The sequence below is a fragment of the Pan paniscus genome, chromosome 19 (assembly GCF_029289425.2).
Source record: "Pan paniscus chromosome 19, NHGRI_mPanPan1-v2.0_pri, whole genome shotgun sequence".
In the NCBI taxonomy this organism is placed as follows: Eukaryota; Metazoa; Chordata; class Mammalia; order Primates; family Hominidae; genus Pan; species Pan paniscus.
This window is the reverse complement of record NC_073268.2, coordinates 54,496,299-54,757,222: the sequence shown is the minus strand read 5'-3', so window position 1 is coordinate 54,757,222 and position 260,924 is coordinate 54,496,299. Positions and strand designations below refer to the sequence as shown.

Sequence of the window (260,924 nt, the reverse complement as noted above, 5' to 3'; positions counted from 1 at the left end):
GTGGGCTGAGCCAGACCCGGGCCAGCCCTCAACCGGCAGAGGGCGCCCGCCCCCAGGCAGTGAGGCTTCTCAGGCTGCTCCCTGAGAAAGGACAGTGTCTTGCATGGGGAGGGGAGAAGGGACAGTGAGGTAACTTCTTCCCAAGGTGTCGCCAGCAGGGACCCCTTTGAGAGTCTGAGGAAAACCTCAGAAAAGGCACAAACTCACAGAAAACGTGAGAGCTGCCCTCTTGGTGCCCCCCTGTCACTAGATGTTGGGGACTCCCAGCTCCCCGGAAGCCCATCTCCCTTCTTAAGGGAAGCAGTGAGGTGAGTCCTCAAGTCCCTTTTCCCCAAAGAAGCTCTGCTGTCTTGCCCCAAAGATTCCTCGATCCCCTTTTGGGGCTGGTCAGATCTGCCCTTGGCTTGAGAAGGGGCTGGGGAGCGAGCCTACCCCTAAGGAGACTCGGACCTGCAGAACTAAGGGCCACCCCCAGGAGGGAAGGGCTGCCCTCAACACATGTCCCTTCTGGGGCCTGCCTCTGCTCGGCAGGGCGGGGGGTGCCCCATGTGGAGGACTGCTCTAGATGGGCTTTTGTAGGTGAGAAAGGTAAGACCTCAGGCCTACTAGCGCATAGAAGAAAAAGATTCTGGCCGGGCTTGGTGGCCCACGCCTGTAATCCCAGCATTTTGGGAGGCCAAGGCAGGTAGATCACCTGAGGTCAGGAGTTCAAGACTAGCCTGGCCAACATGGTGAAACCCTGTCTCTACTAAAAATACAAAAATTAGCTGGGTGTGGTGCCTGGTGCCTGTAATTCCAGCTACTTGGGAGGCTGAGGCAGGAGAATCGCTTGAACCCAGAGGGCAGAGGTTGCAATGAGCCGAGATCACGCCATTGCACTCCAGCCTGGGCAACGGGAGCGAAACTCCATCTCAAAAAAGAAAAAAGAAAAAAAGGCCTGCTGCCAGGAGAAGGTCTGATGTGGGGCAGGCGGGGTCTAGGGTAGGAAGGAGTTCCCTTCCCTGGATGTTTCCTATGCCAGAGGCTAATGGACAAATTTTGAGAAATTGTGATGTTTGGCTTGATATTGGGTCTTTTTTCCTGTCATTCATGCCCTCGAAGCCATTTGTTAAGCACCTGCTCTGAGTTGGTGCTATACTATGACACAAGGGAGAATGCCAGGGCATGGCCTGCCCTCATGAGGCACACACTGTAGATAGGACATTGATAAAGACAACATGACAATTGTGACTAATGCCACAGAAGACAGGTAGATGATGATGTTATGTGGACTTGTGGGAGGGAAACTGTACCAGCCAAGGAAGTCAGGAAAGAAGGGAGCATGAAGCCGGCGGAGAGGGGAGTGTTCTGAGCGGGGGACCAGCATGTGCAAAGGCCAGCAGGTTTGCTTTCTGCAGTGCAGTAATCACTTTCGGAAATTATCTTGTGTGTATTTTTACTTGTTTATTATTATTATCACCTCACTAAAATGTCAGCTCTCTAAAGCCAGGAACCTTACTGTCTTACTGTGTCCCTAGCTCCTAGGACAGTACCTGGGAGATAGTAGGTACTCAACATATATTTGATATTTGTGGAAAATAATGGCTGACCTACACTGCATGTCTTCCCCATGCCAGTCAGTTTTTTTTTTTTTTTGAGACGGAGTCTCACTCTGTTGCCCAGTCTGGAGTGCAGTGGCGCGATCTCAGCTCACTGCACCTCTGCCATCCGGGTTCAAGAGATTATCCTGCCTAAGTCTCCCAAGTAGCTGGGATTACACGTGCCTGCCACCACGCCTGGCTAATTTTTGTAGTTTTAGTAGAGATGGGATTTCACCATCTTGGCCAGGCTGGTCTTGAACTCCTGACCTCAGGTGATTCACCTGCCTCAGCCTCCCAAAGTGCTGGGATTACAGGCGTAAGCCACTGCGCCCTGCCTGCCAGTCACAGTTCTAAGCATTTTATATGAACCCACAGCCAGCCCATGAGGAAACTGAAGCTTAGAGAGGTTAAGTAACTTGCTTAATTTCTCATAGGTGGTGAGTCCCTGAGCCAGGATTCTAACTCAGGCAGGCTTCCTCCAGAGCTCATGTTCTTACAGCCCATCTGTAGATGTAAATGAAGCAGATGGATCTGCTTAGGTGCAGCTTTAAGCATGTCTATGTATATGTGAGCAAGTCGGGGATTTCAGCTCACGACAGAACACAGGCTGTCAGCACTGTCACTGTGTGACTGCAGGTCAGAGAGTCTGCGTGGGAAGAGAGAGAGGGAGAGGTAATGTTGATGAGCTTGCAGCCTTTTTTTTTTTTTTTTTTTAAGACGGAGTCTGGCTCAGTCGCCCAGGCTGGAATGCAGTGGCGAGATCTTGGCTCACTCCAACCTCTGCCTCCCGGGTTCAAGCAATTCTCCTGCCTCAGCCTCCCGAGTAGCTGGGACTACAGGCGCCCGCCACCATGTTTGGCTAATTTTTGTATTTCTAGTAGAGAGGGCGTTTTACCATGTTGGCCAGCTGGTCAGGAACTCCTGACCTCAAGTGATCCACCCACCTCGGCCTCCCAAAATGCTGGGATTGCAGATGTGAGCCACCATGCCCAGCCTTGCAGCCATTTTTAAGCATCGGATGTGGCTTAATCAGATTGGCAGGTTGCAGAAAAGATGAGAGGGGCACAGATGGATTCAGGGAGACCAGATGAAACTTACTCACATAAGAATGATGGATGATTTCAATAGATGAGTAGGAGTTAAAATGCCTTGGAGATCAATAGGATGTGGGTATCTGTCAGTATTCTCAGTTGCTAGAAAGTGTATGAGTTAATTTTTGCTGTATAACAAGCCACTCCAAAACTTAATGGCTTAAAATAATAAGCATGTATTATTTCTCATCATGCTTATGGGCGAGTTAGGCAGTTCTGGTCTGAGTCAACATGGCTGGTGGTCAGTGGTCTAAGACAACTTCACTTGGGTTTGTAGACTTGCATGATGTTTAGCTGGGACATCAAGGATGACTTGGCCTCCTGTCTGCCATCATGTGGCAGGCCAGCTCAGCCTTGTTTACATGGTGGTGTCCCATGGTAGGCAGAGAGCAAGTCCCAGGGCACAATCACCAGCACCCTACGTGTCTCTGTGTGCCTCATATTTGCCAGTGTCCCATTGGCCAAAGCGAGCCCCATGACCAAGCCCAGATTCAGGAGGTGGAGAAATCCCCCTATTGGTGGGGTTTATGGCAAAGGCACATTGTAAAGCTCTGTACATACAGGGATGGGAGGAATTCCTATGGCCATAGGAACAACTTTGGCTTATTTAAGCAGAAAAGAACTTGTTATTTTTTTTAAAGGCTATTTGTAAGAATTTGGGGGAGGCCTGGAGAGCTGGGGAAAAAAAGTCAGAAATGAAGCTGCAGAACTGGAATAGGCAGAGGATGTCATTGCATTGCTGACACTGTGTCCGCTGCCTCTCGGGAAATTTGATCTTGTGGCAACCACTACTGCTGTCAGAGAGAAAAACCCCTGAGGTCCCCACATCTTGGCTCTTTTAAGGTCCAGTGTCGGCCTGTTGGATTGGTGAAGCTAGGTCACATGCTAGGAGACCCTGTCTGCAAGGTGGGCAGAGCTTCCAGCAGCGTGCCTGGCATAGCCTTTGTATAGAGAGGAGAGGCTGGGGGGAAGGATAGACACAGACATGCGGGCAGTGGTGCATGGCTTTGCTGATTGGTCAGGGGCTTAGAAGAAGCAAGATTGGCAAGTTGGAGCAAAGGCGATCTGGAGAAGACTTGTGATAACCCAGGCAGTGAGCAGACAGTACTGTGTTTAGTGTCAGCGCCCACCAGAGGGGCACAGGACAAACCAGGTGGACAGGACGACTTGTCCAGTGAAGGTCAACTGGCCTCCATCCTTGGCCACCCTGATGCTTGCACTGTGAGCCCAGGATAAGCCTGCCATGGTGACGGAGCTGCAGGCTACCCATGGGCCCAGCAGGCTGATTTTGCTAAGCTCAACCTGCCAGCAGCAGAGGGCAGTGCTGAGTCCTCCAGGTGCACCATTGCCAGGGGAGACCAGCCAGACCGCTGCTCAGGCGCCCCCGTGGAAATAGCCAGGACCCAACTCAGTGTTGCCCTTGTGCTGGCTCTCCTTCCCCGGCCCTGCTTTTGAGGGATGCTAAGTGAGACTGCTTTGAGCGTCTCTCTCCGATGGAGGGCTGAGGCTGCTGGCACCCCTCCTTGGTGGCACCTTTGGGAGAGCTTTTCTATGTATCTTCTGAAGCTTGGGGGACATGCTAGGTGGGTGTCTGCTGCCTGAAAAATCAAATGGCCAAGAGTTCATTTCTGGCCAGCTGCTCTCAAACACTTCGTAGGCCAAAGACTGTGCAGCAGTGCCAAGGGGGCGATGTGGGCAGAGACGCAGGCAGGGAGAGCTGGGGGTCCTGTCCAACATGGCTGCTCCAGGGCTTGGGGTAAGGGGGCCTTGGCAGGAAAGCAGGGGGTGTCTGTCAGAGGCTAAGGAGCAGCAGAGGAGCATGAGCCGTCTGTGGAGATGGCATCTCCGTCAAAGGGAGCCCAGGGCAGCAGTCCTTGGGAACAGAGGGTGTGGGAGGCTGTCAAAAGCTGCTGTGTGAGCGAGCAAGCCTCGGACCTCAGAGGAAACCACCTGAGACTGGCGCGAGACCAGAAAGCTGCTCCCCAGCCCCTTTGCCTACCTACCCTCTGTGATCTTAGTGGAGCCCGGGCTCACTGAGGCCGAGGAGGAGGAGGAGGAGTGGGAGGAGAAAGAGGAGCAAGGTGGGGAGGCTGAGAAGCCTATAGGGCCTCCTGCCCACCACAGCACCTGCAGCTGCAGAGGCCCACTGGGTGAGGTACTTGGAAGAGGCTCCAAGGATTACCCCAACGGGCATTTTTTTTTTTTTTTTTTTGAGATAGAGTCTCGCTCTGTTGCCCAGGCTGGAGTGCAGTGGCATGATCTCGGCTCATTGCAACCTCTGCTGCCAATGTTCAAGCGATTCTCCTGCCTCAGCCTCTCGAGTAGCTGGGACTACAGGCGTGTGCCACCACGCTGAGCTAATTTTCTTTTATTTTTAGTAGAAACGGGGTTTTGCCATGTTGGCCAGGCTGGTCTCGAACTCCTGATCTCAGGTGATCTGCTTGCCTCGGCCTCCCAAAATGCTGGGATTACAGGTGTGAACAACCACGCCCGGCCCCAACAGGCGTTTTTTTTTAACTGACTGAAATCAAGTTGTTATTCATGATCGGAGAGGGAACATCATGGACTTGCCCCAGTTCTCGTCCCAAGATCCAGGAAGAACTAGCTCCAGAACTCAGAGGAGAGAAAAGAAGAGAGTTGTTTTTCTGACGGCAAACTCTGAGACCTGCCTGTTCACTGTTGCGATTAAGTAACCTCCATGAAAATAAGTGTTGTGAGGATGTGGAGAAATTGGAACCCTTGTGCATGGCGGTTGGGAATGTTAAAATGGTGCAGCTGCTGTGGAGAACAGTCTGGCAGTTCCTCAGAAAGTTAAACATAGGATTACCACACGATCCAGCAATTCTGCTTCTGATTATATACCCGAGAGAAGCGAAAGAGGGTCTCGAGGAAATCCTCGCACCCCCATGTTCATTGCAGCGTGATTTGCAATAGCTAAAAGGTGGAGGCAGCCCAAGTGTCCACGGGCCGGTGAGTGGAGGAGCAAAATGAGGCATAGACAGACGGTGGGATGTTATTCAGCCTGAAAAAGGAAGGAAATCCTGACGTGCTACAACACGGGATGCACCTTGAGGACATCACGCTGAATGAAAGAAGCCAGACACAGAAGGACAAATTTTGTAGGATTCCACTTCCATGAGGCACTGAGTCGTCAGGTTCATAGAGACAGAGGAGAATGGTGGTTTCCAGTGGCTCTGGGGAGTTTTTTTTAATGGACACAGAGTTTCAGTTTGAGGAGGATGAAAAAGTCCTGGAGATGGATAGAGCTGCTGACTGCACACAGTGTGAATGTGCTTAATGCCACTGAGCTCTACACTTGAAAACGGTTACAATGGTGAATCTATTTTATGTATTTTTACCACAAAAGAAATACGAAAAAAATAGGTCTACATGGAAAAATAAGGCACTTGTTTGCCAGTGTTTGTTCCTTAGTTCCAGCTCTGATCCTGCTGGCCCCAGACAGGCATCATCAGTTATGAGAGAGCACCTTTCTCCTGACCAGGGCTGTCACTGTGTAAAGCTCATTGCTCACAGTGGGACCTTGGCAGCGTGAGCTGAAGGCGCATGGAAGAAAAGGTCCGTGCAGATGAGATCAGAAGCCGAGGGCTCTGGCGCTGAGCATCTCAGTGAGGAGGGCCAGGTGGGCCTCCCTAAGGGAGAGGGAGAGAGGAGGGGCCTCGGGCCATGGTGTGAGCTTCCGAGGAGCTGGGATTTGTGGAGACAAGCACTGTCCTGCGGCCTGGATGCACCACGGGGCTTGGAGGAGCCCTCTCCACCCCAGGTCCTGAGGCGTGAGGGGCCTGGAGAAAGGCAGCACCCGTGGGAAGGAGGGCCGCAGGGAAGCCGCCCTGGTCCTTTGGGCAAACAGATTTCGGGTTCAGGAAGGGAGGAGGAGGACTGTGCTTTCCAGAGGGCCCAGAGGCAGGGTTTGGGTGGATGGATGGACAAGAGGGTGGCAGGAAGGAGGGGTGGGGTGTGGGGCGGGGCAGCCAAGGAGCAGGGAGCGCGGAAATCTCGAAATGACAGGTGAGTGGGGAGTGAGGCCCCACGGATTCGTGCAGGAGGAAGGCGTTAGGCCACGTGTTGAGATGCTTGCTTTTGGTGGCAAGCAGGCCTCGGGGCTAGGGCTGTGCGTGTGAGTGTGGGGCCTCACTGAGCACAGGCATGGGAGTCCATGGACACTCCCTGTCTCCTTCCCGCTTCTCCTCCAGCAGGCAGAAGGAATGAGGCAGATGTGCAGAGACAAGCAGGGGGCAGGGAGGGCAGAGGGAGAGGAAGGGAGACAGACCACACCCTCTTGCAGCGGTCCCCAGGCCCCGAGCTTGCTCCTACACCTGCATGGCCACAGCTTGCTCCTACACCTGCATCGCCAGGGCTCCTCCCAGAGGGCCAAAGCAGCGTCTTCTCTTGGTGCTTGTCATTTGCAGGAGAGGCCAACTAATACACGTCCACCTGAAGTTTACTCTGTGCTCCCTACTGCCCCCAGAACAGAGTCCAAGCACCTCCGCCCTGCATTCAGGGTGACCCAGCTCCGCCCCACCCATCACACCCCAGCTCTGCCCCACCCATCGCACCCTCTCAGGCCTCCATGAACAGACCTGGTCAGGCAATGCGTTTGTGCTTATTCATCAAGACTGGTCTCGAACTCCCGACCTCAGGTGATCCGCCTGCCTCAGCCTCCCAAAGTGCTGGGATTACAGGCGTGAGCCACTGCACTCCGCCCATACTCTTTTATCTTTCCCACACTGAAACTCTGTTCCCATTCAACACTCACTCTCCATTCCCCTCCCCTCAGCCCCCAACAACCATCATTCTAACCATTCTATTTTCTGTCTCTATACATTTCACTTCTCAAGTACCTCGCGTAAGTGGAATCATACAGGATTTGTCCTTTGGTGACCAGCTTATTTCACTCAAGGTTCATATCCATGTTGTAGCACATGTCAGGATTTCCTTCCTTTTTTTTTTTTTTTGAGACGGAGTCTCGGTCTGTCATCCAGGCTGGAGTGCAGTGGCACAATCTTGGCTCACTGCAACCTCTGCCTCCTGGGATCAAGTGATTCTCCTGCCTCAGTCTCCTGAGTAGCTGGGATTATAGGTACCCGCCACCATGCCTGGTTGATTTTGTATTTTTAGTAGAGTTGAGGTTTCGCCATGTTGGCCATGCTGGTCTCAAACTCCTGACCTCAAGTGATCTGCCCACCTTGGCCTCCCAAAGTGCTGGGATTACAGGCATGAGCCACCATGCCCAGCCTCCTTACTTTTTTTTTAGAGACAGAGTCTTGCTCTGTTGCCCACCACTGGAGTGCAGTGGTTCGATCATAGCTCACTGCAGCCTCAAACTCCTGGGCTCAAGCAACCCTGGTGGCATGTGCCACTATGCCTGGCTAATTTTCTTTTTTGTAGAGATGGGTGTCTCACTATGTTGCCCAGGTTGGTCTTGAGCTCCCGGTCTTAAGTGATCCTCCACCTCAGTCTCTTGGGTCGCTGGGATGACAGGCATGAGCCATGGTGCCTGGCCTTCCTTCCTTTTTAAGGGTGAATAATATTCCATTGTATGTGATTTTTGTGGATGGTTTTGAATGGGCCTGGGGGGCTCTGTAGTTGTCTTAGTGATTATGGGGTGGAAGGACACAGCTGGAATGGAGCGTGCTCCAGTTTGGGAGGCACTGGGAGACTCACCCACTCTCCACCCATCACCAGGGGGTCCCAAGGCCTGAAATGCCATCATCTTGGGCTCTGTACATCTTTCGTGTGCTCTGGGCCTTTGCCCTGTGGAGACCTCTCCCAAGGATGAGGGAGCAGAGCCGGCCCTTCCATATCTTCCAGCATCTCTGCCATGTAAACAGAAAACTAGACATTGGAGAGCTGGTGAGAGTTGAAGGAATCATGAACCTAACAGGAGAAAAACAGGACCTTTTTCCTTCCTTCCCTGGAGCCTCCCTCACACACAGATGGGCTCCCCACCACTCTGCGCCAACCATGGGGCTCCAAGGGACTCCCTGATGGAGATGGGGGTAACTGCAAGGAAAGGGGTGGTGTTTCATTGCCCGTTGGGATGTCTTCTCATACAAAGGACTAGCTGAACCACCCTCTGTGTCATTTGAGCTGGTTGAGCAAGAAAAAAGAATGAGACAAAGATGGCTGGGCAGAGAGGGGCTGAGCGCGGTGCCTGCACAGGCATCTTGCATGGGGACAATGCGTTCGCTCCCTCTGGGCCAGCTGCACCCCAGGAGGCTTGCTGGGTGGGCCACCTTGCTGATGCCATGGCCAGGGACCTGCTGGTGAGGTGAGGGGCCCCATGGAAGGTACTTGGCGGAGGGTATGGGGGGCAGCAGGAATCTCCCTCCCTCTCCAGGAACCCAGTGGTGGGTAAGCACTGCAGGGGCTGTGAAGAGCAGCACCTCCCAGGAGCACCAGTTAAGTCAGAAGTCCTTCGCTCTTGCCCATTTTTCTCCTACCAGCCGATATTCCAGAGGGAAAGGGAGACCCAGGGTGGGCGGGGTAATGAGGCCTTCCTTGTCCCCTTCCTCAGGGCCACAGGCCCAATCCAGGCTGGGCAGAAGCGCATTCACTAGGGTCCGCTTAATAAATTATCCTGGACCTGGCGTTTTGATATGGGACACCAGCCAGGAAGGGATGGGAGCTGTTGGGGTGTCCTAGGGATGGATAATAAAGGTTGGACAAGGGACAGTGGGAGGCAGTAATTGGGAAAAAAGTCATTTTGTATTCATACCTCACTTGGGCCAAATAATAGCGTAAAACTAAAAGTACAGGAGGGCTCTGTACTTTTAGTTTTAAGTGGGGGGCAAAAACCTTGGGGCACAGAGGTGGGGAGGGGTAGGGGTGCCCATCCCAAATGCTACAGCCAAGGCCTGGGGTGGCAGTGGAGCGGAGGTGAGTCTGAAGCTCGTGTCCTGGCAAAGGAGGGCAGCCCAGAGTGGGAAACAGTGGGTAGAGAAATGGGCCTGTGATTACGGAGCAGAGACGGGAGGACCCATCGACACAGCGGAAAGGTAGGAAGAACTCACAGACAAGCCAGGGGAAGTGGAAGGAACAGCACTGGAGGCAAGAGGAAATAACCGGAGGAAGTAAACCGCTCCATACAGGGGGAAATTGAGAGGATAACCCCAAGTATTTCAGCCATTACACAAAGAGAGGCTGTCAGGATATTGTCTGAAAACAAGCCCTAGCTCTGCAGGATTGACGGGATGCATGCGGAACAGCAAGGTCGAGAAGGGCTGGGGGCGGTCCGTGTGTGGACAGATAAGACACAGACGTGGCGCGCCAGCAGTGTGAGCCACAGACAGGCAGACTTTCAGCTTAGAACATGTGATGATGAAAAGCAAATCTTATAAAGGAAAAAAGTCATAGTACCATATGGACTAAGCAAAATGACGGTTAAATACACAAAGCCAAAATTACTAGAATTGTAAGGAGAGCTTGATCCAAATACAGTTACAGTGGGCGATGTCAATACACAGCTCTCAGGCCAGTCAATAAAAAGGAATGATATAAAAGAATAACCAATACATTTGATTTAATAGGTGGAGATTCTTTTTTTTTCATGTGTTTAAAGTTGTTAAAACAGCAGAAACAGAGTAAAGAGGCCGTGGCTCCTCTGGGGCAGTGGCAGAGCAGGCCCCTGCATACTTAGACCTGGGGAGGAAGGGCTCTATGCAGGGCAGGGTGGGGGCAGTGCTGTAGCAGGGCCCTGCATACTTAGACCTGGGGAGGAAGGGCTCTATGCTCCAGCAGGTCTAGGGCTGGCAGGCAGGGAGGTGGGTTCTCACGTTTGGCCCTCATGGCAAAGAATGGAGATCTGGTGGGGCTGATGGTGGGCTGGAGAAAGCCTGATCAAGATGTAGCTGTGGCCTCAGCCCCCTCCTCCAAGTCCCACACTGCAGGTAATCAGCAAAGAGAGCCCTGGCCCAGCACAGGACACGCCCCAGGTGGCGTTTTCACATGAGGCGGCCAAAGCACATGGCCAGCTCGTTGTCATCCAGCGCATTGCGCATGGTGTGGTTGCGGTGCTCCAGCAGGAGGGCCAGGTAGAGGAACAGCATAAATGGGTTCCCCCGACCAGACTCCTGGGGTGGGGGCAGCCCCATTGGTGGTGTGGGTGGCAGGGACTTTCCAGGGTCTTTCTGGGAGCCTACCTCTCGCACCAAGGGGGAGCCGACAGCATGTCAGCAGTGGCAGACGCTTCCTGGGTGGATGGTGGAGATAAGGAAGATGGGGAATCAGGATGGGAAAAGGAGGAGAGCAGTGGGTCTGGGGAGTTTGGCAAAGGCTTGGAGAGGGACTTGGAGCTAATAAGGGTGGTTGGGTGGGGCAGCTGGACCAGAGGGTCCCTCCCGAAGCCCATGTTATCCCTGAGTTGCTGGAGGCCATCCAGGACGGCTTGTCTCAGGTGACACCCCCTGCTACCAGGCCCCTGGCTGGCTGTGGCCAGGTGGTCAATGGCATCTTCAAAGGTACTACCTCCTCCACTGGCAGGCCTTAGCATGTGCCTGTCACACGGGCCGCCCCCTGTGGCCACCAAAACCAGTGTCTGCCACTTAGCTGGGGGATCCAACCAGTTCTCCCTCACGTTCAGGAGGATCAGGGGACAGCGAACTTCAGGTGACCTCACACATGTAGAGGGCATCTTTGAAGGCGACCTCTCGCTTGAGCTCCAGCAGCAAATTCAGAGGAAAAGCAAACACTTTCACTCCTGTGTTATAATAGGAAAACAAAAATAAAGGACCTATATAGTTTAAGCACCAAAAGAAACTAGGAATTGATAGAAACGGAAATCAATGAGCTGGGAAACCAACACGCATCCCATTCATACTTCTTTTAGAGTGGATGAGCGACCCCACGCATGGACTGGTCTCTGCAACACTGATGAGACAGACCTGGGCACATCGTGATTTGCAGTTTCCCTGGTAAGGGGAATGGGGATAGCAGACACGTTCAAGACTAGGAATGAGAACAGAATTTGGAGAAAACCGTATTCCACACTCTGGCAATATGTTTGCAAACCTGGGGGGAAGGACTCCCCAGGATATGAGTCTCCTCAAGGGGATGCCAGGTCAGATTCTCGGGTGAAACCTGGCTCGATCGCTCACTAGCTGTGTGACCTTATGCAAATCACTTAGCCTCTGTGTTCTTCAGTTCCTCATCTCTCATGGAAATAATGATAGTTTCTGCCTCTTGGGGGCTTGTGAGGACTAAAGGAGTTCATACATGGAAGTGCTCAGACCTGGCACATAGCAAAGGGTCAGGAAGGGGTGGAGTTGTTATTAAACGATGTTGGCACACAGGCTGTGCATCTGCAAAAAAAAATACAACGTGTGGGCTGGGTGCAGTGGCTCACGCCTGTAATCCCAACACTTTGGGAGGCCGAGGCAGGTGGATCACAAGGTCAGGAGTTCAAGATTGGCCTGGCCAAGATGGTGAAACCCCATCTCAACTAAAAATACAAAAATTGGCCGGGCGTGGTGGCAGGTGCCTGTAGTCCCAGCTACTCAGGAGGCTGAGGCACAGAATTGCTTGAATCCGGGAGGCAGAGGTTGCAGTGAGCCAAGATCGTGCCACTGCACTCCAGCCTGGGCGACAGAGTGAGACTCTGTCTCAAAAAAAAAAGGAAGAAAGAAAGAAAAAGAAAAAGAAAATCAATGTGCATTTCCATTTGCATTTGTAAAATCAACTCTTGATGGATTCAAAGTGAATAATAAAACAATAAAAATCTTAGCAGAAAATTAGGAATTAATCCTGGGGCAAGGAGTACCCTCGTAATCTAAACTAAAACAGGAGAGTTCTATTTAGCTTTATAAAAACTTTTATATAACAAAATATACCATAAATAAAGTCCGTGGATAAATGATAGATTCAGGAAAATACTAGTGATACAGATGGCTGTAATATACAAAGAGCGCCTAGACACTGACAAGGAAAACACAAACCCTTCCAAGAAATGGGCAAATGCCAATGGCCATTGCACAGTGAGGAATGCACCAGCCACTAGGCAGCAGGGAAACGGCAGAGTGCCACACACTGCCAGGCCAGCTGGAACTACAACAGCCCCTTAGGGCCACCTTGGTGGATAGTCACCGGCAACACCTGTGAAGACTGACAAAGCCAGCATCCCTGGGATCTAACACGCAGAAATACACACGCCAAGACATGCAAAGCGGCCCATGGAGCATTGATCCAAAGTGGAAGGCAAAGTGGTCTCCCATCCACGGGGAACATTGTGGTTGCTTGCACATTCTACATGCTTACCACTGCTTTCACACGGCCATGAGGAGGAATGGACTCCAGCTCCCGGCCGCCCCGGATGGAGTGGGGTCAGAAGATGCAGAAGAGGGTGCATGATGAGGCTCTGCTTTTAAAATGCTGACAGCTTCCAGTGTGTCATGTACATTTTTGTGTATGTCAAATAAGCACTGAGAAAAACTTAGGGAAAATATTGTGGATTACAGATGAGACACTCATATTGAGAAAGGGGCAAACCAAGTACGTACAAAAGAAAAAGTCTGAGCTAAACTGTGTATTATGTTTGTAAAATTACATTTGTGTGATTATTGTGAAGAAACAAAACAAATTTTCTTTGCATTTTTCGAGTAAACATTATATTTCATGTGTGATGAGGGTGCATTCCGTGTCCGTTAAGATCCAGGACGGGGCTTCCCAGACCCCAAGAGACTGGCAGTACCAACCCAAGCGTGCCCTGGCATGTCCTCCTGGCATGCCCGTTGTGTCCCTTCCAGGATGGCCGGGGTGTGGGCTGGTCTGCAGAGGCTCTGCAGCTGGGGCTGCAGCCAGGCGGTGACTCAGGCAGGTTCCACCTGGGCTAGGAGGGCCGGGCATTCCTGCTGTGAGGCTGCCCGTGCCTAACTCACCATGACTTGCACTTTGCTGCCATCCTGCCTGGCAGGCTGACTTAGCCAGGATGGCCCTAGTACCCACTTCCCCTCCAGCCAGCACTCATGCCTTCTGCCCCGCTAAGATGCCCTTTGTCCTGACTCGGCAGAGGCTTCCTGGGAGCCAGGGCCTGGGCCTGGGAGCCACAGCTTCCTGGGAGCAGGAAAGTCCAAGGGAGATGGGGTGAACACTGGGGCCTCTGCAGCATCTTAGGGGAGGCTCCCCCTTGCTCGCACTCACCTCCGCTGGCTGCAAACCTGCAGCTTCTCTGACCCAAGGCACTATGACTGGCGGCAGATAAAGAGATGAAGAAGCCCCAGAAGTCCTTTCCTACAAGTCCCCAGAAGGTGTGGACACAGTGGGGAAATTGCCCCGGGCACAGCCAGTTCTGCTGACTTCATGCCTCTCCAAAGAGGGGCTTTGTAACAGTAACAGAGGGCTTTGTAACAGACTGACTGCTCTTGGCTGGGCACGGTAACTGGATTACAGCTCTCTGTGGCCTTCAACTCCTGGGCTCAAGCGATCCTCCCACCTCAGCTTCCCCGAGTAGCTGGGACTGCAGGTGCGTGCCACCACGCCCAGCAGATTTTTACATTTTTTGTAGAGATAGGGTCTTGCTTGGTCACCCAGGCTGGTCTCAAACTCCTGACCTCAGGTGATCTGCCCGCCTCTTCCTCCCAAAGTGCTGGGATTACAGGTGTGAGTCACCGTGCCTGGCTGAACACTAAGTCGTATTATTTCTACCTAAATATGTGTTTGTACGCACTAAGCAAGCTCTCTTTATTCCCCCACCTCCCCACCCTTCCCAGCCCTGGTAACCACCGATCTATTCTCTATCTTCATGAGATCCACTTGTTTGGCTCCCACACATGAGGGAGAACATGTGGCATTTGTCTTCCTGAGTCATAACACTTTTAACCAATGGGGAGGTCCCTGAGACCCACTGCCTAATTTTCTCCTTTCTACTCTCTCTTTTTTTTTTGAGACAGGGTCTACCTGGTCACTCTGTCCCCCAGGCTGGAGTGCACTGGCATGATTACAGCTCACTGAAGCCTCGAACTCCTGGGCTCAAGTGATCCTCCCGCCTCAGCCTCTCAAGTAGCTGGGTGCATGCCACCATGCCCAGCTAATTTTTTTTTTTTTTTTTGAGATGGAGTCTCGCTCTGCCCTCATCCAAGTTGGAGTGCAGTGGCGCAATCTTGGCTCACTGCAACCTCCACCTCCCAGGTTCAAGCAATTCTCCTGCCTCAGCCTCCCGAGTAGCTGGGATTACAGGCATGCACCACCACGGCCAGCTAATTTTTGTATTTTAGTAGAGATGGGGTTTTACCATGTTGGCCAGGCTGGTCTTGAACTCCTGAGCTCAAGTGATCTGCCCGCCTCAACCTCCCAAAGTGCTGGGATTACAGGCGTGAGCCACCGCACCCAGCCTCCTTCCTTTTTTTTATTTTTTGTAGAGATGAGTCTCTCTATGTTGCCCAGGCTCCTTCTACTCGTATAAAGAAAGTGGTTTCCCCTCCCAACAACTATATCTAATCTAAATGTTCCTTGAAATTTAAGCAAACTCGCTATTCATTCATTCATTCATTCAACACTTTTTTTGCTAACTTTGGGTGAATTTGCTGAAAATCGTCTTGCTAAATGATTGCTTTTCCATCAGAGGGATGGTTAGGTGTAGTGGGCTGCTTCCGTATCTTCAGAGGTCTCCCTTGTGCCAGGATATGGTGCTGGACAAAAGTTGAGATCTCTGCCTTTGTGGACATTCCAGTCCAAGGGGGAATAAGGAGAGAAGAAAAACAATCAACACATAGTCACACAAACAAAGATATGAATGCAGGTTGTGACAGGTTCCTGGAAGTAAGGAAGGTTTTATTTGAGAGGTGAGAGAGGTCAGGGAAGCTGAGATCTGAACATGGATAAGAGTTAGTCTGGTGCAGAGTGGAAGAAAAAGTGTCCCAGGGAGAAAGAACAGCATGTGCAAAGGCCTTGTGGTAGGAAATTGCCTGGTTAAGTCAAGGAATGCCAGCAGACTGGAGTGCAGTGAGAATGGTGGGAAGTGGTGCGAAGTGAGGCTGGCAAGGCAGCCAGGAGCCAGGCCAGGCAGGGGCTCACAGGCCATGGGAGGAAGCTTCCTGATAGCAAGGGGGTGCCACCCAAGGATGTGAATCAGGGGAGAGACATGCTCAGGTCCTTATCGTCCGCATGTCTCTCTGGCAGCCACTTGGAGAAGGCAGCTGAGCCTGACTCAAGGAGAGTAGGCAGAGGGCAAGAACAGTGGCCTGGGAGAGAGAGAGTGAGTGACAGCCCAGGTGAGGATGAGGCATTGGGGATGGAGTATTAGGACTTGCAAAGATTAACTCATGCTTGCAATCCCAGCACTTTGGGAGGCTGAGGCGGGAAGATGAATTGAGCCCAGGAGTTTGAGACCAGCCTGGGCAACATAATGAGACCCATCTCTACAAAAAATTTAAAAATTAGCCAGGCATGGTGGTGGGTTCCTGTAGTTACAAGGTGGGAGGATCGCTTGAGCACCGGAATTCAAAGCTGCAGTGAGCCGTGATGGCACCACTGCACTCCAGCCTGGGCAACAGAGCAACACCCTGTCTCAAAAAAAAAAAAAGAAAAAGAAAAAAAGAAAAAAGAAAATCGGAAAAGCAAGTATCTGCAAGTTTCTAGCACAACCCACACTCCCACACTTTTGCCACTACTGAAACTATAACCAAAACCCAAACACGCAAACAAGGATTTTGTTCTTCGTAGATTTGAACTGCTTTTAGGCTCCTTGCTCTGACGCTTCCACCACTACTGCTGCCACTTTTGATGACACCCACACCACCTAACCTTTCCAGGATGCCCTCGGCCCGCCAGGCACTGTTCTGGTCACTTCGTGTACTCAGTGCTGTGTTGCTGGCTTTTGCTAGTTGCTTCCATGGTTCTCCCAGGGGAGGGCCGCTGCCACGAGAAGTCAGCTCCGAATGGCCTTCGGCCTTGCATTCTGCCCTCTACTCAAGATCCAAATTCCCAGGAGAGTCAGGGAGGCCTCATGGGGAGCCCACCCCAACCCATGGCTGGCCTGGAGAAGGCACCTGGTTGATCATCTCACCAAGTAGGAAGGGGTTGCCTGCAAAGATAATCAGCTGCTGCCACCAGAAAAGGGGAGAGGCTGGCACAGGCTCGGTCTTCCCCCCTCTCAGGAGGCACCCCACTTTGCACCTGCCACCCAGTCCAGCCCCTGCACAGGTGCGAGGTCCTGCAGATGCTTCTTTCTGCTGTTTCTGGGATGTTTCCCATTCTGTTAGTCTTATTTGGGGGTCTCGTCATTTCTTGCCTGCATTGCTGGAAGCTGCAGCCTTTGGGCTAGACTTTTCTCACACTGTGCCCTGTCCAGGGGGTTCTCTAAAACAAAAAATAGCAGACATTTGTCTGTCTGATAATCTCCTCAGCGCCCTGCACCCCCACAGCCAGCCTGGCCCACAGGCCTCCGTGAGCCCCCGCCCCAGGAGAGTCATTCACCTCCACACCTCCTGCTGGCAACAGTGGACACATCGCACTTTTTCGTGACATAACGTTCCCAGCCTCTGTGCCTTTGCTTCTGCTCTTCCAGCCCCCTTGCTGTTCCTTGCCCAAATGCTTCTCACTCAGCTCAGATGATGTTCCCTCCCACGGACTCTCACCCCAGCCCCTCTAGCATCCTCTGCCTACCTGGTTACTACAGTGTTCACATTATTTTGAAATTTCCTGTTTATTTTGTCAGTCAATAAATATTTATTGAGCATCTACTATAAATGCTGTATGGAGATTACAGCAGTGAACAAATCAAATTCTAGCTGTCAGGAGTTAAGGGACAGGTAGCAAACAAGATATAAACGCTCCAGAGAAAAAATAATGGAGGAAGACGACAGCATTGTGCTATTTTCCACAGCACATTGGAGCGTAGCCGGGTGGGTGGACGTAGGGGAAGGGGGCTCCAGGTGGAGAGAAGCAGGAGGGCCAGAGCACATCCTCAGGACTCGTAGGCCAGGACCGGAACCTTGTGTTTTCCCCGAATGAAATGGGAAGCAGGGACCCCATGCTGGTAAGCAGCCTGCCCGCAGGCGGGTGAGGATGGCGGGAAGCTCCTGGTGAGAGGGGCCGAGAGTCTGTTCCACACCTGCCTCCTCCCCACAGCGTGGTGCAGAGCAGGAGCCCAGCGAACATTGATCAGACAGCGTGGGAACGGCTTTTCCAGACTCCTTCCTTCCCAAGCGTCTCTGGTTTTCAGTGACTACACAGACCCTTGGCCCTCTTCTCAGCTATTCAACGAGGGAGCAGATTTATGGATTGGAGATCCCCATCAAAAGTCCCCAGCCTGTGGCTCCCCAGCGTTAGGATCTCTGACTCAATGGGGCCCTGTGCACACTGGGGGATGTGAAGGGCCCGGGGCAGCGGTGGCTGGGGGTGCGTTTCGGGGGAGCTGCATGCTCTCACTGTGGTTCGTGGCTGACCCCTGCCGATCTTATGTAACCAGAGAACTCAGAGAACCGCATCTGGCAGCGGCAAGTCTGGAAAGCTGGAAGAGCTCCACGCCAGGCTGAATCAATCAGCAGCCCCCACGCCCAGGGCAAACATAGGCTCTTTTGAAGATTGGAGATGTGCCCTGCCCAAGCCTTCAGAAACATTCTCGCATTTCAGAAGTGAACAAAAGCAAACAGCCCGGGACCTAATCCCCAGAACCTGGGCTGTAGGGAGCAGAGGTCCAGAGGACGCCACACCCCACATTTGAATATTTTTTTTTCTTGTCACGCAAACTTCCTGGGCAGGAACTCCAAGGGCTCAATGGACGGGAAGCAGGGTCCTTAAATACGTCCCCTCTTGGCTCTTGCCGTTCCAGGAGCCCCAGTTACCGGGAGAGGCTGTGTCAAAGGTAATCCTCTTCCCTGCATTCCTTATTTTTTCTCTTGTCTAGGTGGAGTCTGCACTCAGAGCCGGGGCCCTAAGTGTCAAGAGTCCTACATCATCTCTCCAGGGGGTCCCTGCCTCTGGGACCATCATCTCTGGAGCATCCTCCTGGACCTCTGGCAGCTCTGCCATCCCCCAAACCAGGAGGCAGAGGTCCCAGGGATCCGCGGAGCAGGGACACCAAGGTGGCCATGGAGTGAGAGGCCTTGATGGGCCGTCAGACTCCATGACTGGAAGGAAGGCAGCAGAGCCGAGTGCTAAAGGCATGAGCTGCTGACAGAGATGCATGTGGGTTCAAACCCTGACATGCCACCTGCTAACTGTGAGATCAGATACAGCATTAAATGTTTCTCAGTCTCCCTTTCCTCATCTGTAAAATGCACTCATAACCGTTTCTTCTTCATGGGCATCACTACAGAGCTTTTGTGAGGATGGAAGGCAATGAGGAGGGGAGGAGGTGTCACTGGGGGGCAAAGTCAACACTGGCACAGGTGAGAGGAGCGGGGTGCAGGAATGTGGGGTGTGAGGCGACAGGCTCTGGGGAGGCCCCCAGTGCCTGCTGCAGCAGCTCCCATTTGGGTGCAGCTGCGACGTGATGGTGTCCACTCATCTCTGTGAAGTGGCACCTTTGTTAACCTGTCTCTCGGGGAAGTCCTGGGAAGGCCGTCCAGCCCAGAGACCACAGTTCCAAGTGGCGATGCTGGGGTGCAAGGCCAATCCCGTCCCACGCTCACCAGGCTCTTCCCACCTGGGCTGCCTGCCTTGGTTTGACCATACAAGGCTCGGGAGAGAAACAGGACCTTCTCTCCTGGGTTGTGGTCAGCAGGAGGGGCCTGGCCCATGGGACTGAGGAGGTCCCAGTGAGGGGGCTTTCCCAGCCTCCTATCAGATCATAGGGAGGGGCCATGGAAGGGCCAGGCTTAGAGCACCCTCAATGCCAGCAGGTCCCTCCTCCCTGTGCAGAAAGCCTGGGACTAGGGGTCAGCCTATGGGGAGGGGAGGCAGAGGAAGGATTGGAAGCCACTCGCTGGAATGTAGGCAGGACCATATATCTATATACAATATAATTATATATTACATATGATATATAGGGTTTTTTAAAAAAATGGAAATACCCTATTTCTGCTGATGTTAAAAGTTATGCCGGGTCTGCAAGTGGGCTGAGTATCTCAGGAAGGGGAGTAAGGAACTGGTAACAGTGGCCCCTCTGTGGGGCAGCACCTGACAGCTGATGGAGCAGGGAGGAGGGAGGCAGACTTTTTTCTGTGCCCCTTTGCTATATTTTACATTTTGTTTCATGAGCATGTAGTGCCTATCTTAAAACGCACCAAAATTTAAAAAATACAAGCTCATTGCAAAAAGTCAAACATTGCATAAGAGGAAAACAGATCATCAATAATTCCACCCCCATCAGTTGTCTCATCATGTCGGGGGCTACCGTTCTAGTCCTTTCTTGCATGTTAGAGCGTGCACGCCCACACACGCACACGCGTGCACACACACGCACATGCACACACACACACGCACACACACACGCACACACACACATGCACACACACATGCACACGCCTGGTACATCTGTTGTTCTGTAACTTGTTTTCTGTTTTTCTTTCTTTCTTTCTTTCTTTTTCTTTTTTTAGATGGAGTCTCGCTGAAAGTAATTATATTACTTACCCGAGGCCTTCAAATACCGCTTCCACTGACAGCCTCTTGACTTCTAGCAAATCTCACTAACCTTGCCTTACCTCCTACCACTAATCTAATAGGAGAACTCTGTGATTATGGCTCCATTCTCCCGGTCAAAGTGCTGGAGTGCAATGGCCCAATCTCGGCCCACTGCAACCTCCTCCTCTCAGCTTGGTTCAAGCAATTCTCCTGCCTCAGCCTCCCAAGTAGCTGGGACTACAGGCGCCTGCCACCACTCCCAGATAATTTTTGTATTTTTAGTAGAGACAGGGTTTCACCATGTTGGCCAGGCTGGTTTTGAACTTCTGACCTCAGGTGACCCGCCCACCTCAGCCTCCCAAAGTGTTTGCTAGGATTATAGGCGTGAGCCACCGCGCCCGGCCTGTAACCTGTTTTCTTTCTTATCCCCAGTGCCTGAGACACCCCTGGTGCAGAGAGAGCCCCTACAAACATGCTGAATAGCCTGCTCCACCTAATCCCTAAATACTGCACAGTAAACCCTTACGTGGGTGTGACAGGAGTCATTTAAACTGTCTCCTTTCTTTCGGACCTTTGGGATGTTTACAATACTTCCCTGTTATAGAAAACAGTGATGACTTTCTTATTCGTGAATGTTTAGGAAAGGCTGTAGGACCTTTTCGTCACAGAGAAGTATGTTTGAAAAACTTTTGCCACATATTGCCAAATTGCCCCCAGCAGGGCCATCCCGATTTGCCACTATACTTTCGTGTATTGGTAGCAGGAATCGCCTCCACACCTCTTTGTGGAAATCTGCAGCTCTCTGAATCCTTGGCGGGCATGGGCGTGCGTCTCCCAGGTGTGGCACGCGTGGTTTACACACCAAGCCTGGTTCAGCTCTGCCAAGAAACCAGCGCTTTTCAGAACAATGGCTTAGCCAGGAGGGTGGTGCTGGGTTTTTCTTTATCGGCTTGGGTGTGGAATCGCGGACTGCGCCCCTCCAATCTGATCTGGAGAGTGGCTGACTGCGTGTGCAGAGCTCTGGGGGTGTTGGTCTGGGATTGTGCCATCAGCTTTGCAAGCAAGTAAGGGAGCGGAAAAGGCCGGGAAAGGCCCTGCCGCGAGCACGCTGCCAAGAGCCCCCAGCAGCAGTTCGGCTTAGGACTTGGGTTGTGGCGGGTGTCACCTTCTCAGGGGCTAGCAAGGCAGCCGGGGCCCAGGCGTCTGAGTGAGGGGCGGGGGAGGAGGCGAGGCAGAAAGTGGACCTTCCAGCGGAAAGGCCATTTTCCCCAAGGCCGAGCCCAGGGAAGTCCCTTCCTATAGAATTCAGGCGGGGTGGGAGGCAGGGCGCGCTCGTGCCCCTCAGCCAGCTGCAGGTGCTCTCTGTCCCCAGGCGCCATGAGCAAGATCAGCGAGGCCGTGAAGCGCGCCCGCGCCGCCTTCAGCTCGGGCAGGACCCGTCTGCTGCAGTTCCGGATCCAGCAGCTGGAGGCGCTGCGGCGCCTGATCCAGGAGCAGGAGCAGGAGCTGGTGGGCGCGCTGGCCGCCGACCTGCACAAGGTGCTCGGGCTGGGCGGCCGCCTTCTGCCAGTGTCGGGGCCATGCGATGGGGCGGGGGGCGGGGGAGAGTGCGACCCAGAGAGGTTCAGGAAGGACTTGGGGCCACCTGGCCCCTCGGTCGCGGAGACTGGGCGCACCGCCCTCCCCTCCGCCGCGCCCCGCGCGCCCCCGCCGCCTCTTCCGCCCTCTGGCCTTTACCTCCTGGCCCGGCCTCCGCGTCCCGCCCGCAGCGTCCCCCATTTCAACTTCCTGCTGCCCCGACACCCTGAACTTCTGGTCCTCCCCATTCCTCAGCCCCACGCAGGACCACTCGGTTCTCCACACCAGGAACCAGAGCAGCTTGGCACCCCGGAGGGCATGGGGGGCTCTCCCCTCCCTCCCAGTTCTCACAGGGGCTGTTCCGTCCCTCGCCCTGAGCAAGACCAGACACCTCTGCATTCGCAGACCCCTGCTGTCCCCACATGCTGCCTGGGGTCCAGCGCTCCGGAGCCCATCCTCCCACCGACTACCCTCTTTGCTCCTGCACTTTTATTTTTATTTTATTTTATTTATTTATTTGAGACAGAGTCTCGCTCTGTCGCCCAGGCTGGAGTGTAATGGCGCGATCTCGGCTCACTGCAACCTCCGCCTCCCGGGTTCAGGCGATTCTCCTGCCTCAGCCTCCCCAGTAGCTGGGACAACAGGCGTGTACCACCATGCCCGGCTAATTTTGTATTTTTAGTAGAGACAGGGTTTCGCCATGTTGGACAGGCTGGTCTTGAACTCCTGCCCTCAGGAGTTCCTCAGGAGGAGTTCTCAGCCTCTCAGAGTGCTGGGATTACAGGCATGAGCCACAGCGCCGGGCCTGCTACTGCACTTTTCAAGAAATCGCTCAGGACTTCTCATCTTAAACCAGAAACAACAAGGAAACCCATTCTGTTGACTTTACAGCTTCTGTGTTGCTCTTCACAGCCCAAGTTTATAAAAGAGACGCGTTTTCCACCGTCTGCATCTCCTCTTCTCACCCCTGCTCCCCACAGGAGGCCCTGGGCGCCCAGCAGCCCTTGGTCCTGCATCTCCCTCCAGACAACTAAAGGGCCTGGCTCCCTCCACCCTGCCCGGATCCAGCTCCCAGTGCCCGAATCTATCCCCCCTCCCCGGATCGTTCCCCCCCTCCCCGGATCCATTCCCACTGCCTGAATCTACTCTCCCCTGCCCGGCTCTATTCCCCCTACCTGGATCCATTCCTTTGCCCATGCCTGGCCCCTTCACCGGCTCTCTCCCCTGGGGCCCCAAACCTACCTGGGCCCCCCTCTGGCAGAAAGGGGTCCTCTCAGACCCACAGGTCCAACGGCTAATCCTGGCTCTGCTTCCCCTGGGAGCCTTCTGCGGCTGCCCCCACCCTGGGCTGGGTGAGTGACCCCCATCTCCCTGGCAGCTGAGCAGTGGGGCTCCCCACTCGCCCCAGCTGCAGGTGGGCCCTGGCCCTGGAAGCTCACTCCGGCTCTGTCGCTGCAGAATGAATGGAACGCCTACTATGAGGAGGTGGTGTACGTCCTAGAGGAGATCGAGTACATGATCCAGAAGCTCCCTGAGTGGGCCGCGGATGAGCCCGTGGAGAAGACGCCCCAGACTCAGCAGGACGAGCTCTACATCCACTCGGAGCCACTGGGCATGGTCCTCGTCATTGGCACCTGGAACTACCCCTTCAACCTCACCATCCAGCCCATGGTGGGCGCCATCGCTGCAGGTGCATGGCCCTGTGGGAAGGGAAGCTGGGGGAGCACCGTCCCCCAGCGTGGAGCCAAGCCAGGATGGGCTCAGGCCTGTGTTAAGAGTCCTGGGGTCAGATAAGGGTTTGCTGGGTCTGTCACAGGAGGCTGTGGGGACCAAGCTGTTTAGCCAGGCCTCTTGGTGCCTGAGGTCCAGTCAGGCTCAGGTGTCCACACCTGGTGATACAGAGAGGGACTGCCTTCCCCCACCCCTGTTGGGGGGCTGGAGCTTCTGTCACCTAATATGCATCAGGGCTTCCTTCCTAGAATGGGCCAGCGCTGTTCTACCAACCAGGCCCCCAGAGCCTCTCTCCCCTTTCTGCTTTTCCTCCAACATCTCAGCAACTCAGAGGGCCAGGTGGTGCAGCTCTGGCCAGCGTGTGCCTGTGTGTGTCCCTCTGTCATGTGCCCGTGTGTGCTCCTGGGTGTGCCCCGTGACATGTGCTTGTTTGCTAACAACTCTTCCATCCACTGTCCCGAGGACACACAATGGAGGGGAGGCTTCAGGTGTGGTCCTTGGGAGGGCAGAGCCTCTGGTGAAGTACCCTGGGCATAGGCCTGGCTCGGTGTGCTCTGCAGGGAACGCAGTGGTCCTCAAGCCCTCGGAGCTGAGTGAGAACATGGCGAGCCTGCTGGCTACCATCATCCCCCAGTACCTGGACAAGGTGAGTTGCCCTCCAGGGCCTCGTAACTCCATGGCCTCATAACTGAGCTAGGGCCAGGTCTTTGGGGGGTGAGAAATAGTGAATTCTTGCAGCAAGGGGCCAAGCTACTGGTGGGGCTGAGGATTGTTCTTAGCAGCTGCCCTGTCTCATTGGGGTGAACAGAGCCCCTGGGCCAGGAAAGGCGGTCTACTGCCAGTTACTGCCACCCCCCGCCCAAGGTGGGGTGCTGAGCTTCGGGGCTGCTCGTCTTGGCCACTGCACCTCACCCACACTTGCAAGAGCGAGGAGGGGCTTGGTCTTTGCTGAGCCTCCCCTCTCTCCTTGCATGGAAGGATCTGTACCCAGTAATCAATGGGGGTGTCCCTGAGACCACGGAGCTGCTCAAGGAGAGGTTCGACCATATCCTGTACACGGGCAGCACGGGGGTGGGGAAGATCATCATGACGGCTGCTGCCAAGCACCTGACCCCTGTCACGCTGGAGCTGGGAGGGAAGAGTCCCTGCTACGTGGACAAGAACTGTGACCTGGACGTGGCCTGCCGGTGAGAGGCACGGGCCTGCTGGCTGCAGCAGTCCTTACTCTGCCTTCCAAGCACACATGACTGCACCTCATGCTGTGGGTCCACTCTGAGTAACACAGACACCCCCTGCCTCATGGAGCAGTGGTCCTTGCAGAAACTTACATGGGGGTAGGGGTGGGGACCACATGCACAGAAGACGTGTGGGGAGTCCCAGAAGGCTTCCTGGAGGGGGAGAGGTCTAGGCTGAGCTCTGTTTGCTGAGTGCGCATCACTGGGGAAGTGGTACTCCAAGCAGAGGCTGCAGAAAAAGCAACTGTGGGACGTTCAGGACACAAGGAACTGTACTGGGTTCAGCCCTCTGATGGGGCAGGGCAATCTGAGTTCTGGAGAGCAGGCCCAGAGGGGAGAAGGGCCACCGCTGCTCGGGGTCTGGGGCAGAACCCGTATCTGCACCTCCTGACCCTAGCCAGGGCTCTGACCACCTCCATATCCCACATCTGTGGCCCCAGAGATGTAGGGGGGCCCGAGTAGCAGTGACACCTGGCTGTGCAGGACAAGGGCGTGATCAGGGAGCACGGAGGTTGCCCTCAACAGACGTCCTCTAGAAATTCCCCACCAGTCGCCAGTGAACATGATCAGGGCCATTGGGTCTGCTCAGTCCAGTGTCTAGAAGTGAGCAGACCGCTTGGGAGGACTCACTGGTGGCAAGGTCACAGCCGATGGCTTCTGCTGACCAGAGAGCTCAAGGGTCTGCAAAACGAGATGCAACTCCTGGGGAACCTTTAGGATTTAGTCCAGTCTGGGATTTTCACAGACGCATCGCCTGGGGGAAATTCATGAACAGTGGCCAGACCTGCGTGGCCCCTGACTACATCATCTGTGACCCCTCGATCCAGAACCAAATTGTGGAGAAGCTCAAGAAGTCACTGAAAGTGAGTGTTGACCCCTTGGCAGGGTGGGATGAGAGGCTGTAAGGCACAAGGGGGGCCTGGCCCCTTAACCGACTTCTACAGATTTGGAAACACTGGATTTATTTTCTTCTAATATAAACATAATGCAAGCTAGGCATGGTGGCTCACACCGGTAATCCCAGCACTTTGGGAGGTAGAGACTGGAGGATCACTTGAGGCCAGAAGTTTGAGACCAGCCTGGGTAACATAGCAAGATCCCATCTTTACAAAATATGTTTTTAAATTAGCCAAGCATGGTGGCATGGTGGTGCATGCCTGTTGTCTCAGCTATTTAGAAGGCTACGGTGAGGCTGGAGGATTACTTGGGCCCAGGAGTTTGAGGCTGCAGTGAGCTATGATTGCACCACTGCACTCCAGCCTGGGCAACAGAACAAGACCCTGTCTCTAAGAGAAAAAAAAAAGATAATGCACAATCACTATAGATTATTTAGAAAAGATTAAAAAGCATAAAGAAGAAAAAAGCTCCACCCAGAATCCCACCACCCAAAGACAGACACTGCTGGCCTGTGTCTGTGCAGCCTTTGGGCAGGACGAGGCTCTGCGTCCTTACCCGAAGCCCCCACCTCTTCTCCACAGGAGTTCTACGGGGAAGATGCCAAGAAATCCCGGGACTATGGAAGAATCATTAGTGCCCGGCACTTCCAGAGGGTGATGGGCCTGATTGAGGGCCAGAAGGTGGCTTATGGGGGCACCGGGGATGCGGCCACTCGCTACATAGGTGCGTGACCCCTGAAGAGCACAGCCCACCTGCCCAGGCTGCAGGGGTCCCCAGCAAGTTCACAGCAAGTGGGCACAGATACTTGATAAGCAGACGTGACCTCGGGATGGGTATAAATTGCTTTCACCAGGGAGCCTGGGGTAGACTCTAGCAGGCAGGGGCTGAGGACAGCCCCTGCTTCAGCCTCAGAATCCCCTCTCCCAGCAAAGGCCCAGAAAGAGGGGCCTCATCTCCCTGCCCCTCTGCAGCAGCAGGAGCAGGGACAGCAGAAGCCACAGGAGCCCCAGGTGTGCCCAGCCGTGAGTGGCCCCCAGTGCCCAGGCTGTGGGTCACCAGATGGGACCCTCTTGGCCCCGAGTTTGTCAAGGAGACAAGAGAATTCTGGCAGGGCATCAGGTGGCCGGCAGGTGCAGTGCCTGCTCCTGGAGGCAGATCTCGGGTCCTTCCATACAGGTTAACCTATAGTTGTCCCCAGTGGTCTGCTCAGATGGCATCCAGGACGCAGGTGCCTAGGGTACCTCTCTGAGGCCTCGTCCCTGCCCTTTTCCAAGCCTGGGCAGGTTTGCCTGGAAAAGGGTTGGAGCAGGGGTCTAGGTGCTTGCACTTTCCATCCGCGTGGGGGTCTCTGCGCCGTCCAACTCTGGCTTGTTTCCTGCCTCAGCCCCCACCATCCTCACGGACGTGGACCCCCAGTCCCCGGTGATGCAGGAGGAGATCTTCGGGCCTGTGCTGCCCATCGTGTGCGTGCGCAGCCTGGAGGAGGCCATCCAGTTCATCAACCAGCGTGAGAAGCCCCTGGCTCTCTACATGTTCTCCAGCAACGACAAGGTGGGTGGTGGGCCTGGGGTGCCCTCCGCCAGGGTCCTGGGGCCCACAGACCTGGGTTCAAACTGCAGCTTCACTGTTCTCTGGCTGTGTGACCTTGGGCAAGTCACTGGATCTTTCTGAGCTCCTTTCACCTCGTCTGTAAGATCAGGACAGCAGCATCACCTGAGGGCACTGAATGAGCGATCCTTGCCCAGGGCCCTGCACACAGGCATGGGGGCGGCTGCTGTCACTCTTTGCTCATGTGCTGACAGCCACGCGGTCTGCAGGAAGAGCAGGAGATGGAGGCTAAGGCTCTGCCTCCACCTGCTCCTGTCCTTGTGGCTCCAGGCTATACCCAGGCAGGGTCGGGTAGGGGGCTGGGGCATCCTGTGGGCAGGAGACTGAGGTCAGTGGCTGGGTCCTGGTGCAGGTGATTAAGAAGATGATTGCAGAGACATCCAGTGGTGGGGTGGCGGCCAACGATGTCATCGTCCACATCACCTTGCACTCTCTGCCCTTCGGGGGCGTGGGTGAGTCTGGGGCTGAGCTTGCTGCCTCCCTCTGGGCCCCCAGGGCTGGGCACACTCACCCAGCAAATTCAGGAGGGACCACCTCCTGCAGCCCGGGCGGCAGCATCCCATTAGCCTCTTCCATTTGGACCTTGGCCTCTGCGTGCCATCCATCAGACACACTTAACCTGGGAGCCTAGAGGTTCCTAGAGGTCACCTGGTGCACCGGCCTGTTTCATGGAGGCCTGAGAAAGGTGACCCAGGCCAGAGGTCACACAGCCATTTAGTGGCAGAGCTGGGATTAGACCCTTGCGGGGCACTCCCACAGTGTGGATGCCCTGGGGACACCCTAGACATTGGCCACCCTCAGGAGGCCCAGAAAAGGGCCACAACCTGGGGCTGGGTGCTGAGGGCCATAGGATTTGAGGGAAGGATGGGTGATGGTGGCTGGGGCTCTGCCTCCCTGTCCCTGTGGTTCTGGGATACACCCAACAAGGTGGAGAGGGAAACCTGGGGCGTCCTGGGGGCAGGATGCTGAGCCCTGTGCTTACTTCTCCTCCGCAGGGAACAGCGGCATGGGATCCTACCATGGCAAGAAGAGCTTCGAGACTTTCTCTCACCGCCGCTCTTGCCTGGTGAGGCCTCTGATGAATGATGAAGGCCTGAAGGTCAGATACCCCCCGAGCCCGGCCAAGGTGAGAGGGGGAAGGCGCTGTGGGGGAGACCGGGCTGTGCGGGACCAGGGCCTGGGGATCACTGCCCACTCCGTGTCCCTTTCACAGATGACCCAGCACTGAGGAGGGGTTGCTCCGCCTGGCCTGGCCATACTGTGTCCCATCGGAGTGCGGACCACCCTCACTGGCTCTCCTGGCCCTGGGAGAATCACTCCTGCAGCCCCAGCCCAGCCCCACTCCTCTGCTGACCTGCTGACCTGTGCACACCCCACTCCCACATGGGCCCAGGCCTCACCATTCCAAGTCCCCACCCCTTTCTAGACCAATAAAGAGACGAATACAATTTTCTAACTCAGCAAATGCAGGCATATGGCACTTCTTTTGTAGCCCTGCACCCACCGACCTGTCCTGCCTGATCCCACTGCCCCACACAGTGTGGTCACTGATGTACCAGCAAAGGCCTCTCATCAGCTGGTGGGGCCTTGTGCCAGGAGGCCATGCACGGTGTCAGGGTGACACTTGTCTTCCTTTTAGACTTGGGGAGGTCAGCTCTATCTCTGGTGTGTCCGGCCAAGGAGAGCCTGAGGAGGCTGGGCCTTGTCGGCACAGTGGCTCAGATACGGGGAGCTGATGCCGTCTCTTCCCAGACTAGCTTCACTATCTCGGGCAGGGGCCACTTTGTGAGACGATGCAGTAGTCAACACAAAACGCCCTGGTGATGTCATAGTGCTGCTCATGGGGGCAAAGGACCCGAGGCCAGGCAGCACCAGCACCCACGGTGCCTCAACTGCATGGCGTTGGGCTGCAGCTGGCCCAGAGTCCCGCCCCAGAGGCCTGAGGAGCCAGGACAGGGTCTGGCAAGGGGAGTCTGAAGCTGGGTGTTCTGGGGGCTGGTTAGACTCAGAGCCAGGAAGCCTCCCAGCCTGGGCCTGGCAGGTAAGGGGAGGCTGCTGGGGGAGACCTGCTGAGGCTGGGCCTGTCCCTCAGGGTCCTCTACACAGACTCTCCTGGTATCATGCAGCAAAGCCCTCCCGGCTTTTGCTGAGATTTCCTTGTGAAAACATAGAGTTTTGTGCCACCACCAACAGGTGTGCCTGGCCCCACCTGTGCCTGCTCCCAGCAAAAGCCCACCCTCCACCTGGCCCGTGCCCCGCCACCACCACCCCCTTCCCACTCCTGACCTTACTTTCTCTCCTGCGTCTTCAGTTTCCCCTTCTGTCCTGGACCATTCCTATTCTCTAGTGTCTTGAACCTTATTCCAAGTCCCCCAGACCCCAAATGCAACCAGAAAAACCGTAAAGTGTTACCTGTGCTTCCTTCCCTCCAGTGAGGGGGTGGGAGCAGGAGCAGAGAGGAAACTGTTTTCTTATGTTTTGTTTTGTTTGGATGTTTCCCGCGTGCACCTGTGACTTATTGTATACCCAGAGAATTGAGCCAAACTAAATCTTGGCTGGGAGTGGTGGCTCATGCCTATAATCCCAGTACTTTGGGAGGTCAAGGTGGGAGGATCCCTTAAGCCCAGGAGTTCAATACCAGCCTAGGCAATAGAGACCCTGTCTCTACTAAAAATAAAAAATTAGCTGGGTGCGATGGTGTGTGCCTGTAGTCTCAGCTACTAGAGAGGCTGAGGCAGGAGGATCACTTGAGCACAGGAGTTCGAGGCTGTAGTGAGCTGTGATGGTGCCACTGCACTCCAGCCTGGGAGCCACAGTGAGACCCTGTTTCTAAAAAAATGTTGAAAACCAAAACCAAGAACAAAACAAAATAATATTTTCTCCTAACTGGCTCCCCCTGCGGCAACTGCCTCATGTCTCTGCGCTCCTTCCCGGCAAGACCCATCTGAATGGTTGTTCTCAAACAGTGCTTCCTGTCCCCACTAACTTCCGCTTGCCCAGGTGACCCTCCCTCACCTCTGTCCTACAGGGAACCCCTGGCTCTTGACCAGGCAGGCACAGTCTCGTGCGGGCAGATCCCCAGGGTCTCGCAGCCACCTTGGACATCTCCACTGCCCTGCCACCTCCTTCCGTCTGACCCCAACCTCCCTCGAACACTCTGCTCTCCGGGTTCCTGGACCCCACGTGCTCCAGTTCTCCTCCCTCACCAGCTTGTGTTCCCAAGTTAGTCTCCAGCCCTCCTGACCTTGAGCTCCTGACTCATATACCCGACAACTGACTTGAACTGTGAACTTGGAGTCTCAATAGGAAATTAACACTTACGTGCCCAAAGGAGAACTCTTGATTTTCCCCTCTAAGCCACTCGTTTTTTGTTTTTTGTTTTTGAGGCAGAGTCTCTCTCTGTTGCCCAGGGTGGAGTGCAGTGGCATGATCTTGGCTCACTGCAACATCTGCCTCCCAGATTCAAGCGATTCTTCTGCCTCAGCCTCCCGAGTAGCTGGGACTACAGGAGCGTGCCACCATGCCCAGCTAATTTTTATATTTTTAGTAGAGACAGGGTTTCACCATATTGGCCAGGCTGGACTCAAACTCCTGACCTCGTAATCTGCCCGCCTCGGCCTCTCAAAATGTTAGGATTACAGGTGTGAGCCACCGGGCCTGGCCTAAGCCATTCTTTCCCAATGAATGTCACCCTGCAGAGTGGCTGAGGCCAAAACCTAGGAGTCAGCCTTTACTCCCAGCTTTCCTTCAAGTTCAAGACTTCCACAAGCCCCCAGGGGAGCACCTTCAAGTATCACAAACACGTGTCCAACTCTGCATTTTCACCCTCACGTCCCTGGCCTGAGCACCAGCAAATGCTTTCTAAGTGGCCTTCTTTCCTCCACTCTTGCTTCCCTGTGGTTCATTCTTCACTGTGCACCCAGATGATATTCCCAATACAAAAATCTCCATTAGGGCAAAGTTAAAATGCAAAAATAAGAGGCATGCCAGGCACAGTGGCGCATGCCTCTAATCTCAGAGCTTTGGGAGGCCAAGGCAGGAGGATCACTTGAATCTAGGAGTTCAAGACCAGCCTGGGCAACAGAGCGAGATGCCATCTTATATTTTATAAATGTAAGAAAATTAGCTGGTCATGGTGGTACATGCCTGTGGTCCCAGCTACTTTGGAGGCTGAGGTGGGAGGATCACTTAAGCCCAGGAGTTTGAGGCTGCAGTGAGCTGTTTTGACACCACTGCACTCCAGCCTGGGCAACAGAACAAGACTCTGTCTCAAAAAATAGAAAAAAGAGACTTAATTATCTCTGTTGAAAAAGAGATTTCTCTCCCTTCCCTTGTCTTAGAGCACCTGCTTTGGAAAACATGTCATTGTAAGTTCTGTCTCTTTGAAATGTGTGTAAGTCTTTTCAGAAGCTGTAATAAATAATACTCTTGTCAGCTTTACGAGCCAGACATCTTTCTCAAGGGCTGGGGTGTCATCTCTTTGAAATGCACCCCCATCTTCTAGTTCCTGTGAGAGGGAAGAAGCCTAATTTCCAGTGGGCATATCTGTCCAAGTTGCAAAATTACCTCCTGTCATAAAGATATAAGAGGTTTGTTTTCTGGATAGAGCCAATTAGCAGGTCAGGCACAGTGGCTGACACCTGCAATCCTAGTACCTTAGGAAGCCAAGGTGGTAGGATCATTTGAAGCCAGGAGTTCAAGATCAGCCCAGGCAACATGGTGAAACCCCATCTCTACAAAATATGAGAAAATTAGCCAGGCATGCTGGTGCACACCTGTAGTCCCAACTTAGGAGGCTGAGGCAAGAGGATCACTTAAGCCCAGGAGGTCAAGGCTGCAGTGAGCTATGATCATGCCACTGCACTGCAGCATGGGTGACAGAGTGAGACTCCAGCTCTAAAAACAAGTAAATAAATAAAATATTATGATGGCTTCCTGTTGCACTTGAGGATCCGTAAATTGCCTTGCAAAGCGCTATGTGCTCTGGGCCCTGCCTTACTCTCTGACCTCTGCCACGAATTTCCTGGTCAACACCCATGGCCTCCTGCAAGCCTTTCCCTTCCTCAGGACTGTTCCTTCTTCTCCTGGATCCTTCTCATCAAGCCTCCTCCGGCTCAAATCTCATCTCTTTTCCCTATTCACTCTCACTCGCCTGCCTTAGTCTTTGCCTTGTCTGTGTATCTGTTTATTGCCTGTCTGGCAAGCGCTGACCTTTGTCCATTGTATTCCCTCTAGATCTCTAGAGGCTAGAACAGTGGCCTATACATAGAAGGTGCTATGTAAATATTTGTTGAGTAAATGAAAAAATGAGTGAGTTTCAAAGACATCATTGGTGTTTTGTTGCTCTAAACGCCCCCCAACCCCGCACCATCATCTCATCTGAAATTACCTGATTTTATTATTTATTTATTTTGAGACAGAGTCTCGCTTCCTCTGTCACCCAGGCTGGAGTGCAGTGGTGTGATCTTGGCTCACTGCAACCTCCACCTCCTGAGTTCAAGCAATTCTCCTACCTCAGCCTCACGAGCAGCTGGGTCTACAAGTGCCCACCACCATGTCAGGCTAATTTTTATATTTTTGGTAGAGGCAGGGTTTCACCATGTTGGCCAGGCTGGTCTCAAACTCCTGACCTCAAATGATCCATTCACGTCGGCCTCCTAAAATGCTGGGTTTATAGGCATGAGCCACTGTGCCCAGCCTGAAATTACCTGATTTTAGATGACAACAAGCTTCATAGGATCCCACTGTGGGATAAAACAGCCCAGAGGTTTTAAACCATATTAACCACAAAGACAACATCCTAATCAAAGACAGTGTGTCCTGTTGTCCTCATGCATCCCAGGTAAGGGCCCCAAAGGTAATGCTCTGATAAATGACAGTTGCCCCCAGCCGAAGGTGGGAGGAAGAGGAGCCTTGGCTGGCACATGCTGGCTTCTCACCTTCACCTTCAGCCAATGCACAATGCACCCACTACACCCACTGCACAATGGCCCTGTGCAGTGAGGGTGTGAGCTCATTTGTTAAAATTTATTTATTTTTGATTTTACAGACAGGATCTCTCTCTGTTGCTGGAGTGCAGCGGCACAAACACGGCTCACTGTAGCCTCGAACTCCTGGGCTTAAGTGATTCTCCCCCCTCAACCTCCCCAGTAGCTGGGACTACAGGTGTGCACCACCATGCCTAATTTTTAATTTTTTGTAGAGACGGGGTTTCACTGTGTTGCCCAGGCTGGTCTTGAACTCCTGGCCTCAACTGATCCTCCTGCCTGAGCCTCCCAAAGTACTGGGATTACAGGCGTAAGCCACCACACTGACTCTATTTATAGATTAGGAACCTGAGGTTTAAGAAGCAGTGTCACTAGCCAAGGTCTCCAGGTGCCAGCCACAGGTGCCACAGCTCTGGGGCATCTGGTCTTCTCTGACATCACAGAGCCTCCTCAAAACCTTTGCATCAGGAGCTATTGACGCAGTTGGAAACATTCAGAATGGAGGAGGGAAAGCTAAGGGTTCCCAAGGACATTATCTGCACTTTCCAAACTGAAGAATTAGAGCAGGTGGGTGAGAATCATAATCACCTCTTTCTCCTCTTCCTCTTCTTTTCATCCTCGTCCATCTCCTTTTTCTATGTGTTAGTATGACACAATTTACAATATTACCTACTTTATTCATAATGCCCCAAGTCTGACCTTTTCTGAACTAATTCTATTTCCAAATTAGATCTCAATTTAAAATAAAACAGCAATTTAAAAAAATTGGTCCAGTCCCAACACCATGATTTAATCTACTGTTTTTTCTTTCTATGACATGGATTAAGGAATGGGCTGGAAAAAAATATTTGCCCAATTATGATTCAACCTGTCCACATAATTGCTATTGTCCAAAACATAAAGACCAAGGATAATCGCAACTCTCGTGTCACCAAGGAGAGCAGGTGACATTTCCGGATTGCACATTGCAATCCATGCCATGCTGTGCATGGTGCACAGAAGGGGGCCTACTTCTGCCCAGGAGCCACAGCCATAGCATGCCATTGTTGAGTCCATTGATTGCTCCTGGTGTTTAGATTCTCAGATTAAAAAAAAAAAATGTATGTAATCCCAGCACTTTGGGAGGCTGAGGCGGGCAGATCATTTGAGGTCAGGAGTTTGAGATCAGCCTAACCAACATGGTGAAACCCCTTCTCTACTAAAATACAAAAATTAGCCGGGTGTGGTGGCAGGTGCCTGTAATCCAGCTACTCGGGAGGCTGAGGCAGGAGAATTGCTTGAACCTAGGAGGTAGATGTTGCAGTGAGCCAAGGTAGCATCTCTGCCCTCCAGCCTGGGTGACAGAGTGAGACTCTGTCTCAGAACAAACAAACAAAAAAACAAAGCAAAACAAAAGAAAATGTAATCAGAGTCTCTCCCAAACAGGAAACTAAAAGGCAAAGTCTCAAGCCATAAAAGGCTTCCTTCTCTGTTGCATTGCTGATGCCCTCTGTCTCCTGATGTTCTAGAGCAGAAGGGAAGATTGCGCCCACCTATGGGTTCCTTCAGCAGGCAGTCGTGGCGGGGACTGCGCTCGAGGAGCTCACCTTGATGGGAGCGTCTTCGGCAGGACCTGCAGGGTTATGCGGCAGGAACAAGTTAACCTCAGAATGGCAGCGGCTACAGAGGAGGTTGGGGGAGCTCTGCTCCACAAGGTCAACCAGAGAGGAGCTGACAGAGCCTTCACCATCTCAGTGCAGGGCTAGGGGTTCACCAAAGCAGGGAAGGGAGAACTGGAGAGGCCACCCCAGATCACCTCCACTCATAGCCCGCTGGTCAGGACCACAGCCCAGAGCTGAAAGGGTTCTGGGAACTGTGGAGGAGCAGTCGTTATTTGTTGAGCAGCAAATGTCCCTGCTGCACGGACAGAGAAAGACAATAAACACAGGAATAAAGTGACATGAGAACTACCCTACAAAGCCAGGCCATGCCATGCAGGTCATGAGGGGTGTGCTGGTGTTTAGAGACCATTGGTTGAGGACTTGCCTGAGGGAAAGGTAGGGCACGGGCCCCTGAGCTCCAACCCTGACCTGCAATGACTCTTGTCCCCTCTCCCCCAACTGCTGCCATCCAGGAAGTTCCCACACCATCTGCCTTGAATGTGGGGCCCCCGGCTCCAGAGCCCTCACTGCTCTGCCGGGACTCGCCTCTACTCCTTGGCCACCTCTCTGCTCATCCCACTTTGGGGTACTCAAGGCTGAGCGGGTGACATTTCCCGGATCCCAATCTGTCAGGATGATGTTGAAATAGCAGCAAACTAAGATTCAAAAAGTTTAAAAAAGGAACTTCACCAGCTCACACTCCAGAAGGCTGCAGGGAGGACTGGTGCCAGGCTTGGACTCAGCTCCGCCTCTGCTGTGGGCCAGCCCTGCCCAGGGGACAGCAGGGTGGCTTCTTCTCTGAGTCCCCTTCTTTCCCAAAATTTCTCTGGAGTCACCTTGAGTGGCTGGACTGACTGCCTGGACTGAGCAAGCGTGGCAAACACTGCTGTTGCCTGTGCAAATCTGTTCCTCCTCCCTCATTGTTAACAGAATTCAATTTTGAAAATTTCTTTAAAAATGATGATGCTTAGGATCCTGAGATTTTCATCCTATGTTCTAGGCTAGAGCCAGGGCATCACTATATTTGGGTTATATGTTATTTGTTTGTTTTTTGTTTTTTGTTTTAGACAGAGTCTCACTCTGTCACCCAGGCTGGAGTGCAGTGACACAATCTTGGCTCACTGCAACCTTCACCTCCCGGGTTCAAGCGATTCTCCTGCCTCAGCCTCCCGAGTAGCTGGAATTACAGGTGTGTACCACCACGCCCAGCTAATTTTTGTATTTTTAGTAGAGATGGGGTTTCACCATGTTGGTCAGGCTGGTCTCGAACACTTGGCCTCAAGTGATCCACTCACCTTGGCCTCCCAAAGTGCTGGGATTACAGGCGTGCACCACCATGCCCAGCTAATTTTTAGTAGAGTATTTTTAGTAGAGATGGTGTTTCACCATGTTGGCCAGGCTGGTCTCAAACTTCTGACCTCAAGTGATCTGCCTGCCTCAGCCTCTCAGAGTGCTGTGATTACAGGCACCTGCCCGGCCCCTCAGGCCTTTTTTGTAAGGGCACTAATCACCTCCCAAAGGCCCCAAACTCCTAATACCATCACACTGGGGACAAGGATTTCAACATCTGAATGCTTAGGGGGACACAAACATTCAGATCATAGCACCAATAAAAACAGATGCACAAGAAAGGGCGACCCCTCTCCCACCAGAGGGTGGCATGTCTGGTTGTGAACTTGGAATGCACAGCCATCTTGTGGCCATGAGGACAGCCCTGAGGCGAGGCCGGCGGGCTGAGACCGGCTTAGTAGGGAGATGATGCCCCTGGGCTGCTCTGGGATGTGAGTGAGCTGCTGGAGCTGCCTTCCCTTTAACAAATTTTTTTCCTCAAGCCATTTTGCCATTTTGAAGCATTTCCCATTACTTACATCTGAGAGCCTCTTATCTCTCCTCCTCTTACCGCTTGGTCTACTCCTTGTTCCAGTGTCTCCTGAACAGGGCGGGCTTGTTCTCCTGAGACTTCTGCTTAGACCTCCCAGCACCTCCTCCCGCCAAGTCTCTTCCTCCCCAGGACTGCAGGGCGTCAGCAGGGCCTCCAGACTGTAGACACCCGCGCAACGCCAGTCTTTGTGCAGACCCCTGCGCACACACACCACCCACCTGAGGCCACCCTGCAACTGTGAAAGTCAAGAACTCCCTGTCGGCCGGGAGCGGTGGCTCACGCCTGTAATGCCAGCACTTTGGGAGGCCGAGGCGGGCGGATCACTTGAGGTCAGGAGTTTGAGTCCAGCCTGGCCAACATGGTGAAACCCCATCTCTACTAAAAATACAAAATTAGCTGGGTGTGGTGCTGCACACCTGTAGTTCCAGTTATTTGGGAGGCTGAGGCAGGAGTATCGCTTGAACCTGGGAGCTGGAGGTTGCAATGAGCCGAGATCTTGCCATTGCACTCCAGCCTGGGCAACAAGAGCAAAACTCCATCTCAAACAAACAAAACCTTCCTGTCATGGGCTCAATCCAAGGGAAGCTGGGACTGGGAAGCTGGCACTGCCATCACCACTGTAACTGCTTCTTGACACTCACAGAAGCGGCTGCTGGATAAGAGATCACTAGTGCAGGAAACCCAGCAACCAAAGCAGCCAACTCTTTTTTTTTTTTTTTTTTTTTCTTTTTTTTGAGACAGAGTCTCCCTCTGTCACCCAGGCTGGAGTGCAGTGGCTTGATCTCAGCTCACCACAACCTCCGCCTCCCGGGTTCAAGTGATTCTCCTGCCTCAGCCTCCCCAGTAGCTGGGATTTCAGGCGCCTGCCACCACGCCCGGCTAATTTTTTTTTTTTTTTTTTTTTAGTAGAGACAGGGTTTCAGCATGTTGGTCAGGTTGGTCTCAAACTCCTGACCTTGTGATCTACCCTCCTCGGCCTCCCAAAGTGCTGGGATTACAGGCGTGAGCCACCGCGCCTGGCCCGAAGCAGCCAACTCTCACACAAGTGCATCTGAAATGCAGAACTTCATTCTTCCCTGGAACCCTGCCCCAGGGGAGTCTGGGAAATGTGGGTTTTAGCTGCTGCTGCATAGAGAGCTGTGAGCAGGAGGTGGAAGGGAAGCTGAGGGCCAAGTGATCGATCATACCCAACCATGTGAACGTGGGTGGCTGGCCCACCCCCGGGCCTATCTTTCAGCTACTAATTGGTTACCTCAGTGTTTGCCTCCTAGGGTTGGTGTGGATTAAATGAGATTGTGCAGGTAAAGCACTTGTGCCTAATCAGGGGCTAATGAATATTAGTTCTTATTATTTCCAATACTTTTTCCTTCTAGCTCTGTGGTTCTCCAAGCCTGAGCTGCTCAGACCTCTGAAATGGGCCCCAGAGGTCACTGGAGAGTTTGCAGAAGGTTCAGAAAGAATAGTCCTGAGAGGGATGACCCAGGCCCCTGCCTGCCTGGACACACCACTGTCTGCGCCCAGGCCTCTCTCTCAGCTATGCCAAGCAGCCGCTGATTCTCCAGCCAAGGGTGTTATATAAGCTTCATCTTTTCCTTTGTTTACAGGAAATTTTGAAAACACCAACTGGGCTTGGCCTGAGCTCCTTCATTCCTAAAGGCAACAGAAATTGTTTGGGCAGGAGAGGCAGCCACACGCAAAGCAGCTGCCCTGGCACAGGGCCAGGCCTTGCAGGACAGGCAGCTGCTGGCAATCGTGAGGTCAGGCACTCTTGTCGCTCAGGGCCAGGATCTGCGGTGCCTGGGGGAAGCCGTGTACTTTTGGATGTGCAGCTTTCACCCACACCCATTGGGCCCTGCCTTGGTTTCCCTGCCTGGTGCTGCAGTTCTCCGCCATGATGGCAGCTCTCCACCCTGCCAGACCCTGCCTCTGGGAGGCCTGGGATGACCTGGGAGCACTTTCTAGGGTTCTGCCAACAGCTCAGACAGATCTCAGCCTCTTAGCAGAGCAGGGGGAGTAGGAGGCACCTCAGCCTGGGTGGGGTGGGAGGACAAGGGCAGATGGGAAGGAGATATCCCCTCTTCTCTGCTTTGACCCACGCTTCTAAGTGGACAGGTGGGGGAAAGCTCACACCCTTCGTTTCCTCAATGACAATGGGGCTGTGCAGGTGCCAAGCTTCCCAAACAACTGCCTTGCCCATCCTAGGAAAGTTGCCTAGGCCTGGTCCCCGGGAACTGCTTTAATGGAACATCTTCTATTTGAGCCAGGGCCAGACATGATCTCACAAGTCCTCATGTGATCTGCTGGGAAACAAATGTTTGTTGCTGGTAACTTGTGCTTGAGCAAGACAACAGCTCTCTGTTTCCCAAGGCTTGTATGCCTGATAGAAGTTTACAGGGTAGCTGACTGGTAGAAATTGGCACCAGGAGTAGAAGTTTCTACCAGAAATTCCCAACTGGATTTTCTACACCTTCCCTACCTTGGGAAGGCAAAGGGGTGAGGACAGAGAGACCTAGCCCTGGCTAGACGCCCTGACAGTAGGAAGGCTGGGCCTTCCTGAGTATTCTGACACTGAGTTCTGTTTCAGGCCAACAGTTGCTAGACAGACAGAAAAAAATATTTTCTTTCTAGTTCTGCTCCTAAACCTGTGCTCACTATGATGTAAGTTGGAGAGGTTTTTCCATAAGCACACATACTGTTACTCCTCTATCCAGTGTCCATGGCAGACATTACAAGTTGATCACCGCACTCTTGTTTGCTTTGCTGAATCCGCTGACGTTCACAATATAGCAATGCAGTACAACAGAGTAGAACTGGCAGGCTGGAGAAAAGCTATCTGTCATCCCAGATGAAGTAGAAAGGATGTGCACTTGGATAGGAGACAGACCCAGCCTCATATTCTGAGTCTGCCACTTTCTAGCAGTGTGACCTTGGGCAAGTACTTTCTTTCTCTGAGCTTCAATCCTGTCATTTGTAAAATGGGAATAAGTATATCTGCCTGAAAAGGTTGGCATTAAATGAGATTAAATGAGATGTGTCTCGTGCTGCACAATTAGCACATAATGGAGGCTCCGATTCCTACATATATCATTACATCATCACATACACTCCTACACACCATTCAGATGTATTCTGTGGGGAATTTGCAGAAATGAAAATGCTAAACGCCAAGCCAAAGTTTTCTTTCCAAGCCAAAGGAGTCATCTTCTCCTTCTCCCCCCTCCTCCTCCTCGTTCTCCTCCTCTTACTCCTTCTTCAAAAAGATTTGTTATGTAACAAAATGTGTTATGCAGATTATTTAACCTACTTAAGAAAAGAAACCTGAGAACTTTTACAGTGTTCATTGATATATAAGTAATGTCTGGGCTACTTACAAATGAGTTTCATCTAGTCTATGTCTTTAAAACATCAGGAGCCAAGGACCCAGAATTTTAGCATGAAAGAAAAAAGGACCATAACATTGGATAAATGTCTACTAGGTTCCAGACACTTACATCTGTGTTAGCCTGTCTCCTTCTTGTACCAATACTGTATGTCAGGTTTGTTTTTATTTTTATTTTAATCATGATAAAATACACACAACATAAAATTTACCATCTTGGCTGGGTGAGGTAGCTCACACCTATTATCCCAGCACTTTGGGAGGCCCGGGGCGGGTGGATGGATCATTTGAGGTCAGGAGTTCGAGACCAGCCTGGCCAACATGGTGAAACCCTGTCTCTATTAAAAATACCAAAATTAGCTGGATGTGGTGGTGCACGCCTGTAATCCCAGCTACCTGGGAGGCTGAGGCAGGAGGATCGATTGAACCCAGGAGGCGGAGGTTGTAGTGAGCGGAGATCACGCCATTGCACTCCAGCCTGGGCGACAGAGACAGACTCCATCTCAAAAAAAAAAAAAAATTACCATCTTACCCGATTTAAGTGTACAGTTCAATAGTTAAATACCTTCACATTGCTGTGCAAGCAGTCTACAGAACTCTTTTCATCTTGCAAAACTGAAACAATTTACACTTTAAACAACTCCCACCTTCCCTCCAGCCCCTGACAACCACCATTCTACTTTCTGTCTCTTGGAATTTGACGACTCTAAGTCCCTCAGGTAAGTGGAATCACACAGTGTTTGTCCCTTTGTGTCTGGCTTATTTCATTCAGCAAAATGTCCTCAAAGTTCATCCATGTTATATGTGGCATCTGTCAGAATTTTCTTCCTTTTTATGGTTGAGTAGTATTCCATCATATGCATGTATCACATTTTGGTGACTCACGCATCTGCTGATGGACACTAGGGCTGTTTCCACCACTGGCTGTAGCGAATAATGCTGCTGTGAACATGGGTGCACAAATACCTTTTTGAGTCCCTGCTTTCAGTTCTTTTGGGTATTTATGGAAATGGAGTTGCTGGATCATATGTAATCTTATTACAAGGAAGGAACAAACTAAAGAGAGTAAATGACTCGCCCAAGGTCAACACAACGAAAAAGTGGCAGAATCAGAATGTAATCCAAGTCTATCTGAAGTGAGCTTAAATTATGTATTTCCTTTCTCTCATTCCAGTTGGGTTAAACAAACAACCTCACGAAGGGCGTGCAGGTATGAGGAGCAGGTGGGGATGTCCTCTTTCCCCGCAGGCTGACATAGGTCTGATGGGTCAAGAAATGGCCTGCTGGGTGGTCTGGAAGCTCCCCTGGCCCTCAGGCTAGGGGTCTGCCTCCTAGCAAGGCCCATGAGGAAGGACGGTAAAGCCAGGCTTTGTTCAGTGGGGTCAGTATGAAGACACTGAGGTTGTGGATGGGGAGATAGCTGAAGTGGAGACCTCCCGACAGGCCTCACACAGTCAGTCAGGGGTCACGGGTTAGGAGGAACAGATGCCATTCAAACCGTCTCAACTTGAAAAAAAAAAAAAAGATTGGTCCATCCTGGGAGAGGTGTCCAACCCCCTGCGGCCCGCGCAGAGGCTGTCACGTGGCACACAGGACCACGCCTTCCAGGCCGTGGGCAGGGCCTGTCCGGGGGTCCAGTGTGGGGGCCACGCGTCCTGGGAAGACCTGTGCAGCCCCCGAGGGCAGGGTCCACGGGGAGCGGGTGGGCGCGCTCGCCGCCCCTGAGGGGCTGGCTGACCGGGCGGGGCGTTCCAGGCGGCGGATGTCCCCCGCAGGCCTCGGTATCCGGGCCACCCGCGCCGGAGGCTGCTCTGAGTTAGGGCCTGCGGTTAGAGAGAGGCCAGTTGAGTGCTGCGGTGCCAACGCCTGCAGCCCGGGCTCGGGCTTCCTGTTTGCGCGCCCTGGCGGTGTCACGTGCGTGGGCGAAGCCTCGCTTTGACCTCAAAAAGCCCGGTGTTTCATGCCAGCCAGTCTCCGCCCGATGAGGACAGTGGAGTTAAGAGGGATCCCTGCGGCTGGGCACCCAAGTCCCCAGCGCCTGCTCCCTGGACCGCACCTGGGCTGGCTTCACAGACCCCGAATCCTCCCCTTGGCGGGGGCTGACCAAGTTGGGAGGGGATGGCGGGGATAAGCAGTATCAAGTCACTGAGACCTGACAGCCCTGCCAGTGCCTGGAAGGGTAACCTCAGGGACAAATAGGTGTAGAGCCAACAGTAGCCAGGCTCAGTAGCCCACCCATATCAGGCAGTCCTAGGAGAGTCAGGACATGCACCTTTGAATTTGAGAAGTAACCATTGAGCACAATGGCACTGCACCTCTCCATCTTTGCCAAGGACACTAATTGGGATCAAATCTGGCAGCAACATGCTGAGAAGCTGGGCCCTGCCCTAGCCCCAGGGTGAATGTGTCCAGACCTGTGGCTCTCGGCGCCAGCTGCACATCAGAGAGGGAGGTTTAGAAGAATGCCTGGCAAATGATTCTCTGGTGCCCAAAGTCAAAGCAGTGGCTACCCTTGGTAAGGGACAGTGACTGGAAGGGGAAACCAGGGGGCTTGGAAGCCACCAAAGTTCTGTTTCTTGATCTGTCTGCTGGTTACTCAAGTGCATTTATTTTATGAAAATCCAAGGAGCTGTACACGTACACAGTTTTCTGTATAAATGATATACTTCAATAAGAAGTTAAAGAAATCAGGCAAAAAAAAACCCCAGCTGTCTGGGCCAATTTCCGATCAGAATGTCTGGGGTGGGCCCTGGATAGCGGTTTTTTCTTTTTTCTTTCTTTTTTTTTTTTTTTTTGAGGAGGGGCGAAAGCTTCCTAAGTATTAGATGATAAAGTGCAGCTGGTTTAAACCCAAATTTGCCACCCAGGGTTGCTGCCAAAGCTCTCAGGCCCTCATTTGGATGAGGCAATGGAGTTTCTTTCAGCGCAATGTTCAGGCTCTGGGACTCCTGCTGGAAATTTGCCAGGGCCCAGGGCTTGGGGTGGCAGCTCCCCACAAATATGACAAGGCTGAACGGACAACCTCTCTTGCCACTATCCTGGCCGCCTTGCAGGTGAGCCTCCAGCCTCTTTTATACATTTTCCCAAAATGTAAAAATCTATCTTTGCACATGCAATTCTTCACCGTCCCAACATATATATAACCTTGGTGTGTAAAGAGCTTACAGCATCCCTCCCCCCACACCTATAAATAGCTTCATTCAGATAAAAGTCACATGCCATATGCACCTTTTTTTTTTTTTTGAGACAGAGTCTCACTCTGTCGCCCAGGCTGGAGTGCAGTAGCACGATCTCGGCTCACTGCAAGCTCTCTGCCTCCCAGGTTCATGCCATTCTCCTGCCTCAGCCTCCTGAGTAGCTGGGACTACAGGCGCCCACCACCACACCCGGCTAATTTTTTTTTTTTTTTTTTTTTTGGTATTTTTAGTAGAGACGGGGTTTCACGGTGTTAGCCAGGATGGTCTGGATCTCCTGACCTCATGATCCGCCCGCCTCGGCCTCCCAAAATGCTGGGATTACAGGTGTGAGCCACTGTGCCCGGCCGCCATATGCACTTTTTAAAGTATACAATTCAATGGCTTTTAGTAGATTCACAGAGATGTGCAACCAGCATCACAATCAATTTTAGAACATTTTCATGACCCCCCAGAGAAACCCCATATCCGCTTAGCTGTCACCCTATGTGCCCCGCACCCCCCGCTGCCCACTCCCTGCCAGCCTCTGGAAATCACTCGTCTACTCTCTGTCTCTATGGATTTGCCTATTCTGGACATTTCATAGAAATGGAATCACACACTTTCTGACCTTTTGTGATTGGCTGCTTTCACATAGCATCATGTTTTCAAAGTTCATCCATGTTTTTAGTGGATCAATACTGCATTTCTTTTTATGGCTGAATAACATTCCATTATTGGATATTCCACATCTTGCGATTCCTTTCATCAGTGCATGGACATTTGAGCTTGCCACAGTTTTTGGCAACCGTGAAAAGTGCTGCTGCTGCATTCTGGATCCAACATGAAATGCATGGGCAAGAGGGGGACATGTTCCCTAGAGATCTCAAGAAATGCCCCGTTGTTATTATTTTGTGTACCATTTTAAAAAATAGACTTTCTGTTTTAGAGCAGGTTTACATTTACAGAATCGCACAGAAAGAACAGAGTTTGCAGTGACCTCGCGACCTCCACCCCCACCTCCCCACCAGTTTCCCCATTGACATCTTGCATGAGGATAGTACATTTGTTACCACTGATTAACAAGTATTGACACACTATTATGAACTAAAGTCCATAATTTACATTAGAGTTCACTAGTGGTGTTGTACATCCTATGGGTTTGCAGAAATAATGCGAGGTATCCACCATTACAGGATCCTACAGAATAGTGTCTCTGCCCTAAAACTCCTCTGTGCTCCACCTGTTCATCCCGAACCCCCACAGCAACCACTGATCTTACTGTTTCTATAGTTTTGCCTTTTGCAGAATATCATAGAGTTGGAATTGTACAGTATGCAGCCTTTTCAGACTGGCTTCTTCCAATTAGATTAGCAATATGCATTTGAGGTTGCTCCATGTCTTTTTGTGGCTTGATAGCTCATTTCTTTTTATTGATGAGTAATATTTATTTTTATTTATCGTAGCTTTTCTCCAGATGGAAAGGCCCACCATCTTCCAGCACTTGGCAGTGTCTTCTGGGGGTCTTGCTGCCACTTGCTGAGGGCTTTGCCAGCTGGCTCTGTCTCTCCCCTGGCCTGCAGGATTGGGAGGGGTGACGTCAGCTCAGGGACTGAGCCCTGGTCATTTCTAGGGGTGCAGCACCTGGGCCTGGAAGGTGCCCAGGGAGACCTTGCGGGAGGAGGGAGAGAAGAAGATAGGAAGGGGTGAGGGATGGAGGGAGAGGGTACTAGGTGGAGGCAGAGAGAGAGAGGCAGCTGCCAAAATCTATGAGACAGTTGAGGAGGAGTGGAGGAGGGGCGCCTCAGGGATTTAGCAGTTGTTGGTCACTGTCTGGTGGGAGACCTGGGGGACGAGGCAGGGGGCGGACAGCTCAATCCTCCCCAACTGTCCTTTGCCCTGAATGTGGGGCTGTGCCATCAGCCAGAGTCCCCACCCTCCCAAGGGAGAAATGGGTGTTTTGCAGTCAGGAGGCAGCGGAGAGGGGTTAGAGGAAAGGACATTGGTCCACAGCCCTTGTGGTGCATGTCTCTGGGAGTCAAAGGGCAAATGCAACACCTTTGGGCCCAGTGAGGTGTAACCAAGTGAGAAAAGGTTAACAGAGGCCCTGGACCCAGACTGTACTTGGCAGGACTCCAGGAAATTAGTCACGTGAAGGCAGGGCCCAAGGACCTGGCCCTTGCCCCCAGCAGGCTCCGAGCCTGCAGGAGCTGAGCCCTCAAGTGAGGGGGACTTCCTGGCATGCCCACATGCCTCTTGGCTCTGCCTCAGCGAGGCTGCTGGGGCTGGGGGAGCAGCTCCCCCTGGGTCAAGCTTCCTCTTGCTGGCTGGGAGCCTCCCTAATCCCAGGGTGTGTGCTGGGGGCTTGCCAGGACTCTCCACTCCCTTGCCTCTCCCCGTGCCTCCTGCCATTCCTAGGATTTTGTAGCTTTGGGTCCTCCTTCCCCAAAGAGGTCCTCGATATGCGTGAGTCCTCTCATCACTGACCTCAGGGGTCTTTATCTGCTTGCCCTTGCTCGGGGCCAAGTGTGGACAGCGGGTGGCACAAGAGAGAGCAGAAGAGAGAATGGAGAGGGAGGAATAGAAAGGAGGAAGAGGAGAGTGCTGGTTAAAGGCATGGCCTCTAGGCCACTCCCACCTAGAAGTGGAGGCTGTTCCCTCTCCTGTGAAATTTGGGCGAGTCCATGATTAGCTGTGGTCAACAGGTTGAGGCAGAGGGGCATGGGGACCTCCCAGGCTGGCTCTTGACCTGTATGCAGCTTCCACTTGCACCATCGAATGTGCTGTCTTCTGTTCCAGCTCCATGCTGAGATGCCCGTGGTGCATGGGGAGGTCGCTCCATGCTGAGATGCCCGTGGTGCGTGGGGAGGTCACTCTATGCTGAGATGCCCGTGGTGTGTGGGGAGGTCGCTCCATGCTGAGATGCCCGTGGTGCGTGGGGAGGTCACTCTATGCTGAGATGCCCGTGGTGCGTGGGGAGGTCACTCTATGCTGAGATGCCCGTGGTGCGCGGGGAGGTCACTCTATGCTGAGATGCCCGTGGTGCGCGGGGAGGTCGCTCCATGCTGAGATGCCCGTGGTGCGCGGGGAGGTCGCTCCATGCTGAGATGCCCGTGGTGCGCGGGGAGGTCGCTCCATGCTGAGATGCCCGTGGTGCGCGGGGAGGTCGCTCCATGCTGAGATGCCCGTGGTGCGCGGGGAGGTCGCTCCATGCTGAGATGCCCGTGGTGCGTGGGGAGGTCGCTCCATGCTGAGATGCCCGTGGTGCGTGGGGAGGTCGCTCCATGCTGAGATGCCCGTGGTGCGTGGGGAGGTCGCTCTATGCTGAGATGCCCGTGGTGCGTGAGGAGGTCGCTCCATGCTGAGATGCCCATGGTGCGTGGGGAGGTCACTGTATGCTGAGATGCCCGTGGTGCATGAGGAGGTCCTATGAGGGGAGGTGGAGATGCTCTGACTGACAGTCTCAGCTGATAGCAGACACCCACCGCGGCCTGGACATGAGCCTGGAAGACTGGCCAGCCCGGGCCAGTCCCCGGTGACTGCAGACACAGCTAGACTAGGGGAGGCAGAAGGACCACCCAACTCGCCCCACAGACTCATGACACAGATGATAATGGTTTTAAGACACCAATTTTGGGGGGCCTGGTAATAGATAAATGAGGCAGGGTGTGTAGCCATGTTTTCACTTTCATAGCATCCCATCCTCTAGGGGGCCCCCTGCCCCACTTCAGGTAGCTCACAGCTTCCCTCCTTCCCACCCTTTCCACCTCCATTCTTGTTCAGGTTGGCTCTTGCCCCAGTCTTCCAGGAATTTGTCTCTGGGACTGAAGGTGTTTGGGCTGAGTCACCTTTCCCTGAATCACCCCGAGAGTCCAGGGCTGCATGATTCTCCCTTCTCAAGGCTGGCGGCTCAGCCCTCTTCTGTATCACCTGGCAATAATGATCTCCTCTCCCCCTTCCTCCCTTCTTCCATCTGCTGACATGATCCCAGTTCGTTTCTACTGTTTCCGTCAGAGAACGTGGCTGACACGGCAACTGGCATCGGGAGAATGTCATAGGCCATGTGCCCCAGGAAATAAGGGCCTTGGAAACAAGTGATCAGCTGAGAAGGGAAAGGGTCCAGCATCGCCCGGACTTGCTTGTATATTCTAGGGGATTGGCAGCCCTGTTCCCGAGAGTGAGCTGCTGATCCGTCTGTTGTGTGCAGGATCTGAGACCACAGAAGATGCAGGACTGAAGGGTGGCGTGTTGCTCCTGACAGCATTGGAAGCTCTGGAGAGAGGGCAGAGGCTGAAGTCTCGGAGGCTCCCCCCGCCCCAGCCACAGGATGGCGCACAGGGGCCATGTGCAGCTCCGCTCAAAGTATCTCAGGTTCCGGGGCAGAATCCTGGAAAACCCAACTCGGAGCTGAGTCTGCAGGTGGCTGCAGGGCGGTGCTGCTGAGTCTGCAGTTACCACCACAAAAGGAGGGCCTGAAGGCATTGCCGGGAGACTATGGAGGACTCACGGAGCTCTGACACCCCTCACCTGGAGGAGGTGGCTTCCCCCCACCCCCCACTCTGCCTGCACCACCTTTGCCTGGGGCGGCCAATGCATGGCAGTGGAGTCAGTAATCGCCCTTGCTCCTCCCCAGGGTCAAACCCACTGGGGTCTGGGGATTGAAATTCTGAGAGGAGTGTAGGAGGAGAGTGTCTCCCCGAAGAAAATGCAGGAATGCATTGGCTTCTATCACAAAAATCCTGGGAATGTTCCTGAGAAGGGATTTTGGAGATGCTCGGCCTAGGACTGGCCCTCGGGAAGATGACCCGACCTTTGTCCTGTGCAGCTGAGTGCTGAACACTGGTCAGCTCTGGATAAAGCCTGATGTCACCGAGCTGATGGCGGGGCGTCTGCACTGAACACCTTCCAGCTTGGTGGGGGCACGGGAACCAGCTGTCCTCATTAAAAGTGACCTGGAGTGAGATGGATTCTTCTGCCTATACCTCCACGCGTGGGCTCCCTGAACACCCCCATCGCCATGGGCTCCCAAGAAGTATTGCTGCTGGCTGCAGGGCTCACTGCAATGCTGTGACAGGAGGTGACAGGCCAAGGCCAGCAGGTGACTGCTCTCCCCAGAGGCCCTGTCAGCTGGAAGCAGCTGGTTTCACATAACAGAGACCCCAGGCCCAGGTCCCCTGGATGCAGGAGGATTTGCGGCTGCCCTTTTGGAAGAGGTAGGCTGACCATGAGAACTGGCCAAAGGTGAGAAAGACGTGGAGAAGGTGTTGGAGGAGGGAAGTCAGACATACTAGCAGTAGCCTGGCCTGCAGGGCTGTAGCTTTCACCTGTACTTCCTCCTGTTTGGTGTCATCATCACAATCACGATGGTGATAAAATGTCTTCTTTCCTCTAGGCAGGTGGTAAAGGTACTATTTGGTGCACAGGTTGGAGAGTGCTGTGATAAGAACCATCAGAACAAGGGCAGGAATGTGACCTCCCAGGTGATCCTGGGAGGATCCAGTGGAGCGTTTCAGAATTCTGTGTCAAAAAAGAAGGCTGCGTGTTGACTGGGGTGGGGCTGTGCCTGTGTTTGGGGCCGCCCATGGGTGTAGCAAACCCGTTTTTTTTTTTTTTTTTTTTGTATTTGTCCTGCCTCCTCTCCTTCAGGGTCTGCTCCTTCCTCCTCGCAGCTCTGGGGACTGCGTCTCGGAATCCTGCCGGCCACTCCTCCGCTGCAGGGGTGGACACGGGAACCAAGTGGGGCCTTTGGGATGTCTTCAGCCCTCCCACAGCCACTGGCCAGCCTACCTGCTGTCTTCCTGCCCCCCTCACTCACTCCTCCCTCTCCTGGGCTGAACCCACACCCGAAAGCCTGATCCAGGACTGGGCTAGGTGACCGGTGCAATCCTTAGATGCCTCTCTTGGTTCCCACTGCCCTGCTGGTCTTGAGGCAGGTTAAGGGGGGAGTCACAGGCCATCCCTGCAAGGAAAAGCAGAGAGGGCAATTTGGGAAGGTGACAGAGGACCCTGTGGGATGTCGAGTCACAGCCTTGCTGGGCACAATGACTGGCGTGCATAGTGAGCTGCTTTCCCAAGCACTGCCACCCCTGGCTCTCAGATATGCTGCTGAAAGGGGTGACGGGCAGTGGGGGGCTTGGGACTCCGCCGAGGTGTCCTAGCTCCCATCCCCATCCCCAGGCCCAGGCCCAGGCCCCTCCAGCATGAAAGGCTAGGGAACGCACTGCCATGGGGTTTGCCAGGCCCTTGTCTCTTGGGAAGCCACCCCTCCCAGGGAAAAGCAGGGCTGAGGGCTGTTCAGGCTCTGCCACCACCTGCTCTGTGACTTCGGGCAGGCCACCAATTCCTCTGAAAAAACGGGAGTCACTGTGGGCACCATCACGCCCGGGTACAGGACGCCCAGTGGCTCAGCTGCCCCAGCCAGGCTGCCCTGTCCTGGCCTCAGCACACCTCCCACAGCCACTGCAGGCAGCCCTGGACCTTCTCCTGCTGAGGCCTTACTGCCAATCCCTCTGGGAGACCAGACACAACAGGCAGCGGTCTGGGTGACTCCCAGGAGCCCAGGCCTCTATCCTGTCCTCCCTAGTGGCTGAGGCAGTAGGCTTGGCAGCAGGGACTCAGTGCCCTGGGAGGCAGGGCTCATCCCACAAGTTGCCATGGTAGCCCCTCCTCCTGCCCCTTACTCATTAGCCAGGCTGTACTGACGGGCTGCCCAGGCAGGGGGTGGCTCGCTGGACAAAGCTGGCCGTGCAGGCGCTCAGGCGTGCAGGGTAGCCAGCGCCCCGGCCAGGAATGGACAGCCTCCAGGACACAGTGGCCCTGGACCATGGGGGCTGCTGCCCTGCCCTCAGCAGGCTGGTTCCCAGAGGCTTTGGGACTGAGATGTGGACTCTCTTTGCCCTTTCTGGACCCCTGGTAAGGAGGAGGAGCTGGGGGGCAGGTAGGGAGTGGAGGAAGCTGAGAGGCTGAGGGTGTCTGCCTTGCAGGCAGGATCCAGAAATGTGCTCACATTTTCCCCAGAAACTGCCCATGTTGACTGCCAGGTCCAGAGTCTGGGGACAGCAGGATGGCTCCTGAAAGCTGTCTCTGGACAATCCCCAGTGGCAGTGGGGCCTGACTTTGCTCAGCAGCAGGCAGCCCCCACACAGAAGGGGTGGGTGTGCCTCAGCTGGAAACCCACAAAAGCCTGAGTTGGAAGATGGCTCCAGGACAGATGGGACCCAGAGATGCATGAAGCCTGCAGCACCTTCGCAGGGGGAAGAAGGGGCCGGCTACCCATTTCATTTCCAAAGGGGAAATTGTTTTAAATACATTTATTTTTTCTGATCATGAAGAGGAATAGGCTGGGCGTGGTGCCTCACGCCTGTTATCTCAGCACTTTGGGAGGCCGAACAGGGAGGATCACCTGAGGTCAGGAGTTGGAGACCAGCCCGGCCAACATGGAGAACCCCCCGACTCTACTAAAAATACAAAAATTAACCAGGCATGGTGGCGGGCGCCTGTAATTCCAGCTACTTGGGAGAGAGAGGCAGAGAATCGCTTGAACCCGGGACGGGTAGGTTGCAGTGAGCCGAGATCGCGCCACTGCACTCCAGCCTGGGCAACAAGGGCGAAACTCCGTCTCAAAATAAACAAAACAAAACAAAACAAAACCAAAAAGGAGTAATGGAATTGCACTTCCTGTAAAACTTTTAGAAAAAAATGAAAGTTATAAAGAAGAAAGAAATTTAACTCAAATCCTAGTACTTGGAAATAGCCATTACTAAGATTTTGGTGTATTTAATTCCCCTCCTTTTTTGGGGGTGTGCGGCCTGACCAAATTATTGTTATAATAGGAACTGCAATAGCAGTATCAGACACTTGGGTCAAGCTCAGGGCGCCAGGCACTGCGCTGCGCCAGGCACTGACCCTTCTGGGTAGGGACGTGGAGGCCAGGCGTGACTGCAGCTGCAGAACGCAGAACGGGAGCTGGGCTAGGTCATCCGACCTCCAGCCCTGGCTTCCCCAGGCGTAGGTGACCTCTCGGGGCACTGGTGCAGGGCCCTCAAAGCTGGAGAGGCCTGTCTTGCAGGGCTCGGCTGTGTGGGCACCTGTGGCCCCGAGTCTGACCTGGCCGCTGTCCTCCAGTTCCTGTTCCAGGTGCTGACTTTTATGATCTACATTGTGAGCACTGTGTTCTGCGGGCACCTGGGCAAGGTGGAGCTGGCATCGGTGACCCTCGCGGTGGCCGTGAGTACCCAGCTTGGCCCAGAGCAGGGACGTTCTCTCCCCAGGCTTCTCCACCGGGTTCCCGGGTGGGCCCGTCTTGGGTGGCTGGTCAGGGATGGGAAGACACAGCCCACGTGGCTGGACGGCTGCCTTCACAGGTGGAACCTGAGGGCCGGAGATGGAGGTGGTCTGGCCCTGGGGCACACAGCACATGAGGCTGCTGAGCAGAGCCACCTCTGCCACCGCTGCCTGCTGGGCAGCATTTCCTGACCCTGGCTCAGCCCAGATGCAGGGGCCTCTCTTCAGGCCTCACCTGACAAGCTCTTGTTTCCTCCTGTGTGTGGCGCCAGTTTGTCAATGTCTGCGGAGTTTCTGTAGGAGTTGGTTTGTCTTCGGCATGTGACACCTTGATGTCTCAGGTGGGTGGCCTCCTGGAGCTGGGCAGGAAGCCAGGCAAGGGCAGAGCCAATTTCACAGGTGCCATGGAGATGGCAGGTGGGAGGGGCGCAGCCAGGTGATCTGGGAGCAATGGGCCCTGGGGTCAGCTGCCCCTGCCCTACCTCCAAGGACCACAGGCTGTCAGGGAAACAGACCCTCCCCTTTGAAAGAGTCTGGGCCAGGAGAAAGGGGTGGAGATGGTGGAGACAGTTCTCTGAGCTCTTGCCCCCAGAGGAGGTCACCAAGTAGAGAAAGACAACCGGTTCCCCAGCCTCAATCCTAAGTTCGGCTGCCTACATGCAGGCATGTGTCGAAGGCCAAGGGGACACAGAAGGAACCTCCCTGCTTGCAGGGGCCTGCAGTCCAGCAGGGGCTGCCCAGGTGGCCATGGGGTCACAAAGCGGCAAGGCCTCACCTCTCCCTGGGGGTTTTAGCTTCACGGTGGACCTGGGCTTTGTCCTGGCTCCACTTAACCTGCCGCTGACATGTGATGAAGCCCCATGTGCCTTCGTCCTCCTTGGAGCTTTGGAAGAACAGTGGAGACAGTGGTAGGCCCAGGCTCAGGAAGGCCGCTGTGCCATTACAGGCTGCGGGCGCCAGGCTGTGGTCACCAGAGGCCGCAGGGTCCGCCACACACCGCTGGCGCCGCTGACAGCCCGCTCCCCGCGCGGGATTTAGGAATGTCCCGGCCAGTGGAAACGGCTGACGCGGGGCGGGCTGTTTTGCAGAGCTTCGGCAGCCCCAACAAGAAGCACGTGGGCGTGATCCTGCAGCGCGGCGCGCTGGTCCTGCTCCTCTGCTGCCTCCCTTGCTGGGCGCTCTTCCTCAACACCCAGCACATCCTGCTGCTCTTCCGGCAGGACCCGGACGTGTCCAGGTGCGCTGGGCTCCGGCTGGGGAGGTGGGGCTTGCTAGAGACCCAGAGGCTCCTGGGAAACCCGGGCCGCCGAGGGAAACCCTGAAGATGCCCAGCCCTCACACCCCATGCTTCTCTAGGCCACGAGTGCTCACAGTGCACGGTGCCTGTGGGTACCTTCCAGGCTTTGGTTTGGGGATTCTCCCCATGGCTGCGGCTCCAGCAGTGACCAGCAGGGACAGAGGCGGACAAACGCCCAGTTTTAATTTAGAAGGCAAGGCAAGAAACAATTTTGGATTTGCATTTTATTTGCATTTGTGTGCCCGGACACAGTTGGAGCTTTACAGATGCTTTCGAAGAAATGAAGTGTGTGCATTTTCCCATATTCTGAAAAGGAGAAAGATGACAACCACTTTTTGATGAATTATAGATTATTATGATTATTATTATTATTACTTGAGACAGAGCCTCGCTCTGTCGCCCAGGCTGGAGTGCAGTGGTGCAATCTTGGCTCACTGCAACCTCTGCCTCCCAGGTTCAAGTGATTCTCCTGCTTCAGCCTCCTGAGTAGCTGGGACTACAGGCACGTGCCACCACACCAGGCTAATTTTTGTATTTTTAGTAGAAACGGGGTTTCACCATGTTAGCCAGGATGGTCTTGATCTCCTGACCTCGTGATCCACCCGCCTCAGCCTCCCAAAGTGCTGGGATTACAGGCATGAGCCACCGCACCCGGCCTATAGTTTATTATTAAATTTATTTTATAATAAATCCCTCTCATAGGGATGCCTTGTTCATTTATATTATGTACATTTCATTTGGTTATTCCTTTTTAAGATATAACCTTTTTTTCTTACGAACCACGTTACTCTGAATTTAAGTTCCCTCGTCCTGTGGCCTGGGTGTTTGGGTGCTTCGGCTGCCCCTCCTGGCACCTGCTTACCATCTGGAAGCAGCAGCCCCTGATGCTGAGGTTTCACAGTCCTGGCTGAGACCCTGGGACAGCGGCCGAGACCCAGTCCTGGAGGACACAGGGGAGAGGGCCCTGCCTCCCCGGGCCACAGCCTGGTCAGCTCCGGAGCTTCTCCCTCTCTTGCAGGTTGACCCAGGACTATGTAATGATTTTCATTCCAGGACTTCCGGTAGGTGCCCCTGTTTGCTGAGCGTGGAATCACATTCCCCTAAATTCTGGCTTTTTGCTTTCCCACTCTATCTGCTTCGGAAGATCCCTATCCTGCTGTGACTTCCTGCTGGGCCATGAGGGTGACTGACAAAAGTTCCCGTTGCAGTTGGTGCAAATTGAATTTAAAAAAAATAGTATAACATGTTTTTCTGATTTGAAAATGTTTATTGGAGAAAATACGAAAAGCATGAGGCAGAGAAAATTCAAATCACCTATAATTCTACCACCCAGAGAGAACATATGTTACTATCTCTCTCCAGGATTTGATTTTTTTTGAGATGGAGTCTTGCTCTGTCGCCCAGGCTGGAGTGCAGTGGCACAATCTTGGCTCACTGCAACCTCCGCCTCCTGGGTTCAAGCCATTCTCCTGCCTCAGCCTCTGGAGTAGCTGGGATTACAGGCATGCACCACCACGCCTGGCTAATTTTTGTATTTTTTAGTAGAGATGGAGTTTCACCATGTTGGCCAGGCTAGTCTTGAACTCCTGACCTCAAGTGATCTGCCACCTCGGCCTCCCAAAGTGCTGAGATTACAGATGTGAGCCACCGTGCCCGGCCCTCCAGGATTATTTCTATTCACGGGTGTGTGTATTCAAACACACACATAAACACAAATTGGAATGGGATCAGTATGTGTATATTGGGTTATAATACGCTTTTTCCCTTTAAAATATGTCATTAGTCTCTTTATAGGACTAAATAACCTTCCACAATATTAATTCCAAAGGTTATCTGGTACCCATAGTTAGGCCATAACTTATTAACCAATCTCTATTTATAATACGAACTATTATAAATAAGATTTGTGGTAAATATTCTTAAAGAAAAATCTTTGTGAATCATCTTACAGATGGTTTTCAAGGAAACTGTCAATTACAGAAATGCATTACTGGAAGTGGATGGCTCAGTGAATGGCTCTTGAGACATATTGCCAAACTACCAATTTCTACTCCCACCAGCAAAAACTTCCATTAGCACAGACTATTATTATTAAAAGATTTCTTCCAATTAGAAATAGTATTAACATGCATTTCTTTTTTCCTTTCTTTCTTTTTTTTTTTTTTTGAGACGGAGTTTTGCTCTGTCATCCAGGCTGGAGTGCAGTGGTACGATCTCCGCTCACTGCAACCTCTGCCTCCCAGATTCAAGCAATTCTGCCTCAGCCTCCCAAGTAGCTGGGATTACAGGCACCCACCATCATGCCCAGCTAATTTTTGTATTTTTAGTAGAGACAGGGTTTCACCATATTGGTCAGGCTGGTCTCGAACTCCTGACCTCAGGTGATCCACTCGCTTCCACCTCCCAAAGTGCTGGGATTACAGGCATGAGCCACCACGCCTGGCCTGCATTTCTTTTACTGATAATGAAGTTGAACATTTTCTCATGTACTTATTATGTGAATAGCTCTTCGCTTATTTTAGTGGGTTAATCTTTTTCTAAGTATTGTACTTCTTATTAAATAATATCTTAATCCTTTGTCTCAAATATTTTCCAATTTGTCATTTGCCTTTTATTCTGCTTATGTTTCTGACTTAAAGAATTTTGAGCTGGGCGCAGTGGCTCACGCCTGTAATCCCAGCACTTTGGGAGGCTGAGGCGGGCAGATCACCTGAGGTTGGGAGTTTGAGACCAGCCTGACCAACATGGAGAAACCCTTTCTCTACTAAAAATACAAAATTAGCCGGGTGTGGTGGCGCATGCCTGAAATCCCAGTTACTCGGGAGGCTGAGGCAGGAGGATCGCTTGAACCCAGGACGCGGAGGTTGCAGTGAGCTGAGATCCCACCATTGCACTCCAGCCTCACAAGAGCGAAACTCCATCTCAAAAAAAAAAAAAAAAAAAGATTTGTGAATGTGTATGTAAGTCCTATTCCTTATGTCTTTAACGAGCTTAAAAGACTTAACCCAGCCGGGCACGGTGGCTCACACCTGTAATCCTAGCACTTTGGGAGGCTGAGGCGGGCAGATCACCTGAGGTCAGGAGTTCGAGACCAGCCCGGCCAACATGGTGAAACCCTGTCTCTACTAAAAATACAAAAATTAGCTGGGCATGATGGCGGGTGCCTGTAATCTCAGCTACTCGGGAGGCTGAGTCAGGAGAATTGCTTGAACCCGGGAGGCGGAGGTTGCAGTGAGCCGAGATTGTGTCACTGCACGTCAGCCTGGGCAACAAGAGCGAAACTCTGTCTCAAAAAAAAAAAGACTTAACCCACTGCAAGATTATATACACATTTGCTTATACTTTTTTGGACCCTTCCAGGGTTTCTATTTTTACATTTAAGATATTAATCCAACTAAAATTTTTTTGAACACCATTTATTACATATTCTCTCCTTTCTGTATTAATTTGTTAATTAATCAACAGTGCATCTATCTAGGTCAGTGATTGTATGTCCAGTGACCCGGGGATCTGTATGTCTCTTCTGCAGCCCAGTGCTTCACTGTTTGACTTGCAGCTTAGTGATGCCTGTTACGACTGGCAGTTCTGTGTGCTAGACAGCCCTACCAGGCTCAGCTCACTTTCTGACAGTGTAGCCTCCATGGCACCAGGGGGAAAGTTTTGGGCAAGGGAGCTGGGCAGGGAAGAGGTCAGGGTGAAGGTAGGGTGCCCCAACAGCGTGCAGTCCCAGCAGACCCAGCCACACCCACCTCTCTGCCAGGCCAGTGCCATGACCTTTTTGGGGCCTAGCTGGTTACAGATTTTTTTCTGGTTTACGGAAACCCCCTTATAGGGCTGCTCTTCTCCTCTGAGTCTTCCACATAATCCATACTTTGGCTTTTCAGACCGAGGTGATGGCATCTTGTCAACCAGGATTTTTGGGGCTGGGTCGGGGGGAAATGCCCTGTAAAGATGTCACTGTGGTGTCTTCTTTGTCAAGCCAAAGTCCTTCCATAAAATGCAGCTGCAAAAGTTAATTGCCAGTAATAGTGACTAATAACACTAACATAGTTATGTTAGTGGCTAACACTTGGAATGCTTAAATGTCCCATATATCATTTGGTAAGCACTTTGCAATATTAACTTTGCAATATTTATGTATGTAAAATATTAAGTGTATATTAAGTACACACACACACACACACTATTATTATCCCCATTACAGATGAGGAGACAAACTCAGGGAGATTAAGTAACTTGCCCAAGATCACACATCTCAGAAGAGGCAGAGCCAGGAATTAAACCCGGTCTATTCCAGCTCTGTACTCTTAATCAGTACACTATGCTGAAAATAAGTGGAGAGCTACAGGAAGGAATGGGACAAGGGCCCTGGGCTAGGTTTCAGTTGATGCCTATTCTATTCCCCTTAAGAGAGGAGAGAAAGGGTAGGTACAGTGCCCCCCAACACACACACTGCCACGCACACTCCCCTATGGTCCTCCCCAGCCAGAGAAGGGCCTGCCACCCCCGTAGGGTCTTGAACCTGCTTAGCATAGGCTGCCCACGGCCAGCATGTCTCAGTACCTGCCATTCCCTCGTCCGAGGTCACACCTTCAAATCCTGTCTCTAAGGCCAGAACCAAAGTGGGCCCTTCTGTGAACAGGCCCTTGGGTCACTTCTCACCTTCCTAAGCTGATGGAAGCCTGGCTTAGCAGCCAGAAGGCCTACCAGGCACTGTGCACTATGAGCATGTGTGCAAAGAGTACTCTCTCAGAGCCAAAGCATGCCTGCTCATCTCCCCTGTGGCAGAAGGGAGCCCTGAGGGGGCCTCTTCCATAGGCTGGGCCCGAGCATGAGTCCAGGTGGCTGGGTAGGCTTTGGCCGCACCTGAGAGGTCCCAGACATACTTTGATGAAGTAATTTCCCCAATCTGGGGTACTATGTCCTGGAAAGGAATGTCTGTTAATGCTCATTTGGTGAGTTTTGGTCATTATTGTTGATTTGTTTGGGTTTGCTTTTCATACAGGTGATTTTTCTTTACAATCTGCTGGCAAAATATTTGCAAAATCAGGTACAGGTCTTTGGTGTGTGGGGAGGCCCTTCTCCCAGCACACTGCCCTATTCCAGTGGGAGGGGGGCCTGGGGCTTTCCCCTTCTCTCCACCATCTGTGAACCAGCTCTTGAAAGGGGTCACTTCCAACCCACCTGCCACATCCTGACCTCCCGCACAGAGGCAGGTGAGAGGCTGTGCGTCCCAGCCTCTTCCAACTCCTCAACAGGGATGGCTGAAGGGGCAGGAGGAGGAGTCCCCATTCCAAACCCCGGGTTTGTCCATCCTCCATCCATCTCACTCACACCTTAGCAGGGCCAGTTTTCATTTATTTCAGAAGATCACCTGGCCCCAAGTCCTCAGTGGTGTGGTGGGCAACTGTGTCAACGGTGTGGCCAACTATGCCCTGGTTTCTGTGCTGAACCTGGGGGTCAGGTGAGCCCGGGGGCTGGTGGGGCCTGGTCAGGGGACACTGCCCACTGAGCTCTCCACCCCTGGTGGAGACAGATCAGTCACCATCCTGGCCCTGCCTGTGCCGTCCTGAAGTGGAGGGTTATGGGGAGTTGGAGGGGCCTGATGGTCCCTTGGGGACCTCAGTTTGATGCTTGATTGGGTGAGAGGACAGCCACTCCCCGCTCCTGCCCAAGCCCACCAGGAGAGGTGAAGTGGGCACTGGCAAGGTGGCCCCCAGGACACTGTAGTCACGGCTGCCTTGGTAGAGCCACCATGGCCAGAGGTGCCTGTGGGCCCTGGTTGAGTCTGATCCCAGGATGGGGGAAGAGCAGAGCCATGCCTGCCCCACACGGGCTGGCCGCCAGAGCCACCTCTCTCTCAGGCAGGGCGGTGGCAGAGAGTTGGCATCAGTCGCAGCCCTGTTCTCCCTCCTTACTCAGGGGCTCCGCCTATGCCAACATCATCTCCCAGTTTGCACAGACCGTCTTCCTCCTTCTCTACATTGTGCTGAAGAAGCTGCACCTGGAGACGTGGGCAGGTGGGAGGCCTGGCCTGCTCTGGGAGGCTGAGCAGGCCAGCGGTGGTGCTGCCCCAGCCTTGGGGCAGGGTGGTCAGCAGGCAGAGGGTGCAGTGGAGCCTGTTGGAGGAGGTGCAGGACCCTGCACGGCCCCCTCCTTCCCCTTTGCTTCCCCAGCCCCAAGGGCCCAGGGTCCCTCCACCCAAGGTGTCACGATGCAGAGCCCTGCTGGGTCCATCACAGAAGCCTGGCCCAGGGAGCTTTCTTGCCCAGCCTCTGCTCTCAGGATGGCGGTGAGAGCAGTGACACCCGTGGAATACCAGGCGTCAGCAGTGCGTGGGGTGCCTGACATTCCTGAATTCATTTAAACCTCACCCCACCTCATTAGCCCCATTTTACAAAGAGGAGATTATGACAGACGGAGGTTAAGTAATTTGCTGAAACAGCAGGCGTGTAGGGGCCTGCCTGTCCTTTTCTGCCTCTTGAGAGCCAATCCCATACAAGGACCTTCTCCTGCCAGGCATTTCAGGAACAGCTCTGCAGGCCCCTGGGGTCTCATGTGGAGCAGGGCCCTGGCTGAGCCCCTTCCAAGCTTGCCCAGTGCACCTGTGGTGTGTTTCCCTTCAGCATCCTTGATCTCATGCCGCCTCTGAAAACTCCCCAGGGAGGCAGGGCAGCTATAAGGCCTGGGGTTTTCAGATGGAAATGGAGCCTGCAGAGTGGTGGGTGGTGGAGTGGGGACCAACACCCATGCCCTGAGCCCTGGGGCCACACCGTGGACTGGCCAGGTGAGCCTGGTGCCCTGTTCCTGCATCCTCCTCCTCCGTAGGCCCCAACACCAGCTCTAGACCAGCTGCATTCCCTCTGCAAAATGCCCAGTGCCTGGGCCTGCTAAGCCCCAGAGCAGGAAGAGCCAAAGGGGTTTAGGGGCCTCCTGGCAGTGGGGAGCAGGAATGAGGTGGGCAAGCAGGGCAGGCTGTCAGCTCATGGGGCCTCTGTTTCCAGGTTGGTCCAGCCAGTGCCTGCAGGACTGGGGCCCCTTCTTCTCCCTGGCTGTCCCCAGCATGCTCATGATCTGTGTTGAGTGGTGGGCCTATGAGATCGGGAGCTTCCTCATGGGTACGTGGAAGAGCATGGGGGGCGCAATGGCGTGTGGGCGGCTCACCCAGCCCAGAAGCCCCCTCCCCAGGATGGCGGCTCACCAGCCCCCTTCCAGCTTCACTGGCCAGGCCCTCAGGCTTGGACCCAGAGAGCACCACTGCCCAGCGGGGCTGATCCGTCTGTTGCTGGTCTGCCTCCCCAGTAGGCTGTGAGCATCCAGGAGGCAGACTTGGGCCTTTTGTGCCTGAATCCCAGCATGGGCCAGGCAGAGCAGGTGCCTGTGGGAGGTGGCTGAGGCACGGAGGAGTGAGAGATTCAGCTGGTTTGCGGGTGTGAGCAGAGGTCCGGGCTTGCCAGTGTGAGGCTCCCACCTGCTGCCTTGTGTGTGCTCATTAGAGCACTCGGTGAAGTGAGGACTCCAGGCAGCCTGAATGTGAGAACCCCTGCCCTGCCCCGCATTTGCAGATGAGAAAACAGGGCCCCAAGAACACAGGAACTCCACAAATAGAAAATCAGTGGGAGGGCCAAGAACCGAACTCGAGTTGCCAGACCCTGGTCCCGTTCTCTGTCCCCTCCCTCACACTGCCACCCTGAGTTCATCTGGAAAGACAGACCACACAGGGAAGCCTGCAGGGGCCTCCGGGGCACTGGGCAGAATTTTCCTAACAGGCTGAAGGCCAGGCAGGAATGTCTTTTTGTTGTCATTGTTACCAATCTGCCCTTCAAAATCAGCCGGGCTCAGTGGCTCATGCCTGTAATCCCTGCACTTTGAAAGGCCGAGGTGGGTGGATCACTTGAGGCCAGGAGTTCGAGACCAGCCTGGCCAACATGGCAAAACTCTGTTTCTACAAAAAAATACAAAAATTAGCTGGGTGTGGTGGCACCACCTGTAGTCCCAGCTACTTGGGGGCCTGAGCTGGGAGGATCACCTAAGCCAGGAGGTGGAGGCTGCAGTGAGCTATAATTGCGCCACTGCACTCCAGCTCAAGCGACAGAGTGAGACCCTGTCTCAAGGAAGAAAAAAAAAAAAAGCCCCTGAGTCCCCAAAGCAAAGCAGCGTCCTGTCGGCGCAGGGTCTGGGTGTCTGGGGCTGCGGGCCGGGCTCACGGCAGGCCTCTTCTCTAGGGCTGCTCAGCGTGGTGGATCTCTCTGCCCAGGCTGTCATCTACGAGGTGGCCACTGTGACCTACATGGTAAGGCTCCTGCAGGGGTGCCTTCCCCACATCCCCCACCTGATGGCTGGAGGTGTCATAGGAGGGGAGCAGGCTGTCACCTGAAGCTATCTCTGTCTCCCGAAGGACCCTCCCCGGGCCTCTCGTGCCCACCAGGTCCAGACCCTGCTCAGCTTACGCCAGGACTCACACACAGGTGCCCACAACCTGACGACCGAGGGTGATATTTCACTCACAGATGTTGGAATTTTAAAAATTAATTAGTATTATTTTAAAATTGGGAGATTTCACATCACAATCTTATTTTTGGATTTTCTTTAAAAATGCACATTCCAGGCTGGGCGCAGTGGCTCACGTGTGTAATCCCAGTACTTTGGGAGGCTGAGGAGGGCGGATCACAAAGCCAGGAGTTCAAGACCAACCTGGGCAATATGGTGAAACCCCATCTCTACTAAAAATATAAAAAGTTAGCCAGGTATGGTGGCACAAGCCTGTAGTCCCAGCCACTTGGGAGGCTGAGGCAGAAGAATCACTTGAACCCGGGAGGCGGAGGTTGCAGTGAGCCGAGATCGTGCCACTGCACTCAAGCCTAGGCAACAGAGTAAGACTCTGTCTCAAAAAAAAGAGCACATTCCATTGAGCAGCAGGCCCACATTCCTGCACACTGCAGTCGGCCAGAGCTGGGTGACAGCGTCCCCAGCAGGGCCATGGGCTCTCCTCCACCACAGCCCCCACCTCCCCTCTACTCCCCACAGAGACACAGCCATCATCTTGCTTATGCAGCCCATGTCACTCGGGTACGCATCTGCATGTTATCCCTGACCCCAGCTTTAAGCAAAGGAGTCACAAAAATCTACATTACAAAATCAATTTAGAGATTCTTATTTTTACAAGTGGTTTCTGCTGAAATCTCTTTTTTCTTACAGGGAGCTTTTCTGGGACTAAGACCACAGTCACCTCTTTAAAATCTGTTTACTCATTTGATTTGGACAACACAGTGATTTCGGTTGCAAGGCCCGCCTGCCTGTGCTGCCTCTGATGGCGCAGGTGGTGGTGGGACTGGCTGTGTCACTGGGGGTACCCCCACCCTTCTCCCAGCCCCAGCCCTCCCTGCCTCATTGTCAGCAGCAAGAATGTGACGTGCCTCTTACGCTGCATGCCTGAGATCTGCTCTGCCTTCCCGCTCACGTCCCTCTTGGCCCAGGCTGGCTCAGGACTCCAGGGGTTGGAGGGTGGGCCCACTGACAGTGCTTTCTTATCTTTGATCCCAGATTCCCTTGGGGCTCAGCCTCGGGGTCTGTGTCCGAGTGGGGATGGCTCTGGGGGCTGCGGATACTGTGCAGGCCAAGCGCTCGGCCGTCTCGGGCGTGCTCAGCATAGGTAGGTGGAGTCCTCTCCTGGTGGGCCTTCAAACGTTGGCCTGAGTCACCAGCCTGGGCCACAGGAAGGCTGGCATGCTGGAGGCAGGGCTGGCCTCGGGAGCTGCCAGGTTTATCTTCCAAGCCTGCTGGACCTGCCGTCTGACCCAGGTCAGCCTCTGCTGATAAGCTGACAGCTGCCCCTCCCTGAGCAGCAAGCGTCCCTCCCACCACTTTCTCCCCATCCCCACTCACTCCTTCCCTGCTGCTGTGATTCTGGGACTCTTCTGGAGACAGCTGGCTTCTACCACTTACCTTAGAGCAAACCCTGACTCCTTGACGGCCCTTCCTGCCCAGCACTCTCCTTCCAGCTGTCCAGAGTCCTTCTGCAGGCCTGGCCCTCCCAGCACCCCCATGAGCTTGGCAGCTGCCAACCCACTCTGGAGAAGGAGCCACTCATGTTCTCTGACATCATGGCTGTGCTTTCTGAGACTGGAAGGCTCAGACCGGCTTCCCTGTAGAAAGCAGTGGTTCTTAGGCTGTAGCCTGCGCTGGAATCCCCTGGAGGGCTGGTCACAGATTGCTGGGCCTCACCAGCAGGCTTTGGTTCAGCAGGTCAGAGGCAGGGTCTGAGAATCTGTTTCTAACAAGTTCCCACGTGATGCTAATGCTGCTGGGCCAGCGTGCCGCCCACTCTGAGAACCACTGGAGTGGAAGCATTTTCCACACTGCCCTTCCTACAAGACGGTCTAGCCCAAATGAGCGCCTCAGATGCGGGGGACATGAAGGCCTGTGACAAAAGGCACCTGGTTGCAGAGGGCTGGGCTGACTTGCACTGACGTAGGGGCCAGCCCTTTGCTGATCTGAGCAAGGGTGCTTCCTGGCTTGGGGTCTGTCATTGCTGCACCTTTTGTCTCTTCCAGTTGGCATTTCCCTGGTCCTGGGCACCCTGATAAGCATCCTGAAAAATCAGCTGGGGCATATTTTTACCAATGATGAGTAGGTAATCAGTTTTCTGTGCTGACTCTTGGAAAATGTCAAAGTGGCTCCCAGTGTGTCCTCAGATTTATCACATTCCTGGCTCAGTGCTGGGCCCAAAGGAAGCAGGAAGAGCCCAGGCTTGGCTCTCACTGAGAGGAAGCCAACCTCTGTCTATCCACCCCAGGCCTTTAGTGCCTGTCCATAGACAAGAGGCTAATTGAAGGGCAGTCCAAAATTGTGGGGGCTCTTCTGAAGTTTTAGGTGTGACCCACAGACACAGAAAACTCTGGGCTAGCAGTGCCAGTTACATTTGTGTGGGGCAACTACCTCTATTCCAAAGCTTTTTCTTGTGGGGGTGGGGTGTGGAATAGAAGGGATATAAATGGGTCTCAAAGGATACATCTGTGTCTTAATGCTTTCTCATTTCTTCTGCAGAGATGTCATTGCCCTGGTGAGCCAGGTCTTGCCGGTTTATAGTGTCTTTCACGTGTTTGAGGCCATCTGTGTAAGTACCACTTTGATCCAAAGCCTGACTCCCCGGGACATGATTTATGTACTTGTGCCCTCCCCAAGACCTCGCAGGGCTGTGAGGATGAACTTGTTAATACACGTGAAGGGCTAACTCTATAGTAAGTGCCCAAAGTATTTGCTGATAATAGTTCCATTCTTATTTCAAACAGTGACTTCCCTCTTCTGCAATTTACACGAGCTCAAAAGTGAATGCAGATTAGCAAAGAACTGAAAAATTGCAGCAGTGTAAAGCCACAAATCTTTTTCTTCCGGATTCCTCATGAGCTGGGACCATGACATTGACCTGTGCCCCAGGCTGGCCAGGAGCTGAATGGCAACCATATCCTGTTGCCAGCACAGAGGGACGTTTCTACAAGGGAACAAGCCCACCCAGAACACAGAAGGAACTGGACTTTCTGCTCCTTTGATCACTAAAGACAGGTGTCATTTAACACAGATTTGAATTATGTGATTTTTTTTTTTTTTTGAGACAGGGTCTCGCTTTGTCACCCAGGCTGGAGTGCAGCAGTGCGATCATGGCTCACTGCAGCCTCAACCTCCTGAGCTCAAGTGATCCTCTCACCTCAGCCTCCTGAGTAGCTGGGACTACAGGTGCATGCCACCACATCCAGCTAATTTTTAAATTTTTGTATTTTTTGTAGAGACAGGGTCACACTATGGTAGGTGGAATCCTCTCCTGGTGGGCCTTCCAACGTTGGCCTGAGTCACTAGCCTGGGCCAGAGGAAGGCTGGCACGGTGGAGGCATGGCTGGCCTCGGGAGCTGCCAGGTTTATCTTCCAAGCTCTGGCTGGCCTTGAACTCCTGGGCTCAAGTGATCCTCCCATATCAGCCTCCCAAAGTGCTGGGACAATAGGCATGAACTACTGTGCCCAGCTATGATTTTTTAAAAACACAAGAAAACAACAAAACCCAAAACACTAAACTCTTGCTTAATAAGCAGAATTTGAACTCGTAGCTCTCCTACTTTGCATCTGGAGTTACGTGAATTCTTCAGGAACACACCCCTTGCATACATTCCCATAGCTCTGCAGAAGGATATGCCCTTACTTAGCAATACTGGCACATTCCAGCCCTTTCTCTACCTGGGGAAAAAACACTTGCATAATAATTACCAACTCATTACAAATCTACTGAAAGAAATCATATTTACGGAGGATATTTCCAAAGGCCTCTGTGTACTCCATCCAGTTCGCTAACTATTCTAGGATTTATTTTTGAATATAGCCGGGCATTCAGAAAGCGACAAGCTCGGGCCACATGCTCTTAGCCTCAGCAGAAATGCCTTCTCTGGGCTGTGTTCTGGCATCATATTTGTGGCCTTTATCAAGGAACATTAAATGAAACTACTTTATGGAGCCCATTATTGCTTTTGTCATAGGATACTATTTTTTTTTTGAGACAGAGTCTCATTCTGTCGCCCAGGCTGGAGTGCAGTGGTGTGATCTTGGTTCACTGCAACCTCCACCTCCTGGGTTCAAGTGATTCTCATGCCTCAGCCTCCTGAGTAGCTGGGATTACAGGCATGCACCCCCATGCCTGGCTAATTTTTGTATTTTTAGTAGAGACGGGGTTTCACCATGTTGGCCAGGCTAGTCTCAAACTCCTGACCTCAGGTGACCCACCCGCCTCGGCTTCCCAAAAAGTGCTGGGATGACAGGTGTGAGCCACCGCACCTGGCCTGGATGCTGTTAAAAGACACTATTCATACTTTTTCTCTAGTGTCTGGGTGAGACCACACCTGAGAAATCATTCTTGAAATTGAAAGCTAGGAATAGCTTTGCTTTTTTTTTTTTTTTTTGAGACAGGTCTCACTCTGTCACCCAGGCTGGAGTGCAGTGGTGCCATCTCAGTTCACTGCAGCCTCGACCACCTGGGCCCAAGCAACCCTCCTACCTCAGCCTCCTGAGTAGCAGGGGGACTACAGGTGTGCACTACCATGCCTGGCTAATTTTCTTTTTAAAGTTTTGTAGAGATGGAATCTTGCCATGTTGTCCAGGCTAGTCTTGAGCTCCTGGGCTTAAGCAGTCCTCCTGCCTTGGCCTCCCAAAGTGCTAGGATTACAGGCATGAGCCATGGCACCTGGCCCAGCATTTCTTAAGAAATTAAGTATGCCTCCCCTTCCAGGGGGCAGTAGTTCTCTAGTCACTTGGCTACCAAGAAACTCCGAGTCAGGTTTACAGAGAACAGTTACCAGAGCCTGAGGGCTTGTGTATGTGCAGCCCATCATTTTTCCTCCTGGCTAGTCGGTTTTTTCTTAATTTACATTTTCCATGAGCCTTATTTTTATATTTTGTAAACTTTTAGTGAGTTATAATTTATATATGATAAAATTCATACATAAGTATACAACTCAGTGATTTTAAATGAATTTAGAGTTACGTAACCATCACCACCATCTAGTTTTACATCACCCCCCAGAATTTCCTGGAGACTGTTTCGTAGTTAATCCCTGCTCCCATCTCCTGCCCTGGGCAATCCACTGCATTGCTTTCTGTCTGTATGAAAAATTTCATATAAGTAGGGTCTTATGATATGCAGTCCTGTGCCTGGCTGCTTCTCCTTAGCATACTGTTTTTGAGGTTCATCAATGCTGCAGCATGCGTCACTGCTTCATTCCTTTTATTACCGAGTAGTTCCATTGTATGGAAATACTGCCTTTGTTTATCCATTCATCAGTGGATGGACATTTGGGTTGTTTCTAGTTTTTGCTATCATCAATAATGCTGTTGAGAATGTTCACATGGAAGTCTTTGTGTGGATTTGTTTTCATTTCTTTTAGTAGAGTTCTGGGAGTTGAACTGTTGGGTCAAATGACAATTTTATTTTTAGCTTTTTAAGAAACTGCCAGCCAGGTGCAGTAGAGCTCATGCCAGCATACCAGTGCTGGTAATCCCAGCACTTTGGGAGGCTGAGGTGGGAGGATCACTTCAACCAAGGAGTTTGAGACCAGCCTGGGCAACATAAGGGAGACCCTATCTCTACAAAAGTTTTTAAAAATTAGCTGGGGGCGGGGGTGGGGGGGGAGGCGGGGTTGGCACACACCTATAGTCTTCGCTACTTGGGAGGCTGAGGCAGGAGGATTGCTTGAGCCCAACAGTCCAAGGCTATAGTCAGCTATGATTATACCACTGCACTCCAGCCTGGGCAACAGAGTGAGACCCCCATCTCTAAAAATAAAGTAAAATAAAAAATTTTAAAAAGTCACAGTGTAACCCAAATTCACCTAAATTTTCTATTATTTTGTGGGAGTTTTATAGTTTTGCATGTTGCTTTTAGGTCTGTGGTTTTAACTTTTGTAAAACAGGATATCTAAATTCATTATTTTGTATGTGGATGTCCAGTTGTTCCAGTACCATTTCTTGGAAAAAAAAACTAGGCTTTCTCCAGTTGCCTTTGCTCCTTTGTCAAAATCAGTTGACTGTATTTGTATGGGTCTATTTCTGGGCTCTCTCTTCCATTCCAGTGATCTTTTTTGTCTATTCTTTCACCAATAGAATCATTCCTAGGTATCCTTGGGCAATTGGTTCCAGGACCCCGCAAGGTACCAAAATCCACAGATGCTCAAGTTCCTGACATAAAACGGCAGAGAATTTGCGTATAACCTATGCCCATCCTCCTATGAGTTTAAATCATCTCTAGATTACTTATAATACCTAATACAATGTAAAAGCTATGTAAACAGTTGCTATGCTGTTTATTTTTTTATTGTTGTATTATTGTTTTTCAAATATTTTTGATCCATGGCTGGTTGCATCCACAGATGCAGAAGCTGTGGGTATGGAGGGCTGGCTATATACTTAACACTGCTGACCTGTACACTTAAAAACATTTAAGACAGCACATTTTATGTGTATTTTATCAAAATTAAAAGAATTTTTTTTAATCAACCCTGACATAAAGTATTGATACAAGGCTGGGTGCAGTGGCTCATGCCTGTAATCCCCGGACTTTGGGAGGCTGAGGGAAAGGAGGTCCTCACTTGAGGTCAGGAGTTCAAGACCAGCCTGGCCAACATGGCGAAACCTGTCTCTACAAAAAATACAAAAATTAGCCAAGCATGGTGGCACATGTCTGTAATCCCAGCTACTCCAGTGGCTGAGCATGAGAATTGCTTGAAGCTGGGAGGTGGAGGTTGCAGTAAGCCAATATTGCGCCACTGTACTCCAGCTTGGATGACAGAGCAAGACTCTGTCTCAAAAAAATAAATAATAAAAAAAGTACTGATACGAGAAGTAACTGAGCTAACATGTATGAAAGTGTCTGAAACACAGTAGCCATTTAATAGACATTAGGGTTGACTATAATGCAACAGACAAGACCTTGTGGACAACTTTACCATGCTGTCTTGATCACTGCAGCTTTATAGTAATTCTTGAAATTGGGTAGTATCACTCCTCCAACATCGCTTTTCTTTGTAAATGTTGCGTTTTGAGTCTTTTCCCTTTCTACATAAGCTTTAGAATCAGTTTGTCAATATCTACAAAACAAGCTGCTGGATGGCTTTTCCTTTCTTGTTGCAGCCATCCCAGTGGGGATATGCTACTATGTCACTGTGGTCTCAGTGTGCATTTCTCTAATGACGAGCCCCTTTTTGTGTGTTTATCATTCATTCATATGTAGCCTTCAGTGAAATTTCTATTTTAGTCTTTTGCCCATTTTAAAAATTAAGTAGGCTAGGTGTGATGACTCAAGTCTATAAAACCATCACTTTGGGAGGCTAAAGAAAGAGGTTGGCTTGAGCCCAGGAGGTCAAGACCAGCCTTGGTGACATGGCAAGATACCATCTCTACAAAACATTAAAAAAAAAAAAAAAAGCCGGGCATAGTGGTGCATATCTGTAGTCCCAGCTACTAGGGAGGCTGAGGTGGGAGGATAGCTTGTGCCCAGAAGTTCAAGGCTGCAGTGAGCTATGACTGCACCACTGCACTCTGGGCTGGGTGACAGAGCAAGACCCTGTCTCAATCTACAAAATAAATAAAACAAATTTTAAAAATATGAAAATATAATATTTGGTAGCTGGTTGTATTTGCTTGCTAAGTGCTTTGGTTTGAATGTGTCCTCCGAAGTTCATATGTTCATGTAACAATGTTGAGAGATAGAACTTTTTTTGGTTGTCTTTTTGTTTTTTTGAGACAAAGTCTCATGATGTCACCCAGGCTGGTCTTGAACTCCTGGCCTCAAGCAACCCTCCTGCCTCAGTCTCCCAAAGTGTGCCCTGTCGAGGTGGGACCTTTAAGAGAAGGATTAATGTCATTATCTTTTTCCTTTGAGACGGAGTCTTGCTCTGTCTCCCAGGCTGGAGTGTAGTAGCACGATCTCGGCTCACTGCAAGCTCCACCTCCTGGGTTCATGCCATTCTCCTGCCTCAGCCTCCCGAGTAGCTGGGACTACAGGCATGCACCACCTACACCTGGCTAATTTTTTTTTTTTTTTTTTTTTTAGTAGAGACGGGGTTTCACTGTGTTAGCCAGGATGGTCTCGAACTCCTGACCTCGTCATCCACCTGCCTCAGCCTCCCAGAGTGCTGGGATTACAGGCGTGAGCCACCGCACCTGGCCTTAATGTCATTATCTTAAGAGCAGGTTAGTTATTTCAAGAGTCGGTTCCTGACAAAAGGATGAGTCTGGCCCCCTTCCCCTCTTTCTTGTGTGCTCTTTTGCCCTTCAGGCATTGGGATGATACAGCAAGAAGGCGCTCAACAGATGTTGTCACTTGATCTGGGACTTCCCAGCCTCCAGAACCGTGAGCCAAATAAATTTCTGTTCATCATAAATTACTCAGTCTATGGTATTATGTTATAGCAACACAAAATGGACTAAGACACTAGCACTGCCATAACAAAGTACCAAAAATTGGATGGCTTACATAACAGAAATTTACTGTCTTACAGTTCTGGAGACCAGATATCCTAAATCAAGGTGTCAGCAGGGTCATACTTACACTTCCTTTGAAGGCACTAAAGAAGGATCTGTTCTGGGCCTCTCTTCTATCTCTGGTAGCCTCAGGGGTTTCTTGGATTGTAGATGGTCATCTTTTCCCTGTCTCTTCAAGTCTTTCTTCCATGTCTGTCTCTGTCCAAATTCCCTCTTTTTTTTTTTTTTTTTTTGAGATGGAGTCTTGCTGTGTAGCCAGGCTGGAGTGCAGTACTGCAATCTGGCCTTACTGCAACCTCCACCTCCTGGGTTCAAGCAATTCTCCTGCCTCAGCCTCCCAAGTAGCTGGGACTACAGGTGCGCACCACTATGCCTGGCTAATTTTTTTTTTTTTTTTTGTATTTTAGTAGAAATGGGGTTTCACCATGTTGGCCAGGATGGTCTTGATCTCCTGACCTCATGATCTGCCCACCTCGGCCTCCCAAAGTGCTGGGATTACAGGTGTGAGCCACCGCACCAGGCCCAAATTCCCTCTTTTAATAAGGACACCAGTCATATTGCATTAGGGCCTACCTTAATGACTTCATCTTAACTTGATCATCAGCAAAGGCCTTATTTCTAAATAAGGTAACATTCACAGGTACTGAGAGTTAGAATTTCAACATCTTTTGGCCAGACACAGTGGCTCACACCTGTAATCGCAGCACTTAGGGAGGCTGAGGTGGCAGATCACCTGAGGTCAGGAGTTCAAGACCAGCCTGGCCAACATGGTGAAACCCCATCTCTACTAATAATATAAAAATTAGCTGGGCGTGATGGCACACACCTGTAATCCCAGCTACTCAGGAGGCTGAGGCAGGAAAATTGCTTGAACCTGGGAGGTGGAGGTTGTAGTGAGCCAAGGTTGTGCCATTACACACCAGCCTAGATGACAAGAGCGAAACTCCACCTCAAAAAAAAAAAAAGGAATTTCAGTATCTTTTGTGGGAGACACAATTCAACCCATAACATTTATTATTAGTTATAAGAGTTCTTTATATATTCTAGATACAAGTCCTTTATCAAGCTTTATGATTTGCAAACCCAGGCTGTGGCTTATCTTTTTAAATTAAATTTTATTTTTTAAATTCACAGATAAATATATTTATGGTATACTTTTTTTTTTTTTTTGCTGCTTTTTTTTTTGTTGTTGTTCTTTGTTTTTTTTTTAAGACAGGTCTCACTCTGTTGCCCAGGCTGGAGTGCAGTTGGCACCATCATAGCTCACTACAGAACTCCTGGGCTCAGACCATTCTCCCACCTCAGCCTCCCAAAGTGCTGGGATTACAGGCATGAGCCAATGCACCCAGCCACTATGTTTGTATATATGTAAACATTTCACTATGTTTAGACATTGTGAAATGGCTAAATCAAGCTAATTAACATATGCATTACCTTACATAATTCTAATTTTCTTGTGGTGAGAACATTTGAAATATACTATTACCAATTTTCAAGTATACAATAGTTAACATGTTGTACAGTAGGTCTCTTAAACTTTTTCTTCCTGTCTAACTGAATCATTTTCTTAATGGTATCTTTTGAGTTGCGAAAGTTTTCACTTTCAATGTAGTCCAATTTCTTAATTTCTTTTATGGCTCATGCTTTTGCTATTTTATATATAAGAACTCTGCCTAACCCAAGGTCACAAAGATTTTCTCCTCTGTTTTCTTTAAAAAGTTTTAATTTTAAGTCTTTCTTACATTTAGGTTTATGATCCTTTTTTTTTTTTTTTTTTTTTTTTTGAGATGGAGTCTTGCTCTTTTACCCAGGCTGGAGTGCAGTGGCACAATCTGGGCTCACTGCAACCTCTGCCTCCCGGGTTCAAGCGATTCTTCTGCCTCAGCCTCCTAAGTAGCTGGGACTACAGGTGTGTGCCACCTCGTCCGGCTAATTTTTGTATTTTTAGTAGAGATGGGGTTTCACCATGTTGGCCAGGCTGGTTTCGAATTCCTAACCTCGTGATCCACCCGCCTTGGCCTCCCAAAGTGCTGGGATTACAGGTGTGAGCCACAGCGCCTGGCCTCTGATCCATTTTTAGTTCATTTTTGTGTATAATATGAGGTAAGGGTTTAAATTCATTTTTTACATATGGATATCCAATTGTCCTGGCACCATTTGTTAGCACATGAAAGACTCATTTCTCCAGTAAAGTTTCTTGGAAACACAGTTGAAAATCAACTGACCATAAATATAGTGGTTTACTCCTGAATTCACAATTCCGTTCCATTGATTTATGTCTATGCTATGCCATTGTGACAGTCTTAATTACTGTAGCTTTACAGGGAGTTTTGTAATCAGGTACTATTAATATACCAACTGTTCTTTTCTGTCCCCAAACTCTTTTGACTCTTTTAGGTCCTTTGCATTTTTGTATATATTTTAGAATCAGCTTATCAATTCCTACTAAAAAGCATGCTGGGATTTTGAAAAGAATTGTGTTGACTCTATAGATCAATTTGGACAGAAGTGTCATCTTAACAATATTGAGGCCTCCAATCCATGGGCACAGAATGTCTCTAGTTATTTAGAACTTCTTTATCTCGGCAATGTTTTATAGTCTTCAATGGACAAATCTTATACTTCTTTTGTTAAATTTATCCCAAAGAATTTTATTCTTTGGATGCTACTGTGAATGAAATTGTTTTCTTAATTTCATTTTAGATTGTTCATGTTTATAAAAAATCAATTGATTTTTTGATTATTGATCCTTTATCCTGTGACTTTGTTCTAATAGTTTGTGTGTCTGAGCTCCTTAAGATTTTCTACATGTAGGATCATGTCATCTGTGAATAGACACTTTTACTTCTGCTTTCCAATTTGGGGAGAACCTCCAATACAATGTTGTTTTGTTTTGTTCTGAGACGGAGTCTCGCTCTGTCGCCCAGGCTAGAGAGCAATGGCGCGATCTTGGCTCACTGCAAGCTCCGCCTCCCAAGTTCAAGCGAGTCTCCTGCCTCAGCCTCCCAAGTAGCTGGGACTACAGGCACGCAACTCCGTGCCTGGCTAATTTTTATTTATTTATTATTATTATTATTATTATTATTTTTAGTAGAGACGGGGTTTCACCATTGGCCAGGGTGGTCTCCAACTCCTGACCTAAGGTGATCCACCCTCCTCAGCCTCCCAAAGTGCTGGGTTTACAGGTGTAAGCCACTGTGCCCAGCTCTCCAGTACAATGTTGAATCCAAGTGTAAAGAGCATACATCTGAGCCTTGATTCCACTATTAAGGGGAAAGTATTCGAAGTATTCAGTCTTTCTGTGTTAAATTTTATCTGTAGCATTTCCCTAAATGCCCTTTTTCAAGTTGAGAAAGATCCCTTCTAATTCCTAGTTTGTTGAGACATCTCATAATTGGGTGCTAGATTTTGTGGAATGCTTTTTCTGCTTCTATTGAGATAATCATGTGGTTTTGTTCTTTATTAATATGGTGTTTTGCATTAATTGTTCTTTATTAATATGCTGCTTTGTATTAATTGATTTTCAGGTGTTATACCTTGCATTTCTGGGATAAACCTCTTTTTTTTTTTTTTTTTTTTGAGACAGAGTCTCACTCCGTCGCCAGGCTGGAGTGCAGTGGCGTAATCTGGGCTTAGTGCAATCTCTACCTCCCGGGTTCAAGCAATTCCCCTGCCTCAGCCTCCCGAGTAGCTGGGATTACAGGCACGCACCACCACACCTGGCTAATTTTTGTACTTTGAGTAGAGATGGGATTTCACCATGTTGGCCAGGATGGTCTCGATCTCCTGACCTCGTGATCCACCTGCCTCGGCCTCCCAAAGTGCTGGGATCAGAAGCATCAGCCACTGCGCCTGGCCCGGATAAACCTCTCTTGATCATGGTGTATATATTTTCTGTATATTACTAAATTTGGTTTGCTAATATTTTGTTAAAAATTCTGAGTGTGTTCATGAGGAATATTTGTAATTTTTATTTTTTGTTATCTTGATCTGGTTTTTGTGTAAGGGTAACATTGGCTTTACAGAATGAGTTTGGAAGTATTCTCTCCTCCAGTACTTTCTAAAAGAGTTTGTGAAGAACTGGCATTATTTCTTGTTTAAATATTGAATACAATTCATCGGTAAGGTCATGTGGGCTTTGGCTTTTGTCAGAAGAGTTTAAATTATAAATTCAATCTATTTACTTGGTATAGGTCTATTCAGATTTCCTATTTCTTGTTAAGTTAGTTTCAGTAATTTGTGCCTTTCTAGGAATTTATTCACTTCACCTTAATTGTTTAATTCCTTTGCATGAAGTTGCTCTTCATATTTCCTTTAATTTTCTTCTTTATGGTCAGCAGTGATGCTCTCATTTTCATTTCTGATTTTGGTAATCTATGTCTAACTCTCTTTGTTTTTTGGTTTTATTTTACCAAGATCAGATCCTTGGTAAGCGTGCGTCAATTTTATGGATCTTTTCTTTTTCTTTTTTTTTTTTTTTTTGACATGGAGTCTCGCTCTGTTGCCCAGGCTGGAGTGCAGTGGTGCGATCTTGGCTCATTTCAATCTCTGCCTTCTGAGTTCAAGCGATTCTCCTGCGTCAGCCTCCTGAGTAGCTGGGACTACAGGTGCCCACCACCACACCTGGCTAATTTTTATATCTGTGGTAGAGACGGGGTTTCACCATGTTGGCCAGGCTGGTCTCGAACTCCTGACCTTATGATCTGCCCGCCTAGGCCTCCCAAAGTGCTGGGATTACAGGCGTGAGCCACTGCGCCAGCCAATTTTATGGATCTTAAGAACTAACTTTTGTTTTTATTAATTTTCTCTGGTTGTTTATTTATTTATCTTAATAGGTACATATTAGATGTATACATTTATGGGGTACATGAGATATTTTGATAAGGCATGCAATGCCTAATAATCAGGATAAATGGGGTTTTCATCACCTCAAGCATTAATCATTTCTTTGTGCTACAATCAATCCAATTATACTTTTATTTTAAAATGTATAATAAATTATTGTTGCCTATAATTACCCTGTTGTGCTGTCAAATGCTAGATCTTATTCATTCTATCTAACTACATTTTTGTACCCATTAACCATCCCCATTCCCTCTCCCACTATCCATCCCAGCCTCTAGTAACCATCATTCTATTCACTATCTCCATGAGTTCAATTGTTTTAATTTATGTCTCCTACAAACGAGTGAGAACGTACAACGTCTGGCTTTCTGTGCCTGGCTTATTTCACCTAACATAATTTCCTCCAGGTCCATGCATGTTGTTGCAAGTGACAGGATCCTATTCCTTTTTATGGCTGACTAGTACTCCATTGTATATACGTGCCACATTTTCTTCATCCATTCATCTGTTCATGGATACTTAGGTTGCTTGCAAATCTCGGCTATTGTGAATAGTGCAATAAATATGGGAGTGCAGGTATCTCTTCGCTATACTAATTTCCTTTCTTTTGAGTATATACCTAGCAGGATTGCTGGATCACGTGGTAGTTCTTAGTTTTGTGAGGAACTTCCATACTGTTCTCCACAGTGGCTGTACTAATTTACATTCCCACCAACAGTGTACAAGGGTTCCCTTTTTTTTTTTTTAGACGGAGTTTCGCTCTTGTTGCCCAGGCTGGAGTACAATAGCGCAATCTTGGCTCACTGCAACCTCCGCCTCCCAGGTTCAAGCAATTCTCCTGCCTCAGCCTTCCCGAGTAGCTAGGATTATAGGCATGCACCACTATGCCCAGCTAATTTTGTATTTTTTTTAGTAGAGAAGGGGTTTCTCCATGTTGGTCAGGCTGGTTTAGAACTCCCGACCTCAGGTGATCCGCCCACCTCGACCTCCCAAGGTGCTGGGATTACAGGCCGTGAGCCACCGCGCCCGGCCAAGGGGGGTTCCCTTTTCTTCATGTCCTCCCTAGCATCCATTAGTGCCTGCCTTTTGAATAGAAGCCATTTTAACTGGGGTGAGATGATATCTCATTGTAGTTTTGATGTGCATTTCTCTAACGATCAGTGATGCTGGGCACCTTTTCATATATGTTTGCCATTTGTATGTCTTCTTTTGAGAAATGCCTATTCAGATCTTATACATTTTAGGATTATTTTTTCTATTTCTGTCCATTTTTAAATCGGATTAGATTTTTTTCTATAGAGTTGTTTGAGCTCCTTATATATTCTGGTTATTAATCTCTCATCAGATTGATAGTTTGCAAATATCTTCTCCCATTCTGTGGGTGGTTTCTTCACTTTGTTGATTGTTTCCTTTGCTGTACAGAAGCTTTTTAACTTGATGTGATCTCATTTATCCATTTTTGCCTTGGCTGCTTGTGCTTTGGGGGTATTATTCAAGAAATCTTGGCCCAGATCAATTTCCTGGAGAGTTTTCCCAAAGTTCTTCTTCTAGTAGTTTCATGGTTTGAGGTCTTCAGTTCAAGTCTTTAGTCCATTTTGAATTGATTTTTGTATACGGTGAGAGATAGGGGTCTAGCTTCATTCTTCTACATATGAATATCCAGTTTTCCTGGCATTATTTATTGAAGAGACTGTCCTTTCCCCCATGTATGTTCTTGGCACCTTTGTCAAAAATGAGTTCACTGTAGATGCATGGATTTACTTCTGGGTTCTCTATTCCGTTCCATTAGTCTGTGTGTCTATTTTTATGCCAGTACTATGCTGTTTTGGTTACTACAGCTCTGTAGTATAATTTGAAGTTAGGTAATGTCATTCCTCCAGTTTTGTTCTTTTTGCTCAGGATGGCTTTAGCTATTCTGGGTCTTTTGTGGTTCCATATAAATTTTAGTATTATTTTTTCTATTTCTGTGAGGAATGTCATTGGTATCTTAATAGGGATTACATTGAATCTGTAGAATGCTTTGGGTAGTATGAACGTTTTAACAATATTAATTCTTCCAATCCATGAACATAGAATATCCATTTTTTGTGTGTCCTCTTCAATTTATTGCATCAATGTTTTATAGTTTTCATTGTAGGGATCATTCATTTCTTTTTCTTTTTTTTTTTTTGAGACAAGGTCTCACTCTGTCACTTAGGCTGGAGTGCAGTGGCATGATCATGGCTTACTGCAGCCTTGACCTCCTGAGCTCAGGTGATCCTCTCACTTCAGCCTCCTGAGTAGCTGGGACCATGGGTGCATGTCACCACACCCAGATAATTTTTGTATTTTTTGTGGAGACAGGGTTTCGCCATGTTGCCCAGGCTGGTCTTGAACTCCTGGTCTCAAGAGACCCACTCACCTTGGACTCCCAAAGTGCTAGGATTACAGGCATAAGCCAGCGTGCCTGGCCATCTTTCATTTCTTTGATTAAGTTTATTCCTAAGTATTTTACTTGTAGCTATTGTAAATGGGAATACTCTCTTGATTTTTCAGATTGTTCGCTGTTGGCATACAGAAATGCTACTGATTTTTGTATGTTGATTTGTTGGATTTATCAGTTCAAATAGTTGTTTGGTGGGGGTTTTTAGGTTTTTCCAAATATAAGATCCTATCATCTGGGCCAGACATGGTGGCTCACAACTGTAATCCCAGCATTTTGGGAGGCTGAGGCAGGAGGACTGCTTGAGGCCAGGAGTTTGAGACCAGCCTGGGCAACACAGTGAGACCCTATCTCTCCAAAAAGATTTTTAAGTTAGCCAGGAATGGTGGTACATCTCTACTAAAATAAAAAAGTAACCAGGTATGGTGGTGCATGCCTGTAGTCCTAACTACTTGAGAGGCTGAGGTGGGAGGACTGCTTGAGCTCAAGAGGTCAAGGCTGCAGTAAGCTGTGAATGCACCATTGCACTCCAGTCTGGATGACACAGCGAGACCCTCTCTCTTAAAAAAAAAAAAAAGATATCACCAGCGGGGCACAGTGACTCACGCCTGTAATCCCAGCATTTTGGGAGGCCGAGGTGAACAGATCATTTGAAGTCAGGAGTTCAAGACTAGCCTGGCCAACATGGTGAAACCTTGTTTCTACTAAAAAAAAATACAAAAATTAGCCAGGCTTTGTAGTGCAGGCAGTGTAGTGTAATCCCAGCTACTTGGGAGGATGAGGCAGAGAAGTCCCTGAACCCTCCAGCCTGGGCAACAGAGCGAGACTCCATCTCCAAAAACAAAACAAACAAACAAAAAAGATGGTATCACCTGCGAACAAGGATAATTTGATTTCCTTTTCAATCTGGATGCACTTTCTTTCTCTTGTCTGCTCTAGCTAGGACTTCCAGTACTATTTTGAATAACTGGTGAAAGTGGGTATCCTTGTCCTGTTCTAGATCTTAGAGGGAAGGCTTCCAATTCTCCCGTTTGGTATGATACTAGCTGTGGGTCTGTTGTATAAGGCTTTTATTGTGTTAATGTTCCTCCTATACCCAGTTTTTTTGAGTTTTTTTTTTTTTAATCATGAAGGGATGTTGAATTTCATCAAATGCTTTTCAGCATCAATTGAAATCATATGGTTTTTGTCCTTCATTCTCTTGATATGATGTATCATACTGATTGGTTTGCATATGATGAACCATCCTTATATCCCAGAGATAAATCCCACTTGGTCATGATAAATTTGGTATGCTAGTATTTTTGTTGAGAATTTTTGTATCAATGTTTATCAGGGATACTGGTCTGTAGTTTTCTTTCTTTTGATGTGTCTTTGGTTTTGGTATCAAGATAATACTGGCCTCATTATAGAATGAGTTTGGAAATATTCCTCCCTCCTTTATTTTTTTGAACAGATTTAATAGGACTGGTATTGGTTCTTTAAGTGTTTAGTAAAATTAAGCAGTGAAGTCATTGGGTCCTGGGCTTTTGCTTGCTAGGAGACTTATGATTACACTTGATCTTAGCCAAAAGGCTGAGAAGTGATAGGAGACTTATTATTACAGCTTCAATCTCATTATTTGTTATTAGTCTGTTCAGGTTTCAGATTTGTTCATGGTTGCATTTTGGTAGGTTGTATGTGTCTAGGAATTTATCCAGTTCTAGGTTTTCCAATTTATTGGTATACAGTTGCTCATAGTAACGTTTAACAATCCTTTGCATTTCTTGGTATTAGTTATGTTTCCTTTTTCACTTCTGATTTTATCTGGATCTTTTCTCTTTTTTTTCTTCGTCTGGCTAAAGCTTTGTCTATTTTGTTTATTTTTTCAAAAAAACAACTTTTCATTTCATTGATCTTTTGTATTTTTTTGGTCTGTTTCCATTTAACTTATTTCTGCTCTGACCTTTATTCTTTCTTTTCTTCTACTAATTTTGGGTTTGGTTTGCTCTTGCTTTTCTATGTTTCTGGCTGGCCTCACAGGACACAGACTACTAATTTTGGGTTTGGTTTGCTCTTGCTTTTCTAGTTCTTTAAGATGCATCATTAGGTTATTTATTAGATGTTTTTCCACTTTTTGACGTAGGTGTTTATTCCTATAAACTCTCTTAGTACTGCTTTCATTGTATGACATAGGTTTTGATATGTTGTTTCCATTATCATTTGTTTCAAGAAATTTTAAAAATTTCCTTAATTTCTTCATTGACCCACTGGTCATTCAGGAGCATATTAATTTCCATGTGTTTGTATAGTTTCCAAAATTCCTCTTGTTATTGACTTCCAGTTTTATTTCACTGTGGTCAGATAGGATTTCAATTTTTTCTGAATTTTTTAAGACTTGTTTTGTGACTCAAATATGGTCTGTCCTTGAGAATGATCCATATGTTGAGGAGAAGAATGTGTATTCTGCAGCAGCTGAATGAAATCTTTTGTAAATATCTATTAGGTCTATTTAGTCTCTAGGGCAGATTAAGTCCAATGTTTCTATGTTGACTTTCTGTCTGGATGATCTGTCCAGTGTTGCAAGTGGGATGTTGAAATCTCTAGCTATTATTGTATTGAAATATATTTCTCTCTTTAGTTCTAATAACATCTGCTTTATATATCTGGGTTCTCCAGTGTTGGATACATATATATTTATAAATGTGATATTCTCTTGCTGAACTGACCCCCTTTATCGTTATACAATGACCTTGTCTCTTTTTACAGTTTTTGTCTTGAAATCTATTTTGTCTAAGTATAAACTACTCCTGATCACTTTTGGTTTCAATTTGCATGCAATATCTTTTTCCATCTCTTTATTTTCAGTCTATGTGTGTCTTTGTAGGTGAAGTGTGCATCTTGTAGGCAACAGATCATTGGGTTTTGTTTTTTATCCATTGAGCCACTCTATGTCTTTTGACTAGAGAGTTTTTAGTTCATTTACATTCAATGTTATTATTGATAAGTTAGGACTTAGTCCTGCCATTTTATTATTTATTTTATGGTTTGGTGGTCTTCTCTTCCTTTCTTCTTGTCTTCCTTTTTGTGAAGGTGATTTTCTCTGGTAGTATACTTTTTATTTTTTGTGTATCTTTTGTAGGTTTTTGATTTGAGGCTACCATGAGGCTTGCAATATTATTTATTTATTTGAGACAGGGTCTCGCTCTTGTAGCCCAGGCTGGAGTGCAATGGTGTGATCTCGGCTCACTGCAACCTCTGCCTCCTGGGTTCAAGCGATTCTCCTGCCTCAGCCTCCTGAGTAGCTGGGACTACAGGTGCTCACCTCCACGCCCGGCTAATTTTTGTATTATTAGTAAAGACAGGGTTTCACCATGTTGGCCAGGCTGGTCTTGAACTCCTGACCTCAGGTGAGGTCTTTTGCTTTTGCCTTCCAAAGTGCTGCTTTTGCCTCCCAAAGTGCTGGGATTACAGACATCAGCCACTGTGCCTGGCCAATAATCCATTATTTTTAAACTAGTGACAACTAAATACTGATTGCAAAAACAAACAAGCAGAGAAAATTAAGAAAAACTTTAACTTCATCCCCTGCTGTTTCTTAACTTTGTTGTTTCTATTTATATCTTACACTATGTCTTGAAAAGTAGTTTATTTATTTATTTATTTAGTATTTATTGATCATTTTTGGGTGTTTCTCAGAGAGGGGGATGTGGCAGGGTCATAGGATAATAGTGGAGAGAAGGCCAGCAGATAAACACCAGAACAAAGGTCTCTGGTTTTCCTAGGCAGAGGTCCCTGCGGCCTTCGGCCCTGTTTGTGTCCCTGGGTACTTGAGATTAGGGAGTGGTGATGACTCTTAACGAGCATGCTGCCTTCAAGCATCTGTTTAACAAAGCACATCTTGCACCGCCCTTAATCCATTTAACCCTCCCAGACGGGGCGGCCAGGCAGAGGCGCTCCTCACCTCCCAGATGGGGTGACTGGACAGAGGCGCTCCTCACTTCCCAGACGGGGCAGCCAGGCAGAGGGGCTCCTCACATCCCAGACGATGGGCGGCCAGGCAGAGACGCTCCTCACTTCCTAGATGGGGTGGCGGCCGGGCAGAGGTGCGCCTCACTTCCCAGACGGGGCGGCCAGGCACAGGGGCTCCTCACATCCCAGACGATGGGCGGCCAGGCAGAGACGCTGCTCACTTCCTAGATGGGGTGGTGGGCGGGCAGAGGCTGTAATCTTAGCACTTTGGGAGGCCAAGGCAGGCGGCTGGGAGATGGAGGTTGTAGCAAGCCGAGATCACGCCACTGCACTCCAGCCTGGGCAACATTGAGCATTGAGTGAGCGAGACTCCGTCTGCAATCCCAGCACCTCAGGAGGCCGAGGCGGGCACTTCACCCGAGGCTAGGAGCTGGAGGCCAGCCCGGTCAACACGGCGAAACCCTGTCTCCACCAAAAATACAAAAACCAGTCAGGAGTGGCAGCACGTGCCTGGAATACCAGGCACTCGGCAGGCCGGGGCAGGAGAATCACCGGAGCCCGAGAATCACCGGAGCCCGAGGCAGGGAGGTTGCAGTGAGCCGAGATCATGGCAGTACAGTCCAGGCTCCGCAAGAGAGGGAGACCGTAGAAAGAGGGAGATGGAGAGCGAGAGCAAGAGCGGGAGGGAGAGGGAGAGGGCGAAAAGTAGTTTTTTTAATAGATGCATGTTTTAGTCTTCTGCTGTTTATTTAAATGATTTCACACTAATCTTTTATCTATTTATTTTTTAACTTTTAATTTTTTTTTTTTTTTTTTTTGTAGAAAGAGTCTTGCTATATTGCCCAAGCTGGTCTCTAACTCCTGGCCTCAAGCAGTCCTCCTGCCTTGGCCTCCCAAAGTGCTGGGATTACAGGTGTGAGCCACCATGCCTGGCCCACACTAATCTTTTACATTCTTATCCTTTTACTTCATTTAGGTATAGTTTGTTCTTCTTTACTAGCTTCTTAGGGTAGAATAGTAGGTCATTGATTCGAGACCTTTCTCCCTTTCCAATATAGGCATTTGAAGCTGTACATTTCCCTCTAAGCATTGCCTTAGTTGCATCTAATAAATTTTGATGTTCATCAAAATTTTCAAGTTTGAAATATTTTTAAATTTCTCATGTGATTTATTCTTTGACTTATGGTTTAGAAGTGCATTTAATTTCCAAATATTTGGGGTTTTATTTCTGGCAGGCATCTCTAATTTAATTCTGTTGTGGCCAGAGAACATACTTTGTATGAATTCAGTCTTTCAAAATTTGCCAGGCATGATGGAATGTGCCTGTAGTCCCAGGTACTCAGGAAGACTGAGATGAGAGCACTACTTGAGCCTAGGAGTTCAAGACCAGCCAGGGTAACATAGCAAGACTCCATCTCTTAAAAAAAATTGTTTTTAGTTTATTGAGATTTGTTTTGTGGCCTACCGCAGGTCTATCCTGGAGAATGCTGCATGTGAGACCCAAGGAATGTCATTGTGTTGGTTAAGTAACTTGCTTAGACTGATTCTGTGACTCCTGTCTCCTCTACAATGTACAGCTGCTGATGTCTCTTGCTCAGTTTTTTCCCCCTTGTTCTTATTTTTAAGTCTAGCTTTCTAGTTTAAAATGTTCTTTCTAGGATTAAAAATGTCTGCAGAGCTTAGTGTTCAGCCAATTACTGGTCAGAGACTGTGTTCAACACCTCTGATAGCTAGCAAGGCTTCCATTCTCTGCTGACAGATCCATGTGTGGGCTAGAGACGTATTCAGAGTTCCAGCTGTTTTCAAGTGAGTCCTGGCTTTTACTTTCTTCTGGGTACTACGGGTCTCTTCAGCCCATGTGGACAGGCTCCATTGTCCAGGAACATGTGGGAGGCTTGGTCTCTGCTACACCATATGCACAGCCTCTGGTCAGCTTGGGATATGTAGAGAACTTACCAGTACCTCCCCATTCCCTTGGCTGTTTTACCTCATCAAACTCCCTCTTAAATCCCTGCCTAGTCCACTGGTCGATGGCTTCTCCCAAACAGGCCCACAACCTCAGGCTAGCAAAGCCACTGGCCCTTCCTGCCACTGAAATTGCCACTTTAATTCACAATACTCTAAATCAGAGTTTGTCAACCTCAGCACTACTGGCACTTTAGACCAGATAACTCTTTGTTTGGTGGGGGGAGGGCGGTCCCCTGGGCATTGTAGGATGTTTAGCAGCATCCTTGGTCTCTACCCACTAGATGCTGTAACACTTTCCCCCACCACACCCCCGCAGTTGTCACAACAAAAACATCCCAGAATTTGTCATCCGCATTTGAGAAACACTGGTCCAGGGTACATCAATCATAATTTGGGAGAAGTCTTTAGCCAAAAAAGATCATGCCATGACATATAATAACCAGAAATATACATACCATATTACAAAGTTCAAGAGGCATACATCTCCTAACCCCAGTGCATTACCTCTTTGTTCAGATGTGTACAAACCACAAAATATTCCCCACCTCTCACAGGAACAAAATAAAAATAACCAAATATCTATTGGCCAATAATCCTGACCAAGGATGAGCTGTGCCTATAGTTCAGAAGATCTGGAATCATGTTGGGAAAATGAGACTAATGAAATAAACAGTACTTTTTCCAGAGCAATTCTCATCTTTGAGATGAGACATAATCACAGACAGCAGTGGGTGAGGGCTGCTTGTCTCATATGGAATAAGCTAACAACCACTGTTTGCCATGCATGGTAGGCAAAATAATGGCCCCCAAGTTTCAACGTCCACATCATAATCCCCAGAACCTGTGAGTGTTTCAAGGCAAATGGGACTTTGCAGGTGTGATTAAGAAGCTGGAGATAGGGGGATTATCCTGGGTCATCCAAGTGGGCCCAATGTACATACAAGGGTCCTTAGAAGAGGGAGGCAGGAGAGTCAGAGGAGATGTGAGGCTGGAAGCAGAGGTTAGAGTGATGTGGGGCCACCAGCCAATGAATACAGAAGGAATTCTAGAAGCTAGAAAAAGCAGAGAAACATTCTCAACTAGGGCCTTCAGAAGGAACAAGCTCTTGATTTTGGCACAGTGAGACCCAATTGAAACTTCTAACCTCTAGAACTATAAAATAAAAAAATAAATTGTGTGTGTGTGTGTGTGACCAAGTCTCGCTCTGTCGCCCAGGCTAGAGTGCAGTGGTGCATCCTAGGTTCAAGCAATTCTCGTGCCTCAGCCTCCCAAGTAGCTGGGATTACAGTGCCACCTTGCCTGGCTAATTTTTGTATTTTTAGAGATGGGGTTTCACCATTTTAGCCAGGCTGGTCTTGAACTCCTGACCTCAAGTGATCTGCCCTCCTCAGCCTCCTAAAGTGCTGGGATTACAGGCATGAGCCACCATGCCAGGCCCAAATTTATGTTATTTTAAGCCAAAATATTTGCAGTAATTTGCTACAGTAGCCACAGGAAACCAACACACCACCTCTGTATCATGTGAAGTTAGTCCAGTCTCCCAGACCAACTGGTTGCTGGCCACCAATTCTACCTTTACTTTCTAGGGAGGCCATATGGTGTGGCGGTGAAGCCTGGGTACTGTAGGGTTGTGTTCAAAACACAGTTACTTCTGTGTAACATGGACAAGTGATCTGACCTGTCTTGGACAGCCACCCTCAGGGAAGAAAGGGAGATAAGGGCACCCATCCAGTGCTGTGAGAACTCAGTGAAGCAATGCCATGCGAATGGCTTAGCACAGTGCCTGCTGCATGACATCTGCTCTTAGTCTCATCATCCTGACTCTCTTGCCCATTTCTGTCTCCCCTCCTAGTGTGTCTATGGCGGAGTTCTGAGAGGAACTGGGAAGCAGGCCTTTGGTGCCGCTGTGAATGCCATCACATATTACATCATCGGCCTACCACTGGGCATCCTTCTGACCTTTGTGGTCAGAATGAGAATCATGGGTATGTGGTGTGAGGAAGTCGGGAGAGGCCTGGGTGGTCGTCAGACATTGTTCCCATCATCACTTGTCTCCTCCAGGCCTCTGGCTGGGCATGCTGGCCTGTGTCTTCCTGGCAACTGCTGCCTTTGTTGCTTATACTGCCCGGCTGGACTGGAAGCTTGCTGCAGAGGAGGTAAGTGGGTCAGCTGACCCTGGCCACAAGACACCCTGCACCTGACCCCAGCAGGTGGAGTGACTACTCAGCCAGAAATGCCCAGAGCACATGAGAACTTGGCAGCAGTGTGGTATAAGCTGCAGGTGTTTTTTGTTTTTTGTTTTTTTGTTTTTTGAGATGGAGTCTCGCTCTGTCGCCCAGGCTGGAGTGCAGTGGCGCGATCTCAGCTCACTGCAAGCTCCGCTTTCTGGGTTCACGCCATTCTCCTGCCTCAGCCTCCCCAGTAGCTGGGACTACAGGCACCTGCCACCACGCCCAGCTAATTTTTTGTATTTTTAGTAGATACGGGGTTTCACCATGTTAGCCAGGATGGTCTCGATCTCCTGACCTCGTGATCTGCCCACCTTGGCCTCCCAAAGTGCTGGGATTACAGGCGTGCTGCAGGTGTTTTGTGGGGGATTACAGAGGGGCCACCTGAGCCTCAACAGTGGCTCCTGTCACTGTAATTGGCCAGTATAAGAAGCATGCTCTGCAGTTATAAACAGAAACAAAACCAAAAACCTTCCTTAGACAGCCCCATCTGTGGAAAACCAAACAAACGCAAAGAACTCAAACTAGTCTGAACCCAGATGAACCCCCGAGCGTGTGCCTTGACTTTGGAAGGGGTCATAAAATCACCCTGCCCACCATCCTCTTTGATGTCCTTTTTAAACAGGGCAGGGCAGCCTTTGCATCTCAGGCACAGCAAAGGCACAACTCAGTCTGCAAGCAGAGCACAGAAGCAGTGTTCTCTCAAAGACCCTGAATCCTATCAGGGTGTGGTTTTGCCTTTGTGCACAGAAAAAGTCATCCTGACACTTAAGATGCTGGATAAACAGATATTTAAAATGATACATTTATTTATTTGAGATGGAGTATCGCTCTGTTGCCCAGGATGGAATGCAGTGGTACAATCTCGGCTCAATGCAACCTCTGCCTCCTGGGGTCAAGAGGTTCTCCTGCCTCAGCCTCCTGAGTAGCTGGGACTACAGACATGCGCCACCATGCCCAGCTAATTTTTTAGTATTTTGGTAGAGACAGGGTTTCACTATATTGCCCAGACTGGCCTTGAATTCCTGAGCTCCAGCAATCCACCCGCCTCGGCCTCCCAAAGTGCTGGGATTACAGGTGTGAGCCACCATGCCCAGCCTTAAAATGATACTTTCTAAAAGCCCCACGACTATGAATACATGCATATATGCTGCTTCAGCTTGCAATGTTTTAAAAACAGAGAATGCGAGGCTAGCAGTGAAGGGGTGAACTGTTGAGCTGGCAGGTTGACCCAATTGAGTTCTTTCTCCTTTAGGCTAAGAAACATTCTGGCCGGCAGCAGCAGCAGAGAGCAGAGAGCACTGCAACCAGACCTGGGCCTGAGAAAGCAGTCCTATCTTCAGGTAATACTGACACCGCTGCTTCTACTTTGGTACACATATAAATGTCAGTGGCATGTTGCTCTTGTCTGCCCTCTGTGCCTCATGCAATTGGAAATTGTACAAGCCTAAGCTATTTTTCTTCCCATTATTATGAAAATGATGTCCTAAGCACCAGGAAGACAACAACATCTATTGTCTAGCAGGCATGCAAGTACTAGGCCCCACACCAACTCTTTGGCCTTGAGAGGCAACTAGATGTATGCCCATTTTCAGATGAGGAAGTGAGGCTGAAAGAACTTAGGTATTTCCTCCCTCATCCCACAACTTGTAAAGGCCAGACATAAGATCTGAGCATCAACCCGTCAGATTCAAGAGCTCATGATCTCCCCCACTGAACTCTGCTCAAGACGGAAGGCCAACTTTTAACCTGTGGGGAGCCTGGCTTGTCAGCCAGCCTGGCTTGACTCATTGGCTTTGGGGGGGGCACCTGCTATCTACCTCTCTCCACCCCATCAGGCAGACAAACATCTCTCTGGTTTGTGCCCAATGTCCATGTCATGAAGTGATGGCCCCAGCTCTGCCCCAGGGCTGGTCCTGAGTGCCAGGCGTGTGTGCACATGGCCCAAAGCTCATACAGATGATGTCTCCATGACCTCATCCATCCTGGGCTAATCCTTGATCAGGGCAGTAGTGAGCCAGCTAAAACTCTGGGAGCGTAAGCTGTCATGAGAGAATACGGTAAGACATGATTAATTGTGTTTCCCACGTGCTTTTGAAGCCACAGATCACAGGGCCAAGCGTTGACAAGAACACTCCTCATTAGATCCTAGTAGTAAGCGTTATCTGCACGTGAAATTCACAGTTTAAGATGCTTTCCTGCATATCTCCTCCTCTGATCTTGCTTGTAAAGTAGATAAAGCAGGTATTTTTCTATTGTATAGGCATCGTCCCTTGTGAGGTGTAACAAACACAGCCAGGTGGTTAACCTAGGTTTCCTGATTCCAAGGCCAAAGCTCTCCCTCTGACCCCTGACCTGCTGAGTTTGCTCCTGTTTGCTTCCACAGTGGCTACAGGCAGTTCCCCTGGCATTACCTTGACAACGTATTCAAGGTCTGATTGCCACGTGGACTTCTTCAGGACTCCAGAGGAGGCCCACGCCCTTTCAGCTCCTACCAGCAGACTATCAGTGAAACAGCTGGTCATCCGCCGTGGGGCTGCTCTGGGGGCGGCGTCAGCCACACTGATGGTGGGGCTCACGGTCAGGATCCTAGCCACCAGGCACTAGCGAAGAAGCTTGGAAATAGAAAGCCAGGAGTGGCTGTCCCCAGTATGCAAACACACCACGGTATGCCCTGCAAAAACACCAATGGGGTCTAGTGCAGGTGGACACTTTGAACCACTCCTCAAAAAAAGAACTTTGGCTGATTCCTTGTGGTGACACTCAGAGGGGTCTGAACAGAGCAGACTTGACAATTCTGTTCTGGTCAAGCTGGAGTTTTCTTCTGTGACTTGGACTGCTCTACAGAAGACATCAGCCAACTGCACAAGTCAGAGTCCAGGGATTGTCACTATTATTAATAATGTAAATGGCTTCAAATGGGACACTGCAGATAAAATCACAAAAACCACTGTTATATTAAAGATTACACATTTCCTAGGCACAGCCTGCTGCTCAAGTCTGTCATAAAGCCTCTGTGAAGCTCTGAGAAGGGGACCAGTGGGCCCTGTCCAGGCAACCCCTGTGTGCTCCTGGCAGATACAGGTGCTGTGAGACCCTGACCAGGGCAGTGGCTGTCCATACACCCTTCTTCCCCTTTTCTACAGTTCTTTCATTCCATCAGCATTTTCACTTATCACAGACTTTGAGAAATACTTGTTCTTACTGAACTTTTTCTTCTAGTAGTGACATGATATAAATAAGGGCACAAAACAAGTAGGAACAGAGCACAGCAAAGTCATCATGGAAGCAATTCCAGACTCTATGCCACTGTTTGCCCAAGTGTGGTCCATGGTTAACAGGTATTAAGGTAAACGGCTCCGCGGTCAAGGAAGTCTGGGAGCTGCACACACTAGCACTTCAGAGGTTCTGAAGGACCTGGGTCCTTTAGTTTGCTGATGTGCTTTACAAGCCAATGGTATACAGGACTGGTGGCAGGACCATTTTTTTGTGTAAAATCTTGCGGGATTAGTGTTCTACGAATATGTTTACAGAAACACTTGTTCTAGATCAGCAACTGGGGGTAGGAGGATGCCACCGGAAAAACCTATTTACTATAGCTACTAACCACCACCCCCAACACACACAGCAGAACATAAAGTTTGAGAAAATCTTCTCAGCTAAGAATTTTAAAATGAGAAAAAAAAAGTTGACAAATACCATCTATGATAAAGACATAAAAGGATTTATAGTTGGGGAGAATTTATGATCAAAGGATTGTCTCCAATAGGGTATATCTGAGGTTCCATACCAGGAGTGTCATTAAAATTGATGCCAATTTTATGAAATATGTTCATTTTGAAGCAGATGTGTATTAGTAGACAAGCCAATAATTTAAACATACTCAATGAAAATTCCATAGTGCAATTTTATCTAAGGTATTTTATGATTACTCTCTTAGAGCCACAGTTTTAAGCAGCTTTTTCCTAAACTAGGCTCGTTATTAATTTTCGACACTTCATACTATGATGAAGACATCATATACTTTAGACAGCCTTAATAGAACAAATTATTCAACAAAGTTGAGTATACGTTCTATAAAGTAAATCACATTCTCTCATTGAGTGAGCTGAGTCTTTTTGAGTGTGGGGACAGAGTCCCTGCAGTCAGGAGCTCCAAGGCATAGAACTGCCTGCCCTGCTCTGTCCAGCAGGTAACGCTGCATTCCACAGGCCTCTTCTTCAGCCTTGCCCACTCAGCAGAGTACCTCAGGTTGTGACCATGAACGACTGATGAGAGTAACTTCTGACTTGCTCAGGGGATCCTCTTGCCATCAATTCCCTTCAGTATGACCAACCGCAGTGGCTTACTCGCTTCTTGTCCAGACCATCCACCATCTGTCTGCCCCATGATGCTCTCAAACCCCAAAGTCCTAATATCCCCGGCTTCTTTGTCTGTGAGAGGAAATGGTTCCCTCACTTTAAGTTCTGTAGGCTAATCAGAAAGGGATCTCTCTATAGTTTCAAAAAGTGAAATTTTACTCGCACTACAGAAATAAGAAACTTACAGATTTGTCCTTGAAGACCTACTAACCTGCAACTTTAGGGTCCTGAGAGAGGATTAGTATGTTTATAAGTACTTTTATTACAGTATTTTTTATTTGTTTCGGAGACAGGGTCTTGCTCTGTTGCCCAAGCTGAAGTGCAGTGGTGCAATCACAGCCTGCTGCAGCCTTGGCCTCGCAGGCTCAATCAATCCTCCTGCTTCAGCCTCCTGAGCAGCTGGGAACACAGGCTCATGCCACCACATCTAGCTAATTTTTATTTTTTGATAGAGATGAGGTCTCACTGTGTTGTCCAGGCTGGTCTCAAATTCCTGGACTCAAGCAATCCTCCCACCTCGGCCTCCCAAAGTGCTGGGATTACAGACATGAGCCACCATGCCCGGCCACAGTATTTTTTAAATGCCAGTTAGGTTTTATAAGATGTAGAATTCTATAACTCCAACACAAGAATGACAGGTGATGCTTGCATGACTTTGGCAACTAACTTCCAGGAAGCCCTAGGATTTACAAGATGCTTTGAGTGACATTAGTCACAAGAGATTGTTGCAACTAAACAGAACACAGGATGATAAAGAATGAATGAGGAAGAATGAAGACCACTGGTGAGATGGCACTTCTGACCAGGGGCCTACTCCTGGAGGTCAAGTCCTTGAGTCCCATTGGAGGAGGAGTAACCCCTCCCTCCCCCACATAGAGTTTTAGTGCCTGAAACCTCACAGGGAACCAAGAAGATCTAACCTCACCTCTCTGGACTACAGAGGACTGCTGGTAGCCCTGGGAAGTACCAAGCTCTTGAAAGCTTTACACAGTGATGGTGGAAGCAGAGGCAGGAAGTGAGCAGTGCCATCACTGGAGTGAAGGATTCAGTGAGGTTCTGAGACTCCCTTACAACCCCTCAGTTTGTATTTAGTCTAATACATTCTCCTCCCCTAGCTCAAAGCTCCAAGATTTAGATAAGCACAATTTAAGATAGGTTCCCTGAATACCCTATTAGGTAATGTTGGGATGTAGTTGAAATGGCAACTTTTATTAATGATGAATGGCAATGACTTTTAAGTTTGATCACAGAGTGTTTGCATATTTTCTTACTGTTTTTGGTATGATTTAAAAATTATTGGTTCATTAACCATTTAAAAGAGGAATAATTCAGTAGAGGCACTAGGAGGTTGAACAGGATCATTCTTCAGTAATATTCAGCCTGGAGAGAGGAAAAAAGGATTCAGTTTACTCAGCTGCTTTAAAAACCTACCCACAACCAGCCTTGCAACACAAACTCAGCAGTGGGACTCAGACACCTCCTGTCTGAAGAGACTCTACATGCATTGTACAAAAAAGGACTACATATCCCTAGGAAGCCTAGGAAGCACGGTTTAGGCCAAAGGATTATGTCCTTCCTCAAAAAACAACAATAACAATAAGAGCGAGACAACGTGATAATGAAGGCTATATTCTGTCCACTGTCAACTAGCTAATGTCAGAGTAGAGACAGAAGATGAGAGTACTAACTTATTATCCTAGTATTTTCAGTAGGAAGCTGAAGTCTCTACATGGAATTCAAAAACTGGTAAACAATTTTGTTTCTAAAATTCAAAAGTAGTACTGAATTTAATCCTTCCTATTGAAGACTGAGGAAGGGCTGCTGCAATCTCAAGGTTCAAATGTCATATTTAGTTGTCAAAGGCCTAATGAAATTTATCAACATTAACCTCTTATGTTTCTCAACCTTTTAAAACCCACATCTCCCACAATGCCTTCTGTAGCTTATAAGCTTTATTGGAACTTTACTTTGTGTACAATACTTATGCTCTAAATCCCTTCTAATTCTAGTAAGGTAATTAATAAAATAAAATCCAAGAGTGTAACAAAATAAGGAAACTATTAAGTACATAAAAGCCATTTCAGAAAAATGTAATTACAATAAATAGACTCTTCAGGTAAATATACAGTACAGATTCAAAGTCATTTATTTTAAATAAAAGGTAATTTGATAAAAAGAGGATTAAAAGCTCAGAAAGGAGCAGAAAAGCAGCAAAGTGGAAAAGAAAACCAAATCTCTACCTAGTTCCAGATTGAATCCAAAGAAATATTAACAACTATTAGTAATGAGAATTGAGCGGGAGGGTTGAAAGTGGCCTGGGGAATCACTGACACCTACTCCCTCACCCTGTAGATGAGCAAGCTGAGGCCCAAGAAAGGGCTCAGAAAAGGCCTTGCCCAAGGTCATTGAGCCAGGAATCAAACAACATTTTTTTTGTTTCTGCTAAAGGTTTTATATATTGCTGCTTCTTTTATATATTGCTGCTTCTCTAGACCCTCACAGAGAAACATGCCTGCCAAACCCTTTGGGAACTCGAACCTGCCTGGCACACTGCACTGCACCTGAGGGAGGCTTCTTGGGGGTTTGGTAAGATTGGAGAATGCAGACTCAGCCTGGGCCTCCGTATTTTCCATGAGGCTAAAATATTCTATCCTAACAAAGATGCATTATCAAACTGAGGAACCGAGGTCTTGGGAAAAGAATAAAAGAGACAGATATTGACCAGAGACCCAAGTAAGCGTCCGACCACACTTCTAGCCTCAGGAAGGCAAAGAAAGTAGCCCCTAAATTGTATACTACACCTTGATTTCACGACATTTGCTGCCATGAATTCCAAAGTCAAACCTTTTTTTAAAAATGAAAACAAATCAAAACTACTTAGTGATTTAAAAAACATATTCTTAAATTACGACATAAAGAGTTCAGTGCCTAGATGGTGACAAGTCTGAATTAGTCAGCTGGCACCTCCCCCAGGAGAGCTGAGTAGAAGGGGAAGAGAAATGAGGCTCACACTCAGCTGCCCTTTTCCAAGAAATGATGTATGCTTCACCTGGACGCAGCTAAGCCATTGCCTCTGCACATTTCTCTTAGATTCCTAGCAAGTCACTTCACCCTTTTAAAATTGTGGATAAGTAGAGTTTTAACACCCTGATACTCTGGGCCCAGGTCCAAAATGTCTAGATATAAGTAAGTTAAACATTCTTTTTTCTTTCTTTTTTTTTGGAGACGGAGTCTCGCTCTGTCACCCAGGGTGGAATGCAGTGGCACAATCTTGGCTCACTGCAACCTTTGCCTCCCGGGTTAAAGCAATTCTCCTGCCTCAGCCTCCCTAGTAGCTGGGACTATAGTCACCTACCACCACACCCAGCTAACGTTTGTATTTTTAGTAGAGATGGGGTTTCACCATGTTGGCCAGGCTGTTCTCGAACTCCAGAACTCAGGCAATCCACCTGCCTTGGCCTCCCAAAGTGCTAGGATTACAGGCGTGAGCCACTGCGCCCAGCCCATTCTTTTTTCAATAACCCTTAAGCCTCCAACTGTAGCAAAAAAAACAAAAACAAAAAAAAACAAACCAAAAAACCCTTGAAAACATACCCCAACTTGGCCCACCTTACATATAGAAAGAAAACAAAAAGTTCCTACCTCACTCTTAACAGACAGGGCTGGGTTTTGAAATCTGGTGTTCATCTCTGCTTACTGGACCAACGCAGTCTGTGAACTACCAGAAAAATCAACAGGGCCTTTCTCCTCAGCACAGCTTGGTATTTCTGAGAAAACCCAAATGATTTCAAATGCAACTGGTATCTCCAATTCCACTAAGGCTGGGATACTGTAAGACGAGCCAAACCCCTTTCAAATTTTTGTTGTTGTTGTTGTTGAGATGGAGTCTCGCTCTATTGCCCAGGCTGGGGTGCAGAGGCATGATCTTGGCTCACTGCAACCTCCACCTCCCGGGTTCAAGTGATTCTCCTCCCGCAGCCTCCCGAGTAGCTGGGACTACAGGTGTGTGCCACCATGCCTGGCTAATTTTTGTATTTTTAGTAGAGACAGGGTTTCACCATATTGGTCAGGCTGGTCTTGAACTCCTGACCTCGTGATTCCCCTGCCTCAGCCTCCCGAAGTGCTAGGATTACAGGCGTGAGCCACTGCGCCGGCCCCCTTTCAAATTTTAAACAAAACATAAACACAACTATTACCATTGCCTTTTCCAAGCCCATTCTTCACTGATATGGTCAATATTTTCAATGTTATATCCTCAGTTGAACGGCTGAGGGCGCCACAGATACAATTGCCTTCCTCATTCCATCTTAACTTTAATTACGGATTTCCTCTTTCATCTCAAAATACGCAAACTGCTTTGAGAAGGCAGCTATCATGAGGGCCTCTTTGCAAGCCCATCCCTATAATGACTAATCACCGAAGATAAACTTTATCAGGTAGTGAACTTTGGAGGAAAAAAACTCAAGCCTAATAAAATATCCCTCACCAAAGCTGTTGCACCAGAGTTCTTGCCTTCACCTCCGTGGTAAGCTGATTTCATGCACATTCAAGAACAAAGCTGTAAGTGACAAGGAAAGTCCAATACCAAAAGGATCAAAGGGCTAACCCTTTGATCAGACAGCTCAGAATTCTGCAATCAAGTTCTATGCTGTTTTAACCTCTTAGACCAGAGATCAGCAAACTTTTCTGTAATAATGTAGGCTTTGAGGGCCATTCGGCCTCTGTTGCAACTACTCAGCTCTGTCACCGTCCCAAGAAAGCAGCTGTGGATGATTAAACAAGTGGGTGTGGCTGTGTTCCAATAATTTCAGTGACAAAAACGGGTAGCTGGCCAGCAGGCTGTGGTTCACTGACCCTGTCTTAGACTCTACAAGTTAATGTAGAGTCCTGCTAGAATATGCATCTGGCAGCCATCAGGCCAGGACCAGACAGAATGGCACTCATGGGTTATAGGGACTCACCTTGACAAGCACAGCGGCTACAATACCCAGGAAAGTGAGCAACAGGAGACCGAGTTTTTCTTTGTTGAACCGTTTCAAGAGAAAAAATTTTCCCCAATCCACCTTTGACTGGCTGTTGGGAGGATATCTGAGTTTGTTAGCACCTTCTCTCTTTAAACTTTTTAATAAACAGGGACGCTGATGAGAAAAAGTATCAAAACTATGTTTTCCATGATAAGCTCCCATCCCACTGGAACCTGAAATAAAGGGAACAGACAAAACAAGCTTCACTGTAGATGATGCAAGCTACTTCTGTCTAACAACGACCGGGAAAGCTCACATGCACTCCCTGCTGCCTGGGAACCCCACTGAACTTCTCTGCCAGCTGAAGTATCTCTTTTCAGGAAGTCCTTACCAACTTCCCTGGAAAAGTCAATGTCCCTGTCAAACAGGATGCTTTCCATGAGCAAGACAAGGACTTGCACCTCTTCTAGAGCTGTGGCTCTCATTTATGCCAGGGACTGTGCTAAGAGTTAAATCATTCTCTTAAGATAATTCTCACCACAATCCCACTTGGTGAATTATCAGCAGCCTCATTTCCAGAGAGGGAAAGGGAGCTGACAGGGTCAGTTAACCTGCCCAGGGCCACACGGCTGCTAAGTGGCAAAGCCAGAACCCGAACCTGGATCAGACTCTAAATGCTATATGTGCTCTCTTCCCACCATCCCATGTGGCTTCATTCATCCATGGCCCCACTCACCCACTTGCTTTCTCAAAGCCTGTGGAAAGTAAGACAGGGCAACAGGGTTGCACAGCTGGATGATAATAAGCAAGTGTAAATCTCTGCCCTCCACAAAGCCATGCTCTGTGACAGTTTCATTTCTCTAATTCATTGTGTGTACAACAGACTGACAGGCACAAAGCGGAGCAGTGTGAGCTGGGCAGAGGGAATGGCATGTGTGATATAAGACACAGGTGACCAGAGGCCAGGGAGCAGTTTACCAAGGCCAGGCTGCAGGAAGGAATCATTCATGAAGCAGGCCTGGTGTGAGAAGAGACCCAAGGACAAGACCATGAGAAACCCTAACTCTGAGGGAGGGTAAAGAATGAGGGAGGGGGCCGGGTGCGGTGGCTCACATCTGTAATCCCAGCACGTTGGGAGGCTGAGGTGGGAGGATTGCTTGAGCCCAGGAATTCAAGACCAGCCTGGGCAACATAGTGAGACCCCGCCTCTATACAAAAAAAATTTTTTTAATTAGCCAGGCATGGTGTAATCCCAGCTATTCAGGAGGCTGAGATGGGAAGATTGTTTGAGCCCAAGAGGTTGAGGCTGCAATGAGCCGTGATTGCACCACTGTACTCTGGCATGGGTGACAGAGTGAGACCCTATCTCAAACAAGAAAAAAAAGAAAAGAAAAGGCATGGATTCAACCGCAGTACCTGGCATACAATAAGCACTTACTAAATGTCACTTATAAAGGTAACTGTACAACTACTGTAATTGAAACCGTGGTACTGGTCCACGGAAAAAACAAACCAGAAAGATACTGCAACCAATGAGAAAACCCTAAGAATGACCCAAACATGTTTTTATTGAGTACTGATGGTATAAGGATGATTATTTCAAAAAATGGTGCCAGCATAGTTTACTCTTTGGAAAAAAAAAGGCAAATTATTACATCATGCAGCGTATGGCATTCTAAAGTGAACTCCAGGGTGTTTTTTGTTTGTTTGTTTGTTTGTTTGTTTGAGATGGAGTCTCGCTCTGTTGCCCAGGCTGGAGTGCAGTGGCATGATCTTGGCTCACTGCAGCCTCCGCCTCTCAGGTTCAAGCGATTCTTCTGCCTCAGCCTCCCAAGTAGCTGGGACTCCATGTGCATGCCACAATGCCCAGATAATTTTTTTTTTGTATTTTTTGTGGAGATGCGTTTTCACCATGTTGGCCAGGCTGGTCTCAAGATTCTGACCTCAGGTGATCTACCTGCCTCGGCCTCCCAAAGTGCTGGGATTATAGGTGTGAACCACCATGCTTGGCCAACTCCATGGTTAAATGGAAAGAAAAGAAAAGAAGAAAAGGAGGGAGGGAGGGAAGGAAACTACAGATAATATTTATTTATTTATTTATTTTATTCTTATTTTTTTGAGACAGAGTCTCGCTCTGTTGCCCAAGCTGGAGGTGCAGTGGTGCGATCTCTGTTCACTGCAACCTCCGTCTCCAGGGTTCAAGTGATTCTACTGCCTCAGCCTCCTAAGTAGCTGGGATTACAGGTGGTGCCGCCACACTCGGCTAATTTTTTGTATTTTTAGTAGAGACGGGGTTTCACCATGTTAGCCAGGTGCCTTGGCCTCCCAAAGTGCTGGGATTACAGGTGTGTGCAACCGCACCCAGCCTACAGATGATATTTATATAATAATGAAATAGGGAAAGCTTTTCTAAGCCTACTTTCCAAATCAGAAACCAAAAAACAAAAAGCCACACAGGCTTAGGCCAGATGTGGTGGCTCATGCCTGTAATCCCAGCACTTTGGGAGGCTAAGGCAGGTGGATCACCTGAGATCAGGAGTTGAGGACCAGCCTGGCCAACATGGTGAGACCCCATCTCTACTAAAACTACAAAAATTAGGTAGGAGAGGTGTCGGGTGCCTGTAATCCCAGCTACTTGGGAGGTTGGGGCAGGAGAATTGCTTGAAGCCAGGAGTCAGAGGTTGCAATGAACCAAGGTCGCGCCATTGCACTCCAGCCTGGGTAACAGAGTCTCAGGAGTTTGAGACCAGGCTAACATGGCAAAACCGTGTGTCTACTAAAAATACAAAAATTAGCTGGGCCTGGTGGCACACACCTGTAGTTCCAGCTACTTGGGAGGCTGAGCCAGGAGAATTGCTAGAACCCAGGAGTTGGAGGTTGCAATGAACTGAGATCACACCACTGCACTCCAGCTTAGGTGACAGGGAGTCTCAGTCTCGATAAAAAGAAAAAAAAAGAAAAATCTAAACTATATGCCAAAATATTAAAAAGTTTAACTGTTTAGACTTTTTGCCACTGTGTCTATATTACTTTGAGAATTAGAAGAACAAAGCATTTTTTTCAATTTGGAAAATTGTATAAGCCCTTTTAACAGAGTAATTACACTTGTAGACATTTTTCCTAAAGAAATAATCAGAGATTGCATAAAGATACATTATATAAGAATCGTAATACCAAAAAAATTGAAATCACAAAAATCTAATACTGGGAATTGGTTACATAAATATGCCACATTCATATGATGGAAAAGTATGCAGTTACTAAAATTATGACATGCAAGAATATTGACATGGAAAAGTGTCACACTATTCTGTCACATACAGGGTACAGAACAATATATAGTATGATACCTTTTTGAATAGAATATTCAGATGACTGTGTATATGTGTGTGCATATGTGTGCAAGACATATACCAGTTATCTTTACATAGTGGGGTTATGGGTAATATAAATGTTTATTCTTTGGGCTCTTCTATCTTTTCCAAGTTTTCTTAAAAAGCCTGTATTCCTTTTACATTTGGGGGTCAAGGCTTGTTTTATTTTTTATTTTTATTTTTTTACAGCATGGCCACTATAATAATGTATTATATGCCTGAAATTTGCTAAGAGAGTAAACCTGTTTTTTCTTTTGCATCTTCTTTTTGTATTTTTAATTTTTGTGGGTATATAATAGGTTGCTCATTTTGTTTTATTTTATTATTTATTTTTATTTATTTATTTATTTATTTTGAGATCGGAGTCTCGCTCTGTTAGCCAGGTTTGAGTGCAGTGGCACAATCTCAGCTCACTGCAACCTCCACCTCCCTGGTTCAAGCGATTCTCCTGCCTCAGCCTCCCTGGTAGCTGGGAATACAGGCATGCACCACCACGCCCAGCTAACATTTGTATTTTTAGTACAGATGGGGTTTCACCATGTTGGCCAGGCTGGTCTGGAACTCCTGACCTCAAGTGATCCACCCACCTCGGCCTCCCAAAGTGCTGGGATTACAGGCATGAGCCACTGCGCCCAGCCTTGTTTTGTTTTAAATAAGATGGTATAGTCAATGATGCCACAGGCTACCTTGTCAAGTAGGACAGGGACTGAACCCAAGTCACTTAGATTTGCAATTAGAGGGCAGTGGAGACACCATATGGAACAATTACCGAGTTGATTACTGCACTAGCACAGTGGATGCCAGGATCCTATGTGGTGAGCTGAGGAACTAGAGACAACAGAGTCCAATCTTTTAAGCATTTGGGCTACAAAACTATTACTTACTCCAGCCAAAATCCCAGGAGTCATCCTCTCTCATTCACCCCCTCCTCCAACATTCACTCCATCAGCCAATCCTGCTGCTTGATCCCAAAAATACCCCCTTCCCTTTCCACTATCTCCCCTGCTACCACCCTCTACAAGCCACCACCATTTCCAATTTGGATCTGGCAATACCTACCAATTGGCCTCTTCCCGCCTGTCCCTCACTCATGTCAGTCACTGTGCTGGGTGCTGGCAATATGTTTACCTCCTAGACAAGGACCTGTGGCTATACAGGTCAAGGCTCCTTGGTCATAGGACAAGGTTTCCTTAACCAGGAACAGATGGTCCTGCCAAACTGGGCCATCGCATCCCATGGAGCAACTGACTTAGGACAGTATTACAAAGGGAGAGGATAGAACAGGGCTTTAAGACAGTGGCTTTTCTGGTTGGGTTTTTGTTATGAGAATGTTTACATATCGGCTATTTTGTAATAGCTCTAGTAGAGAGTAGAAAAGCCCACCTAGCCTAGGTCCCAAAGGAGAAATAAAAAGCTGAGTCAGTCATCTCACATGTGGGAGAGGCAGGCAGGTCATGTTCTAAAGGGAAAAGCAAGGATCAGGCTATGTCCACAAAGCTTCACTTGGAATGAATTTCTTTCTGCCCATCCTCTCTAGAACAGGGGGAGTCCCGTTTTACTCAAATCACAAAACAATTCAAGGAGAGGCTGCTCCTCCCAACAAAGGGCTGGGGAACAATGCAGGTAAGAACTGAGCAGAAAACAAAGGCACATTAGAAAACCCCTCTACCTTCTGTCCCTGGTATTCCGAACCTTTCATTTGCTACTTCATTAAACACACACACACACACACACACACACACACACACACACACACACACACGAAGAGAGATCTTCTTAATTAATTTGAGACCTGATTCTTGGTTCCCAAATCTCCTAAATGTGGCAGGATAACAAAATCAACGAAGTGAACAAAGTAATGATTACAGCTGTGGTCAGTCAGTGCTGCTGACAGAAAGAGAGTGACAAGACATTTGCCCTATGCTGGAGGGGTGGGTGGGGAAGCAGGAAAACCAGTCAACTGGGTGACCAGGAAAGGCCTCCCTCAGGAGAGGACAATCAGGGTACGCAACAGCTGGCTATTTCAGCAGCCCACACAATCCACTCATGAAATGGTGGTGCTTTTGAAATATCTACTATAAGCAGGAGAAAATAAGACTCACCCACTCCTCCAAATGGGAAAGAGTTGAGCATGAAGTGCATAATGACGTCATTGCCTGTGACACCTCCGCTGGATGTCTCATCAATCATCCGTTTGATGAGCTGAGGACAGACCAAAGGTGTCCAGGTCAGTGAAGTTGCCCCTTAGGGAACACTCATGGCCCCACCACACAGAGGGCTGTGTGCTCAGTTATGTGCTCAAAGCATGCACATTCTGGCTTTGTGTCAGTGAAAATTCTCGAGTTTGGGGATACCATGCCAGATAGACAAACAATCTCAACTGGTTAATTTAGCAAAGTGACTGATACCCAACTTCTCAGACACACATCTAGTGCACAAAAGGAGGCAGCTCCAAACCTCTGGGCCTACTCAGCCACAACCTGGAGTTGTACTCCCCAACACAGCAGCAAAAGGCTCTTTAAAAGGGGACAGCTTAGACTATATTCCAGCTTTAAAAACTGTTATTATTTCTTTCTTATCTCTGCTTTAAATTATAACACATGATTAATAGGTATTATTTAGTCTTTATGAAATGTAAAAATATTTAAGACTTTAGATTTAGCATCCTATTTTTTAAGAAATAAATGGTTGTTTGGCCTAAGGCTCAGAAAAGCACAAGAACACTTGGCTAGTAAACGTCATTTCCCTTGGGTGCCAGCAAGCCCTTGACAATTCTTCATGGCAAACGTCAAGTCTGGACTATAGTGACCTCGGGTGACCCACTGCTGGGAAGTGCTCCACACCTGACTTATACCCTGGCCAGCCTACTTTCAGCTTCAGGGTTCCTTCCTGCCCACATTATCCATGGTTTTAAATGTCAAACCATTGTTTTGTTAATAACCCAGTCTTTACTGAGCCCCACACATTTGGTCTCACTTCAAATACCTGTAGCTATCTGTATCTCAATAGTCTCACAAGCTCCAAAAGCTGTCACATGACTATCTATACATTACCATCAGAAGCTCTCCAGAAAACATTTGGGCCACTGTCTCTTAGTAGCGGCTGGTCACCTAGTGACATGAATGAGTGAGCCATGCAGAAAGTGGCAGAACTGCTCAACCAGGTGATGCAGTTCCACCACTCTAACAAGAAGCTAGCGTCATGTTAGAAACTAAAATCCATCATATCACAACCATTTATGTGACAGTGTCGGGGTCTTTGTCCCACACAGTGGGTGTGAATGCCATTTTGTGCAGGCTGTTATTCAGCAATGCCCTGTGGATTAACATCAGAAAAGCATTTAATGCTGGCACATATAAGTCTTCCAATTATACAGGAGATGTTTGTGAATCAAAAACCTTGTGACACTCAACCCTGCAGACTCAGATCTAACCCGAGGGAGGAGGGGAATGGATGCTGTGATAACCCCAGAGTCTCATTAACCAAGACAGCAACCTCGGAACACAACCTCACTTAGTGGACTCTGACATGACACAAAAGAAACCATCATTGTTTCACATTGTTTTTTGCATTGTTTTACAGCAAAGAAGGAACATGACTCTTGATAGTTGCTTATGCTAACGAGCTGTTCTCTCTAAAGCTTACCTTATGGTTATGCGAAAATACATAGAGAGCCAGAGGCTTTTCACGTTCATTTATGAAATTTATGGCCTCATCTACATTTTTCACAGGCACTATTGGAAGAATTGGTCCAAAAATTTCTTCTTGCATCACCTTGGTTTTAGGATCAACATCGGTAAGTACTGTTGGGGCTAAAAAGAAAATAAACAAAATGAAAATGCTTATTAGACAAAAATGCACAACTCTCATATTACATCTCTTTCATTGGGTCACCTATCCATGCCTTTCCCTCTCCCACCCAAGTCATATCTATTGAAAAATCCTGAGCACGTGGATGAACTGTGCAAATACTCAATGTCTCCAAAGCCTGTGCATCACAACCCTGCGGATACTTGTGCAAACCAAGGGAACGATACACACTCAAATATATCTTTTTCACATTGAACCCTGTTCACAGCCATGCATGTATTTAGCTGTAGATTATACTTAACATTTTTCTGTGGACAGGTTTTTTTTTTTGAGATGGAGTTTCACCCTTGTTGCCCAGGCTGGAGTGCAATGGTGCCATCTCGGCTCACCGCAACCTCCGCCTCTGGAGTTCAAGTGATTCTCCTGTCTCAGCCTCCCGAGTAGCTGGGATTACAGGCATGCACCACCATGCCCGGCTAGTTTTGTATTTTTAGTAGAGATGAGGTTTCTCCATGTTGGGTCAGGCTGGTCTCGAATGGACAGGTCTTTCTAGGAGCAAAGACAGCTCCTCTGTGAATCAAATCAATACTATTTTTCTTAACTCGAGTGCTTTCATATATATGATCTCATTAACCTTTACTATAACTCTGTTAGACAGATTAAGAAAACAGACTTAAATGGTCAAAATTCCCTAAGCCTTAGTTCACTGTTCCATCTACCATGGGGAAGAGGCACAAGAAAGGAGGGTGAAACAGATGCTGGGGAGGCTAGACAAAGTGTCCCAGCATCTGCTGCCAGTGTAAGTCACCAACTAGCAGTACTCCAAAAGACGCTGTAAGTAAGAAACTGGCTCGTCAACCAAAAGAGAAGTCATCTGACAATAACAAGTTGGCACTTTTCCTTTACCCCCAGTTTCTAATAGGTTATCTTGGCAATGTGGCTGGGGACAGCTTCTTGCAGCACCACTTCCAGGGGTAAATAAACTGCCACTCCAAATCCATTGCCCACATCTTCCTCAGGTCAGAGAACCAATTTGGGCTGAGTGTCTACTTCCTCTGCATAGCCATGCTCAGGTAAGATGATCCCAGCTCGAAGTCAGGGGAAAGTCCTAATTAGTCTATAAGCTAATCAGGATAGCCCCTTCCTCTTACCATTCATTAGCCTAGAAATAGGCAATGTGGACATGCTGAGGATGGGAGAACAGAGAGGTGAAACAAGTAGAGTCTGTTTTCTCTTTTTTCTACAGATGTATTCCCCAATTCAATCTGGGCTGCCACCAAGAGAGATAGAAGGCACAAGGATTGTTTTCTTTTGCATCCTAGTACAAAGAATCAGGGTTTTTTGATGGTACCACGGGGCCACTGAATTATCTAGCTCAGGAGAACCTCGGGACTGCTAATTATAAGAGAATCAATTCTGCTTATTATTTCATTTTTAAGTTTTGTTTTTTTAAAGTAGATTTTTTTTTTTGGTGACTTATAGCATCTTATCTGATAAAGGGGATAAGTAAAGCTAGGTGGTGCAGCTTCTTTGCCAGCAAAATGTGTCTAATTTTTCTGTCACCTTATATGTTACTTTAGAAAAATGTGCTTAACATTCAAAGTAATACATATTCAAGGCAAAGAAGAAAAAGCACAAAGAAGGTACACAAATAATAAGGTCAAGCATGATGGACCAAAACATTATTTCTGGAATGGTACTGTCACTGGTTAATTGTGGAATAGTGGCCAAGCTATTTCCTTCTTTGTGCTGTTTTCCCATCCACAAACTACAGATAATTACATCAAGTTCTATTCTGCTTCTCAGGATTGTTAGGAGCAAAAAAGGAGTTATATGTAAATATGAACAACTGGAGCAACGCTGGTGGCATCATTCAATACACAGAAACACAGACATTTTAAATAGTTTATAACAAAAGCTACAGGTACAGTATACCAGAAAGCAGGATTTAGTACTTTAACAATTAAATGCTATATATTTAATAGTTTATCTAGTGTTAATAAGTAGTGTCAGCAAAAACTGCCAAATTGCCATCTTCCCATAGGAAAAGGAGAATTTCCATTACCTATGTAGCGTGTGGCCTCATCAGTCTCCCCACCAAAAGCTATCTTTTGTCCTTCAAGCAAACTTAGTATCCTCTTAAAATGACGAAGATTGATGATCCTTTCATAATCAGGAGACTCTTTTATATTTTCTCCATAAAATTCCTATTTAAAACAACAGGAGTATATAAATGTCACAAAGACCCACAATTCAATTTCAGTAAGTACAAAATCCAGCCATGCCCCAAAATCAATCTGGTTTTATATCCTCACAGAATCTAACACCCCACCCCTCAAGTAATTTAACAGTAGTATGACAGTAGCAAGTTTCAGCTTTTTGGCAGGTCGAGGACCAGAAAATAAAGCATGCACACATACAGAGATCTGTCACTGTCCATAGTTCCAAAGGTTCTTATGGATCTCTTAGAGTCCACCCACGGGCCTTCACCTCCTGGGGCTGACAGTGGGAGCAGGCTGGGGAAAGAAGTCTTGCTCTGCATCAGAGTTGCCTATTTGTTAGCACATTGGCTGTGCCTGCTTTCCCCCTACAGTAAGTTCGGTAGTTACAGCAGAGACCCTAACATCTGCAAAGCCTGAAATATTTACCATCTAGCCCTTTACAGAAACCATTTGCCAATCTTTGCTCCACTTTGTTGTTTTGGTCTTCTTTGAACTGGTATTTCCACCACTTACACATGATGGTGAAACCACCCGAAGGATCAAAATACAGCTTTGGTAAATTACCAAGGTAAAAGAACGTCAATAATCATACAATCAATATTTACTTAGTAAAACAAACAAAATTACTGAATTGCTGCATCACTTCAAAGCCTTGTGAGAGTTCCCAATTTCATCCCAAATCAAAATGAACATTGTTCATCCAACCTCTACCAAGAGCAATTCTCAAGTCTGGGTGGTCGGAATCACTGGTGCAGCTTGCTAAAATGCATGTGCCTGGGCTCTGACTCGAGAGTCACCAACAGTAGTTTTCAATGCTGAGTGCATCATAGAATCACCTGGAGGCCTCAGACAAGCTGAATCTTTGGAGGGTAAGGCTTGCAAACTTGTTTTTAAATGGCTCACTAGTGTAACATGTAGCTTGAGAACCACTGTGTTAAGAGTATAAATGCCTCAAAGGGAGGCAGAGGCCCTTATTCCTTTGAAATTGAATTCATCACTACACTCAACTAAGCATTCTCCAATTCCCAAATATTTTCAATCTCACAAGTATCTTTAACCACTCTCTCTTCCCATGTACCCTGAATCTGGGCAACTCTCCCTTCATGTGCTCATCTGGATCCATTTTTAGTCCTATGACTAAAAATGATAGTCCAATTCCCATGTCAAGACCCTAGCACCTCATCCCCCAAGTTACTCTGCCTGGAACACATAGTGAACTATTGTCCTGAACTTCCTGGTACATGATTTTCTCTTTTTTTTTTTTTTTTTGAGACAGGGTCTCACTCTGTCACCCAGGCTGGAGTCCAGTGGCACATTCTTGGCTCACTGCAGCCTCCGCCTCCCAGGAGGATCAAGCGATCCTCCTACTTCAGCCTGCCAAGTAGCTGGGACCACACGTACACGCCGCTACACCTGAATTTTTGTATTTCTTGTAGCGACAAGATTTTGCTATGTTGCCCAGCTGGTCTTGAATTCCTGGCCTCAAGTGATCTGTCTGCCTTGGCCTTCCAAAGTGCTGGGATTACAGGAGTGAGACACTGTGCCCAGCCAATTTTCTCTTTTTTTGTTTTTTTGAGACAGAGTCTTACGCTGTCACTCAGGCTGGAGCACAGTGATGCAATAATGGCTCATTGCAGCCTTGAACTCCTGGGCTCAAGTGATCCTTCTGGCTTCAGCCTCCTGAGTAGCTGGGACTACAGGCATGTGCCACCATACCCAGCTAACCTTTTTTTCTTTTGTAGACACAGGGTCTCATTATGTTGACCAGGCTGGTTTTGAACTCCTGGGCTCAAGCGATCTTCCCGCCTTAGCCTCCCAAAGTGCTCGGATTACAGGAGTGAACCACCACAACGGCGACAATTTTCATATCTTTTTTTCTTTTGAGATAAAATCTCATTCCGTTACCCAGGCTGGAGTGCAGTAGCATGATCTTGGCTCACTGCAAGCTCCACCTCCCGGGTTCAAGCAATTCTTGTGCCTCAGCCTCCCAAGTAGCTAGAATTATAGGTGCGTGCCACCATGCCCGGCTAATTTTTGTATTTTTAGTAGAGATGGGTTTTGCCATGTTGGCCAAACTGGTCTCTAACTCCTCACCTCAAGTGATCAACCTGTCTTGGCCTCCCAAAGTGCTGGGATTAGAGGCGTGAGCCACCATGTCTGGCCAACAATTTTCATTTTCAGATCACATGCATTACTCTTTGGTGTTTTTGATCCTTCCTTTTAGTGCTCAATTAACATCTGTTGAGTAAACAGTGACTGCTCCAATAATTTCTTTCATCTGAGGGGTTAATGATCCTCACCCACTGCTGAATTCAGTCACACTGGTCATCTGGTCATCCCATTCTTCTTCTTTTTTTTTTTTTTTAAGACAGAGTCTTGCTCTGTCGCCCAGGCTGGAGTGCAGTGGTGTGATCTTGGCTCACTGCAACCTTTGCCTCCCAGGTTCAAGCGATTCTTGCCAGGGTTCAAGCAAATCTTGTGCCTTAGCCTCCTGAGTAGCTGGAATTACAGACATGCACCACCATCCCCGGCTAATTTTTTTGTATTTTTAGTAGAGACGGGGTTTCACCATATTGGCCAGGCTGGTCTTGAACTTCTGACCTCAAGTGATCTGCCCCCCTAGGCCCCCCAAAGTGCTGGGATTACAGGCATAAGCCACCGTGCCCAGCCCCCATTCCTTTCTACCAACTTAAATCCTATATTTCTTCAAGTCTTGGCTTAGGACTCTACATGCAGTCTTCCTTGGTTCCCTCACTGCAAATATTTACTTTAAACACACTGAAAGATTGTTAATTATATAAAGGGTATACTGTAAGTAGTTATTTAATTAAGTCACTCCTCCAAACTACTGGCCACCCTAGGCCCTCTACATACACAAAAACTGATAACCTTCAGCAGCAATGGCCAATATGCCAAAGAGTCTCTCTGATTATACCTAAAGGGTTGGCAACATTCCCTCAAAACCACGGACACACGATTATTTAACTTTTTTTAAAAAAGTATATGCCACAACTAATCATCAACAAATCAACTAGACAGTTTAAGTAGATTTAACACCAATGGAACCTTGCTCCCAGCATATATTCTATGGTACACATAGCATTTTCATATTAGTCAATAAGTTCACTGAGTCACATATGATTTTGAAATTTTCCTGAAGGGAGAAACAAATGGGGATGCTGCCTGCGAATAGTTAATTTGACTCCTTATCTTATTAAAATCAGTGGAATCAGATGTTTTTAATACAAACCTTCACTGTTTCCTTAATCTTCCATACAATTTGATTTTGGAGGGATGCTTCACAGAGAATATAGTCGGGCGCAATGCAGGTTTGGCCACAATTCATGTATTTTCCCCAGGTTATGCGTCTGAGGGGAAAACATCCAGAACAGCTATATAATTCAGTAATTCAGTCAAATATTCATTTGTTACATTGTGTTGTTTGAATGTCTTGCAACTAAAATAGATTCATATATTTATCTGGCAATTTTTATAAAAAAGTTAAAAACTCATTTCTAAATCAGTTGTTTGGAACTTAGAAAGTATTTTCCAAATGAGGTGGAATATTTTACATAGCAGGGAAGTTCTCAGGCCAGCTCATGGGAAACAGTACTTGGTAAACAGTGAAGCCATTGCCTGCTGCAGGAAAAGAGGAGAAACAGCCTCCCAATGTCCTTTCCCCTCTCCCAGTCCAGCCAAAGGAAAGTCCTGGATGACCAGAGTTCGGTACAGACTCTCCTGGTTGTGGCTTTTGGCTCTGCCGGGAAGATGTTCAGGTATAAAGCAGGATGTCAGCCAGCCTCCAAGGCCATCCTCCTCTTTGTGGAGCCCTGCCCCACTTGGGAAGACCTTTCCTATGCGTGGGCAGAAACCCATGCCCTAAACATTCACTAACTGAGGGTGTCTGGTTTTGACAAATGGATTTCTACTTAGGAAGCCAACCTGGAACCCTGACCTGGAATCTCTGAAGGGCAGAGAAAGCCACGCCACCCAGAGCACAGAGTCAGTTCTATGATTTGGCACTTCTTAGTAGCTAAACCGGATTTAGCAGAGAGAACCTGAAACCTCTTATTTTCTAATTTTCAGATGCAAGATGTTATTCGCAGTTAAAAAATGAGGAACACTTGTTTTGTCCACAAAGGATCTCAGTTATCAGCATAATACCCTCTCAAATGGGCATTTAAAGATTTTATTAGGCACACACAATACTTTGGATTATGTACTTCACAGATCACTGGCCAGAAGAACGTTAAAATTTCTTGCTAGATCTAGCTGTAATCTTGAGAACAGATATAACTTTTTAAAAACTCCTAAGGACAACCACATGATGTCAGGACTTACAGCTCACCATTTTTGACGGTGGCGCCAAGAGACAGTGAAAGACTCCTGTTACTCTTGAGGACATCAACCACCAAAGCTTAATAATGTATCTTGGAGCCATAAGGTATGGGGTTCAAGTACAAAGAGTAACATTGTCAGGAAAAGTCTCCATTGTGCTGGGAAAACCTCAGAAAATCAGAGAGCCAGACTCACCTGCAAACAATGTCCAGGTCACAATCTTTATCAATATAACATGGACTTTTCCCTCCCAGTTCAAGAGTCACAGGGGTCAGATGCTTGGCAGCAGCTTCCATGATAATTTTGCCAACCGCAGTGTTTCCCGTATAGAAAATGTGGTCAAATCGCTGCTTCAGGAGCTCCGTGGTTTCCTCAACACCACCATTAATAATAATATAGAGATCCTCAAAGAAAGAGAAACACAAACTCTTGCACTGCCAAATTAATCCTAACGTCTAACATCAGCAATCTCTTCAACATAAACACGTAACATTCAGTAAAACCCAGAGAGTGTCAAGACCAGTCCCTGTGAGGGATGGGAGAGGGAACTGACCAAGGACAAGAGGAGAACACACAGTCCGATGGCATCTGGGAAGCATGAACCCACATAGAACCAATCTGGAGACTCCAGTGTTTTTTTACATGAGCTCAGCAACAAAGACACTAAGGAGAACAAATGGTTGAATTTGACCAGGGAAAATGCATGAGACGCGGGTGTGTGCAGAAGTGCCTCTGGTGAAGAGTGGCTCCCACAGGACAGGTCATGCATGTCTTAGTCTGAATGTTCTCTGTCTCACAACACAGAGCGGGCTTAGCCCACGCTATTCTGAATGAATGGTATATCCGGCACAGTAGCTGAGAGCGCTTGCTTTTGAAGTGTATCTGGTTTGAATCTGGGCTCTGCCACTCACTAGCTTATGCAACCTTAGGCAAGCTACTGAACATCTCTGAGCCTCAATTTCCTCATCTGTTACTGGGAGAATTCACGTAGCTTCTGTGGACTGAGCCCATCTATGCATTGTGCTATCATTACCAGCTATTCTAAGAGAGAACATCTTGGACAATAACAGCATCAAAAGTAAGAGAACAGATGGCAAGCAAGGAAGACAGAGAGGTATTCAAGACTCCAAGGTGGAAGTGTGAAGTAAAAGCTGGCTTGTGGATCTCATGTTTCCACTTGAAGGCGAATTAATTTCATTCACTTCATGGTTCAGCTGCCCAACAAATGTTTCAAGCTTTAACTTTTCTATGGCTTAATCTACATAGCATATATTATTGATCCCCTAACACGGTAACTGAAGCTGGTAGAGCATTATTATCCTCCTTATCCAGACAGAGTCAGTTATTGAAGAATTTACCCCTGGTCAGGGGCAAAGCAGTACCTTCAACCTCTATCTTCTGGTTCTATGTCCTATTCAATCCTTGACATCTCACTGTCTTCCATTTCATCTTTCTTGATTGGATCATCACAGCTATTAGAACAAAATGGTTCTAACAAAGAGAAAAATATCATTCCAAGAACCAGAACTGGCCTCAATCCATCACAAGTTGATGTACAGAATACAGGTAAGATATTTTTAAGCTGTATTTCGCTTAAAGCTAAATGAAGACTCCTCCCTGTAGCAACTGCATGTAGAACTCAGCAGTGCCAATTTCTTCATGGCATCATAACTTCCTCCCCAGGAAGGCATAAGAACCTCTGACTCAGACAGATGAACTACCCCGCAGTTGAGCAGATCGTTTTCTTTATTCAGTTCTTGATATTCTTAAATGCCAGCATGTTAAGTCAGTGTGAGGATCCGCCCTCTAGTTCAGGAGGGCACTTTTTGTGTATGTGTGGCATGTTTTCATGCCACAGACATGTCTTTTGTGAAAGCAGAAGTACTCTTACAGGCTGGGTGAGAGGTGAGAGCGTGCGGGCAACCCTTGCTCGCTCTCAGCACCTCCTTGGCCTTGGCACCCACTCTGGCCACGCTTGAGGAGCCCTTCAGCCCACAGCTGCACTGTGGGAGCCCCTCTCTGGGCTGGCCAAGGCCGGAGCCGGCTCCTTCTGCTTGTGGGAAGGTGTGGAGGGAGAGGCGCAGGCAGGAACCGGGGCTGCGTGTGGCGCTCACAAGCCAGAGCGAGTTCTGGGTGGGGGCAGGCTCAGTGGGCCCCACACTCGGAGCAGCTGGCCGGCGCTGCCAGCCCTGGGCAATGAGGGGCTTAGCACCTGGGCCAGCTGCTGAGGAGGGTGCCCCGGGTCCCCCAGCAGTGCCAGCCCACCAGTGCCACACTCGAATTCTCGCCGGGCCTCTGCCACCTCCCCGCAGGGCAGGGCTCGGGACCTGCAGCCCGCCATGCCCAAGGCCCCCACCCCGCCCCTGGTGGGTTCCCATGCTGCCCGAGCCTCCCTGATGGGCGCCGCCCCGTGCTCCACAGCACCCAATCCCATCGACCACCCAAGGGCTGAGGGGTGCAGGCGCGCAGCACTGGACTGATGGGCAGCTCCACCCACAGCCCCGGTGCGGGATCCACTAGGCAAAGCCAGCTGAGCTCCTGAGTCGGGTGGGGACTTAGAGAACTTTTATGTCTAGCTGGAGGATTGTATATGCAGCAATCAGCACTCTGTGTCTAGCTTGGGGTTTGTGGATGCACCAATCAGCACTCTGTATCTAGCTAATCTGGTGGGGATTTGGAGAACTTTTATGTCTAGCTAGAGGATTGTAAAAGCACCAGTCAGCACTCTATGTCTAGCTCAAGGTTTGTAAATGCACCAATCAGTGCTCTGTGTCTAGCTAATCTAGTGGGGACTTGGAGAACTTTTATGTCTAGCTAGAGGATTGTAAATGCACCAATCAGCATTCTGTGTCTAGCTCAGGGATTGTAAACGCACCAATCAGCACCCTGTCAAAACGGACCAATCAGCTCTCTGTAAAATGGACCAATCAGCAGGATGTGGGTGGGGCCAGATAAGGGAATAAAAGCAGGCTGCCCAAGCCAGCAGCGGCAACCCGCTCGGGTCCCCTTCGACACTGTAGAAGCTTTGTTCTTTCAGTCTTTGCAATAAATCTTGCTGCTGCTGCTCACTCTGGGTCCGCACTGCTGTTATGAGCTGTAACACTCACTGCGAAGGTCTGCAGCTTCACTCCTGAGGCCAGCGAGACCACGAACCCACCGTGAGGAATGAACAACTCCAGACAGGAGGAACAAACAACTCCAGACGCGCCGCCTTAAGAGCTATAACACTCACCACGAAGGTCTGCAGTTTCACTCCTGAAGCCAGCAAGACCACGAACCCACCAGAACGAAGAAACTCCAAACACGTCCGAACATCAGAAGAAACAAACTCCGGACACACTATCTTTAAGAACTGTAACACTCACTGCAAGGGTCCACGGCTTCATTCTTGAAGTCAGTGAGACCGAGAACCCACCAATTCCAGACACATGGGCATGGTCGCTCACACCTGTAATCCCAGCACTTTCGGAGGCCAAGCTGGGCGGATCACCTGAGGTCAGGAGCTCGAGACCAGCCTGACCAACACGGTGAAACCCCATCGCTACCAAATATACAAAAACTAGCTGGGCATGGTGGCACACGTCTGTAATCCCAGCTACTTGGGAGGCTGAGGCAGAAGAATCGCTTGCACCCAGGAGGCAAAGGTTGCAGTGAGCCAAGATCGCACTACAGCCTGGGTGACAGAGCAAGATTCCATTTCAAAAAAAAAAAAGTACTCTTATATAATCACAGAAAAGTACATTTTGTTAGAACAAAAGAGATTGTTAGTAACACAAATATGCCAGTACCCAGCACAGTACCAGTCCCTCATTAAATAATCCATTAAACGAAAACACCTAAAATCATGTTAGCTCAAAAATTAACCCCAAATCCCAGATGGACAGAATCTGTTTGGCATGAAGCCATGGGCCTACATATATTGTGTAACCCCAAGAGCTGGGTGACTCCACACAAAATACACTCCGTGTATTTTGGAACCGAACTTCTTTTGCTAAGCCAACTGTTGAAGGCTTAAAGAGACTGCAGTTGGGTCCCCGGCCAGCAATAACATGTAATAGCAAAAAAATAAAATGTGTGTTTTCCACAGTAAACACATATGTTGGAGATGAGTCAAGAAATTCTTACCTGGTCTAAATACTGAGGGAGAAGCTTTGCCAAGATCTTGGCTGTATTTTCACTCAGTTCAGAAGGCTTTATAATCACAGCATTTCCTAAACAAAGTAAAAAGTAGAACAGTATCATCTAATATTTAACTTTAATAGCTACCAAAATGATGTTCAGTGGGAAGAACAGGCTAGGTACTCCCAATTATTTCTGCAGCTCTCAATGCTGCATATCCTCATAATTAGCATAAGAGCTCATCTCACTTTCTCTTCTAAGGCTAACTCCTTAGCTGTCCTCATCTTCAGGTCACTGACAATGGGTTCCAGCAGCCTTTCCCACTCCTCCAGCTTTCTATCGCTTTTCTCCCACTTCTGCCCTTAGATTGTCCTCTCTGCCCTGGAATTATTGGGCAAGTGAGCCATTTCAACATACATCTCTCTATCTGGATCCTGCAAAGTGAGAAATTAATCTCCTGGCATTTGCTATATACCCAAGCTAGCATTACTCTCATAGTCTTTATTTGAATGAAGCAACTGGTCAGACAGAATCAAATGGTTCATCCGAAGCCAGAGCCAGCAACTGAAACCATATTAGAACATGGATGCCTGACTCCAAACTCCTGGGCCTGCTGACTCACACATCTTTACACTCCCACAGGTTCATTCCCCAGGTGCTTCAAAACATAGCCACACAAATCTCCTCAGCAGCCCATTTAAAAATATGTATGGTATGTATGAATTCTCAGTACACTGGTGGTGTAAACAAAGGCAAATCACCAAGTAAATGTATTTAATTAGCCACATCCTTAATTTCCAATTAATATGAGAAAATAAGCCTCCCTGAAAAGGTATATAGACATAAGCTGGCACCAGACCTGCAGCGATGGCTCCTATCAGTGGCTGAATGGTGAGAACGAAGGGGTAATTCCAAGCTCCGATTATCAGCACCACTCCCAGAGGCTGTGGCTGAATATAGGCCTCATCCAGCATGGTGAGCACATTCTTCTTAACTGGTTTAGCAGTAACCCATTCAGGAAGATTCTCAAGCATAAAATCAATTTCCCCAAGGACAGTAATGACTTCCTGACTGTACACATTGAATTCACTCTGTTATAAGAGAATCACAGTTAATCTTGCAGAGTAAGTATGATACACTTGGCCCTGAATGTCAAAACACTCAAGCCAGGTACACCTGTAGTGACAACAACTGGCATTATCAGACTAGCTGTTTGCCATTCAGACTCCTTTTGTACCCTTCACGCCCCTGGTAAGGGCTTGCTAATTCTCTAATATATTTCTTTTAAAAAAATCAAAGATTATTTCAGGGAGTAGTAACACTAGTTGAATACCATTAGTAAATCCTTCTTTAGTAATCCACACCCTTTAAAAGCCAGGCTTAAATATTCCCTCTTTCAGGAAGATTTCCTTGAGTAATAAAGGTCTGCTCTGAACACACTTTATATATTACAGCAATCATGCTTTTGACCTGCATCTTAATATTCATCCTTAACACACTGGTTTATAACTATCACTCACATTTCATCTGTGTATGTTCTGTTTCCCAATCAAGTTTAAAACTCTTGAGGACAGGGAACTTATTGTATTTCTTGAGTCATCCTATATACACACATACTCACACAAACATTTAGATCTTCAAGTATGATTAAATGACACAGACTTTTTGGAATCTTAATTACCCCATCTTGTTTATTTAATACCACAGCCCCTTTCCACCAAAAGTACTCTAAAAGAAATTTCATAGTTGCTACTAGTACTACCACTATTACGACTTATTAAAATAATCTTTGATTGAGGGGATTGTGGGGAAGGGAAAAATCACAAACCCAGAGCAAAGCCTTGCTACACATGTAATGCAGATAAAAAGTAAAAACAAGATGATAGGCCAGGCACGGTGGCTCACGCCTATAATCCCAGCACTTTGGGAGGCTGAGGCGGGCGGATCACAAGGTCAGGAGATGGAGACCATCCTGGCTAACACAGTGAAACCCCGTCTCTACTAAAAATACAAAAAATTAGCCGGGCACGGTGGCGGGCGCCTGTAGTCCCAGCTACTTGGGAGGCTGAGGCAGGAGAATGGTGTGAACCCGGGAGGTGGAGCTTGCAGTGAGCCAAAAGAGCACCACTGCAGTCCGGCCTGGGCGAAAGAGCAAGACTCCGCCTCAAGAAAAACAAACAAACAAAAAAAAAAAACAAGATGATAGCCTCATGCCTGTAGTCCTAGTATCTGGGAGGTTGGGGCAGGAGGACTGCTTGAGCCTAGGAGTTGGAGGCTGCAGTGAGTTATGATTGAGTCACTGCACTTCAGCCTGGGTAACAAAGGGAGACCCTGTCTCTTTAAAAAAAAAAAAAAAAAGTAACAATATTATCAGCAAACATACAGGAATATACTTACACCCTAAAACACTACTTAAAACTTTGCTACCACAGGCCAGGGGTGGTGGCTCACACCTGTAATCCCAGCACTTTGGGAGGCCCAGGCAGGCGGATCACTTGAGGCCAGGAGTTCAGGACCAGCTTGGTCAACATGGTGAAACTCCATCTCTACTAAAAATACAAAAATTAGCCGGGCGTGGTGGCGCACACCTGTAATCCCAGCTACTGAGGAGGCTGAGGCAAGAGAATCGCTTGAACCCAAGAGATGGAGGTTGCAGTGAGCCGAGATCGCACCACTGCACTCCAGCCTGGGAGACACAGTGAGACTTAGAAGCAAAACAAAACAAGCAAACAAACAAAAAAACCACACACACAAATCAAAACAATAAAAACTTTGCTACACAAAGCGTGCTTCCAAAAGAGGCATATGATATCACTGGGGACCTTGTTAGAAACTTGGAATCTCAGATCCCACCCCCGACATACTGAACCATAATCTGCATTTTAACAAGATCCCCAGGTGACTGTTAGTGCATTAAAATTTGAGGAGAACTGACCTAATAATACACAAAGTTATGAAGAAAAATTTGAGTGCAACTATAACTTAAAAACAAAACTCTAACAAAGAAACCATAAACAAAGCTAAAAGACAAGAAATAGACCCAGAGGCTGGTCTGATGGTAATGGGTTATTCAGAACTTATTAATATTACTGTTACTCAAGTTGGTATGCAACTCTCCCACTGCTAAATTTGGCTTAAAAAAAAAGAAAAGAAAGAAACCCAAAGAAAGTATCCACAATACGGTAAACTGACAAATTACTTAAATCCAGAATATACAAAGAGTTCCTACACATCATAAGGAAAAGAACCACAAATGTAACAGAAAAATGGACAAGAATAGAAAAGGCAGAAAAGGAACCACAGAAGCTAGGTAACATATGCCCTTCTAAGTGCTAGAGGACCGGGAAAGTCTGCGGGAACTTTGGCTTTATCTGTATTGCTGGAGATCATACTCCCAGTGCTGGAGTAATTCGAAATGTAAAAGCAAAAACAAAACCCAGCCGAAGCTCCAGTCCACAAGTGCGCGGCGGGGGCCAGTTTCCCCACACCCCGCCGCACGCGTGCGTACCTTGCACAGGTCGGCGGCGATGGCCGCCAGGATATCCTTCTCGCGCTCCTGCACCATCCTCCGCAGGGCCTCCAGCTGCTGCAGCCGAAACCGCAGAGGTCGCGACCGGCCGGACAGGAACGCCTCTCGGACCCGCCGGACTTCGAGCTCCATGGCCTGGTCCTGCAGAGAACTGCACGGTCCGGGGGCGCTGGGGCGTGGGAGGCGGGAAGATGCAGGTGCAGGCCTCGCCTCCCTTCCCTTCGCCTCCCTCCGGGGGGTGTCTCCACCGTCAACCCACAGCCACAATTCACTCGCCCAGGGCTCGCTCGCTCAGCCGCGACCTCCACGCCCGCTGAGTCCCACTGCCAGTCGGAGGCGCCGGGGGAGGACTGAGCTCGACCCAAAGCCTCACCCCTATTGGCCTGGGCGGCCCACGTGACAGCCGCTGTCCACGGCCTCGCCCACGCGGCCCCCGCCCTCTCCCCGGCTCTGGCAGCGGGCTGGGATGTAGGGGGTGGAGTGAGCAGTGCGGGAGCCGAGCGCGGCCACGGGCCCGGGGGCGGCGGGGTGTAGGGATGGAGGGAAGGTGTTGGCCATCCTGCTGAGAGCGCCCTGGGGCGGCCCCAGAAAGGGCGAACAGGAATCCTGGAGGAGCAGGCGGAGGGCGCTCGGCTGGGAGTGGGCGCCCTGCCGGAAGCGCCCCGACTGCGACGGAGAGCCGTCTCCGCTCTGGCACGCTCTGAGGGGTTCCCTCCTCCATTTTGTGGCTCTTCAAACATGGCCAGATGGACGTAGTTGGAGGCCTAGCGCTCCCCATTCCGCTTCCCTGGCCCCTGCTTCAGCGAGGAGCTGCCTCGACCGGCACTGACCGTCCCAGTTCCCTGGAGAGCTAGTCCCTGAGGGCGGGAAGCCGGGGTTCGTCTCCCGCGGAGCCGGGACAGCGGTCATTTCCTTCTTGCACAAGCATCATCCTCGCACGTCCGTTACTCAGAGCTTCTCCCCAGGCTGCATTTGCCTCGCTGCCCATGGTTCCGTGTTCCCGCTCCCAAGAGAGAACCCGCTGCCCTCAGGTTTCCCCCTCCCGCCTTATTGCCTTTCGGGCGAGAGACTTCAGCTCTCATCACTGTACTCAGCAGCAGTTGGCTCAGCTGATCGGTCCTGTCTTGTGGAAAGCTTTCTTTTCTTTACCATTTCCCTGCACTCTTCTGCACTTTTCTTTTTAGCTCAGTGGCCGGGTCCTCTGGGGTTCCTTTGCTGGATTTTTCTCCCCTTCCTGACCTCTCACTTGTTCAGGTGCCCAGGGCTTAGTCCGGGGCCCTCTTTTCACAGCCACTCCCTCATGTAATCCCATGAATAGTGCTCACAGAAGGCTCTAATCCCAGCCTTTCCTCTGAACTCTAAAGGGTATATTTGTGAAAAGAAAATAACTCGGGGCCCTGGCCCAAATGAACTCTCCGCTTATGTACAAAACAACAAAAACCGTGGGAGCCCAATTCACTATGCCAAAAGGAAAAAATTAAGCAAAAAGCTGAGTCATGCAAGAAACTGCCTTTCTCTATGTCCCTAAGCAGATAGCTACAGATAAAAGGTTAAATGTCCCCACAGGTAGCTGCTCTGTCCTCACCTTATCTTACTGAAGTGCTGATTTACACAGCAGGAGGCAAATACATAATTGACTATTCCCCTGCCTGTTCCTTTTTCTATTTGTGCAATGTGTGGATTCAGTAATGACCACGTTCTCCCTCTTTCCCCTCCAGCCCGCTCCTCCCTTTTAAATATTGAAGCCCTCAAAATCATCTTTAGATAAAGGCACAGACCTCCCTCCCAAGCATGTCCTTAACCTTGGCAAAATAAACTTCCAAATTGATTGAGAGCTGGTTTTGGTTTACAAGCTGGCAGCCAAAGGAAGTGACTCAGTGGAGGTGGCCCTGACCTTTGACAAATCTATCAGTGCTTGGTACCAGCTTGGGCTATTTTTATTGCTCAAACAGGACAATTTGCTGAGGCCTGGGAGCTCCCCACTCCAGAGAATCCCTGATGTCCCAAAATTTGGTTGAGATCTAAAGTTTATTTTGCTGTACACCTCTTTGTCTGCAGTTTTACTTACTCCCAACAAAGAAGGTGCGTTTTCCTGCCTCCATGACGATGGAGGGGAGGCAACTCCTTTCTGGAATTTCATCTGGCTTCCAGCAGGGAAGGTGAGTCTGAGTTTTTTTTCTCCCTCTAAAATGCTAAAAGAGCAGTCTTGAGCCTGGACCCTATTCCTAGGTAAGCACCTGAATTGGAGTTTTGTCTTGGAAACTCTCCTTGGTGACTAAAGTTAAGATTAGCAACCAGCTGGTCTTAATTTCTCCTTACCATTAGAGCGCTCAATAATACAAATTGTGCGATCATTTCTTTTGCTTAACTGTTTCTTTGTTTGTTTCTGTTGTTGTTTTGGTCTTTTTCCCATTGGGTTTGACCAGCTCTACTTGACTTGGTCAAATCTGAAGGAAAGTTGAAATTATGGAGAACAAGGTCTTTGAATTGGCTAAATTACCACAGCTGAGGGGAAAAAAAATGAAAAAGAAAAAACAGGCCGGGCATCCTGATGGTTTCCCTGCTTCTACTCTTTCGGGTTTTTTTTTTTTTTTTTTTTTTTTTTTTGAGACAAGGTGTCACTCTTGTCACCCAGGCTGGAGTGCAGTGGCCATGATCATGGCTCACTGCAGCCTCCAGCTCCCAGGCTCAAGTGATCCTCCCACCTCCACCTCCCAAGTAGCTGGGACTACAGGTTTGTGTCACCATGCCTGGCTAAATTTTTTTGTATTTTTTGTACAGATGAGGGCTTGCGATGTTGCCCAGGCTGGTCTCCGACTCCTGGGCTCAAGTGATCCCCCTCCCTCAGCCTCCCGAAGTGCGATTACAGATGTGAGCCACCTCGCCGGCCCCCTGCTTCTACTCTTGACTCTAGAGATTGTTATTTCTCAGTTCTACACTTGCCCTTTTATACTCTACTGCAGGGACCTAGAGTGTGTGAACCCCATTTCCCAGGCTCTCGTGCCCGCTGGCTTCTGCCAGTAGGGGGCACTATAAGGAAATCAGAAGGCAGGAGGTGGAGAGTAACTTACTGCTTCTGGATTCAATCGTGTGGCAGTTGCTGGCCATTTCTATAGTGAAAGTGGAGGAGGGATTATTCTTTACTCTAGGAATTCCTTCCATGGTCAAGGTGGCACCTCTCTAGTAGACAGAGGATGAAAGTGATAGTGTCTCCAAATGGCACAGAAGCTGGTGCAGTTCCATTGGTTCCAGCTAAGGGTATTTTTAGCAGCTTTTTTATCTATGATGTCACCCCATTATTCTTTTTGACATCTATTACTCTTAAAATTCCCTCTGCATGAAATAACTAGATAGTTTATCTTTCGTGACTGGACTCTGATAACACTTTGTTGTAGCCTGTTCTGCACCTAGCCGTTGGTGTCCGAAGGTACCCTGATCATGTTAATTCACTGCTTAAAACTTTCCAATAGCCTCCCCTCACGTTTAGAATAAAATTCAAAATGTGAATTTTTCTACACATATTCTACAAGCCCTAAATGCCCTGGCCCGTGACTACATCTTCAACCTCTTTTTGTAGGATTCTCCCACTTAGTGAGTTTCAGCCAGAGTGCCTTCCTTGCTGTACACTACTGAGCATTCTAAACCCGTTCCCAGCCCGGGGCTTTTGCATTCCTTCTGTTTCCTTTGCCTGTAGTGTCCAGCTATCATTCTCACTTAATTCAATTGCTGCTTCAATATTACCTCCCTAAAGAAGCCTTCCCTGACCACCATGTCTAAAATATCAGTCTCTGCTACTTTCTGTCCCTGACCCTGTTTTATTTTTCTTAATATAAATGTATCTATTTGTTTGTTGTTTTTAATGTGTCTTCCTCACTGGAATATCTTGTAAAATCAGTCTTTGTTGTTCATGTTCACTGTAATGTTAGTACCTTGAATAGAATCTGGCCCACAGTAGGTGCTCAGTAAGTATTTATTGAATGAATGAATAAATGAATGAATGGTACACTCTCACATACTCTAGTCTTAGTGTCTTGGCACTGTCTACTTTTGTGGCTTTCTCAACAGCCTGTAATTTGAAGCTTAAGGAGATTCATGATGAAGCAAGGAAATTGGCAAGACCATCAAACTCTTCTTCACTTCTACTTCTCGCTTGCCTGCTTTGGACAAAAACAAAAAAATCCAGCCCATGTGGAAATACCATAGTTAAAGTTGGGAGACAGTAGGTGAGAAGGCAAGCAGGCTTATATAACAAAAGCAGTAGCTCCAACATATACAAAGTGTTTAATTCAATTATGTAAGTAACTGAGGAGTGCTTGTGCATAGGAAGCCAACCAACTAATATCAGTATCTAGAACCATGTGGCAACAATATTTAAATCAGCTCAAAGGCCGCCAGAGAGTGTACCCAATAATCTTTATCTGATCTGAAAGGGTAACCAGTTCTAAATGCTGAGCTAATAAATATTGTGTAAGGAAATAGGTAAATTGAGATATGAATCATGCTTCCATTTAAAAAAAATGTAAATAATGAACAGAATTCCAGTGTGGAATTAGAACAGGAATCGGTTTCACCTAGGGCAAATTAATTGCTAAGTAGTGAAGAGCTGCTGCTTTTGCTGAGGATAAGATGTGAGGATTTCTTTCTTTCTTTCTTTTTTGAGGCAGAGTCTCGCTCTGTCGCCCAGGCTGGAGTGCAGTGGTGCAATCTTAGCTCACTGCAACCTCCACCTCCCAGGTTCAAGCAATTCTCCTGTCTCAGCCTCCTGAATAGGTGGATTTCAGGCATGTGCCACCATGCCCAGCTAATTTTTGTATTTCTAGTAGAGACAGGGTTTCACCATGTTGGTCAGGCTGGTCTCAAACTCCTGACCTCATGATCCGCTGCCTCAGCCTCCCAAAGTGCTGGGATTACAGGCGTGAGCCACCGTGCCGGGCTGAGGATTTCTTACAAACGATGTACTCTGATTCTAATGGCATAATCACCAAGAGTTTACTACCAACTCTTGAACATTTTCTTTATTAGTTAGAGAAATCAACTGATGGCATTTTGTTGGGCATATTTAAAAATCACATCCAAGTGCTTTAATAGAACAAGGTGATATATTTATGGAACCAAAGAGAGGACTGGGAATTCTTTTACTACACTCCCAAGCTGAAACATTCTCCCTTCAGCTTTTGAATATGATATACTCATTGATTTAAGTAGCTATGGGTAATGAAATCACCACAGCAGGTTATAGGGGTAAGGGGTGAGTCCTCACAAGCTTCTCCTTTCAGGAATGCAGTAGACTGTAGTGATTTTACTATGCCTGCCCACTATACTTTTCCATCCTCCTTTTTCAGCTTTAAAAAAACCAAGTTTTTCTTTTTGTTTTTCTTGGGGGTAATCAACTCCATGACCCTTCTCCACCACAACCTTTAGATCTTTGATCTGCTCAGTTGTCAGCAGGGAGAGTTTTCTTAAAGGCAAGGATGAAACAGACACTTTTAATTATTTAAACCTCAGGGGGACTAAGGTAGTGAGTGTGTACCCAGGAGTTCTTTCTGCCTTCTGGCCCAAATTTCATTACATTTTCATTGGATACTACATAAATACAAAACAGTGCCTACAGTAAATTATTACAGAGTTTACCTACCTGTATCTATGACCCAGAACATTACCAGCATTCCTCTTAGGCCCCTACCCAATCACCACTATAGAATTTCTAGGTGAAAGTAAATATATGTTTTAACTTTAGAAGCCAAATAATTTTTCAGTGTTTTTATACCAATTTATATTCCCTACCACACAGTCTAGCAGCTGTTTTCTAAAACTTGATTTAAAAAAATAATTACCCATTCTGGTGGATGCGTAGTGATCTCTCTCTCTCTTTTTTTTTTTCTTTTCTTTTTTGAGACTCTGTCTCAAAAAAAAAAAAAAAAAAAGGAATGCAGTGGTGTGATCTCAGCTCACAGCAACCTCTGCTTCCTGGGCTCAAGTCATCCTCTCACTTTAGCCTCCCTAGTTGCTCGCGTTACAGGTGTGTGCCCCCGTGCCTGGCTAATTTTTATATTTTTAGTAGAGACAGGGTTTTGCCATGTTGCCCAGGCTGGTCTCGAACTCCTGAGCTCAAGACATCCACCTGCCTTGGCCTCCCAAAGTGCTGGGGTTACAGGTGTGGGCCACTGCACCCAGCTTGTAGTGATATCTCCTTGTGATGTTAACTTCCATTTCCCTAGTGACTAATCATGGTGGGTTCCTTTTCATGTGTATTGACTATTTGCACATATTTCCATAGCTGGGAATAGCAGATTTTATGAAAGGTGTTTAAGACAACAGACCTGAATTGAAGCCTCAGACTGCCTTGGACACCTTTCCTAACTTTCAACACACTCTTCTTCAGCAAATGCCAATATAAATGTTTGTGTCCACAGATCAATAATAGAAAAGAACAAACACAGGACCATAGACACTACAGACACGCACACATGCATATAACTCTAAGGAAAAGGAGATACAGACCTTTACAAAAGATGAAGCATTCTGATGTGTAATTCTCACAATTTCTTAAGACACTGACACATGATCTTTGGGGGCGGGGGTGGAGGAGTTAGCCCAAAGGAAGGCTGTGAGGGATTAAAGAATAGATTATAAGAAAACAGGAGAGGGCAAACTCGAATTGAAAGTCAGGAAAGAAAGAGAAGAGAAAAGCACACCTTAATAGAGATGAAAGTTGCATGAGAACAAAAGGTAAGAGATACAAAAAGAGAAGTTTGACAAAATTACATAAAATGAAAAGGAGACAAATGATTCCATTTACATGATAGAATAGTCAAATTCATAGAAACAGAAAGTAGAACAGTGGTTACTAAGGGCTGGGGCAGGGGGGCAAGGGAAGTGGTTATGGTAACAGAGCTACTGCTTGATGGGGACAGAGTTTCAATTTGGAATGATGAAAAAGTTCTGGAGTTAAATAGTGGCGATGATTGCACAACATTGTGAATGTACTTAATGCCACTGAATTGTTCACTTAAAATGATTAAAATGGTAAAATATACATAAAAGATACAAAAAATACATAAAACATGTGGATGTAAGTTTTCAACTCATTTGGGTAAATAGCTGGTATGTTCTTATTGGAGACCTATGCATAGCTTTGTAAGAAACTGCAAAACTCTTCCAAAGTGGCTGTACCATTCATCATGCATTCGTACCAATATGTAAGAGTTCCTGCTGTGCCACATCCTTGCCAGCATTTGGTGGTGTAAGTGCTTTGGATTTTAGCCATTCTCATAGGTGTGTAGTGGTATCTCATTGTTTTATTGCCAATTCCCTGATGACACATAATGTTGAGTATCTTTACACATCTTTATTTGCCATCTGTATAGATTCTTCGGTGAGGTGTCTGTTTAAACCATTTTTAATTGGGTTGCTTTTTATTGTTGAGTTTAAATAGTTATTTGTATATTTTAGATAAATAGTCTTTTATATAAGATATGTTTTTACAAAGATTTTCTCATAATCCTTGGCTTGTCTTTTCATTCTATTAACAGTGTTTTTTTACAGAGCAAGTTTTAAATTTTAATGAAGTCCATTTTATGAATTTTTTCTTTCATGAATTGTGCTTTTGGTTTTGTATCTAAAAAGTCATTGCCAAACCCAAGGCCACCTAGATGTTCTCCTGTGTTATCCTAGGAGTTTTATAGTGATGCATGTCAGGAAGAAAAGAAAGATACAAGATTTTTCTCTAGGTTTTGGTTTTGTTTTGTTTTTTGGCATGTGGATATCTAGTTGTTTCAGTACCATTTGTCAAACAAGCTGTCCTTTCTCCATTGAATTGCTTTTGTTTCTTTGTCAAACCTTAGTTGACTGTATTAGTGTGAATCCATTTTCAGTTTTGTATTCTGTTCTATTTGTCTATTCAGTCATCAATGCCACATTATTGTGTTTACCTTTATGGTAAATCCTGTAGTTGGTAGTGTCAGTCTACCAACTTTGTTCTTCAACATTGTGTTGGCTATTCTGGGTTTTTGCTTTTCCATGTCATCTTTAGAATCTAATTTGTCAATATCCACAAAATAAACTGCTAGATTTTGATTGAGAGTGTTGAATCCATGTATCAAGTTGAGAAGAACTGGCATCTTTTCAACTTCAACTCTTCATTTTCATGAACATGGACTGTCTCTTTATTTATTTACATCTCCTTTGGTTTCTTACATCAGAATTTTGTAGTTTTCCTCATATAGATCTTGTATATATTTAGATTTATATCTAAGTATTTCCCCCCCTTTTTGGTGCTAATGTAAGTGGTGTTTTTAATTTTAATTTCAAATCCAAAGTGTTCATTGCTATTGTATAGTAAAATAATTGACTTTGTATAATAACTTTCATCCTGATACCATGCTATAATCACTTATTAGTTCCAGAAATCTTTTTTGTTGATTATTTGGGATGTTCTACCTTGATAATCATGTTATCTGTGAACAAAGGCAGCTTAATTTCTTTCTTCCTAATATGTATACATTTCCTTTATTTGTCTTATTACATTAGCTAAAACTTCAGTTACGATGTTGAAAATGAGTGGTGAGAGGGGATATCCTTGCTTTGTTCCTAATATTAGCAGGAAGGCATGCAGCTTCTTTTGACTAATATGTTATCTGTAGAATTTTGTAGATGTTTGTGATCCAAGTGAGGCATTTTTATTATTGAAATAAAATAGATAAATAAAACTTACTATTTTAACCATTAAGGTGCACAATTCAGTGACATTAAGTACATTCACAATGTTCTGCAGCCATCAATATCATTCACTTTTAGATCATTTTCATCATCCCAAACAGAAATTGTACCCATAAACAATAATTCCCCTCTTGCCCTCTTTCAATCCCCTAATAACCTCTATACTTTATGATTTTGACTATTCTGGGCACCTCACATATGTGTAATCATACAAGATGTGTCCTTGCATACTTGTACAAGTGTCCTTGTATAATAGGCCTGCATATGGCTTATTTTCCTTAGCACAATGTTTTCTTTTTAGGGGAAAACAGGGTCTTGCTCTGTTACCCTGGCTGGAGTGCAGTGGCACAAACATGGCTTACTGCAGCCTCAATCTCCCAGGCACAAGTGATCTTCCCACCTCAGCCTCCTGAGTAGCTGGGACCACAAGCATGTGCCACCATACCTGGCTAATTTTAAAATTTTTTGTACAGACAGGGTCTCACCATTTTGCCCAGGCTGGTCTCAAACTCCTGAGCTCAAGGGATCCTCCTGCCTCCATCTCCCAAAGTGCTGAGATTATAGGCAAGAGCCACAACACCACCAGCCCTAGCACAATGTTTTTAAGGTTCATCCATGCTACAGCATATATCAGTTTCATTTCTTTTTAAGATTGAGTAATATTCCATTGTAAGTATACCACATTTTGTTTATCCATTTACAAAATGGACATTTGGGTTGATTCTACCTTTTGGCTATTGTGAGTAATGCTGCTGTGAACACTGGTGTACAAATATCTGTTTGAGTCCCTGCAGCATATCATAATTCTATATTTGTTAAAGATCTCACATACTATTTTCTATAGTGGTTGCACCATTTTACGTTCCCATCAGCAATGTACAATAGTTCCAATTTCTCCACATTCTCACCAAAACTTGCTTTCTGTTTTCTTTCTGTAATGACCCCTATAATAGGTATAAAGTAATGTCTCATTGTGGTTTGGATTTGCATTTCCCTAATGACTAGTGATGCAGAGAGAATATTTTCATGCCCTGGTTAGCTATTTATCTTCTCTGGAGAAATGTCTGTTCAAGTCCTATGCCTAGTTTTTTTGTTTTTTGTTTTTGAGACAGAGTCTCGCTCTGTCACCCAGGCTGGAGTGCAGTGGCGTGATCTTGGCTCACTGCAACCTCCGCCTCCCAGGTTTAAGTGATTCTCCTGCCTCAGCCTCCTGAGTAGCTGAGATTACAGGTGGCTGCCACCATGCCCAGCTAATTTTTGTGTTTTTAGTAGAGATGGGGTTTCACCATGTTGGCCAGGCTGGTCTTGAACTCCTGACCTCAAGTGATCCACCTGCCTCGGCCTCCCAAAGTACTGGGATTACAGGTGTGAGCCACCATCCCCAGCCATATGCCTAGTTTTGAATTAGGCTGTTTGTATATTTTGTTCTTGTGAGTTGTTAAGAATTTATGTCCGAACATAAATCCCTTATCAGATATATACTATGCAAATACCTTTTCCCATTCAGAAGGTTACCTGTTTATATTATTAATAGTGTCCTTTTATGCACAAAAGTTTCTAATTTTTATGAAGTCCTGTTTATCTATTTTGTTGTTGTTGCTTGTGCATATCCAAGTAATCGCTGCCAAATCCAGATTTCCCCTTATGTTTTCTTCTGGCAGGCTTAGTGTTTGGTCTTATGTTTAGGTCTTTGATCACTTTTTTTTTTTTTTTTTTTTTTTTGAGATAGGGTCTCACTCAGTCACCCTGGAGTACAGTGGTGCAATCAGAACTCACTGCAGCCTTCACCTCCCAGGCTCAGGTGATCCTCCCACCTCAGCCTCCTGAGTAGCTGGGACTACAGGCACACATCACCACACTTTTTGTGTGTGTGTGTGTGTGTGTATTTTTTGTAGAGACAGGGTTTTGCCATATTGCTCAGGCTGGTCTTGAACTCCTGGGCTCAAGCAATCAGCCCATCTTGACCTTCCGAAGTGCTGGGATTATAGGTGTGAGTCACTGTACCCAGACTGACCACTTTTGAGCTAATATTTATATATCGTAAATAGGGGATCAACTTCATTCTTTTCTATGTGGATATCCAGTTTTCCCAGCACAATTTGATGAAAAGACTTTCCTTTTCCCATTGAATGGTATTGGCACCCTTGTTTAAGTCATTTGACCATATATGCAAGGGTTCATTTCTGCATTCCCAATCCTGTCCATAGGCATGTCTTTATGCCAATACCACACTGTGATTATGTAGCTTTGTAGTTTGTTTTGGAATCAAGCAATCTGAGTCCTTTCACTTTGTTCTTCTTTGTCAGACATTTTTGGCTATTTGGGTCCATTGAGATTCCATATGTGTTTTAGGGTGGATTTTTCTATTTCTGCAATATGTCTTAGGGATTTTGATAGAGATTGCATTGAATCTTTAAATCACTTTTGGTAATATTGTTATCTTAACAGTATTAAGTCTTCATATGCATGAGTATGGATTGTCTTTCCATTTATTTATGTCTTCTTTAATTTCTTTCAATTATGTTTTATAGTTTTTCGTGTACAAGTCTATTGCCTCCATGGTAAATTTATTCCTATGCATTTGATTCTTTTTGATGCTATTAAAAATGTAATTGTTTTCTTAATTTCTTTTTGGGATCATTCATTGCTAGTGTATAGAAATGCAACTCATTTTGTGTGTTGTGATTTGCATCCTGTGACTTCTGAATTTGTTAATTGAGTCTAATGGTTTTGTGGACTGTTAAGGGTTTTATACATATAAGATCATGTTATTTTTGAACACAGGTAATTTTACTCCTTCCTTTCCAATGTAAATGCCTTTTATTCTTTTTGTTGCCTAATTGCACCATCTTAAACTTTCAATAGTATTGTGAATAGAAGTGGGGAAAACAGACATTTTTGTCTTGTTCCTGATCTTAGGGGAAAAGCTTTTAGTCTTTCACCATTGAGTATGATCTTAGCTGGAGGTTTGTCATATATGGCTTTTATCATTTTGAGGAGCTTTCCTTCTATTCTCACTTTATTAAGTGTTTTTATTTTTCAAAGAAAAGGTGTCATTATTGGTATAGTGAGATTAGTATCTGTATATGTTACCTTTTCTATTTTTTTTGTTTTTTTTTTTTTTTTTTTTTGAGACGGAGTCTCACTTTGTTGCCCAGGCTGGAGTACAGTGGCGTGATCTCAGCTCACTGCAAGCTCCGCCTCCCGGGTTCACGCCATTCTCCTGCCTCAGCCTCCCAAGTAGCTGGGACTACAGGCGCCTGCCACCACGCCTGGCTAATTTTTTGTATTTTTAGTAGAGACGGGGTTTCACCATGTTAGCCAGGATGGTCTCTATCTCCTGACCTCGTGATCTGCCCACCTCGGCCTCCCAAAGTGCTGGGATTACAGGTGTGAGCCACCACGCCCTGCCCACCTTTTCTCTTTGTTGTCCTTGTTACTTTTTTTCTTCCACTGTGGTTTTAACTGAGCATTTTATGAGATGCTATTTTCTTTCTTCTCTAAGCATATTGATTATATTACTTTTTAAAAACTTTTTCATTAGTTGTCCTGGAGTTTGCAATATGCATTTACAACTAACCTAATTCCACTTTTGAATAACACTATTCTTCTTCATGGGTAATGCAAGTGCCTTAGAATATTCTCAGTTCCTCCCTCTTGACCCTTATAACACTGCTGTCATTCATTTTAGCTATGCACAAGCTGTAATAACCAAATACATTGTTGCTATTATTTTCATATATTTTTTATCAATTAAAAATAAGAAACATAAAATATTTTACCTTCATTTATTCCTTTTCTAGTACATAATTCCTTTCTTTATGTGCATCTGAGTTTCTGAAGTATTTCAGAAAATAGGCTTGGCATTATTAGTAGTATGTGATCTCTAGTAACCACAATGAGACACCACTTCCCACCCACTAGTATGATATAACTAAAATCAAAAAGAAAATCACAAGTGTTAGCAAGGATGTGGAGAAACTGGAAACCTCATACACTGCTTGTGGCAATGAAGAATGGTGCAGCCACCATGGGAAACATTTTGGCAGTTCCTCAAAAAAAATAGAATTATCCGCCTGTAATCCCAGCACTTTGGGAGGCCGAGGCAGGCGGATCATGAGGTCAGGAGATTGAGACCATTCTGGCTAACATGGTGAAACCCTGTCTCTACTAAAGATACAAAAAATTAGCCAGGCATCGTGGCGGGTGCCTGTAGTCCCAGCTACTCAGGAGGCTGAGGCAGAAGAATGGCGTGAACCCAGGAGGCGGAGCTTGCAGTGAGCCAAGATCGCGCCACTGCACTCCAGCCTGGGCAACAGAGCAAGACTCCATCTCAAAAAAAAAAAAAAGAAAGAAAGAAAGAAAAAAAATAGAATTATCATATAACCCAGTAATTCCACTCCTAGGTATAGACTCAAAAGAAGTGAAAACAGGTGTTCAAACAAAAACTTGTACACGAGTATTTATTACAGCATTATTCACAATAGCCAAAAAGTAGAAACAATCTAAAAGTCCATCAGCTGATTAATAAACACCATGTGGCATATCACACAATAAACTATTCAGCCAGAAAAAGGAATCAAGTTTTGAGAGACATGCTACAACATAGAGGAATCGCGGGCCAGGCATGGTGGCTCATGCCTGTAATCCCAGCACTTTGGGAGGCCGAGGTGGGTGGATCACGAGGTCAGGAGTTCAAGACCAGCCTAACCAACATGGTGAAACCCCGTCTCTACTAAAAATACAAAAATGAGCCGGGCATGGTGACACGCACCTGTAGTCCCAGCTACTCAGGAGGCTGAGGCAGGAGAATTGCTTGAACCTGGGAGGTGGAGGTTGCAGTGAGCTGAGATCGTGCTACTGCACTCCAGCCTGGGTGACAGAGTGAGACTCTGTTTCAAAAAAAAAAAATAGAGGAATTGCAAAACCATCATGCATGCCAAGTTCAAAAAGCCAGACTCAAAAGGTCACATGTTCTATGATTCCTTCATTATGAAACATCCAAAATAGGTAAATCCACAGGCACAGAGAGCAGATTAGTGGTTGCCAGGAACTCAGGGAGAGGAGTATGGGGAGTGAGAGGTTAATAATCTGAGTTTCCTTTTTGGTATGATAAAAATGTTTTGGAAGGGTTAATTTTATGTTATATGAATTTTACTTCAATAAAATCTAGGGCCAGTCACAGTGGCTCACGCCTGTAATCCCAGCACTTTGGGAGACCAAGGCAGGAGGATCTCTTGAGCTCGGAAGTTCAAGACCACCATAGGAAACATAGCGAGATTTCATCTCTACTAAAACTAAAAAAAAAAAGCCAGAAGTGGTGGCGCACGCCTGTAGTCCCAGCTACATGGGAGGTTGAGGTGGGAGGATCGCTTCAGCCCAGGAGATCAAAGCTACAGTAGCTGTGATCATGCCACTGCTTGAGCCAGGGAGACAGAGCCAGATCCTGTCTCTAAATACATACATACATACATACATACGTACATACATAATCTTCTGGAAAAAAAAAACTTTTTTTTGGAGTGCAGTGGTGTGATCAGAGCTCACTGTAGCCTCGAACTCCTGGGCTCAAGTGATCTTCCCACCTCAGACTCCTGAGTAGCTGGGACTACAGATGTGTGGTTTTGTTGTAGAGATGGGGTTTTGCCACGTTACCAAGGTTGGTCTTGAACGCCTAGGCTCAAGCCATCCACCTGCCTCGGCCTCCCAAAGTGCCGGGATTAGAAGTGTGCACCACCATACCTGACTGAATGTTTTATTCTATAGCATCCTATTCTATATCATAGTTGAAATATTTTGCGTTACCTCTTTGAAGATGTAAGTTTTCTCCCTATAATGCCTATTTTTTTTCTGGTTGCTTTCTCCTATAATTGGATTTTCACAAATAATCTGATAATACTAGGTTGCTTGTTAACACTCAAGAGAGGGAGACAAATAAGCTAAGGGAAGCACTGGTGACATTGGGTGCTTTCCACTGTGGGCTCCTCTCCTGGGAATCTGGTGGGCTTTGTGTGAGAGAATACCCAATATTCAGATTTTTTTAAGGATTTTCTTTTTGAGCTGGTCTAATTTCCTATAAAAGACTAAAACTCTTTTGCTTTGAGGATGAGGCCACCATAGCTGCCAGCATTCTGGGAGCTGAGTAGCAGAAGAGAACACAGCTCTTTATTTTCTACTTTATTTTCTACTTTAAATGAAAGTTGCCACAAAATTAATTAAAAGGCAAAAATGCTAAAAGTTAATCTTTTATATTGACTGTATAGCTCCAAATATTGTCAGCATACATTGTAAATTTTAAGAGGTTCCATTTTATAAAAGCTTATATGGCAATACCTGAGATAGGACTTGAACAAGCACTTAATATACACTCACTGACAAGGTTAAGTACATTCATAGAGAAATACAAAGAAAATAGATCAGCAATAATATTTTACAGGACTATGAACCACTCCCCAGGAGAAGAAAGATGTTTTAAATAAGAAAGAGTAAGTAACCTTTACATCAAGGAAAATCTAATTTGTATATTTAGAAACCATGATAAAATTAACAGGGAAAACTTTACTTAAAATTATAGCCCCTTTCTTGATCTGCAATAGGATAGTGCAATTCCTTGGAATAACCAAGGAAACATCCCTGATATTCTTTCCATCCACAGTTAAGAGTAAAAACTGTCCAAATAACAAGGTCACCTTTCATACTTAACATATGGCATATAATTATCATTTCTAGTTTGTAGAATGGTGGTAATTCTACCATTTTAGCCATGGTCATTGAAAACTCTTAATGAAAATTCCTGCTGAAAGGAAAGTGACAGCAAGAGCTAAAGCCATTCCATGATAGAATATCAGCTGCCTCACTGTCAGGACCTCTCCAGCGGTGGACATTGCATACCGGGTGTTTTCTTCTGGTCTCATCAGTCGAGGGGTCTGGCTCTCTGGTCTGATGATATCAGGCAAAATGATTCCATCAGTTACTTCTCTTCCCAAGATAGGTAGATCTGTTTGCAGAGAATAGTGGGGTATTCACTTATGTCCAGGTCAAGTAAAGGCATATTATGAAGTTTACGTAAGAATACGTTATAAACGATAACCCTCAGTTATCAGTTAGTATATGTGAAATTACATTTAAAAATATTTCATAGGAGAACCCACAGGTGATCTCACCAATTACTAGGGCTGAGACAAGTTTTATTGAGCAAGAGAGCAGGATCTTGCAAACTGAGCAACTCTGGCTACACTGTTTCAGTTTTCGTACCTCAGACATTGAATATACTAGAGAATGGCCTCTGTTACCTGAGGAGGTAGGCATGGTCTCTTTATTCCCTTTTAGTCCAGCTTGAACCTGTGCCTAGAAACAAGTGTCACATGAGTAAATGCAGAGTAAGTTTAATCACGCTAGTAGTTGTTTGCTAAAACTTTGACTTAAAGCCATTGTGGGCTGGGCGCAATGGCTCACGCCTGTAATCCCAGCACTTTGGAAGGTTGAGGTGAGCGGATCACCTGAGGCCAGGAGTTTAAGACCAGCCTGGCCAACATGGCAAAACCCCATGTCTACTAAAAATGCAAAAAATTAGCCAGGCGTGGTGGTGGGCTAATCCCAGCTACTCAGGAGTCTATGGCAGGAGAATAATTTGAATCCAGGAAGTGGGGGTCGCAGTGAGCCAAGATTGCACCATTCCACTGCAGTCTGAGTGACAGAGTGAGACTCTGTCTCGAAAAATAAATAAAGCTACTATGAAACCTACTGCTAATGGGTTACAGTATCTAGCACAGTCTGTCTTGGTCCTGGATGTGCCATAAAGCAAGAGAACAACACCAGAAAAACACAGACTCAGTTCACAACAATAATATAAAAAGCTGCTGTTGCTGGAGCGGCAAGTTTAACATATCATTTGCACTTGTGCCCTTCAGTGCTCCGAAACACAGATAGAAGGAAGAAAGTCTGAAGGTCAATGGTATTGTGATCTAATGGGTAGTTTATGGCCCATCTTAATCTCCTATAAAGTTTAGTCCCTGAATAAATCAAACAGAAGATAGGAAAGATATAATGCATCATAGTTAGGCAAATCTAAAGCATAAAGTTGGTCAAAGCTTAGACAGTGATGGTTGACATGCCTAAACTCATCTTGTTTCCTTATTAATAATCCCTAAGCCAACCACCCATCTCTTTTTTTAAAAAAGTATTATTATTATTTTTAGTAGAGATGGCTTCTTGCTATGTTGCCCAGGCTAGTCTTGAACTCCTGGCCTCAAGTCATCCTCCTGCCTCAGCCTCCTAAAGTGCTGGGATTACAGGTGTGAGCCACTGTACCCAACCACCCATCTCATCTCAAGCCTCAAACAATAAAAACTGCTTGGCCAGGCATGGTGTCTCACGCCTGTAATCCCAGCACTTTGGGAGGCTAAGGTGGGTGGATCACGAGGTCAGGAGTTCGAGACCAGCCTGGCCAACAAAGTGAACCCCCCCGCCCACGACCGTCTCTAGTAAAAATACAAAAAATTAGCCGGGCGTGGTGGCACGTGCCTGTAATCCCAGCTATTTGGGAGTCTGAGACAGGAGAATCGCTTGAACCCAGGAAGCAGAGGTTGCAGTGAGCTGAGATCGCGCCATTGCACTCCAGCCTGGGCAACAGAGCGAGATTCCGTCTCGAGAAAAAAACAAACAAAAAAATGGTTCCCAGTTCAGCATGTAGATGCTCACATCAGTGAAGATGCAGACTCTATCCACATGTTGTTGTTCTGCCCCCAAAGTACTTCCCACAGATCACAGATACTTAATATACTGCTTTTATGAAACTATGGACAAAATAGAAAGAGGCATAAAGAACAGCTAACAAGTCAGTGTAAACAGGAAACAAACTACTATTTTCCTACAACTAGTACACCCAAACAGCAAAATATATATATATCTTTAAATTAAGAGACAGGGTCTTCCTCTGTTGCCCAGGCTGGTCTCACACTCACTTGGGCTCAAGTGATCCTCCTGCCTCGGCCTCCCAAAGTGCTGTGATAATAGGTGTGAACCACCATGCCTGGCCCTAATTCCTTTTCTTTTTTAGGTTGAGTCCCTGGTTAGTAGATATTAAATCAGCTCTATATAAAGAGGAAAATGTGCTGAAATATGTTTTCTTTTGCCTCCCCTCCCCACAATGTTAGATGTATTTCATGATTCACAGTGAATCATTCTGCCAATAGCATTTTTACCATTTTGACCCTAAGAGGTTCCTTACCATGCCATGGGATTAAGTAGAGCCATGTTTCTAAAATAATACACTGACTGTTACCTGCTCCACAACTTTGTTCCAGTTTATCCTCAAGATGTACACCAGATAGAAAAGGGCTTGAAAGAAGACACAAACTATCAATCCAGACCAGAGACCTATGGGTATAAAATGAAATCAGAGTTTAGATTTTTTTCAATTCTGTTCCTATGAGCATTAAAATTCTTCCCTAACTACTGTATCCATAGAGTGAAATTTCAGTTAATTTCCCTAAAATTTTAGATAAAATTTTAGATAATTATGGACAAAGATTAGACTCAAGTTTACCACTGAACTATTCACGGCAATCATTCAATCAATGAACGACACAAAACCTCCAAAACTGTTTGCTGCTTGTATGTTAACAAATACTTGCTGCCTTCAGTTTTATGCCAGGTATTGTTTTAAGGGCTAGAGATACAGAACTGAGCAGGCAGATGAGCTAGGTGTCCTTGGGAGTTTATGTTCTACTGTGCAGGACAAATAATAAACAAGGAAGCAATCATGCAGTCATTTTAGGAGTGAGAGGTGCCAGGACAGACACCGGGCAGAGCCACGTCATAGCACCAAAGATTTGCAGATGAGAATGTGAATGAGACAGCCAGGCCCCTCTAAGGTGGGACCTGGCAGCGAGAAGACGCCATGAGAAGTCTAGGACGGGCACTTCAGGCAGAGGGAAGAGAAGAACCCCAGCCAGAGGAGTCCCAGGAGCTGAGGGGCCAGTCAGAAAGGAGCACAGTAGCAGGGGAGCATCCAGGAGATGGGGTCAGAGAAGCAGGCTCAAAGGATGTGAATGCCATGGTAGGACTGGGGTTCATCCTAAGGCTGACGGGGACCTGCCACAGAGCTCAAGCCTGGGGTGTGCATCCACAGATGTGAGACCTGATGTTTTCAAAAGCTTGCCTTGAAAACAATCCGTCCAACCACGGGATGGAAAATGGTATTGGGAATCCAAGAGTGCTTGGTAGAGAAGAGACAGTAATAAATATGGCTGTTCTGTCCCCAAATAAATAATGACGAATTCCAGCTTGAAATAAAATATCCTATGGTCCCAGCCTGTACCAGTCATTTAAGTGAGAGATGACACAGAAGACACTTACTCATTAATCCACCAGATGACATTTCCAAAAAGACGATAAGAAACAGCCGCTGTGTTTGTGTTGACACAAAGTTCTTGTGACAGCTGTAAGACTAATACTTCACAAAGAAATGGTGACAGAATCAGAGTTTTTACCTAGTAAAAGTAATGCACTGGTTGGATACAGAACAAAAGGAGTTATTTGAGTACATATTACAGGACTCATTTCATTTTCTAGTTAGACTTTTTAAAAACAAAATGAAATTCATTGTTGCTAAATCTGTAGAAAATGAAGATGTGGACATATATGCAAAACACATATATAACAACTTATCCCAAAAGCACATAAGTTAATTTGCACAATTCTTTACATTTAGAACCTCAATAAAGTGGATAATTTCCTTAAAAAATATAACTTACCCATGTTGACACAATAAAAGAAAGTCTTAATAGACTGAGAAGAAATTGAGAAAGCTGTACAAAGAATAAACTACTTCAAAATGCCAGGTCATGGCAGTTTCATGGAAGAATTACACCAAACCTTTATAAAACAGAGAATTCTTATACTACTTAAATTGTCCTGAGGCATACAAAAAGGTAAAATTTTTAATTATCTTTAAGAAGTGAGTATAACATTAATATCATTAATATCAAAACCTAACAAAGATACACAAAAAATACAATTACAGACCAATCTTACTTATAAATTTTAGTGCAAAATTTTTTAATAAAATATTTAAAAAGTGTAGCAGTTCAATAAAAAACAAGATATCATAATCAGGATAGTTCAATATGAGGACACCAATTAATAGTATTTATCTTCATGATAGACCTAAGGAGAAAAATTATAGAATCATTTCTGATAGCACTAAAAAGGCATCTGGCAAAATGCTCAACTATTTTTGTTTCAATAAAATAGACTTCATGGACATTTCCTGAACATGATTTCAAAAAACACGAGCATATACATTCATAGTTGTGTGTGTGTGTGTGTGCATTTTTTCGTTTTTTGTTTTTTGGTTTTTTTTGAGACAGAGTCTCACACTGTCACCCAGGCTGGAGTGCAATGGCACGATCTCGGCCCAATGCAACCTCTGCCTCCCAGGTTCAAGCAATTCTCCTGCCTCAGCCTCCCCAGTAGCTGGGATTACAGGCGCCCACCACCAGGCCTGGCTAATTTTTTGTATTTTTAGTAGAGACAGGGTTTCACTGTGTTGGCCAGGCTGATCTCAAACGCCTAACCTCATGATCCACCCACCTCGGCCTCCCAAAGTGCTGGGATTACAGGCGTGAGCCACTGCGCCTGGCCGTGTGCGTGTATTTCAACCTCAAATCCAGCATACCATTTAGTAGAGGAACACTGGCAGCACTATCACTAAAGTAATGAATAAGACAAGAATTTCCACTTTTACCACAACTTACTGTACTACTAGAGGCATTATGCCGGAAAAAAGAGAAGAGCAGTGCCCTCTTCTTCTCTTTTGCAATGCTTAACCAACAGGTATTGACAATTGTATAAATAAGTATTGAATCTGGCCCTCATTCAGAGGGCAGGACCATGTTTATTTTGTTTGCCATTGCATTTCCAGTGTATTTGTGTGGAGGAGGCACCCAATAAATATTGGGGGAGAAAATAATTTTTCCTATTAACACAAGGGCAACTTTCTAGTTGATTGCTTTTTTTAAAGAGTTATTTTGTTTTCTTGTTTCCAGTGGGGCTGGAGTCAGTTGTTTTATATCTCAAGCAGTTTATCTTAATATGACAAGTGAGATTTGAGACAAGTCACAGGACTCAAACACATACCTATTATCCTGAGTTTAGTGGCTAACATCAGAGATACTCCAATGGGAAAACCAAAGACATAGTACCCAATGGCATTCAAGATAGCGCCAATGTTTTGTTTTCCTGTACCTCTCAGGACTCCACCACAGGCGCCCTATGGAGAGGAAAACCAAACCCAATGTTGCTGTCAAGTCTGTCATCATCACAAGGCTCAGAAATATGGATACAGTCAAATGGCCCTAACTCAAAACAGGCACAGCACATTATGTAAGAGAAAAAGGAAATCTTTTGTTTCTAAAGTTATATTAACAACCACAGCAATAAAAAACCACAGCTCCTTTCATCAGAAACCTATCATAACATGACTTAAATCTCTAACTCTTTATCTTGACTATTTAAAAACATTTTGTAAGTTAAAAAAAGATGTAGAGGTTTCATCAATGGCATCTCTTCAAAAGTTAGCCTAATATCATGGCTGAGAAACATTAACGCCATTGCAGGCTTCTCATCCACACTTCTTACCACAGTTTCAATGGGTGCCACATCTTCAGGATGACATGGACAAAGTGCAAGAAATTCCATGGAAAAAAAGCAAGATGACTAATGCCTAGAAATCATGTCATGAGGAAAAAACTCAAACTGGGAAGAAGCCGGATGGGCTGATTCTGGGGTAGAGCAGGTCTTCAAACCCTTGTACACCCACAGATCAGCCTAGACAGGGACTTTCTAGTGGTCAGAGTCAACTCAAAGGTGGCGTGGCCTGCAGTGGAGGGTTCAAGCAAAGGTCACCTCACCACTTGGATACAACACCTGGCATTCAGGCACCAGATGAAGATAGAGGAGGGGAGAACTCACTTGGCTCACAAGCCTCTTCTCCACCTTGAGAGGCTACACTCTTTAATAAACCATCTTCCCCCAAGTGACTCACACTGTCTAAAGCAAGAGCTTTCTCTTTTTAAAAATAAAATCACCGACCTTTAATTTCTAATTAAAAAGCTAGAAACACAAAACAAATTTTGCTATCTTTATTAGAGTAAAATCACTCCAAATACTCACTGCAAGTGCATCAAATAGATGAAAAGGGGCAAAAATAGGTATCACTTGGCTCACAAGGGAAGTAATATCTCTGTTAGAGGAAAAGAAAGTAGTTAGTGATCTAAAAATCACATTAAAGTGGGGTATTAATTAACTACTGATCTGACAAACCTGACAAATTTATCAATAAATTCAGTCAAAACAGTACATTTCTTTTTTTATAAAGTTAGTACATAATAAAACCTCACTGATTTAAAATTTATTATTATATAGAATTTAGGTTAAAATGGACAAGGCTGCCACTATAGAAGATAATTCTGAAAACTTTATCTGGATATATAAATGTGGGGATTGGGAAGAACTTGATACAGGTTTCAGCCTGGGTGTGGGAATCGTCCTTAAAAATGGAGTTGAAGGCCAGTATTCACATAGGAAGCATTTGCTTCCTCAGGGAGCCCCTGAACTCTGTTCAGTTATGGTGGAAGATCTGCCTGGGGAGCTCTGCAGAAAGATGCTGGGGCTCTGGAGAGGGACACAGCAGAGGTAACTAGAGACCCGTGAGATGGATCTAGAGTGGGTAAACACATGAAACAGGCCCAGTGCCCTCTCCCACTTATCCTACAGGGAAGCCCGCTGGTCAACAGGTACCACCAATTTAGACAGAGCCTACAGGACATCCTCTGACTCAGAGGAGTGACCTCTTTGGAACAGACCTACAGGACTGCAGAGTTACCTAACGTCTGCACTGTCTCCACCAATCAACATGGCAACACAGTCTTTCACTCAAAAATACAAATGTTCACAAAAACAAATGTTCACAATTGCAAAGATATGGAACCAACTAAGTGCCCATCAATCAATGAGTGAATAAAGAAAATATGGTATATATACACCATAGAATACAAGCCATACAAAAGAAATAATGAAATAATGTCTTTTGCAGCAACTTGGATGGAGCTGGAGGCCATTATTCTAAGTGAAGTAACTCAGGAATGGAAAACCAAATACTGTATGTTCTTACTCTTAACTGGGAGCTAAGCTATGTGAGTATGCAAAGGCATACAGAATGGTATAATGGGCACTGGAGACTCAAAAGCTGGGGGTGGGATAGGGATAAAATAACTACATATTGGGTACAATGTATACTACTCAGGTGATGGGTACACTAAAATCTCAGACTTCACTACTACACAGTTTATCTGTGTAACCAAAAACCACTTGTACCCTGAAAGCTATTGAAATAAAAACATATTTTAAAAATAGAAAAATAAAATACATTTTCAACATTAAAAAAAAAAAATACAAATGTTAAATCAATGTTCACCAGACATTGAGGAAAATCAACAGCACAAAAAAAGGAAAGACCAAAATAAGCCTGCTAATACAACAGGAAACAAAGAATGCAAGGAACATGAGAGAAAAAATTTTTTTTAAATTATAATTACTATTATCAGAGACATTTATCAGCTAACAACAGGCAATTAAGGAAGAGGAGCAATTGGGAGAAAAGTAATTGGAAATGAAAAATATGAACACTAAAGACCTTTTTTTAGAAACTGGATAATGAATAGACATGGCTAAACTACATTTCAACTTGAAAGATAAAGTTGAAAAAATATCCCAAACACAGAGATAGAAACTGGGAGAAAAGAGACATGTCAGATTAATCCATACATTCTATCCTTTATCTAAAAAGAATTCCAAAAGGAGAGAACGGAAAAAAGGAAAAGGAGTAAAATTTTTTTTAAAGGGTAAATTTTCTAGAGCTAAAGAAAAATCCAATGCTTCAGATTGAAAGTCTACAAAATAGCAAGCAGAATATAAGAAAAAAGATTCACCCACACCTAAGCACACCCAGCAGAGACAAAAATAATATCTGAAAGATTTCCAGAAAAAAAAATTTGTTCTACAAAAGAACGAGAGCCAAATCAGCATGAGAAGCCTCTATCCAGGTGACATCATGAACAACAGTGGAGTAGGAAGCTCAAGAATCAGTCTCTTGTGAGACTGATGGCGAGAGATGTCACAGTCAATGATTTTGGCACTCTGGAGGCTAGTGAGAAACTCGCAGTGAGCAACAAGGGGAATGCCTGAAGAAAGGGCCTGGTGATCATGGGTGAATTGCATTTCACATAGTGGCTACCTTTTCCCATCTTCCAGTTCCGTGGCAGGCAGCTGCAGGGATGGCTGCCTGCATTCCTAGTGTGGCTTACTAGTGCCAAACTGGGCAATAAAAACCTTATCCTCTAAAAATTAAAGTTGTGTGTTTCGATCTATCTGGAGGTTCCACTGAGGAGCTGGCATAGAGGCCCTTTGGGATGAAGTGGCTTCACAGGCAGTGCCTGTCAAGAAAAAAGCCAGCTTAACTTTCTTGTTAGATAAAGGCATTTAAGGAAATCCCTGCCAGATCATTCTGTCTTTGTAAAAACCACTTTGGAAAAATTACTAAACAAATAGACAAATAGCCCCAACAAATAAGAACAACAATGCCTGGAGAGAGATGAAAATCTGATTTCCAGTGTTTTCATATAACAATACTCACAATGTTCAGTTCTCAACACAAAATTACAGAGCATACAGAGACAGGAAAGTATGGCCCATTCACAGGAAACACAAATTGGCAAAAATTGTCAGAATCAATTTTTTCATGGCTGACTGTGGTTGCTCACACCTGTAATCCCAGTGCTTTGGGAGGCCAAGGCAGGAGGCTCACTTGAGTCCGGGAGTTTGAAACCAGACTGGGCAACATAGTGAGACGCTATCTCTACAAAAAAATTTTTTTTAAAAAATAACTAGCTGCACACAGGGGCAAGCACCTGTAGTTCCAGCTACTTGGGAGGCTGAAGCAGTAGGATCACTTGAGCCCAGGAGCTTGAGGCTGCAGTGAGCTGTGACTGCACCACTGCACTCCAACCTTGGTGACAGAGCGAGACCCTGTCTCTTAAAAATATTTTTTTTAATGTAAAAAAATACAGTTTTTTTCCCAGATTTTCAGAAATTCACTAAAGGGAATTGGGAGCATTTATTTAAGAAAGGTGGCTGAATCTTGGTAAGAACAGTAGGCATTGTGGTATTTTAACTTACCCTAATATCATCCTGTTGCTCCTAGCTCAGCAGTAACCTTGAAAAATAACAGTTCCAGGACTTGAGGAGGAAGAATGGGTTGAACTCTTTGAAAGCCCTATTCCCAAGGAATAGTTATTATTTTACAGACAGATCATCTGTCTGGTGGTTCCCTAGAAGACCCCACTTGAAAGGCTAACTTTATTTCACCTGATTCAAACCTGCCCAGTGCTAAAGTTGATGTTGAGGGATGATTGTTGAAAATGTATACGGGCAAATGTTTTAGCTGCTGCTGCCTGATACAAGGGATACACAATAAACTCACCAAAAAGCTTAGTAGGAATGGCTGGGGAATGAAATGTCTGAGGGGCTTTGCAAAGTTCTGACATATTCTGGGGAATCTAGAAGGCCATATGCATGCTTAAGACTGTGCCCCTGCTCAAGGAAGACCCATTAAGGCCTAAGCACTCACCTCTGGCCGAACTTGAGACTCTGCACAAACAGGAAGTGAAGTTTAAAACCAAGTTGTGGCTGGACATGGTGGCTCATGCCTGTAATCCCAGCACTTTGGGAGGCCGAGGCGGGCAGATCACGTGAGGTCAGGAGTTCGAGACCAGCCTGGCCAAAATGGTGAAACTCCGTCTCTACTAAAAATACAAAAATTAGCTGGGCAGGGTGGCACATGCCTATAGTCCCAGCTACTTGGGAGGCTGAGGCAGGAGAGTTGCTTAAACCTGGGAGGTGGAGGTTACAGTGAGCTGAGATAGTGCCACTGCACTTCTAGCCTGGGAGACAGAGTGAGACTCCATCTCAAAATAAAAACAAAAAACAAAGTTGTAAACTGCCTCACTGAGTGTTGAAGGTGTTCCTCAAAATGCACAGAGAGTCCCTTGGCAAAGAATGGGAGATATTTGGGATTCTAAGCATTTGAGAAAATATTTCTCCAATAATTAGCTGACATTAAGCTAACAGAACAGGGACTTTAGTGGCTATATTTGGCAAATAATATAGACTTCACAGAATTAGTCCATAAAAATCACTAAGCAAACAAGCAGCAACAGCAAAAGCCCCTAAAGAAAAAGACAATCTGACTTCTAGAACAGTGGCACTGTAATATTTAAAATGTCCAGTTTTCAACAAAAAACTATGAGTCATGCAAAGAAACAAAAAGATACAGCCCATACACAGGGTAAAAAGCAATCAATAAGAATTCTCTCTGAAGAAGCCCAAACATTGGACTTATCAAAAAAGACTTTTTTTTTTTTAAAAGAGACAGGGTCTCGCTCTGTCACTCAGGCTGGAATGCAGTGGCACTATCCTGGCTCACTGCAGCCTTGAACTCCTGAACTCAGGAAATCCTCCTGCCTCAGCCTCCTGAGTAGCTGGGACTACAGGCACATGCCACCATGCCTGGCTAATTTTTAGTTTTATTTTTAATTTAATTTAAAATTTTTATAGAGACAGGGTCTTGCTATGTTGCTCAGGCTGGTCTCAAACTCCTGGCCTCAAGTGATTTCACCTTGGCCTCCCAAAGTGCTGGAACCACAGGCATGAGCTCCTGCACCCAGTCAAAAAAAAAAAAAGACTTTAATTCAGCTATTTTAAATATGTTGAAAGAGATAAAACTACATCTAATGAAGTATGAGAATATTGTCTCACCAAATAGATGCTATCAATACAGATATATAAATTATTTTCCAAGAGAACCAAATAAAAACTATGGAGTTGAAAAGTACCACAACTGAAGTGAAAAATTCACTAGAGGGCTCAAGAGCAGATTTGAGCCGGCAAAAGAAAGAATCAGCAAACTTAAAGATAGGATAATTGAGATTAGTCTAAGGAACAGAAAAAAAAGGTAAGAAAAGTGAACACAGATATAGGGACCTAGGGAACACAATCAAGCATATCAGCATATAAATAATGGAAGTCTCAGAGGTGAGGAGAGAAAGAAAAAAACATAAAAATATTTGAAGAAAGAATAACTGAAAACTTCCCAAATTTGATGAAAGACATGAATCTACATATCCAAGAAGCCCAACAAGCACCAAGTAGGATGAACTTGAGGAGGCAAGGTCATTTGCTGACAGTGATGGTGGAAGGTGGTAGGGAGGGGCCAGTGGTTTTAAAAGAGTAGAGAAGGTTTAACATGGGTTGCAGAGATGGACGGTGAGATGACTAAACAAAGGTAGGGCAGGGTGCTGAGGGTCTAATTATGGTTAATGGTCATACGTTTCTAGTGTAACCAATATGAAGTGATTGGCTATTAGTACAGAAAATGTGCAACTGGGTTCCTCCAGGATGGAGTTCTGTCATTTAGAAGGGTCAAAAGAATTCAGGTTACTGGCAAAAGAGTTACTAAAATGATGAACCATACTGACTAAGCTACATAAGGAAGGAAGTAAAGGCAGGAATGTGGTGGATTGAGAAAGAGTTGTCAACTGACTGGGAGGCCCAAGTGGTTGAAGAAACCTCTTAAGTAGACACAGCTATAAAAGTATGCTGGAAGGATTAGGGATGTGGCCAGTTAAAGGGCTGAAGTTGGAACAGTTATATGCAATGAAAAATCCCAAAATATGATCACGGAGTGTGTGCCCAAGGTAGGGCAGAGAAAGTTACCGGAGAGAGGACTGGGGAGTTGAGGTGAGGGGCTGGGGCATTGAATGTCTTCATCTATATGGATGCTGAGTTCACACAGGATGCTGGTAAGATTTGAGGGTAGAAAGACTGTATGAAGGTGCTAGGGTTTTACATAAAAGAGGAGGAAATGAAGATCTAAAAGTGTATATCACATGTACAGGTGCCACTAGCTGGAAAGGATAGGACATACTGTCACTGGAAAAATTAGACACCAAAAATGTCAAGATGACTAGAAAATAAGAAAAAAACAATTAATGGGTCCAAATGTAGGATTCTGCACTTGGGCTCAGGAGGACAACCACACAAAGGAAGGGTGGTGATGCTGTGGCTGGTCAGTGGCACATTGGCAGGTCATGTGGTGTAGCCACCAAAAACTTAGTACTTCCCTAGAAGTCTAACGGGTTCTGCTCTAATGGAAATGGTTCTTCTCTAAATGGTGCTGTTTGTACTATGGACACTGCCTTCAGGCTTCTGTTAATTCAAGATGAAGATGGTAGAGACTCAAAACCACATTCCATGAGAAATGACTGAAGGAATTACAAATGTTTACCATGAAGATCCTGTGGAGCATGAGCCATCATAAAAACATCCATAGGGCAGTAACTGAAAAATGGACAGACTCTCCTACAGAATCATAAGCCCAACAGCTGGTATCAGTGGGTGAAAGTTATGGGTAGGAAAGGTAGGTTTCAGTTCAAAAGAAAAGTGTTCTGAGAATCAAGCTGCATTGGGAGGTAGCAAGTTCCTCTTCAGTGAGTTAATTAAGTATAAACTGGACAGCTTGGCCAGGATGTTCTAGAGGAATCCCAAGGTCAGATCGGTGATTACATCAAATAAATACCCTTTTAGACCCCTTTAATCTGAAGATTTTATCAAATGTGGAAAGTTTTTTGCCATTATTTCTTTAAAAAAAAAGTATTCTGCCCCTCTTCCCTCTCCTCCGCTTTGGGAACTACGTACGATTATGTGCTTTTAGGCCACTTACAGCTTGCTCATTTTCATTTTTTTCAGTCTTTTTTCTCTCTACATTTTATTTAGGATATTTACCATTGCTATATCTTTAAATTCACTAATCTTTTCTTCTACAGTGTCTAATCTGCTGTTAATGTCAACCAATGTATTTCCACCTCAGATTTTTTTGTTTCATCTCTTGCAATTCAATTTGCTTTTCTTTTCATAAAATTGATATCTCACTTTAGCATGCTCATGTTATTCTCTATTTTCTTAAAGATTAAACAAAATTATAGAAACCATTTTAGTATTCCTGAGTAGTAATTTTATCTGTTCATTTCTGGGTCAGTTTCTATTGATTGATGTTTCTCTTTATTATGGATTTTAGTTTATTATTTCTTTGTATGCCTGGTAATTATTAATTGTATGGCAGACATTGTGATTTTTACTTTGTTGGTTACTACATATTCTTGTACTATTTTAAATGCTCTTGAGCTTTGATACAGTTAAGTTCTGTGATGCAGTTGCTTCCTAGAAGCAGTTTGACCTTCTTGAGGTTTGCTTTTAAGCTTTGTTAAGCAGGACCAGAACACTCTTTATTTTTAGGGCTAATATTCCTCTACTACCCAGGCAAAACCCTCCTGAGAACTCCACCAGCTGTCTCATGTATTACGAGGTTGTTTCATTCGGGATGTTGGGAACACAAACTCTTCCCAGCCCTTATGAACTCCAGGGATTGTTTTGTCTGCTCCTTTCAGGTGTGTCCCGCTGGCTTCCAGTAGCATCCTCACATGCACATCCAGTTTGGTAGTCAACTAGACTTGAGAGAGCCCCTCTGTGGATTTTTTTTTTTTTTTGAGATGGAGTCTCAGTTTGTGGCCCAGGCTGGAGTGCAGTGGTGTGATCTCAGCTCACTGCAACCTCTGCCTCCTGGGTTCAAGCAATTCTCCTGCCTCAGCCTCCCAAGTAGCTGGCATTACAGATGTGTGCCACTATGCCTGGCTAATTTTGTATTTTTAGTAGAGATAGGGTTTCACCATATTGGCCAGGCTGGTCTCAAACTCCTGACCTCAGGTGATCCACCCACCTCAGCCTCCCAAAGTGCTGGGATTACAGGTGTGAGCCACTGTGCCCAGCCAAGATCTTGAAAGCACTCTCTCTCAAACTCTCTCCTCTCTGGTCCCCTGCCTTGTGAACTCAAGTCACATGGCCTCCCAAAACTCCCAACTCCATTTCTTCATCTCACAGAGATAGCAGGGCTTTCCCTCTTCCTGTGCTATGGCCTGGAAACTCTCCCCTAGTACACTGGGTAATCATAGTGTTCTCTCATTTTTTCCCCCTCTTTGGGCTGCCTGTTGTCCAATGTCTGAAAACTTTTTTCTTTTTTAAGATAAGGCCTTGCTCTGTCACCCAGGCTAGAGTGCAGTAGCATAATCATGGCTCACTGCAGCCCCAACTTCCTGGGCTTAGGTGATCCTCCCACAGAGCTGGGACTACAAGCATGTGCCACCACATCTAGGCAATTTTTGTAGTTTTTGTAGAGATGGGTCTTGCTATGTTGCCCATGCTGGTCTCAAACTCCTGGCCTCAAGGGATTGAAAACTATTTTAAAATATATATATATATTTATATATATATAATGTACATATATACATATACATTTATACACATATACATACATATATAATATATACATATTATGTATGTATATATACATACATAATATATACATATTATGTATGTATATATACATACATAATATATACATATATATTATATACATACATAATATATACATATTATATATTATATACATACATAATATATACATATTATATATTATATACATACATAATATATACATATTATATATTATATACATACATAATATATACATATTATATATTATATACATACATAATATATACATATTATATATTATATATACATACATAATATATACATATTATATATTATATATACATACATAATATATACATATTATATAGTATATATACTATATAATATAAACATATTATATAGTATATATACTATATAATATATACATATTATATAGTATATATACTATATAATATATACATATTATATATACTATATAATATATACATATTATATAGTATATATACTATATAATATATACATATTATATAGTATATATACTATATAATATATACATATTATATAGTATATATACTATATAATATATACATATTATATAGTATATATACTATATAATATATACATATTATATAGTATATATACTATATAATATATACATATTATATAGTATATATACATACATACATATATATACATATTATATGTATGTGTTGGCCAGTTTTTAGTTGTTTAAAGCAGAAAGGTAAATCCAGTCCCTATTACTCCATCTGATCACCTCCTTGGTCCTGAGATTTTATAAGAATACGTTTAGGCATTGGTCTAAAATCAGTGAGGTCAGATGACACTAGGAAAGCACACTTGAAAATAATAAAACTGGGCCAGGTGCGGTGGCTCACATCTATAATCCCAGCACTTTGGGAGGCCGAGGCAGGCAGATCACCTGAGGTCAGGAGTTCAAGACCAGCCTGGCCAACATGGTGAAACCCCATCTCTACTAAAAATGCAAAAATTAGCTGGGTGTGGTGGCACGTGCCTGTAATCCCAGCTACTTGGGAGACTGAGGCAAGAGAATTGCTTGAACCTGGCCTTTAGAATTATTTCAGTAGAACCAAGTGTAACATTATTTAGTTGGTTTATCATTAACAGAAAATCATAATTAAAAGCTTTATTTAACTTTGTAAATTTGAAAGAGCATAAAGAATAGATGTTTTAGTTGAATATATATATATGATTCAATTCCTAGAGAAATTCTGATACATAGATTTTAACTTAGCACACTAAGTTCAGCACAGATGCCAGGGAGTCGAATGCTTGACTCACCAGCACACAGGAGAACTGTGGTGCAGGAGCACCAAGCCTTCTCTACATTCCCTTCCCCCAGAGCATTGCCCACTCGGACGCTGGCTGCAACTCCAAGGCCAAGGGGTACCTGAGAATTAAGAAGCATAAATCACAGTCATAAAGCCTGAACATTGGAGTATTAGTGCACTAGCGTCTAACTAAATGGAAACAGGACAGACCCGGAGAGCTGAGTTCTAGAACTGGCTCTCTTACATCCTAGCTGTGTGACATCCGATTTCTTTGCAGGTAAGGAAGCATGACAGTTGCCCTGACGGCTCCCTGTACCACATTCATCACAGCAGAACCTCGTAATGAAGCTGGATTTGAGGGCAACACACCCCCTTTATTGGCTACACACACACTATCAAGACAATTCAACTTAGCTACATTATACAAAGTAAGATTTAACTTAGTATAAACGTTAGTATATAAATAATTTGTAAAAATTAAATGACCCATGTGAAAAAGCATTTAGAACCGCGCCTGGCACACTGTAGGAACCCCAGACATTGATGAAATCTGACTCCACGACAATACCTCATTTTTGGTGGGATGGGTGAAACATTCCATATGTCTGATTATCCGGTAAATTTAAAGAGGCCCCTTCAAATGCAAAGGCTTAATTTTAATCATTGATTATGAAAATCTAAAGCTATAAGCTTATTTGCTTCTTAAATAGACCACCACTCAACCTTTGGGGCCACCTTCTTGACCCCTATCATGATCCCGCAATACAATGCTGCCCCCAGGGGCTGCGAGGGTAACGTGGGTTGTACAGACAACTTAGCTTTGGGCTCTCAAGTTCACTTTTAATCACTCGTACATCAGCTCTAACTTCTCATTCCTACTAGAAACAGCATCCTCCCAAAAGCCTTCTAATTCATTACTGTTTTGAAAACTAGCCTAAGTTCAGTTGATAAAAATATATATTAAATTGTTAAGATTAAGAACTTGAGGCCAGGCGCGGTGGCTCATGCCTGTAATCCCAGCACCTTGGGAGGCCAAGGCAGGTGGATCACTCGAGGTCAGGAGTTTCAGACCAGCCTGGCCAACACAGTGAAACCCCATCTCTACCAAAAATACGAAAATTAGCCAGGCGTGGTAGTGCACGCCTGTAGTCTCAGCTACTTGGGAGGCTGAGCCAGGAGAGTCGCTTGAACCAGGGAGGCGGAGGTTGCAGTGAGCCGAGATCACGCCACTGTACTCCAGCCTGGGTGACACAGCGAGTCTCTGTCTCAAAAAATAAATTAAAATTAAAATTAAAAAACAATTTGGCTTGATACCTGGCAAAAGTCAGCTGAGGCACAAGCTAGTTCATGAGGCCTGGGGTGGGGCTTTTGTTCCTTCAGTTGGTGACCTCTGACAAACCTCTGACCGGCAGCTTCCCTTTCCTCACTTACAAAATGAAAGGTACTGCAGCAGAGCCAAAACCCCACCCAACCTGAGTCTGCTAATGATGGGATGAGGGCTTAAACCTATATTGAAAAGCTCCACAAGAGCCTGATGAAATGAGGCAGGACAAAGAAGCAAAGCTGGAGCTTCCTGGGAATCTCTGGAGACATGACTGGCCGGGCTGAGGACAGCTTTCAGCTGGACTGCTGACAAACCTGCAAGGAAGTTTCCGATCTCAAAGGTCCACTGCTCAGTGCACACCATGAACATACTGGGAATAACCAGGTGGATGTAGGAGCCCCACTCCTGGAAGCACTCCCTCGTCCAACCTAGGGAACAGGAAAGAAAACAGGTGTTTGTTTTTCAACATTCTCTGGCACCAACAATTCTATTTCACATACCTGTACCCTGCAAATGGCCAGAGACTAGGTGCAACCTCAGTTCTCCAGCAAAATATAAAGATTCCAAATGGATTGAGATGGCAGGCACTAAGCTGGCAAGACTCAGTAGATGCCCTTTCACCCACACATTCTACTCCTGGGTATAAATGGCAGAGGGATTTTTGTAGACCTCTATAAAAAAACATACAGAATATTCCCTGTGGCAGACGTTAGTTGAGGGGTGTGGGAGACAACATGGAACTAGAGGAATAAAATATGATAGATGCACATTATGATTAAAAGCAAAACTGATGTATATATAGCAAAGTGGATATTTTAAAATACACTATGTATTTAAAATACATAGTGCTCACCAGCAACAAAAGTAAACATAGATAAAACTTGTATGCATCAAAGGACACAATCTGCAGAGTGAAAGGGCAACCCATGGAATGGGAGAAAATATTTGCAAATCATATAAGGATATCTGGATATCATAATGTCCAGAATACATAAAACATTTCTATGGCCAGGCTCAGTGGCTCACGCCTGTAATCCCAGCACTTTGGGAGACCAAGGTGGGTGAATCACCTAAGGTCAGGAGTTCGAGACCAGCCTGGCCAACATGGTGAAGCTCCGTCTCTACTAAAAATACAAAAAATTAGCCAGGCGTGGTAGCAGGCACCTGTGATCCCAGCTACTCGGGAGGCTGAGGCAGGAGAATCGCTTGAACCTGGGAGGCGGAGGTTGCAGTAAACCGAGATTGCGCCACTGCACTCCAGCCTGGGCAACAGAGCGAGACTCCATTTCAAAACAATAACAACAACAACAACAAAAATTCCTATACCCAACAACAAAAAAAGAAGTAACCTGATTTAAGAAAAGGGAGGGCAACAGACTTGAAGAGACATTTCTCCAAAGATGATATATAAATGGTCAACAAATATATGAAAAGATGCTCAACATCTTTGTATTGGAAAATAACCATGGAGTGTCTTCCATAGGTCATATTTTATCACAACAAATAGAACCATGCCCCGCTCTGGCATACAGAGCCAGGGACTCCGTCTTCCTGTCTATTTTTCCATTCCACTCCCCTACCCAATCCTCCATTTTACTCTTTGTTAATCCATTCCTAAATTTTCTTCTCCTTTTCCCCGCTATCCCCAAGCTTCCCTGTGTACATCTGTTGGGGAAACCTCTAAGAGACGCTTTCTGAGGTCCACCTCCCAGGAGAACCTGGGTGGCCCAGGCCTCCTGTTTCTGGACATGGGTCAACCAACTGGTGCTCACACCTCCCTGTGGGACTCCAGCTTCCCGGGCCAGTGCCTCGTCCAGCTTTCTGACAGAAGGTGTGTTTCACTGATGTGTTCTTATGTTCCATCTTCAGCCAGCCTTTAAAGATTTTCTGGCCACACTGAGCAGCCTGGCTCTGGCTCTAGGCACAGAAGTGTCCCCCAGTGAGGGACCGGTGAATTGATAGTGCTTTCTTTCTGGGACCCTCATCTCCTCAAGCTTCATAAGGATGCAATTGGGCTCAGTTTCTTACAATTCCAAGATGCTAGGAGAATCCCTAAGGTGTCTGCCCTACTCTGTCTTTGCTGGGGTGGCCCCTTTCAGCCTTCACAGACCACAGCAACTCCCTTCTCTAGGCGAACTCCACCTCAACACACAATCAGCTTACACATCGCTTCTTCCCAGGCACCATCCCTATCTCTCCACCCACTAACCCACTGACCTTCCTTCCAACAGCCTGAGCCAGCTGCTTCTCCTGTGAGGTCCTGTGGCACCCAGTTCTCATCTGGCACACAGACCACCTGAACACCCAACTCTATTGCCTGTCCACCTGTCCATATTCCCTCTATCAGACGATTTCACTCTCGCTATCCCCAGTCCCAGGGACAGGAGACAGCAGACAGCAGACATTCAGTATCTGTTGAATTCAGGGGTCGTGACTTACACCACTCTGAAGTCCAGGGCATACAGCAAGAGGGCATTCATGCCCACGTTGATGACATTAGCTGCAATCCTGGTAATAACTTGAGGCATGCTGATGCCCTAAAACCCCCAAACAAATAGGAAAACATTCACATTTTCGAAAGCTAATTAGCTAGCCTATCAAGTGAACACTCACAGTTAAACAGGGAACAGTTTAAATGATGGCAAAGTTACTCAGGACTGGAATGGTCAGGAGCTGAGATGACCAGATTAGTCTCCTCCGTTGGTGCATCATCTGGCTATCCCAACCAGAAGCTTGCAACTGCTTCTGAATAACCTGGTAGGTCATGGTTTCCAGAAGAGCAGCAGAGAGAAAAAACCTCCTGAAGGGCAAATGGGCCCTGGCATGAAGTGAAGGAGAGGCAGCTTGGAAGATATCTGGGCCAAGTTGCTAAAGTTCTTGCATACAAGACACCCAGCAATGCCTGCTTCATAGCAGGTGTGCAGAACACGTTCACCCTATTGTTGTAGGCGCCAGTCACTCATTTCTTTTGTTTATCCTGTCTATTCAAACATTTTCTTTCAGTAAAACCTCTCTTTCGTTCCTGCATTGAAACAGAGCTGACTGTTACCAAAGCTGGGTAAGGCAAGAGGGCTGTGGCCTCAGATGGGCGAGAAGGGACCCGGGGAGGCAGAGCTCTGCTTCTCTCCACTGTCCACCCAAATCTTGCCCTCAGACTCCTTCGCTGCTCACTAGTGGCTGTAGGGACCCCAGGCCCTCCTCTCTAAAGCAGAAGCACAGGAGCCAGGCCCCAGGCCAGATGCAAAGCTGGCACCAGCCCCAAGAGAGGGGAGGGGTCGGGGCAGGGGTCGAAGCAGGTGGTGGTGATTGAAAGGGGAATGGGATGGATTGATACAGCCGTCTCTCTTGGGCTAGACAAAATTCACCTACAAGGCCTCAATCTCTCAGGCAAAGAACTCTAAGGTAGAATTACAGGGGGGAAAATGTGAATTACTTTTATAGAACATTCCCTACGAATATTTACTAGACATTTCCAGGATTATGGAGTAAAAATTGTAAAAAGAATCTATACCTGACTTTGTAAATATCTTGTCTGCAGCTGGAACAAGAATGCTGCCTGTAAGTTTAAACAGAGAAACAAACACTTCTCATTAATATAAATTCCAACGGTTTAGTTTAGTTCCGGTTTTTAATCTTAAATAAGACACTTCCCCTTGATGTGTGATCTCAGAGAACCTCACTCACATGAGACAATGCTAGGGCACTATTTGGAATTTTCCAGAGTGGATAAAAGATGTACTCCCTGAAGAATTGACACAGGCCGATTCCAACTGGCTGAGGCAGAAGCCACCGTCTTGACATTTCGAACGGCTCCGAGGGTGCCCGAATGCAGCACTCCCCAAATCCTAGATGATCCAGAAACATTCTGGTTGATTTGCAATCAAAAATAACCATAGAACAAGGAATCAGGAAGGAAATGTCTTCCCCTCATCAATCTTTGTCTTTTTTTTTTTTTTTTTTTTTGAGACAGAGTCTTGCTCAGTCGCCCAGGCTGTAGTGCAGTGGCACGATCTGGGCTCACTGCACGCTTCGCCTTCTGGGTTCACGCCATTCTCCTGCCTCAGCCTCCCGAGTAGCTGGGACTACAGGTGCGTGCCACCACGCCCGGCTAATTTTTTGTATTATTAGTAGAGACGGGGTTTCACCATGTTAGCCAGGATGGTCTGGATCTCCTGACCTCGCGATCCACCTGCCTCAGCATCCCAAAGTGCTGGGATTACAGGCATGAGCCTCCGTGCCTGGCCCAATCTTTGTCTTTAATTTAAGCTACTGGACACCAGAGTGGTACATGTCCTGAGAGTCAGCAAGGGAGGGACGACAGGGCCAAGAAATACATGTCGGGCTTTTGGCATGAACTGCACCAAGATGGAGAAACAAGAGCCGGGGGAAGGGGCATGCGCAGGGCGACACATGTGAGCTGCTTCATGTAGTGAGACACAACAGCCTTGAAACTTACAGGAAGGGCAGGAATGAAAATCGGCACATAAATTTGGGCTATCCTGAAACAAACAAAATAGTCTTCAGTTAATATTAAAACAGTTGCTGGTCATATTGTCTTCAAATTGAACCCACAGAGTATTTTCTAAAAATTAAAATTAAAAATTATTTACTTTTTAGAGACAGGGTCTTGCTCTGATGCCCAGACTGGAGTAGAATGGCACCATCATAGCTCGCTGTAACCTCAAACTCCTGGGCTCAAGCAATCCTCCTGCCTCAGCCTCCCAAAGTGCTGGGATTACTATAGACGTGAGCCACCACACCCAGCCTAAAAATGAGAGAAACTTAATAACAACTTTAAGTGTTTTTCTTCAACCTACACAAACATGACACTAAGTCTACTAAATGTCTGCTATCTAAGGGGCAGTCTGACCACTTTCCATTTTTCAGCTCATTCTTAGCATGAAAGGTGGAGTGAATACAGCAAAATGAACTAAAACTTGGGCAAAATTCAGAAACCATTTGAAAGTGTCAGGGTCACCTAACAGTGAGCGACACAGTCTTCTAGAAAGGACCACGCACCCCAAGGACAAATACCAGAGAATACACTGGAATTATAGGTTAAAGAAAAAACCCAACACTAAAGTCATACGTGAAGGCAATTACACTGCTATTCTACTTCAGGGGAAAAATATTTTCTGCATTTGCCAGACAGCAAAATGGAGGGACTCGGTGAACGGGAGACAGGCCAGGCACACAACACCCTGGTCCTGTATCTTGTCACCCTGAGTCAGGTGGTCCCTGCAGCCCCCAGACCCTGTGGCCCACAGTCACAGCTTTCATTTTGTTGTTGTTGTTGTTGTTTGAGACGGAGTTTTGCTCTTGTCACCCAGGCTGGAGTGCAATGGCACGATCTTGGCTCACTGCAACCTCCGCCTCCCAGGTTCAAGCGACTCTCCTGACTCAGCCTCCCAAGTAGCTGGGACTACAGGCACCTACCACCACGCCTGGCTAACTTTTTTGTATTTTTAGTAGAGACGGGGTTTCACCATGTCAGCCAGGCTGGTCTTGAACTCCTGATCTCAGATGATCCACCTGCCTCGGCCTCCCAAAGTGCTGGGATTACAGGCGTGAGCCACTGTGCCCGGCCAGCTTTCATTTTTGAAAGGGATCAAGACCATGTAATTGGCCGAAAATGTCCACACAGGTACAATGACCAGATAGCCACTTACTCTTAACCTAGGATTGGGAAACGGGGGACCTCACCTGGAGACTTCGGGTCTTGTTTTAAGAGCAGGAGGATGCGCTCGGTGTTGACCAAGTCAGCCCAGCAGGGAAAGCAGCACAGCATAAGGATGAGGACCCCTCTCTGAAGTATGATCCCCACGTGCTTGAGGTTCTTGCCTCCAAAGGACTTGAGAAAACAAATGCACTGCTAACAGCATATGCCAGGCAGGCCGAGGCTGGGGGCCTGCGCCACAAGCAACCCCTCCCAGGGGCGCCTGCCCAGCACCCAGGCAGACCGGTTTCCCATCATCTGCTCCCGCCCTCCCCACCAACAGCTGACAGCACTGGGGGAGCTTCTGAGCCAGGGACAACCAGTGGGCTAGCTGGCCCCTGTGGCATTTTACACGTGTCCTGGGACAATGTGTCCCTGCTCCCAGGAGCTGGGACTGTTAACATGGAGGGTAGAGGCAGCAGAAACTGAAGCTTAAAAGAGAGTTTTCCACATGGGGGAGACAGATGCTGCAGGAGAATGTGTGCCATGGTAGAAGGTGAAGTTGTGGGGGACTCTGAGGGCCAGGGATACCGGGGGAGGGTGCAGTGGAAGAAAAGCACACACTGTAGGCTGAGAAGGGCAGCTAGCAGGGCGGCAAGAACTTCGGGGGGTGGGAGGTCATGGAGGCCAAGGCAGTGCTCTAGAAAGCAGGGATGGCCAAGTGGATTAAGGACGGCCAAGCGCTCACCTGAGGATTTTGTCACAGGAGGCCGGGAAGAGGCCAGGCCCAGTGGACTGGGCAGGAACAAACAAGGCATCAATAGGGGCTGAGTTGGGAGTGCAGGCCAGGCCCGAGTGCAAAGAACACCTTCAAGAAGCTTGGCTTGAAGGAGACCAGCAGGGAAGGAGGGGTGGTGGTAAGGGAGGGCGATTTTAGGATATGGGAGACCAGACTGGGAGGAACAAAGGACAAAATGCCCTTGAGCAGGTGGCCCCAGAGGACAGCACTAGTCAAGCTGACTCTGCTGTTTTGTTTTTTTGTGTTTTGTTTTTGTTTTTGTTTTTTTTGAGATGAAATTTAGCTCTGTCGCCCAGGCTGGAGTGCAGAGGCGAGATCTCAGCTCACTGCAACCTCTGCCTCCCAGATTCAAGCGATTCTTCCACCTCAGCCTCCTGAGTAGCTGGGATTATAGGCGCCCACAACCGTGCCTGGATAATTTTTGTATTTTTAGTGGAGGTGGGGTTTCATGATGTTGGCCAGGCTGGTCTTGAACTTCTGACCTCAGGTGATCTGCCTGCCTTGGCATCCCAAAGTGCTGGGGTTACAGGCGTGAGCCACTGCGCCTGGCTGACCCTGGTTGTGTTTCCAGTCATTAGCAGCCATGTACAGATGTTTGTTCCAGTAGTCCCAGCTACATGGGAGGCTGAGGCAGAAGGATCTCTTGAGCCCGGGAGTTCAAGCCCAGCCTGGGCAACATAGGGAGACCTTGCCTGCAAAAATAAATATAATTTTTTAAAAAAGATGTTCCATGACTTACAATGGGCTACCTAGCTACCTCACAACTGTAAATTAGAAATATCTTGAGTTGAAAATGCATTGAAGACTTTGCACCCAAGACTGTGTGGTAGATAGAGCTCCCTCTCCCCTCTCCCCTCCCCCCTCTCCCCTCTCCCCTCCCCCCTCTCCCCTCCCCCCCTCCCCTCTCCCCTCTCCCCTCTCCCCTCTTTCCACGGTCTCCCTCTGATGCCGAGCCGAAGCTGGACGGTACTGCTGCCATCTCAGCTCACTGCAACCTCCCTGCCCGATTCTCCTGCCTCAGCCTGCCGAGTGCCTGCGATTGCAGGCGCGCGCCACCACGCCTGACTGGTTTTCGTATTTTTTTGGTGGAGACGGGGTTTCGATGTGTCGGCTGGGCTGGTCTCCAGCTCCTAACCGCGAGTGATCCGCCAGCCTCGGCCTCCCGAGGTGCGGGGATTGCAGACGGAGTCTCGTTAACTCAGTGCTCAATGGCGCCCAGGCTGGAGTGCAGTGGCGTGATCTCGGCTCACTACAACCACCTCCCAGCCGCCTGCCTTGGCCTCCCTAAGTGCCGAGATTGCAGCCTCTGCCTGGCAGCCACCCCGTCTGGGAAGTGAGGAGCGTCTCCGCCTGACCGCCTATCGTCTGGGATGTGAGGAGCCCCTCTGCCTGGCTGCCCAGTCTGGAAAGTGAGGAGCGTCTCTGCCCGGCCGCCATCCCATCTAGGAAGTGAGGAGCGCCTCTTCCCGGCCGCCATCACATCTGGGAAGTGAGGAGCGTCTCTGCCCGGCCGCCCATCGTCTGAGATGTGGGGAGCACCTCTGCCCTGCCGCCCCGTCCAGGATGTGAGGAGTGTCTCTGCCCGGCCGCCCCGTCTGAGAAGTGAGGAGACCCTCTGCCTGGCAACCGCCCCGTCTGAGAAGTGAGGAGCCCCTCCGCCCGGCAGCCACCCCGTCTGAGAAGTGAGGAGCGTCCTCCCTCCTCGTCCGGGAGGGAGGTGGGGGGGTCAGCCCCCCACCCGGCCAGCCGCCCCGTCCAGGAGGTGAGGGGCGCCTCTGCCCGGCCGCCCCTACCGGGAAGTGAGGAGCCCCTCTGCCCGGCCAGCCGCCTCGTCCGGGAGGGAGGTCGGGGGGTCAGTCCCCTGCCTGGCCAGCCGCCCCGTCCGGGAGGCGAGGGGTGCCTCTGCCCGGCTGCCCCTACTGGGAAGTGAGGAGCCCCTCTGCCCGGCCAGCCGCCCCGTCCGGGAGGGAGGTGGGGGGGTCAGCCCCCCGCCCGGCCAGCCGCCCCATCCGGGAGGGAGGTGGGGGGGTCAGCCCCCCGCCCGGCCAGCCGCCCCATCCGGGAGGGAGGTGGGGGGGTCAGCCCCCCGCCCGGCCAGCCACCCCGTCCAGGAGGGAGGTGGGGGGATCAGCCCCCCGCCCGGCCAGCCGCTCTGTCCAGGAGGGAGGTGGGGGGTCAGCCCCCCGCCCGGCCAGCCGCCCCGTCCGGGAGGGAGGTGGGGGGGGTCAGCCCCCCACCCGGCCAGCCGCCCCGTCCGGGAGGGAGGTGGGGGGGTCAGCCCCCCCCCGGCCAGCCGTCCCGTCCGGGAGGGAGGTGGGGGGGTCAGCCCCCCGCCAGGCCAGCCGCCCCGTCCGGGAGGGAGGTGGGGGTGTCAGCCCCCCCGCCCGGCCAGCCGCCCCGTCCGGGAGGGAGGTGGGGGGGGTCAGCCCCCCGCCCGGCCAGCCGCCCCGTCCGGGAGGGAGGTGGGGGGGGTCAGCCCCCCGCCTGGCCAGCCGCCCCGTCCGGGAGGTGAGGGGCGCTTCTGCCCGGCCGCCCCTACTGGGAAGTGAGGAGCTCCTCTGCCCGGCCACCACCCCATCTGGGAGGTGTGCTCAACAGCTCATTGAGAACGGGCCATGAAGACAATGGCGGTTTTGTGGAATAGAAAGGGGGGAAAGGTGGGGAAAAGATTGAGAAATCGGATGGTTGCCGTGTCTGTGTAGAAAGAGGTAGACATGGGAGACTTTTCATTTTGTTCTGTACTAAGAAAAATTCTTCTGCCTTGGGATCCTGTTGATCTGTGACCTTACCCCCAACCCTGTGCTCTCTGAAACATGTGCTGTGTCCACTCAGGGTTGAATGGATTAAGGGCGGTGCAAGATGTGCTTTGTTAAACAGATGCTTGAAGGCAGCATGTTCGTTAAGAGTCATCACCACTCCTTAATCTCAAGTACCCAGGGACACAAACACTGCGGAAGGCCGCAGGGTCCTCTGCCTAGGAAAACCAGAGAACTTTGTTCACTTGTTTATCTGCTGACCTTCCCTCCACTATTGTCCTGTGACCCTGCCAAATCCCCCTCTGCGAGAAACACCCAAGAATGATCAATAAAAAAGAAAAAAAAAAAAAAAAAAAGAAAATGCATTGAATGCATCTAACCTACCAAACATCACAGTTTAGCCTGGCCCACTTTAAATGTGCTCAGAACACTTACATTAGCCCACAGCTGAGTAAAATAATCTTAGATAAAGCCTATTTGTGATACAGTGTTGACTATCTCATGGAATCTACTGGACGATACTGAAAGTGGAAAGCAGAATGGTTGTAAGGGGCTTGAAGTGCAGCTACTGAACGCGTGTCACTGTTGTACCATCACAAAGTTTAAAAATCTAAGTCAGGGACCATCTGTATTTGACAAATAAAATGCAACAAAACCCATAGGGTGGATGGTCCTAGAAAGTCTCTATTATGAAAGGTAACTGTCAAAAAACGGTATGTGGGGGAGGGTGGTCCTCACCTGAGACATGAGGGTGTCATAAGCTGAGGCTAAGCCAGTGCCAACTGCAATCCCAGTAACGTTCACCACCTGCAAGAGAACCACAGACCTGGTGTGGCAGACCTTCAGGGGACGACGCCAGTTCAGGGTCGCATCAGACAGCTCCCTCTTCATGGAGGAACCTCAACAAGCTTGTCTCTAAAGGGCAACTCAACAGATGTATGCTGTATTTTAGATCAAATGGGTGTCTACATCTATCCTTATTGATTACTGAACAAAAATGTACCTTCTAACTAAAGGATGATAACCACCTTGTGTCAACTGGGGAAATATGAAACCTAGTTTTTCTTAAACAGTATAGCACATTATAATTTCTATATTTAAGGTTAAATTGTGGGCCAGGTGCGGTGGCTCATGCCTGTAATCCCAGCACTTTGGGAGGCCGAGGCAGGTAGATCACTTGTGGCCAGGAGTTTGAGACCAGCCTGACCAACATGGTGAAACCCCATGTCTACTAAAAATACAAAATTGGCCGGGCATGGTGGCGGGCGCCTGTAATCCCAGTTACTCGGGAGGCTGTGGCAGGAGAATCACTTGAACCCAGGAGGTGGAGGTTGCAGTAAGCCAAGATCATACCATTGCACTCTAGCCTGGGTGACAGAGTGAGACCCTGTCTCAAAAAAATAAAAAATAAATAAAGTTAAGTTGTGGTTAACATCTAAAGGTGATGCCCCGATCTGCCAGTAGGATGTGCATTTAGTAATAATAACAGCAAACTGTTATTGAGCACATACTATGTGCCAGGCACTGTCCTAAGCCCCTCATGTGCATAGTGCTAGGACAACTCGTCTCATTTTTTGTTTTGGGTAACCTGAGTTACACAAAGTGTATGTCTCTTGCCCAAGTTACTCAGATGGTGACCTAAGTCTGGGAAGTCTGGCTCCAGATCCCAAGCTTTAGTCCTCCAGTGAGGAACAGGACTAGTTGTGTCACCCTCTTGACCAGACCTCACCCAGTCCCTGACAATTAAGGGCACATAGAGTAGCCTGCAGGTAGGGTGCAGGAGGCATTCAGGACGAGGGGCTGAAAGACCCTCATTTGCGTCCTGGGTCTCACGGTTACTGGTGATGGCAGCCCCAGGTGAGTTAGCTTCTTCACTGACCACGACTCTGGCCTGGTGAACACAAACTCCAGCCCCACCACATAAATGACAGGCCATACATGTACTGCCCGGTGGGACCCCATGAGACCAGGGTCTCCATCTAACCGTGCCCCAGGAGGGCTGTGGCACAATGAGGATTTACCCACACAGCAACACTGAATTCCAGCCAAGGCAGAGGGGCATGACTAAAGCTCCCAAACCCCTCGGACTGCCAGGAAAACAGAAAGGTAAAGCATGCTAATTTATGAAGTTTTGTGTTTTAAAAAGTCACACAGAGCTGGGCACGGCGGCTCATGCCTGTAATCCCAGCACTCTGGGAGGCCGAGGTGGGCAGATCACTTGAGGCCAGGAGTTCAAGAGCAGCCCGGACAACATGGCAAAACCCCATCTCTAGAAAATACAAAAATTAGCCAGGAGTGGTGGTATGCACCTGTAGTCCCAACTACTCAGGAAGCTGAGGCACAAGAATTGTTTGAACCTGGGAGGCAGAGGTTGCAGTGAGCCAAGACTGCGCCCCTGCACTCTAGCCTGGGCAACAGAGCAAGACTCTGTCTCAAAAAAAAAAAAAAAAAAAAAGTCACATAGGAGTGTAGGGGGATGGGGGGGATAGGGAGAGATGTGTTAAAGGATACAAAGTTACAGTTAGGCAGAGGGAATAGGCTCCTGTGTTCCACCACACTGCAGGGTGACTGCAGGAAACAATCACAGATAGCTTCAAATAGCTGGAAGGATACTGAAGCCTGGGCAACATGACCAGACCCCATCTCTACAAAAATTTTAAAAATTAGCTGGACATTGGCCGAGTGTGGTGGCTCACGCCTGTAATCCCAGCACTCTGGGAGGCTGAGGCAGGTGGATCACCTAAGGTCAGGATTTCGAGACCAGCCTGGCCAATACAGTGAAACCCTGTCTCTACTAAAAATACAAAAATTAGCTGGGTGTGGTGGCACATGCCTGTAGTCCCAGCTACTCAGGAGGCTGAGGCAGGAGAATCGTTTGAACCCAGGAGATGGAGGTTGCAGTGAGTCACTGCACTCCAGCCTGGGTAACAGAGCGAGACTCTGTCTCAAAAAAAAAAAATTTTTTTTGCTGGACTTGGTGGCACACAACTGTGGTTCTAGCTACTTAGAAGGCTGAGGTGGGAGGATCACTTGAGCCCAGGGGTTTGAGGCTGCAGTGAGCTATGATTGCGCCACTGCACTCCAGCCTGGGTGACAGGGCAAGATCCTGTCTCAAAAAAAAAAAAAAAAAAAAGAAATAAAAGAAAAGAAGATATTGAATATTCCCAACACAGAGAAATGAGAAATGTGTTACTCTCCCCCGGGGCTCAGTCTACCCATGTAAAGTAGGACCTGGCCTTGGGCCCCGCGGCTTCCGCTGTCACAAGCTTTTATCAAACTGAGCTCTGACGTTAGACCTCTCGCTTACAACACACAACTTTATAAAAGATAGAACAAAAATTGCTACTCTGTCTCTGGCGGCAAGCAGCCCAGAACACCACGCTCCATGTCATGGTGTCTGCCTTCTGAAGGTCAAGGGAAATGTGGCTGAGGCTCAGTACCCAGGCCCGCCCTTCCGCCGAATCAAGGCTTCCATAAAACCTGAGCACAGTTTCCAGCCTATCCCATGCCAACCCACCCCTGGCTCCCAGCTTTTCCACCCATGTTTCTTTGACCCAATTCTAACAGCTATTTATTTATCCTTCTTTTAGGGAAGTATTTGTGTAAACTGGTTCAAATTCTTCGTGGAACAAGGTGGAATATAAATAAATGTTCCTTTATTTAAAAAAAAAACAACACATTTTTGTTAGCCCTTTTATACTATGAACATTTTTCCAAAGGTAAAAAATTTTGTTTTCACAGTTATCTTAAAAATGAGTCTATTATCTTCCTAGAAGATCTCACTGCAACCTCCGCCTCCCGGTTTCAAGAGATCTCCTGCCTCAGCCTCCCAAGTAGTTGGGATTACAGGCACCCACCACCATGCCTGGCTAATTTTTGTGTTTTTAGTAGAGACGGGGTTTCGCCATGTTGGTCAGGTTAGTCTTGAACTCCTGACTTCAGGTGATCTGCCCGCCTCAGCCTCCCAAAGTGCTGGGATTACAGGCGTGAGCCACCACGCCGTGCCTAACCACAGGAATTTCTGTAGCCCGTTCCTGATAAGGGGCTCTGCGCTCTTCCGCCTTTGGCCAAGGGCAGTGGTAGTTCAGCTAAGTTGTCAAGACAATTTTGGCCAACATGGTAAAACCCCGTCTCTACTAAAAATACAAAAATTAGCCAGACACGGTGGTGGGCGCCTGTAATCCCAGCTACTCAGGAGGTTGAGGTGGGAGAATTGCTTGAATCTGGGAGGCAGAGGTTGCAGTGAGCTGAGATCTCGCCACTGCACTCCAGCCTAGGCAATAGAGCAAGACTTCATCTCAGGAAAAAACAAAAACAAAAACAAAAAAACCCAACAGAGTCAGCTTGACTAGTGCTGTCCCCTGGGGCCACCTGCTCAAGGGCATTTTGTCCTTTGTTCCTCCCAGTCTGGTCTCCCATACCCTAAAATCGCCCTCCCTTACCACCACCCCTCCTTCCCTGCTGGCCTCCTTCAAGCCAAGCTTCTTGAAGGTGTTCTTTGCACTCGGGCCTGGCCTGCACTCCCGACTCAGCCCCTATTGATGCCTTGTTTGTTCCTGCCCAGCCCACTGGGCCTGGCCTCTTCCCGGCCTCCTGTGACAAAATCCTCAGGTGAGCGCTTGGCCGTCCTTAATCCACTTGGCCATCCCTGCTTTCTAGAGCACTGCCTTGGCCTCCATGACCTCCCGCCCCCCGAAGTTCTTGCCGCCCTGCTAGCTGCCCTTCTCAGCCTACAGTGTGTGCTTTTCTTCCACTGCACCCTCCCCCGGTATCCCTGGCCCTCAGAGTCCCCCACAACTTCACCTTCTACCATGGCACATGTTCTCCTGCAGCATCTGTCTGCCTCCCATGTTGAAAACTCTCTTTTAAGCTTCAGTTTCTGCTGCCTCTACCCTCCATGTTAACAGTCCCAGCTCCTGGGAGCAGGGACACATTGTCCCAGGACACGTGTAAAATGCCACAGGGGCCAGCTAGCTCACTGGTTGTCCCTGGCTCAGAAGCTCCCCCAATGCTGTCAGCTGTTGGTGTGGAGGGTGGGAGCAGATGGTGGGAAATGGGGCTGCCTGGGCAGCGGCAGGTGGGCACCCCTGGGAGGGGTTGCTTGTGGCGCAGGCCCCCAGCCTGGGCCTGCCCGGCATATGCTGTTAGCAGCGCATTTGTTTCCTCAAGTCCTTTGGAGTCAAGAACCTCAAGCGCGTGGGGATCATACTTCAGAGAGGGGTCCTCCTCCTTATGCTGTGCTGCTTTCCCTGCTGGGCCGACTTGGTCAACACCGAGTGCATCCTCCTGCTCTTGAAACAAGACCCGAAGTCTCCAGGTGAGGTCCCCCGTTTCTCAATCCTAGGTTAAGAGTAGGTGGCTATCTGGTCATTGTACCTGTATGGACATTTTCGGCCAATTACATGGTCTTGATCCCTTTCAAAAATGAAAGCTGTGACTGTGGGTCACAGAGTCGAGCCCACAGCCCCAGGGATGACAGCAGAGGCGGGGAGAGGAGAAGAGTGGACACCCAGATGCTGAGGTCCTCTTGAACAAGGTGGCTGACTGGCCATTAGATGTCATCCACAGGGAGGAGTGACCGATGGCCCAGAAGTGAGCCCGGGGAGCACCCTGGGGGCAGTGATGGTTGGCAAGCAGTAATCAGAAAAGGTGGACCCCAATCCTGGGCCCTGCGGGGACACAGCAGGAAATTTCCCTGCCAGTCCTAGATCATCATCCTATTAAGGTAGAGGCCAAGCTCGTCTTTCCCGGTGGGGACACTGGAGCAGCCATGTATACGAATCTCCTCTGCCTTTGTGCCTCTTCCTAGAGTCCCAGTCTAAACTTTCAAAGGAAGCAAAAATGTCCCTTAATCCAATACGTTCACCAAATAACAGACCTGTAAATAAAATGTATGACTCATTCCACCTGGCAAGGTCTTCGCTCCCATGTAGCTGAATGAGAAGCTCCGGTGGCCCTCCGTGTTCTTAGGGTGTGTACCCATCTCACGGGGACAGAGGGGACATTTTCTGAGACTAGGGAAAGCCGCCTACCATCACCAGCAGAAGTGTTTTGCACTTTCTCTGAAAGCCTGGATGAAATGCAGGAAGAAACAACTTTCCACATCACTAACAAAAGCCAGGGAAGAGACGTCCCAGGAGGTGTGATTTCAATCCATGGGAGAGGCTTTTCCACAAGGGTGAAAGGGTGGGAGCTGAATGTACTGTGTAATCCAATTAATGGCAAACAACCTAAATTACCTAAAAGTCTCCTGATTTAATTTCATAATAGAAAAAAGTGCAGTTATTTCAGTTTTACACTTTTCTAAGTATTGACACGAGCTCCTTCCAAATCTAATCAGGTAATGGTAAGCCACAGGTCAGTCCCAGACCTGTAAAGGAAGATGCATAAGACATGATACAATTCAAATTGATTTTTTTTCTTTCCTTTTTTTTTTTTTTTTTTTTTTTTTTTTTTTTTTTTTTTTGCGATGGAGTCTCCTTCTGTTACCCAGGCAGGAGTGCAGTGGCACAATTCCGGCTCACTGCAACCTCAGGCCCCTGGGTTCCAGCGGTTCTCGTGCCTCAGCCTCCCAAGTAGCTGGGATTACAGGCCCGTGCCACCACACCCGGCTAATTTTTGTATTTTTAGTAGAGACGGCGTCTTCCCATGTTGGCCAGGCTGGTCTCAAACTCCTGACCTCAGGTGATCCGCCTACCTCGGCCTCCCAAAGTGCTGGCTGGGATTACAGGCGTTAGCCACCGCGCCCCGCCCTGTGTGTTTGTTTTTGAGACAGGGTCTTGCTCTGTTGCCAAGGCTGGGGTGCAGTGGTGCGGTCTCAGCTCACTGCAGCCTCGATCTGCTGGGCTTAAGCGATCCTCCTGCTTCAGTCTCCCGAGTAGCTGGGACCATAGACGGTGCCACCACGCCGGGATAATTTTTCTATTTTTAGTAGAGACGGGGGTCTTGCTATGCTGCCCAGGCTGGTCTCGAACTCCTGAGCTCAAGCGATCCTCCCACCTGGGCCTCCCAAAGCGCTGGGATTACAGTCGTGAGCCACAGCGCCTGGGGACACCGCTCAAATCCTAAGCCTTGGCCGCCCGTCGGCTCCTACAGGGGCGAAATCAGGCACCCACCGTGACGGCGAGCGTGACAGCGTCCAGCGCGACCTTGCCCAGATGTCCACAGAAGATGGAGCTGACGAGGCTGATGAGAAAGATCATCAACTGCGCAAGAAACTGCGGAGGCGCGGAAAGCAAGGCGCGTTCACAGCCGCCCTCCCTCCTGGAAGCCCGCGCCCACCCCCGCGCGGCGGCCGCTCCGGAGGCGTCGGGCTGGGCGTGAGGACGCCGCACTCACCACTGGGCCCGCGAGCGCCGCCAGCTCAGCCGCCTCCCCCCGCAGGTCCGGGGGCAGCGCACCCCGCAGGCCCCACAAGGCGTCACGCCATCCGAGGGCCCGGAGCCGCTATGGGGGCCGGTCCTTGGCGGCGGCGGGGAGCTCGGCGGGGACCGGGGCGTCGGCGGCCGCAGGGGCCTCCATGCGGAGGCTGGGAGCGGCTGGCGGCGGCGCGGGCGCGGGACCGCAGCGCGGTGGGGGGGGTGAGGGGGGCGGCCCGATCCCACCCAGCCCCGCCCCTCCCCGTCCCGGACCCGCTCCAGACGCCCAGGGCAATGGTCGCCGCCCGCAGAACCCTGGGGGAGGGCACCGGGAGGGCCCTTGGGGGTTTATGAAGGGGGCTCGGGGAAGGGGTCCCTGCGTGAGAGGAGCCCTCGTGTGCTTTCGGATGACACGGGTTTTTATCAGGAGAGTTTGTAGGTCAGGTTGGAAAAGCAAAATGCCTAGAGGGTGGGCAGACAGGACTGAGCTGGTGACTCCATCCTCCCGCGGAGCACAGGTCTGGCGCTTTCTGGCATGCTTCTCCTGGCCTGGGCTTGCTGCGGGTTCAGGTGTTTCCGGGAGAGGAGGGGTCCTGCCTCGTAGGGACCCCAGCCTCCCTGCTCCTGGCGGCCCGGGGTGGCCTCCTGGCCGGCGGCTATTTGTGGTTGGTGGTTGAAAGAACCTCCTCTTATCCCCAGGGGGTCCCTGCCCTACCTGGCAAGGGGAAGGGCAGGGGGTCCTGTGTGAGGGGAATGGAGACAGGGTTCGAGGGTTCCTGACGAGGAGCTGGGGAGGGGCCTCTGCGGTGTCTGCCCCCCTGCCCCCAGGCCCAACCCCGAGGGCCACAGTGCAAGCCTTTATCTGCCTTCCTGGAGAATGGGCCTCGTGGCCCCAAGAACAAGGCACTGAGGGTAGAGATACCTTAAGGTGGCCCCAACCAAAATCAGCAGTTGGGTGTTTTTTACTCAAAGTAGGTAACTTTTCTGATTTTGTTATTTCAGGAAAAGGCCATACCTAGAGCATTATATCCATCCTAGCACTAAGTCAAAAATGTAGAGGCAAAATCTCTATTTAATGTTTTATTTTGGAAGAAAGAATTGCATGTTCAGGGCATCCATGTAGACCAGTTGGTCCTCGGTATGTCGGAACAACACAGAGAAGGCTGGAGGTTTTATCAAAAGAAATGTCAGTATTGCTCTTTGAGAAAGTTTATTGGCACCAGGAAGGGTGCTGGGAGCTGGCAAGCTACAACTGGTGAGCAACCGGGCAGGCAAAATTATTCCTAGAGCTTCAGCAAGTTATCTCAGCAGTTATGGATAAAGCTGGTCCCAGCTTACAGCACACAGTTTCACCAGCTGGATGTGCAGAGAATTACATTACTAGATTAATGTTATGTGCCTGAGGTGCTTTTATCCCTGGCTTCTTGACTTTTGATTGGGTGTGATAAGAATGACTTAATTTGGTGTAATCCACTTTCACAGCACTGAGCATACTTAGTATGTACTGAGGGTTGCTGAATTAACGGTGTGTACCGCACCCCAGGAAGGCTTAATGAAGTAGGATTACTGCTTAAGCTAAGACCTTTATTAAAATTTTGTCCTCTGGCCAGTCGTGGTGGCTCATGCCTATAATCCCAACACTTTGGGAGGGCAAGGTGGAAGGATTGCTTGATCCCAGGAATTCAAGACCAGCCTGGAAAACAAAGGGTAGACCCTGATATAAAAAATTAGCTAGGCGTGGTGGCACACGCCTGTGGTCTCAGCTACTCAGGAGGCTGAGGTGGGAGGATCACTTGAGCCCAGGAGGTTGAGGCTGCAGTAGGTCATGCACACACCCCTACCAGGAATTATCAGTCCTTGTTTGGATTTCCACAGCTCGAAAGATTTCCCAACTGTTTTTCAGTGCCCATGGTGCCTAGATCTAGACCTCAAATGAAGATTAACAAATGCCAGCTGGGCATGGTGGCATACCCCTGTAGTCTCAGCTACTCTGGTGGCTGACACAGGAGGATTGCTTGAAGCCCAAGAGTTCCAGGCTGCAGTGAGCTATGATCGCACCACCGCACTCCAGCCTGCATGACAAAGCAAGACTTCCGTCTATTAAAAAAAAAGTTAAAACAAAAACAAATACCATTTGCTCAGTGAATAGTAATCTAAGGCCCAAGGAAAGATATACTGTAAAATATATTTTACATAATTCAAGCAGTATGAATTCTTAAGCACTTAGTTTATGGGTTTGTGTCTAAAAAAATAGCAGAAGTATCAAAGCCATTGGCCAATGCAGTCAGCACATTGATCCTTGCTTGGTTCAGATAGTGGTGAATTACTACTCATGTCATCTTTCAGACAGTGTCTTGGGCCACAATATAGCTTTTAACCTTAGTTGCTTTTTCTTTTTATAGAAAAATGTGTCTTTGCATTCCCAGCCCTCAAAATCCATGGGCACACCTGAATGACATTAACTCAAAGTAAATTGTCACTGGTGGGCCTGTGAATTGTGTGTAAGCTCAAAAGCATCACTTGACCTGACTTTCTTTCCTGCCACATCACTGAATTCTGACATAGAACCTCACTAAAATCCCCACCAGCAAGATTAAGAAGACCCCCAGGAGCAGAAGCCCTCGCCGCAGCACCAGCTGTTTCCTGGACAATTTAGCGCCGTCCTGTGGATGTTCCGGCAAAGGTTCTTCTTGGCGCATCTGCTGATCTGACTGAGGCTCGCCTGTCTTTCCAACATCGTTCGTTAAAATTCCTTCAAGGTTTTCAGGGCACCCTAGGAGGAAAAAGGAACTTAGCAGCTTAAAAGGGATTTTTTTTTTCATTTTTATAAAAGGCTATGTATAAAAGGAATATGTGCTAATAGTGGAGAGAAAGTTAATTCAGGACACTATTGCTACAGTGAATAAATAAAAGAAATCCTATCGCAGAGTGCCCCTCCACTCACTCCTTCATGAACACCGATGATCCTACCAGCGCTGGCTTGGGTGCTCCAGGGAGCACTCTCCCAGGAGCTAGAGAAATAAGGTAGCCCTCTCCATTAAAATTCACAGGGAAGCCGGGCGCGGTGGCTCATGCCTGTAATCCCAGCACTTTGGGAGGCTGAGGCAGGCAGATCACCTGAGGTTGGGAGTTAGAGACCAGCCTGACCAATATGGAGAAACCCCGTCTCTACTAAAAATACAAAATTAGCCGGACATGGTGGCACATGCTTGTAATCCCAGCTACTCAGGAGGCTGAGGCAGTGAGGCAGGAGAATCGCTTGAACCCAGGAGGCAGAGGTTTGGGTGAGCCAAGATGGTGCCATTGCACTCTAGCCTGGGCAACAAGAGCAAAACTCCACTCCAAGGGAAAAAAAAAAAAAAAAAAAGGATTCACAGGGGAAATTTTCAAGGAGCCAACACCCATCTAATAAGCATTTCAGAACAAAACACAAGGAGAAACAACCTAAGAAATAATTCAAGTCTGGGTGCGATGGCTCACGCCCGTAATTCCAACACTTTGGGAGGCTGAGGTGGGAGAATACCTTGAGCCCAGGAGTTCAAGACCAGCCTGGGCAACATAGTGATACCTCATCTCTACAAACAAAAACTTTGCTGGGCCTGATGGCACATGCCTATAGTCCCAACTACTTGGGAGACTGAGGTGGGAGGATCACTTGAGCCCAGGATATCGAGGTGCAGTTACCTATGATTGTGCTACTGCAGTCCAGCCTGAGTGACAGAGAGAGACCCAGTGTCAAAAAAAAAAAAAAAAGGAAGGAAGAAAGAATACAAGGCTATTCACAGAATGGGAGAAAGATGTGACCGTTCACATCAAAGGGCCTACTAAGTATTGAAGGATTGCAGAGAATTTCACCCCAAGATATGGCTCCCTGGTATAATGAGTATTTTAAATTAAAAACTCTTTAGAGATCAACAGGCCTCGAAAGAGACTTTTCCCCATCTACATAAAAGCCAGACAAACCCACCAAGAAGAACAATTGCCAAACCTTTTACAAAATAATGCCAGTCTCTCAGGTTCATTCAACTTCCAAAGGGAACCAGTCTGTCCACCCTGCCCCCAATCCATTCATTCTGCAAAATATTCAATCATTTTCCCTAGTACTCATTTACTATCCCTCAACAGAAGCACCAAATGCCCTATCTCCTCTCTCCCCTCTGAAAGTTGGTTATATGAGTGTTGGGCCTCACTGGGATGTTGGGTAATGACTGTGATTCTTCCCTTGTGCATGGTTAAATACATTTGTATGCCTTTTCTCTTATTCATCGGCCTTATTATAAGTTGATTTTTCAGTGAACCATCGGAGGGCAAGGGGATAGCTTCTCCTTCACCCCAACAGTTTCAAGCAGATAATGACTCACACCTAGACTTAGTCTCAAGACACTTCAGAACAGTAAGAGTAATAGGCCAGGCGTGGTGGTTCACACCTGTAATCCCAACACTTTGAGAGGCTAAAGCAGGAGGATTGCTTGAATCCAGAAGTTCAAGACCAACCTGGGCTGCAAAGCAAGACCTGGTCTCTACAAAAATATTAAAGGGTTAGCTGAGCATAGTGGCGCGCACCTGTAATCCCAGCTACTCAGGAGGCTAAAATGGGAGGACTGTTTGAGCCTAGGAGTTTGAGACTGCAGTGAGCTATAATTGCACCACTGCACTCCAGCCTGGGTGACAGAACAAGACCCTATCTCAAAAAAAAAAAAAAAAAAAAAAGGAATAATAATAAGAAAATGTCCTAAAAGCTTCCGAAGAGAAAAATGAAGGCATATTACATAATGGCACGAGAATAAGCTTGGCCATCCCACTTCCTAATGAGCATAAGTGGATGAATGTTAGGAATGTAGCAATATCCTCAGAGTTCTGAAAGAAAATCATTTTGGGCCGGGTGCAGTGGCTCATGCCTCTAATCCCAGCACTTTGGAAGGCTGAGACAGGCAGATTGCTTGAGCCCAGGAGGTCAAGGCTGCAGTCAACCTTGATCGCACCACTGCACTCCAGCCTGGGTGACAGAGAAAGAGAGAAAAAGGGAGGGAGGGAGGGAGGGAGGGAGAAAAAGAAAATCATTTTGAACAGAATCATACCAGCTCACACTTAACAAAATGCTTTCCCTGGTCAGGCAGTTCTGGGTGCTTCTCAACCCCAACAGCGGTAGTATAAAAGTAAGTGCCATTGTTAGGCCGGGTGTGGTGGCTCACGCCTGTAATCCCAGTACTTTGGGAGGCCGAGCCAGGCAGATCACTTGAGGTCAGGAGTTCAAGAAAAGTCTGGCCAACATGGTGAAACCCCGTCTCTGCTAAAAATACAAATATTAGCAGGGTGTGGTGGTGCACCACCGCACACGCCTGTAATCCCAGCTACTCAGGAGGCTGAGGCAGGAGAATCACTTAAACCTGGGAGATAGAGGTTGCAGTGAAAACGAGCCACTGCACTCCAGCCTGGGCAACAGAGTGAGACTCAAAAGCAACAACAGGGATAAGTGCTATTGTTATGCGGATTTCACAAATCAGGGAAATTGGCAAGATGGTAGAAAACATCCACCAACCCTTCCCTGAAGATCATTATAGAACCTCAATAAAACAAATTAAATATCATCTTGAAGGCATCAGAATGCAAACAATGTAATGAAGAGTCACCAGGGCAAGATCCAGGGGACGAAGGAAACCCAGAGGGGCTGCCCAGCCTCTGGGGCTGCTTCACATCAGAGAGTTCATTCAGATCAGAGAGATGACAGGATGCAGGTCAGAGAGACCTACATCCAGATCACATGACTGAGACGCTGAGCAGGGCTTTGGGGACTTGGGTACCTACCAAGAATCAGGCCCTGGCAAACCTCTCTGTACTTGAGGTTAGAACCCCAAAGGGCTGCATCCAAGACTTAAGGATGAACCAGTCCGGGTGTGGTGGCTCACGCCTGTAATCCCAGCACTTTGGGGGGCCGAGGAGGGTGGATCACTTGTGGTCAGGAGTTCGAGACCAGCCTAACCAACGTGGTGAAACTCCATATCCACTAAAAATACAAAAATTAGCCAGGTATGGTGGCGGACGCCTATAATCCCAGCTACTTGGGAAGCTGAGGCAGGAGAATCACTTGAACCCGGGAGGCGGAGGTTGCAGTGAGCTGAGATCACGCCATTGCACTCCAGCCTGGGCGATAGGGTGAGACTGCTTTAAAAAAAAAAAAAAAAAGCATGAACCAGAAGAAGTAAACCAAGCCTTACACTGGCTGCAGCACACCTTCAGTTTGGCTGGGTGCTCCAGAAAGCTCCATTTCCAAGATTGCCCTAGACTGCTGGTCACCCTCAGTGTCCAACAGAAGGAAAAGAAAATCCTCTCTGAAGATAAATAGACAACATTCTTTCAGGCTCAAGTTACTTCTATGAACAATTTTCAAATATAAAGTCTGGAACATAATCAAAGATAACCAGGCCAGGTGTGGTGGCTCACGCCTGTAATCCCACTGCTTTGGGAGGCCAAGGCAGGAGGATCGCTTGAGCCCAAGATGTAGAGGGTGCAGTGAGCTACACTGCACACCATCCTGGGCAACAGGGCAAGACCCTCTTTCTATTTAAAAAAAAAAAAAGTTTGTCTTTAATTTTAAAAAATTAATTTAAAAATAAATTAAAATCAAAGATAACCAGACACACAGCACAGGAGCCTAGACAACATGAATGAAAATTGGCAGAAACAACACAACTGACCACTGACTGAGTATCAGCCATTCTATGAAGTCAAAGGGTTTAAATTATAAAGGAGCAAGGGTTACTGAGAGTGGGTGGCTAACTGCCTAAGGGGCCAGGAATCGGGGGGATTACTCAACTGACTGAAGAAAACCGTAACCACATTTGCACGATGTGCATCAGAAGCAAAGGTCCAAGCAACGACCTGTTTAAAGCCCACAAGTGTCTGCCTGATGAACAGCAGGGACCCCATTAAAACAAACAAATGTCAGTTTCTAAGCTATGGTAGAAGCACAGTATTTCCAAGTGTTAGAAATGCCTGCAAAGTGCTTGCAGAAATTAGGGGAGGAACTGGGGACCTTTCAGTCATCTATAGCGGTTTACTAATGTGTGGAATTAAAGCAAATAAACTTGAACTCAGTTTACCTTGAATTGTGTGTTACTTGGCTTTATCATGTGTTTCTGAAACATTATTGCCCTATTTAAATGAGAGCTCATAGCAGCAAATCTAGCTGTGTCTCACTAACAGCCCCTCCAGTCCTACCTAGACAGGCCTGTCAAAGGGCTGAGGGAGTCATATCTTACCTGGGTGAAGCGGATCCTGAGGGACAGCAGAATTCCCACTCCGAGGCACGTTGTTTACTTTCAAATTGGCGTGTACCTGAGCCTGGAAAATGAAACTCAGTCCATCAGGCTTCACAATAGTGTTAATATGGTATTTTACTTGACCACCTAGTTTAGGAAGAGCCAAGCCATTTTCCTTAATTGGCATGTATAGCTGAAGTTCCTCTCATTCACAGGTCATCTTTCATAAAGATTGAAATGGGGCCAGGCTCAGTGCTCACACCTGTAATCCCAGCACTTTAGGGGGCTGAGGAGAGAGGATTGCTTGAGCCCAGGAATTCAAGGCCAGCCTGCGCAACACAGCAAGATCCCATCTCAATTAAAAAATTAAAAACAAAAAAATAACAACAACAAAAAAAAAACAGCCAGGCATGGTGGCGCATGTCTGTATTCCCAACTACCTGGGAGGCTGAGACAGGAGGATCACTTGAGCCCAGGAGGCTGAGACTCCAGCAAGATGTGATCCTGCCACTATAGTCCAGCCTGGGTGACAGAGTGAGAGCCTGTCTCTTAAGAAAAAGAAAACAGAAAAAGCTGAAATGGGGTCCATGAAAGGGAAGGTGGGATGGGAACAGTACAGGGTGAGGGAGACAGGGACAAGAGAGGGACCAAGATCATTTAGAACTCTCCCTTTTTACTTTATCTCTTTCTTTTTAAAAAATTTTTATTTGTAGAGACAGGGTCTCGCTCCATCACTCAGGCTGGAGTGCAGTGATCACAGATGACTGCAGCCTCGAACTCTAGGGCTCAAGCGATCCTCCTGCCTCAGCCTCCTGAATAGCTGGGACTACAGGCATAAGCCACTGTACCTCGACTCATCTCATTTTTCTACCACCTATTTCTAGACCTCACACTGACCCTAGAAAGTTGAAGGGAAGGATGCACACAAGTATCTTAACAAAACATTTGGAGACCATAAAAACAACATCAGGATGACTTTGATGCATCCCACATTTCTCTCCAGTTCTAATTCTTGTCCTGAAATTGGATTTTCTTGCACAAGGGTGACAGCCTGGCATGGGAGACAAGGAAGAAAGGAGTCCCCTGTTTTTCTGGGAATAGATAAAGCCAGGATCATCTGGCCCTTCACATCTGAACTGTCTAGTTAAAACAACAAGAACAATAGTATTCATGAGATAAGAATAAAGAAAATGAGAAAAGAACTTTCCAAAAGAAAAAAGGGAGAGCCAGATCAGATCCTGTTTTTCTAGGAGAGGAACCTTTACCGGGACAGAATGAACATAGTTACCTGCTGACAGGCTTTTTTCCAATTTAGCTGAATAATAAAGCCTAGAAAACACACAGCTTGAAAGACTGTACAGATGATGATCCCTGACCACAGACCTAGAAATAGAAATATTTAATAGAGGTTAATTCCATAGAAAACCAGCTGCCCCTGGGGAGTATGTTTTGCCTATATCACTTCTGTCAGCCATACTGAATATCTGCTTTCATGGCTGAGGTGGAGCCCACAGTGGGCCAGAGACCTCTATCCTGCTCCTCCTCAGGCTTCCAGAAGGTTCCAGAAGGTTCTGGAAAGCCCAGTACTCCTTGAGGCCACCCCCTAAAAGGGCCATCTCTTTTGGTTCAGGATTTCAGAACAAATATTCAGAGGATATTTTTGGCCTTACTGATTATAATGCTTGAATATTAAGAAAAATGCCAGTTATAAGGAAATTAAAATTTCCCAGGACCAACTACTTCTGCCCTGGTTTCCTCAAAAAAGGGGACTAACATTAAAAAAAAAAAAGCAGAAATCACTAGCCATATAAATTACTGATGTTCTCTCCCTCAGAGTTCCTGCCAGACCTTGGACCTTAACTTGCTTCTGACACAGACTTTGCTAGAAGCTTCCAGAGCAGGGCTGAGCACCTACAGATGACTGGAGAACACCAAAGGCAGGCCAGGTGGGAATGGATGGCGGGAAAAGCCCTGTGAATCTCAAGGCACCACACAGGGCACAGAGGGAGACCCCAGGTGAGGAGGGTTTTTTGGTCAACAGTAAACTAATGGCAGAACCAAAAGCTCCAACAATAACCAAGAGACAAAGTCCTGACCGTAATAAAAACAGACCTCTGCCTCACAAACTGCAGCACCCTGCCCAAGAAACCCCACCCCATCTACAATAAACCCAGGAAGCCAGCCTTCCCTAAATCAGACTTGCAGGAAGCAAGATCGCCGCCTTTGGTAACAATCCAGGAAGCTAACCAGTAACTTCTGTAACGATTGGCCCCAGATGGCCAGGACTTGATTAGCAACTGACAGCTTCCCTAATTTTGGTCTGCACTTCCAACTTAGGACCAACCAGAGAAAGTAAAATACATCCCCCTAACCAATCACATGGGAGGCCCATTTCTAGTCAGCCACCTCCAGCATCCCCCAGATCAACAATCTCCACTCAGGACACACCTGCAGCCTCCCCTTTTATCCACTGTGACGCTTTCCCACTCCTTTGCCTGCCTTTGAGTCTCTGCCCAAATGCAAGTGGTGGCAGCCAACACCCTTGCTGAGAATACACAGACTTTGCTTGTCTTGCTTGGTTGGTCCTGGTTTATTTCCACAGCTGTCCAGATCTATGTAAGGGTTAAGGTGGCTAGTCTGGGTTCCTGGTTTATGGATTTGGTACAGGTTTTACAGCTCTGTTTCTTGGTACCAATCACATTTTTCAGGTATGATCAGCCTGCCCTTTTGTTTGTTTGTTTGCTTTTTAGAGTCAGGGTCTTGCTCTGTTGCCCAGGCTGGAGAGCAGTGGCATGACCACAGCTCACTACAGCCTCCAACTCCTAGAGTCAAGTGATCCTCCTGCCTTGGCTTCCAAAGCACTAGGATTATAGGTATGAGTCACTACGCCCAGCCTAGCCTGCTCTTAGAATAGTATAGTTGGTGCCACCTGCTAGTCCTATAAAAAATTAGTAAAAGCAAGCTACTGGCTTCCTCTTTCAAATCCAGTGTTCTCAGTACATAGAAACAAGCTCACCCGAACCACCTTAAACAGGAAATAACCAGCTAACTCCAGCTATAATTTGAAAGTTATGAATTAGATTTCCAATAATTTTAGCATACATCATTTAAAAGATTTCTATTTGACCCAACCTAGGAGCCCAAAGTGGGATGATTATTAGATCTCATGGGCAAGGCCCAGGAATTTACATATTTAAAACGTCTCCCAGGGATTCTGAGGGTCATTATGATTTCCTGAGGTTGCTTCTGAGAACCTGCAGAATTCTGATGCTCTCCTAGACACCTTGTATAGGTATACTGCATACCATACCAGGAGACACAATACTCAAAACCAATTCGTACCACAATTTCTTCTAATAGGTGGGTGGGGGGGATTGACTATAGGCTTCTCATAGAGCCCTCACATCCCCAGGGCCCCCACCATTTCTTTTCAGTGATTCTCAACTTCCTCTTCTACTTTGCACAATTAGTTACGCTTTTTTTTTTAAGGTAGAGTCTCACTCTGTCGCCCAGGCTGGAGTGCAGTGGTGCCATCTTGCTCACTGCAGCCTCCGCCTCCCGGGTTCAAGCAATTCTTGTGCCTCAGCCTCCCAAGTTGCTGGAACTACAGGCGCACACCACCACACCTGGCTAATTTTTGTATTTTTAGTAGAGACGGGGTTTCGCCAAGTTGCCCAGGTTGGTCTCGAACTCTTAACCTCAAGTGAACCACCCACCTCAGCCTCCCAAAGTGCTGGAATTACAGGCATGAGCCACTGTGCCTGGCCTAGATATATTCTGTTAAATGAATAGGTGAGCCAAGGACAGCACTTGGGATACAGATGGATTTATATTTCAAAGCAGGTTCCTCATGCCTGTAATCCCAGATACTTGGGAGGCCAAGGTGGGAGGATCACTTGAGTCAAGGAGTTTGAGACCAGCCTGGGCAACATAGCAAGACCCCATCTGTAAAAAATGAAACAGGAGAATAAAGTAGACTCCTCTTCTAAAAAAGTTGAACTCATAGAAGTAGAGAGTAGAATGATGGTTACCAGGGACTGGTGGCAAGGAGGGGAGGGCATGGGAACGGGGAGTTGTTAAGGTACAAATTTCTGATAGACAGGAAGAATAAGTTTTGAGATCAATTGCACACCAGGGTGACTGTAGTCAATGTACTGCACATTTTGAATTAACTAAGTAAATTTCAAATGTCTCACCATAAAAAATAAGTGGTGATAAGTATGTTAATTAGCTTAATTTAATCATTCCACATTTTATACATATATCAAAACACCACACTGTACCCCATAAATGTATACAACTATAATTTGTCAATTTAAAGTTTAAAAGATATAATATAGAGAATTTAAATTATTTCCTTAATATTTTATACTGATTGCACGTTGCAATAATTTTAGACATATTGTGTTACATAAAATACATTACTTTAAAAATAAAAATAAATTAGATTTCTATAATATTTGCATTAGCTAGGCAATTGGCAAATCCAAACTATGAATCACACCAGAAACTCAGCTAAATAATTTTCTGCACTATCATGCAAGCCCAATGAACTTTGCATTGGCAATACTATTCTTTGAACAACTCCTGTATTTTTAATTAAAATATTATTGAACTTGAGAAAAATGTGCCACATAAAGGAACATACTGAACTGGAAGTCCCCTGTAGGTATCAGTTGACTTCTCACCACCTCTGAGCCTGCCAAGTACAGATGAATCAAAACAAGCCACGCTTTAAGTCAGTCACTACTCACCTCAAAGATAAATGTCCAGGTTTTCATATCATCATTTATTAACTGCCAATATGTTCCAAATTATTATTTTAGAAATCAAAGCTGGGCAGTCATTTATTTCCGTACTTTTTAAAAAGATTAGCTCTGGTAATTTCAGATGCTGTGGATTAAGTTTTTTCTTCCAAATGTGGGAAGGTGCTCAAGTCCACCCCCTTCCTTCTGTGCTGTTCACACCGATCACGTGTATGGCCTTGTGGGGAGCTCTGTGGGGGCACAGAGCTAAGGCTGCACAAGGAGGGAGGTGGAGGCTGCGGAGTGCGATGAGGGTGATGAGAAGGGCACTGGCCACCCATTGCCCTCCAAGGATCCAGCCATGCTGCTTGGTGAGCACACGGGGCACTGCTCTAGGATGCAGAGTGCCACCGTGAGTGCAGACCCTGCAGCACCCCACGCACGCAGGACCGCCTACGATAGCCCTGGCCCTGCAGAGTCACCCTCAGGGGCTCACATGCTGTCTCTAAAGAACAGCACGAAACACGCTAAGGGGATGCTTCCAAATGCTTCTTCAGCGGTCCCTGCTGTTGCCTCCTTTAGAGAAGTGAGGGCTGGATGACTCAGGATAGGAGGTTAGTAGAAAGGGCATCTGTGCTCAAGTGTGTCAGCGTGGAAGATCGCCCACAGGGGTGTGAGGGGCAGGACCACATAGCCTTGGGGCCCTGGCTAGAGCTGGAGGTCACCTCCTGAACGCCCCCTACGCTCTCTGACAAGACACAGAATGGACGTGGGCGAGCTCCCGAGTTTCAGAGGTGAGCCTCAGTCAAAGACCTGTGTGCTCCGACGGTCATTTCCTGGGCTGGTGAGCAGCTAAGCCCTGCCTGCAGAGGTTAGAGCTTACCCATCACTCCAAGTGTGGTTGCAAACATCAGCACGATCCCGATGGGGAGGCCAACCACATAGTACCCAATGGTATTCACAATGGCTCCAACCTTCTGATTTCCACTCCCCCTCAGAACGCCACCACTCGTGCACTGCAGGCAGAGAGCATTCCATCACTGTGAACACATCCGGCGCTCTTAAAACACTCCCATCTCCCGAGCACTTCATATTCTGTGCTAAAATCCATGGTAAGGTGACAGTATCCTTCTAAACGAAATGTGATAACAATATTCAATCTTCCTACCTATGCTGGCCCCTCCTCTCAGCTGAAATTTACCACCATCAGAAGATCATAACAGTGCTTAGGGGACTACTACATAATACTTACAGCAAGAGCTTCAAAGAGGTGGGAAACAGCATAAATTGGAACCACCTGAGCCACCAGATTAATGATGTCTCTGTTAGGAAAATAAAGCACGTGGTGATTAGGAGACAAAGTGGAGAAAGAAGTATATAGCTTTCTGGCTAGGCGCAGTGGCTCATGCCTGTAATCTCAGCACTTTGGGAGGCTGAGGCGGGAGGATCACCTGAGGTCAGGAGTTTGAGACCAGCCTGGCCAACATGGTGAAAGCCCGTATCTAATAAAAATATAAAATTAGCCAGGCCTGGTGGTGGGTACCTGTAATCCCAGCTACTCAGGAGGCTGAGGCAGAAGAATCGCTTGAACCCGGGAGGCAGAGGTTGCAGTGAGCTGAGATCTCATCACTGCACTTCAGCCTGGATGACAGAGCGAGACTGTCTTAAAAAAAAAAAAGTATATAGCTTTCTGCATATTACAGACATGCACATGCATTGAGGCCAGCAGCCTAGTCAGGGACAGTTCACCTGTTGCTGGGTCCATAGAGGAAACTAACTGCATGTTGTATCTCACAGCTTTTAGAAAAAATATGCAGCACCACACCCTTGTCTTCAAGAGATATGTTTCAAGTCCCCCAGTGGATGCCTGAAATCGCAGAGAGGACTGAACCCTAAATACATTGTGTTTTCCTTATACACAAATACATTATGATAATGTTAATTCATAATTTGGGCACAGTAAGAGAGTAACAACAGTAGTAATAAAGTAGGCCATAACCACATGCCAGCATCACTACTTTTGTGCTTTGGGATTACTAGCACTGTGATACCAAAACAGTCAATCTGAAATAACTAGCGGGTGGAAAGCACACACAGTGTGGAGATGTTGGACAAAGGGATGATTTCATGTCCCAGGCGGGACGTGAGATTTCCTCCTAATACTCGTAACAGCACGCAATTGAAAACTTATGAATTGTTTATTTCTGGAATTTTCCACTTAAGATTTTCAAACCACCGGGCACGGTGGCTCACGCCTGTAATTCCAGCACTTTGGGAGGCGGAGGCGGGCAGATCCCAAGGTCAGGAGATCGAGACCATCCTGGCTAACATGGTGAAACCCCATCTCTACTAAAAATACAAAAAAATTAGCCGGGCGTGGTGGCGGGCGCCTGTAGTCCCAGCTGCTGGGGAGGCTGAGACAGGAGAATGGCGTGAACCTGGGAGGCAGAGCTTGCAGTGAGCTGAGATCATGCCACTGCACTCCAGCCTGGGCGACAGAGCGAGAGTCCATCTCAAAAAAAAAAAAAAAAGATTTTCAGACCAAAATTGACTGCAGGTGACTAAACCTTGGAAAGCAAAACCAAGGATAAAGAGGGGTTACCGCATAGTCCATTTGGTCAGTGTAGACAAATCAAGGGATTTGGTGACATCCCTCCCCCGTTCCCCATCAGCTGAAAAGAAGTTTGGCTGGGCACAGTGGCACACACCTATCATCCCGGCAAGTTTGGATGCTATGATCATCCTTCTTTTAAGATGATGCCACAGGCCAAGTCTGACTGTGTCTCCTAGTAAGCCTGAGTGAAGCACTACAGAGTAAAAATTAAGTTCCCTCTATGGAACGAAGGTTGGTAAAGGCCACAGATATATTCTGCAGAATTATCCTTGCTTCCTAGAAATGGAACCCCTAAAGCTACAGACTTGGATTCTAACCTCTGCATGTGAAGGGAGATGAGAAAAATGCTGCCCTGACCTGGGGAAGCAGGAAATTCACAACACCCTTGGAGTGAGTTTGGTCACTCTAAACTAGAACCTAGAAGACTGTCTCCCAATAAATACTTGTTTAATTACTAAATAAGAAATCCAGCACTGGCCCAGGAGTGGTGGCTCATGCCTGTAATCCCTGCACTTTGGGAGGCCAAGGCAGGCAGATCACCTGAGGTGGTGAGTTCGAGACCAGCCTGACCAACATGGAGAACTCCCATCTCTTCTAAAAATACAAAATTAGCAGGTGTGGTGGTGCATGCCTGTAATCCCAGCTACTCGGGAGGCTGAGGCAGGAGAATCACTTGAAACCAGGAGGCGGAGATTGCGATGAGCCGAGATCGTGCCATTGCACTCCAGCCTGGGCAACAAGAGCGAAACTCCATCTCAAAAAAAAAAAAAAGAAAAGAAAAGAAATCCAGCACTGAACAAGATGATCACTTCCTCCTCACCAAAAAGGACAGAAATATAATTACTTTATTCAAATTTTATTTTTTGAATAGGTAACACGCACATGGTCAAAAAATGGAACAATATGAACAAGATAGTAAGCAAAGTCTTACTGCAATGCCCTTCCAGTTTGCCCCAGTACCAGCCCTGCCTCCTCCAGGTAACAATTCCTAGCACGTTCCATGTTTGTCTAGTGTCTATGAAAACATAAGCAAATACAAATGTATATTCTTAATTTTCCTTTCTATATTCTATCATTTCACATGCAGCATTCTCTATATGATGTTCTGCACCTTGCTTTTTCCACCTGAGATATTATATTCACTTTTTTTTTAAGACAGGTCTCACTGTCACCCAGGCTGGAGTGGAGTGATGCAATCATGGCTCACTGCAGCCTCAACCTCTCAGGCTCAAGTGATCCTCCCACCTCAGCTTCTTGAGTAGCTAGGACTACAGGTGCACACCACCATGCCCAGCTAAATTTTATTTTTTGTAGAGATGGGGTTTCACCATGTTTCCCAGGCTGGTCTTGAACTCCTGGGCTCAAGTGATCCTTTTGCCTCAGTCTCCCAAAGTGTTGGGATTACAGGCATGAGCCACCGCACCTGGCCTATATTCACTTTTATATTTCACCCAAATATATTCTTTTCAATGTGCTGCTAAATTCTGTCTAATAACATTTTTTTTTTGTCTGAGACGGAGTCTCGCTCTGTCGCCCAGGCTGGGGTGCAGTGGCTCAATCTCGGCTCACTGCAAGCTCCGCCTCCCGGGTTCACGCCATTCTCCTGCCTCAGCCTCCCGAGTAGCTGGGACTACAGGTGCGTGCCACCACGCCCGGCTAATTTTTTGTATTTTTTAGTAGAGACAGGGTTTCACCATGTTAGCCAGGATGGTCTCCATCTCCTGACCTCGTGATCTACCCACCTCGGCCTCCCAAAGTGCTGGGATTACAGGCGTGAGCCACCGCGCCCAGCCTATGTCCAATAACATTTTATTTTGGATTTTTAAATTCATATTAATACATGAGAGTGATCTGTGATTTTCTTTCTTTTTTATGTGCAAACTTTGTCAGATTTTGGCACCAATGTTATATTTGCTTCATAAACAGAATGCAAAGTTTTCCTTTTCCTGTGCTCTGAAATTTTCTGTTTTATCTATGTTGGCAATTCCCTATGTTTTGAAGATTTTATAAAATTATCCTTTGGAACCTTCTGGGATTGTGCTTTTTGACATTTTAAAAGAGCTTTCTCGGCCGGGCGTGGTGGCTTACGGCTGTAATCCCAGCACTTTGGGAGGCCGAGGCGGGCGGATCACAAGGTCAGGAGATCGAGATCATCCTGGCTAACACGGTGAAACCCCATCTCTACCAAAAATACAAAAAATTAGCTGAGCGTGGTGGCGGGCGCCTGTAGTCCCAGCTACTTGGGAGGCTGAGGCAGGAGAATGGCGTGAACCCGGGAGGCAGAGCTTGCAGTGAGCTGAGATCATGCCACTGCACTCCAGCCTGGGCGACAGAGGGAGGCTCCGTCAAAAAAAAAAAAAAAAAGCTTTCTCTTATTTCTTACAGGAAATCAGTTATTTAGACCTTCTATCTTTTCTAGGGTACATACTGATCAATTATTTCCCTAGAAAATTATCTGTTTATTCCACGTTTTTAGATTTCCTTGGAAAAAGTTGTGCAAAGTAGTCTCTTAGGATTTTTTAAAATGATTGTGTTTAGTAGTAACGTCCCCCTTTATTTGTTAGAGGTGCCGTTTCCCGCCCCCTGTGATTAAGTTAGGTAGAGGTTCATCTCTTTCACCGATTCTACCAGGTTGGGTTGATCCTGGCCACCTTACAAGTAATTTGATTGTTGAGTTTCTGATGTTTCCTCATCTCGTCAGTTCTATAGTTTGTGGGCCTCTTGTTTTTCATTCTTTTCCTGGGCTGTATGGTTTCCCAAGTGGACAGATTCAGAGTCCAGCTTCTACTATATTCCTTCTGAAACCATCCATTTATCCTGGTCCTCATAAAGTTCATCCTGATTCCCTTTGTGAGAAAAGCCAACTATTTGCCATCGCCTTCCCCACTCATTCTGAGTGAGGGAGTTATAAACTTTTTTTTTTTTTTGAGACAGAGTCTCACTCTGTTGCCCAGGCTGGAGTGCAGTGGCACAATCTCAGCTCACTGCACCCTCCGTCTCCCAGGTTCAAGTGATTCTCCTGCCTCAGCCTCCTGAGTAGCTGGGATTGCAGGTGTGCCTCACCACGCCTAGCTAATTTTTTTTGTATTTTTAGTAGAGACAGGGTTTCCCCATGTCGACCAGCTGGTCTTGAACTCCTAAACTCAGGCAATCCATCTGCCTCAGCCTCCCAAACTGTTGGGATTACAGGAGTGAGCCACCGTGCCTGGCCTAAACATCTTATTTCCCCATAACAAAATAGCTGAAGCTGAAAAATGAAAACCTACGATCTGAAGTCAAAAGTCAAATGGGTGAAGAATAAACCATGAAATTAGTTCTGTCCACTCCACCAGCTTTCTGAATCCAGGAAGGCAAAGTCCATTTGCATTTTGTAACTGCTGACAAAGGTGTCCAAATAAGAAGTATCCCCACGAAGTTTCTATATAGTCCGAATGTACACACTAGCATCGCTGATGAAGGAAACAAATTCTGCAGAGCAGAGCGGACTTATCCAAGAATTCTTCAGTAATCAATCTGAGAATATGACTTTTGAGACAGCTCACTGGTGAGATTTTAACTTCGATTCAGTTTGACAAACATATTATGCAACTACTACAAACCGGGCACTTTGGCCGATACTAAGAAACCAAGAGGATTCTTATCATTGGAAACAAAATAATTAACTGAAAATGTAATTAATCGTACTAAAAAGGGGTTTCCACCTTTAAAATACATGACCAGCAGAAGCATAAAATCATCACCAATGCCCATTAAGTTGGCATTGTAGATTATACATCAGTTCCTACATCTAATATGTTCTTCCCAAGTAACATCAGTGGAGCCTCTGATCTTTTTTTTTTTTTTTTTTTTTTTTTTGAGACAGAGTCTTGCCCTGTCGCCCAGGCTGGAGTGCAGTGGCGGGATCTCAGCTCACTGCAAGCTCCACCTCCCGGGTTCACGCCATTCTCCTGCCTCAGCCTCCCAAGTAGCTACAGGCGCCCGCCACCACGCCCAGCTAATTTTTTGTATTTTTAGTAGAGACGGGGTTTCACCGTGTTAGCCAGGATGGTCTTGATCTCCTGACCTTGTGATCCGCCCGCTTCAACCTCCCAAAGTGCTGGGATTACAGGTGTGAGCCACCGCGCCCGGCCGAGCCTCTGATCTTGAAAATGAGTCAGACATCCCTGCTGCAACAACCATAGGTGGCCTCTATGATAGCATCTATCCAACTTAACCATTTCTTTTTTAAATATTGAGATGGAGTCTCATTCTCGTCACCCAGGCTGGAGTGCAGTGGCACGATCTTGGCTCACTGCCACCTCTGCCTCCTGGGTTCAAGTGATTCTCCCACCTCAGCCTCCTGAGTAGCTGGGATCACAGGCATGTGCCACCATGCCCAGCTAATTTTTGTATTTTTAGTGGAGATGGGGGTTTCACCATGTTGGCCAGGTTGGTCTCGAACTCCTGACCTCAGGTGATCTGCCAGCCCTGACATACCAAAGTGCTAGGATTACCAGCGTGAGCCACTGTGCCCGGCCTCTTTTTTAAAAAAAATCCTAGTTTTAAAAAACTTTTTCTGCTGGCATCTTGCTCCTGGAGGAACCATTTCTTTCTTTCTTTTTTTTTTTTTTTAAGACGGAGTCTTGCTCTGTTGCCCAGGCTGGAGTGCAGTGGCACAATCTCGGCTCACTGCAACCTCTGCCTCCTGGGCTCAAGAGATTCTCCAGCTTCAGCCTCCCAAGTAGCTGGGATTACAGGTGTCTGCCACCACACCCAGCTAATTTTTGTATTTTTAGTACAGATAGGGTTTCGCCATGTTGGTCAGGCTGGCCTTGAACTCCTGACCTCAGGTGATCCCAAAGTGCTGGGATTACAGGTGTGAGTGAGATGTTTTCTTTTTACTGATATGATTTCAAACAGCAATGTTTCTGAACAGCCTGATTTTAGAGAACAAAGTTTCTCAATGAACCATTTCTTTATCACAGATTTCACATTTCAAGAAAATCCTAGCACTCACCGGTCGGTAGTAAAAATGTACCCCACGTGATCCTTACAGCTTAACAGCAGGACACTGAAGGCTACAGCAAAGAGCACTGAAGGTAAAAACGGCAGAAGAAACAACACAGTGAACAAGAAGATCCACAGGAAGTGGGGGAGCCTGGGTTTTGCATGCAGAGACTGCACCAAGAGCCTCGGGTAAAGGGGTCTCAGCACCTGTAATCAGCAGGGAAACGGTAGAGGACTTCCGTGCCTGCTCCATGTCTCCAGCACCCAGAGCGTTTCCTACCCGGACACTGGCAGCCACACTGAAGCCTGCAGGGACCTAAAATAAAAAGGAAACCTGCAACAACGAGTGAGAAACTGCAGAGCGAGAACACGTGCAGAGAAGCAGCCTCATGCCTCAAACCTGGTGGGAAAACTTGGTCCTAAAAGTTTTGAAAAGACTGATTTGCAACATCCCCTTTGTCTAGCCAGGAACTCCCACGCTACTGTGGAAACTGAGCCCCAGGTTACAATGCTTAGCACAAACTGGGCTTTGCTGCAGAGCTTCCAACCTCTGCAACATGAGGGTGCTGCACAACCATGTTCCTCCTCTGGGTGTCGGGGGATGGACTGACTCACCAGGAGCCCAGGCTTGTGTCTGGTTTTTTTTGTTTTTGTTTTTAAATAGGGACAGAGGTCAGGCGGGGTGGCTCATGCCTGTAATCCCAGCACTTTGGGAGGCCGAGGCAGGTGGATCACTTGCGGTCAGGAGTTTGAGACCAGCCTGGCCAACATGGTGAAACCCCATCTCTATTAAAAAATACAAAACTTAGCTGGGCGTGGTGGTGCACGCCTGTAATCCCAGCTACTCAGCAGGCTGAGGCAGGAGAATCGCTTGAACCTGGGAGGCGGAGGTTGCAGTGAGCTGCGATAGTGCCACTACATTCCAGCCTGGGCGACAGAGTGAAACTCCTTCTCAAAATAAATAAATAAAATAAAATAAATAGGGACAGGGTCTCACTCTGTCCCTCAGGCTGGAGTGCAGTGGCACAATCATAGTTCACTACAGCCTCGACCTCCTGGGCTCAAACGATCCTGCAACCTCAGCCTCTCAAGTAGCTGGGATCACAGGCATGCGCCTCCACACATGGCATAGTGTCTGTTCTGAAAGACCATCAAGGGATCCAGCTTAGAAGACAGGAGTGGCACTAAAGGAACTGCAGGGAAACAACCTGTATTGTGGTTAGGGATCAGGATTCTGAAGCCAGATTGCTTGGGCTCAAATCCCAGCACAGCCACTTTATCAGCTGCATCACCCTGAGCAAGTTACTTACCCTCTCAAAACCTCCAGAGTTTTATCTGTGAAAGGAGTTGAATCATAGAACCTATCTCATTGGGCTATTGTGGGAACTTAATGAGTCCATACATGCTAACTGCTTAGAAGAAGCATGTAGGAATTGCTCAATAAAGATTTACCGTTACTATTATTTATAAAGTTACTTGAAAAATTAATATTAATAAGGAAAAAGGAGTCATCACTTGTTGAAACGTGAACATTGCCTTAGGATCAGGATGACTATGGACCAGCTTAAAGAAAATCTGATACACAGATTGAGAAATAAAAAAGTAATAGAAGACTGAGTCTCTGCCTATAAATTCACAAGTAGGGACAAACAGAGATCGCCTGACAAATTATTTATTCATTACAAAGGGAAAGGTAGTAACTTGACAGGAGAAACCTGGCAGGCACCACCTTAACCAAGCAATCAAAGTTAATACTGGCAGGGTGCAATGGCTGTGCCTGTAATCCCAGCACTTTGGAAGGCCAAGGTGGAACGATTGCTTGAGCCCAGGAGTTTGAGACCAGCCTGGGCAACATAACAAGACCAAATTTTTTTTTTAAATTAGCTGGGAGTGGTGGTGCATGCCTGTAGTCCCAGCTACTCAGGAGGCTGAGGTGGGAGGATTGCTTGAGTCCAGGAGGTCAAGACTGTAGTAAGCCAAGATCAGGCCGCTGTCACCAGAACAAGACACTGTCTTAAAAAAAAAAAAAATAAGTAAAATAAAAACAACCACCAACAAGTAAAAAGTAGTATCACCAACACTGAGACAGATCAACATCATGTGCCTCCTGATATGGTGCACTAAGAAGGACACAGCATCACTTCTCTAGCTTTCCTGCCCAAAACGGACAATCTAAATTTATTTATAAGGAAACATCAGCTGCACCACACTGAGTGAACTTCTACAGATAACGGCCTATGTTCTTCAAAAATGCCAAGGTCAAGAAAGACGAAGGAACAATGAAGATCTGTTCCAGATTAAAGGACACTAAAGAGATATGATGCTAGGGGAAAATTAGTGATAAGGGGCATTACCAGAACAATTGGTATTGTTTTGAATTGACTGTATTGATATAGTATTTGAACATGGACTGTGTAGATAGACCAGACAGAATAAATGTGACAAAACTGGTGAACCTGAGGAAAGGGCATACATCTTTCTTTTGATTAAGAAATACAAGTGTAAATTCTTACAAGCCTATTGGAAAGCATATGGAAATATATTCAAAAGACATAAAATCATACCTTTGTTTCACTTTTACGAATCTTAAAGAAATAATCAGACAAGTATATGAAGATATTTTTTCCTAGGATGTTCCTTGAAGAGTTGTTAATATTGAAACATTGGAAATAAACTATTCAACCATAGGAAATTGATTTTAAAAGTATATCACATATAGTGGAATCCTATATACCATTAAGCATTTTGACTTAGATATAGTTAATGAATTTACTCAAATATAAAATGTAAATAAAATATTAAAAGTGAAGTAAAAAATCCATGTTAAAAAACTCTGCCAAGGATAGACAAACAAAAACAAAAAACATAGGTCTGCAAGAGAATAATTCTTAAACAAAACAGAAAATGTGTACTCTATGTTTTAAAACATAACCAATATCAGAGGGAAAAAATCTAAGTGTTAATACTGCAAAAAATGCCAAGCATATCTGCTGGCTTGAGTTTCTCCCCACATTACAAACTCCCTTTGTTTTTAATTTTACATTTCTAAAATGGTACTTGCTTCCTTCAGAATCTCCAGTTGATGTTTTCAGGAAAATAAAGCCAAAGAAAAGCCTCCTAATGACTAGTGTTCTCTATGATCAAAATTTCCTCCCTTTTAAGGCTGAATAATACTCCACTGTATGCATAGAACCCATTTCATTCACCCGCACACACATAGGTTGCTTCCACCTTTTGTCTACTGTCAATAATGCTCCTGTGAACACAGTTAACAAGTCAGGCGCGGTGGCTTACGCCTGTAATCCCAACACTTTGAGAGGCCAAGGCGGGTAGATCGCCTGAGGTCAGGAGTTCAAGACCAGCTGACCAACATGGTGAAACCCTGTCTCTACTGAAAATACAAAATTAGCTGGGCGTGGTGGCAGGCACCTGTAATCTCAGCTACTTGGGAGGCTGAAGCAGAAGAAATGCTTGAACCCGGGAGGCGGAGGTTGCAGTGAGCCGAGATCACACCACTGCACTCCAGCCAGGGCAACAAGAGTGGGACTCCATCTCAAAAAAAAAAAAAAAATCCCTTTAAGACCCTGCTTTCAGTTGTTTCGGGGATCTACCTTGCAGTAGCCACACTGTGTTTTCAGAGGCTTCAGAACCAGGCAGGAGCGGGCATAGTGACACAGGCAGCTTGATGTTTATGGTCATACACCCAGCCTCATCCCTCTGCTATGCCACCCACCTGGCCCCTCAAGGCATTTGTGTTGTGACAACTGAAAAAGATTCTAAAAGTGTGGAAACAAAATCAAATCTTTCAAGGGAAGATTCAGCTGGGAGCTGCGTTAGGAGATGGAGAACCAGCAGATCATGTGCAGTTTCTCTCCAGCCCCCCTTCAGTTCCTAGGGAAGATCCAGCTGTAGCAGAGGTACCCTCCCAGGCTCAAGGATGGGATTTGACTTTTGTCCATCATTTCACAAATGATTCATGTACGAATGCCTGTGCTCATCCATAGACTCTTTCAGATACCAAGCAAGGAAAACGCCTGGCACCTCCCCATGATCGGCTCCCCTGCTTACCATGTACACAATGATGGCCAGTTCATACACGATGGACTGAGCGCCCAGCTCCACCATGCCGAGGATGCCTGGTGAAGAAAGACAGCTGTCGCCTTGCACCCAGACAGGGCCCCCAGGTTCCCACCAGTCCCCGTCATCCATCCTCATACAGACCACTGAGGAAGCTCCCGACCTCATAGGCCCACCACTCCATGCACAGCATGAGCATGCTGGGGACGGCCAGGCGGAGGAAGGAGGCCCAGTCCTGCAGGCACTCGAGGGACCAGCCTGTGGGGGGGACACACACATTTCCAGGAGATCTGGCCATCGGGCTGGAACTCAACCTGAGACAAAACCCACATCCCAGTTGGAAGACAAAAGGGCAGTCATTACCTCCCCATGTAGCTTGATGCAGTTTTTTCCCGAGGATGTAGAGAAAGAGGAGTAGAGCCAGGGTGTACTGGGAAATCAAGTTTGCCAGTGCAGAGCCTCTGGAAAGAACAGTCCCAATGAGAGGGAGGTACCATCCTGCGCCTCTCCCTGCCCCACTCAGTGAGGAGGGGAGACTCATCCCTTCCCGTGCCGTCCTCAGCAGGCCAAGGTCTTCTTCCCAGAGCAGCCTCACCCTCCATCCCTGACAGTGCTTTCCACAGTGTGCAAGAAAGAGACCACACATGGACACAAGAACCAGCTGAAGAGCCCACTCTTCTCCCTCCTGGAAAAACCACATGCAAGTCATCCCTTCTCCCTGTCCCAAGAGTATGTTGGACTCACATCACCCCAAGATGCAGTTGATGGAGAAACAGATAGTTGGCGAGGGCATTGACAAGGTTGGCTGCAACTCCAGTTACGATCTGGGGCAGTACAATTCCCTGGAAAAAGGACACCGCATGCCATCCTTGAGATCCACAGAATAGGACTGCCTTTCTGCTACCCAAGCACACACAGGCTCCAGCTGGCCTGCTTAGTGGATGTCACAGGCATAGCTGGGGGGCTTAACTGGGGAGGCCATGTCCTTGTTGCTCCTGCCTTTCCACTCTCCCATCCCTTTCTCTTCCTTCTCTCTTTGAGGTATAAAGTGCGGAGTTCTGGCCACAGAGAGACACAGGCAAGATATGTTCAGCAGCAGGGAAGGAAGAAGATAAATGGCTTATTTCCAACAGTGCAAGGACTGGCAGGGGCTAAATTGGTCAACAAGGCACCTTTGACACTGGATGATAGGAGAAAATGAGAATACTTTCTTCACCAAAATAGAAATTCAGAAAATTGACCTAAGATCTTGAAGAAACTAGAGTTTCTTTCTAGAATACGGAAGGGATTCCAACATGTCTAACTTTCAAAAGTACAGGACTGGTGAAACATCCAGACTGTTTGGTGTCTCAAAGTAAGACAGGGTGTGAAAGTAAAATTACATCAGACCAAGGAAGTAAAACTCTGTCCTGCCCCGCATCCGGATAGAATAGCAGACGCAGATAAAGTCAGTGCAAACGTAAAAGGAAACCTCCTTTCTCCCAAGGTCACGCTGTCCCCATAAAGTGTCATTACTCCCCTAGTGGAATGACGAGTGCTTTCTGACTCACTGAGAAACTTTGTTGTCTAAAATCAGACTGTTCAGAAACATTGCTGTTTGAAATCATTTCAGTAAAAAGAAAACACCCCACTCTTGCGTGGAGGCTCAAAATCATGTCAACACAAAAAAGTAGCCTCAATTTCCAACCCAGGCACAGAGCTTCGTGGGAGGTCCTGGATGTGGCATTTTACATCTGTCCACCCTCAACATCCTTCTTAGCCTTGAGTTTCCAAAGGAGGAGCACCCGGTCCACGTCACAGCCCAGGCCTGATGTTGGGCCCCTCAGTCACAGATCTGCTCAGCGCCTATCAAACCATGGTTTCGCTTAAATGTCACCTGAACCCCACCCTTCTTCAAACCTTTATAATAACTTTTCTTCCTTTGCTGAGGCATCCCACAGCCTCTCTAGTCTCTCTCACTGCGACAGGCCGATAAACACAACTGCAAACCCACTGGCCTGCAGTCCTGTCTCTGGTGGTCTCAGGCTGATGGGGCCAGGACAATGGTCTTGGCCGACAACTTGTGTAGGCCACATATTTATGGGGAGGCCCTGGTTAGTTTGTAGCAAGGGAATTAGTGATCAGATTTACTTTTCAGGCAGATGGCAGTGGATGGAGACAGGTTAAGGTCCTCTGAAAGGACACAGAGGACAAATGGCAAGAAATGAATTCAGGGCTGGGCACGGTGGGTCACGCCTGTAATCCCAGCACTTTGGGAGGCCAAGGCGGGTGGATCACCTGAGGTCAGGAGTTTGAGACTAGCCTGGCCAACATGGTGAAACCCCATCTCTACTAAAAATACAAAAACTAGCTGGGCGTGGTGGCACACGCCTGTAGTCCCAGCTACTTGGGAGGCTGAGGCAGGAGAATCGCTTGAACCTCAGAGGTGGAGGTTGCAGTGAGCCGAGGTCACGTCACTGCACTCCAGCCTGGGCAACAGAGACTCCATCTCAAAAAAAAAAAAAAAAGGAAGAAAGAAATGAATTCAGGTGGTGGCATGGAGGATTGGGAGGAGGCAGAAGCTATAGGACCAGGTGACTGACCAGATGTGGGAGGGAAGGAAAGATGGAGTCGAGGATGTGACAGGGACAAAAAAGACAGGTTACTGGGAGCAAAAATGGCCGAGGCCACGGAATTCCACCCATTGCGATGGAATGGAAGGCAGAGGAGCAGGCTCGTGGGAGAACGAGAGGAGGTGGCCAAGCCTGCAACACGCATGCGTCTCCATGTCCAGTGGAGTCACCTTCTCCTCCAAAGCCCTCTTGACTCTCCTACTTGAAAGTCTCCCTTCCCCCGATACCATCTGGCTCTGTTCCCACCCTCCGCCCTCTCCGAGGGCATTCACTTTCTCCAAACTCCCAGCTGCTTCTCTTTGGTTCTACACTCAGCTAATGGTTGCCCTGTCTTCCTAGGGAAGGGCCCCAGGACAGAAACTCCTTCCACCCTGGGGGCCCAACAACCCCTGCCATTTCTGCAGAACCCACCCATCATCGTATCTCCCACTGCTCCCACAACGCAAACTCTTCATCACAGACCTTCACCATTATTTGTTTGGATCATGTCCATAACTCTCACCTCTTCCTCTCCCAATTAGTTAATTTCCCAAAACTAAATGCCCCAGCAGAGAACACAAGGCCCTGCGCACGCTGACGCTGGGCCAGCCCGCCTCTCGATGCCATCATCTCACTGCATCCCCTCCCACCGCAGTGGCCTAAAGAGACTCTGCGGGCCCCAGCCCCTAGGAACAGGATCTGCACCTGTCTAGGATCCCCTGCCTTCCTTCCCGACCTTGGAAACTCCACGTGTCCTCTGTAACCAAGTTCAAAGCTCCCAACCCATCTCAGCTCGTGGCTCCTACTTCCATGCCTTTCCCTGTGCCCCAGAGAACAGGAAAGAAGACTTTCACACTCATTGTCCTCAGCAGGTCACATCAGACCCTGAGGTTAGGGCCACCACAGTGGTTGGGGGACTGAGTCCAGGAGAAGACCTTGCAGGGTGCTAAGGCATCCATGCTGCCTTAGCAAGGGTCTAGATCAAAAGGAGACAGCCCAAAGCCGGATGAAATGTGTGGGTTTCCTTCTCTCTAGTCTACACCTATTTCTGATATGTCATTCTATGCTAATCGGGATTCTAAATATTCTTGTTTTGTTGATAGAGTAATATCCTGGCCGGATGCAGTGGCTCACACCTGTAAGTCCAGCACTTTTGGAGACTGAGGCAGGAGGATTGCTTGAGGCCAGAAGTTTGAAACCAGCCTGGGCAACATAGCAAGACCCCATATCTACTTTAAAAATTTTGTTCTAATAGAAGAATATCTTAACTTTAAGAACACTGCATAGGTGGGAAACTTCCTTTCTTCCTCCTCCCCTCCTGGCCCTTCCTGTTGCACATGCCTGGAGAGCCCGCCAGTGTGGCCGGGATCCATTGCCGAGTACCCCTGTTTACCTGGACTTATCTGGAAGAATGTAGAGAGTCCCACATATGCTGATTTCATAAATCCACCCCTACCAAGCCAGGGCCTTTGGCCCTGTTTAATCACATAGGAGGAGTTCTGGCTGACGTTAGGTGTCATTAGAGTTTGAGCTCTTACATCCTCAATGAGAAAAGTGGGGCCATTCAGACAGAACAGAGCAGACAGTTTGGTTCCCTCTCTGCCAGACGAGCTGCCCCCAGCCTGCGCTCTGTCTTAGGAGCAAATGGGCATGCACCCTTCTTTCCAGGACACTGCTTAAAATGCAGAGCCAAGGAACACTGCGGCTCTGAGCCCACCCTGCCAATGACAATATTTCCAAGTGGGAATTGGATAAGAGTTTTCCAGAGCCAAATATAATATGTTCTTTCCTTGATATCACTTAACAAACCTCTTGACATCCAAGTTCTGTGTGCACAACACTGAAAAAATATCTTTCAGTGGCTCCCAGCAGTGAGCTCCCTCCACCCTGGGGTCCCTGGTCCTGGAGTATCTTCAGGGCCCCCATTCCCAGAAAGGTACGAACTCCCATTAGCCTCCCAAAGGAAGAGAACAGTCAGTATTACCTGGTTGAGCAAATATTTAACTTGTAACATATAAAGAAAGGTTGCCTACAAGAGAACAAGAGAGATGAATGTTAATGTTTCAGCCTTGCCACACAGCAGTGAGGTCACACGGCAGGGAGCTAGGAGCCACAGCCAAGGCTCGGCTGCCCTCTGCTCCCGCACGGAGCCACAGAGGCTGTCGTCTCAGGACAGGGCTGGGGCCAGGGGGTTATGGCCCAGGGGCTTCCCACATCTTCTTTATGGGTGCATATGCCCCAAGCATATTCCCTCCATCTGGCAAAAGGAGGTGGAGTTTCCCTGGGTGAATGGCCAGGACTCTTCTGGGGACACTGGCATGGAAAGGAGGCCCCAGGCACACTCCAGATGGGCACCTCCATATAGACTGGTCCTATGTGGTGGAATCATGAAAGACTGTCACATTTACAAGGTTTCAGGATAAGTAAGTGAGCACACTGCCAATTGTGAGGGCAAATGGTGTCCCTAGATCCGTATGTTGAAGCCCTAGTCCCCAGTGTGACTATTTGGAGGTCCTCAAGGGGAGATTAAATTAAAATGAGGTCATTAGGGTGGGGCCCTAATCCAATAGGACTCGTGTCCTCATAAGAAGACAGGAGATACCGGGGGATGAATGCACAGGGGACAACCTGCAGAGGGTGGCCGTCCACAGGCCAAGGAGAGAGGCCGCAGAGGACACCAACCCTGCTGCACCTTGACCTTGGACTTCCAGCTTCCTGAACTGTAAGAAAATAAACTTCTGTTGTTTAAGCTCCCTAGTGTGTGGTATTATATTATGGAAGCCCCCACAGACTAATTCAGCTACAGCCTCCAGCTGAATAACAAACACTTAGCTCTCAGGCCAGGTGTGGTGGCTCACACATGCAACCCAACACTTCGGGAGGCCAAAGCAGATGGATTGCTTGAACCCAGGAGTTTGAGACCAGCCTGGGAAACATGGTAAAATGCTATCTCTACAAAAAATACAAAAATTAGCTGGGCGTGGTGGTGTGCACCTGTAGTATCGGCTCATCAGGAGGCTGAGGTGGGAGGATCACTTGAGCCAGGGAGGCAGAGGTTGCAATGAGTGAGGACTGTGCCACTGCACTTCAGCCTGGGTGACAGAGTGACACCCTATCTTAAAAAAAAAAATTAGCAAGACCCTGTCTCTACAAAATTAAAAAATTAGCCAAGTGTGGTGGCATGTGCCTGTAGTTCCAGCAACTCAGGAGGCTGAGGCAGGATGATGGCTTGAGCCCAGGAGGTCAAGGCTGCAGTGAGCTATGACGATCCCACTGTACTTCAGCCTGGGTGATGGAATGAGACCCTGTCTCAAAAACACCAAACAAACAAACAAAAAAACCACTTAGCTCTCATTGTTCATTGGCCACACACTGCTGTGTCAAACATTAACCCATGCTTAAGGTTCTGTGGTCAAACGCAGCAGACCAAAAAAAAGTCTAAAGGTTCTAAGTGACACCCTCAGGGGTTCTGAGATGGGTGAGACTTTGCCCTTGTTTACAATAAAAGTTTGCACTCTTCTCCATGGATGATTCTGGAGGTCTCTCCAGCTCTACTCCAGACGTCCTGGAGTAGCCTCAATCTTGGTGTTCCTTGAGATGAACATCTGTTGTGTCCTTAACAGGCATAAATAAAAACAGGCTTCCTTGAAGGCACCAACACCACAGATAAGAATCATCTAAGACTGAGCCAATACACTGAGCTCACAGATATGGTGGCTACCTTTCACCCACGGACCCCAAGAAGGGAATCTCTTAGCCCTTGAGCACTTACAGGAAGAGCTGGAATGAAGATCGTGACATAGGTCTGGGTAAGCCTAAATAACGAAAAGAAAAAGAAAACAAAAACTGTGATGGAGGCCTCTGTTTCCAGGGAAAGTTAGGCAGAAGAAAATAACTAAAACTGCCTTTTCCATTCTTGGCTGTTTCCAGATTAATGGGCTTAAGTTGCTGGAGCAGGCCGGGCGCGGTGGCTCACGCCTGTAATCCCAGCCTGTAATCCCGAGGCAAGCAGTTCATGAGCTGAGGAGTTCGAGACCAGCCTGGCTAACACGGTAAAACCCCGTCTCTACTAAAAATACAAATATTAACCAAGTGTGGTGGCGGCCGCCTGTAATTCCAGCTACTCGGGAGGCTGCGGCAGGAGAATCTTTTGAACCCAGGAGGCGGAGGTTACAGTGAGCTGAGATCACACCATTGCACTCCAGCCTGGGCAACAGGGTGAGACTCCATCTCAAAAAAAAAACAAAAATGCGGAGCAAATGTGAAAATTTACATATAGAGCTTGTCATCTTATAACCCAGATAACCTTTCTTGATTATTTTATATCTTTATGTCTAGGACAGGGTTTTTCAACCTCAGCACTATGGCCAGGTAATTCTCCACCTGTTGTGCGGTGCTGTCCCGAGCACTGCAGGATGTTCCACAGCCTCCTGCCTTCTACCAGGAGCACCCTCCTACTGCCAATTGTCAAACGTCTCCTGGGTTCAGAGCCGCTGGTCTAGATAAGAGCTTTAAAAGCTCTTACCCAATTAAATCAGTGGGTCTCAAACTTGACAGCACAGTAGAATCACCTAGGGTGCTTTGAAAGATACCGATACCCAGGCCTCACCACAGACCAATTAAAAGAGAATCCTGGCCGGGCATGGTGGCTCATGCACTTTGGGAGGCCGAGGCGACAGATCCCGTGAGGTCAGGAGTTTGAGGCCAGCCTCGCCAACATGATGAAACCCCGTCGCTACTAAAAGTACAAAAATTAGCCAGGCGTGGTAGCAGGTGCCTGTAATCCCAGCTACTCGGGAGCCTGAGGCAGGAGAATTGCTTGAACCCAGGAGGCAGAGGTTGCAGCGAGCCAAGATCGCACCACTGCATTCCAGTCTGGGGGACGGAGTGAGACTTGGTCTCAAAAAAAAAAAAAAAAGAAAAATCTTGGGTGGTAGGGAGCAGGGGCACAGGTGGGTTTGAAAGCACCCAGGTGATTTTAATATCAACGAAGGTCAAGAATAACTAAACTTTGAGCAAACGTCACAAACTACCATCCCACATGGAGGGTGCTTGCAAATCTATTTTCATTTAAAACTCTTAACCATGCAAGTCACCCAGGAGGCAAGGGGGAGTACATCTCAGATGCCAGGTGTGGAAAGTACTAAGACCTAGGAGACGTCAGCCAAGGAGAGATGAGCACCACCTTGGTGTGCAGCCTTGTCCCTGGCCCTGGCTGCACCCAGATAGGATAATCTTTCCGTGGGATGGACGCCAAGTCCCGCCGCGACAGGTTCCATCTTACCTGGACACATCTGGGTCCTGCCTGAAGAGCAGCAGGATGTGCTGGGTGTTGAGAAAGAGTGCCCAGCAGGGGAAGCAGCAGAGGAGCAGGACGAGCGCACTCCGCTGCAGGATCACGCCCACGTGCTTCAGGTTCTGGCTCCCATACGTCTGGGGTGCACACAGCCAAAATGAGCCCATTAGCACAGACCCAGCACCCCAGCTGTCCCCTAAAAGCCTTCAATTGTGCCACACAAAGAAGCAGGTTGGCTGGATAAGGTGGCTCACGCCTGTAATCCCCGCTACTCAGGAGGCTGAGGCAGGAGAATCGCTTGAACCTGGGAGGCAGAGGTTGCAGTGAGCTGAGATCACGCCACTGCACTCCAGCCTGGGGGACAGAGCAAGACTCTGTCTCATAAAAAAAAAAAAAAAAAAGAAGCCCATGGCCCTAGAGACTTTGCCCCAGTGTTTAGGTAGGAGAAGGATGGTATGAAAGATGCTTCTCAAACTCAGCTTCCAGTAGCATCACCAGGGGAACATTTTCAAAACTCTCACTAATGATATTCTGGACTTAATTCACACAGGGTAGGATTCAGAGATCCGTACCTTTTTTTAAAAAAAATTATATTTAAAACAATTTCTTTTGCAGAGGTAAACAATCTGAAATTCACACTTCATTTATTTTTAGAGACTGGAAAAAATTTTTTTTAGGGAGGCAAAGTTTGCAGTGAGCCGGGATTGTGCCACTGCACTCCAGCCTGGGTGACAGAGCCAGAGTCCATCTCAAAAAAAAAAAAAAAAAAGCCAGGCTGGGCATTGGGGCTCATGCCTATAATCCCAACATGTTGGGAGGCTGAGGTAGGAGGATTGCTTGAGCCCAGGAGTTCGAGACCAGCCTGTGCAACATGGCAAAACCCTATCTCTACAAAAAATTAGCTGGGTGTAGTGGCACATGCCTGTAATACCAGGTACTTGAGAGGCTGAGGCAAGAGGATCGCTGGAGCTCAGGAGTTCGAGGCTGCCGTGAGCAGTGGGTGTGCCACTGCAGCCTAGCCTGGGCGATAGAGCAAGACTCTGTCTCAAAACAAAACAAGCCAAATTTTGTACATCTTTTCAAGTCGTGCACATCTCTTCCAGCTCCAGGTTCAGTGACATCTCTGGTAGTCTGAAATTAACCAGAGGAAATACTTACACCCCTGGAACTGGCAAACACTGCCAGTCATGTGTTTCCCTCCTTCCCCTTTCACCCAAGGCCTGGTTGCTGAACATTTACCAGCCTGCCACTGGGTGGGGCCAGGCAAGCTGGGTTTTAACAAGCCCTCCAAGCTCAATCAATGCACGCTCAATTCTGAGAACCACAGAACTATACCAAATTCAAACGTGGGGTGCAATAGAAGGGAATTTTACAAAATGTCCCCTATTTGATCAAAATATAGGGTAAGGCAGTTGTGCAGACAAAAACTAGTTGACAAGGCTGAAAGAAACCTAGTGACATTTCAAAGAAAGCAGGCCAGGAGAAGAGGAGTTGCTGGCTGATAGGTGCTGCAAGTGCTGGCTGCTGAACTCTTCCTGCCAGTGGGGCTCTTCCATCTACACTTGAGAAAAGATGTTTGAGGTCACTGTGACCACTTCCATTTACCTGGGAGATGAGGGTGTCACAGGCAGAAGATAAGCCGAATCCCACTGAGACACCAGTGACATTGATAACCTGCAAATAAACCCAAAGATAAGGCCCTACAGAGTTAAAGGAGGAAAGGAAGACAAAATCCCTGTGTGTATTGATAAGAGCCTGCAAAGCTCCTCCTTCAGCATTCACAAGTCAATTTTACCAACTTTGTTAGCTGCCTGGACCCCACTCATACTGAAGCCATTCTCACAGGTTTAACAAGAATTCTGGACAGAACTATAATATATATATTTTTTGAGACAGAGTTTAGCTCTGTTGCCCAGGCTGGAGTGCAGTGGCGCGATCTCGGCTCACTGCAACCTCTACCTCCCGGGTTCAAGTGATTCTCCTCCTTCAGCCTCCCGAGTAGCTGGGACTACAGGCGTGCGCTACCATGACCGGCTAATTTTTGTATTTTTAGTAAAGACGGGGTTTCACCATGTTGGCCAGGATGGTCTTGATCTCTTGACCTCGTGATCCACCCGCCTCGGCCTCCCAAAGTGCTGGGATTACAGGTGTGAGCCACCGCGCCCGGCCTAGAACTATAGTATTAATCAGGCTGCACTTTGACCCACTTCCTTATAACTGAAAGTCATGTGGCACCAGACACTGGCCATGTACATCCCCACTGTTCCTACAGATGGGATTTCTGGTGTTACAATGATAAGGCTATTGTTTAAGAATTGTTGGCCAGGTGCGGTGGTTTATGCCTGTAATCCCAGCACTTTGGGAAGCCAAGGTGGGAGGATCGTTTGAGCCCAGGAGTTTGAGACCAGTCTAGGCAGCATGATGAAAACTCGTCCCTACAAAAGTACAAAAACTAGCAGGCATGGTGGCATGCTCCTGTAGTCCCAGCTATTTCCAGAGGCTGAGGTGGGACGATCACTTGAGCCCAAGAAGCAGAGGTTACAGTGAACTGAGATTGCACCACTGCACTCTAGCCTGGGCAATGGAGTGAGAACTTGTCTCAAAAAAAAAAATTTCTGGCCGAGCATAGTGGCTCACGCCTGTAATCCCAGCACTTTGGGAGGCCGAGGTGGGTGGATCGCGAGGTCAGGCGTTTGAGACCAGCCTGACCAATATGGTGAAACCCAGTCTCTACTAAAAATACAAAAATTAGCCTGGCATGGTGGCGGGCGCCTGTATTCCCAGCTACTCAGGAGGCTGAGGCAGGAGAATCACTTGAACCTGGGAGGCGGAAGTTGCAGTGAGCTGAGATCGTGCCACTGCACTCCAGCCTGGGCAACAGAACAAGACTCCATCTCAAAAAAAAAAAATTTATTAAGCAGAGCCTGAATTCCAGTGAAACATCTGACACCAACCAGTTTGCAGACCCACAAGGAGGAACTGAATCAGCATGAGAACACGGTTTCTTCATCTCCCTGTCCCATGACTTCATGCTGCACTCTTCAACCAATCAACAATCACACTTCAGCCCATTCGAAAATCCTAAAATCCTTAAACACCCTGCCCCAAACTCCTCAGAGAGACTGATTTGAGGTGTCCTCATTCAGTGGCCTTACAATTAAACCTCTTTCACTGTTGCAACCTGCCATCTCAGATTATTGACTTGTGACAAGCAAGTTGACAAGCCTATTACGGTTACAAGATCTTGGATGGGTAAGGACATGTACAAGTTTGGAAGGGGAAAAGCCTAGGCTAGAGGTGATTACCCAGGCTTTCTCTTTTAAAAAGTCACTTTGCTCTCCAATTTCGGGTATCAGGGACACTTCTTCCGGGAATGCAATGGCACAGTAACACAGAAAAGTCCGCCTGCTGGAGACCTAGCATGGCCTGCGTCCGTACCCTGAGGGGCACTGGGAGTGCAGAGGCGGTCTGAAGTCCGGACTAGTGCCAGAGGCTTTCCAGGTGTGCTCGCCTTCACCAGGGTCAGCAGCAAACCCTGAAGTTTCGAGGAGCCTAGAGCAGTGCCCCCCAAACCAGGGAGTGGTATCACAGGATGTCTGATGCGCTCCCCATCTGGAACCGGTACCTCCACTTGATTCTACAGCAGGGAACCTGTGGACAACAGCCCAAACTGCACCCAGCCTGGAAGCACTGACTTTGATAAGTCCTTGGCCACATCCTGTAATTCCTTGGCCAAAGAGAATCTGCTGAGGCTTGCTAAGTGCATTTCTGTCTTCTCCTCTATTGCAAATACAATACTTAAAAACAAAATGGATAATTAAGCCTGGGATTGTCCATGTTGCCCGCTAAAGCCAAAATAAAATAAGCCATGCTGGGTGCGGTGGCTCACGCTTGTAATCCCAGCACTTCAGGAAGCCGAGGAGGGCGGATTACGAGGTCAGGAGTTCAAGACCCACCTGACCAACATGGTGAAACCCCATCTCTACTAAAAATACAAAAAATTAGCTGGGTGTGGTGGCATGTGCCTCTAATCCCAGGCTGAGGCTGGAGAATCGTTTGAACCCAGGAGGTGGAGTTTGCAGTGAGCCAAGATGGCACCACTGCACTCCAGACCGGGCGACAGAGCGAGACTCCATCTCAAAATAAATAATTAAATAAAATAAAATAAGCCATGTATACTCATAGCTAGTTCCACATATACTTGGTGACTAGTTCCCAGGCGTTTCGCATAGTTCATGGATAGCAAACTCAAATGCCTGGCGAGACCAGGCAGATCAAGTGAAATTGTGTCTCTGTCAGGGCAGGAGGAAAGGGGAACATGCACCTGCCCGAGAGCCACTGAATCCACTTCTCTAGAAACAACCTAACTAGACAAACCAAGCCCTTTGTTCTTACATGGCCAGCTGACAATTCCTGGCTGAGATTGATGACATGTCTCTGGTTTTGGGGGTTTGCATCTATTATACAGAGAGGATTTGCGGTTCCTCCCGATTTTAAGTTTGGACACAAAGATCTAGATTTTTACCTTCCAGACCCATTTCTAGATTAGGACTCTCAGTAAGACAGACAACTGAGGAGTGGGCATGGGGGGAGTCAGTTCCTCTGAGGAAGTCAGACTGAACTCCCCTTTTACTGTTCCCCTCCCCCAACTGTGGGACCAAGAGTGGGAACGAGTTCCATGGATTAGAAATAAGATGATGTAGGCCGGGCGCAGTGGCTCACACCTGTAATCCCAGCACTTTGGGAGGCCGAGGTGGGTGGATCACCTGAGGTCAAGAGTTCAAGACCAGCCTGACCAACATGGTGAAACCCCATCTCTACTAAATATACAAAAATTAGCCAGACATGGTGGCAAGCACCTGTAGTACCAGCTACTCAGGAGGCTGAGACAGGAGAATTGCTTGAACCCAGGAATCGGAGGTTGCAGTGAGCCGAGATTACACCACTGCACTCCAACCTGGGTGACGGAGCAAGACTCCGTCTGAAAAAAAAAAAAGAAAAGAAATAAGATGATGTGAGGCTGGGCACGGTGGCTCATACCTGTAATCCCAGCACTTTCGGAGGCCAAGGCAGGTGGATTGCTTGAACTCAGGAGTTTGAGACCAGCCTGGGCAACATGGTGAAACCCCATCTCTACTAAAAATACAAATATTAACCAAGTGTGGTGGCACATGCCTGTAACCCCAGCTACTCAGGAGTCTGAGGCAGGAGAATCGCTTGAACCTGGGAGGCGGAGGTTGCAGTGAGCCGAGATCGCACCATTGCACTCCAGCCTGGGTAACAGCGCGAAACTTCATCTCAAAAAAAAAAAAAACCAAAATAAAATAAAATAAAATAAATGAGAAGATGTGATAGACAGGATAATGCCCCCCCAGATGTCCCCATCCCAATCCCCAGAACCTAGGAATCTGCAAGGTTACACAGCAAAGGGGAATTAAAGTTGCAGCACCTTGATTTTACGCCATGAAACCCACTTCAGACTTCTGCACTCCAGCACTGTAAGAGAATAAGTCTGTGTAGGTTTCAGCCACTACATTTTGATGATTTGTTATAGTAGCAGCAGAAGGCAAACACAGACAGTGTTGGTAAACCTGCCAGAAAGCCCACACGTACCGCAATCGCCAGCGTGACTGCATCCAGCTCCAGCTTGCCCAGGTGGCCACAGAACACGGAGCTTATGAAGCTGATCAGGAACACCATCAGCTGAACCAAGAACTGGGAAGAGAGGGGAATGGGAAGGGAGGTGAGTGCCCACCATTGCAGGGAAGCCTGGGGCCCCAAGTGTGACCCCGACCCAACAAGTCCAGTCAGAAGTAAAGAAATACAACTTCAGTGAGCCTCTGCCACCTTTCACAGGCAAATGTACAATTTCTGGGGCTGGGGATGGGAGGCTTCTTGAAATATTAAAACATTTATTTGCAACCACTGGGTCAGAATCACTTTTTTGAGAACTTCCCAGCCTTTTCAGCTTTTCTTTTTTTTGAGACAGAGTCTCACACTGTCACCCGGGCTGGAGTGCAGTGGCGCGATCTTGGCTCACTGCAACCTCCGCCTCCCGGGTTCAAGCAATTCTCCTGCCTCAGCCTCCTGAGTAGCTGAGATTACAGGCAGGCGCCACCACACCCACCTAATTTTTGTATTTTTAGTAGGGACAGAGTTTCACCATGTTGGTCAGGCTGGTCTCAAACTCCTGACCTCGTGATCTGCCTGCCTCGGCCTCCCACAGTGCTGGGATTACAGGCATGAGCCACTGCGCCCAGCCTGCCTTTCCGGTTTTTCAGTTCAGTTTCTCAAGCCATAGATCACATTAAATTTCCTCTGCAATCTGCAGAGGCTGCCTTCTGGGATAACCCCCTTGTTATCCAAGATTCCTAGTGAGGACTGGAGAGAATACAGCCTTCAACAACGAGAACACATTCCAGCAAGGAAGTCCGTAGACAGGAGGAGCTGGAGGTAGCGATGAGATCGTCCACTTGGAGTCCCAGCGGGATCCGGACTCTCAGGGTGAAACATTACAGGCCTGCTGAACGCCTTGCATTCTAGGAAGCCTCAGATGTGAGGGCAAATTCTGGAATATTGAACCATTCTTCCTCGAAATTCCAGTGGGCAATTCTATGAATTGCTCCACAGTGCTTTCACTGCATGATTGGATAATGAGCTTATTTCTGGAGGTTAACTTAAAATCACCTCCTGCCCCCCACCCACTAGACCCAGGCAGTCCAGTATCTCTCTTGGGGAAGCCCCTCTCCCCTGGCAGGCTACACGGCCCAAAATGGGGAGTTCACCTGACCCCTGCTCCCTAGGAGAGAATGGGTGCGTAAGGATTTGCTGCTGCCGCCGCTGCCTGCATCTGCCCCATGGGGCCCTCACTGAAGCCGATACCCCAGAGTTGGTGATGCTGCTGCTGGTCTAGCCACAAGGCCGCCTCTCACCGCTCTCAGGGAGAACAGAGTCCTCTGTGCTGAGCCCACAGAAAGGTCCCTCTTTTAGGGCTCCAATGACTTAGGTTCTAGAGCTGACCTCCACCAGCCTCACACACAGCCCATCTGCCAGCTCTGCAGCCATCCCAAAATTGCTACGTCAGGACCTCATCAGGCCCCCGAGCCATAATGGTTCCGATGATCTCCCTCTTTTCTTCCCTAGAATCCACATCCCGGGAGAGACCGTTTTCAACTCCTGTGATGGGCCCAGACCTTCAGAGCATGCACAGCCTGTTCCTAACCCTAGGGGGGTGTGTGTGTGTGTGTGTGTCTGTTGTAGGAGAAGTATCTTTCTTGTATGAATTCCTACATGATCCAGGCACTTCTCTCACTACCACAGAAGCCTAATCGCCACAGTCCCCCTGTTACTGAACGTGAGGAGCGCTTTTGCAATGTTCTGCGTAAGCCAAAATAAGACAGAAGATGGGAATAAAAAGGGGGTGGGGTGGAGGTGTCAATAAAAAAAGCTGACATGAAGAACCAGATGCTGTAGAATCTAAACCTAGAGCCAATGGATGCCCAGTAGGCCTGTACTGGTGCCACATGATTTGGGCGTTGTCACCACCCTTACAGATGTCCCCTGTGGTTTCACTGGGTGGAGCTTGGTGTCTCTTTAAATTGTGAATTCATGTATCTTTAAAGGCCACAGGGTCCCTTTTATTTGTAAACTCGGCATCACTTCCAAATCTGTTCAGTTCACTGTGCTTTAAGCTTTTGCACATCATCTGTAACAAACGGTTGTGTTCAGAGAATCTGTCTTCTCCTTTCCCACGGAACATCACGTTTACCCTCCACAGTTCCCTGCCTCCTTGCGGGCCACCTGTGAGCTGTTTTTCATGGCTTCACATGGAAGTGTGCTCGGTCTCCCCTACTGCCCGGCCTTTGGAGTGCTGCCCAGATCTTACCATCACAAATTGCACTGCCTTGAACATCTTTCTCACTTGGGTGGGGGCCAGTCCAAGGGAATCATTAGATGTCTCGGATACAAAAGGCCAGGAAGTTGAGCTGAGTTAGACTAATCCATGTGAGATGCGTCTTCAATGTCAATGCCAGCAAAAAGTTTTTTTGAGAGCTGCCGCAGCTCTGCCAGGGTTACGGCAGCAACCCTGTACTCCGACTGCCTGAGTCGGGCAGCCTCATGCAGTCAGCCCATCCTGAAAGTCCGTGCCAGGGATCTTGGCTTGAGTCCAGATTTACTAACCTCTTCTCAGATCCTGGTTTCAAGCCCTTTGGGTGAACGCTTGGCCATAGACTGTGGATCATGTACATAAGGGCCACCTGGGAGCCTTTGCCCTGGCCCATCGCAAGACCCAGGCGGTTAGGCCAGGCTCAGTGGCTCACGCCTTATAATCTCAACACTTTGGGAGGCCGAGGCAGGTAGATCACCTGAGGTCAGAAGTTCGAGACCAGTCTGGCCAACATGGTGAAGCCCCATCTCTACTAAAAATACAAAAAATTAGCTGGGTGCAGTGGTGCACACCTGTAATCCCAGCTACTCGGGAGGCTGAGGCAGGAGAATCGTTTGAACCCAGGGGGCAGAGGTTGCAGTGAGCGGAGATCAAGCCGCTACACTCCAGCCTGGGTGACAGAGAGAGACTCCATCTCAAAAAAAAAGACCCAGGAGTTCCCTGGGGCTGAGGAATCTTCATTTCAGTATATCCCCACGCTCCGTCATACACACCAGGCAAGATGCATGTGGTCCAGGGCCACACTTTGAGAGTGCTCCAGACCCTCTGGGACTGTGCTGTCACAGAGCATATTTCTGTGCCCGGGGAATGAACCAATTCTGGACAAAGGCCTGTTCCGCTAGATGTCTCAGCAGCTGCTGTCTGAAGAACAGCCTGAACTGGCAGTGGCTTGGACAGAGCTGAATGGATGACAGAAATTGCCAGACTGGGCCGGGCACAGTGGCTTATGCCTGCAATTGCAGCACTTGGGGAGGCTGAGGCAAGAGGACTGCTTGAGCCCAGGAGTTCAAGACCAGCCCAGGCAACATTTTGTAGAGACCCCGTCTCTACAGAAAATACCAAAAATAGCATGCGTGGTGGCATGCACTTGCAATTCCAGCCACTCAGGAGCCTGAAGCAGGAAGGATCACTTGAGCTCAGCTCACCACTGCATTCCAGCCTGGGTGACACAGCGAGACCCTGCTTCAAACAAAGAAACTTCCAGACTGACCGTGCTTCCGTCCCTTCTTGTCACAGTGACCCTGCTCAGATTTTGGCCAGACAACAATAAGCAAACTTGGCAGTCAGATAAAGACCTTCAGCGCCTGGCAGCTTTAGAAGTTGCTCTCCAGGGCCAGGCACCTCCAGACAGCCTCTCCTATCCCCTCCCATGATTGCTGAAAGTTCACTCACTGGAAAGAAGCTGAGAGGTCACCTGGGACAGCCCCCCTTCTTTTACATGTGAGGAAGCACAGCCCAGGAGGTTTCGCAACTAGCCCAGCCACCTGACTCTCAACTCAGATGGTTACATACGGCCACTGTCTTTGGAGCACAAAGTACATCCCAGCACTGGGGGAACAGGTGTGAGTTAGACACCATTACTCCATTCCTGCCCCACGGGACCCACAGTACAGATGGTCCTGACTTACAATTTTTCAGCTTTGCAATGGTGCAAAAGCAATGTACATTCAGTAGAAACTGTACTTGGAATTTGGGATATTGATCTTTTCCCGGGATAGTGATGTGTAGTCTCAGACTTGCAGTGCCTGTCAGGGCAGTGGGCCATCAGCCCTGCCATCACGAGAGCAGGCAGCTGACACTCTACAGTGGACTGTGTTGCCAGCGTTTTTTGGGTATTTTGTTTTGTGTTTTTGCATCCCATCATAACTACAAAATGGCCATCTGTGCCTCCTGCTTCTGGGGAAAAGAAGGCAGCTATTACTCTTGCAATGGAACTGAAGATAATTGGCCAGCATGGGGGTAGCATGCGTCCCACGCAAGTCAGGACTCTCGCAATCCGTGATCTCATCCTTTAGAGGCATTTTGACTTAATGATATTTTCAGTGCATATAACCCCATCGTAAGCCAAGGAGCATCTGTGGAATAGGGAAAGATGTTCAAAACGTAATAAATAACACAGCTCAAGACATTTGCATGATGAGCTGTGGGGTGCAGCAGAGAATTCAGAGAAGGTTTCTGCGGGAAATGAAGTGGGGCTGAAACCTGCATGATGAACAAGTCAATGTCAAATAGTCAGGTGCCGGAGACTTGTCTGTCGGGGAGGACTTTCCAGGCTGAGGCACTGAAAGGAGGCTGGGTGGAGGGTGTAACCAGGAGACAGGGATGAGAGATGAGGCTGGAGGCCTGGCCAGGGCCAGGCCATAGAGGGCTTTGCAGAACCAAGGAAAGGGTTCTGAGCAGGAGGCACAAGCTCAGATGTGCGTTTGAAAAGGACTTGGTGGCTCCATTTGGAGCATGAGAGCGGAGATACGAAAAAGTGGATCCCTCTGAGAGGTATTTAAGGAGCTAAAGCCAAAGGCCTTGGTGAGGACGGATTGGAGGAGGGAACGGGGAGTAGAGGCGTGGGGGCTGGACCTCACCCGGCTTTCCTCTGTCCAGCTCCTGCCATCTTTGACTACTTCCTCTCACCCTTTGAATGGAAGGAACCACCTTCCCTGTAGGTCTTCCCCTCCTCGGGCCTAGGCCTGTCTGTCTCTGACCAGGCTTCCCCTGCAGAATCTGGTGTCAGTAACCACTTCCTGATCAATATCTTCCCCATTGCCTTCAGGATACAATTCAAAAGATCAGCCTGCATTTTTTCCTTTGTGTGTCCCAGGTAAAGCGGTTCTCTCCAGATCCCCCACCTCACCCCCCTCAACCTGCCTGCCTTCTCTGATATTTCTGCCCTGTAACCCTAGAAGGTCCGCCAGCTCCTTCCCACACAAGTGGAAACATTTCCCTGAGCTGGGGCCTGGGCTATCCCACCTCTGTTACATCCCGGGCAATGCCCGGGGGTCCATCTTTGGGGTTACTTTTCAGAACTTTTGCTGTTTTGATTCAGCCAGGTGATGAGAGGCTGATGACCAAGAGAAGGCACAGCTGGAGTACCTGAGGCCAGGTATCTGCACGTTCCCTCCCTTGCAAATCCAGTCTTCCTCAAGCTTTCTCCAGGATAAAATGGATGCATCTTTTGAGAAATAAGCTCCGTTCGGCTCACATTTCCATTGTGTTATGGGTTACTCTCTTTACAAAGCCCTCATTTAAAGCCCAGTGAGACCTCAAGGGTCAGGGTTAACTTGAGAGGTCTGGAAGGGAGATGGCAAATGAGAGAGAAAATTACAGAGAGGAGAGCCAGACAGGGCATCTTCCTCATGTTATGTTGGACACTTGGAGAAGAAAGTATTGGACAATGAGCATGGGAAAAGAAGGGGGTGGTCTCTCCTTATCCCATGCCCTTTAGTAAACAGAAAACTTTACAGCAGATGGGATTAGAGATGGGAGACAGACCCAGGCCGGTCCACATACACTTCATGAGAGACTAAGCAGGTAGCAAAACTCTACAATCACATTTTCACAAAGCAGAGACACACACACACAAAGGACTAGAAGGAAAGCTCCCAAATTACCTCTCAGCGGTGAGATTTCAGAGGGTTTTTTCCTTTTGTTGGTCTTGGTTTTCTATTTTTTTCTACAGTAAATATGCATGACATTTGTAATAAACACAATGGTATACATGTATGTACATACAAAGAGAAAAGGTGAGGTCCCCAGCATGTCAGTCTAGTGCTCATCCCTGGAGACCTGGAGAGGTCCCCCACATCAAGGGGATCAGGCTACTGGGAGGGCTGGATTTCAGAAACCTGCCCTGTTATTATTATTATTATTATTATTGCTATACTATTAAAGCAATAACAGGCTGGGCAAGGTGGCTTATGCTTATAATCCCAGCTCTTGGGAGGCCAAGGCAGGAGGATTGCTTTAGCCCAGGAATTCAAGCAATGGGCAACACAGGGAGACCCTATCTCTAACCCAAAATACAAAAATTAGCCAGGCATGGTGGTGTGTGCCTGTAATCTCCGCTACTCCAGAAGTTGAGGCTGCAGTGAGCTGTGATCACACCACTGCACTCCAGCCTGGCCGACAGATCAAGACCCTGTCTCAAAAAAAAAATAATAATAATAATAATAAAACAATAATAGCCTTAGAAAGCCCCTTCTCACAGCAGCTCTGTGAGGGAGTGTTGAGCCAAGACATGATTATTATCTCCATTTTACAAATGAATATGCAGAGACCAGAAGAGGTTAAGAGGCTGTTTCAATCTGCACAGCTGCTTCCTGACTTACTTTCGGAGGTCAAAGCAGGGCACGCAGCCCCAGGTCTTGAGATTCCAAATCATGAGGTGTTTTTTTGCCCAGGCTGGAGTGCAATGGCGCGATCTGGGCTCACTGCAACCTCCACCTCCCGGGTTCAAGCGATTCTCCTGCCTCAGCCTCCCAAGTAGCTGGAATTACAGGCGCCTGCCACCATGCCCAGCTAATTTTTATTTTTTATTTTTTGTATTTTTAGTATAGACGGGGTTTCACCATGTTAGCCAGGATGGTTTCAATCTCTTGACCTCGTGATCCGCCTGCCTTGGCCTCCCAAAGTGCTGGGATTACAGACGTGAGCCACCACGCCCAGCCATGAGGTGTTTTTGTTTTGTTTTGTTTTGTTTTTTGAGACCAAGTCTTACTCTGTTGTTCAGGCTGGAGTGCAGTGGCACCATCCTGGCTCACTGTAACCTCCACTTCCCAGGTTCAAGTGATTCTCGTGCCTCAGCCTCTGGAGTAGCTGGCACTACAGGCGCCCGCCACCACGTCTGGCTAATTTTTGTATTTTTAGTAGAGACGGAGTTTCACCATATTGGCCAGGCTGGTCTCGAACTCCTGACCTCAAGTGATCCATCTGCCTCAGCCTCCCAAAGTGCTGGGATTACAGGCGTGAACCACCGCGCCCGGCCCCAAATCATGAGTTCTTTCTGGTCTGTGAGAAAGCATGGCTGATGGATCTTATTCCATGGCTTTGACCTCGGCATTACTCTTGCTGTCCTGCACACCACAGCGGGTGCCACAATATCCCACAAACTACCGAGCCCCCACTCCAGGGGCACAGCGGCCCCCCTCAGCCCACGCAGGTGCAGAATGTGGGCCTCAAAGTCAAAAGCTTATTCACGCCTTAAGTGCATACCAGTTGCTTCTTCTGCCGCGTCCTACCCTCTCGGTTTGAAAACCACCCAAGCTGGCAGGAGAACGTGGATAGGATTGTGTTTTTGTGGTTTTAAAAACCACATTATTTTTAGGAGACAAGGCAGAAACAGCCCTAACCTAATGATTAAAAAGAAAAGAATCCCACAGATAAGAACACCTCGACCCCACAAAGAACCACATTAAAACCCCTTTTTTCTTTCACATACATAATTACTGGCGGGGAGGGGGTGGTACAGGATGCCTCTGGTTTCCTCGGTAGAGGTTGACGGAATTCTGAAGAAATCATTTCGCAGCTCTGAGTCCACGTCAGACCACGCACCCCCTCCTCCGTGCCTCGGGATTATTTAGATCGCAGAGCTCCCGAACTTTTTACCGCTGCTTTTCAAAGAAACAAGTTCCCTTGTGTTTTGAAGTTCAGGCAACTTGCGCTTTATTGGCCGGAATCAGCTCCCAGAGAAGGCACCCCCGGATGCAAATGCAGCCTGGACCTGGTAGAGCCCCGTTAGGCGCAAAGGTCCCAGCTCTCCGATGTCTCCTGGCGCAGGAGGCTGGAGCCGCCGGCCTCTCCAAGCCAACGTGCGCCCGGGCGCGTACCAGCCGTTCCCGCAGTGCCCCGCGGGGCCCCCAGTCGGGTGGTGCGGAGCGGAAAGCGGCCGGGACGCAGGCAGAGGAGCTGGGGTGCCCGCCCGGCTCCTGGCACGATGCTCCCCGGAGCCCGCCGGCGGACAGCTCGCTCGGTCCCCAAACCCCGCCAAAGTCACCCGCGGAGGCAGAAATCACCAGGTCCCCAGCCCGCCGGTACCGGCCTGCCACCGAGGCCACCTTACTCACCGCGGGGCCAGCCAGGACCAAGAGCGCCCGCAGCTCTTCTCGGAAGGCGGACAGCCGCAGGCAGCGCGACCCATGGACCTCAAGGGTGGCCTCCGGGCCTCCGCGCACTGGCGCGGGCTCCTCAGGAGCCTCCATGTGACTCGCGCGCTGCGGCCGGGTAGCGCGGAGGCCGGCAGTGGGTACCGCGCAGCGCAGCCTGCTCTGCAGTCCCCGCCCCGGCCGCCCGCCCAGAGCCCGCCCCGCGCCTGGCGCCCGGGGGCCCGACTGAGCGCGCAGCCAGGCCTTGGGCGCGCCCCTTGCACCTCTCTGCACCACTGCGGACGCCTGCGGGTCTTGCAAAGACCAAGGAACTCCTGCACTTGGAAGGCAAAGTTTGAAAAAGCTCTGGAAACTAACGGAACGCGCTCCGGGGGCTGGGTCCTCCAAGTCTCGGACGCCAGGACTCACCCCGGCTCTGCACCTCCGCTGGGGGTTTCAGGTTCTGAATGACCTGGCGTGGAAGGACCCAGAGGCCTCGAGCCGTGACTCGGTTAGCACCCCGCGGGGTGTATGGGTTGGGCGCATTTGCTGTGCAGATTGAGTTGGGTACACCTTTGATGCTGGTTAGGGTGTTGCATACTCCTCTCCTCTCATCAGTTGTTCCATTAGAGAACTTAGAATCTACCAGGATAGAGCAACATGCTCCCATTTGCCAAGTAGCACAGTTTGTGCCAGCTGGTCGTGTTGGAAGTTTATCCATCAAGCCTGCTGTGGGAGTACGAGAGGCTGTGGCCCAGAAGGGCAGGAGCAGCGCGCTTTCCTCCCAGAGCCTCAGCTTCCTCATCTGCAAACGTGAAAGAACACTGGTCGCCAGCTGTGAAGACTGGGGTTGCCTGGGCGGAGGACCGGAGTCAGTGCCACCTGCCCTCAGCCTGGCACCAGCCGTTACCTAATAAGTTACCAGGACAAGATTGATTTCTCTAATAGTCAAAATTCCTTCCGTTGTAAATGATCCAATGTAAGTAGAGAAAATGGAAAACAAATTTTTTGGCTCACATAATCAGGAAGTTTGGATTCAGGGATTTGAAAACAAGGTCATTAGGCCAAGCGCGGTGGCTCACGCCTGTAATCCCAGCACTTTGGGAGGCCTAGGCGGGCGGATCACAAGGTCAAGAGATCGAGACCATCCTGGCCAACATGGTGAAACACCGTCTGTACCGAAAATTAGCTGTGCATGGTGGCGCGCGCCATAATCCCAGCTACTAGGGAGGCTGAGGCAGGAGAATTGCTTGAACCCGGGAGGCAGAGGTTGCAGTGAGCCGAGATCTCGCCACTGCACTCCAGCCTGGTGGCAGAGGGAGACTCCATCTCAAAAAAAAACAAAAACAAAAAACAGATCATTCTTGTTGTCCCTCTCCCCATCTCTGTCCCTCTCCTCCCTTCTCCTCGCCCCTTGGGATTCTTTCCGTGGTTTCTCTTCCTCCTCTGCCGGCAGCCTTTCTCTTCCTGTGCAAGTGACAGTGGTGGCCTCTGATACCCTCGTTCCTATCTTTCCCGTCTGTTAAACCAGAAAGTAAGGCCCTCCCCTCCTCTCTTCTGGTTCCAAACTAACAAACAAAAAATTGGGAGAAAATCTGGTTGGCTCTGCTTAGGTTTCTTGCCCACCTCTGGAACAATCGCCCTGGGTGGGAAAATAGGGTCTGATGTTTGGCTGGCCCTGGACCATGCACCCAGCTTTGAACCTACAGGGTTAGGGTTAGGTGCCCTGTGACTGGTCTCGTCCCACAAGGACTGTACGTATGGAGTAGAGAAGTTTCCCAAAAGAACTGAGAGTGTCAACAGACAAATATCCGAGGATATTCACTAGATCTCTGATCACTGCCGTTTTTTGATAATTTTCTGGAAGTCCTGACTGATGTAATAAGACAGGAAATGGAAATGTAATGTATAATATTAGGAAAGAAAAGGCAAAGGGATTACTCACAGTAGAAATTGACAGACTGGGCCAGGCACAGTGGCTCATGCCTATAATCCCAACACTTTGGAAGGCCGAGGTGGGAGGATCACTTGAACCCAGGAGTTTTGAGACTAGCCTGGGCAACACAGTGAGACCTCATCTCTTAAAAAAAATCCACACAACCCAAAGAAATAAAATATGAACAAAAGCTAATAGAATTGATAAAGGGGTTTTATAAAATTGCTACATAGAAGTTCTTCAACAAGTCATATCAGTCCTTTATATTGGTAATAACATATATGAAAATACTAAAAGAAATCTTTCACAATAGCAACAAAAAATAAAAGGTCCTCGTGATACAGAGCATAACTCCTCACTCCTTAAAGGTGGATTGTACACAGTGACTTCCTTCCAAAAAGTAGCACAGGAAAATTAATTTTCAATTAATATATTAGGTTTTAGTCCACTTCTGTGTATTCCATTATTTTAAAATTTAATAGAATGATTCTAAAAGCAATTGATAGTGTAAACAGGAAAAGATATAACAAAAACTCTGAAAAAGAAAAGTAATGAGGAAAGAAGTAGCTCTATTGGCTGGTAAATAGCTTTTAAAACAATGTGTGGTTGGCTGAGCACATTGTACAGGTGAGTAGCCCACACCTGTAGCCCCAGCACTTTGGGAGGCTGAGGTGCCAGGATCGACTGAGTCCAGCAGTTTGAGGCTGCAGTGAGCTATGATTGCACTACAGCACTCCAGCCTGGGCAGCAGAGTGAAACCCTATCTCAATAAAAAACAAAAAACAAAACAATTAAAAGAACAAAGAACCCTGTTACTTGGAAAGTGTTAGGATTTTGATTGACATTGCATTATATCTGCAGATTTATTCAGAAAGAATGCACCTCGTTAAAATTCTGTCTTCTATTTCAATCATATCCCTAGTCTAATCAGTACTCACCTAGGGAATGGGAGACTCACTGGACTAGGGATATGATGAATTTGTTATTGATGCTTGATAAATAGTCATAAGTATGTTCATATATGGTTCTTAACTTGCTGAAATATATTATTAAAAGCATGTATTAAAATTGAATTTTATCAGGGTTTTTTTTTTTCTTTTTGTGGGGACAGGGTCTCTCTCTGTCGCCTGGACTGGAATGCAATGGTTTGATCTCGGCTTAAAGCAGCTTCGACCTCCCTGGCTCAAGCAATCCTCCCACCTTAGCCTCTTGAAGAGCTGGGACTACAGGCATGTGCCACCACACCCGGCTAATTTTGTTTTCTTGTTCCTTTTTTTTTTGAGACAGAGTTTCACTCTCGTTGTCCAGGCTGGAGTGCAATTGTGCGATCTTGGCTCACCGCAACCTCTGCCTCCTGGGTTCAAGCAACTCACCTGCCTCAGCCTCCCGAGTAGCTGGGATTACAGGCATGTGCCACCACGCCCAACTAATTTTGTATTTTTTTTTTTTTTTTTTTTTTTTAGTAGAGTTGGGGTTTCTCCTTGTTGGTCAGGCTGGTCTCAACCTCAGGTAATCCACCTGCCTTGGCCTCCCAAAGTGCTGGGATTACAGGCATGAGGCACCATGCCCAGCCTATTTTCATATTTTTTATAGAGACAAAGAGGTCTCACTATATTGCCTAGGCTGGTCTCAAACTCCTGAGCTCAAAGTGATCCTCCTGCCTTGGCCTCCAAGAGTGCTGGGATTACAGGCATGAGCCACTGTGCTCATTTATATATATATAGATATATTTAGTATTAATTGAAATGATCAAATTTTTCTTCTCTTTTCGGTTGTTAATGTAAGTTCATTGTAGATTTCCTAATGTTTAGCTGTCACTGATTCCTGGAATAAACTTCCCTTATTCATAATAATATACTATAACAGGTATATAGTGGTAGATTTATTGCTAATATTATATTCAGAATTTTTATATTTATTTATTTTTATAGAGACAGGGATCTCACTATGTTGCCCAGGCTGGTCTTGAAATCCTGGGCTCAAGCAGTCCTCCTGCCTTGGCCTCCCAAAGTGCTGGGATTACAGGCGTGAGCTGCTGCGCCCGGCTTCTGTGAGTCTTTAGGCTCTGTAATTATTCAAATACCATAAGAATGATCTGTTTCTTGAAGGTTTGAAGGCCACTCACCTAGAGGACCATCTGATGCCTTTATAGAAGGGGTATTTTATTTAAAAATAAGACAAAATAAATAAAAGGTTTTCTGTTTATTTAGAAGTTGCTGGTCTATTCAGGGTTTTGTTTAACCTCTTCTTGAATTAATTTTGGTCATTCATGATAAGTGTTTATTGATTGCTGCTGTAACAAATTACCACAAGTTTAATAGCTTACGATAACACAAAGTTACTATTTAACAGAGGTCAGAAGCCTGAAATGGGTTCCGTGAGGCTGAAATCAAGGTGTCAGCAGAGCTGCGTTCTTGCTGGGGCTCAGGAAGAATTCATTCCCTTGCCTGTTCCTGCTTCTAGATGCCGCCTCCCTCTTCCTCCATCTCCAAAGCACATCACTGCAGCCTCTGTTCTTTCATCACGTCTCCTTTTTCCAGCTTTTACTCTCTTGTCTTCCTCTCAGAAAAAGAGATTCCATTAGGCCCACCCGATAACCCAGGATAACCTTTGCATCTTAAGATCCTTGTAGTAATCACATCTCCAAGTCCTTTTGCCATGCAAGGTTATGTATTCACAGGTTTCAGTAGATGGATGGGGACATCTTTGGGAGGCCTTATTCAGCATCTCATACTCACCATGTTCTGACCACGTCTGTATCTTCCCTGTAATTTTAAATTCTGATTAGCTTTTCATTTTCTAGTGGGTACTTTCTCAGGATATTGTGGCGTGTGCTTTCTGAATGTTTGTGGTCATGATATTTTACACATTCCCATGCTTCTAGCATTATACATTACAGGTGAAAACTCCAATCCACTCCAATTCTCTCTCTCTCTCTCTCTTTTTTTTTTTTTTTTTTTTTTGAGATGGAGTCTCACTCTGTCGCCCAGGCTGGAGTGCAGAGTGCAATGGCACGATCTCAGCTCACTGCAACCTCCACCTCCCAGATTCAAGCGATTCTCCTGCTTCAGCCTCCAGAGTAGCTTGGATTACAGATGTGCACCACCATGCCTGGCTAACTTTTTTTGTATTTTTAGTGGAGATGGGGTTTCACCATTTTGGCCAGGCTGGTGTCGAACTCCTGACCTCAAGTGATCCACCCGCCTCGGCCTCCCAAAGTGCTGGGATTACAGGTGTGAGCCACCGTGACCGGCCCCGATTCTCTCTTTTTTTTTTTTTTTGAGATTAAGTCTCACTCTTTTGCCCAAGCTGGAATGGTGAGAACTCGGCTCATTCCAACCTCCACCTCCTGGGTTCAAGCGATTCTCCTGCCTCAGTCTCCCGAGTAGCTGGGACTACAGGCATGTGCCACCACACCTGGCTAATTTTTGTATTTTTAGTAGAGACAGGGTTTCACTGTATTGGCCAGGCTGGTGTTGAACTCCTGACCTCAAGTGATCCACCCGCCTCGGCCTCCCAAAGTGCTGGGATTACAGGTGTGAGCCACCGTGCCCGGCCCCGATTTTTTTTTTTTTTTTTTTTTTTGAGATTATGTCTCACTCTTTTGCCCAAGCTGGAATGGTGAGAACTCGGCTCATTCCAACCTCCACCTCCTGGGTTCAAGCGATTCTCCTGCCTCAGTCTCCCGAGTAGCTGGGACTACAGGCATGTGCCACCACGCCTGGCTAATTTTTGTATTTTTAGTAGAGATGAGGTTTCACTATGTTGGCCAGGCTGGTCTCGAACTCCTGACCTCATGATCTGCCCGCCTCAGCCTCCCAAAGTGCTGGGATTACAGGTGTGAGCCACCGTGCCCGGCCCTCAATTCTCTTTTTATTGTAGAATTGATGGTGGTCATTGTGGCTAGTTCCCCAACATTCCTTTCACCCCAGATGGGTCATTTAGCCAGCCACAAGAATCTCATTTTCCTTCTCAGGGCCCTATGTAGGAACGGACATGCATGACCCAATTCTATTTAATGTATTTATATGTATATTAGAGACAGAGTCTCACTATGTTGCCCAAGCTCATGATCCAATTCTAGCCATGAAGCCTGAGTGAAAATCTAATGGCGTTTCTGGAAAAACTTTCCTATTTCTAACAGTCAGAGAAGAAAAAGGCCCCTATTTTCTCCTTCAGATATTGTAGCATCCGAATTTTTTTTTTTTTTTTTCGAGACAGAGTCTCACTCTGTTGCCCAGGCTGGAGTGTAGTGTGTGATCTTGGCTCACTGCAACCTCTGCTTCCTGGGCTCAAGAGGTCCTCCCACCTCAGTCTCCCAAATAGCTGGGACCACAGGAGCCCATCACCACACCTGGCTAATTTTTGTATTTTTTTGTAGACACGGGGTTTCACCATGTTGCCCAGGCTGGTCTCGAACTCCTGAGCTCAAGCAATCCACCTGCCTTGGCCTCCCAAAGTGCTGGAATTACAGGCGTGAGCCACCACACCCAGTGGTATCTGAATGTTATGCCTGGAAGTGCTACAACCATAATGCTGCTGGCCCTGGGATAAAGCCAATATTGGAAAAGGGCAAAGCCAAGAGAATCACAGATATTAAATGAAGACAGAGAGGGAGAGAGAAAGGGAGGCAGAGAGAGTATAAACAGGTGATTGTAAAGGGTAAATACCTGTTTTTGGCAAGAAAGGGGAAGGCTTTTTAAAATTTAGACACACAGGGTAGTGCGGAGGCTCACGCCTGTAATCCCAACACTTTAGAAGGCTGAGGCAGGAGAATTGTTTGAGCTCAGGAGTTCAACAACAGCATGGGCAACATGTTGAAACCCCGTCTCTACAAAAAAAAAAAAAAAAAATACAAAAATTAGCTAGGTGTGGTGGCATGCGCCTGTAGTCCCAGCTACTTGGGAGGCTGAAGTGGGAGGATCACTTGAGCATGGAGTGGGGTGGAGGCTGCAGTGAGCTGTGATTGTGCCACTGCACTCCAGCCTAGACGACAGAGTGAGGCCCTGTCTCAAAAAATAAATAAATAAATTTAGATACACAGAAAGAGAGCCAACTTTTTCAGTTTTGTTAACTTTGCCCACAAATCATAAAGGAAAACGCAGAACTCAAAACTGACCAATTGGTTGAGCTACAGCAATCAAAGGCTGCTCTCCATTCCAGGGAAAGAAAAGGCCCTTTTCTAATTGAATAAATTGCACTCACGCTGTATATAAACAATAAAGACAAAACTGAGGAGCCAGGAGACATTGGGATCTCCAAGATAAACACACAAACCAAAACAAGAACAACAAAAATCTACTACCAATAATCAGAATTCCTGCTCAGTCTGCTGTCTGGCAGAGTTCGCCTAATGGTCAGATCAGGAAAACCTCACTGAAGGGGCCATAAGTCGCTGTATACAAATCAGAACACAAGCCAGAAACAGACCTGGCCAAGAATCAGACAGAATCTAGAAAGTAAAACAGAAACAAAGCCAGCAAACAGTTAAAAAAAACACAGGAGGCGGCGCGGTGGCTCACGCCTGTAATCCCAGCACTCTGCGGGGCCGAGGCGGGCGGATCATCTGAGGTCTGGTGAAACCCCGTCTCTACTAAAAATACAAAAATTAGCTGGGCATGGTGGCGCACGCCTGTAATTCCAGCTACTCAGGAGGTTGAGGCAGGAGAATCGCTTGAACCCAGGAGGTGGAGGTTGCAGTGAGCCGAGATCACGCCACTGCACTCCAGCCTGGGCAACAAGAAACTGTCTCACAAAAACAAAAAAAAAAAAAACAGGATTCGTGAGAGTTAAGCTTTAAGCTTTATTGCATCATGAAATTCATCCTTGGCCGGGCGCGGTGGCTCACGCCTGTAATCCCAGCACTTTGGTTTGGGAGGCCGAGGCGGGCGGATCATGAGGTCAGGAGATCGAGACCATCCTGGCTAACACGGTGAAACCCCGTCTCTACTAAAAATACAACAACAACAAAAAAATTAGCCGGGCGCAGTGGCAGGCGCCTGTAGTCCCAGCTACTCGGGAGGCTGAGGCAGGAGAATGGCGTGAACCCAGGAGGTGGAGCTTGCAGTGAGCCGAGATCGAGCCACTGCACTCCAGCCTGGGCGACAGAGCGAGACTCTGTCTCAAAAAAAAAAAAAAAAAAAAAAAAAAAAAAGGAAATGCATCCTTATTGGGAGGATCAAAGGATAAAATGAGTGTAAAAGTACACTATGACTCCTTTTTTTTGAGACAGGGTTTCACTCTGTCACCCAGGCTGGAGTGCAGTGGCATGATTTCGGCTCACTGCAGCCTCAACCTCCTAGGCTCAAGTGATCCTCCCACTTCAGCCTCCTTAGTAAGGATTACAGGCACTCACCACCATGCCTGGCTAATTTTTTATTTTTTATAGAGATAGGGTCTACCTGTGTTGCCCAGGCGAGCCTCAAACTCCTGAGCTCAAGTGATCCTCCAGCCTCCGTTTGCCAGAGTGTTGGGATTACCGACATGAGCAGCCATGCCTGCCTGTGAACCCTATTGAGGAATGCAAATATAAGCCATCACTATTAACGTCATCATCTCCAAGTTATAGGAGCTTTAGAAATTATCTAGGTTCGGCAGGGCGCGGTGGCTCACACCTGTAATCCCAGCACTTTGGGAGGCCGAGGCGGGCAGATCACCTGAGGTAAGGAGTTCAAGACCAGCCTGACCAACATGGCAAAACCCCGTCTCTACTAAAAATACAAAAAAATTAGCCAGGCGTGGTGGCGGGCGCCTGTAGTCCCAGCTACTGGGGAGGCCGAGGCAGGAGAATGGTGTGAACCCCGGAGGCGGAGCTTGCAGTAAGCCGAGATCGCGCCACTGCACTCCAGCCTGGAAGACAGAGTGAACAGAGCGAGACTCCGTCTCAAAAAAAAAAGAAAGAAAATGATCTAGGTTCATCTGTGCACCTGGACAAACCGCCCCGGAAGCTCCAGTAGATCAGTGCCTCCAGGCTTTCTGGGTGGACCCTTCCCAGTGGGAGAAAAAGCCAGAAGCAGATGCATTTTAAACAAGGGAAGAATGTTATCTGCAGAACAATTGCATGGTCAGACTTCAGGGAATGGATTTCCAAATCAGAAGACACTACAGGTTTTTGAAGGAAAAAAAAGACAAGATTACCAAAGTTACTGTCTGTTAATGATATGAAAAAAAGAAAAAACAGCGAAAATTTCACATGAAAATCATATCCATAAAGGTCATAACACATCTTCAGATATTAGCATTACAAAAATCAGAGAGAAGAATTTCAGGTCAGGGAGTCAACAACTTCCAGGAACAACTCAAGTTTCACTGATTTGGGATACTAGGACTTGACAGAGTAACCCTGGTTTTTTTGGTTTGGTCTGATTTATCTCAGAGCCCAGTGTTTGGTTTGTAATTTTTTCCTAACTATGGGATGTGATGCCTGCACTTAGCCACCACCATAGCGGTTCAAAGCGTCAGGTTTTGGGGGTTTTTTTTTGGTTTATTTTTGTTTTGAAACAGAGTCTCTGTTGTCCAGGCTGGAGTGCAGTGGCAAGATCTTGGCTCACTGCAACCTCTGCCTCCTGGATTCAAGAGATTCTTATGCCTCAGTCTCCCAAGTAGCTGGGACTACAGGCACACGCCACCACGCTTGGGTAATTTTTGTATTTTTAATAGAGACAGGGTTTCACCATGTTGGCCAGACTGGTCTCAAACTCCTGACCTCAAATGACCTGCCCACCTCTGCCTTCCAAAGTGCTAGGATTACAGGCGTGAGACACTGTGGCCAGTCTGTTTCTTGTTGGTGGTGGTGTTTTTTGTTTTGTTTTGTTTCTCGAGACAGCATCTTGCTCTGACGCCCACGCTGGAGTGCAGTGGTACTATCATGGCTCACTGCAACCTTTACCTCCCTGGCTCAAGTGATCCTCCCACTTTAGCCTCCCAAGTGGCTGGGACTACAGGCTCATGCCACCACGCCCAGCTAATTTGTTGTTGTTGGTAGAGATGGAGTTTTGCCATGTTGCCCAGGGTGGTCTTAACTCCTGCGCTGAAGCAATCCTCCCGTCTTGGCCTCTCAAAGTGCCGGGATTACAGGCATGAACCACTGAGCCTGGTCATGAATTTAAATCTTCTATGATTCCTCCTCTTTGAAACTTGATAACCATGTGGCAAACATTCCTAAACACGTGGTTGCCTCTCGGGGAACACATAAACAATGAAAAGTGGCAAAATCAAGATAATTCCAATACACATGTACGAGAAATTCTAACAACCCGGATTGGATGTCCCCAAGTTGCCCAACCTGCTAAGGTCACCCTATCATCTAAAATCAAAATTAAAATGGTCGAACCGAACCCCAGCTTACCTGTAGTGGGAAACCCAACACCCTTCCCCGTAATAGCTCCAAAAGAGGCTTGTGGTGGTGGGTTAGACAAGGGGCAGTGGTGATTGGTTTAGGCAAATCAGGATCAATCCCTTGAAACTTAGATATGCTTAAGTATGCATAAGTGAAATGAATGACAGCAACCATAGAAAGGAATGAGAGGGAGGAATTAGGATTATTTTGTTATTATAAAGCACTTGTATTACCTGTGAAGTGACACATTGTTATTTGGAAGTGGACTTGAATTAATTGTAAATGTATATTGCAAACTTTTGGGGAACCACTAAGAAAAAGTTTTTAAAAAAGAAAAAGAAACACAGGCTAGGCAAGGTGGCCCACGCCTGTAATCCCAGCAATTTGGGAGCTGAGGTGGGAGGATTGCTTAAGCCTCGGAGTTCAAAACCAGCCTGGGCAATGTAGCAAGATCCCATCTCTATTAAAATAATAATAATAAAATAAAGCTATTTTAAATATAAAGACATCTAGATTAAAGGCAAAGGGATGGAGAAAGATATATTATGCTAACGCTTATCAACAGAAAGCAAGGGTTAGCTATACTGACTTTAGACAGAACAGATTTCAGGGCAAAGAAAGGGATATCTTTATAAGGGTATGACACAATGGTAAAGGGGTTAATGCATAGCCATTTTTTTTTTTTTTTTTTTTTTGAGACAGGGTCTTGCTCTCTTTGTGTCACCCAGGCTGGAGTGCAGTAGTGTGAGCTCGGCTCACTGCAACCTCCTCAAGTGGTCCTCTCACCTTAGCCTCCCGAGTAGCTGGGACTATAGGCACATGCCACCATGCTTGGCTAATTTTTGTATTTTTTTGCAGAGACAGGGTTTTGCCATGTTGCCAAGGCTGGTCTCAAACTCCTGGACTCATGCAGTCTGCCCACCTCGGCCTCCCAAAGTGCTTCACCTGGCCCCATAGCAATCCTTAATGTGTGAAGCAAAAACTGATAGAACTACAAGGAGAAATACACGAATCCACTATTATTGGTTGAAGATTTCAACACCCCTCTATCAAAAATGAACAGATCTAGCGAGCAGAAACTCAGTAACTCAGTAGCACCACCAGTCAAGCGGATATATAAGTATTTGTAGGCTGCTTCATCCAGCAACGGCAGAATATACATTCTTCTCAAGGTAGCATGGAACATTCATGAGATAGGCCATTTTCTGGGCCATAAAACACACCTTAACAAATTCAAAAGAATAGAAACCACACAGACCAGGCGTGGTGGCTCACACCTATAATCCCAGCACTTTGGGAGGCCCAGGCGGGTGGATCACCTGAGGTTGGGAGTTCGAGACCAGCCTGACCAACATGGAGAAACCCCGTCTCTACTAAAAATACAAAATTAGCTGGGCATGGTTGCTCATGTCTGTAGTCCCAGCTACTCGGGAGGCTGAGGCAGGAGAATCACTTGAACCCGGGAGGCGGAGGTTGCGGTGAGCCAAGATCAAGCCATTGCACTCCAGCCTGGGCAACAAGAGCGAAACTCTGTCTCAAAGAAAGAAAAAAAAAAAGTTCCCTCTCCCTCTCCCTCTCCCTCTCCCCACGGTCTCCCTCTCCCTCTCTTTCCACGGTCTCCCTCTCATGCTGAGCCGAGGCTGGACTGTACTGCTGCCATCTCGGCTCACTGCAACCTCCCTGCCTGATTCTCCTGCCTCACCCTGCCGAGTGCCTGCGATTGCAGGCTCACGCCGCCACGCCTGACTGGTTTTGGTGGAGACGGGGTTTCGCTGTGTTGGCCAGGCCGGTCTCCAGCCCCTAACCGCAAGTGATCCGCCAGCCTCGGCCTCCCGAGGTGCGGGATTGCAGACGGAGTCTCGTTCACTCAGTGCTCAATGGTGCCCAGGCTGGAGTGCAGTGGCGTGATCTCGGCTCGCTACAACCTCCACCTCCCAGCTGCCTGCCTTGGCCTCCCAAAGTGCCGAGATTGCAGCCTCTGCCCGGCCGCCACCCCGTCTGGGAAGTGAGGAGCGTCTCTGCCTGGCCACCCATCGTCTGGGATGTGAGGAGCCCCTCTGCCTGGCTGCCCAGTATGGAAAGTGAGGAGTGTCTCCGCCCGGCCGCCATCCCATCTAGGAAGTGAGGAGCACCTCTTCCTGGCCACCATCACATCTAGGAAGTGAGGAGCGTCTCTGCCCGGCCACCCATCGTCTGAGATGTGGGGAGCGCCTCTGCCCCGCCACCCGGTCTGGGATGTGAGGAGCACCTCTGCCCGGCCACGACCCCATCTGGGAGGTGAGGAGCATCTCTGCCCGGCCGCCCCGTCTGAGAAGTGAGGAGACCCTCTGCCCGGCAACCGCCCTGTCTGAGAAGTGAGGAGCCCCTCAGCCCGGCAGCCGCCCCATCTGAGAAGTGAGGAGCCTCTCTGCCCGGCAGCCACCCCGTCTGGGAAGTGAGGAGCGTCTCCGCCCAGCAGCCACCCCGTCCGGGAGGGAGGTGGGGGGGTCAGCCCCCCGCCAGGCCAGCCGCCCCGTCCGGGAGGGAGGTGGGGGGTCAGCCCCCGCTCGGCCAGCCGCCCCGTCCGGGAGGGAGGTGGGGGGGTCAGCCCCCCGCCAGGCCAGCCGCCCCGTCCGGGAGGGAGGTGGGGGGGTCAGCCCCCCGCCCGGCCAGCCGCCCCGTCCGGGAGGGAGGTGGGGGGGTCAGCCCCCCGCCCGGCCAGCCGCCCCGTCCGGGAGGGAGGTGGGGGGGTCAGCCCCCCGCCCGGCCAGCCGCCCCGTCCGGGAGGGAGGTGGGGGGGTCAGCCCCCCGCCCGGCCAGCCGCCCCGTCCGGGAGGGAGGTGGGGGGGTCAGCCCCCCGCCCGGCCAGCCGCCCCGTCCGGGAGGGAGGTGGGGGGGTCAGCCCCCCGCCCGGCCAGCCGCCCTGTCCGGGAGGGAGGTGGGGGGGTCAGCCCCCTGCCCGGCCAGCCGCCCTGTCCGTGAGGGAGGTGGGGGGCTCAGCCCCCCGCCCGGCCAGCCACCCCGTCCGGGAGGTGAGGGGCGCCTCTGCCCGGCCGCCCCTACTGGGAAGTGAGGAGCCTCTCTGCCCGGCCAGCCGCCCCATCCGGGAGGGAGGTGGGGGGATCAGTCCCCCGCCTGGCCAGCTGCCCTGTCCGGGAGGGAGGTGGGGGGGGTCAGCCCCCCGCCCGGCCAGCCGCCCCATCCGGGAGGGAGGTGGGGGGGTCAGCCCCCCGCCCGGCCAGCCGCCCCGTCCGGGAGGTGAGGGGTGCCTCTGCCCGGCCGCCCCTACTGGGAAGTGAGGAGCCCCTCTGCCCAGCCAGCCGCCCCATCCGGGAGGGAGGTGGGGTGGTCAGCCCCCCGCCCGGCCAGCCGCCCCATCCGGGAGGGAGGTGGGGGGGTCAGCCCCCCGCCCGGCCAGCCACCCCATCCGGGAGGGAGGTGGGGGGGTCAGCCCCCACCCGGCCAGCCGCCCCGTCTTGGAGGGAGGTGGGGGGGTCAGCCCCCCGCCCGGCCAGCCGCCCCGTCCGGGAGGGAGGTGGGGGGGTCAGTCCCCCACCCGGCCAGCCGCCCCGTCCGGGAGGTGAGGGGCGCCTCTGCCCGGCCGCCCCTACTGGGAAGTGAGGAGCCCCTCTGCCCGGCCAGCTGCCCCGTCCGGGAGGGAGGTGGGGGGGGTCAGCCCCCTGCCCAGCCAGCCACCCTGTCCGGGAGGGAGGTGGGGGGGTCAGCCCCCCGCCAGGCCAGCCGCCCCGTCCGGGAGGGAGGTGGGGGGGGTCAGCACCCTGCCCGGCCAGCCGCCCCGTCCGGGAGGGAGGTGGGGGGGTCAGCCCCCCGCCCGGCCAGCCGCCCTGTCCGGGAGGGAGGTGGGGCAGGTCAGCCCCCCACCCGGCCAGCCGCCCTGTCCGGGAGGTGAGGGGTGCCTCTGCCCGGCCGCCCCTACTGGGAAGTGAGGAGCCCCTCTGCCAGGCCAGCCGCCCCGTCCGGGAGGGAGGTGGGGTGTCAGCCCCCCGCCCAGCCAGCCGCCCCGTCCGGGAGGGAGGTGGGGGTGTAAGCCCCCCTCCCGGCCAGCCGCCCCGTCCGGGAGGTGAGGGACGCCTCTGCCCGGCCGCCCCTACTGGGAAGTGAGGAGCCTCTCTGCCCGGCCACCACCCCATCTGGGAGGTGTGCCCAACAGCTCATTGAGAACGGGCCAGGATGACAATGGCGGCTTTGTGGAATAGAAAGGCGGGAAAGGTGGGGAAAAGATTGAGAAATCGGATGGTTGCCATGTCTGTGTAGAAAGAAGTAGACTTGGGAGACTTTTCATTTTGTTCTGTACTAAGAAAACTTCTTCTGCCTTGGGATCCTGTTGATCTGTGACCTTACCCCCAACCCTGTGCTCTCTGAAACATGTGCTGTGTCCACTCAGGGTTAAATGGATTAAGGGTGGTGCAAGATGTGCTTTGTTAAACAGATGCTTGAAGGCAGCATGCTCGTTAAGAGTCATCACCACTCCCTAATCTCAAGTACCCAGAGACACAAACACTGCGGAAGGCCGTGGGGTCCTCTGCCTAGGAAAACCAGAGACCTTTGTTCACTTGTTTATCTGCTGACCTTCCCTCTACTATTGTCCTATGACCCTGCCAAATCCCCCTCTGTGAGAAACACCCAAGAATTATCAATAAAAAATAAATAAATTTAAAAAAAAAGAAAAAAAAAGTTAAAGGAAATGAGGTAAAGTGCACAGGGCTTCAGAAGAACATTTTGGGCTGGGCACGATGGCTCATGCCTGTAATCCCAGCACTTTGGGAGGCCCAAGTGGATGGATCACCTGAGATTGGGAGTTCGAGACCAGCCTGACCAACATGGAGAAACCCTGTCTCTACTAAAAATACAAAATTTAGCCGGGTGTGGTGGTGCATGCCTATAATCCCAGCTACTCAGGAGGCTGAGGCAGGAGAATCGCTTGAACCAGGGAGGCAGAGGTTGCAGCAAGCCAAGGTCGCGCCATTGCACTCCAGCCTGAACAACAAGAGCGAAACTATGTCTCAAAAAAAATAAATAAATAAAAGAAAGAAAAGAAAAAGAAAAAGAAACCACACAAAGTATGTTGTCAGGACACAATAAAATTAACCTGGAAATCAATAACAGAAAGCTAGCTGGAAAAACCCCAAAATATCTGGAGATTAAACAACACATTTCTTTTTTGAGACAGAGTTTCACTCTTGTTGCCCAGGGTGGAGTGCAATGGTGCAATCTCGGCTCACTGCAACCTTCGCCTTCCGGTTTCAAGCGATTCTCCTGCCTCAGCCTCTCAAGTAGCTGGGATTACAGGAATGCGTCACCATACTCAGCTAAGTTTTTGTATTTAGTAGAAACGGGGTTTCACCGTGTTGGTCAGACTGGTCTTGAACTCCTGACCTCAGGAAATCCACCCGCCTCAGCCTCCCAAAGTGCTGGGATTACAGGCGTGAGCCACTGCGCCGGCCAACAACACGCTTTTGAGTAACACATGGGCCAAAGAAGAAATCTCAAGAAAAGTTTTAAAACATGTTGGTCATGAATTTAAATCTTATGAAAATGAAAATACAAACTATCAGAATTTGTGGGATGCAGAATTAAAAAATAGTGCTTAGGGGGATATTTCTAGCATTGACTGCATCTATGAGAAAAGAGAAAGATCCAAAATCAATCATCTAAGCTTCTACCATAGGAAACAAGAAAAAGAAGAGCAAATTAAATCCAAAGCAAACAAAAGAAAAGAAAAAAAAGAAATTAGAGCAGAAGCCAATAGAATTGGAAATAGGAAATCAATAGAGAAAAACCAACAAAACCAAAAGCTGGTTCTTTGAAAAGAAAAATCATTGTGGTTCTGTGAGCACAGAATAGGAGCAGAATGGGTGTAAAGCAGGCAACCAAGAGTGAGCGTCTGACATGTATGCTCAGCAGAAGTCCATATCCTTGTCCAAGATGTCAAAGAAATCTCTTGATACATCTCTGGGCTTGAAGCACTGCCCTACAAGGTGCCCCCATGTACACCCCGACAGAGGACGCCCCTCCGCCCCACCCAGCTCACACCTAGTCATATGCAGATGTAAGACCCTGAGATTTTAAGCCCAAATGGGCAAAACATGTGGCCACATCTTTTTTATGACTTTTTGTTCAAAACATGTGGCCACATTTTAAGGGGGCCTGCCCCTCCACACCCCTGGGTATTTCTCGCAAGGTGGAGACAAGAGACTGGGAAAAGAAATAAGACACAGAGACAAAATATAGAGGAAGAAAAGTGGGCCCAGGGGACCAGCGCTCAGCAAGTGAGGACCTGCACCAGTACTGGTTTTTGAATTCCCTCAGTATTTATTGATCACTATCTCTACCATCTCGGCGAGGGGGATGTGGCAAGACTATAGGGTAATTGTGGGGAGAGGGTCAGCAGGAAAACATGTGAGCAAAGGACTCTGTGTCAAAAATAAGTTTAAGGAAAGGTGCTGTGCCTGGATGTGCACATACGCCAGATTTATGATTGGCTTTACACATCTCAGTGCAGTAAAGAACAGTATTGCCGCCAGCATGTCTCACCTCCAGCCGTAAGGCGGTTTTCTCCTATCTCAGTAAATAGAATGTACGATCGGGTTTTACACCAAGACGTTCCATTCCCAGGGATGAGCAGGAGACAGATGCCTTCCTCTTATCTCAACCGCATAGAGGCCTTCCTCTTTCACTAATCCTCCTCAGCACAGACCCTTTACGGGTGTCGGGCTGGGGGACGGTCAGGTCTTTCCCTTCCCACGAGGCCATATCTCAGGCTGTCTCAGTGGGGGGAAACCTGGACAATACCCAGGGTTTCTTGGGCAGAGGTCCCTGCGGCCTTCCGCAGTGCACTGTGTCCCTGGGTACTCGAGACTGGAGAATGGTGATGACTTTTACCAAGTGTACTGCCTGCAAACACATTTTTACCAAAGCACATCCTGCACAGCCCTAAATCCCTTAAACCTTCAGTCGATACAGCACATGTTATCTGCCAGCACAGGGCTGGGGCTAGGTCTACAGATTAACAGCATCTCAAAGCAGAAGAATTTTTCTTAGTACAGATCAAAATAGAGTTTCTTATGTCTTCCTTTTTCTAATAGATACAATAACAGTCTGATTTCTCTTTATTTCCCCCACAACATCTTTTATGACTCAGCCCAACAATCTCCAGGCAGTGCCCAAGGTTAATGCCTAGGCCAATTGCTGCTGCAATCTGGGCTCAGGATGTGCAGACCAGAGATAGCCAAGGGTGTCTGATAACTCTAAGGGCTTGGTCGTGCTCAACCAGGATGGAGCTCAAGCCCCCAGACTGGCCAGGAGCTCAGTTGACTCAGCACTGCTCTTGAGTGCAGGTCAGAATGGGACTAGAGTTGGATTTTGGAGGTTAAAATAAAATACTCCAGGTCTTGACAGAGATGACTTAGCTGAAGTCATTCAGTTCCCCATCAAACATGACCCCTGGACTCAAGAAACAGGCAGCATCATGGGATGGGAGGCTGAGCCCTGGAGTTGGAGACCAGCCTGGGCAACATAGTAAGACCTCATCTCTACAAAAAAATCTAAGAATTAGCCAGGCATGGTGTCATGAGCCTCTAGTCCCAGCTACTCAGGAGGCTGAGGTAGGAGGATTGCTTGAGCTCGGGAGGTCAAGGCAGCAACAAGCCATGATTGTGCCACTGCAATCCAGCCTGGGCAACAGAGTGAGACCCTGTCTCAATAAATAAATAAATAAATAAGGGCCAAGCATGGTGGCTCAGCCTGTAATCCCAGCCCTTTGGGAGGCCGAGGTGGCGGATCACCTGACGTAGGTGTCAGGCCTCTGAGCCTAAGCTAAGCCATCATAACCCCTGTGCCCTGCGTGTATACATCCAGATGGCCTGAAGCAACTGAAGAGCCACAAAAGAAGTGAAAATAGCCTTAACTGATGACATTCCACCATTGTGATTTGTTTCTGCCCCACCCTAACTGATCAATGTACTTTGTAATCTCCCCCACTCTTAAGAAGCTTCTTTATAATTCTCCCCAGCCTTGAGAATGTACTTTGTGAGATCCACCTCCTGCCCATGAAACATTGCTCCTAACTCTACCGCCTATCCCAAAACTTATAAGAACTAATGATAATCCCACCGCCCTTTGCTGACTCTCTTTTCGGACTCAGCCCTCCTGCACCCAGGTGAAGTAAACAGTCTTGTTGCTCACACAAAGCCTGTTTGGTGGTCTCGTCACATGGATGCGTGAGACAGTAGGGGGTTCGAGACCAGCCTGACCAACATGAAGAAACCCCGTCTCTACTAAAAATACAAAATTAGCTGGGCATAGTGGCACATGCCTGTAATCCCAGCTACTCGGGAGGCTGAGGCAGGATAATCACTTGAACCCGGGAGGAGGAGGAGGTTGCGGTGAGCCGAGATCACACCATTGCATTCTAGCCTGGGCAACAAGAGCGAAACTCCATCTCAATCAATCAATCAATCAATCAATAAAATAAAAAGTAGGAGAACATCCTGTCCACCATCTTTCCAGTCCAGAAAGCTCTGTGCAACTACAAAGGCCACTTGGAGTCATCTGAGGGACTATGTTTGTAAGAAGTACAAGGACTCTCAGATTGTAAGCCATCTTTGGAGAAGAGTGTTTGCTTGGCCATGCCTGTGAGGGGTCACTGTGGACCAAGTGTGACACCAGACCAGAAGTAATATCAAAGACCTTGGAGGGAACCATCTTCCAGGAACCTGGGTGTCATCTGATCACTGAGGGAGAATGCCCAGAAGCACCTTTTGTCCTACAGCTCCATTTGAATCTGTCCCCAAGATATTAATAACAATGACAACTATAATAATGTAATACCATTGTCCATTACCTACTATTTGATGTAATGACATTTCCTTCTTGTAATATCATTAACAGCTGCCATATTCTAGGGCTGGGCTGAGTGTTTTCAGCCATTACCTCATAATCCTGACAAGGATCCTAGAGGGGGTTATTACTTGCTTTCTTCAGATGGGTGAATTGCAGTTCAAATGGTTTAAGTAACTTGCCTGGAGCTGAATGGCTAATCAGTGGCAGATAGGGGACTGGAAATTACTTCTGCCTGATTCCAGAAACAGAGTGGGAACAAAAGGTCATCATTTAACAACAGATAATCAAAAGACAGGAATATCCAACTCCATACACAGCTCATCACTCATTCAGCAAATGCACTGGGAGCACCTGCTGTCCCCAGAAATAAAACATTCAGAATGAATAAATTCCATATTTGCAGATGTGAGGAGTCAGAAATGAAAAGTAATGTCTCTAAACTGTCAGGATATGCCTAATTCCTAGAGTCAACAAAATGTCTAAATTCCCAATCATTCTGGTGGTTTGGTTCGTCAACTAAGGTACTTCAAATCAGTTTAATTCGGAACAGTTGGGCAGAACCTTTTCGGCCGCAACGTGCATGAGAATCACCTGGAAACCTTGTTCAGGTGCTGATTCAGAGTCTGGGATAGGTCTGGGTGGGGTCTGAGAGTCTGCAGCTACTCCCAGGCCTCCTCTGCTGCGGGTCTGAGGTCCACCTTCTATGCAGCAAGGCTGTAGAGAGTTATCACGAGAGTGTCAAAGCTGGAGGCCTCTCCAGCTTGCATTGGACACATGGGGTCACTGGGCCTCAGAGGAAAATGGGACTTGCCCAAGGTCACACAGGAATTTAGGGCAAGAGCTGGCCCCAGAAGTCCTGGCCCTCAGAGCAATGGAAGTATAAAGACAGCCCTGTTCAGCATCACCACAAGAATAACCCCCCAGTTTTGAACACCTAACTGCCAGGCCCTATAACACATTCTCATTTGATTCTCACCAAAAAGAAAAAAAAAAATCACAATGGGCATTATTATCTCTTATTCTTATTTATTCATAGATGAGAAAACTAAGGCTTATGTAAAAGCAACTGGTCAAACCAGGATTTAAATGTAAATATGTCTAACTTTAAAGCTTGTTCTTTCTGCTAAGGCACATACATTTCATCCCATTTCAAAATGTCTAAGACCAGACAATCATGGGCGGTCTTCAACAAGTAGGGGACTTAAGTTGCATTCAAGTACAAACTATCTCTATTTTTTTTTTTTTGGTTCAGGATCTCACTCTATCACCCAGGCTGGGGTGCAGTGGTGCGATCATCACTCACTGTAGACTCGATCTCTTGGGTTCAAGCGATCCTCCCGTCTCAGTCTCCCAAGTAGCTGGAACTTAGACTCCCGACTAATTATGTATTTATTTATTTATTTTTGGTAGAGACTGGGTCTCATTATGTTGATAGACTGGTCTTGAACTCCTGGGTTCAAGCAATCCTCCCTCCTCAGCCTTCTGAGTTTCTGGGATTGCACTCCTGAGCCACTAATAAAAATAAATATTATTTAAATAATAATTTTAATTAAAAAATAACTAGGCCAGGTGGGGTGGCTCACACCCATAATCTCACCCCTTTGGGAGGCTGAGGCTGGAGGATCACTTGAAGCCAGTAGTCCGTACCAGCCTGGCCAACATAGTGAGACCCCATTGCTACAAAAAAATACAAAAATTAGTCAGGTGTGGACATGCTGGTAGCCCCAGACAGACAGGAGGCTGAGGCATCAGGATTCCTTGAGCCCAGGAGTTCAAGGTCCCAGTGAGCTCTGACGGCACCACTGCATTCCATCCTCGGTAACAGAGAGATATCCTGTCTCAGAATAATAATAGTTGGGGGTAGCAGTCTTGCCATGTTGGCCAGGCTAGGCTTGAACTCCAGGCCTCAAGCGATCCCTCCACCTTGGCCTTCCTAAGGCATTGGGATTATAGGCGTGAGCCACTGTGTCCAGCCCCTAAAAGTGGAGTTTAAAGAGCTATAAATTATTTCAGTGTCTTATTGCAAAGTAAGGCAATTAAATAGACTATAGACATATGTAACACTTAAAATAGAAACACTTTAACCCAAGTTAAAACATTTAAAACAGGCCGGGAGTGGTGGCTCAAGCCCAGCACTTTGAGAGGCCGAGCCAGGCAGATCTCCTGAGGTCAGGAATTTGAGACTAGCCTGGGCAACATGGCAAAACTCCGTCTCTACTAAAAAATACAAAAATTAGCGTGGCGGTGGGCGCCTGTTATCCTAGCTCCTCAGGAGGTTAAGGCAGGAGAGTCGCTTGAACCTGAGAGGCAGAGGTTGCAGTGAGCCAAGATGGTGCCACTGCATTCCAGCCTGGGTGAGAGGGTGCAACTATGTCTCAAAAAAAAATTTTTTTTTAAACAGAAAAACTACCTACTCACGGGTGTTCTGTTATTCCTTGTCAAAAAGTAACAAAGCTATTTGGGAAAATTGCGTTTTTCTTTTTCTTTTTTAAAATGTCTACTCCTCCCTTTGCACGGATTCTACCTGTGACTCGGTCTCCAGGCTTCCTTTGGGTTGACTTGGCTGAGTGACATCTGGCCCAGCACTCCGGGGCCATGCAAAGACCTTGGGGTGTGCTCCTCCCCCAGCATCTGGGATGTTATTGCTCCGTCTGCTCTGCTGTGGTCCCTCCAGTGGGCCACTGGTTCGGTCAGCTTTCCCAGTCTCTCCATAGCAGGTTTTGACCGCATCTTCAAACTGGAGTAGTCAATACTGTATGTGACAAGGGAATACTGTGTGTGACAAGGAAAGTTTTAAGGCTCATGACTGTAATCCCAGCACTTTGGGAGGCAGAGGCAGGTGGATCACCTGAGGTCAGGAGTTCAAGACCAGCCTGGCCAACATGGTGAAACCCTGTCTCTACAAAAATACAAAAATTATCTGGGCACAATGGCAGGTGCCTGTAATTCCAGCTACTCGAGAGGCTGGGGCAGAAGAATTGCTTGAACCCGGCAGGCAGAGGCTGCAGTGAGCCGAGATCATGCCACCATGCCATTGCACTCCAGCCTGGGCGACAGAGTGAGACTCCATCTCAAAGAAAAAAAAAAGCAACTACTGTTCCAGATTCCCAAGTTTCTGGTTAAAACTGCCTTCTCCTTTCTCTTCTCAGTGTATTTGTCACTAAAGAAAGGCACCTTCTCACCCACATTGTACCTCACATTGCCCCAAGGTGGAAACACTTGTCAGGTGCCAAAGAGGCAGTCTGACAACTTCAAAACCTCATAATACGTTATCAAGATGTGTAATATATTTGTGTTGTTTGTAGCAATGCTGTGTTGATATTAATTATAGTTCCCATGATTTGAGGGAGCCAAAAAATATTTTTTAAAATAGTGATAATTCTATCCCAAAGAAAAATTGTTAATACTTAGCCTTTGAAGGTCTCAGGAAATGAGACATTTTAATTTTCAATTTACATTTGTATTTTTGTGGCAAGAGTCATGGTAGAGTGGTAAATAAAAGACTTTCAGCATAAAAGTATATTACAAATTGATGGGGGGAAGGAATGGAAATATGAAGAGAAAAAGGAAAGATGAATTTTTCTGACTGTTAAGGAAGAACTTGTTCATGTATTTTTAAAAAAAGGGTGACAGTATCAAATTGTGTTGTGTATATGTCATTGGATATATTTAAAACAATGATGTAATCGTTTTGTTGTTAAATGTTACTATTTGCGATATGCCAGCCCTCGCAACTATTTTTAATTATGGTGAAAATGTTTTATGCCCACTTAGAAAATGTACAAGGGTTACATGGTTTTCCAGAAATTATTTTAGAGAATACCCAAGCACAAAGTTAATTAGTTCTATGTTGGAGGAAAAAGATGTTCGCAGTGACGTCCCTGTGATTCCTGGGCTTGCCATTTGCGCCCTCTGCCGGTGTTCTGAGATTTTGCTTTTTAGACAGCGAAACTGTCCTTTGCTCTATCCCTTGCTAACTGTGGTCAAAATCTCCCCACCAGGAGGGCCTGACAAGAGCCAGGCGGCCTGTGATGGCCTCAGGAGCCTGTTGTGCATTTGAATGATCCATCACAGCATGCGGGTCACAGAATCACCGGGTCCCTGTCTTGGAGCTGGGTGACAGTGGAACACACTCTTGGTCTAAGTTCTGAACTTACGCAGTCTTCTTTTGCTGACTGACCTAGTGATGAGTTTCTTAGCCTTGGAAATATTAATAATTCTAGAAGAGCTACTGTCAAAAAGAGCCATATTCTGGAGAATATTGGAAGAGATTTATTCTGAGCCAAATATGAGGATCACAACTTGTGACACAGCCCCATGAGGTCCTGAGAATATGTGCCCAAGGTGGTTGGGTCACAGTGTGATTTTATACATTTTAGGGTGACAGAACTTGCAGACATCAATCTATATATTTAAGGTGTACATTGGCTCTGTATGGAAAGACAGGATAACTCAAAGAGGGGAGTGAGAGCTGGGAGTGATGGAGGTGGATTGAGGCTTCCAGGTCATAGGTGGATTCCAAGATTTTCTGATTGGCAATTGGTTGAAAGAGTTAAGTTATGATCTAAAAACCTGGCATCAATAGAAAGGAGTGTCTGGGGATGGGGGTTGTGGAGATCAAGGTTCTGTTCATGCAGAGGAAGCCTCCAGGAAGCGGGCTTTAGAGCTCTTATCAGGCCTGAAAAGGTACCAGACTCTTAATCTCTCCTGGACCAGGAAAAAGACCTGGAAAGGGAGGGGGATTCTCTACAGGATACAAATTTCCTCTACAAGAGACAGCTTTGCAGGGCCATTTCAAAATATGTCAAAAAATATATATTCTGGGGCTGGGCATGGTGCCTCACACCTGTAATCCCAGCAGTTTGGGAGGCCTATGCGGGTGGATCACTTGAGGTCAGGAGTTCAAGACCAGCCTGGCCAATATGGTGAAACCCCATCTCTACTAAAGATACAAAAATTAGTCAGGCATGGTGGCACGCACCTGTAATCCTAGCTACTCAGGAGGCTGAGGCAGGAGAATTGCTTGAACCCGGGATGCAGAGGTTGCAGTGAGCTGAGATCATACCATTACACTCCAGCCTGGGTGATAAGAGTGAAACTCTGTCTCAAAAAAAAAAATATATATATATATATATATATACTGGAATAAAATACATTGATTTCTTTCGGGGCCTGCTATCTGTCATGTGATGCTATACTAGAGTCAGATTGGAATTTGGTACCTATAAAGACATTGTTTTGTCAGTCTTAAGATCTTTATTTTATTATTATTATTATTATTTATTTTTATTTATTTATTTATTTATTTTGAGACGGAGTTTTGCTCTTGTTGCCCAGGCTGGAGTGCAGTGGCCTGATCTTGGCTCACTGCAACCTCTGCCTCCTAGGTTCAAGCAACTCTCCTGCCTCAGCCTCCCAAGTAGCTGGGATCACAGGTGCCGGCCACCATGCCTGGCTAATTTTTGTATTTTTAGTAGAGACGGGGTTTCACCATGTTGGCCAGGCTGGTTTCAAACTCCTGACCTCAGGTGATCCACCTGCCTTGGCCTCCCAAAGTGCTGGGATTACAGGCATGAGCCACTGCACCCTGCCAGATCTTTATTTTAACATTAATATTGGTCCCTTGTACCTGAATTCCAAAGGGAGAAGGGTATCATGAGGCATGTAGACTCCTCTTCCCATCATGGCCTGAACTAGATTTTCAGGTTTGGAATGTCTTTGGCTGAGGAGGGGGCAGAGGTAGGGAATGGGGCGTGTCTGCCAGTCAGTTGGAGAGCTTAGACATTTTTATTTTACTATTTTGTATTTATTTTATTTTGAGACAGGGCCTCGCTCTGTCACCCAGGCTGGAGTATAGCAGTATGATCATGGCTTACTGCAGCCTTCACCTCCTGGGCTCAAGCAGTCCTCCCACCTCAGCCTCCTGAGTATAGCTGGGACTACAGGTGCATGCCACCACACCTGGCTAACTTTTTAAATTATTATTTGTAGAGATGAGGTCTTTCTATGTTGCCCAGACTGGTCTCAAACTCCTGGGCTCCAGCGATCTTCCTGCCTTGGTATCCCAAAGTGTTGGAATTACAGCTGTGAGCCACCACACCTGGTCAGAATTTTATTTTTGGTTTACAGAGTAATGGTGAACACAACGCCAGCGTCTATGGTGTTTGCCATGTGCCAGGCACTGTTTGAAGCTGTGTTCACTCATGCAGTATGAACTCTAATCCATTCACCGAATTCTCTTATTTGCCCTGTAAGGTGGGGACAATTATTATTCCCATTTTACTGATGAAGAAGTTGGGGACTGAGAGGTTAAATAAACTGTCCCAGGCCACACAACTAATCAGGGCAGGAGTCAGGATTTCTGGCCAGGTCCTCTCACTGTAGGCTGGAACATTTACTACTATTCTCTACTGTTTGTTGCTTTAAAATAATAAAACACAGGCAAAAAGATTTTTTTAAAAATCTGTTATCTTGTCACCCAGAGATCATTATCACTAACGTTTTGGCGTGTTCCTTTCTAGTCCTGTGTGAGTGGGAGTCTGTGGGTCCCTGGCATTCTGTCTGTTTTATGCAAATGGGACCTTCCAGTTCTGTAGTCCGCTCTGGACGCTTTTTGCCTCTATTCCCAGCCACTGTCAGTTTTGTGTATCCCCTGGAGCACGAACTAGGCTGAGATCACCCGGTTTCTTTCTGACACTCAGCTTCTAGAGTTCTCTCTCCCACAGGCAGCTCCAGGGAATGAGGTCGTGAGGACTCTTCACCCAGGCCTGGCCAGGCAGTGTCCCCGGGGCTGAAGTCCCCCCTGAGGGAGGCTGCCCCTCCTCTGAGGTGGGAGTGGGGCTGACGCTAAGGAATTTCTCATGTTGAGTATCAAGTTCAGATGGCGCGTGGGAGGAACAGAAGGTGGGTTCCAGATCTTGGCTTGTGCCGCTTAGTTCTCCAGCTTTGGTGACATGTGCTCAGGCTTTAGCCCATTGAAGGAACAGATTCTGATAGGAACATTCTCAGTTCTGAAGCCCAAGCTCATTCCTCCCCTCTGGAGCCAAGGATGCCAGTATGTGGTGTAAACTAAAAATCCTAGGTTCCCCAGGCCGGGCGCGGTGGTTCACGCTGTAATCCTAGCACTTTGGGAGGCCGAGGCGGGTGGATCACGAGGTGAGGAGATTGAGACTACCCTGGCTAACACGGTGAAACCCCGTCTCTACTAAAAATACAGAAAATTAGCCAGGCGTGGTGGCGGGCGTCTGTAGTCCCAGCTACTAGGGAGGCTGAGGCAGAAAAATGGCGTGAACCCGGGAGGCGGAGCTTGCAGTGAGCTGAGATCGCTTGCATCCCAGCCTGGGCCACTGAGCGAGACTCCGTCTCAAAAAAAAAAAAAAAAAATTCCTAGGCCCCAAACAACGAAACGGACCCCTCCTCTCGGCCAAGCGCAATTCTAAAGTAAACCTGAAATACGAGTTCAGGCCGTGGTGGGAATGGGTGGTCGTGTTTCCTTATACCTTCCTCCCTTTGGAATTCAGGCACAGTTGACCAGCACCAATTTTAAATAGAGACCTTGGCCTGGCGTAGTGGCTCATGCCTGTAATTCCAGCACTTTGGGAGGCGAGTGGATCATCTGAGGTCAGGAATTCGAGACCAGCCTGACCAAAATAGTGAAACCTCATCTCTACTAAAAGTACAAAATTAGCCAGGTGTAGTGGTGCACCACGCCTGTAATCCCAACTACTTGGGAGGCTGAGGCAGGAGAGTCGCTTGAACCCAGGAGGCGAAGGTTGCAGAGATCCTGCAGCCTGGGCAACAAGAGGGAAACTCTGTCTCAAAAAAAAAAAAAAAGAAAGAAAGAAAAAAGAAAAGAAAAAGAAAGAAACAGAGACCGTAAGACTGGCTTTTCGTAGCAATAAGATACTAACGTGACAGACAGCAGGCCCTAAAAGAAATCAAAGAATTTTATACCAAAACATAATTCCTTGACTTTTTTTTTTTTTTTTTTTTTTTTTTGAGACAGAGTTTTGCTCTTGTTTCCCAGGCTGGAGTGCAATGGCATGATCTTGGCTCACCGCAACATCTGCTTCCTGGGTTCAAGCGATTCTTCTGCCCCAGCCTCCTGAGTAGCTGGGATTAAAGGCATGTGCCACCACGCCTGGCTAATTTTGTATTTTTAGTAGAGATGGGGTTTCTCCATGTTGGTCAGGCTGGTCTCGAACTCCTGACCACAGGTGATCCGTCCAGCCTACTTTTTGTTTTGTTTTGTTTTTGAGACAGGGTCTCACTCTATTGCCCAGGCTGGAGTGCAGTGGTGTGATCATGGCTCACTGCAGCCTCCTGAGCTCCTGGGCTCAAGTGATCCTCCTGCCACAGCCTCCTGAGTAGCTGGGACCACAGCAGTGCACCACTACTTCCGAGATGGGGTCTCACCATGTTGTTCAGGCTGGTCTTGAACTCTTGGGCTCAAGAGATCCTCCCTCCTGGGCCTCCCAAAGTGCTGGGATTACAGGCATGAGCTACCATGCCTGACCCTCTATTTTTATAATATGGTTGAGCAGTTTTCAATTTGTATATTTAGTCATGCCTGACCACATATTTTGGATCACCACAATATTCCATTTTATTCTTTTTTCAACTCAGTCTAATCTGCTGTTAAATATATCCATTGTGTTTCTAACTTCAAGTATTAAATCTTTCATTGCTAGAATTTTGTTTTTAGTTATTTACACATATATTTTTATTGTTTATCGTTCTCTAGTTAACTTTTTGGTCTCCTCTTTTATTTTTTGAAAAAGATTAAACATATCCATTGGGTATTCAATATCTGATAATCTCCATACTGGAATCTGTGGATCTGATTCTGCTGTTTTTGCAAAAACAGTGGACAGCAGAATCAGCTTCACAGACTTTATTTTCCTTTAAAATGTATTATGAGTAAATTTCGACTGGGACTTTATATGTGGGAAAACTAAAAGGCCCGTTGTGAGGATGTATTTCTCTCAGAGAGAATTTACCTCAACTTCTGCCAGCATCTGTGGGGTATCCTAACCTGGGAAACTATAATTTCTTGGCCTGGGGCTTTTGGACCACGCAGGTGGAGAGAATTCAGACCTGAACATCATGTTTCGTAACATTAGATCCTATGAACCCTCCAACCAGATATAATACATGGTAACAACTGTTAGACAACATTGAAGTGAATATCCAGGCCTTACGGCTGTGGCCGAATCATAGACCTGCTGAGAATGAGGTGTCAATTCAGGTGTCAGAGAAAGGACCACCAGAGAGACCATCACTGAGACTAGGAATCCCTGAAAGTGCGGCAGACAAAAAAAGAGAAGTTCAAGGCAGGCAGGGAGAAGACGGAGATGCAAAAGACACCAGTCCTTAGGGTAGGGAACCCACTTCCGGGACGCGAGGGACCCCTTCCAGGTGAGAGCCCAGGTGAGTGGGGGGCGGGCAGAAGTGGGCGTGGGAGTGGCGGGCGGGGCGCCCTCCCTGCGACACGGCTGGGTGGCTTCCGGCTCCCTCGGGGTTCGCTCCGAGGGTTGGTGCTGCCCCTCCCTCGGAACGGAACGGCGTTTTTATTCCCAGGGAAAGGAAAAAGAAGTTGCTTTCCGTTGCGTTGGAAGGACAACATATCTTGCAGGGGGCTTAATTTCTCATTTATGACTTTTATTCCGCTCCTTCCAGTCCTCTACAATTAAGAAAGAAAAAAAACCCGACCTTGACCCCGACGTGACTTGAACACGCAACCTTCTGATCTGGAGTCAGACGCGCTACCATTGCGCCACGAGGTCACACCGAGCTAGCGACTCCGCATCGCTAAAGACCTCGTTTCTCCAGTATGGTTCCAGGGCTGGGAGGCTAAGGAGGAAAGACGCCCTCTTTCTTGAATTCCAGCACCAATTCAGAGCGCTAGCTAGTGTGGTTTCTCCGGTGCGGGAACACACGCGCTGGGGCATCCCAGCCTGAACTGCGGCGCCGCAGCGGAGCAGCCACCCGGCGGCCGAGACTCGGGCTCCGCCTCCTCCGCGTCGCGTAGTGACCCGGCGAGGGGACGCCGGATTGCGGGGACTGGCACCGGGGGGTGGGATTAAGGAGATGCCCAGGAGGAGGCCCAGGATCGGGGGGATCCCTGGGCCATGGGGATTCTGGGAGGGAGCGAGGGGACGCAGGGGAGAAGGGGACGCCGGGGCGGACTAGGGGACGCGGGGGTGGGTGACTCCGAGGAGCGGTGAGGACGCCGGGGGTTAGGGGTGAGGAGATGTCCAGGGGAGGAACGAGGGACTAGAGGAAGCCCAGAGGGCAGGGGGACCCCGGGGTAGAAGGGACTCTTGAGAGGGAGCGAGGGGACGTCGGGGCGGGGGTGGGGACGCGGGTGGAGGAGGGAACGCCGAGGAGGGAGGTGGGTTGACTCCGGGCGGGGCTGGGGACGACGGGGCCTGGCTGGGGGCGGCTGAGCGGCCGTCAGAGGCGTTCGCGGTCGCCGCTCGCCGGGTGCCCTGCCTCCTGTGAAGCGGCGACGTTGTCGTCGGGAGGCGGCAGGAACCCGGCGTAGCGGCCGAGAGCGGATGGCGGCGCGGGGGACGCGGGGGCGCGGGGCTCGGGGCTCGGGGCTGCTCCTTTCTCCTCTCCTCTCAGGGGACAAGCGCGGGGGTGCGGAGGGCGACGCCCACGGCCAGGAAGCACCTTGCCAAAAAGACTTGGAAAATGCCACATTTCTTTTTATTTTTGAGACAGAGTCTCGCTCTGTTGCCCAGGCTGGAGTGCAGTGGCGCAATCTCGGCTCACTGCAACCTCCGCCTCCCGGGCTCAAGCGATTCTCCTGCCTCAGCCTCCCTAGCCTCCCGAGTAGCTGGGATTACTGACGCCCGCCACCACGCCTGGCTAATTTTTTTTGTATTTTTAGTAGAGACAGGGTTTCTCCATGTTGGCCAGGCTGATATTGAACTACTGACCTCAGGTGATCCGCCCGCCTAGGCCTCCCAAAGTGCTGGAATTACAGGCTTGAGACACTTAGCCTGGCTTTTTTTTTTTTTTAGACAGGGTCTTGCTGTGTTGCCCAGGCTGGAGTGCAGTGGCGCGATCTCGGCTCACTGCAACCTCCGCTTCCCGGTTTCAAGCCATTCTCCTGCCTTAGCCTCCCAAGTAGCTGGGATTACAAACGCGCACCACTACATCCGGCTAATTTTTGTATTTTTACTAGAAACGGGGTTTCACCATGCTGGCCAGGCTGGTCTCGAACTTCTGACCTCAAGTGACCTGCCCTCCTTGGCCTCCCAGAGTGCTGGGATTACGGGCTAAGCCACCGCGACTGGCCTGTGCATGGTTTTAAACGGCTCATTGTCCACTTAAGACTCCGGGCTCTTGTGGGAGTCTTGTGGGAGTCAAGTCCCTGATTTGAACAGTGCTTTCTTCTTCCTATTAAATAAGAAAAATAAAACAGTACGTGAGTGAATGCTTTTTTTTTTTGGATGGAGTCTTGCTCTGTCGCCCAGGATGGAGTGCAGTGGTGTGATCTGGCCTCATTGCAACATCTGCCTCCCAGGCTCAAGCGATCCTCTTGCCTCAGGCCCCCACTTAGCTGGGATTACAGGTGTGTGCCACCATCCATGGCTAATTTTTGTATTTTCAGTAGAGACGGGATTTCACCATGTTGGCCAGGTGGTCTGGAATTCCTAGGCTCAAGTGATCCTCCTGCCTGGGCCTCCCAAAGTGCTGGGATTACAGATGTGAGGTACTGCACCTGGCCAATAAGTGAGTGAATAAATTTTTCAGTAAAAAGGCTAGTAAATAGGCCGAGCGTGGTGGCTCATGTCTGTAGTTCCAGCACATTGGAGGGACCGGGAGGGAGGATTGCTTGAATCCAGGAGGTCGAGGCTGCAGTGAGCCATGATTGCACCACTACATTCCAGTCTGGGACAGAGCGAGACCCTGTCTCAAAACAAAACAAAAAACCTTATTAAATAAGAAAGATAAACTCTCCTGGTCTGTTGAAGAACATGAAGCATCAATCTTAATTCAATAAATACAACACTGTGGGGAAAAGCAAGAGAGATCAGATTGTTACTGTGTCTGTGTAGAAAGAAGTAGACATAGGAGACTCCATTTTGTTCTGTACTAAGAAAAATTCTTCTGCCTTGAGATTCTGTTAATCTATGACCTTACCCCCAACCCCGTGCTCTCTGGAACATATGCTGTGTCAAACTCAGGGTTAAATGGATTAAGGGAGGTGCAAGATGTGCTTTGTTAAACAGATGCTTGAAGGCAGCACGCTCCTTAAGAGTCATCACCACTCCCTAATCTCAAGTACCCAGGGACACAAACACTGCGGAAGGCCGCAGGGACCTCTGCCTAGGAAAGCCAGGTATTGTCCAAGGTTTCTCCCCATGTGATAGTCTGAAATATGGCCTCGTGGGAAGGGAAAGACCTGACCGTCCCCCAGCCCGACACCCGTAAAGGGTCTGTGCTGAGGAGGATTAGTGTAAGAGGAAGGCATGCCTCTTGCAGTTGAGACAAGAGGAAGGCATCTGTCTCCTGCCCGTCCCTGGGCAATGGAATATCTCGTTATAAAACCCAATGGTACGTTCCATCTACTGCGATAGGGAAAAACCGCCTTAGGGCTGGAGGTGGGACATGCGGGCAGCAATACTGCTTTGTAAAGCATTGAGATGTTTATGTGGATGCACATCTAAAAGCACAGCACTTGATTCTTTACTTTGTCTATGATGCAAAGACCTTTGTTCACGTGTTTGTCTGCTGACCCTCTCCCCACTATTGTCTTGTGACCCTGACACATCCCCCTCTTCGAGAAACACCCACGAATGATCAATAAATACTAAGGGAACTCAGAGGCTGGCGGGATCCTCCATATGCTGAACGCTGGTCCCCTGGGCCCCCTTATTTCTTTCTCTATACTTTGTCTCTGTGTCTTTTTCTTTTCCAAGTCTCTCGTTCCACCTAACGAGAAACACCCGCAGGTGTGGAGGGGCAACCCACCCCTTCACAACACCCACAGGGCTTTATGCCTTTTAGAAAAGAAAAGATCTGGCTGGTGCAGTGGCTCACACCTGTAATCCCAGCACTTTGGGAGGCCTAGGCGGGTGGATCACCTGAGGTCAGAAGTTGAAGACCAGCCTGGCCAACATAGTGAAACCCCATCTCTACTAAAAATACAAAAAAATTAGCCTGGCGTTGTGGCGGTGCCTGTAATCCCAGCTACTCAGGAGGCTGAGGCGGGAGAATCGCTTGAATCCGGGAGGCGGAGATTGCAGTGAGCTGAGATTGCGCCATTGCACTCCAGCATGGGCGACATGAGCGAAACTCCATCTCAAAAAAAAAAAAAAAAGAAGAAGAAGAAGAAGAAGAAAGAAAAGAAAAGAAAGAAAGGAAAAGAAAGATCTGGCCAGGCCAGGTGGCTCACGCCTATAATCCCAGCAGTTTGGGAACGAGACCCTGTCTAAAAATAAAACTTTTTTTTAAATTTTGTATTTGTTTTTGAATCAGGGTCTTTGTTGCTCAGGCTGGAGTACAGTGATGTGATCACAGCTCACTGCAGTTTGAACGCCTAGGCTCAAGTGATTCTTCCACCTCAGCCTCCTGAGTAGCTAGGATTACAGGTGCACAGCACCACACCCATCATTAATTAAAAGTTAAGTTTTAACTTTTTTGTAGAGACAGAGTCTCACTATTTTGCCCAGGCTGGTCGTGAACTCTTGGCCTCAAGTAATCCTTCTGCCTCAGCCTCCCAAAGTGCTGGGATTACAGGCATGAGCCACTGCACCCAGCCTCCACTGTGTTTGGACACCTGCTCAGATCTGTGGCTGCACCTGTGATGTCCTGGCCCCCTATTTTCCTAGGATATGGAACCAAGCACTGTCTTGTGTTCTATGACAGAGGTAAGACATTAAACTACAGTATAGTGTTGTGATCAAATGAAGAGATTAGATCAAGTGACTTATGCAGATGTGGCTAAAGGGTCCCTTTAAAGACTAGGACTCTGGCTGGGCACGGTGGCTCACACCTATAATCCCAGCACTTTGGGAGGCTGAGGCAGGCAGGTCACTTGAGGTCAGGAGTTCAAGACCAGCCTGGCCAACATGTGAAACCCTGTCTCTATAAAGCAAACAAATAAATAAATAAATAATAAAGACTAGGACCCTACTTACCAGGGCAAGGACTAGGAGTGAGGCAAGCATGCAGTTGTGCAGGGTGGAAACCCATCTTATGTAAAATTTTGATACTTTGTTCATCAGAGATTTTTGCACTAATTTTTACTTTTGGAAATATTAAATATTTTAAATGTCTTGATTGCTGAGTGTTTTGACAGCTCTTTGAATTATGCACCTGAGTTACATAGCGCCTCACCCTCCTCCCAGCTCTGCTGTTGCCCAGAAATTGTAAAGAATTGCTTCCTTATTTTAGAGTTTGTATATGCAAACACTAAACCTTATTTTTTTATTTTTTTTATTTTTTTGAGACGGAGTCTCGCTCTGTCGCCCAGGCTGGAGTGCAGTGGCGTGATCTCGGCTCACTGCAAGCTCTGCCTCCCGGGTTCATGCCATTCCCCTGCCTCAGCCTCCCAAGTAGCTGGGACTACAGGTGCTCACCACCAAGCCTGGCTAATTTTTTATATTTTTAGTAGAGACGGGGTTTCACCGTGGTCTTGATCTCCTGACCTTGTGATCCGCCTGCCTTGGCCTCCCAAAGTGCTGGGATTACAGGCATGAGCCACCACGCCCAGCTAAACCTTATTTAACAACAACAACAAAAAAAAAACTTCTGTAGAATATAGAAAATTGACAAATATAAACTAGGACAATTACCAACATTGGCAAGAATATGTGGAAATAAATATTGTCATGCAAGATGGGAAAAGCATGTATAAATTGGAACTTGCTTTTTGGATTATAATATGACAAATGTTTTTTAGATGCTTTTGTCTAGACATTTCTATTTCTAGAGAATATGTACTAAAGAAACAAGGATAAATGCAAAGATATGCCTTCAAGATTGTTTTCATACAAATTATGTTTATAATCATGATGCCTCAGAGCATCTTGACTGTCCCGTTGTACAAATGCAACCTAGATTTCCAGGGCATGAGGCCGGGAAGCTGACCCTGGTGAGAGCTGGCCCCTATGCATGAACATACAAGGCTCCTGGAGTAAAGAGGTATGACAGTGAGGACTCAGAGTGACTGTTGTGGAGGAGGTGCAAGGATGCAGGGGTTACGCCACAAGCACATTATGAGTGGGGCTGCCTCATCACTGAGAAAAACACGCACAGCTTGGTTTCCTGGTCTCTGCTTAGTTTAGTATCATCTCACACCTAGGTGACTGGTGGGTGTTTTTGTGTTTGTTTTTGAGACAGAGTCTCACTATGTTGCTCAGGCTGGAGTGAAGTAGCACCTTCGTGGCTCCCTGAAGCCTTGAAATCCTAGGCTCCAAGGGATCTTCCTGCCTCAGCTTTCCAAGTAGCTGGGACCATGGCCACCATCTCCAGCTAATTTTTTTTTTTTTTTTTTGAGACAGAGTCTCACTCTGTCGCCCAGGCTGGAGTGCAGTGGTGGGATCTCAACTCACTGCAAACTCCACCTCCCGAGTAGCTGGGATTACAGGTGTGCGCAACCACGCCCGGCTAATTTGTGTATTTTTAGTAGAGATAGGGTTTCACCATGATGGTCAGGCTGGTCTCAAACTCCTGACCTCGTGATCTGCCCTCCTCGGCCTCCCAAAGTGCTGGGATTATAGGTGTGAGCCACCATGCCCGTCCGCCTGGCTAATTTTTTAATTTTTTTTGTAGAAACAGGGTCTTGCCATGATGCCAGGCTGGTTTTGAACTCCTGGGCTCAAGCAATCCTCCCCCCTTGGCCTCCCAAAGTGCTGGAATTGCAGGTATGGGCCACCGTACCTGGCCCAGGTGTATCTGTTAGTCAAGACAAAGTCTTTACTTTTTTTTTTTTTTTTTTTTTTTTTGAAACAGAGTCTTGCTCTGTTGCAGGGCTGGAGTGCAGTGGCACGCTCATGGCTCACTGCAACCTCTGCCTCCCGGGCTCAAGGGATCCTCCTGCCTCAGCTTCCCAAGTAGCTGGGACTACAGGTGTGTGCCACCACACCCAGCTAATTTTTATATTTTTAGTAGAGACGGGGTTTTACCATGTCGCCCAGGCTGGTCTCAAATTCCTGGACTGAAGTGATCTGCCCACCTCGGCCTCCCAAAGTGCTGGGATTACAGGTGTAAGCCACTGTGCACAGCCTTGGCTCCTGTTTTCTAAGGGGCTGAAAATGTTCCAGCTCCCCAAAGCCCATGGAAGATGTCATTTATCTTTCAGATTTACACATTCCTGATCTGACAAATTCCAACCAGAACTTGAAAACTGAACCCTGAAGGGAAAAAGCACACTGCCCTGTGGAGTGGGTTATCTCTACCACCACACCAAAGGTTTGGGGGACAGACTTGCTCTTGCAGGCTGGCTTTTTGGGAAGTATCTGCTGACACAGTGATTTTGGGAGTAACACTTATGAAAGGAAATGGGAGTTGGCCGGGTTGGCAGGGACAGCCATCAGGCCAGGATGCATGTGTACAAACTATCTCTAGATGCCTGTATTCTCTGCCTGTCCATGGGGAGCTCTGTTAGGGGAATCCCATGTCCCATGGAAATGGCTTGCCCTGTACCACCACCTTGCTCAGTCACCGGCCAGGGCCACTCCTGTGGGATGGTGACATTGGCTGGAAAGCTGAGGTAGGCAAAGGCCAGCTGCAGGCTGTCCACTAACTGCCCTTGTATGGCTGGACAGCAAGTTCTCCCTTGGAGGAGGACCTGAGGACCACATCTGGGATTTGCCACAGCATGCAACATACATTACATTTGCAGATTTTTCCCCTTTGTTTTTTACCCATCTCTGATGTCCTACTTCAAGCACCAATCCCAACTATGAGTGCCCAACTGATAGATGACTCCAGATTCTTAGGAGCGAAGTCTCTGGATGATCTCTAGCTCCCCTGCTCCCCGCTAACAGGGAATTTAGCCCAAAGGAAAGAAAGGAACTCCTGTTTCCCATTGTGACAGAAAATCTTTCTTCTAAGTCCCAACACCAGCTAGCTATGCCACTCTTCAGGACGAAAGATCCCATTAAAACTGGTGGCATGCCTTCAGTTTCCATCAGAAATCCTCACTGGGAGTCAGTGTGGGCTTCATGCGGATCCCCAGGCAGAGGGAGCCTCCACCAGGCTGCAGCCTCCTGACAAAAAAAGGCCAGTCTGCGGTGGCTCACACCTGTAATTCCAGCACTTTGGGAGGCTGAGGCAGGCGGATCACGAGGTCAACAGATTGAGACCATCCTGGCCAACATGGTGAAACCCCGTCTCTACTAAAAATAGAAAAATTAGCTGGGCATGGTGGCATGCGCCTGTAGTCCCAGCTACACGGAAGGCTGAGGCAGGAGAATTGCTTGAACCTGGGAGGTGGAGGTTGCAGTGAGCCGAGATCATGCCACTGCACTCCAGCCTTGGGACAGAGTGAGACTCTGCCTCAAAACAAAACAAAACAAAACCCCAATCTGAATGCCATGTTATGGAGATGGAGGAAGATCAAAGTGGAGTCTAGCTGCTACTTGGGGGTAAAAATGCAGATTCGGGGAGTTTGTGAACGTTGGGCATTTAGATTTTCATGATGATTTTGTTTGATGCCAGGTTTTCATTCATTTCATATGATGTGCCTCAAGGCCCTCAAATAGGAAAGAAACCCTCTCTTAAAATGGGAAAATCCAAAAAGATTACAGGTGGAAACAATTGCCTTGTTTTTTCTCTCTGCCTGTCCCCCTTTTAAGGCTTCTGTGACCTATTAGGCTTTAGTTTTTCCGAAGATGTGGTTCAGTTCAAACCCATGTAAATGTGGCTAAACAGTCAGGGCCTAAAGTCTTTCAATGGTCTGTCTGATTAGAAGAGTGCCATGTATGTTCAATGGTCTGAAGACACTAGAGTGATTTGGATGCCCGTTGCATTGGAGAAATGGAATGTTGGAAGTGGAAAGTGCTATGTCTCTTGGGGTAACAGCTTGTGAGTGCAACTAGCAAGGGATGAGGATCCTATCCAGCCAGTCCCTATTTGACAATAAATATGACTTTTTCCATTTATCTTTGCCCCCATGACAATTTTGGCTGACCTTGTCTTTGGAGATGTTTTTCAGCCTAGAGAGCTGGACTCAGTACTTTATTAAACCCAAAGGCCACGCTTCCTCAATGCTCACAAAATGCAGCTGATGATGAGTGTGGCTTATTAGTGAGGGCTATGTGCAGAGAGAGAGGCCCAGTGGCAGACAGAGCTCTGTAATTCTGTCAACATTAATGAATATGAGGCTGTCTTTTTTGGACCACCACAGCTGTCTTCCAACCTGATATATGATATTAATTGTAAAAGAGGGCTTTGTCCTAATTGGGATTTTTGTTGTTGTTTGTTTTGTTTTGTTTTTTGAGATAGAGTCTCGCTCTGTCACCCAAGCTGGAGTGCAGTGGTGTGATCTCGGCTCACTGCAACCTCCACCTCCCAGGTTCAAGCTATTCTCGTGCCTCAGCCTTCCCAGTTGCTGGAATTACAGGCATGCACCACCACGCCCAGCTAATTTTTGTATTTTTAGTAGAGACGGGGTTTTGCCATGTTGGCCAGGCTGGTCTTGAACTCCTGACCTCAAGTGATCCACCTGCCTTGGCCTCCCAAATTGTTGGGATTACAGGTGTGAGCCACCGCAACTGACCTGTTCTAATTGTTCATCGAATTTACTTTTATGGGTTTAAAATGTCTTCATGGGCCTGGCAGGGTGGCTCACACCTGTAATCTCAGCACTTTGGGAGGCCAAGGCAGGTGGATCACTTGAGGTCAGGAGTTTGAGACCAGCCTGGCCAACATGGTGAGACCCTGTCTCTACTAAAAATACAAAAATTGGCTTGGCACAGTGGCACGTGCCTGTAATCCCAGCTACTCGAGAGGCTGAGGGAGGAGAATAGCTTGAACCCAGGAGATGGAGGCTGCAGTGAGCAGAAACTGTGCCACTGCACTCCAGCCTGGGCAACAGAATGAGACTCTATCTCTAAATAAATAAATAAAAATTTTAAAATGTCTTCAGCAATACAAATAAGGAAGATCTAAGGTATGGAGATCCATTCTACCAAGAAAGAGGTAGCAACTATGCCAAAGGGCCAGATGTCAGGACAGGGCCTCAAGTCCTTGCTACCTACTAGCTGTGTGATTTTGGATGGGTCACCCAACTTTTCTTTGCCAGTTTCCTCAACTCTAAAATGTGTGGAGTATAACCTATCTCAAAGGGTTATTGTAAGGATTAAGGGAAGTAATGTATGGAAATGGATTCCAGAGAGAGCAATTTTTGAATTCCTGATATTTAGTGTGCCTAGTGTGTCTAGGCTTTCACAGATATCTTGGTTTGTTTTCTGTTGCTATAACAGAATACCTGGGGAGGCTGGGTAATTTATAAAGAATAAGTTTATTTAGCTCACGGTTTTGGGAGCTGAGAAGTCCAACAGCATGGTGTCGGCATCCGGTGAAGGCCTTCTTGCTATGTCATAACATTGCAGAGGGCGTCACATGGCGAGAGGGCAAAAATGTGCATGTTATCTCAGGTCTTTCTTCCTCTTGTTATAAAGCCACCAGTCCCATAATAGGACTCTGCCGTGATGACGTTATCTAATCCTAATTACCTCCTAAAGGCTTCACCTCCAATAAACATATGAATTTGGGGATTTAGTTTCCAACACATGAAATTTGGAGGACACATTCAAACAATAGCAACAGATATGTCAGAATTTAGGACTTCATGGGGTACAGAGCTGACAAGTGCTATAGGACTGAGATGTATAATTTAATCTACTTCTAGCTTCTCTGCAAGCATGAGTGGCAACTAAGTTTGCTGTTAATATTTACAGTGGAGTCACATAAACCCAAAGACACCATGGTGTGAGTGGGCCCCTTTTTCTAATTACTTTGTTGTAATGTTGGTTTTCTTTTTCCCTTTCTCATTTCTCCTCTCAAATTTACTCTTTCTCTGATTAGGCCATATGGAGTCCAATCTAATCACTCTGATTGCATGCTCAGAATCCAGATTGTGTGAATTTCTTGTGATGCTTTATGAATGTGTAAATTGGCCACAGAATTGGTGTGAATCTGATGTGAATCACTACAGAATGATTCACAAACCAATTCTGAGTAGTCTGGAAATGCAAGTCTTTGTTACTTTATCTAATATTTTTTCCTGAGGACCTGTTATTTTCCTAGCACTGTATTTTACATGCATTATTTTAATCTTTGCTACAAATCTATTTTTGAATTCTCATTGCACAACTTTACCTTGTTTAATGGCCTTTATTAATTTTCCTCCATTCTTTTTGTTTTCCTTTTAATTGCACTTATTTTAATGCTGAATTTACTCCCGTGCCATAAGTTTTTGTTTCTTCAGTTTCTTCTGGGATATCTTTTTCTTCTGGGCAACCTCCTCTTCTGGTTTAGGAACAATCTGTTCCTTTTCAGTAAGGATCATCTCAGTGTGGCAGAGAGAGCTCACGTATGGGTTAATCCGACCATAAGCCCTGTAGGTCCAGTGGCATATCTTCGGTGCTTTGTTCACTTGGATATGCTCAATGACCAGAGAATCTACATCTAAACCCTTAAGTTCACCATTACTCTCTGCATTTTTTAGCATGTGCAGCAAAAATTTAGCACTCTTTTTGGGCCACCGACCTTGTGTCCAGCCCCACTGTTTGCCAACTTCATTACTGTAACATTAGAATGGTACGCACTGTTTCTGTAAAGTGACATCTTTCAGAGACTTCGTGGCTTTTCGTATATGCACACTCTTGATGGCCTGAACAGTTTCACAAGTGTTTTTTGAGTGGAACACGAGGAACTCTTGGATCACAACTATGAATCGCATACCTTAAAGTGAACACGAATATTGGAACCTCTTGATTTGTGTGATTTTGTGGGGTTCTCGAGGTCAAGTGAATAGTGAACCTTTTTCACAGATTACCTTGGGCCGCTGAGGGAAAGAGGCTCCATTCTTCTTTGTGTGGAATATCTTCCTTTAAAAAGCCTTTTGCTGTCCACTCCCTGCCCACAAGAGATTTTCTGCTTTTGGCTTCAATTCACATTTTGATAATATTGTAAGGACTCTTGCATCTTTATAGAGATTTTTTTTTTTTTTTTCCGAGACGGAGTCTCACTGTGTTGCCAAGGCTGGAGTGCAATGGCACGATCTTGGCTCACTGCAACCTCCGCCTCACAGGTTCAAGCAATTCTCCTGCCTTAGCCTTCCGAATAGCTGGGATTACAGGCACCTGCCACCATGCCCGGCTAATTTTTATATTTTTAGTAGAGATGGGGTTTCACCATGTTAGCCAGGCTGGTCTAGAACTCCTGACCTCAGGTGATCCGCCTGCCTTGGCCTCCCAAAGTGCTGGGATTACAGGCATAAGACTCCTTGCCGGCCTGGAGATTTTTTTTTTTTTTAAACATGTTTAATCTACTGTTCAGTCCATTGACATCTTCCTTTTCTGAAGAAAAGTGTTCCTTTTTTTTCCTTTTGTAGAGATGGGGTTTTGCCATGTTGCTCAAGCTAGTCTTGAACTGCTGGGCTCAAGCAATCCACCCACCTCCGCCTCCTAAAGTGCTGGGATTACAAGTCTGAGCCACCGTGTCCTGCTGAAAATATTCCTAAGAATAAAATCGTATTGATTACAGGTTCCCCCAAACACTTCAATAAATTCTGGGCCAGGACTTAGGCCCCCATATCCCACAGAACCATTAACCAATCCTGGCGTTCTTTAAAGGAAAGAGAGGTACAATCCACACCTTTTTTTGTGGGGAAAGGTGGCTCCTCTAAGCCCTGTTTTGAGGTTCTGATGTTTCTTGTCATCATGAGCAAAAAGGCAGCCTCTCTGCACCTGTACAAACTATTTTTAGATGCTCCTATTCTAAAACCTAGTTCTTCAGTCTCTGTGGTTTTGGTTCTTCTCTGCAGGGAATGACCTTCATTTATTTCTGTTCCTATGCCCCCAATTCAGTTTATTTGATGAATGTTTCCAAAGGTTCAATGGGTTTCAGTCTAAATTTGTCCCGGAGGCTCTAGAGATGTCCAGCTGGACAGTGGGCCCCACTGAGGACATCTGTCCCGCTGGAGGCACGGCTTCCCATGGAGGCACCGCTACGCGGTATCCACACTTCCCACAGCACATCGGCTTCCCGAGGCCGCCACCCAACCCTGGTTACCTAGACCCAAACAGACCTGGGCGCGAGGCAGGGAGGCCGCAGGAGAGTTAGAAGGGCGAGAAGCCTGGAATGCAGTCAGAGGCTGGGCCTGGGAGACCTAGCCCAGGGGTGCAGCCCCAGCCCTGGGCTGACATGCAGACAAGGCCTGGGACTTAGGGGACCCAAGACAGGTGAGCGTGGCCTCCTCAGCGGAGTCAGGGTTCCGGGTTACCTAGAGGGGAGGCCGGGCAGGAGCAGCAGGAGCAGCAGGAGCAGCACACACTCTCTCTGCCCAGACTCTGGCCAGGGTGGGGCCCCGGAACTCTGGCTTTATCCCTGGCCGGAGCCCTCCCGGCCAATCCCAGCTGAGGCTGCGTGTGCGTCACAATGGGGCGCCTGTGGCGTCACGCTGGCCCGCCCCACCCCGCGTGCTCGTCTGGAACCGCCCGTCCTACTTGCTGCCCCATCGCGAGAGTCCTTCCTCTCCCGCTCGGTCCACCACCTGCCCCCATGCTCGATCCTCTGTGGAACCAGGAGCTGTCCCACACCTTATAGAGGCATACCTGGGATGAGGGACAATGACTTGCCCAGGATCACTTCGCCAAGTGGAAAGGAGGAAAAGTCCCACACCCGTGGCGCTGTCTCCCGGGGGTGCTGCGTCCAAGAGGCCCACCCGCAGGGATGAGCCTGAGTGCGCGAATCCAAGCACGAGAAGGGAGCTGGGAATCTTCCGGTGGCTGGGGACCCCTGCTCCTTCTAGAGCCTCTGCCTCTAGGTCTTTAATAAAGTATATACAATGTCAGTATCAAGTGCCTTTAAAAGCAGATTTTCTTAAAAAAAAAGTAGCTATATGTTATCATGAGATGTGATTCATATACCATACAAAAATAGCTAACGTTATATTGAGATAGAACTCACATGCCATAAAATTCAGTGGCTTTTAATATAGTCACAGTTATGCAGCCATCACCAAAATCAATTGCAGAATATTTTTATCATCCCAAAAAGAAATCTTAACTGTCACCTCCCAATTCCCATGAATTAGTCAGAATTATCCAGATAAAGGAAACCAACAACACAAATATGCATTTGAATTGGCTCTTGCAAGTCCTAAGATCTCCAGGGTCAGTCAGCAAGCTGGAGACCAGGAAGAACTGATGGTTTTGTTCTAGTCTAAGTCCAAAGGCCTGAAAGCTAGGAGAGCCACTGGTGTAATTTCCATCTGAAGGCCAGTAGGCTCAAGACCCAGGAAGAAGCAATGTTACTCAAGGGAGGGTGGGGTTTTTTGTTCTAATCAGGCCCACCCACATTTGCAGTTGGCTTTACTCAGTCTACTGATTTAAATGCTAATCTCATCCAAAAGCACCCTCACAGACACACCTGGAATAATGTTTGACCAAATATCTGGGCACTCTGTTCCCCAGTCAGGGTGACAAATAAAATTAACCATCGCATCTGCCAGTTTCTACAGCCCAAGGCAACCACTAGTCTACTTTCTATCTTTATGGAATTGCCTGTTTTGAGTATTTCATGTAAATAGAATCATACAGTACGTGGCCTCTCGGCTCACTGCAACCTTCGCCTCCCGGGTTCAAGCGATTCTGCCTCAGCCTTCCAAGTAGCTGGGATTACAGGCATGTGCCACCACGCCCAGCTAATTTTGTATTTTTAGTAGAGACAGGGTTTCACCATGTTGGTCAGGCTGGTCACAAACTCCTGACCTCAGGTGATCCACCGCCTCAGGCTCCCAAAGTGCTGGGATTACAGGTGTGAGCCACCACGCCTGGCCACATTTTATCTTTCCATTCATCAGTTGGTGAATTTTAGGTTCTACTTTTTGGCTTTTTTTTTTTTTTTTTTTTTTTTTTGAAGGAGTCTCGCTCTGTCACCCAGGCTAGAGTGCAGTGGCACGATCTCAGCTCACTGCAACCTCTGCCTCCTGGTTCAAGCAATTCTGGTGCCTTAGCCTCCCGAGTAGCTGGGAGGCGCCCACTACCATGCCTGGCTAATTTTTGTATTTTTAGTGGAGACAGAGTTTCGCCAGGTTGGCCAGGCTGGTTTCAAACTCCTGACCTCAAGTGATCCCCCACCTCGGCCTCCCAAAGTGCTGGGATTACAGGCGTGAGCCACCGCGCCTGACCTTTGCTTTGTTTTTTGTTTTGTTTTGTTTTTTTTGAGACTGAGTCTTGCTCTTTTGCCAGGCTGGAGTGCAGTGGCACGATCTCCACTCACTGCAACCTCTGCCTCCCGGGTTCAAGTAATTCTCCCGCGTCAGCCTCCCGAGTAGCTGGGACTACTGGCGTGCACTACTACACCCAGCTAATTTTTGTGTTTTTAGTAGAGATGCGGTTTCACCGCATTAGCCAGGATGGTCTCGATCTCCTGACCTCGTGATCTGCCCACTTCGGCCTCCCAAAGTGCTGGGATTACAGGCGTGAGCCACTGCGCCCGGCTATGCAGGAGCTTTTCAAAGTCTTTATTTCTCCATGTTTCTCTTTCCCCAGCCTCTTCCCTCCTAGGTGCTCTGGTGTGTCTGCTTCTGGCCCCATCTGTTTTCCCTTGCTCCAGGTGGCTACAGCTGGCATATGCCTTTAAATCCTTTCGACAAACACTGCTGGGAAGGTGGCTCCAATGCTGAAAGTTCTGAGGGCAATGAAACAAAGGCAAGCCTCTGAGTCAGTCCCTCTGGTTGCTGCCAGACTGGTCGAAAAATACAACCACAGCTTTTTGAGAACAAGGACCTTATTGGCCTCTCTGGCACAAGCAAGCTGCCCCAGGAATGTGGGCCACCATCTCCATAGCTGCTTTCTGAACTGGGGATTGAGAGGTGATTGGGGGTTACATTGAAATGACACAATATCTCTTACCAAAATTTAGCTGCTTCTTTCTTCATTAACCAGACCCTCGGTGGTTGTTTTTTATTATCCCAAAATTCAGGAAAAGTAAATGCTGACATTTTTTTGCCAGTTTAATTGTTGCTTTAGTGGAGGGATGGGTTTTAGAGTTCTCTAGTCCACCATTTTCAGTGACATCATTTCTCTAACATTCTTAAAAGCCCTCCTAGTCACACCCATACATCATTTTGAGGTATCAGTGAAGGGTCTTATAGCTTATAATGGACAGAAATTTATTAGCTCACCGTTCTGGAGGGCTCCAGGTTCTGGCAAGGGCCTACTTGCTGTGTCGTCCCATAGTGGAAGGGCAAAGAAAGAGTGAGAAACAGAGAGAGAGTGAGTGCAAGAGGGAGCTGAACTGGTCCTTTTATAAGGAACCCGCTCCCACAGTAATGAATCTTTTCCTCTAAGAATGGCATGAATCCATTCATGAGGGCGGAGCCCCCGTGACCCAAACACCTCCCATTAGGCCCTGCCTCCCAACATTGCTGCATTGGGGATCAAGTTTCTAACACATGAACTTTGAGTGTTGGACACATTCAAACCATACCATCAGGTTTTAAACTATCATTTTATAGACCTAATAAATTTTCTTGAGTGCTATGTTCACTGACAATCAGAATTCTTCCCTACTTGTCTCTTTTTTCATTGAGGGTGGGAGGACTAAGTAATAAAAACACCTCCCTTCCTCTATTCAAGTCCATATTTCCTGCCACTATTTCTGATACTATTCTGGTTTTCCAACAGTGGATCCTGTGGGTGGAAGGATAATGTTTTTCTTATAAGGACACCAGTTATATTGGGTTAAAGCCCACCGATATAATGGCCCTTGTTCCAAATACAGTCACATTCTGAGGTGCTGGGGATTAGGACGTCAATATATGAATTGAGAGGCGGGGGACACAATTCAGCCCGTAACATACAGGAAGAGGGTTTTGTGCTGCTGGATACCACTGTTGAGGCTGGAACGCAGATCCATCTACTGTAACTCATGTGCTTCTTTACTTTTTCATTACCTTTTCAGCATCTGAAATTCTACTTTGAATCATTCATTCCTTTTTGTTTGGTTCTTATCTCTTGTATAAAGGGATCCCCTATGAGCTGAGCACTCTTCTGTAAGAGTTAGCTTAAACTGGCCAGGTGTGGTGGCTCACGCCTGTAATCCCAGCACTTTGGGAGGCTGAGGCAGGCGGATCACCTGAGGTCAGGAGTTCAAGACCAGCCTCAACATGGAGAAACCCCGTCTCTACTAAAAATACAAAATTAGCCAGGCGTGGTGGTACGTGCCTGTAATCCCAGCTACTCAGGAGGCTGAGGCAGGAGAATCGCTTGAACCTGGGAGGTGGAGGTTGTGGTGAGCCGAGATTGCACTCCAGCCTGGGCAACAAGAGAGAAACTCTGTCTCAAAAAAAAAAAAAAAAAAGAGTATAGCTTAAACAACAAAAATATTCTGCCCACATGGATAATTACTAAGTGTGACCTCAGCCACTGTGGGGATAACAGGAAACTCACTTTACACCATGTCCTAGCATCGGCCTGTGACATAAGCCTAATTATGGCTGGGTCCTCAAGGACACTGCCTCGACAGAACACGCTAACATGAAATTTGCATGCTGAAACCTTTACATATTCAAACCTTCCAACTAGCTCTGTGTTTCCACTCTTCGATATGAGAAGAAAACCAAGGACTATGACACATCCCAAGGAAGTGTCCATAAAAGAAGGAGATCAGCAACCTTTGCTGGGTCTCAGAAAGGTAACTCACGCCAAACTCTGTGAGGAAGATGGAGTGGCAGAGAAGGTTGCACATGTGTGGCGGGGAGTGGGATGGAGGAAAGAGCAAAATACAGCGTCCTGTTTTGAAATACGGAGCTATGAGACCGGGCGCAGTGGCTCATGCCTGTAATCCTAGCACTTTGGGAGGCCAAGACGGGCGGATCACGAGGTCAGGAGATCGAGACCATCCTGGCCAACATGGTGAAACCCCGTCTCTACTAAAAATACAAAAAATTAGCCGGGTGTGGTGGCGGGCGCCTGCAGTCCCATCTACTCCTGCCTGTAATCCCTGATACTTGGGGGGCTGAGGCAGGAGAATGGCGTCAACCCGGGAGGCGGAGCTTGCAGTGAGCCGAGATCGCACTACTGCACTCTAGCCTGGGCGACAGAGCGAGACTCTGTCTCAAAAAAAAAAAAGAAAGAAAGAAATATGGAGCTATGTACCAAAAGAATCTGCAAGGAAGGCCGGGTGTGGTGGCTCACACCTGTAATCCTAGCACTTTGGGAAGCCGAGGCGGGTGGATCACGAGATCAGGAGTTTGAGACCAGCCTGACCAACATGGTGTAGTGGCGCAATCTTGGCTCACTGCAGCCTCCACCTCCTGAGTTCAAGCAATTCTCCTGCCTCAGCCCCATAAGTATCAGGGATTACAGGCAGGCATCACCACCCCCGGCTAATTTTTGTATTTTTAGTAGAGACGGGGTTTCACCATGTTTGTCAGGCTGTTCTCTAACTCCTGACTTTAGGTGATCCACCCACCTTGGCCTTCCAAAGTGCTGGGATTACAGGCATGAGCCACCACGCCCGGCCGACATTTTTTTCTTTATAAATTATCCAGTCTCAGGTCTTCATTTATAGCAACACAGGCCAAGACAGCCCCTATTCAGAAATGTTTCCCATTGTTCTTCCCCAGCTTCATTTGAATCTCAGGGGAGTGGAAGTGCAGACATGGGTGCAGACAAAACACACACGAACAGAGAGGGAAAAGCACCAAGAGTTTGGGAGATGGAAGACGATTCAGTGCTGTTCTTGCCAGTGACTTTCCCATGTGGCAGGGCGTTCAGCTCCCTGCTGTGCTTTCGTCTCTTGTCATACTTATTTGGTGGCTTCGATCCATCCATTCTAAGATTTGTTCTCCCTGTGCCATTTGCTGTCCAGTCATCATTTGTGCTGCTCGCCTGACCCCGGGCTCATTTTTCTCCGTCTCTTACTCGGGTGGAGTATTTGGCTAGACCCTGTTCCATGTTGAGGCGTGGAGGATTCAGGAGGGGAGCATTTGGGCTAAGAGCCTGCAGCACACCAAGAGCTGTGGGGCTTTCCCTTCAAGCATCCGGAAAGGAAGTGCTGGGATTAGGCTGGAGCCCATCAGGCCCAGAGGCCCAGAGGCCAGACACAGGAGGGGAGGCATCATTGCCCAGTGTGTCAGTCACACCTGCCGTCCCCAACCCTCACCCAGCAGGGGTTTGGTGCTGCTCACTCTTGTTAACACCCACATTAGTAGCCTGTGCCTGTGCCACTGATTCATGCTGGCAGGGGGAGGGGCAGGCAAGGCTGTCCCACGGCATGGCTGAGCAGAGCCCAGAGCAGAACAGAACTCTCTCTCTCTTTCTCTCTCTCTCTCTCCCTCTTTCTCTCTCTCTCTGTTTCTCTCTCTATATATATATATTTTGAGACGGAGTCTCACTCTGTCGCCCAGGCTGGAGTGCAGTGGCGCGATCTCTGCTCACTGCAAGCTCCGCCACCCGGGTTCACGCCATTCTCCTGCCTCAGCCTCCTGAGTAGCTGGGACTACAGGCGCCCGCCACCACGCCCGGCTAATTTTTTTGTATTTTTAGTAGAGACGGGGTTTCACCCTGTTAGCCAGGATGGTCTCGATCTCCTGACCTCGTGTTCCGCCCACCTCGGCCTCCCAAAGTGCTGGGATTACAGGCATGAGCCACTGCGCCCGGCCAGAACTCTATATATGTTTTTTAGAGATGTGGTCTTGCTATCTATATCGTCCAGGCTGGAATGCAGTGGCTACTCACAGGCATGATCACAGATCGCAGCTCACTGAAGCCTTGAACTCCTGGGCTCAAGTGATCCTCCTGCCTCAGCCTCCTGAGTAGCTGGGACTACAGCACTTACCACCATGCCCGGCTCTAATATAATAAATGTTGGCGGCAGCTCTGACAAGTGCTGGAGCGGCTCCTGGCCCCACCCTCCCAGAACACGAGGGCGACTCCGTGGCCTTTTCCTTGCTCTAAGCCTCAGCCTTCGGTCTACCTGACCACCATTCCTGCTCCCAGAAGCCATGTTCTAAGCTCTCCTCTGGCGAGGTGCCTCCCAGTCTCAAGCAGCTTCCAAGTCCTTATTGACTCTGGTCCAAGTCTCAAACACATTCATAGCCCTGGGTTTGCTGGCTGGGGTTTCATGGCACTGCCTGGCCTCTCCCTCCCAGTCTGGCTTCTCTTTTCCTGCGGCCCACCACTCTCCCTGCATCTGTCACACTCGTCTCCATACACCCCTGCTGAGCCCCCTTCTCTCCTGGCCCACCAGTCAGAATGGAAGTTCTACTGTCCTCCAACTTTTGAATTCCAACCTGGCCTTTACTCAAGCCCACGCCGGGGAGCTTTTCCTGACTAGGAACTCCTTGAGCCTAGCCTTATACCGAGAATTCCCTGCAACCTCCACAAACTAAGTGCTGATGTAATATGAAAGTTGTGCAGTTGTCATCCCACGGACTGTTTGTAGCTCATTGCAGGACCAGGCCCTGCTCAGCCCGAGGAGCAGTGTTGAATGGTGGGAAAATGGGTCAAGGTTTAGGACTCTGGTTTGGCTCCTCCCACTACCTACCATGTGTTCTTGGACAAATCTCTTCTTCTCTCTTGGTCGTGGTTTCTGCATCTGTAAAGTCGGGGCAGAGAGAACTGATTGAATCAGGTGTTCTTGTCAGCCTGTACGTTATAAGTACTTGGGGAGTTTCAAAAAACAAGATAAAACTGAATATCCCAACTACAACTCCAGACCATTAAAATCATTTCATAATTTTATGAGGGTAGAGCCAGACATAGTTTAAAAAATATTCCCGGCCGAGCGCAGTGGCTCACGCCTGTAATCCTAGCACTTTGGGAGGCAGAGGCAGGTGGATTACCTGAGGTCAGGAGTTCAAGACCAGCCTGGCCAACATGGTGAAACCCCATCTCTAGTAAAAATACAAAAAATTAGCCGGGCATGGTGGCAGGCGCCTGTAGTCCCAGCTCCTCGGGAGGCTGAGACACGAGAATTGCTTGAACTGGGGAGGCGGAGGTTGAAGTGAGCCGAGATTGTGCCACTGCACCCCAGCCCGGACAACAGAGTGAGACTCCATCAAAAAAAAAAAAGAAAGAAAGAAAGAAAAAGAAAAAATGTTCCCAGGTGATTCCAGTATGCAGCTAGCTTTGTGAACTATGAGAATAGTCTCCAGACCCTTCCAGCTTTCCCGGTCTCCAGATTAACATCTTTGCTGGAGGAGGCCGAGTGACCTAGAGGGCCCTACTTATTCTGAACTCTTGCCGACTGAGCCCTATGTAGATACCAAAACCCCTGCAGCACTTCCGGTAGCAATAGAAGGAGCAGGTTAAAAGCAACAACAGGAACAATGATGAGAGTGATGATGACAGCTGGTTTTTCCAGCTTCTCATGGGTCTCACTTTTCCTCCACTCCCTCTAAAGGGGACACTGCAATTGACCATCCAGATCCCCCTTTGGAAAAGAAACATTTCTTGGCCACACTGCTGGGAATGCTGTTGGCAGACAGCCTTCAGCCGTCAGGCCTCTCCAAACATGCCTCCACCCAACTACACTCTCATTTCCTTCAGCAACACACGTCCAGGATGGGGATAAACATACGGGGTTGGCTGAGGCCTTCGTTGAATGCAGCCAGTTTCTGCCTCTT

The 260,924-nt window shown here is 47.8% G+C and overlaps 4 protein-coding genes, 2 long non-coding RNA genes, 1 other non-coding gene and 3 pseudogenes across 22 annotated transcripts in view; 2 read left to right on the top strand and 8 right to left on the bottom strand.

The window, feature by feature from the left end:
• Positions 1–10,258: 10,258 nt before the first annotated feature.
• On the bottom strand, positions 10,259–19,362 carry LOC100975367 (TBC1 domain family member 25-like; annotated as a pseudogene).
• Positions 18,365–28,699, top strand: ALDH3A1 (aldehyde dehydrogenase 3 family member A1). 7 transcript variants are annotated; one of them, XM_034942258.3, is made up of 11 exons: positions 18,365–18,485; positions 21,558–21,724; positions 23,222–23,453; positions 24,055–24,140; positions 24,473–24,681; positions 25,475–25,592; positions 26,208–26,349; positions 27,011–27,177; positions 27,587–27,686; positions 28,230–28,360; positions 28,448–28,699. In XM_034942258.3, exons 2-11 carry the CDS (start codon positions 21,563–21,565, stop codon positions 28,460–28,462), a joined length of 1,362 nt encoding a protein of 453 aa, XP_034798149.1. In that variant the 5' UTR covers positions 18,365–18,485; positions 21,558–21,562; the 3' UTR covers positions 28,463–28,699. The 7 variants fall into 7 exon arrangements, 6 of the variants coding, with proteins under 6 accessions (XP_034798149.1, XP_034798148.1, XP_003807330.1 ...); XM_034942257.4 differs by lacking the exon at positions 18,365–18,485 and adding an exon at positions 20,948–21,023; XM_003807282.6 differs by lacking the exon at positions 18,365–18,485 and adding an exon at positions 21,076–21,249.
• An 11,567-nt stretch (positions 28,700–40,266) lies between these two features.
• SLC47A2 (solute carrier family 47 member 2) lies at positions 40,267–88,288 on the top strand. 2 transcript variants are annotated; one of them, XM_003807279.5, is made up of 18 exons: positions 40,267–42,637; positions 47,503–50,207; positions 51,420–51,521; positions 51,851–51,919; positions 52,667–52,815; positions 53,894–53,936; positions 57,881–57,925; positions 58,242–58,339; positions 58,798–58,895; positions 59,880–59,993; positions 61,101–61,168; positions 62,419–62,527; positions 63,429–63,504; positions 63,922–63,991; positions 84,930–85,062; positions 85,139–85,233; positions 86,561–86,648; positions 87,692–88,288. In XM_003807279.5, exons 2-18 carry the CDS (start codon positions 50,085–50,087, stop codon positions 87,910–87,912), a joined length of 1,701 nt encoding a protein of 566 aa, XP_003807327.3. In that variant the 5' UTR covers positions 40,267–42,637; positions 47,503–50,084; the 3' UTR covers positions 87,913–88,288. The 2 variants fall into 2 exon arrangements, with proteins under 2 accessions (XP_003807327.3, XP_063455297.1); XM_063599227.1 differs by lacking the exon at positions 40,267–42,637 and having other exon boundaries at positions 46,511–50,207.
• On the bottom strand, positions 74,210–116,782 carry ALDH3A2 (aldehyde dehydrogenase 3 family member A2). Of its 6 annotated transcripts, none has more exons than XM_055101210.2 (10): positions 116,002–116,782; positions 113,353–113,584; positions 112,500–112,585; positions 108,570–108,778; positions 107,287–107,404; positions 103,880–104,021; positions 101,650–101,816; positions 100,107–100,206; positions 94,628–94,863; positions 74,210–81,333 (listed from the first exon to the last, which is right to left on the bottom strand). In XM_055101210.2, exons 1-10 carry the CDS (start codon positions 116,152–116,154, stop codon positions 81,211–81,213), a joined length of 1,566 nt encoding a protein of 521 aa, XP_054957185.1. In that variant the 5' UTR covers positions 116,155–116,782; the 3' UTR covers positions 74,210–81,210. The 6 variants fall into 6 exon arrangements, with proteins under 6 accessions (XP_054957185.1, XP_054957186.1, XP_054957187.1 ...); XM_003807277.6 differs by lacking the exon at positions 74,210–81,333 and adding an exon at positions 89,009–91,046; XM_063599228.1 differs by lacking the exon at positions 74,210–81,333 and adding an exon at positions 93,312–93,433.
• LOC112437652 (small nucleolar RNA SNORA31) lies at positions 103,059–103,149 on the bottom strand (annotated as a pseudogene).
• Positions 116,783–125,462: 8,680 nt separating the features above from the next.
• On the bottom strand, positions 125,463–165,574 carry LOC129394380 (uncharacterized). The gene is made up of 13 exons (XR_010110678.1): positions 163,911–165,574; positions 153,432–153,586; positions 152,506–153,320; positions 152,333–152,377; positions 151,261–151,358; positions 149,136–149,249; positions 147,508–147,616; positions 137,917–137,986; positions 136,882–137,014; positions 135,100–135,196; positions 134,024–134,118; positions 132,033–132,087; positions 125,463–131,737 (listed from the first exon to the last, which is right to left on the bottom strand). It is a non-coding gene; the product is annotated as an uncharacterized LOC129394380 (long non-coding RNA).
• An 821-nt stretch (positions 165,575–166,395) lies between these two features.
• On the bottom strand, positions 166,396–211,170 carry SLC47A1 (solute carrier family 47 member 1). Of its 4 annotated transcripts, XM_003807275.6 has the most exons (17): positions 210,963–211,170; positions 202,572–202,673; positions 198,564–198,632; positions 196,947–197,095; positions 195,435–195,477; positions 193,647–193,691; positions 189,816–189,913; positions 189,435–189,532; positions 189,216–189,329; positions 189,063–189,130; positions 185,202–185,310; positions 185,005–185,080; positions 178,647–178,716; positions 178,278–178,410; positions 173,938–174,032; positions 172,650–172,731; positions 166,396–168,163 (listed from the first exon to the last, which is right to left on the bottom strand). In XM_003807275.6, the coding sequence occupies exons 1-17, from the start codon at positions 211,095–211,097 to the stop codon at positions 167,937–167,939; spliced, it is 1,713 nt and encodes a 570-aa protein (XP_003807323.3). In that variant the 5' UTR covers positions 211,098–211,170; the 3' UTR covers positions 166,396–167,936. The 4 variants fall into 4 exon arrangements, with proteins under 4 accessions (XP_003807323.3, XP_008957615.3, XP_008957614.3 ...); XM_008959367.4 differs by lacking the exon at positions 173,938–174,032; XM_008959366.5 differs by lacking the exons at positions 172,650–172,731; positions 173,938–174,032.
• A 28,638-nt stretch (positions 211,171–239,808) lies between these two features.
• Positions 239,809–239,880, bottom strand: TRNAW-CCA (transfer RNA tryptophan (anticodon CCA)). The gene has a single exon. It is a non-coding gene; the product is annotated as a tRNA-Trp (tRNA).
• Positions 239,881–241,268: 1,388 nt separating this feature from the next.
• The window catches only part of LOC129394379 (uncharacterized), a 20,784-nt gene continuing 1,128 nt past the window's right edge, over positions 241,269–260,924 (bottom strand). The window contains exons 1-5 of the long non-coding RNA XR_008621629.2: positions 260,879–260,924; positions 259,844–259,894; positions 255,477–255,515; positions 252,901–253,114; positions 241,269–241,504 (exon numbers count right to left, since the gene is read on the bottom strand). The exon at positions 260,879–260,924 is cut by the window's right edge and continues 1,128 nt beyond it. This is a non-coding gene — a long non-coding RNA (uncharacterized LOC129394379). The remainder of the gene's footprint in view (positions 241,505–252,900; positions 253,115–255,476; positions 255,516–259,843; positions 259,895–260,878) is intronic.
• On the bottom strand, positions 249,497–251,160 carry LOC129394378 (large ribosomal subunit protein uL22-like; annotated as a pseudogene).

What these genes read in the sequence shown, in the direction of transcription:
- ALDH3A2 (XM_055101210.2), bottom strand. Translation starts at nt 116,154, where the DNA reads ATGGAGCTCGAAGTCCGGCGGGTCCGAGAGGCGTTCCTGTCCGGCCGG. An exon ending in GACCTGGACATTGTTTGCAG is followed by an intron (nt 107,405 to 108,569) that starts GTGAGTCTGGCT and finishes TTTTCCCCTCAG; the next exon opens with ACGCATAACCTGGGGAAAAT. An exon ending in TGAGGCCACACGCTACATAG is followed by an intron (nt 101,817 to 103,879) that starts GTAATGGAAATT and finishes TTTTCTTTTTAG; the next exon opens with CCCCAACAGTACTTACCGAT.
- SLC47A2 (XM_003807279.5), top strand. Translation starts at nt 50,085, where the DNA reads ATGGACAGCCTCCAGGACACAGTGGCCCTGGACCATGGGGGCTGCTGC. An exon ending in TTTTCATTCCAGGACTTCCG is followed by an intron (nt 53,937 to 57,880) that starts GTAGGTGCCCCT and finishes CTTTTCATACAG; the next exon opens with GTGATTTTTCTTTACAATCT. An exon ending in TGGCCACTGTGACCTACATG is followed by an intron (nt 61,169 to 62,418) that starts GTAAGGCTCCTG and finishes CTTTGATCCCAG; the next exon opens with ATTCCCTTGGGGCTCAGCCT.
- SLC47A1 (XM_003807275.6), bottom strand. Translation starts at nt 211,097, where the DNA reads ATGGAGGCTCCTGAGGAGCCCGCGCCAGTGCGCGGAGGCCCGGAGGCC. An exon ending in CAGTCACGCTGGCGATTGCG is followed by an intron (nt 198,633 to 202,571) that starts GTACGTGTGGGC and finishes GTTTATTTGCAG; the next exon opens with GTTATCAATGTCACTGGTGT. An exon ending in GGAAAAAAGCCTGTCAGCAG is followed by an intron (nt 172,732 to 173,937) that starts GTAACTATGTTC and finishes TTCATTTTCCAG; the next exon opens with GCTCAGGTACACGCCAATTT.
- ALDH3A1 (XM_008959371.4), top strand. Translation starts at nt 23,310, where the DNA reads ATGAGCCCGTGGAGAAGACGCCCCAGACTCAGCAGGACGAGCTCTACA. An exon ending in TCCCCCAGTACCTGGACAAG is followed by an intron (nt 24,141 to 24,472) that starts GTGAGTTGCCCT and finishes CTTGCATGGAAG; the next exon opens with GATCTGTACCCAGTAATCAA. An exon ending in AGCTCAAGAAGTCACTGAAA is followed by an intron (nt 25,593 to 26,207) that starts GTGAGTGTTGAC and finishes TCTTCTCCACAG; the next exon opens with GAGTTCTACGGGGAAGATGC.